We start from the raw sequence: 288,358 nt of genomic DNA, 5'->3' as shown, positions 1-288,358 counted from the left end.
GCGTACCCGATGTCATCTGACTAAGAGCAGGCAGAATCCTGGCTGAAGACGATAACTGCTGGATGTCGAGGAATGATGAACCCTTTGCTCTGCCATTGATGTACTCTGCTGAACTCCCGATGAACTCTACCAGTGAATTATAGCTGCCTTACTGGTTTGCTAGCTACAAAGCCGCGCGGATTCCTATCCTAAATCCGTGTGATTGGCTGGTGCTGCAGCCAATAATGTGTGCCCCATTAGTTGGCTCTACAAACAGAGCGACGCCACTGTTATGCGCAATTGGTGCATATAACGCGGCGTGGAGAAATAATGTGGTCACCGCTGCCAACATTTGGCGACAATCGCTGAAGTCCTTGCCACTATTGGCATCACCTCGAAGTAGACACACCAACACACCACTATAATAGAGGAGTGGACTACATGCTAGGGGTGGCTACGTAAGTTACAAAATCCACCCTTCCCCCTAGGAGGTTGCTACTGTGCTGTGATGGGCGAAGTCCACCTCCGTCCCAATACATACCGTCTCTGCTGGGCTGTGTGTCCATCGGCTCTAGTGGTGGCAGCGGATCGGCGTTGGTAGGCTGCTATGGTGCTGATGCTCCCCCTTCCTCTTCGAGGGTAGACGGATTGTCGTCACCTGGAACTGAAACAGGGTTATAATACCCTGAAGAGAGAAATGGTTGGAGCTCGTTGACATGATTCCGTCATGTGTCTCCATCTGCTGTCAATGCGACGTACATGGCGTTGACAAGAGGACAAATCTTCGTTCTCGGACAACATTCCTTTTTCGCCACACTGTACTTTTGAATATGAGACATCTACATCTACATCTACATACATACTCCGCAATCCACCATACGGTGCGTGGCGGAGGGTACCTCGTACCACAACTAGCATCTCTCCCTGTTCCACTCCCAAACAGAACGAGGGAAAAATGACTGCATATATGCCTCTGTACGAGTCCTAATCTCTCTTATCTTGTCTTTGTGGTCTTTCCGCGAAATGTAAGTTGGCGGCAGTAAAATTGTACTGCAGTCAGCCTCAAATGCTGGTTCTCTAAATTTCCTCAGTAGCGATTCACGAAAAGAACGCCTCCTCTGCTCTAGAGACTCCCACCCGAGTTCCTGAAGCATTTCCGTACCACTCGCGTGATGATCAAACCTATCAGTAACAAGTCTAGCAGCCTGCCTCTGAATTGCTTCTATGTCCTCCCTCAATCCGACCTGATAGGGATCCCAAACGCTCGAGCAGTACTCAAGAATAGGTCGTATTAGTGTTTTATAAGCGGTCTCCTTTACAGATGAACCACATCTTCCCAAAATTCTACCAATGAACCGAAGGCGACTATCCACCTTCCCCACAACTGCCATTACATGCTTGTCCCACTTCATATCGCTCTGCAATGTTACGCCTAAATATTTAATCGACGTGACTGAGTCAAGCACACTACTACTAATGTAGTATTCAAACATTACAGGATTCATTTTCCTATTCATTTGCATTAATTTACATTTATCTGTATTTAGAGTTAGCTGCCATTCTTTACACCAATTACAAATTCTGTCATCTTGTATCCTCCTACAGTCACTCAACGACGACACCTTCCCGTACACCACAGCATCATCAGCAAACAGCAGCACATTGCTATCCACCCTATCCAAAAGATCATTTATGTAGATAGAAAACAACAGCGGACCTACCACACTTCCCTGGGGCACTCCAGATGATACCCTCACCTCCGATGAACACTCACCATCGAGGACAACGTACTGGGTTCTATTACTTAAGAAGTCAATCTCAAAATGCCGTTTTCTGTTGTCGAATCCTCTGGTGACGGTGTTGCTCCACTGAAGAGGTACTGTGAGTGTAAGAAGGGTCCTCATTTTCCGACTGTGCAACAGCTCTTCTGGAGATGTGACCTTGTGGGGCGAGCTTCTGTATGTTTCTGTGTTAGCCGGCGATGAACCAAGAGGACACACACCTCTGGGTACTCCAACTGGTAGATGAGACAGAGACGTCCAGTTGAGCAGTGAGGTGTTTGGTTGCGATCCATCGATCAACCTGAATGAGAATGTTCGCACGTTCTAACATTGCAGGGGTCACAGCTGTGTGAGGCTGGCTGGCACGAGAGAGATCGAACAGTTTTGCGCGACCTTGTTGCGATGATGACAGATACCTCACCGAACGACTCACCTTGCTTTTGTTCTCTGTCGGGTCTCCATAGACATTCTGCAAGCGCCTATGAATATCTGCGATGCTCTGGTTTTCCGCCAAAAGAAATTCAATGACATCTCTGTTTGGAACGCACATCCGTTACACATGAAATTTTGAAGACTACATATAGCACTGTCACTAGTTGGAACTTCAAGTAACTATAGGAGCAGAAGCGGGGATATTCCATGATGTCACACAACAAATAAGGCAGTTCTACAAACGAATTTGGCCGATAAAAAATGTGTTGCATTACTTATTGAATGCCCCTCGTACATATGCGTTGGCCCGGGTCAAGCACGCTGCCAGGATTTATGGTGCGGTAGGAACCGCTGCCTGGATACCCCACACACGCCACCACGACGTCGACAACTACCTCTTGTACTTATGAACATCAAACACTAAATAAATATAAATAGATTATTTGAATCATTTTGAAAGTAGGAGAACACAAAAGAACCTCTGGCTCACAATCTTGAATGCGCATCTAATTTCTTGAAAAGTATATTTAATTTTAGGTGTATACCTGCCTTGCGTTAACAGCATTGCACTTTCCAGATGGGAGTAGAAGGATTGCAATCGGTCGGTAAAATCCAGTAATCTATGCTAGGAAAAAATAGATCGACAGAGAAGTGTAACATTAAGAATCTATACCTGTACTTCTATGAAACAAGCTATGCTGGAATGCATTACTATTAGAACTGTAAACTACAGTAGGCTACTGTAGACTATAATCATTAAGCGTAAATTACGGTCATTTTCCTAGCAGCCTTGGTCAGGTAAGATCGTACCGCATTACCTGTATGATAGGTGTGTTGGATACCTGTCGGGCGTTACCTCTTTTCGATACTTAAGGGTGCATATGCGATCAGCGTTTTATTAGATTCCGCTACAAAGCGGAACCAGTGAACCGTCTGCAAACTGAACGAGGATATATGTAAAAGGGCCACGTAACATAAAGAGCATTTTGTTCTACAGTTATCCTCCCGTCTGTTACTTGAAAATAAACGGTATTTATAGCAAAATTAAAACTGTTAATGTCTAATTCAGTTTTCATTCGATAATTATTGACTTTTAACGTCAAACAGAGGGATGTTGTAGTAAAAATAAAAAAAGCAATAGAGATTTTTCATATAATGCCCGAAACGCAAATTCCTAAAAAAATTAAAAAGAAGAGACACAAAACAAAAATATATCATCGCATCATTACTTGATAGAGATTATATAAAACGTATCTCTGTTATTCATAAACAACTTTCACACTTATGAATAATACCAGGACACTCTTGCGTTTGATCACGATGAAGAAGGTTCTACTGAGTACAAAATAACAACAATAATGATGTAGATTTTTATGTTTGTACATGTAAACTGCATTTGCATCAGAAGTAATTGCTTTGGTTACATAAAAGCGACGAAGTTACGCTATCAACTAATTTTTATTACTTATAAAATGAATTTATATTTTGCAAGGATATAAAATACACAATAGACTAACACTGAACGAACTGTGATTCTAATTATATACAAAACAAGTAAACACCGAAAGAAAAAGCAAAGAGAAACCGTTGACTCTCAGTTTCTCTCTCTCATACTTATTTGTCTTTCTTTCTGTAACAACAATGCTACCAATACTCCCGGCAGTCCTACCATTTAGTACATCATTTATGTACTGTACCAAAACTACCAGACCCTAGTTTATGTAGAACCTAACTCTAGTTACTGCATATGTCCGTAAAAAGAATGAAGACCAGGGTTTAACGTCCCTTCGATAGCAAGGTCATTAGAGACGGAGAGCAAATTCGTATTGCTGAAGGATCGAGAAGGAACCGGTTGTGTGTCATTTTCAAAGGAGCCTTCTTAACACTTACAGTGAACGATGTAGGGAAAGCACGGAAAACCTAAATGTGGAGGACCAGACGTGAATATGAACTGCCGTCTTCTCGTGTCTTACCACTGCGCCCTCTCTCTCGGTAAAAATGCGTGATCATTGCAACGTGACAGTGCGTTTACTATAACAATGGAAATATTTCTGGCAATATTTCGTCCCTAATTCACCTGATGCATTGGTTTAGGCGAATAACTGCTTTAAGTTAGTTATAACGCAAACTGCGAAGTAAGTAATAGGCAGAATTAATTCTACTATGTAAAGAGGCCAAGCCACAAGGAGAAAACTTCCTGAACAGCTGTGGAGGATTTTCTTCGTCAAGTGACCAGGAGAAAACTTTCTGCACGTGTGTAACCGGTGGCTGCCAACTTATTATCCCTACTTGGACAACTGGAGAAAGTCCCAACGTTAGTGGCGCTTGGAGAGGAATAAAGAACCAATGGCCACATCTTCTGCAGGTCGCAGGAAAAAGGTAACAATTTTAATGTCCCGTCGATATTGAGGTCATTACATGCGTATAACGGTGGGGAAGGCATTGACCTTACCGAATCAGTAGCTTGATATGATTTACGAAAACGATGGAAAGATGCACCTGGATCGTCGCAAGGGGATTCAAATTCCGCTTCCAACGAATACGAACCCAGAAATAGTAGTTGCTGCGTTACTTCAACAGTATAAAGTTCCTGGTGGAAACGTCACGTAACACCACCGTTGCCGTATCAGTTGTGTTTCTCTGTAGGATTTGTATAGCAAACAGACAACACGAAACCTGAAAATTACTGAATAACTATTATTCTGCTCTTTTAACTGGTTTCAAATCATTAGCTGAGGGGCCTAATGTTATAAGTGAACAGTATCATCATGCTTTAACGGAAGTGAGAAAAATAATTACATTGAAATCAGGCAGTAGCTGTTTATTACTCAGTCAGACGAGGACATAAGATGCTTCTAAAAAAATCGGTGAATGATATCATATAAAAGTAAAATGAAAGTTACACGCAAAATATGATTTCTAGCATTCAGTTTATGCTCCACCGGCTACAAAAAACATTTGGACTCAATGTTAGGAGACCTGAAACTCAAGTGTATGCACCATTACCTTGACGAAATGGTCGTTTAGAGTGCCAGTTTTGAGGAACACCAGAGGAAGGGGCTTAAATGCCTGAGAAAGGCAAGCTTGACAGTCAAACCGACCAAGGTGACACTCACTCAGAGTGAAACATCGTTGCTGTGGCAGCAAGAAAATTGGAAATTTGTGGTAAGGTCTTATGGGACCAAACTGCTGAGGTCATCGGTCCCTAGGCTTACGCAGTACTTAATCTAACTTAAACTAACTGACGCTAAGGACAACGCACACACCCATGCCCGAGGGAGGACTCGAACCTCTGACAGAGGGGAGCCGCGCGGACCGTGACTAGGCGCCCAAGACCGCGCGGCCACACTTCGCGGTTGTCAGCAAGAGGGATCAGCATTGATCATTCGAGGAACCGCGCCATTTATAAATTTCCTGAAACCTGAAATAAAAGTGACAGCACGTGGTATGGGAACAGTGAATTTTTTAGAAAGTTTGTGCCCAACTTTGTGCAGCTAGTGGCTCCACTTAACCAGCTACAGCATGAAAAGGAGAAATGTAGGTAGGGTGATTCCCAACAAGCCATTTTCGATTCCCTTGATCGTACACTTTGTAACGCCCTGGTGCTAGCGATATACACTCTTGGAAATGGAAAAAAGAACACATTGACACCGGTGTGTCAGACCCACCATACTTGCTCCGGACACTGCGAGAGGGCTGTACAAGCAATGATCACACGCACGGCACAGCGGACACACCAGGAACCGCGGTGTTGGCCGTCGAATGGCGCTAGCTGCGCAGCATTTGTGCACCGCCGCCGTCAGTGTCAGCCAGTTTGCCGTGGCATACAGAGCTCCATCGCAGTCTTTAACACTGGTAGCATGCCGCGACAGCGTGGACGTGAACCGTATGTGCAGTTGACGGACTTTGAGCGAGGGCGTATAGTGGGCATGCGGGAGGCCGGGTGGACGCACCGCCGAATTGCTCAACACGTGGGGCGTGAGGTCTCCACAGTACATCGATGTTGTCGCCAGTGGTCGGCGGAAGGTGCACGTGCCCGTCGACCTGGGACCGGACCGCAGCGACGCACGGATGCACGCCAAGACCGTAGGATCCTACGCAGTGCCGTAGGGGACCGCACCGCCACTTCCCAGCAAATTAGGGACACTGTTGCTCCTGGGGTATCGGCGAGGACCATTCGCAACCGTCTCCATGAAGCTGGGCTACGGTCCCGCACACCGTTAGGCCGTCTTCCGCTCACGCCCCAACATCGTGCAGCCCGCCTCCAGTGGTGTCGCGACAGGCGTGAATGGAGGGACGAATGGAGACGTGTCGTCTTCAGCGATGAGAGTCGCTTCTGCCTTGGTGCCAATGATGGTCGTATGCGTGTTTGGCGCCGTGCAGGTGAGCGCCACACTCAGGACTGCATACGACCGAGGCACACAGGGCCAACACCCGGCATCATGGTGTGGGGAGCGATCTTCTACACTGGCCGTACACCACTGGTGATCGTCGAGGGGACACTAAATAATGCACGGTACATCCAAACCGTCATCGAACCCATCGTTCTACCATTCCTAGACCGGCAAGGGAACTTGCTGTTCCAACAGGACAATGCACGTCCGCATGTATCCTGTGCCACCCAACGTGCTCTAGAAGGTGTAAGTCAACTATCCTGGCCAGCAAGATCTCCGGATCTGTCCCCCAATGAGCATGTTTGGGACTGGATGAAGCGTCGTCTCACGCGGTCTGCACGTCCAGCACGAACGCTGGTCCAACTGAGGCGCCAGGTGGAAATGGCATGGCAAGCCGTTCCACAGGACTACATCCAGCATCTCTACGATCGTCTCCATGGGAGAATAGCAGCCTGCATTGCTACGAAAGGTGGATATACACTCTACTAGTGCCGACATTGTGCATGCTCTGTTGCCTGTGTCTATGTGCCTGTGGTTCTGTCAGTGTGATCATGTGATGTATCTGACCCCAGGAATGTGTCAATAAAGTTTCCCCTTCCTGGGACAATGAATTCACGGTGTTCGTATTTCAATTTCCAGGAGTGTATTACCTGCCTGACATTTAATTCTCCCCACAAAAGTTCCTGAAATAGAGAAATTAATATTTCAAACTACTCTTAAATATCCCACATGCATACCATGTCTCCACTCTTTCGTCATTACGGAGCACAACTAAAACAGGTCATAACAGCACAAGATCCAGCGGCAGAGTGCTGAAACATGGCCGTTCTCTAGGTGCTCTCACATCTCTGTCGAGGTGGGGGAAGCACCTTACTATCGTATTGGTCAGCCAAATTTCAGGCGCTCAGAGCTCTGGTAAATTTCATCTCTTTGGTCCCACCAAAGGTGGCGAAAGGATCGACTCAAAGATGATCATATATTCACATTCACTATCTGCGGTTAGCAGACGACCATACATTCATTCATTTCACAGATCTCACCAAACTGGATGTAGGGATTTACTTTGTGGGAGTGTACATGTGATCAATTAAATGAATAAATTGTCATTCTTTCCCACACTGGTATCCGGCTTCGCTGTATTAATTGAAATTGAGTTATTTTACAAAAAAAATGTGTTGTTCTGACAAAAATAATGAAGTATGTTGTACCTATTTTCAATGTCGGGCGCTACTGTACCCTTTCAATGCTACTTTCCTTTTCGTGGACGACGGAAGAAATGTGCGTTTTAATAGAGCTAACGTGGGAATTTTACGAGCGCCCGTTGAGTAAACAGTGTGATTTACGAACTAGAAACATACCTCAACTGTCGCTGGTGTTGTGGGTTGGCAGGAGAGCCAACACCGGGTACTAGAGGAAGCCGAAAGGCACGCGTTTTAGCTCACGCAGGCTGGCGTGAGGTCTGGAACAGGACAAGGAAATTAGACTTTAGAAAAACGGACGTAGCTTGTGGAATACTTAACTTTAATCCATTAATGGTGAACGTCGCTCTTGACGGTACATTATTCACAATATCAATAGTAACTGGTAATGGCGCCTTGCAAGGTCGTAGTAAATGACGTATCTGAAGGCTATGCTAACTATCGTCTCGGCAAATGCGAGCGTATTTTGTCAGTGAACCATCGCTAGCAAAGTCGGTTGTACAACTGGGGCGAGTGCTAGGAAGTCTCTCTAGACCTGCCGTGTGGCGGCGCTCGGTCTGCAATCACTGATAGTGGCGACACGCGGGTCCGACGTATACTAACGGACCGCGGCCGATTTAAAGGCTACCAAAAAATGGTTCAAATGGCTCTGAGCACTATGGGACTTATCATCTATGGTCATCAGTCCCCTAGAACTTAGAACTACTTAAACCTAACTAACCTAAGGACATCACACAACACCCAGCCATCACGAGGCAGAGAAAATCCCTGACCCCGCCGGGAATCGAACCCGGGAACCCGGGCGTGGGAAGCGAGAACGCTACCGCACCACCACGAGATGCGGGCTAAAGGCTACCACCTAGCAAGTGTGGTGTCTGGCGGTGACACCACAGCTGGAGTGCGTTGCGATCGCGTATACCACTTTGGGGCCCACGTACCGTAAGCACAAGTCGCATCGCTCCCGAGCGTTCAGCAGCACGTTGAACTTGGCACGCTCAACGTTAACACTCGACAGCACGGTCCGTGTGCCGACGGCTTTAGTCAGGGATGGGAGGAAACGTTGGAACGCAGCCAAGAAGCATCGACATCTGTGGGTGGTGCAGAGGTGCCGGAATCCCAAGTAGTTGGCACCAACCTAGCTGAGATTACGTCCTTGTATTGTCACTTGAGGAGGAGCAGAGAACGGATGAAGAGTTAAGGGGTATCCAGAGGGAGTTAGAAGAGGAATGTCCTGTGATTCTTTAGAAATGGGCGTGTTATGTTCTAGAACTAGATATGATGGGAAGTTAAAAATCTGCCTCCCCAGGAGTCTGGTGCCAGCCACTTTAGTTACTTCCATCAATCATTATTTAGTGGGCCCTTGGGGCTCCACAAAACCAAAATGAAAATTAGAGAACACCTAACGTGCAATTACAGAAACTGGGCGTAGCTGCCAGGAATGCAAGCAAGGGAAACGGGATAGCAACACCAAAAGGGGTATCTTGCATTCCCATAGCAAGTTTCGGCCGATGGATAAATTGTTCATCGGTTATTTACGGCGTCTTTCGCGTATTAAAGGCGGGAATCGTTTAGTATTTGTAGTTGTGGACGCATTTATAATATTCTTGTGGCTTATTCTAGCAAAGAGGCCAAAACTGCCTTGAGTATTCAGCATTTTTCCACTACCTTTGCGAGTTTTGGTCACCCAGCATGATAGTGAGCGACAACGCACCTGTGTTCGTTTCACGGGAGTTTCAGAGGTTCTGGTTTATCAATGGTATAAGACATTCAACAACTACGCCTTATTACCCCAAACCCTCCTTTGCAGAACGCTTAAATAGGAGCTTAAAGTCCGCTTTAATAATCTATCACTACAGGTCCCAAAAAAGGTGGGATGGCTCTCTGAACTGGCTTAGCTCGGCGCTCAATACCGCTTGCCACGAAGCACGCTGGACAACCCAAGCGGAGTCAGTGTTTGCATTTGAGATTAATTCCCCGTTAAACAACTCCCGGTAAGTTAATGACTTACTGCCGGAACATGTCGGGCCAGAGGATCTGAGGGTGTAGTGGGAAGCAGTGAGGAAAATTAGAATCCTCGCACACCAGAGAGACGCCCGGAATGATAACCGGGAAACATATGTGGCGTCAGTGGTGGTGGGTGATGTAGTTTTAGAAGAAATATCTGGTATCGGAGTGACGGCGCTCAAAGGATCACCGGGAACATGCTTCCGCAATTTTTGTGGGTCGATGCAGGGTTGTTAAGATTCCGTCCGCAGTAAGCTTCTTGACTGCGATGCTGCAAATGCACAGGAAGATCTGAGCTAATTTTAGTCATCTTATGTCGGGGAGCACTGAGGGGATGGCCCAGGAATAATGCAGTGAGGCTGGATGGAGATGTCTCTAAATCCCCCCCCCCCAAGTCTTCATCTTGGGGGAGGGGGGGGGGGGAGGAGTTGAAACGTATGTATCGATTACTCCAAGGGTCGGTTTCGTCAGCATAAGGGGTCGCTGATCCTTCTCGTGCGGATAGGACGTGCGCCGCTGTTTGGGGAGAACTTTTAAGGGGACCACACCGTGCCTATACAACCCATGTTAATTTAGGCAAGTATTTGACCCATTTCTGAAAAAACTGTTTGATGCAGGACCTTACTATTTTTCCTGTATGTTGCATGATGCTAATAGAGTTAACTGTACTAAAATCTACTTTATCCAGTTTATAGTTTTCAAGAAATACTTTTTTAAATTTATTTACGAAAAATATTAGGTTTTTCTGCAGAAAATATTTTTTGTGAACTCTCTAATGGGGCAATATTAATGAATGTAGTACCAGAGATGGCTTTTTATGTTATGCAGAGTCTCTGTAAATTTCATTCATTTATCCATGACAGTTTCTGATATAATAGGGCATATGTACTGAAAATTTTAGTTTGCGAGAAATTGACTTTAAAGAAAAAACTTATGAAATTTGTTACTTACAGTTAATTAAAATTGCCCTGATGCATATGATGGCCCTTCTTTGGCCTCTAGCAGGTCTTTCATCTTCTTTTTCACCTTCCTGGATGTTTGTCTTGTTTTCTTGGCCATATAAGATGCAGACCTTTCTGCATCGGCTATCCTCATTTTATCGCAATGTTGAAGCCCAGTGATCTATTTTCACCAGGATTAATTCCTAGCTCTTTCAGTACCCAACACTTTCCAGTATTAGCACAATTGAATGTAATAACAGCATCATGAACTCCCAGTTTCATTGTATGCGTGCCTACAAATACAGTTTTAGGAAAGCGGTTCCAAATTATGCTGTTGAAACATTCATTTGGGATCTGTGTCTGCCCATGCAGACATTTCCTTATAAGGTCAGGATGAGCCAAGTCTCTGAAAATAGGTTTAATTGCTGTAATAACAGCAGCAGGAAGAGAATGCTGGTGAGAATAAGATTCTCCAGTTGACAGAGCCCTATTGTATTTACACCACGAATTTTCTCCTGATGGACACAATCTATGACATGGGTTATCATCAGTAGAGAACGTTAGGTATAGGCTTAACTTGCAGGAGCTTCTATATAAATAGCTGTGAAAGGGGTGAGTACATTTGTAAACAAGCACTGCAAACATAAGTATAACAACTACTCGCAATCACACTTGAACAAAACTAACTGCGTGTTTGAAAGCGTGTTGCTTAAAAACAGCAGAAGCAAAAGAATACCGACCGTTAAAAAATCCCTAACGTGCAATGTAGGGGATATAAAGATCTAAAATATATCCATTGAAGTGAGTGGCAGAAAAGTGGGCGTGGTACATTAACACACGTGGTAGGAAAATGCTCTATAAATGCTCGAAAAAAAAAATTCAGCAAAATCTTTTTCAGAGTACTTAAATAAAACAAACTATCGAAATATGATGAGAAACTAAAATCGATTTTTTTCGACCTGAACCACGGTGTGGTCCCCTAAATAAGTACGCAAGTGCGAAACATGATATTGCCTGTTGAGAGCGAAGGGAGCGTACGCTGGAGAGGAGGAGAAAGCCAGCGCTCGTGCTCACGTGCTGGTGTTTACGCCCAAGACCGACAGGTTGCTGGACCGCCGTCCGGAAGACACGCGACGAAGAAGAGAGAGAGAGAGAGAGAGAGAGAGAGAGAGAGAGCAGTAGGTTCTGGGTGGACCAAACGGCCGTGCTGCGAGGTGTGCAAGCCGCTGTGTACAGTACGCTGAAGTTCCACTCTCGACCTTGACGTCTGATGAACAGGAGTAGTTTGCTGGACAGCCAGGTTAGGTTTCTTCAAGCCTGCTGAACTCTTATATTCACTTGGTGACTATTCCATCGGGTACCAGTGATGAACGACAGGTCATTATTTTGAACCTCTAATTGAAGCTCACTCTTGCACTTTGCACTCTGCGAAGATTTAGGTTCCAGCATGTACCCTGTCAGCATTAAAATGCCTTCTGTCTGTTTATTGAGCTGTTAACCAATGTTGTTGAGACAGTTTAACTGTTTTTAAAATTACGCTGTCAGCTGCAGCCATTTGCTCGGCTGGACGGGATGGTAATGTTAATCCTTGTGTGATTAACTTGCTTTATAATATGTGAATTAATTGTGCCTGTCTCTCAGATGTAGATGCCTTCTAGTATTTTTGAGGCATTTAATTAAACTGGCACGGAGCGTGACACACTGGTAGACAACACAAGTGGTTGCCGAAAGTTGTACTTCGGCCAGACATGAGAGAGCAGACGCCAGTTTATTGAACATTTGACCCCAAATGATTATTTTTACAGCTGCGGTAAAGCGCTGTGATGTATGTCAAGTCAGCAAAGGATTGTCGTTATATTGTCATTAAGGCGTATATTGTTTTTTTTAATTACTAGCGGAGAAACTCGGCATACACGCAGCGTCTGGCCTTGTCCTTAATGTTTATGATGTCGTATCTCCTGAGATATGTGTTGTACAGTGATATAATTTTATAGGAACATTCAGTGACATATATGGATACTGTCTGCAAAATATACTACGAATGGAACTAGTAGCAACAAAGTAATAAATTTAAAGTCATGCACAATGCGGCAGTTTTTCACGCATCTTACTGTTTATGACGTTAAATCTCCTGAACTATGTGTCGTAGAACGATATAATATTGTAGCCTCATACAGCAGTATATGTGAACACTGCAGAATTCATTGCGAAAAATGTTAGTAACAAAGAGGTAATAAACTTAAACGTCATGCATGATGCGGCGTTTCTTCATGGATCTCATTGTTCGTGACATCGTATCTGCTAAACTACGTGTATTACACTACTGGCCATTAAAATTGGTACACCACGAAGATGACATGCTACAGTCGCGAAATTTAACCGACAGGAAGAAGATGCAGTGATATGCAAATGATTAGCTTTTCACAGTACTCACACAAGGCTGGCGCCGGTGGCGACACCTACAACGGGCTGACATGAGGAAAGTTTCCAACCGATTTCTCATACACAAACAGCAGTTGACCTGCGTTGCCTGGTGAAACGTTGTTGTGATGCCTCGTGTAAGGAGGAGAACTGCGTACCATCACGTTCCCGACTTTGATAAAGGTCGAATTGTAGCCTATCTCGATTGCGGTTTATCGTATCGGGACATAGCTGCTCGCGTTGGTCGAGATCCAATGGCTGTTAGCAGAATACGGAATCGGTAGGTTCAGGAGGGTACTACGTAACGCCGTGCTGGATCCCAACGGCCTCGTATCACTAGCAGTCGAGATGACTGGCATCTTATCCACATGGCTGTAACGGATCGTGCAGCCACGTCTCGATCCCTGAGTAAACAGATGGGGACGTTTGCAAGACAACAACTATCTGCACGAACGGTTCGACGACGTTTGCAGCAGAAGGACTATCAGCTCGGAGACCTTGGCTGCGGTTACCCTTGACGCTGCATCACAGCCAGGGGCGCCTGCGATGGTGTACTCAACGATGAACCTGGGTACACGAATGGCAAAACGTCATTTTTTCGGATGAATCCAGATTCTGTTTACAGCATCATGATGGTCGCATCCGTGTTTGGCGACATCGCCGTGAACGCACATTGGAAGCGTGTATTCGTCATCGCCATACTGGCGTATCACTCGGTGTGTTCGTATGGGGTGCCATTGGCTACACGTCTCGGTCACCTCTTGTTCTCATTGGCGCCACTTTGAACAGTGGACGTTACATTTCAGATGTGTTACGACCCGTGGCTCTACCCTTCATTCGATCCCTGCGAAACCCTACATTTCAGCAGGATAATGCACGACCGCATGTTGTAGGTCCTGTACAGGCCTTTCTGGATGCAGAAAATGTTCGACTGCTGCTCTGGCCAGCACATTCTCCAGATCTCTCACCAATTGAAAACGTCTGGTCAATGGAGGCCGAGCAACTGGCTCGTCACAGTACGCCAGTCACTACTCTTGATGAACTGTGGTATCGTGTTGAAGCCTCATGGGCAGCTGTACCTGTACACGCCATCCGTTTGACTCAATGCCCATGAGTATCAAGGCCGTTATTACGGCCAGAGGTTGTTGTTCTGGGTACTAATTTCTCAGGATCTATGCACCCAAATTGCATGAAAATGTAATCATATCTCAGTTCTAGTATAATATATTTGTCCAATGAATACCCATTTATCATCTGCATTTCTTCTTGGTGTAGCAATTTTAATGGCCAGTAGTGTACAATGGTATAATTTTGGACTTACATTCAGTGGCATATGTGCATACTGTGCAAAATGTATCATGCATACAGTTAGTAGTAAGGAATTAAAAAATTATAACGCTATGTCTCATGCGGTACTTTTACTGAATGAACAGCGGAAAAGTAGTATGTGATGAACGTTGTTTCTTTCATTATTTTGTAACAGGGGTTGCCAGCGAGAAAAAACTTTGTAAAGATTTGAAATTGTGCAAGTCGCTAAGTGCTCTCATTCTCAAACACTGGATGAAGAAAACTGAGAATTCACGTGTCGCGGGCTACACTCCTTTTTCACCCTTCCCTCCCCGCCCCCCTCCCTCCCCTTTATGTGTAGCAAGTTTTTCAGCCCAGTAGTTTGGGAGGAGATGTGTAAAACACACACACACTCATAATATGCATGGATTACTACTAGTCCTCTTTTACGTTTGGGCATTGTCCAAAGTATAAATCAAATCAACTTTTTACTAACAAATTCAATAAGTACACTTTACACTCTTTTGAAACTTTATTTTCGATTTATATTCAATCACTGTATACTTTGACTACCCACACTTCATTGTTTGTTTTTATTCACTCACTGCAGTACTTTTTCCGTTTCTCCCTTCGTCACTGATAAGAAACTAACGTTCGAACCCACGACGAGTCTAGCTTTATATACCCCCACCAATGTTTAGCCTCACCAGTGGCAAATTCTAGACCATACCAAGAAGGCTTCGAATGCTTCACAATGTTCCAAAACATTACACAACATTAGAGAGTGTTCTGGAATGTTCTACAATGATCCGGAATGAATCTATTCACATCTACCCTCGATTCCTGTACCCCTGCCTTGGTCTTCTGACGGAAATGCTGTATAGCTATATAGAATCATGTGTCGCATGGAGTAATTATTGAAACACTGCGAACATTCGTACTCTCGTCTGCAGCTCTCTTAGACACTCTTTCCCCACGGTTACTATTTACCTTACTTTCTGAATATACTGCAGGATCACTGACACTTCTTCTGTCTCCCTGAACTGACCTATAGTCAACAGCTGCTGCAGCGGGTCCTCTAGAAAACATTACCACTTACATACTACAACCGTAGAAATGGAAGAATGGTCAGCTTTGAAAGAAGCCCTTTCCACGTGGTGAGCGTGAATTTATTTGCACCACTTCATCTGCTAGATGCGAAACCTATTTTCTTTGTACTCTCCTCCAATGGTCCCATAGATTAATACCAACTGCCGGCCGAAGTGGCCGTGCAGTTCTAGGCGCTACAGTCTGGATCCGAGCGACCGCTCCGGTCGCAGATTCGAATCCTGCCTCGGGCATGGATGTGTGTGATGTCCTTAGGTTAGTTAGGTTTAATTAGTTCTAAGTTCTAGGCGACTGATGACCTCAGAAGTTAAGTCGCATAGTGCTCAGAGTCATTTGAACCATTAATACCAACTATTATTCTTGCCTCGTTCAGGTCCATTACATTTCGTTAGGGCCTTACGTTACCAGTAGGACTAGCAACATGCTTTAGGAATAATGTTCAAACTCTGTTACTATTAATAAATAATGATTTTATCTTGGAACTCTTCCATTTTCGTCCGTGTTTGCATAGTAAAACAGTAGTATCAGGAATTGAGTCCGCCTTGGTGCAAAACACCTTGTTATTCGTTTATTTCTTTATTATCCCAAACTAGTTTCGGCGACAAATATCACCATCATTAGTGGAGTTTTTAAATCTAAAACATGTAGAAAATAGCATTGTTATACAAGCACAGTAAAACATTATTACATTTTTACTATTCATCTTTTGAAATATAGTTTTCTATAGATATTTTCATACTACCTTATTTATTGTATGTTACAGCATGTTTTAAGCAATTATTGGCGCTGTTTGCGACATGTTTCTGTGCTCTTTTTTTCTGTTGCCGTTTTTTACTTAGCGAACATCATGTCATCTGCAACCATGTGAGCAGCTGTTAGTAAACAAAATACTAAAAGGTGAACTTCGTATGTCGGCAATATATACTTGGGATTGTGGTAGTGTTGTGGAAACCAATTATTTGGTGTGTACTGAGCTGTTACTTAGCTATACTTGTACTCACGTTCGTTGGATGGTATCTAGCTGCTTTTGTACCCAGAAAAACAAAACTTTCGCACTTTGTTTCTAATCCAGAATGTTACCCCATCTTGATGTTCGCGCGTGTCGCGAGAGGTGTATCGCATGTGGCGAGAAAGGCTATGAAAACTGTAGCGCGAATTACAACGACTTCTGTTCATTATTTATGTCTGTGTGTGTGATGGGAAAGTGGTTCTTTTGCTGGTGTGTGCTTTGTGTTCTGTGTCCTTGGTCAGTTCTCTCAGAGCGGTAATGAGTGTGTGTTGTTGCAAAGTGTTGTGTTTTCATTTATTACATTTTCCCCTTCGACTATAGCCTTTTGTATGTAGTAATTTTCTTCTATCGTTGGTTGTCGGTATAGACTGTTGCTGTTTCTCAGAATGTATAGATCGTTTTCGATATTAGTGGGGTTATGGTTTTCGTTCATTAGATGTTCTGCAAAAGTTGAATGTGTGCTGTCACTTTTTAGAGCTCTCATGTGCTCTGTGTACCTCGTTCGGAAATTTCTGCTTGTTTGTGCTATGTATTGGGCCTGACAGGAGTTGCAAGTGAGTTGATATATTCCGGCGTTGCTGAATTTGTCTGAGGTTTTTCTGACTGGTATTAGTCTTTTCTGAACTGCATTGTTTGTTATGAATGTTATTGGTATCCCTTGCTTTTTCAAGATGTTTCCTAGTCTATGTGCTATTTTGTTGTTGTATGTTACTGTGTACCATCTCTCTCCTTTTTCTGAAGTGGTGTGGTCTGCTGTGTTGTCTGTGTGTACTGCATGTTTCCGTTTTACCTTGTTGTTGAGTTTGTTTATGATGTCTGTTTTGTAGTCGTTTTCAACAGCAACTTGTTTGATTATATTTAGTTCCTGTATGTAGTTTTCTAGTTTAAGAGGTTTTCTGTTTATCCTGTGGAGCATGTGTGTGAAACTGGTATATTTATGCACTGTCGGGTGGTTGGATGAGCTGTGGATAACAGTGCTTGTGGATGTGGGTTTTCTGTAACGGAGAATTCATGTTGGTGGTTGTTTCTTGTGATTGTTAAGATCCAAGAAATTTAGTTTCTTGTTGCTTTCTATTTCCATTGTGAAGTGGATTTGTGGGTGTACTGTGTTGATGTTACTGTGTAGCTCTTGTATCCTGTTGTGTGTTGCCAGATTGTCAGTCTTTAACGTACTTTTCTGCCGGATCTAATCGCCAGACGAAATTTTGGGAGAGACATTTTTTTATCGCTAACATGTGCGGAGTCGCACTGCGAAGACCAAGTGCCCGAATTTCGCTTCACCCTGTACATATTCTCACTCAATAACTAGACGCTTCACCGATTCCGGTTTTTAGGGGAATCTAATAAGAAACTGATGCATGCCCATAAAGAGCGGTCAAAATGAGGTAACGCCTGATAGGTATGCAACACACCTAATGTACAGGTAATGCGGGCAGGGGCGTAACTGAGGAAAGCTACTAGGGAAATTACCGTAGTCTATGCTTACTGACTATGTATGATCTATGGTAACCTACAGTAGTTTTGCAACTATACCCCCATACCATCACGCCTGTATGACGATGATGAATGCAATCCCGCAACATTCGTTGTGATCAGAGCCTCCACCGAGACATCTACTGTGATGCTGTCTGCAGAACTGGGACTCGTCTGAAAAGACAACGTGGTGCCTCTCCTGTTTCCAATGGGCAACACCGTCGGCTCGCCTCTTTGTTCTGCCGGGTCGAACTAAGACGCAATAACAGCCATAGTGGCGACAGTCTTTGATGCTCCAGGCACCAACAGTGTGGATACTGACTGGTCTTCTCGCCGCGCGGGATTAGCCGAGCGGTCTTAGGCGCTGTGGTCATGGACTGTGTGGCTGATCCCGGCGGAGGTTCGAGTCCTCCCTCGGGCATGGGTGTGTGTGTTTGTCCTTGGGATAATTTAGGTTAAGTAGTGTGTAAGCTTAGGGACTGATGACCTTAGCAGTTAAGTCCCATAAGATTTCACACACATTTGAACATTTTTGAACTGGTCTTCTCCGTTTCCTGACTTAAGGCTGGTGTCACGATTCTGCACCGTACTGTACGCAGTGGTCAGAAATAGTCGAAAAAACTTGTAAGGATGTTGCAGGGTCGACTGTGCCTAGAAATAACTGTAAAGAAGAAAATTCGCTACAGTGTGCGGTTTCCGAACTAACGAGCACTGAAGTTACCCAATCAGACCGTTATGTTCCCAAATTTAAGCGGCTCGCCAGATACGAGAGGCGTTCTATAAGTAATGCAAAACTTTTTTTTTCTAAAAAGAGTTTGGTTTTATTCAGGATTCCAATACACAGTATTATTCCCACTCTTCTGGCTACAAATCCCTGTTTTTGAACATAATCTCCGTTCAGTGCGACGACCTTACGCCACCTTAGTGGGAGGGTCTGTGCACCAGCGTGGTGCCACTCTACTGGTCCAAGTCAGAGCCAACGTCTTGTTGCATCAATAACCTCCACAACATCCATGTATTGCTTGCTGCGGAGTGCATCCTTCATTGAGGCAAAAAGAAGGAAGTCGGAAGGTGCGACATCCTGGCTGTAGGATAGATGAAGAAGAATAATCCAATGAAGGTTTGTGAACTTTCTCGGGCGTGCAGGCTTGTGTGAGGCCTTGCATTGTCATGGAGAAGGAGAAGCACGTTTGCATTTTTGCGGCGATGAACACGCCGAGGTCGTTTCTTCAATTTTCTGAGGGTAGCGCAATACACTTCAGAGTTGGTCGTTGTCCCATGAGGGTGGAAATCAAACACAATAACCCAGTCAGAGTCCCAGAAGACAGTCGCCACGATTTTACCGGTTGAGGCTGTGGCTTTGAACTTCTTCTTCGAAGAATAGGTGGTGTGGTCCACTCCATAGACTGCCGTTTTGTTTCATAGCCAGTGATTATGTGCGACAAAAAATTGTCACGATCAGCCTCGTAACGCGCAAGGGATTCTGCGCAGATCATCCTTCGTTGCTCTTTATGGTCTTCTGCTAGGCGGCGATGAACCCCGACAGGCACACACTTTGGCGTACCCCCAACTGGTGGATAAGTGTGTCAGCATTACCAACACAAACGTCCAATTGAGCAGTGAAGCGTTTGATTGTGATCCGTCGTTCACCTCGAATGAGTGTCCGCACGTTCCAACACTGCAGAGGTCACAGCTGTGTGCGGCTGCCAGCCACGCGCGAAATCGTAGAGGTTTGTGCGACCTTGTTGCGATGGTGACAGATGTCTCGCTTTTGTTCGCTGCCAAGTCTACATCTACATCTACATTTACATTTATACTCCGCAAGCCACCCAACGGTGTGTGGCGGAGGGCACTTTACGTGCCACTGTCATTACCTCCCTTTCCTGTTCCAGTCGCGTATGGTTCGCGGGAAGAACGACTGCCGGAAAGCCTCCGTGCGCGCTCGAATCTCTCTAATTTTACATTCGTGATCTCCTCGGGAGATATAAGTAGGGGGAAGCAATATATTCCATACTCATCCAGAAATGCACCCTCTCGAAACCTGGACAGCAAGCTACACGGCGTTGCAGAGCGCCTCTCTTGCAGAGTCTGCCACTGGAGTTTGCTAAACATCTCCGTAACGCTATCACGCTTACCAAATAACCCTGTGATGAAACGCGCCGCTCTTCTTTGGATCTTCCCTATCTCCTCCGTCAACCCGACCTGGCACAGATCTCACACTGATGAGCAATACTCAAGTATAGGTCGAACGAGTGTTTTGCAAGCCACCTCCTTTGCTGATGGACTACATTTTCTAAGGACTCTCTCAATGAATCTCAACCTGGCACCCGCCTTACCAACAATTAATTTTATATGATCATCCCACTTCAAATCGATCCGTACGTATACTCCCAGATATTTTACGGAAGTAACTGCTACCAGTGTTTGTTCCGCTATCATATAATCATACAATAAAGGATCCTTCTTTCCATGTATTCGCAATACATTACATTTGTCTATGTTAAGGGTCAGTTGCCACTGTCTGCACCAAGTGCCTATCCGCTGCAGATCTTCCTGCATTTCGCTTCAATTTTCTAATGCTGCAATTTCTCTGTATACAACAGCATCATCCGCGAAAAGCCGCATATAACTTCCGACACTATCTACTAGGTCATTTATATATACATTGTGAAAAGCAGTGGTCCCATAACACTCCTCTGTGGCACGCCAGAGGTTAATTTAACGTCTGTAGACGTCTCTCCATTGAGAACAAATGCTGTGTTCTGTTTGCTAAAAACTCTTCAGTCCAGCCACACAGCTGATCTAATATTCCGTAGGCTCTTACTTTGTTTATCAGGCGACAGTGCGGAACTATTTCGAACGCCTTCCGGAAGTCAAGGAAAATGGCATCTACCTGGGAGCCTGTATCTAATATTTTCTGGGTCTCATGAACAAATAAAGCGAGTTGGGTCTCACACGATCGCTGTTTCCGGAATCCATGTTGATTCTCTGTAGATATTCTGCAAGTGCCTATGATTGTCTGCGATTCTCTGGTTTTCCACCAGACGAAACTCAGTGACAGCTCTGTGCCTGGAACGCACCTCCGTTACAAACGTCAATTTCAAGGCTACTCATAACGCCGCCAAATACAGGAACTTTATGATACTGTAGGGGTTGAAGCGGGAATATTCCACGATGTCCACAAGAAATTTCGCGTTTTTTCAACTGAAATAGGACGAGAAAAAAGGTTATGCATTACTTATTGAACGCCCTTCGTGCAATTAGTGTCAGTTTCTATCGTCACATGCCTAATTTTTGTATCACCCTCTTGTTTGGTTTTAGGAAAGCAAACGAAAAACAATTTTGGCGAGACTGTCTCGCCGGGTGCTGTGGCCGAGCGGTTGTAGGCGCTTCAGTCTGGAACCGCGCGACCGCTACGGTCACTGGTTCGAATCCTGCCTCGGGGATGAATGTGTGTGATGTCCTTAGGTTAGTTAGGTTTAAGTAGTTCTAAGTTCTAGGGGACTGATGACCTCAGATGTTAAGTCCCATAGTGCTCAGCGCCATTTGAACCATTTTTGAGACTGTCTCTGGCGTGGCGCTTCAATTTGCTGGCAACAGCCTGATTGGCGTTTTTCAATGCTATTTAACTCGGAAAAGGCACAACGTATCTATTTTTCTTAATAATTATTCCTCCGTAGTCCTATCCTGTAACAAACACCCTTACAAGGTTTTGAAACTGTTTCTGACCACCATCTACATCTGTCCACCCAGGCGCTGTTCGCGCCGGGCCGCTGATGCCATGTATGGCACGGAATATGGCCCTCCAGTGCCCATAAATTTCATATTCCCAAGATAGCCGTGTATACGAGAGCAGCAGTGTCGCCTAAAGATAAACCACAATCTCAATAGGCCACGATACTGCAGCTTTCGAATTCCGACACATGCTGGCAGACGTTTATCCTTACAAAAAGCAAAACGCCATCTTCTCACCACCAGAGCGAAGTGGTGCCATGGCTAGCATACTGGACTCGCATTCGGGAGGACGACGGTTCAAACCCGAGTCCGGCCGTCCTGATTTAGGTTTTCCTTGATTTCCATAAATCGCTTCTGAGAAAGGCCGGGAAAGGGCACGGCCGACTTCCTTCCCCGTCCTTCCAACTCCGATGGGACAGATGACCGCGCTGCGTGATCTGCACCTCGGAATCAACCAACCAACCATCTATTCACAAATAACCAGCAAATCTGATTTATGAATGAGAAACCCATTTCAAGTTCTCTCCTTATGTACGGAATGTAGATAGCATTACCTCGACTTAATTTGTGCGGTTCCGCTGAAAGGATAATAATTTGCACATCTAAGCATATGTCAATTTTATATTTGTTGCATGTCGCCTGCATGACGTTGCGGAGTTAATGGCCAACAGTGCATAACACCTAATAAATACACATTCATTATTAAGAACTAAACATTTAGTAAAATTATCGAAAGTTTCTATATACTGTCAGCCGGTTAAGAAAAAAAAAAGGTTCTTTTGATTCGAAAATATTAAAATTGTAAGAACTAATTATAGTCCCGTACTTTCTTTAAACTTTCTTTCACAAGTGCAGTGTGCACTATCTGATCAAAAGTATCAAGGAATTTCAAACTGATTCCGTATTTCTAGATTTCCAGAAGGCTTTTCACACCGTACCTCACAAGCGGCCTATAATCAAATTACGTGCTTATGGAATATCGTCTCAGTTATGCGAATGGATTATTTATTTCCTGTCAGAGGCCGGCCGCGGTGGCCGAGCGGTTCTAGGCGCTTCAGTCCGGAACCCCGTGACTGCTACAGTCGCAGGTTCGAATCCTGCCTCGGGCATGGATGTGTGTGATGTCCTTAGGTTAGTTAGGTTTAAGTAGTTCTAAGTTCTAGGGGACTGACCTCAGATGTTAAGTCCCATAGTGCTCAGAGCCATTTGAACCATTTGAACCTGTGAGAGAGTCACAGTTCGTAGTACCTGACGGAAACTGATAGGCCCTCTGCTGTTCCTTACTCATATAAACAATTTAAGAGACATGTATGGCCTCGTGCATTACATTGATTTGCACAGATTTGATACGAATTTCTCCTGGGACAGCCAAGAGCAGTGAGGGTTTCACAAAGGGTTCATTAAATTTGAAATAAAATAAAATTCGGTAAGAGTGAAGGCTAGGTGACTGCAAAAAGTGGTTCTGCAAGTAGTTCATTTCTCTGAGGCTGGATAAGTCATTCAAAGGTCGGAGGAGCGAACGTCATACCACCTCCAACAGGACCATACATAGTGAAGCACTCTAGAGGTCAAAATAATCTTCAGATTGATGACCGCTTTACTTAGATTCAGAGAAAACTTTTGACAGTTAGGAGTGGGCTAGACTCTTTGAAATGTTGACGCTAACAAGGATAAAATGCAGGAAGCAACATGTCATATATTAATGTACCAAAACCAGACGGCAGTTACAAGAGCCGAACGTCATGAAACGGGAGTCATAGATGAGCAGGGAGTAAGACAGGGTTGTCGCCTGTCCCCGATGTTATTCAATCTGTACCTTGAGCAAGCCGTGAAGGAAACACAAAGAAATAAAGTAAAGTCTAAGGAAAACAATTAAAAATTTTGCAGTTTGACGATGGCGTAATTTTGTGAAAGGTGCTAAGGATTTGGAAGAGCACTTGAACGGAGTGGATAATGTTATGAAAAGAGGTTATGAGATGAACATCTATAAAAGTAAAATAAGGGTAATGGAATATACACTCATCAGCCAGAAAATAATGACAACCGACTTATTATCGATATAAACCTGTCCAGGGGATAGCAGCGTCAACTGGCGCGGAATGACCGCTAGTCAGACACGGACGGTGTATGTAGTATCAGCGAGCGTGCTGTCCATGTATAGAATGGGGAAAGCGTGCGATCTATCTGAGTTTGACCGAGGGCAGATTGTGGTGACCTGGAGGCTCGGCACGAGCATTTGAGAAAGTGCACGACTTGTCGGGTGTTCGAGGAGTGCCGTGGTGAGTGACTCCCACACGTGGCGAAACCAAGTCCAGACGTCGTGGGGTTGAGCAGGTACCCCTCATTACAGATGTCGGACGTCGTAGGCTGGGGACACCGGTAAAACAGGACAGGCGGTGAAATGTGGCTGAACTAACATCAGAGTTTAATGCTGGGCAGAGTACAAGTGTTTCTGAACACACTGTGCACCAAACACTCCTAACAATGAGCCTCTGCAGCCGACAATCCACGCATGTGCCAATGTTAACACTACCACATCGGCAACTACGACTGAAATGGGCACTTGACCACCGGCACTGGACGGTGCCGCAATGGCAGAGTGTTCCATGGTCTGATGAATTCCGATATCTTTTTTACCATGCCGATGAGAAGGCACGAATCCGTCTTCTTCCGTGGGAATAGTTCCTTGATACGTTTACTGCGGGACGGAAACAAGTTGGCGGCGGCTCGTTTATGCTGTGGGGAACAGTCACGTGGGTATCCATGGGGGCAGTGAAGCTCGTGCAAGGCACCATGATGGCCAAGGTGTATCGTACACTGCTTACAGACCACGTACACCTCTTCATGACGATCATGTTTCCCGAAGGCAGTGTCATTTCTCAACAAGATAATGCTCCATGTTAAAAGGCGAGGAGTGTGATGGAGTAGTTCGAGGAACACAGTGGCGAATTCCAATTGAAATGTTGGCCACCCATCTCGCCATATCTGAACCCGATCGAATACTCCTGGTATGTGATTGAACGTGGCGTCAGAGCTCATCGCCCTCCCCCCACCCCCCACCCCCTACCCTTCCTCTCAGGAATTTACGGAAACTAGGTGACTTGTGAGTGCAGATGTACTGCCAAATTCCTTCAGTGACCTAACACGGCCTCACTGCTTCCATGCCAGGATGTGTCGCCAGTGATTTTCGTGCAAAAATGCACGTACTGGTTATTACGTAGGTGATCATAGTGTTCTGGCTGATCAGTATAGGCGACGTAAAACAGACTACGCTGAAGAACATAGATTAGGAGGTCACAGTAAAAGTAGTAGACGATTTTCTTTTTTTTTGTTTGGGCAGCAAAATAACGGATAATGGCCGAAGTAGGGAGGGTGTAAAACGCACACTGGTAATACACTACTCGCCATTAAAATTGCTACACCACGAAGATAACGTGCTACAGACGCGAAATTTAACCGACAGGAAGAAGATGCTGTGATATGCAAATGATTAGCTTTTCAGACCAGTCACACAAGTTTGGCGCCGGTGGCGACACCTACAACGTGCTGACATGAGGAAAGTTTCCTGCCGATTTCTCATACACAAACAGCAGCTGACCGGCGTTGCCTGGTGAAACGTTGTTGTGATGCCTCGTGTAAGGAGGAGAAATGAGTACCATCACGTTTCCGACTTTGATAAAGGTCGGATTGTAGCCTATCGCGATTGCGGTTCATCGTATCGCCACACTGCTGCTCGCGGTGGTCGAGATTCAATGACTGTTAGCAGAATATGGAATCGGTGGGTTCTGGAGGGTAATACGGAACGCCGTACCGGATCCCAACGGCCTCGTATCACTAGCAGTCGAGATGACAGGCATCTTATCCGCATGCCTGTAACGGATCGTGCAGTCACGTCTCGATCCCTGAGTCAACAGATGGTTCAGGAGGGTAATACGGAACGCCGTACTGGATTCCAACGGCCTCGTATCACTAGCGGTCGAAATGACAGGCATCTTATCTGCATGGCTGTAACGGATCGTGCAGCCACGTCTCGATCCCTGAGTCAACAGATGGGGACGTATGCAGGACAACAACAATCTGCACGAACAGTTCGGCGACGTTTGCATTCTGTTTACAGTATCATGATGGTCGCATCCGAGTTTGGCGACATCCCGATGAACGCACATTGGAAGCGTGTATTCGTCATCGCCATACTGGCGTATCACCCGGCATGATGGTATGGGGTGCCATTTGTTACACGTCTCGGTAACCTGTTGTTCGCATTGACGGCACTTTGAACAGTGGACATTACATTTCAGATGTGTTACGACTCGTGGCTCAACCCTCCATTCAATCCCTGCGAAACCCTACATTTCAGCAGGATAATGCACGACCGCATGTTGCAGGTCCTGTACAGACCTTTCTGGATACAGAAAATGTTCGACTGCTGCCCTGGCCACCACATTCTCCAGATCTCTCACCAATTGAAAACGTCTGGTCAATGTTGGCCGAGCAACTGGCTCGTCACAATACGCCAGTCACTACTCTTGATGAACTGTGGTATCGTGTTGAAGCTGCATGGGCAGCTGTACCTGTACACGCCATCCAAGCTCTTTTTGACTTAATGCCCAGGCGTATCAAGGCCGTTATTACGGCCAGAGGTGGTGGTTCTGGGTACTAACGTCTCAGGATCTATGTACTCAAATTGCGTGAAAATGTGATCACATGTCAGTTCTAGTATAATATATTTGTCCAATGAATACCCGTTTATCACCTGCATTTCTTCTTGGTGTAGCAACTTTAATGGCCCGTAGTGTAGTTTGCGGTAGGGATGCAGAGATTACACTGAGTTGACAAAGTCATAGGATACCTCCTAATAACGTGTCGGACCTCGTTTTGCACGTCACAGTGCAACAGCTCGACGTGGCATTGTCTCAACAAGTTATTGGAAGACCCCTACAGAAACAACGAGCCACGCTGCGTCTTTAGCTGACCATAATTGCAAAAGTGTTGCCGTTGCAGGATGTTTTACACGAACCGACCTCTCACTAACGTCACATAAATGTTTGATGGGATTCATGTCGAGCGATATGGGTGGCCAAGTCATCCGCTAGAATTGTCCAGAAAGTTCTTCAACCAGTTGGGAACAACTGTGGCCCAGTAACATGGCGCATTTCATCAATAAAAATTCCCTGAATGTTTGGGAACATGAAGTCTCTGAAAGGCTGCATATGGTCTCCAAGTAGCCGAATAAGCCAGTTACAGTCAATGATCGGTTCAGTTGGATAAGAGGACCCAGTTCATTCCCTGTAAACACACCCCAAACCATCACGGCCGGCCGGTGTGGCCGAGCGGTTCTAGGCGCTTCAGGCTGGCACCGCGCGACCGCTACGGTCGCAGGTTCGAATCCTGCCTCGGTCATGGATGTGTTTGATGTTCTTAGGTTAGTTAGGTTTAAGTAGTTCTAAGTTCTAGGGGACTGATGACCTCAGATGTTAAGTCCCATAGTGCTCAGAGCCATTTGAGCCAAACCATCACGGCGTCACCTCCAGATTGCACAGTGCCTTGTTGACGACTTTGGTCCATGGCTTTGAGGGGTCTGAGCCGCACTCGATCCTTGCTATCAGTTCTCACCAACTGAAACCGGGACTCATCTGACGAACCTACGGTTTTCCACTCGTCTTATCCTAACAGATACGTTCCTCGTACGTCCCACATTGATTCCTGAAGTTATTTCACAGTCTTGCTCGTCTGTTAACACTGACGACTCTACCCAAACGCTGCTGCTCTCGGTCGTTAAGTGAAGGCTGTCGGCCACTGTGTTGTCCGTGGTGAGAGGTAATGCCTGAAGTCTGGTATTCTCGGCACACTCTTGACACTGTGAATCTCGAAATATCGAATTCTCCGATGATTTCGCAAATGGAATGTTCCATGCGTCTAGCTCCAACCACCATTCCGCGTTCAAGGGCTATTAATTCCCGTTGTGCGGCCACAATGACGTCAGAGACCTTTTCACATGAACCACGCGAGTAAAAATGACAGCTTCGCCAATGCACTGGCCTTTTATACCTTGTGTACGCGATGTCACCGCCATATGTGTGTGTACACGTCGCTATCCCATGATCTTCGTCACCTCAGTGTAAGAGGCTGGCCTAAGATAGACTAGCATGGCGAGCTCTATCAAACCAGTCTTCGGACTGAAGATCAACACAACAACAAGTAATGCTGGAGGCTTTTACCATCGTACACGAAGTAAATGATTGTGCATGCTTCCCTTGCACTCATATCAAAAGCAATTCAAAACTAGCTCCTGTATAATAATGAGATGACGCAAACGAACGATGGCTTTGGCAATAACCAGCTGAAGTGTGACAACGGAAATGAGGTCTTCAAACTCAGTAAGTATTGTAGGATTAGTAGGAAAACCAGTGTGCTATAAAAGATGTAGGGCGGAATAGGGTCAGACGAGTATTGACTCGAGTACAGTGTTGTTCAAGTAAACTCAGAATAGTACAAAATAGTGACCTGGTTACAGAAGTATTCTCAACAGAGATAATAGCAGCCAGAGTATGGTGTGACTGAGCTCCACCTTGTATGAAACATAAAGTGCCTAAGTTTGTAGTAAGGTGAGAAGTTATTTCAAAGGTGTCCGCATGCTTAGCTGGGAGGTAACGTGCTCGCCTCCCATGCAAGCGGGCCCGGGTTCGATACCCGCTTGGGTTGGAGATTTTCTTCGCTCGTGGACTGGGTGTTATGTTGTCCTCATCATCATTTCATCCTCATCACAGGCACTCAAGCCGCCCAGTGTGGCTTCGACTGAAATTAGACTTGCATTCGGTGACCGAACTGCCCCGGATGGGCCTCCTGGCCAACAATGCCATACGATCATTTCATTTCTTTCATTTCAAAGATACTATTTATCATTCAGTTAAGTATTTGAGAGATAATCCAGCCCAAAACGTCAGTTCTAGGGAATGTTGTAGTTGTGCTTGATACAAACAAAGGTTTATCCCAAAATCTCAGAAGAAGGAAGCAGACTATTTGTTGTATCGTGGATGCCAAGGGCGCAAGCTCGGATGGTACAGGGGATAGGGAAGGAAATTGCTCGTACCCTTTTCAAATGAACTATTCCGATACGCTCCTTATTAGTAGAATTGCAGCACTTTTTACATACTTAAAACGGCGCCCGCAGTAAAATCGACCGCTTTGGCAAATGCACCCTTTTCTTCCAATCCAGTGCATTGTTAATTGCAAAAATCTTATCTAACTGAAGTCGTATATTATTTTTATTTGTAGCTGTCATTTTTATTTATAGTTTGATTCATTTTGGGATGAGAGTACAATAGAAAACAAAATTGTGTTTTCTTAGAACCATGAGTTCTGAAAATTGCTTCGTGAATGCCTTAGTTCATTTTCCACATGTTGATACGTTTTTCATAGGTGTCAATCTCTTTGTTATTTCTTTTTGATGCTCTCCGCTGCTATATACGTTCTTTACTCGTGGGTACTTCATTATGTGTCCCACTGCTGATTACAGGAAATACACTTTTGCTCCTATTTTTCACGTGTTGACATCTTAGTTCTTCACTAAGATGCTTCAGAAACAGCTAACGACTGATAACATTCCTTGTATCTGCACCGTAAAGTATCGATGTATTTATTCTGGCGATGTCCATTACACTGTGAAACACCTGAGCTGGCCGTCTCTGCTCAGTTGCTGTCACTGAATTTTTTTTAGCCATGTTGTCCAATATATCCTTGCAATATTCCACTTTATTATAAAACCATTCAGTTTTTGGAAGATGTTTCGTATCGAATCCAATTTCTATATCTGGATGAAGCGCATCGAGAAAGAGAACATTTTTATTTTTCTTGTCTGCGCAAAAATGTGGCGTGAAGATGTGAAAAAATTATCTCCGTCACATTACATCCACGGAAAATGAATAGTGTTATAAGCTTCATGCTACATATTTTAAAAGGGTTTGATTCTGCTTTAAATGTACATCCTTTCCCAGATATAGCAATCCGTGGAACAGATATTTTGTATCTACGTCCGCTCCTAATGAAAATCTGATACTAAATTTATCCAACATACGAGTCGTTTGTAACTTTACTTCTAGTGTTTCACAGTTTCATACACTGTCCGACAAAAAAGTGAAGGACCCAGAAAATAAGAAGGATTCCAATGTACCTTTCTACATCTACACACATTTTCCGCAAACCGCCGTACGATGCGTAGACAAGGAAACCACGTACCATCACTAGTCGTTTCCTTCCCTGTTCCACTCGCAAACATAGCAAGGGAAAAACGACTATCTCCAGTATAAGTCTCCGTACGAGACCTAATTTCTTTTACCTTATCTTCGTGGTCCTTACACGAAATGTGTATTGGTGGCAAAGATGCATACCTCAGAACTGCTTCGATGTCTTCCTTCAGTTCGACCTGATGAGGATCCCAAACACTCGAGCAGTGCTCAGGGATGGGTCGCACTGGTGTTCTGTTCGCCGTCTCGTTTATAGATGAGCTACACTTTCTCAAAATTCTGCCAATGAAACGAAGTCGACCAGTCGCTTTCCCTACAACCCTATGAACATTTATCCGCAAACAGACGGTGTGCGTGCAACAACAAATCGTACCGGACTTAGGTTCAAACCTGTGTCCGGACGTCCTGATTTAGGTTTTCCGTGATTGCCCTAAATCGCTTCAACCAAATGCCGGAATGGTTCCTTTGGAAGGGCATGACCAACTTCCTTCCCCATCGTTCCCTAATCCGATGGGACGGATGACCTCGCTGTTTGGTCCCCTCCCCCCAAAAAACCAACCAACCCACCAGATCGTCCTGGAACACAATACTGAGCTGCAGCGCATCCACGTCCCAAAAGATGTTCAAAGTGGACTCCAAGGAATGCCGTTGTCATGCAGGATACACATAGTCGTACTTTGGCTTACACCATGTTGGCGGGCCACTTGCCTGTTGCTTGTCCTAGGGTTAGTCTCAATATCCCGCGGAACCCGGTCCTCAAAATCTGATGTACCCGCAGTCCGCCGCATGCCTACATGCACGTTCGTCTGTCTGACAGGACCCATGATCACATAAACGCCCAAAAACGTCTGGAAATGTTTTGTGACGTTGTTGATCTCCGTGAGGGCACTTGTTTTGGTATACCCCTTCCGTCGGAGGTTCGAGTCCTCCCTCGGGCATGGGTGTTTGTGTGTTGTTCTTAGTATAAGTTACACTACTGGCCATTCAAACTGCTACACCACGAAGATGACGTGCTACAGACGCGAAATTTAACCGACAGGAAGAAGATGCTGTGATATGCAAATGATTAGTTCTTCAGAGCATTCACACAAGGTTGGGGCCGGTGGCGACACCTACAACGTGCTGACATGAGGAAAGTTTCCAACCGATTTCTCATACGCAAACAGGAGTTGACTGGCGTTGCCTGGTGAAACGTTGTTGTGATGGCTCGTGTAAGGACGAGAAATGCGTACCATCACGTTTCCGACTTTGATAAAGATCGGATTGTAGCCTATCGCGATTGTGGTTTATCGTATCGCCACATTGCTGCTCGCGTTGGTCGAGATCCAGTGACTGTTAGCAGAATATGGAATCGATGGGTTCAGGAGAGTAATACGGAACGCCGTGCTGGATCCCAACGGCCTCGTATCACTAGCATTCGAGATGACAGGCATCTTATCCGCATGGCTGTAACAGATCGTGCAGCCACATCTCGATCCCTGAGTTAACAGATGGGGACGTTTGCAAGACAACAACCATCTGCACGAACAGTTCGACGACTTTTGCAGCAGCATGGACTATCAGCTCGGAGACCATGAATGAGGTTACCCTTGACGCTGCATCACAGACAGCAGCGCCTACGATGGTGTACTCAACGACGAACCAGGGTGCACCAATGGCAAAACGTCATTTTTTCGGATGAATCCAGGTTCTGTTTACAGCATCATGATGGTCGCATCCGTGTTTGGCGACATCGCGGTGAATGCACATTGGAAGCGTGTATTCGTCATCGCCATACTGGCGTATCACCCGGCGTGATGGTATGGAGTGCCATTGGTTACACGTCTCGGTCACCTCTTGTTCGCATTGACGGCACTTTGAACAGTGGATGTTACTTTTCAGATATGTTACGACCCGTGGCTCTACCCTTCATTCGATCCCTGCGAAAACCTACATTTCAGCAGGATAATGCACGACCGCATGTTGCAGGTCCTGTACGGGCCTTTCCGGATACAGAAAATGTTCGACTACTGCCCTGGCCAGCACATTCTCGAGATCTCTCACCAATTGAAAACGTTTGTCAATGGTGGCCGAGCAACTGGCTCGTCACAATACGCCTGTCACTACTCTTGATGAACTGTGGTATCGCGTTGAAGCTGCATGGGCAGCTGTACCTGTACACACCATCCAAGCTCTGTTTGACTCAATGCCCAGGCGTATCAAGGCCGTTATTACGGCCAGAGGTGGTTGCTCTGGGTACTGATTTCTCAGGATCTATGCAGCCAAACTGCGTGTATATTTGTCCAATGAATACCCGTTTATCATCTGCATTTCTTCTTGGTGTAGCAATTTTAATGGAGTTTAAGTTGTGTGTAAGTCTAGGGACCGATGACCTAAGCAGTTTGGTCCCTTAGGATTTCACACACATTCGAACATTCGTTTTAGTATAGCCGTGCTGTCTCCCGACCGTTTCCATCCGCTTGGCCGTACATAAACACCATCTCGGCTTGTTCCCAACACAAATACCGGATCATTCTGTTGCTTACAGTACGCTTCGTCAATCGCACAGCCTGCAACGCACAAGGAACACACGGCAGAGTAACATTCATGTGTCAGCGCATCTACCGTGGCAACCATGCATTTGCGGACAGAGATTCATAGGGCCTTTTTTCCTCCATTTCCAGTCAGGAATCCGTCCCTGCAGTTTGTCGATTTTATTAATGTTCACCATGTATATAAACAATGTGGTTGATAAGGTCAAGCCGGCCGTTGTGGCCGAGCGGTTCTAGGCCCTTCAGTCCGGAACCGCGCTGGTGCTACGGTCGCAGGTTCGAATCCTGCCTCGGGCATGGATGTGTGTTATGTCCTTAGGTTACTTGGGTTTAAGTAGATCTAAGTCAAAGAGGCTGATGGCCTCAGATGTTGTCCCATAGTGCTCAGAGCCATTTGAACCATTTTGATAAGGTCAGATTTTATGTGAAGCTGATTGTGGGTAAAGTTATTGTAAACAGGAAAGCTGCAACATCAGAAAACTGTACTAGTAAATTATAGGAAGACCAGAAGGTGTGTACAGCTTATCAGTGGCGGATGCAGAAAAACCTCAATGAGGGGGCGCTAAAGATACCTTGACCTACCTTTACTTTTACCGTAATAAAAAGTTAGATGTGGGAAATTATTGTTACGTTATTAACAAAAATATTGTAATGAGTCTCGTAACAATATTTTTACTGAAAGTTTACTATGAATTACTATTATTAATACTTCACAATCAACAGATCACTCTCACTCTTGACTAATCTTAACACTTGCACTTGCTACAAGTAGGACTTTTTACTTACTCATTCTTCAGTCTTAATATTTCTGCTTCTGAGTATAAACTAGCTTCCTATTCGGCGAATAGTCCGTATTTATACTGCTACGTATCGAAGGTTCTCTATACAAGAAAACAGTAGAATATTCGCGACTTTTATTAAACGATAGAGAATAAAAGCGGTCCTATCACACTTCTTTGGGGCACTCCTGATGAACACTCGCCGTCTAGGGTAACGTACTAGCTTCTGTTCCATAAGAAGTATATAGTAACCTAATCCGTATGCTCGTACTATCGTCATCAGCCTTCAGTGGAGCACTTGGTCCAACGCTTTCCAGAAATATAGCACCATGGAATCTGCCTGTTACCCTCTTTTTTTTCTTTATTGTTATTTTCAAACCCGTACAAACAGGCAGACTGTCAGCAGCATGTTACGCCGCTCTTCAGCCATAGAGTAGATAAATAAACAACAGAAAGAATACACAGATGTGACATAACGGTGGGTAATAAAACAGTAGACACATAAAGACAAACACGGAGCCGTTCACACTCGACGATAATCCACACTACAAACTGTTGTCACGACGCACTAACACTGAAGATGGCGATGGTACAGGTGAACGGTGGAGTGTGACGGTGAACACTGAACACTAAACACGACGGCACACACAAGACACTGATGGCGATGATCTCCGGCGCGCGAATGCCCACTTAGCGTGTGCGAGTCCGGGGACCTGCCAAGAGGGGAAGAAGGGTGAGGTGGGGGAGAGGTGAGAACAAGGATGCCAATGGCTGAGGAGATGGGAGGAGGAGGAGAGGGACAGGGGAGGGGAAGCCTGGGGGAGGAGTGGGGAGAAATGGAGGAGGGAGGGAAGTGGGGGAGAAGGGTGGGAGGGTGCCCAAAGGAGCAAAAACAGGAAGAGGGAGGGAGGATCAAAGTTGGTAGGAGGGGTAGATGGAGGGGAGGAGGGCATCATCAGGGAGAGGGAGCTGGCGGAAGTCACCTTGGGAGAGGGTAAGGAGGGTGGAGAGATGGAGACCGGGTGGGACGTAGGAATACAGGCGCGGCAGCGGGAGAGGATGTGCGAGACAAGCGGGTGAGGAGGATCGAGTTTGTGGGAGCTGTACAGGATCCGTATCCTTTCAAGGAAAAGGAGGAGGTGGGGGAACAGAATGAGATCATACAGGATCCGCGTGAGGGAGGGGAGACGGATGCGATAGGCAAGGCGGAGAGCATGGCGTTCAAGGATTTGAAGGGAGTTATAAAAGGTAGGGGGGGGGGGGGGGGCAGAGATCCAGGCCAGATGGGCGTAACAAAGGATAGGGCAGACGAGGGTTTTATAGGTGTGGAGTATGGTGGAGGGGTCCAGACCCCACGTACGGCCGGAAAAGAGCTTGAGGAGATGGAGTCGGGAGCGTGCCTGTTACCCTCCATCCACGGCTACCTTTGTACATGTACATGATGTCGGGGGGCATGTAAACGGTTAGAATTTCAATTCTCTATGACAGGTAGAACAGTGACCAGAGTGCAGTAATGTTGCTCGTGGTTAATGTTGTCACCAACATGATAGGATATAAAGGGTGGTCCGTTGATCGTGACCGGGCCAAATATCTCACGAAATAAACGTCAAACGAAAAAACTACAAACAACGAAACTTGTCTAGCTTGAAGGGGGAAACCAGATGGCGCTATGGTTGGCCCGCTAGATGGCGCTGCCATAGGTCCAACGGATATCAACTGCGTCTTTTTTTTTTTATAGAAACTCCCATTTTTATTACATATTCGTGTAGTACGTAAATAAATATGAGTGTTTTAGTTGGACCACTTTTTTCGCCTTGTGATAACCTCTGATGACCTCAGCAGTTAAGTCCCATAGTGCTCAGAGCCATTCAGCCGGGTATCCGGATACTTTTGATCACATAGTGTATAAGGAGAAATAAAATGTATAGGAAAAGAAATTTCTCGAATGGTTTAAATGCTCTGACATCGTATTTAAAAAAAATATGTAGCGTATGTCCATCGGAATGTTTATTAGAGTACTGCGCAAAAAATTGAAGTAAATCGATCAAGAACTTTTCGAGATTTCTGCAAACGAGGTTTGCGCAATGTAAGTTTTATATATTTATAAACGACATTTATTTAAAAAAATATGTAGTCTATAGCCGACCAAATTTTATTACAGTATTGTGTGAAAATTTGAAATAAATAGGTAAGGATCTTTTCGAAATTTTTTCTGACAGTGTTTCCTCCTTATACATTACATATATATTAATACGCAACATATGTTTAAGAAATATGTAGCCTCTGTCCATCTGAACGTTTAGTAGAGTGTCATGTAAAAATTTGAAGTAGATCAGCGAAGAACTTTTCGAGATTTTTGTTAACAAACTTTTCTATTTATTTATTTTGCAGAATTTGGGCAATTATAGATCGCTTAGAACCTAAGACAAAGGTACAATCTTTTTCTTTATTTTTCCAGAACTTCCTCATGCCTTGGCTGATGGCTGCTCATTTGACATCACCTTCCTAGGTTGTGAATTTCGTTGTTCGCAGGAAATTTTGCAGCCTAGATCAGTAGCCTGAAATTTTCCCTGTTGTGTATGGTGTTTTCTGCAACGTCAAGTTTTCTTAAGTCCTTTCTTGTCTCTTCCAGGCATCCCGTGGTGTTTTCTAATTTGGAAATGAAGTTAAAAATTGTCTTCGTTAGCCTATTGTCATTCATTCTGTACTTATGGTGGTAAAATTTTAATGTCCTTTTTCTTATTGTGTCTGTGATTTTTTCTGTTTTTCTATATAGGTCTTCATTTCTCCTCTTCACGCAATTGTTTTCGATGTTCTTTTGTGGCCTTAAATTTTTCTGGGTATTTTCCCTTCTTTCTTTTCGAGTTCTTCTTGTTCACCTCTTTTATTCAGTGTTAGGCATTCGGACCCCTTAAGTGCTTCCTGTTTAATTACTGTTGCGTAGTGTTTAATTTTTGCCTGGAATGATACCGATCTTTTATTATACCGGTTTTGGGTGAGTTTGTACGCTAATTCCATTTTCTTCGATCTTTCCTTACTTGTGGTGTTACATAGCACATTTGATTGTATCCATTCTCCCAAATACTTAAACTTATCAACTCTTTTGACGTTTCCGTATTGCGTTTGGATACTTTCTCTCTGTTGTGTTTATGTTCAATGTATATCGTTTTCTCATACGATCTTAGTAATCCGCTTTTAGCTGCAGCTTTGTGAAGTGCTTCTATCACTATCTTCGCATTTGTTCTGTTCTTAGACACTACCGCAATATAATCAGCAAAAGCGAGGCATTTCATCTCAAATCTTCCTCTTCCTTGTCCCAGATGGATTCCTTCGATATTTGTTTCTTGTAGTTCTTTATCCCACTCTATCATGACCTTGTCTAAGACCCGATTGAAGACAATCGGTGAGAGCCCACTGACCTGCCAAACACCTGTTAAATTCTGAAGGGTTCAGAAACTTCTCCTAGGAATTTAATTTTTGAAATTGTGTCAGTAAGTGTCTGTTCGATTAATTGTCTGGTGGTTTTGTCGATACCCTCTTCTTCTAGTGTTAGAAATACTGTCGGTCCGTCCGTCTACAGAATTGTATGCTCCTTTTAAATCTATAACTGTAACGACTGTGTTAAGGTTCCGCCCTGTTCTGATCCTGAGGATAGTTTTCAAGTTAAAAATTTGCTCTGGACACAATCTATTTTTTCTGGATCCTTCTTGGTACTCGCCAATTATGTGTTCTGCTTGATCTCCTATCATATGCCACGTGGAGTGACCGCGCGGTTTGAGGCGCCATATCACGGATTGTGCGGCCCCTCCCGCCGGAGATTTCTCCCTCGACCATGGGCGTGTGTGTTGTTCTTAGCATAAGTTAGTTTAAGTAGTGTGTAAGTCTAGAGACCGATGACCTGAGCAGTTTGGTCCCATAGGAATTCACACATATTTGAACATTTCAATCTTATTCAGTAGAGCTTTGAACATAACTTTGAAGGTGACTGGGAGTAGAGATATGCCTTGGTAATTGTTGGTGTCCGTCCTGTCACCCTTCTTATGTAGCGTGTGGATTGTGGCTTGTTTCTAGTCGTCCGGTATTCCTTATTTCTCCCAGCGTTCTTTAATAACCTCATAAATGGTTTCAGCTGCCCGCTTCCCTCCCATTTTCCACATCTCAGCTAATAAACCGTCTTCACGTGACGATCTCTTATTTTTCAGCTGGCCAAAGTACTGTTCAATTTGATTCCATTTATTATTATTATTATTAGTCGCAAAGCCCCCAGAGTGGAAGACGCTAAGTAAAGATGGTTCATTTTCCGTTCTTCTTGTTCTTCTGGTTCTTTTTATTTGCCCACCAATTTTTCATTCTTTGCGAGAATTTAGCTCTTCTTTCTTCGCTCCATTTTGTTCCGGTTCTTCGGGCTTTTGTCTCTGGTTTAATCTCCCATTTCTTTACTTTTATTCTAAAATTGCTCCTTACGTCTACTTCTTCTTTGTTGATTTTGGCTAATTCCAAGTCTTTTTTAACATTTTGGATCGATTTGCCTCCATTAGCGAGGAAATCTACGTATTTTACTATTCTTTCTGTTAGTCTGTGTTCGGGAAGCCTCATTATGTGGCCATAGAATTTGAGGCTTCTTTTCCTCATGTATGTCTCTATGTTAGAATGTTCTTCAGTTTTGGACGTTTTCTGTAGTCTGTATCCATTCTCGGTCCATCTTGGCCCCAAAATTTTTCTAATTATTTTTTATCCTCTTTCTTTAGATTTTCTATATCAGTTTTCCTGTTTAGTTCCAAGGTTTTGCTGGCATATAACATTGATGGATTAATTACTGTTCCGTAATGTCTAATTTTGGCATTTAAAGATAAACATTTTTTACTATAGAGGTTTTGCACTAATCCTAAACCTTTACGAACTTTTCGTATTCTTTCTTGTTGTGCATATTTCTCAGAGATAATTTCTTCTAGGTATTTAAAGTGTGATACTCTGTTAATTTCTCCATATTTGGTTTGTAATTTGAAAATTTCTAAAATTGTTGTTGTAAAAACTGTCTTTTCAAATGATATCTACAGACCGACTTTCTCTGCGCATTCTTTTAGAATTTCTATCTGTTTTATAGCCATCTCACAAGAACCTTCCGTTATCGTGAGATCGTCCGCCAAGGCTAAGTAGGGGATTCGTTGTTTTTTTTTTTCCTGATGAAATTGGTTTTCAGCAATTTCCTTCTTCAAGTTTCTTTTCCCATTCTTCCATGACTCCATCTAGAACTACATTGAACAGCAATGACGATAACCCAACACCTTGTCTAATCCCAGCTTTTATGTCGAATGGTTTTGAAAGTTCTCCCATAAATTTCACTTTAGATATTGTATTTGTTAATGTCTGCTGAATGATTTTCTGTATTTTCCGATCCAGTCCTTTTTCTTCAAGAATCTTAAATAGTTTGTCTGTGGATTGAGTCATAGGCCTTTTTGAAGTCGACAAAGACATATATTGTAGGCTTTCCTAGCATCTTCCTTATTCTAGGCTTAAAACTTGGTCTTGGCACGATCTGTTTGGCCTGAAACCAGCGTGGAAATCTGAGATTTTGGATTCTAGCAGTTGTAATTCTCTTTCAAGAATACAAGCTGATAATATCTTATATAATTCCATATATAATCTATTTCTGTCTGAACGTTCAATAGAGTACCATGTAAATTTTGAAGTAAATCGGTCAGAACTCTTCTAGATTTTCGGTAACAGTATTATGATATACCCTAAAGTTTCTTAGAGCATCGTGTAACAGTTTGAAGTAAATCTTACTTCTCGCGATTCTTGCTGAAAACCTTTCCCCCTTTAACGTGTAAAGATCTGAAGTAAGTTAGCCAAAAATTTTTCTAGATTTTTGGTAATAACCTTGAACTATGACTTCATATAGTAGTATGGATTTATACGTCAAATCAAAAGACCAAGAGCGAACAATGTTATTGGTAGGTACGTGTTTGAATCTGTGCCGGGATGTATAGGTGCTTTCTTTTAATGCTAACAAACGGTGTTTACTGCATGTTTCCATGTGGTGTCAGCTAACGATTAACTTACAGAACAGGTGCTATACAGTGTTTAGCAACGCTCTGCGGTTTGTCTAATGATGTGAAGGTAAGCCAGCAAGGTAGCCAGGATTATTATTTTTAGCTGTTTTTTCTGCATATAGCTTTAATATAGTACACTGACTCCAACAAATACGACACAGAAGTGCTACTTAAAACAGGAGATGTGTACTTTTACCACGATACTCACAAGCGATGTTATTCCAGTGGTGCTGCCTTTCCCATGTACGTAATTTCGTATCTCACCATCTTCACAAGTCCCATAACAGTCAATACTTGACGGCCTTTGTAGTCTGGTCCCTTCAACCCCACAAACCAACCAACCAACCAGTCAATACTTTTAGCAGTCACTAACTCAATAGAAATGCATGTGTGTAGGGGCTGGCTGAGACTTGCAGAAATGAGAGTTCAGTCGAATATTTAATGTAGATGCGCTGAGAGACAGTGCAAGACGTGTTTCCCCTTAAAAATGGTTTCGATCTCGAGAACCACACCCTAATCCTTTGCTGAGAGCAACAGTGCATGATAGATAACTAACTCAGATACTTACGTTGTGACATTGTAATTCTCTCATACTCGGGTGCTGTTTGGACGAAGACCTGCGCTTAACGCTAAGCAGTTAATTGTTTACACTGGAGGCATGTCTTCTATCTGCATCTACGCAATAGGCAGATAGATCTGCGCAAAGTACTCGGCCCTTTTCTTTAGTGGGCTGGTATATCTGCCTTTTGGCGTATCCTAACAATTTAACTATCAGCTTCCATTTTTGGAGTCTCTCAACTTTTCGACTTAAACATTGTGTTATTTGTCGTGGACATCGCTGGAATATTCCCGCTTCAGCCCCTATACTTTTATAAAGTTCCAGTAGGCAGAGGCGCTATATGCAGTCTTCAAAATGCCAGAGCAGAGAGCTACACATCAAAAACAGTTTTGCATCACTCTGATTCCCAGAAGTCCTGAAGATAGACGTTGACTGTGGATATTGTATCGCAGACACAGTCCCTTTGACTGTTCAGAGATGTCACTAAACCCGCCAAAAGATGTGAACAACCATGCATCAGCAGCGCCTATTAGACGGAGGGGGTCCGACAGCCGATCAGTTCCAGTCATTTCACCGGGAAGGAGGTACACGGCTCGTGTTGTCTGTAGTTCAACCATGCATAGACGGTCAACACCGCGGTTCGATCGCGTCCGCATTCTTACTTTTTGCCAGGAAGGGCTCTCAACTAGGGAAGTGTCCAGGCGTGTTGGAGTGAACCAAAGCGATGTTGTTCGGACATGGAGGAGATACAGAGAAACAGGAACTGTCGATGACATGCCTCACTCAGGCCGCCCAAGGGCTACTACTGCAGTGGATAACCGCTACCTACGGATTATGGCGAGGTCCATCTTTGCAATCACGACACTATGCAGCGTGGTACAGATGGACGTAACAACATGCCGAATGGACCGCTCAGGATTGGCATCACGTTCTTTTCACCGCTGAGTGTCGCATATGCCCTCAACCAGACAAACGTCGGAGACGTATTTCGAGGCAACCTGGTCAGGCTGAACGCCTTAGACACACTGTCCAGCGAGTGCAGCAAGGTGGAGATTCCCTGCTGTTTTGGGGTTGCATTGTGTGGGGCCGATATACGCCGCTGGTGGTCATGGAAAGCGCCGAAACGGCTGTGCGATACGAGAATGGCATCCTCGGACCGATAGTGCAACCATATCGGCAGCATATTGGCGAGGTATTCGTTTTCATGGACGACAATATGCGCCCCCATCGTGCACATATTGTGAATGACTTCCTTCAGGATAACGAAATCGCTCGACTGAGTGGCCAACATGTTGTCCAGACATGAACCCTATCGAACATGCGTGGGATAGATTGCAAAGGGCTGCTTATGGACGACGTGACCCACCAAGCACTCTGAGGGATTCACGCCGAATCGCTGTTGAGGAGTGGGAAAATCAGGACCAACAGTGCCTTGATGAATTTGTGGATAGTATGCCACGACGAATACAGGCATGCATCAATGCAACAGGACGTGCTACTGGGTAGGGACCTACGCCGAATCGCCGTTGAGGAGTGAGACAATCTGGACCAACAGTGCCTTGATGAACTTGTGGATAGTGTGCGACCACGCATACAGACATACATCAATGCAATAGGACGTGTTACTGGGTATTAGAGGTACCGGTGTGTACAGCAGTTTGGACCAACACCTCTGAAGGTCTCGCTGTATGGTGGTACAACATGCAATGTTTGGTTTTCACGAGTAATAAAAAGGGGGAAATGATGTTTATGTCGATCTCTGTTCCAATTTTCTGTACAGGTTCCGGAACTCTGGGAACCGAGGTTATGCAAAACATTTTTTGATGTGTGTATATGTAAACACTGGACTGCTTTATCGCCCCCACAGTAAAAAATAGGCTTCCATCATATTTTCCCGTGATAATTTTTGTGATGTGTGTATTAGAGTTCCTTTGGACGGAAATCCAGAGCATTGCAGATAATCAGAATCGCTTGCAGAATGACTACGGAGGCCTGTCAATGCACAAAAGCACGGTAGGTCGTTGGGCGAGGCGTCTGTCCCCATTGCAAGGTCGCGCAGACCTGTCCGATCTCCCGTTTGCCGGCCGGCCTCACATAGTTGTGAGTCCTGCGATGTTGTAACCTGCGGACACGTTCATTCGACGCGATCAACGGATCACAATGAAACACTTTTCTACGCAATTGACTCTGTTGGTACTGCTGACACACTCGTGCACCTGTTGGGGTACTCAAAAGTGTGTATCCGCTAGGTTCCTCCTGACAGAATGGCATAGAAAGCAACGAAGAACGATCTGTGCGTGATTGCTAGCGCGTTACGAGGCTGATCATGACAATTTTTTGTCGAACATCGTCACAGGCCCCTAAAGTTACGGCGACGATCTTCTGGGACTCTGAAATGGTTGTTCTGTTTGTCATCCCTTATGGTGCAACGATCAATTGTGAATTGTGTTGTGTTGCCATCATGAAATCGATGAAACGACTTCAGCGTGTTTGTCGCCACAAAAATGCAAACGAACTTCTCCTTCTCCATGACAAAGCAAGGCCTCACAGAATTCTGAGCACCTGATAGGAGCTCACAAAACTTCGCTGGACTGTTGTTCCTCATCCACCCTACAGACCGGATTTCACACCTTCCGTTTTTCATCCGTTTGGCCCGAAGATGGATGCACTCTGTGGGAAGCAGTACATGCATGATGTGGAAGTTATTAATGCAGCAAGACATTGGCTCTGACGTCGAAAAGTAGAATGGTACCATGCGGGAATACTGGACCTCCCAGTAACGTGGTGTAAGGCTGTCGCATTGAACGGAGGTTATGTTGAAAAATAGGTTTCTGTAGTCAAAAGAGTAGGGAATAATTATGGTGGATTGTATTCCTAAATAAAACTAAGCTGCTTTCAGAAAAAATTTGTTGCATTACTTATCGAACGCACCTCGTACGTTAGGTAGCGGGGTGTTGCCTCAGCAGAAGAACTGTTGTCAATGAGGTGTCCATGGTGAAGCAAGGAAGGTGCACCCAGCACATGTTGAGGCTACACGGTGGCAGCCGTGAACAACATGTCAAGCACGTAAGTGCCCTGCACTGAATCAAAGACCCTTGGAGTCGCCTAGAGTTGTGTACAAAGACAACGTAGTGTTGGTCTTTACTCGGAGACACTGGCTCAGAACCTGTACCCTATATGTCTGGCGGCGGCTTGCAGACCAGCAGCTGGATGAGATTGAAATTGCTCAGCCCCACACTGGAGCGATAGATGGCATGGAGACTGTCTAAGTGTCAGCTGTAGTTTGGAGTCCCGAAGCCAGTCGAATGACAAATACAAGTACTACTAGTGGCTGAGCAAAAAGGAAGGAAGGAAGATTGGGTTTACTGTCCTGTCCACGACGAGGTCATTAGGGACGAAGCACAAGCTCGGATTGTGTCGAGGATGGGGAAGGAAATTGGCTGTGCCCTTTCAAAGACTCCATTCCAGCATTTGCCTGGAGATAAAATGGGGCCCCTCCACACCCACACCAACGTGGTGACCAGACCAAAAGTTCTACTGTCACCTCCGTCAACATGTTAGTTGTCTAGTAAGTGGATCACAGGATGCTGGGCTGTGATGTTATCCGTGCGTCTGGGTAAGACTGCGCATTAACACGGTCCATCAGGTGATAGATAGTGGACGAAACGCGAATGAGGGTAGCAATTTGAAGAGCAGAGGAAAAAAAAGTGCCAAGGCTCGTGCCGTGGGAAAAAAACCTCTGCGACAGTGGGATGGGTAGTAAGAGCAGTAGTGGCTTACTAGCTGCGATAGTTTATGCAAGGTTGTATTTGTTATTATGGGTATCAGGCATCATTACCGTGGCAAGCGATGGCGATGTGTCCCAGTTGCTGCAGCCGCAGCATTCTTGGAACAATTAAGATCGTTATATAGTAGTGGGAGATCGGCCATAGATCATCTCATCTGTGTGGGAGGTGTGTGGAGCTTGTCTGCATGCAGTGTACGGTACGGCTTCCCTGCGTGGTGCCAGTTATTCGGCAGTGTGTTCCAGCTGGATATCCAGTAATGGCGTCTGATTAACAGGGGCTCACCTGTACCGTTGTGTTTGCGTGAGCTTGGCCATAGATGTTAGGTCCTTGCAAGTATGTCTTTTGGTCTTTTATGTTTCCATTTATGGTTGTGGTCGTAGTTCCCCAGTGAGGCGATTTGAAGAAATCACGGAAAACGTACGTCAGGATGGCCGGACGCGGCTCTCACAGTAAGGTGGCGTAAGGTCGTGGCACTCAACGCAGATTATTTTAAAAAATACGATTCTGTAGCTAAAAGAGTGGGGAATAATATGGTGTTAGATAACCCTTCACCCGTGGAAAGGGAAATAAGACGCCAGGACGAGAGTGGCTTTAGTTTAATTAACTTCTTTATTCTGCCCTCGCCCGCAGTATATCAGGAACAGGTTGGTGGAAGCGCCCAGTTTCCTCTCATGCGAAACAATAAACGGCTGGCATTCCAGACAGCGGAAAGAGCGGAGCTGAGAGAGGCATCTCTCGAATGCCGCTGTCATCGACATTTCTGGCCGCGACCGTGCTGACAGCGCGGCGGCGCAGCTGACGGCCAGCGAGCGGTCTGCTCCCTGCTCTGGGGGCGACTTTCTTGTGACTGCCCCGTCTCTTGGTCGAACAGCGGACCCGTACAGCATTCCAGGATGTCACTCTGGGTGTCACAGGCTCGTGGTGTAGGCTGTGGTACTGAGCAGAGACTGATTTACACGAGTGATTGAGTACTTATACTCTCCAGACTATGTTCATTTAGGACGTGAGGCACATACTCCAAACACTTACGTGGTGGGAAGTGAGGAAAGGCATGTGTCCTTCCACTACCGTATTGCAGTGTCGGCTGTTGCTGGCTCTGCTTCGCAATGGCCGTCTGCGTGGCTTGCTCTGCAATGCATAACACTCTCGCCTGTCTGTGGCTGGCTCTGCTGCAAATCACTCCCGCTCTGACATACTTGCTTACCGAACAAGGTCTATACACTACAATGGTGTACTGGATTCCTGCACAAAAAACCCGCTTACAGAAAAAAAATTGTTGTATCACTTATTGAGTGGCCCTCGTATGTGTGACGTACGTGCCGTGTATGTATGGCGTAACTATGGTGTACATGCCAGCGTATGTCGTTACGTTGGCTTAAATACGCAGGAATAGTATGTTATAACAGCACAACGCCAGTGTTACACTGACGTATACATCACAGTTATGCCGTGTGTGTGTGTGTGTGTGTGTGTGTGTGTGTGTGTGTGTGTGTGCGTGTGTGTGCAGCTTTTGGTTGATAGGACTGAAAAATAAAAAAAATACACAAACACTACTGGCCTTTAAATTGCTACACCACGAAGATGACATGCTGCAGACGCGAAATTTAACCGACAGAAAGAAGATGCTGTGATATGCAAATGATTAGCTTTTCAGAGCATTCACACAAGGTAGGCGCCGGTGGCGACACCTACAACGTGCTGACATGAGGAAAGTTTCCAACCGATTTCTCATACACAAACACCAGTTGACCGGCGTTGGCTGGTGAAACGTTGTTGTGATGCCTCGTGTAAGTAGAAGAAATGCGTACCATCACGTTTCCGACTTTGATAAGCAGTCGAGATGACAGGCATCTTATCCGCATGGCTGTAACGGATCGTGCAGCCACGTCTCGTTCCCTGAGTCAACAGATGGGGACGTTTGCAAGACAACAACTATCTGCACGAACTGTTCGATGACGTTTGCAGCAGCATGGACTATCAGCTCGGAGACCATGGCTGCGGTTATCGTTGGCGCTGCATCACAAACAGGAGCGCCTGCTAGGTGTACTCAACGACGAACCTGGGAGCACGAATGGCAAAACGTCATTTTTTCGGATGAATCCAGATTCTGTTTACAGCATCATGATGGTCGCATCCGTGTTTGGCGACATCGCGGTGAACGCACGTTTGAAGCGTGTATTCGTCATCGCCATATTGGCGTATCACCCGGCGTGATAGTATGGGGTGCCATTGTTTACACGTCTGCATGGGCAGCTATACCTGTACACGCCATCCAAAGTCTTTTTGACTCAATGCCCAAGCCTATCACGGCCGTTATTACGGCCAGAGGTGTTTGTTCTGGGCACTGATTTCTCAGGATCTATGCACCCAAATTGTGTGAAAATGTAGTCACATGTCATTCCTAGTATAATATATTTGTCCAATGAATATCCGTTTATCATCTGCATTTCTTCTTGGTGTAGCAATTTTAATGGCCAGTAGTGTATGTTATAACAGCATAACGCCAGTGTTACACTGACGTATGCACCACAGTTATGACGCGGTGTGTGTGTGTGTGTGTGTGTGTGTGTGTGTGTGTGTGCAGTTTTTGGTTGATAGGATTGGAAAAAAATACGCATAAATAATTTACAACCGACAATTTCAATAACATCCACTCATTGTCATGCAATATTCCTCCTGACTGCATGACGGCCTAAATAAAGCCGATGTAGAAGGCTGTGTGTTGCTCTTGGAACACTGCCGTATCCTGGTCCAGCAGTTCTGCCAGCATTGTATTACGGTGCTTTGGGTTGTGAATGGTTGCTGCTGCGGCAGTGCTATCACATAGTGGTCCAGTAGGCTGGGAAGACATACTATCGACAGCGACTGTTGCTGCTGCTATGTTATGCAGGAACTTCTGTGTGACCTCGTTTGTGACAATAAGAATAAAACCTAAGTATAAACGTTATTAATTTATCACAATTGCTAAGTACATTAGTAAAATACACATGCAGGGAACTACCATACTGAGGTTATAAAAGTGATGGGATAGCGACATGCACAATACATATGGCGATAGTATCGCATACACAAGGTATGCAAAGGCCAGTGCATTGGTGGAGCTGTCATTTGCACTCAGGTGATTCAAATGGAATGGTTCCCGACGTGATTGTCGCTACAATACGGTAATTAAGACTTTGAATGTGAAGTGGTAGTTGGAGCTAGACACGTGGACATTCTATTTCGGAAATCGTTAGGGAATTCAATATTCCGAGATCCACAGTGCCAATGTGTGCTGAGAATACCAAATTTCAGGCATTACGTCTTACCACTGACAATGTAATAGCTGGCGGCCTTCACTTAACGACTGAGAGCAGCGATGTTCGAGTAGAGTTGTGACTGCTAACAGAAAAGCAACAACGAGTGAAATAACCGCAGAAATCAATGTGGGACACGCGGTGAACGTATCTGTTAGAGCAATGCGCGAAATTGGTGTTAATGGGCTGTGGCAGCAGATGACCGACGCGAGTGCCTTGACTAACAGAACTACATCGTCTGCAGCACCTAGCCTGAATTCAAGACCACATCGGTTGAACCCCATACGACTGGAAAACTATGGCCTGGTCACATGAGTTCCAATTTCAGTTGATCAGAGCTGATTTTAGGGTTCGAGTGTGGCGCAGACCTCACGAAACCATGGGCGCAATAATGTGTCGACAAGGCAGTGTGCAAGCTGGCGGTGGCTGCACAACGACGTGGGCTGTGTTTACATGGGACGGACTTGGTCCTCTGGTCCATCTCAAGCGAAATGGAAATGGTTCTGTTAGGCTACTTGGAGACCATTTGCTGCCATTCATGGAGTTCATTTTCCCAAACAACAATGGAATTTTTATGGATGACAATGCGCCGTGTCACTGGGGCACAAATGTTCATCTTTGGTTGGAAGAGCTTTCTGGAAAACTCGGGAAATTATTGGGCCACCCACATCTCCCGATATGAATCCTATCGAACATTTATGGCAAATATATGAGAGGTCAACTCGCGAATAAAATCCTGCACCGGCAACACTTTCTTAATTATGGATGGCTATACAGGCGGCATGCCCCAACATTTCCGCAGGGGCTTCCAACGAATTGTTGAGTACATGCCACGTCGATTTGCGGCTCTATGCCGAGCAAAGAAGGTCCGACACGATATTAGAAGGTTTCCTATGACTTTTGTCATCCCCAGTGCATAATGTTAACGTCACAATGGAGTGCTGTGATGAGCGCAAATAAACTGGTGGATTTTGCTAATGATAATCCCATTGTTATAGCAAAAAATAATTGAGAAATAAATTTTATTGAACTGGGGACCTAGAAAAGACAGAGAGGCTTTGTCCCCGCCGGAGCCCACAGTGATACACAATCCCACAACAGGCTACAGCAGTCCACTCACACCACCGCCGCCTCACACCGAACCTAGGGTTATTCGGCGGTTCGGCCCCCAGTGGACCCGTCCGGGAACGTCTCACACCAGACGAGTGTAACCCCAATGTTTGCGTAGTGGAGTAATTATGGTGTACGCTTACATGGAGAAAGTGTTTGCGCAGCAATCGTCGACATAGTGTAACTGAGGCAGAATAAGGGGAACCAGCCAGCATTCGCCGAGGCAGATGGAAAACTGCCTTAAAAACCATACACAGACTGGCCGGCACACCGGACCTCGACACTAATCCGCCGGAGCGGCTTGTATTCTGTCGAGTAGCTCCTAAATTGGCATCACGAGGCTGAGTACACCCCGAAAAATGGCAACAGCGCATGGCGGCCCGGACGGTCACCCATCCAAGTGCCGGCCACGCCCGACAGCGCTTAACTTCGGTGCTCTGACGGGAACCGGTGTTTCTGCTGCGGCAAGGCCGTTGCCATGTATCTTCAACATCACTGACTCAAAAGAATACTCTGATAAATGAACGCGAAAAAATATCTCGAGAAAATGTACACGCAGCCAGAAGACACAAAAAGAAAACTAACTCTTCTTCAGAACAGATGCAGATACATTTGGGTCTTTCCGAGACGAGAATGGATTGTTGGTACCAAACAGTCGGGTGGACGCCATGCTAGACACAGTTCACTGATGAAAAACAACTAGTGTAAATCAAGACAGCAATAAATGAGAACAACTCTCATAATGGTTGTAAGCTGACTGTGGTCCTCAGATGGCTGCTAAAGCAATAAATAAAATGAATAAATAAAAACTTCATCCATCGTGTTTTGGTTTATCGTCCCCAAGTAGTCAAAAAGTTTTAATTATCGTACTGAATAATTAAATTCTGCAGTTAACTATTTGTTTGTTTGCAGGTGCGTGTTTGCAGTTCTGGTTAGAGATAAAAACCACTGTAGACTTCTGTAGACTACGAAAAGTAAGCGTACACTACAATAGTTTTGCTAGTAGGTTTGATCAGTTAAGGTCATACCTGCGTTACATGTATGTTGGGTGTGTCGCACAGCTGTTGGGCGGTACCTCACAATAACTGTCCTTTTACGTACGCTATCAGTGTCCTACTAGGTTCCCCTAAAAACTGGAAGCGGTGAACTGTCTAGAAACTGAGTGAGGCTATGTAAAGGCCTGAGTAACTTACGGAACATTTTTGTTCTGCATAGTTACCCTTCCATCGGTTAGATAAGAATAAACAGTATTTATAACAAAACTGAAATTTCCAACCTTTAATTCATGTTTTACTTGAAAATTGTTGATTTGTAATGTGAAACAGAGGGATGCTGTAGGCAAATAAATACAGATTTATGATACAGCGCTAGAAAACTCTATTTTCTCAACAAAACATAAAATAACAAAAAATGCAAAACAAAATATATCAAACATCGCTTAAATACTTCGTCGACCTTATATAAAACATGTTTCTGTTATTCATAAGCCGGTCGGAGTGGCCGAGCGGTTCTAGGCGCTACAGTCTGGAACCGCGCGACCGCTACAGTCGCAGGCTCGAATCCTGCCTCGGACATGGATGTGTGTGATGTAGTTCTAAGTTCTAGGGGACTGATGACCTCAAAAGTCAAGTCCCATAGTGCTCAGAGCCATTTGAACCATTTTGTTATTCATAAACAACTTTCGCATTTATCAGTAATAATAGGAAACTCTTGCTTCTCATCATGGTAAACAATGTTCTATTGAGTACAGAAGAACGACAGCAATTACATAATTTTTTTGTGTTTCTGCATGTAAACTGTACTTTCTTTCTCTCTTTCACTTCCGCCTTTGTCCCGCAATAGCCGACCGTCGTGGCCGAGCGGTTCTAGGTGCTAAAGTCTGGAGCCGCACGACCGCTACGGCCGCAGGTTCGAATTCTGCCTCGGGCATGGATGTGTGTGATGTCCTTAGGTTAGTTAGGTTTAAGTAGTTCTAAGTTCTAGGGGACTGATGACCTCAGATGTTGAGTCCCATAGTCCTCAGAGCCATTTGAACCATTTTGGCCAGCAATGTTCGCAGGGTCTGCGTGGTTACAACGGATTCGGCAAGGTTAATTTAAAGGGGTGGCCGGATGCCCTTCCTGCCGCCACCCCATACCCCCCAGAACGGAATCAGTTGTACCCCAGCTGTCTGCGTGTAAACCATGAAATAGTGCTGAAGTGTTACAAATGTCTGCGTGTCGTGTAACTCAAGCGGGGTGTGGGGACCAGCCCGGTATTCACCTAGCGGGATGTGTAAAACCGCCTAAAAACCACATGCAGGCTGGCGGACACACCAGCCCACGTCGTCAATCCGCCGGATGGATTCGATCCGGGGCCGGCGCGCCTACCCGAGTGCAGGAAGCAGCGCATTAGCACTCTCGGCTAACCTGGCGGGTCTACATGTAAACTGTACTTGCATCAAAAGTAATGGCTTTAGTTACATAAAAGCGTTACATAAAAGTTATGCGATCGACTAATTTTTATTACTTATAAAATGCAATTTTTATTCTGTAAGGATATAAAATACACAACTGCCTAACATTGAATGCAGTGCGGCTCTGATTTTGTGCAAAACAGACAACTAAACAAAACAAAAAATGGTAAGTCGTAGGCTCCAATTTTCTCTCTTAAATATCCATTTATGTTTCTTTCCCTACCAGTGTGCACCAACAATGCACCGTCATACGATACAAGAGCGCCCATACGACAGATGGTAAGGGGGTAGGGGTGGGGGAGTAAAACCCAACTATATGGAGTGTTTTTAATATTTTGGAAGATGAACGGCGACTTTTAAGCAGCCATAAAAAGAATTCTATTTCCGCCCCTGTTATAAAACTACGTAATACCGACTTTTCACTTATATTATTGAAAAAACCTTATTATACTATATTTTCTCCTTTCCCTGAGATCTGAAGGGGGGCCGCAGACACCCCCCCTCCCCCACACACACTTTTCCCCGGATATGGGCGTCCTTGATACGATACAGGAGTTAGATGGCGCAGAAGAATCCAGTATGATCAAACATATCTGAACGGCGAAGAATAAAGCGGTACACCATCTCTCTGCGAAGAACCTGGAATCGCTAGAGGAGGCTCTGGTTCTCGAAAATCAGCGTATCGTAATCGTTGAAATAGTGGAGAAAGTTAAAAATAATTCATGTATCAGTTTTCAACATCGTGCACGACGTTCTGAACACAGACGTTGTCGGCGGGAAGGTAGGCGGCTGCTGACAGCCATTCAAAATACCTGCCGAACCGAGGCGTTAATGGCAAAGATGCAGCTACGTCATGCCGACAAATCACAATGGGTGAGTGCTGGTTATATTACTATGACCCCGTGCCAAAGGAGCAGAGCGAGCGGTGGAAACATGTGGATTCACCACTGTCGAAATAGTCGAATACCAAACCATCATTGAACAAGGCAATGCTGTGCGTTTTTGAGATTGCCACGGTATCGTGCTAAGACATTATGCTTGTAAAGGGCAAACCGTTACAAGAGCATGTTACCAAAATCTTCTGACGAGGTTATGGCAGGCTGTCAAGAGGAAATTTCTTTGGAAGTAGTCCAAGAGGATGTTTTTGGTCCACGACATCGCCCCACCTCAGTCTGCTCAAGACATAGTCACACATGCTATTTCTCTGTGTTATCAAATTCTTTCTCCCCACCCCCATCGTATTTTCGTTACATGACTCCAGGTCACTTCTTCCTCTTTCCTCGCATGGAGAAACCGTTGTGTGGCAGACATTTCCAGAATGATAATTAGGTGATTTTCGAGATGGAACGTTTCTTGGACACCAACAAGCTCTATTCCACTACCAAGGTTTCCACCTCGTCACCCATCGTTTGAAAAAAATAAAAGTATCGTATTGAAGGGTGAATATGGAGAGCAGACCTAACACCATCACCAAATTCAATGGTCAAAGCTTGATTTTTTTCGTGGTGATACCTAAAATTTTATGCCTACTGTTCGTATAGTTAGCATGGTTAGCATGGTTAGAGACACTGCAAGTCCAGCTAAACGAGGAAATGCAGCAAAATCGTCTGTTGCCTTCCTGGAAGAACGAGCCTTACATTCACATGTAGAATTTGTGGAAACCACAGAATATCTGAATTAGGACGGCTGAAAGGAGATTCAGAGTAAATTCATGACGAAGATGAGTCCAAGGTCTTAACAGTGTGATAGCTCATTTGCAAAAGTAACTAAAATATATCTACATCTACATCTACATCCTGCGGAACACTTTGAAGTTCACATTAGAGGATACTTGCCACTATACCACTTCCTTCTTCTCATTCCGCCGCGCGGAGTGGCCGCGCGGTTAGATTAGATTAGTACTTGTTCCATAGATCATGAATACGACACTTCGTAATGATGTGGAACGTGTCAGGTTAATAAAATGTGTCTATACAAGATATTACATTACACAAAATATTACATGATTTTTTTGTGGGGGTTGGGGAAATTACCCACTTACTACATCCAAAAATTCATCTAATGAGTAGAAGGAGTTGCCATTAAGAAATTCTTTTAATTTCCTTTTAAATGCTATATGGCTATCTGTCAGACTTTTGATGCTATTAGGTAAGTGACCCAAGAGTTTTGTGGCAGCATAATTTACCCCCTTCTCAGCCAAAGTTAGATTTAACCTTGAGTAGTGAAGATCATCCTTTCTCCTAGTGTAGTAGTCGTGTACACTGCTATTACTTTTGAATTCGTTCGGATTGTTAAAAACAAATTTCATAAGTGAATATATATATTGTGAGGCTACAGTGAAGATCTCTAACTCTTTAAATAAGTGTCTACAGGATGATCTTGGATGAGCTCCAGCAGTTATTCTGATTACACGCTTTTGTGCAATGAACACTCTTTTACTCAGTGATGAGTTACCCCAGAATATGATGCCATACGAAAGCAGAGAATGAAAATAGGCGTGGTAAGCTAATTTACTCAGATGTATATCGCCAAAATTTGCAATGACCCTAATAGCATAGGTAGCTGAACTCAAACGTTTCAGCAGATCCTCAGTGTGTTTTTTCCAGTTCAACCCCTCATCAATGCATATGCCCAGAAATTTGGAATATTCTACCTTATCTACCGATTTCTGATCGAAGTCTATATTTATTAATGGTGTCATTCCATTTACTGTGTGGAACTGTATATACTGTGTTTTGTCAGTTTAATGAGAACCCATTTGCAGATTTTCTGAAAAACATCGTTTACCATTTCACCAGTTAATTCTTGTCTGTCGGGTGTGATAGCTATACTTGTATCATCGGCAAAAAGTCCCAGTTTTGCATCTTCGTGAATATAGAATGGCAAGTCATTAATATACATTAATAACAGCAGAGGACCCAAGACCGAACCTTGAGGCCCCCCCATTCTTGATTGTTCCCAAGATTGAGAAATCACCAGTTTTTTTTGCATATTATGTGAAATGCTTACTTCAACTTTCTGCACTCTACCAGTTAGGTATGATTTAAACAATTTGAGCACTGTCCCATTCATACCACAGTACTTGAGCTTATCTACAAGTATTCCATGATTTAAACAATCAAAAGCCTTTGATAGATCACAAAAAATCCCAACGGGTGACTTCCGGTTACTCAGAGCATTTAATATTTCATTAGCGAAAGTATATATAGCACTTTCCGTTGAAAAACCCTTCTGGAAACCAAACTGACATTTTGTTAAACCTTTATTTTTACAAAGGTGTGAAACTACTCTACAATACATTACTTTTTCAAGAATTTTGGATAAGGCAATCAGAAGAGAGATTGGGCAGTTGTTGTTGACATCAGACCTATCCCCTTTTTATTAGAGGCGCCATGTCACGAATCGCGCGGCCCCTCCCGCCAGAGGTTCGAGTCACCCGCGGCATGGGTGTGTGTGTGTTGTCCTTAGCGTAAGTTAATTTAAATAGTGTGCAAGTCTAGGAACCGATGAGCTCAGCAGTTTGGTCCCTTAGGAATTCACACATTTCTTCCCATTCCATTCACAAATAGAGCGCAGTAAGAATGATTGCTTAAATGCCTCTGTGCGCGTTGCAATTCCTCTAATCTTGTCTCTGCAGGAGCGGTGCACATGGGGGTTGTGGTACATTTCTAGATTCCTCGTGTAATGCTGGTTATTGAAACTTTTTAAATAGACCTTCTCAGGATACTGTTTATAAATAGTTGATATTCTTGAGACATATTGAGTCTCACGTAGACTGAAGCAATAAATTACAGTTGTTACCAGCATCAGGATTCGAGCCTGGGTCTCGTGCTTGGGAGGCAGATACGCTAGCCACTGCGCCACACAGCCCTCGTATCTATAGTGCCAGTGTGGCACACTGCCTAGCGCATTGCCTCCTAAGCACGAAACCCAGGATCGAATCCTGGAACGGATACAAATTTTAATTAATTATTTCAGTCTACACCATCTTCTTGTGGTAACTGGTGTCAATCGTCTGCCAGCTCAGAGTTTTCAGCGTCTTCGCGACACATTTCCATAGAGACAAACAAATCTGTGACCATACATCGTGCTTAGTATTGTACGTGTTCAGTATCCCCCACGTGTCTTGTGTCGGTCATACTTACTCGAGCGGTCATCGCACGTGACGTGTTTCTCATCGCGAAGCACGCCAGATGCTGTATGTACTGTTACATCTCACGGAACGTGCTCCTCATCGTGCTTTGCGACTGTAACGCTCTCCAGCGGCTGTAATCGACTGTATCTGGACGTAAACCACATAGTTTGTTCACAAAAATGGACGCTCGTAAAATAGCTGCGTTAACTCTGTTAGCGATCGTCCTACAATGGTGGAGAAAATTGCGAAGGAGATTCTGGACTAGTCGATGGCTTCAACAGAGAACTGCTGCTAGAGGAACACTACATAGGCTGCAGTTGACAATACCAGAGAAAATGTACTAAAAATCACTTTTCGCAGATTTTATCGGGTTTTATAAAATACGCTATTAATACTAAAATGCTTACATCATCTGCCCCAGCTCCACTGCTCTTGCTCTCTCTTATTCTCTACTTTCCACGTCGGACAGATTTCGCATATTTAAAAATTTTGTTTGGCATTTCTTTGAAGACGTCCTGATGCATTTCGCTTTGTTAGACATGCGGGAGAGCCTGGCTCGACAACGTTTGTTGTGATGGTTCTTATTTTTCAAGTTGCTGCTCCTTTATTGCGTATATTGTCACATCTTTATTCCCGTGACTACATCCTAGCCACGTTGTTCTCTTTGTAGCTTAAACTGTACTGAACTGCGTGGGAATCAGCCAGTAGTGTAGCTTACAGCTTACATTTCACTGGTCGATGTTCCATAATAAATAACATCCAATATTGATGATCAGCTGCTTGAGGTGGAAAATGTTTTAGAGTCACCCAGTTCAACGTATAAATTAAATCTTCTGCTTAGGTGGAATTTCACTAGTAATAATAATAGTATTAGTGTAAGAGAAACTGTACTTCTGAAATAGTTGTGATCAGTATTCGAATGTAAAGTAAAACATTTTTCACCCAGTACTATTATTAGTAAAACCAAGAAATGTAAATAAAAAATATTCAGAACTAACAAGAACTGTGAATTTAAAAGCAGTGTTACTTCCTGTGTTGTAAAAACAACATTGTGGATGTAAAGCTGCATTACTACTGTGCATATTTACGTCTGAATAAAAAAATGTTATTCTTTACCATATGTCTTTGTTGTTATTTCACGAATTTGTACCCTTACAAATGTATATAAAGGCTGTACAAAATGCACAAGGTATTAGTTTGAAGCAGAGGGAGGTGATGTTTAATATGGAGGAAAACAAAATAATGTAATGACTGCATGGTATTTCGCCTATCGTGCTGCACGTATAATTATTGGAAACAGAGGGCGCGTGATCGTTTCCACTTCCAAAGACATAAAGCAAACGTATTGAAGTTATATTACCTGCGCTTGAACAAAGCCACAGACGTAGGATCTGGGCAAAGCTGCATACTATCTAAGTGGAAGCTACGTAGAAAGACAGAAAAGCACAGAATGTGAGGTACAAAATTCATCTACTTTCATTAATCCAACTTAAAAGTAATTTTAGATTTTCGTGAGCAGACACAACACTATTGTTACACATCTTCTTCACCTTGAGCTGTTGGAAAGCAGGGCACCCGTAGAATTCCAAGTCTTGAATAGATGCAAACTTGAAGATTCGCTGCAGCCACGTGATTTTTTCCTCGCCTTAGAAGTAGATGATAGTATCAGGATGATCGAATATTCTAAGTGAAGTCATCATATCTTTATAAGATACACCAGGATCGTCTCAGTGGATTCCATGGGAGAAACGTATTAACCACTTTGCACTCCTCAGTGTTTTAACACACTTCACATCTTTGAAAGGCAAGGTGATGCAATTCTTGCTAAGAATACCTCTATTATACCAGCGTATTCTGTGTATGCTATGAATGCAAAATCTTTAAACCGGAATTGTCTGCACTCATCATCATAAAAAACATGAGTGTCAGCAACGATGACACAGCACTTGGTCAATTGTACAGCACGCTGCACAACACCAGTAAGTGGGCAATAGTAATCACACGATCGTGTAGAACTAGAGCAGCCGCTGCAGTATGTACTGGGAAATTTGATGAGGAATCAGATTTGACTCGTACATCTATTGGTCCTGAATTAATTATCTTACTCTGTTTAGAAGAGTCTATTACGATGACTCGCGGCAGCTCCTTGAATTTCCGTGAACTGAGTAGCCATCCTTCCTCTCCATAGTAAGAAGCACGGAACCTTGCATACATGTCAAATGCTAGACTATATACATTCTGGTCCCACTGTAGCAGTAAATTGTCATTTAAGTAGACTCTGGCATTAGTTAAATTACAGTTTTCAAATTCGATTTAATCATATTCTAAATTCCCCCTCCTGTTGGTCTAAAATGCAAGTATGATGATTCCCGGTGCTTCCAGCTACACGAAGGTTTTAATAGCCAATGTTTGTCTGCTTGCTGTCATTAAAGTTAATGGCAGACATGTCGTCGCTGTTGTGGTCTTCAGTCCTGAGACTGGTTTGATGCAGCTCTCCATGCTACTCTATCCTGTGCAAGCTTCTTCATCTCCCAGTACCTACTGCTGCCTACATCCTTCTGAATCTGCTTAGTGTATTCATCTCTTGGTCTCCCTCTACTATTTTTACCCTCCACGCTGCCCTCCAGTACTAAATTGGTGATCCCATGATGCCTCAGAACATGTCCTACCAACCGATCCCTTCTTCTAGTCAAGTTGTGCCACAAGCTCCTCTTCTCCCCAATTCTATTCAATACCTCCTCATTAGTTATGTGATCTACCCATCTCATCTTCAGCATTCTTCTGTAGCACCACATTTCGAAAGCTTCTATTCTCTTCGTGTCTAAACTATTTATCGTCCATGTTTCACTTCCATACATGGCTACACTCCATACAAATACTTTCACAAACGACTTCCTGACACTAAAATCAATACTCGATGTTAACAAATTTCTCTTCTTCAAAAACGCTCTCCTTGCCATTTCCAGTCTACATTTTATATCCTCTCTACTTCGATCCAAAAAAAAGTGGTTCAAATGGCTCTGAGCACTATGGGACTCAACTGCTGAGGTCATTAGTCCCCTAGAACTTAGAACTAGTTAAACCTAACTAACCTAAGGACATCACAAACATCCATGCCCGAGGCAGGATTCGAACCTGCGACCGTAGCGGTCTTGCGGTTCCAGACTGCAGCGCCTTTAACCGCACGGCCACTTCGGCCGGCTCTCTACTTCGATCATCATCAGTTATTTTGCTCCCCAAATAGCAAAACTCCTTTACTATTTTAAGTGTCTCATTTCCTAATCTAATTCCCTCAGCATCACCCGACTTAATTCGACTACGTTCCATTATCCTCTTTTTGCTTTTGTTGATATTCATGATATACCCTCCTTTCAAGACACTGTCCACTCCCTTCAACTGCCCTTCCAATTCCTTTGCTGTCTCTGATAGCCGGCCGGTGTGGCCGTTCGGTTCTAAGCGCGTCAGTTTGGAACCGCGTGACCGCTACGGTCGCAGGTTCGAGTCCTGCCTCGGGCATGGATGTGTGTGATGTCCTTAGGTTAGTTAGGTTTAAGTAGTTCTAAGTTCTAGGGGACTGATGACCTCAGTAGTTAAGTCCCATAGTGCTCAGAACCATTTGAACCATTTTTTTTCTGTCTCTGACAGAATTACAATGTCATCGGCGAACCTCAAAGTTTTTATTTCGTCTCTATGGATTTTAATACCTACTCCGAGTTTTTCTTTCGTTTCCTTTACTGCTTGCTCAATATACAGATTGAATAACATCGGGGAGGGGTAGAAAACCCTGTCTCACACCCTTCCCAACCATTGCTTCCCTTTCATGTCCCTCGACTCTTATAACTGCCATCTGGTTTCTGTACAAATTGTAAATAGCCTTTCGCTCCCTGTATTTTACCTCTGCCACCTTCAGAATTTGAAAGAGAGTAGTCCAGTCAACATTGTCAAAAGCTTTCTTTAAGTCTACAAATGCTAGAAAAGTGGGTTTGCCTTTCCTTAATCTTTCTTCTAAGATAAGTCGTAGGGTCAGAATTGCCTCACGTATTCTAACATTTCTACGGAATCCAAAGTGATCTTCCCCGAGGTCGGCTTCTACAAGTTTTTCCATTCGTATTTAGAGAATTCGCGTTAGAATTTTGCAGCTGTGACTTATTAAATTGATAGTTCGGTAATTTTCACATCTGTTAACACCTGCTTTCTTTGGGATTAGAATCATTATATTCTTCTTGAATCCTGAGGGTAATTCGCTTGTCTCATACATCTTGCTCACCAGATGGTAGGGTTTTGTCAGGACTGGCTCTCCCAAGGCTGTCAGTAGTTCTAATGGAATGTTGTCTACTCCCGGGGCCTTGTTTCGACTTAGGTCTTTCAGTGCTCTGTCAAACTCTTCATGCAGTATCATATCTCCCATTTCATCTTCATCTACATCCTCTTCCAGTTCCATAATATTGTCCTCAAGAACATCGCCCCTGTAATGACCCTCTATATACTCCTTCCACCTTTCTTCTTTCCCTTCTTTGCTTAGAACTGGGTTTCCACCTGAGCTCTTGATATTCATGCAAGTGGTTCTCTTTTCTCCAAAGGTCTCTTTAATTTTCCTGTAGGCAGTATCTATCTTGGCAGACATGTACCAGTATACAAAACTTTTAAAACCTTCAAACGCTCCTTGTCTGCCACAGTGATGCGTGGCATTTTCCATATAGTTTTATTGATGATCATCTGATTCTCCTTTTGAGCTCCTTGAATGTATGAGTCGCTATCCGTTACACTCCGTACCAGAAAAAATTCCTCTTTAGCATTCATAATAATTCTCTGCGTGTCCTCAAAGTACTCCATAAGCATTTCCAGAGGTATGCATGCGGTAAAGCGACGCACTCTTCTGCTGTTCTGCCCACAGGCTCGTCTATAAACCATCCTCCATTTTCTAAACCATTCAAATCAGTGGGTGATGATGATGAGACATATGTTTTAAGGGTTGATGGTATGCCAGTATTACGTTCATGTCGTATATCCTGGAACAAGAATGCCAAAACCTTACGTGTAAGCTTTGATCCCACTGTATGACTACCATCCTGTTTCTTAAATGATACAACCAAATATATGAAACTCTTCCATGGAAGAGTTAAAGCGTCTTGGTGCTGGATGACAATCCTAATTTCATTGTTCTTATTAAATGTCGTTGAAGCATAGGGTTTACGCGAGAAGTATTCCTGGCATATGATTCGCTCGTCACATTCCACTGGGCGAAATATATTGACGACGCGTCAATGCGAGGTTTCAAGCCTCCTGATTTAAGAAGCTCGCAGTTCGCACGTGTTATCACCTTGCAGTCTGCTGCGAAGTGCTGTGCTGTACGCCTGTCCTGTCTTAGATGTAGTCGTACAATGATTTCCTCACCACGAAAGTCGACAAGTTGGTTGTCCTGGTCCACAATACGCAGTTCCAGGTAGTCCAGTGCCTGAACTGTCAAGTCTCAACAATTTTATACCCTGTTCCCACTGATGAGAATAATCCTAAATTCCATGAAACACTCTATCGTCGAGATATGGATTCGTTGTAATGTTACACTAAACTCGGATTGTACTGACAGGGAGAATATCCATGTCTGATCAGACTCGTAAAATTTGCTCGGATCCGTCTTCAAAACATGTCGCTTTGTGAAACACAGTAGTAGTCCTACTGAATATTTCTGCTTGAAGTCAAAAGATGCATTCACCGTCCTAATTTCAGATTTAAGTGTACTGATGTTTACACGGAGCTCAATCCCTTTACCGGACTATTCGAAAACTTCTTTCAAATAGTCAATACGGTATGCACCAGGTTCAGTTTCCCACAATTTCATTTTTACCACTAATTTCCAGGTGCAGTTTAGTGTTAGCCTCTGTGATATTGGGGCTGGTGTTGTAAGTCTCCAGTCCTATCAGAGCGATGCTACAATTTCCAATGCTTAAATCAACTAGTGAGAAGTAATTCGCTCTTAATACAGACGATCGTTCTTTTAAAGTCAGATTGTACGACATTGGCATCTAAATCTCAACTGGCGAATGGATGCTTAATACCCGTCCTTATGTATCATTCGTAAACGTCAGGAGGAACATGACGCCTAGATGACGATGCAGGTATTTACTCTACTGGCCATTAAAATTGCTACACCAAGAAGAAATGCAGATGATAAACGAGTATTCATTGGATAAATACAGTACACTAGAACTGACATGTGATTACATTTTCACGCAACTTGGGTGCATAGAGCCTGAGAAATCAGTACCCATAACAAACACCTCTGACCGTAATAACGGCCTTGATACGCCTGGACATTGAGCCAAACAGATCTTGGGTGGCGTGTACAGGTACAGCTGCCCATGCAGCTTCAACACGATACCACAGTTCATCAAGAGTAGTGACAGGCGTATTGTGACGAGCCTTTTGCTCGGCCACCATTGACCAGACGTTTTCAATTGGTGAGAGATCTAGAGAATGTGCTGGCCAGGGCAGCAATCGAACATTTTCTGTATCCCGAAAGCCCCGTACAGGACCTGCAACATGCGGTCGTGCATTATCCTGCTGAAATGTAGGGTTTCGCAGGGATCTATGAAGGGTAGAGCCACGGGCCGTAACACATCTGAAATGTAACGTCCACTGTTCAAAGTGCCGACAATGCGAACAAGAGGTGACCGAGACGTGTAACCAATGGTACCCCATACCATCACGCTGGGTGATACGCCAGTATGGCGATGACAAATAGACGCTTCCAATGTGTGTTCACCGCGATGTCACCAAACACGGATGCGACCATCATGATGCTGTAAACAGAACCTGAATTCATCCGAAAAAATGACGTTTTGCCATTCGTGCTCCCAGGTTCGTCGTTGAGTACACCAAGCAGGCGCTCCTGTCTGTGATGCAGCGCCAACGATAACCGCAGCCATGGTCTCCGAGCTGATAGTCCATGCTGCTGCAAACGTCGCCGAACAGTTCGTGCAGATAGTTGTTGTCTTGCAAACGTCCCCATCTGTTGACTCAGAGATCGAGACGTGGCTGCACGATCCGTTACAGTCATGCAGATAAGATGCCTGTCATCTCGACTGCTAGTGATAAGGGGCCGTTGGGATCCAGCACGGCGTTCCGTATTACCCTCCTGAACCCACCGATTCCATATTCTGCTAACAGTCATTGGATCTCGACCAACGCGAGCAGCGATGTCGCGATACGATAAACCGCAATCGCGATAGGCTACAATCCGACGTTTATCAAAGTCGGAAACGTGATGGTACGCATTTCTCCTCCTTACACGAGGCATTACAACAACGTTTCACCAGGCAACGCCGGTCAACTGCTGTTTGTGTAGAAGAAATCAGTTGGAAACTTTCCTCATGTCAGCACGTTGTAGGTGTCGCCACCGGCGCCAACCTTGTTTGAATGCTCTGAAAAGCAAATCATTTGCATATCACAGCATCTTCTTCCTGTTGGTTAAATTTCGCGTCTGTAGCACGTCATCTTCGTGGTGTAGCAATTTTAATGGCCAGTAGTGTAGCAACATGGCGTCTAGAGCACAATATAAATGATAGACTGGATTGTGAGAGGTGGCAACAAGAACTTGTCTGTTGTTTCTGGCCTCTCGGATCACGATACCTCAAATGCTTCAAATGGCTGTGAGCACTATAGGATTTAACATCTGAGGTCATCAGCGATGTTATCTCGGTCGGCAAATGATTCAGGTCCAGGTAGAGAGACATTCTCCCATCGGACGATAGCGAGAGTAAACGATCCACTTCCAGTACTCCCTGTGGCAACGTCAAGACTGAAATTAACTCGACATCCACTGAAAAAAATTGTTCTGTTCAATATGACAGTTTGTGCAGTTCCATTTGTGCCCAGTTTATTCTCAAGGCTTATTATGTGTTTGTACACTGGCATGCCATGGCGACGTTGACGATACACACGTCGACGAGGCATAGTGCTTCAGTGCTGCTGCAGATAGAGCTCACTGCAGAATGATTCCGCTGGCGTGCACTGCCCGCTTATATAGAGAACGCGTGACCTTCGTTATGTAACGCGCTGATAACGGACTTAGCCTCTGCAGCACGAGTGAGAAAGCGAAGGGAGGGGGAGGGGAGAGGGCAGGGTGTGTGTGTGGAGGCCCATGGAGGGGGGAGGGGAGGGAAAGAGGAGGGGGAGGAAGGGAGGAGTTAGATATGGGGAAGTGGGTGCCCTGGAGAAAAAACACAGGAGGAGGAAGGGGAGGATCAAAGCTGGTAGGAGGGGTAGATGGAGGGGGCGACGGCATCATCAGGGATGGAGAGTTGGCGGAAGCCACCTTGGGCGAGGGTATGGAGTGTGGTAAGATGGCAAGCGGATAGGATGCAGGTGTACAGGCGCGGCAGCGGACGGGAGTGGGAATGGATGGGAGAGACTAGCGGATGAGGGGGATCAGGTTTACGGGAGGTGTAAAGGATCCGTATCCATTCAAGGAAGAGGAGGAGGTGTGGGAAAGGAATCAAGTCGTAGAGGATCTGCGTGGGGGAAGGGAGGCAGATGCGATAGGCGAGGCGGAGTGCATGGCATTCCAGGATTTGAAGGGACTTGTAGAAGGTAGGTGGGGCAATGATCCAGGCGGGATGGGCATAACAGAGGAATGGTTCAAATGGCTCTGAGCACTATGAGACTTAACACCTATGGTCATCAGTCCCCTACAACTTAGAACTACTTAAACCTAAGTAACCTAAAGACAGCACACAACACCCAGTCATCACGAGGCAGAGAAAATTCCTGACCCCGCCGGGAATCGAACCCGGGAACCTGGGCGTGGGAAGCGAGAACGCTACCGCACGACCACGAGCTGCGGACATAATAGAGGACCATAGGTCCTCCTGCAAATCGTTATTTTCTTCTGGTGTTGCTACTTTATTATAGACAACCGCATCATTTGTGAAAGGCCTTAAAGAGCTTCGGACGCATCGTTTATATACAGAGAAATTATAATTAGAGTTAAACTTTCAAAACGCTTTAGAAATAACACCCCTCGTCAGAATGACGCCAAATTGCGACGGAATATTATCGGAGAAGGTGGAAAACGTATGGCAGAAGAAAGAAAATAGTGTGAAAATTGGTCAACAGTTGACGCTTTATATCTCAGAATACGTAAATGAAAACACCTGTCATGCGCGCGACCCATTGAAGTTGCTATAAACGCGCCGGGTACACGGCTTTTCCTCCTTTCGCCCCTGCGATGTTCGCCACGACCGTCTCAATGCAACATCGCACTCTGCTTGAAAAGCTGTATTGCAGTAGTGATGACTGTGCACTCGTCGCTCTGCAGAAGTTACAGACACTGAAGGATTTGAAAATAGGCGTTGGTTCGATGACTGCCGTGGGTCTGGAGAAATGATTCGGAAATTCGAAAAGACGTTTTTTTTTTGGTGTGAAACCTGGTAGAGGGAGGAAATTAATTGATTCGACGTCAGTGGAAGCAATGGCCACAGCAATGCAGGGGGAGACGAGTGACGGTGTGCAAACGTATAGTGCACAGACAGTCGCCCAAACACTGGACATACCAGTGAGCACGGAGTGTAAAATCCTACGAAACATCCTTCTTTGGTATCTATTTAAAACTGCCCATGTGCACGAGTTGCTTCCTGTTGACCTGCCAGCAAGAGAGACCTTTGCTTTAGAGTTTCTTGCTCGCATGGAAGTGGACAATGATTGGTCGTGGAAGATTTTGTGGACAGACGAAGCCCACTTTCATCTGACACGATATGTCAATACACAGACTTGTCGAATATGGGCAACGAAAAATCCACACGCAAATCAACCAGTACCACTTCATCCTGAAAAGGTCACTGTGTGGTGCGAGTTTACGGCATCATTTATCATAGGGCCATATTTTTTCGAAAAGACGGGTGCTTCCGGCCCTGTCACCTGTACCGTCACTAGCAAACGCTATTAGTGTCTTTGCGCAACCACGTCATTCGAGCTCTCCAACAGCGTGGATGTGTGGATGGGGTCATTTTTCTGCAAGATGGCGCACCTCTGCACATTGCAAATCCAGCTAAGCAGCTGCTGAAGCGCCATTTCGGAAATGCTAGAATTATTAGCCGCCATTTCCCTACAGCCTGGCCGTCCCGATCACCTGATCTTAATCCGTGTGACTTCTGGCTGTGGGGCTATCTGAAAGATGTTGTGTTCAGTGTTCCGATTAAAAACTTAGGTGCACTGAAGGCACGCATTGCGCAACACATTCCGAACGTGATCCCGCCACTCTTCGATCAGTTGTTGAACATGATGTTTCTCGATTTCAGTTTGTTGCAGAAAACGGTGGACAGAATATTGGCCGGCCCTAGTGGCCGATCGGTTCTAGGCGCTACAGTCTGGAACCGCGCGACCGCTCCGGTCGCAGGTTCGAATCCTGCCTCGGGCGTGGATGTTTGTGATGTCCTTAGGTTAGATAGGTTTAAGTAGTTCTAAGTTCTAGGGGACTGATGACCTCAGATGTTGAGTCCCATAGTGCTCAGAGCCATTTGAACCATTTTTGAATCCTAAACAAAAGCATGAGAAACCCTTCATTCGCCAAAAGTTACTGTATGCGCTGCGATGTCGGCTCGAGGAATAACTGGCCCGAACTTTTTCAAGGACGAGTGCGGTCATACAGTTACAGTGAATTCGGAACAGTATGTGGCTTTGTTAAACGATTTTTCGATGCTTGAATTGCAAAATTTTGTACATGTGTCGCATTACGTCGCGCCTCCCGTTCGCGATGCCTTTTGCACCCGGGCACACCCGCACCGCGGGGAAGTGTGTTGGGACTTTCTATCCGTATTGTACAGGGTGTCTCAAAAGAAAGTTTATATTTGAAGATCTCTCTGCGCACGTGTAACAAATCGGTGGAGAAACGAAGGTAGAGTCGTCACTTGCTTGGCCTTTTGGTATTCACTCCGTGTCGAGTGCTTCTCAGGAACAGACCGCACTTCCTGTGTGCGAGAATTTTACAAAAACAGTGATTCGGCGACTGAAGCACAGAGGACATTTGGCAGTGATCGTGGATTGCGTAACACATTCTGAACGTGATCCCGGAAACACTTCGATCAGTTGTTGAACATGATGTTTCTCAATTTCAACTTGTTGCAGAAAACGGTGGACAGAATATTGAACATGTTTTGCGCCAGTCACGCGGAAATTAATAATTCGGTCTGATTTTGATTGACGCTTTTTATGCGGTTTTTCGCCTCACGGCCGGCCGGGGTGCCCGAGCGGTTCTAGGCGCTACAGTCTGGAACCGCGTGACCGCTACCGCCGCAGGTTCGAATCCTGCCTCGGGCATGGATGTGTGTGATGTCCTTAGGTTGGTTAGGTTTAAGTAGTTCTACGTTCTACGGGTCTGATGACCTTAGATTGTTAAGTCCCATAGTGCTCAGCGCCATTTGAACCATTTTTCGCCTCAGGAAAATTAAAAACCGATGTGATTGATGCTTTTTATGCGGCTTTTGGCCTCCGGACAGTTAAAAACCGATGTGAGTGTAATGATACTCCAATAATCCGGAAACGGATGAAAACGTTTGAGAAGACCCGTTCGACAGTGGGCAAACCGAAATCCGGCCGGCCGTGGTAATCGAGAACGGGCGAATCCATGGTGCTTGTAAATCGGTCTGTTCGTGACGATCCTAACCTCTCCATTCGTAAGCGTCCAAATTATTTATATTTGCATAGATCATCAGTGCAACGAATTGTGCAAAAAGACCTTAAACTGCACCAAATCAAATGGCTCTGAGCACTATCGGACTTAACATCTGTGGTCATCAGTCCCCTAGAACTTAGAACTACTTAAACCTAACTAACCTAAGGACATCACACACATCCATGCCCGAGGCAGGATTCGAACCTGCGACCGTAGCGGTCGCGCGGTTCCAGACTGAAACGCCTAGAACCGCTCGGCCACACCGGCCGGCTAAAACTGCACCCTTACCAAATAAAACTGGTGCAAAAATTCAGGATGCCAGACATAGACTAGAGTTCGTTAATGATGTGTCTCCTCTTTGAACGGTCACGTCAATAAGCAAAATGGAGCGAAACGACTCCTAAGCAAAAGCATGAGAAGCCACTTCATTCGTCAAAAGTTACTGACTATGGGCTGCGATGTCGGCTCGAGGAATAACTGGCCCGTACTTTTTCAAGGACGAGAGCGGTCATACAGTTACAGTGAATTCGAAACGTTTTGTGATGTTGTTAAATAACTTTCCGATACCTGAACTGCAAAACTTTCATGGTTTTAGCCAAAGAACATCGTTTCAGCCAGAAGGAGCCACAGTACACACGTCCAGTGCGTCTATATTGCGAATTCGTGAAATTTTCCTTGACAAATTGATCTCCAGGAGGGGTGACATAAACTGAACATCACGCAGTTTATATTTGAACCCCGTGGATTTTTTCTAATGGGATATGACGAATCTAAAGTATACGTCAATAATCCGACTTCTCTGGAGTAATTGAAAGAAAATATCTTTAGCAAATTGGCAGACGTCCCCGTGTCTACATGCCGAGCCATCGAGAAAAATTTTGTCCATTATTTAAATGAGTGCCGCAGGCATGCTGGTTTGCATTTAAATGACATTATTTTTAAGAAATAAATTTCTTAAGTGTATATTTCAATAATAAATAACGATTTTGTCGATATACTGCAATCTCTATACATACAGTAACTTTTGGCGAATGAAGGGTTTCTCATGCTTTTGTTTAGGATTCAAAAATGGTTCAAATGGCTCTGAGCACTATGGGACTTAACATCTACGGTCATAAGTCCCCTAGAACTTAGAACTACTTAAACCTAACTAACCTAAGGACATCACACAACACCCAGTCATCACGAGGCAGAGAAAATCCCTGACCCTGCCGGGAATCAAACCCGGGAACCCGGGCGCGGGAAGAGAGAACGCTACCGAGCGACCACGAGCTGCGGACGTTTAGGATTCGTTTCGCTCCATTTTTCTTATTGACGTGACCGTTCAAAGACCAGTCAGACACATCATTAGCGAACTCAAGTCTATGTCTGGCATCCTGAAGCTTTAATTTTTGCACCAGTTTTATTTGGTAAGGATGCAGTTCAAGGTCTTTTTGCAGAATTCGTTGCACTGATGATCTATGCAAATTTAAATAATTGCCGACTGGGGTGGCCGAGCGGTTCTAGGCGCTACAGTCTGGAACCGTGCGACCGCTACAGTCGCAGGTTGGAATCCTGCCTCGGGCATGGATCTGTGTGATGTCCTTAGGTTAGTTAGGTTTAAGTAGTTCTAAGTTCTAGGGGACTGATGACCTCAGAAGTTAAGTCCCATAGTGCCCAGAGCCATTTGAAACATTAAATAATTTGGACGCTTACGAATGGAGAGGTTAGGATCGTCACGAACAGACCGATTTACACTCACCACGGATTCGCCCGTTCTCGATGACCTCTGTCGACCGGTTTTCGGTTTGCCCACTGTCGAACGGGTCTTCTCAAACGTTTTCATCCGTTTCCGGATTATCAGAGTATCATTTATATTACGCAATCCACGATCACTGCCAAATGTCCTCTGCGCTTCAGTCGCCGAATCACTGTTTTTGTAAAATTCTCCCACACAGGAAGTGCGGTCTGTTCTCGAGAAGCACTCGACACGGAGTGAATACCTAAAGGCCAAGCAAGTGACGAATCTACCTTCGTTTCTCCACCGATTTGTTACACGTGCGCAGAGAGCTCTTCAAGTATAAACGCTGTACAATACGGAGGGAAAGACTCCCATCACACTTCCCTGAGGTGCGTGTTGTGCCCGGGCGCAGAAGCCGCCGCGACTGGGAGGCGCGACGTAATGCGACACATGTTACGTAGGCGTCCGTCACGCCGATTGTTATCCTGCGCGGGCACGCGCTTTCACGGACTATCGGCGGTTTTATCTGGCGCTCGCAGAACTGCCTGGCGGCGCAGAGGGGTAGCGTGGAGGGGGGCTCGGGGCTCGTGCTTACCGCAAAAGCTGCGCGCCTTCCGGACGCAATTACTCGCGTGCTGGAGGGGGCGACGCGCTTATAACGCGACTGGCTGCCTGCTGCCTGCCGCCTACTGCCTTCTGCCATGGATGCCGCAAGGGCGCAAGCGCTGTGCTACTGCCTCTGCTGCTGCTGCTGGCCGCTCCTGCTGCTCGCCGACAGGTACGCCGGCCGCAGCCGCGCTAAGCTTTTCAGACCAGTCCGACGATTCTCCAGCCGGCGTGTTGCCACTGCTTTCCTCCCGTTTCTCGACGAACTGGAACTGCGCCGTGTGGACGAGTGGCCAAAATGTTAACCTCTACATCTACATTTATACTCCGCAAGCCACCCAACGGTGTGTGGCGGAGGGCACTTCACGTGCCACTGTCATTACCTCCCTCTCCTGTTCCAGTCGCGTATGGTTCGCGGGAAGAACGACTGCCGGAAAGCCTCCGTGTGCGCTCGAATCTCTCTAATTTTACATTCGTGATCTCCTCGGGAGGTATAAATAAGTGGGGGGAACAATATATTCGATACCTCATCCAGAAACGCACCCTCTCGAAACCTACACCGTGATGCAGAGCGCCTCTCTTGCAGACTCTGCCACTTGAGTTTGCTAAACATCTCCGTAACGGTATCACGGTTACCAAATAACCCTGTGACGAAACGCGCCGCTCTTCTTTGGATCTTCTCTATCTCCTCTGTCAACCCGACCTTGATCCCACACTGATCAGCAATACTCAAGTATAGGTCGAACGAGTGTTTTGTAAGCCACCTCCTTTGCTGATGGACTACATTTTCTAAGGACTCTCCCAATGAATCTCAACCTGGCACTCGCCTTACCAACAATTAATTTTATATAATCATTCCACTTCAAATCGTTCCGCACGCATACTCCCAGATATTTTACAGAAGTAACTGCTACCATCATACAATAAAGGATCCTTCTTTCTATGTATTCGCAATACATTACATTTGTCTATGTTAAGGGTCAGTTGCCACTCCCTGCACCAAGTGCCTGTCCGCTGCAGATCTTCCTGGATTTCACTGCAATTTTCTAATGCTGCAACTTCTCTGTATACTACAGCATCATCCGCGAAAAGCCTCATGGAACTTCCGACACTATCTACTAGGTCTGCTAGGTCTCTACGGCACTTTCAGCTCGGGAAGACCCTGGGATGCGGCGAGGAGTGCTTCATCGCCAACCGTTGCTTTGACGTGATTGTCGTTGCTTATTTGTAACTGTTCCCTGTCGATGAAAGGCACGAGAGCTTGCGTTTGTATCGTGGACATACGTCACTGAGAGATAAAACAAAGGATTAAATACACTATCTGATCAAAAGTATCAGGACATCTATTAGCGGACATCGGTACAGGGTTTCTCCACGGTTTTAGCTCTGCTAGAGACACTTTCGATGAGGTGTGTATCTGTGGAGGAATGGCAGCCCGTTCTTCCTCGAGAGCCGAAACCAGAGAAGGTTGCACGTTGGGGAATGGAGCGAAGTCGGCGTTCTGACACACCCCAAAGGTGTTCCACTGAGTTCAGGTCGAGATTCTGGGCAGACCATTCCAATTCAGGAATGCCATTTCCCACGAATCGATGCTGCTTTGTGGCAGGGTGCATTGTCATGCTGATAAAAACAGTCTACATCTACATCATACTCCGCAAGTCACCTAATCGTGTGTGTGACCGAGGGTACTTCCTGAACCACTAACTGAGCCCTTCGACACTGTTCCGCTCGTGAATAGCGCGTGGGAAGAATTATTGTCGGTAAGTCTTTGAACTGGTTCAAATTTCTCGAATTTTCTCCTTCTGGTCATTACGCGAAATGTATGTAGGGGAAAGCAATATGTTGACCGACTCTTCCTAGAAAGCACTCTCTCTAAATTTCAATAGTAAATCTCTTCGTGATGCACAACACCTCTCTTGTAACGTCTGCCAATGGAGTTTGTTAAACATCTCCGTAACACTCTTGTGCCGATTAAACGACCCCGTGACGAAACGTAACGCCCTTCGTTGAATCTTGGCTGTGTGGCTGGATTGAAGAGTTTTTAGCAAACAGGACACAGCATGTTGTTCTCAATGGAGAGACGTCTACAGGCGTTGAAGTAACCTCTGGCGTGCCACAGGGGAGTGTTATGGGACCATTGCTTTTCACAATATATATATAAGTGACCTAGTAGATAGTGTCGGAAGTTCCATGCGGCTTTTACCGGATGATGCTGTAGTATACACAAAATTGCAGCGAAATGCAGGAAGATCTGCAGCGGATGGGCACTTGGTGCAGGGAGTGGCAACTGACCCTTAACATAGACAAATGTAATGTATTGCGAATACATAGAAAGAAGGATCCTTTATTGTATGATTATATGATAGCGGAACAAACACTGGTAGCAGTTACTTCTGTAAAATATCTGGGAGTATGCGTACGAAACGATTTGAAGTGGAATGATTATATAAAATTAATTGTTGGTAAGGCGGGTGCCAGGTTGAGATTCATTGGGAGAGTCAATAGAAAATGTAGTCCATCAACAAAGGAGGCGGCTTACGAAACACTCGTTCGATCTGTACTCGAGTATTGCTCATCAGTGTGGGATCCGTACCAGGTCGGGTTGACGGAGGAGATAGAGAAGATCCAAAGAAGAGCGGCGCGTTTCGTCACAGGGTTATTTGGTAACCGTGATACCGTTACGGAGATGTTTAGCAAACTCAAGTGGCAGAGTCTGCAAGAGAGGCGCTCTGCATCGCGGTTTAGCTTGCTGTCCAGGTTTCGAGAGGGTGCGTTTCTGGATGAGGTATCGAATATATTGCTTCCCCCTACTTATACCTCCCGAGGAGATCACGAATGTAAACTTAGAGAGATTCGAGCGCGCACGGAGGCTTTCCGGCAGTCGTTCTTTCATGAACCATACGCGACTGGAACAGGAAAGGGAGGTACGACAGTGGCACGTAAAGTGCCCTCCGCCACACACCGTTGGGTGGCTTGCAGAGTATAAATGTAGATGTAAATGTAAATCTTCTCTGTCCTTTCTATCAGTGCTATCTGGTAGGGATCCCAGACAGATCAACAGTACTCCAGAATGGCTTGAAGAAGCCACTTCCCTCGTGGATGAGTTACAGTTCCTCAAGGTTCTTCCTATGGATCTGAGTCTGCCATCTGCTTTTCTCACAATTGTTTTATATCTCTCTATGCCCAACCGTTTTAGCGATGGTCGCGGGACTCGGCTGTTTGATTGATAATGTCAAATTAAACACCTTTCAACCGTCAATTTTCAATCTTATTATATTAGGCAACCAGTTTCGGCGCTTTATTACGCCATCTTCAGGCCCCTGGCCGATGTGTAGAAACAATCTACCTCGCTTGTCATCGAAGCAGGGACCAGCAGTACTGGTATTAGTAGATATCTACTTACTACAGTGACCACTTCAAACATCACCCGCCCACTGTTAACAGGGGCCTGCAGATGGCGTAATAAAGCGCCGACACTGGTTGCTTAGTAAAATAAGGTTGAAAATTGACGGCTGAAAGGTATTTAATTTGACGTCATTGTCTTATATGATCATTCCACTTATCGTGTCCGAACTGTTCCCTTGCTGTATGCAGTACGCAATACTGTTAAATGCGTTCGTCGTATTTGGCGTTTTCTTAAGCGTAGTAAAGGGACCACACGCAAACCACCGTATCATAACACCACCGTCTCCGTACTTAACTGTTTGCGTCAGGTAACGTTCTCCAGGCACTCGCCAAACCCAAACCCTTTCGTTGGATTGCCACAGGATATAGCGTCATTCCAAATCACCCGCTTCCAGTCATCCAGTGGCAAGCCTCTTTACACCACCTCGAGCGTCGCTTAGCATTGACTACATAAATATGTGGCTTATGAGGGGCTGCTCGGCTCTTCTACCCTATTCTTTTTAACTCCCTGCGCACATTCACAGTAAGCTGGATTGCTGGTAGCACTTTAGAACTCACGAATGATTCCTCCCGCAATGCCCGATGGTCGCTGTCCGTCAGTGCACGAAACCTGCCTGGTTTCGGTTTATCTGTAGTTGTTCTTTCACGTTTCCACTTCACAGTCACCGGCAGCCGACTGCAGCATCTTTAGAAGAGTTAAAAAATTCCTGGTGGATTTTTTGCTCAGTCATCGAATGACTAGCCCACGTTCGAAGCTACTGAGCTCTTCTAACCGATCAATTCTGCTGACATTGCTTCTTCTGACAGTCACCACTCTCTTGCTGTCCAAAGCAGCTTTATTAATTTTTAAAGTAATTTACTAATTTGGTCACATTTTCACAGCACCTGCCACGCTGAGAAAGTGACACACTGCATAGCGATAACCAGTTTTATTAATAATACTCATCTTTTATTCCTCTTCTTTGTTGTAAGTTGAAGGCTCGTTATCAAAAATGGTTCAAATGGCTCTGAGCACTATGGGACTTAACATCTCAGGTCATCAGTCCCCTAGAACTTAGAACTACTTAAACCTAACTAACCTAACGACATCACACATACCCATGCCCAAGGCAGGATTCGAACCTGCGACCGTAGCGGTCGCACGGTTCCATACTGTAGCGCCTAGAACAGCTCGGTCACCCCGGCCGGCCGTTATCCATTTTTTGTATGACTTTTTATGATCGTATAGAAGACGTTTGGGTTGCTTTTACGAAATCGTGTAAACACTGGTGGACTTTTGGTGAATAAAGCAAATATTTTCAGTTATTACTTCACAATACATATCAATATAACACACATAACTTGTACTCCATTGTCACACTTCAGACTCGTACAACTAACTAAAAACAAAGATTTATCGTTCTATTTATGCAAATCGATCTATTTAAGCAAAATCATCTTTGGAACATGCATTTCATAAATAAAATACAAATAATTGTTTATCTTTTTTGAGAAGTCCATAATCATCATTGTAATTACATTAAGTGTTTATACAAGTTGATATTTAAACATTTTCGCCTAGCGATGTAGTAGTGGATTTCTGGATTTTTGTTGTCAATATGGAATCAGTCATTTCATATGATTCGATATCGGTTAATACATTTATTACATTCTCCACTGACAACGCAATACTGCCATTCTGCTTTTGTGCTGGTGGGTGTGCCTCACGTGACATCTAATAACCAGTTGCTCGTTACATAGCGGTGTCCGGATACTTTTGATCAGAAATCTACATCGCCGGCTCCTAGCCTATACTCCTCGAACAGCAGTAAGCCAGTCGCCGAGCTTGATGTGTCCGTCTGTCGAACGGTCAGCATGCCGCGTGTTCTCGTTGAGTGGACGACACTGTTCTTGTATTATTACTCTTGATTACGAAAATGATAAGACTTAATAAAAGCAAGTCTTCTGGTCCAAACTGTATACCAGGAGTAATCCACTACATTACAGGACCGTGGCTGCGGTTACCCTTGACGCTGCATCATAGATAGGAGCGCCTGCGATGGTGTACTCAACGACGAAACTGGGTGCACGAATGGCAAAACGTCATTTTTTCGGATGAATCCAGGTTCTGTTTACAGCATCATGATGGTCGCATCCATGTTTTTCGACATCGCGGTGAACGCACATTGGAAGCGTGTATTCGTCATCGCCATACTGGCGTATTACCCGGCGTGATGGTATGGGGTGCCATTGGTTACACGTCTCAGTCACCTCTTGTTCGCATTGACGGAACTTTGAACAGTGGACGTTACATTTCAGATGTGTTACGACCAGTGGCTCTACCCTTCATTCGATCCCTGCGAAACCCTACATTTCAGCAGGATAGTGCACGACCGCATGTTGCAGGTCCCGAAGGGTCATTTCTGGATACAGAAAATGTTCGACTGTTGCCCTGGCCAGCACATTCTCCAGATCTCTCACCAATTGAAAACGTCTGGTCAATGGTGGCCGAGCACCTGGATCGTCACAATACGCCAGTCACTACTCTTGACGAACTGTTGTATCGTGTTGAAGCTGCATGGGCTGCTGTACCTGCACCCGCCATCCAAGCTCTGTTTGACTCAATGCCCAGGCGTATGAAGGCCGTTATTACGGCCAGAGGTGGTAGTTCTGGGTACTGATTTCTCAGGATGTATGCACCCAAATTGCGTGAAAATGTAATCACATGTCAGTTCTAGTATAATATATTTGTCCAATGAATACCCGTTTATCATCTGCATTTCTTCTTGGTGTAGCAATTTTAATGGCCAGTAGTCTATATATTTCTGGCAATACCGGCCATGACCTTCCTCTTCTGTGCCGATGCACACATATTACCCGAACTCTTACGGGACTTGGCAAAAATGCCTTGCACGAGTAATGAGTGTGTTGGGTAGGGACACTACGAATGTAGTGTGTGGACATGGTGAGAATGTGGGTCTCGCGGGAGGCGTACGAGAGATATTCCCAGAAGTCGCACTATCCTCTGTGCCCTCGGTGGCTCAGATGGATGCCGGCACGGTAGCTCAGCTGTCCTCTGTAATAAAAACTCAGTGAATGGATCAATAACGAACTTCCACGGGCGTCAGGGGACGTCCGCCACGAACAATTGCAAGGAACTATAACGAACAAATTGAGATTACCAAAAAAAGAGAGACAGATGGATAGAACGTCTGCCATGTAAGCAGGGGAGTCCGAGTTCGAATCCCGGTCTGGGCACACATTTTCACCTGTCCCCGTTGATATATATCAACCCCCGTCAGCAGCTGAAGGTATTAGTATATAATTCTAAATTCTTTTCTTTTCCATGGAAGGGATATAAAACAATAAACAAGAATGACATTCAGAATATGCTGAATATCAAGTCGTGAAATCGTTCTGCCGCGCGGGGTAGCCGCGCCGTCTTGGGCGCCTTGCCACGGTTCGCGCGGCTCCCCCCGTCGGAGGTTTGAGTCCTCCCTCGGGCATGAGTGCGTGTCTGTTGTTCTTAGCGTAAGCTAGTTTAAGTTAGATTAAATAGTATGTAAACCTAGGGACCGATGACCTCAGCAGTTTGGTCCCATAGGACACTGCGGAGACATCTATCTTTAACGGAGAAAATGGATGCAAACATCATTGAGGATCATCTATCTCATTCCGTGGGAGACTAATTTTTGATTGAGGGCCATTACTTCCATCACCAGGATGCGAACGTGCCATCTCCGGATTGCACGTCAGTGCCCACTAGAGGTGTCACGGTAGTTCAGATCACATAGTGAACTTGTATTCGGATGTGACAGGATTCAAATTCCCGTCTAGTCGCCCAGATTTATGTTCTCCGCGGTTTCTCAAAATCTATTAAGGCGGAGAAAGTGCTTTGAAAAGGACACGGCATGTTTTTTTCCTCGTGTTTTTTAATGAAGAGCTTGTACTGTGTTCCTAGTGATCTAATCCTCGAAGGGACATTAAAACATTTGTTCCTACCCTCCATCACACTAATTTCCGTTACTGGGTCTGTTATGGAGCTGGCTACCAAACAGCATTATTAGTGTCACAAAAACAGATACAATAATTGTGCTGGGTATATGGAAATTTCTCTTTCATCAGTAATGACAGCAAAACTAGAAAGATCACAAAAATCAGTCTACACTAAGAAAATTACAGAACACTTATATTCTTCTAATAAAATAGAAGGAATTGATACCTGACTTGCAACTGTAGGTTATGCCATCGACGTCAGTGTTGGTCTAAATACGTATTCCGTTACAAAGCATTGTCTTCTCCAACCAAGAACAGGCTCAGCCATTCAGTTATGGTGAAATCTTAGCATGGAATGCCAACCACAGCGCAGTTTAAATATTTTTTAGCGTACGTAATCCGCTACCGGAGGTGAAAGTCCATTTACCGCTAGGAAAAAACTCTTAAGGCAAACCGCATATCAATCTTAGGACATGCGTAGCCGCCAAGCCGCACTGTAGACACCCGTATTCGACGAAAGTCTATATTTTGTTTTGTTTCGCTAGAGCATACAAAGGAGGATCCTTCCGCAGGAACTGTGTCCTCCATTTTGTTGCTGAAATAACGAGCGAAAGAGGTTTCGAAGATAATAGCTCTTGTCTATTGATGTAAGCACTCTCTGCAGTCGCCAGCGATGCTGACAACAAAGCAAGATAAGTGTGAGAAGGAGGAGATAGGATCATGTGCTGCTTATGTCTGCTAATACCGACTTTACTCTTATGTGCGGTAGAGAGCAAGAGGACATTCTGAAACGGGCGCTGCCTGTGTCCCAGCAAAAATGTATTACTGAGCTGCTGGCATTGCGCGCCTGTTTGGCACTTTGTCGCTAGTGCTCGTCTTCTTCCATTCAATCTCTGTAGCCTATACTTTTCTTCCTAAAACATTAACAACATTTTTTTGCTCTGGACAATTCGTGGTTTAGAAGTTATAAGGCGTTCGAGCATCGATTTCGAAACTGATACACACTGCAGTTGATCTTCGTATTTCTACTTTAATTACCACGGTCAAAATGTACACTTTATCGCAATAAAACGCTGTTTATTTCTTGCAATATTAGGTCAATTCTAACCAGAAAATTTAATCCAGGTTTCGGACAATACTTATGAAAGAATAGTCTACTTTTATTGGATAACAGAAAAAAAATGTAAGTACAAGATCTCTCTCTATGATTTTTCATTTTTATTCAGTCGCTTCCTCGGTCATTTCCTATTTTCTCATAGCAAGTACGTAAGTTAATATAAAGGCTTCAGCATCACAGGTCACAGAACATGGCAGCCAAATGTAATGCAAAAAACAGTTAGGTGCTAATGAAATGTAAAAGCCCATCTGGTTCAAAGAAAATGTTATGTGCCATTATGCATTTGTGATACAATTTTATCATCTAATCAATAGAGTGACGTCACACGGTATTAACTCATGAGCACTTGTGTGAAAAACAAATGGATATTTACTATTGACTCTGCGGATTTCCCGAGCACAATGTTTACAAGAGGAGATGCTGCTTATGAAACACCAGTGCAACTGATCGTAGATTACAACTAATGGAAAAATTTCATGAGTCTTAGCCTCCCCTGCTTGCTTAGCTAACAGAAGAGCAATTAAAAACTGCTCTGATCGCAGTAGGTAGAAAGCTCTCTCTCTCGACGAAATACAGCTACACTGCAATACCATTATTTGCGTGTCATGTACTATTGTATCTGTCCGCTGCAGCTTCAGATTGTGTTCAGTACCTGACCTTCCGGTCATCACGAGGTTTTGAATGTAAATGTGACGAGAGCCATCATCTCGAGCGAAGGCCTGTGCCTTCACATCGGAAACTACTAGCTGCGGGACGGTAATTTCACAATGATCCATTGTTAGGATAAATATCTCTGTATTTGTTTCATGTGAACAGAAAATATTCATTTGCGGCCCAAAGGCCATCATTCATCTAGTAACTTAAATGCAGAACATATTTTCGGGAGACTGCACACGATGACAGTAGGTATGTTTCCATGTGAGAATGTACGTCACATCCAGTTGTCAGCGAGGGAATGCCGTGAATTGCAAAGGTTTTCTTCCTCACCTTTACTTTGCGAATAGTGTGAGCGATGTATCTCATCGGTAACACTTTCTAGGAGGAGAATGTGCCATGTAAGTGTAGAGTGTGCGGCATGTTTGTGTCATTGATAAAGCCGAGAGAGACAACGGAGATGAAGAAAACGTAGGATGCCTGCTCATCTCGAACAACAACGAAAGACCGAGCCAAGTGGTGCACTGTACTTGCGTTCGGGAACACTGAAGCCTTCAGATTTAGGTGTTCCCTGGTTTCTGCTCAAATGGTTCAAATGGCTCTGAGCACTATGGGACTCAACATCTGAGGTCATCAGTCCCCTAGAACTTAGAACTACTTAAACCTAACTAACCTAAGGACATCACACACATCCATGCCCGAGGCAGGATTCGAAACTACGACCGTAGCAGTCGCGCGGTTCCGAACTGAAGCGCCTAGAACCGCTCGGCCACAGCGCCACGCTGGTTTCTGTAATTTACTCTAGTCGACTGCCAGGGTGATTATTTCATTAGGCGATATCATATTTCCTTTCTCAGTCGTGTGTAAGTAATAAAGAATGTGTGCATAAAATGATATTTAACAAGCGCGATGAGTGGCTGAATGACAGTGATCACATTTTGATAAAATAATTTCACCATGTGGACCATAGAACGTAGCGTCCCCATCCGTTGGATTGGTCGTTATCAGAAGTGTCGCAGCCTTCATTCGATGAGACGTTTTTCCTTCATTTTCAGTGAAATTTAGCTCCTCCTTGATACTACACAGCCCGTAGTTCAACGAAGACTGTTGCCTATGAGGAGGCGATCACTCAGCCACTATTCAGTCCAACGCCAGTTTCACACATCACGCTGGAAACAAGCACAGGAAAATTACCCCACCGATGGTGTCGGCCACCTCTAGTCCACGAAAGATAGTAATGAAACAGCCAACTAGTTGCCACTGAGAACTAGGTGGAGATGTTACTACCGTCACACCTGTACAGAGAGTACGGACTAACTTTGCAAAACGTACCTACTCTCGAGCACAGATTATCCCCAGTACCTCAGCGACTACCCATGAATCCCATGGAATAATAACTGTCTTAGAGGATAACAAGATTCTCAGCACGACTTCTAAAAAAGCACTCGTACGACACACAACTTGCTTTATTCATATATATGCTTCCCCCAAAAGAAATGTAGATGATAAACGGGTATTCATTGGACAAATATAATATACTAGAGCTGACAAGTGATTACATTTTTACGCAATTTGGGTGCATAGATCCTGAGAAATCAGTACCCAGAACTACCACCTCTGGCCGTAGTAACGGCCTTCATACGCCTGGGCATTGAGTCAAACAGAGCTCCGATGGGGTGTACAGGTACAGCTGCCCGTGCAGCTTCAACACGATACCACAGTTCATCCAGAGGTGTGATTGGCTTACTGTGACGAGCCAGTTGCTCGGCCACCGTTGACCAGACGTTTTCAATTGGTGAGAGGTCTGGAGAATATGCTGGACAGGGCAGCAGTCGAACATTTTCTGTATCCAGAAAGGCGGTCGTGCATTATGCTGCTGAAATGTAGGGTTTCGCAGGTATCGAATGAACGGTGGAGCCGCGGGTCGTAACACATATTAAATGTAACGTCCATAGCTCAAAGTACCGTCATTGCGAACAATAGGTGACCGAGATGTGTAACCAATGGCACCCCATACCATCACGCCGGGTGATACGGCAGTATGGCGATGACGAATACACGCTTCCTATGTGCGTTCACCGCGATGTCGCCAAACATGGATGCGACCATCATGATGCTGTAAACACAACCTGGATTCATCCGAAAAAATGACGTTTTGCCATTCGTGCACCCAGGTTCGTCATTGAGTACACCATCGCAGGCGCTCCTGTCTGTGTTGCAGCGTCAAGGGTAACCGCAGCCACGGTCTCCGAGCTGATAGTCCATGCTGCTGCAAACGTCGTCGAACTGTTCGTGCAGATGGTTGTTGTCTTGCAAACGTCCACATCTGTTGACTCAGGAATCGAGACGTGGCTGCACGATCCGCTACAGCCATGCGGATAAGATGCCTGTCATCTCGACTGCTAGTGAGTGATACGAGGACGATGGGATCCAGCATGGCGTTCCGTATTACCCTCCTGAACCCACCGATTCCATATTCTGCTAACAGTCATTGGATCTCGACCAACGCGAGCAGCAGTGTCGCGATACGATAAACCGTAATCGCGATAGGCTACAATACGACCTTTATCAAAGTCGGAAACGTGATGGTATGCATTTCTCCTTCTTACACGAGGCATCACAACAACGTTTCAGCAGGCAACGCCGGTCAGCTGCTGTTTGTGTACGAGAAATCAGTTGGAAACTTTCCTCATGTCAGCACGTTGTAGGTGTCGCCACCGGCGCCTAACTTGTGTGAATGCTTTGAAAAGCTAATCATTTGCATATCACAGCATCTTCTTCCTGTCGGTGAAATTTCGCGTCTGTAGCACGTCATCTTCGTGGTGTAGCAATTTTAATGGCCAGTAGTGTAGTATCGCCCAGACAACAGGCGCAGCTGAACAGGCAGGTTACATCTTCGTAGATTACCGAAAGACGTTTGACACTGCACCACATCGTCGACTACTGACCAATATACGATTCTAAGGAGTCTCTTCGGAAATACGTGACTGGCTCGATTATTTTGTTAATAGAACTCAGTAATAAGACTCTAAAGTTCTCAATAGACAGAAACGCTTCGTCAGATAGTTATCAGCAGCACTATAAGATGGTTCTCTGATAATACTGTTGTCTATAGGAAAGTGCCGACGTTATACGATCGAAAAGAACATAAGAAAAACTTGGATAAAATTTCCACCTGATGCAATGAATGGCAGCCTCTTTTTAAAAATGGATTAATGTACCAGAACCCATATAACGATGAGAAAGAGGCTGACAGTATCTGATTACAAGATTAATAGTGAATGTCTGCATTTCGCAATGCAAAAAAAAACGTAAGGAGGAGGCAAATAAAGTAACATAACATGTGAACTACTTGGTGGAAATGAATGAAAGTGCGGGAGCATTCTGCCAGAGGTCTCAGAGGTGCACAGAAAGTTGGACATTGCGTGGCAAGGGTTCAGGGTGACTATAGTGCCATATGGGGCTATTGCCGCAACGCGAGGCACTGCAGGAAATGGAAAAACACGAAGTTTGTAAATTAGTGTGCAGTTACGGTGCACTGTGATGGTGTTCTTTACTACCACATGGCTCTGGGACAACATTTGCATGACTTCAAACGGGAAAGGATGATCAGGAAACTGCAAGAAGGACAGTGTGTGCCGAGTGTAGCCAAGGAGTTTGGTATTCCTCACAGTATGTGTCACGTGCACAGGGAGTGTTCCGAACTACTCGCACTGCTACCCGAAACAGAAGAGGTGGTCGACCACGGTTAACTACGGCAGCAGACAACCGTTGCAAGAACGGACACACATCCAACAATGGGACTGCAAAGCACGCAATCTCGTACTCAACAAAGACACGCCGACAGAACAGGGGTGGTGTCCTTGCCCCACAATTACGCTGTGTTCCGCTTACGCCTGCACATTGCCGGCGCCGTTTCCGAGTAGTGATTCTGGACTTGAAATAATGTGAAGAGGGGTGGGAAGACATAATGTACCCGGGAACATTGTTGAAAATGATCGTTTTAGCGGTCCAGATATTACGGATCAGATGCCATATTGTTGCATGGGCGTATTGATCTTCAAGTCTATGAACACGGTATACTCACCGATCAGAGGTATTTCGACAATATATTCCTTCTGCATGTGCGTCTTTTCAGGGCTGCAGTCGGCCCTGGCATGACTTTTATGGATGACAATGTGCGAACTCATCGAATAGCGCATGTGGATGGGCTCTTGGAACAAGAGGATATTCGGGGAAGGGACTAGCCTGCCCGTATCTCTGACTTAAGCCCATCGAACACGTGTGAGATGCGGTGGAGAGATACACTCCTGGAAATTGAAATAAGAACACCGTGAATTCATTGTCCCAGGAAGGGGAAACTTTATTGACACATTCCTGGGGTCAGATACATCACATGATCACACTGACAGAACCACAGGCACATAGACACAGGCAACAGAGCATGCACAATGTCGGCACTAGTACAGTGTATATCCACCTTTCGCAGCAATGCAGGCTGCTATTCTCCCATGGAGACGATCGTAGAGATGCTGGATGTAGTCCTGTGGAACGGCTTGCCATGCCATTTCCACCTGGCGCCTCAGTTGGACCAGCGTTCGTGCTGGACGTGCAGACCGCGTGAGACGACGCTTCATCCAGTCCCAAACATGCTCAATGGGGGACAGATCCGGAGATCTTGCTGGCCAGGATAGTTGACTTACACCTTCTAGAGCACGTTGGGTGGCACAGGATACATGCGGACGTGCATTGTCCTGTTGGAACAGTAAGTTCCCTTGCCGGTCTAGGAATGGTAGAACGATGGGTTCGATGACGGTTTGGATGTACCGTGCACTATTCAGTGTCCCCTCGACGATCACCAGTGGTGTACGGCCAGTGTAGGAGATCGCTCCCCACACCATGATGCCGGGTGTTGGCCCTGTGTGCCTCGGTCGTATGCAGTCCTGATTGTGGCGCTCACCTGCACGGCGCCAAACACGCATACGACCATCATTGGCACCAAGGCAGAAGCGACTCTCATCGCTGAAGACGACACGTCTCCATTCGTCCCTCCATTCACGCCTGTCGCGACACCACTGGAGGCGGGCTGCACGATGTTGGGGCGTGAGCGGAAGACGGCCTAACGGTGTGCGGGACCGTAGCCCAGCTTCATGGAGACGGTTGCGAATGGTCATCGCCGATACCTCAGGAGCAACAGTGTCCCTAATTTGCTGGGAAGTGGCGGTGCGGTCCCCTACGGCACTGCGTAGGATCCTACGGTCTTGGCGTGCATCCGTGCGTCGCTGCGGTCCGGTCCCAGGTCGACGGGCACGTGCACCTTCCGCCGACCACTGGCGACAACATCGATGTACTGTGGACACCTCACGCCCCACGTGTTGAGCAATTCGGCGGTACGTCCACCCGGCCTCCCGCATGCCCACTATACGCCCTCGCTCAAAGTCCGTCAACTGCACATACGGTTCACGTCCACGCTGTCGCGGCATGCTACCAGTGTTAAAGACTGCGATGGAGCTCCGTATGCCACGGCAAACTGGCTGACACTGACGGCGGCGGTGCACAAATGCTGCGCAGCTAGCGCCATTCGACGGCCAACACCGCGGTTCCTGGTGTGTCCGCTGTGCCGTGCGTGTGATCATTGCTTGTACAGCCCTCTCGCAGTGTCCGGAGCAAGTATGGTGGGTCTGACACACCGGTGTCAATGTGTTCTTTTTTCCATTTCCAGGAGTGTATGTTTAAGCATGTCCACATACACCAACGACCATCCAGCACCGTACCAACTTTGCGGCCAGCATGTGAGCGCGTTGCAGAACCCATACTCTGTGTTCGAACGTTATGAGTTACCTCGATGAAAACGATTTATTGACAAACAGCCAACACGGATTCAGAAAATATCGTTCCTGTGAAACACCACTAGCTCTTTATTCTTACGAAGATACGAGTGCTATTGACAGGAGATGTCAAATTGATTCCATATTGTTAGGTTTCCAGAAGGCTTTTGACACCGTACCTCACAAGCGATTTCTAATCGAAGTGCGCGCCGATGGACTATCGTCTCTGTTGTGCGTCTGGATTAGTGATTTCGTGTCAGAAAGTTCACAGTTAGAAGTATCTGAAGGAAAGCCATCGAGTAAAACAGAAGTAATATCTGGCGTTCCCCAAGGAAGTGTTCCAGGCCTTCTGCTGTTCCTGATCTACATAAACGGTTTGGGAGATTAGGAGACAATCTGAGCAGCACAGTTAAAGTGTTTCCAGATGATGCTGTCATTTACCATCTTATAAAGTCATCATATGATCAAAACAAATTGCAAACTGATTTAGACAACTGTATGGTGCGAAAAGTGGCAGTTGACACTAAATAATGAAAGGTGTGAAGTCATCCGCATGAGTACCAGAAGGAAACCGCTATATTTCGGTGACACGATAAATCACACAAATCTAAAGACTATAAATTCAACTAAATACTTAATGACTGCTATTAAGAATAACTTAAGATGGAGTGATGGTATAGGTACTGTGGGTAAAGCAAACCAAAGACTACGATTTATTGACAGCACACTGAGAAAATGCAACAGGTCTATTAAAGAGGCTACCTACACTGCGCTTGTCCGCCCTCTTTTAGAGTACTGCTGTGAGGTGTGGAATTCGCATCAGATAAGATCGACGGAGGACATCGAAAAACTTTAAATAAGGGGAGCTCTTTTTGTACTATTACGAAATAGGGGAGAGACCGTCACGGATATGATACGTGAACTAGAGTGGCAGTCGTTAAAACAACGACGATTTTCGTTGCGACAGAATCTTCTCGTGAAATTCCAGTCACCAACTTTCTCCTCAGAGACTGAAAATATTATGTAGGCGCCCACCTACATTGGGAGGAATGACCATCATAATGAAACAAGGAAATCAGAGCTCGCACAGAAAGATTTAAGTGTTCGTTTTTCCCGCTCGCTGTTCGAGAGGTGGAGAAATATCTTGAAGGTGATTCGACGAACCCTCTGCTGGGCATTTAATTGTGAATTGTGAGTAATCATGTAGAGGAGCATGCAGATGACGAGTGTCAACATTACCACAGGGAGTGGCAACGACGCCCTCTTCTCAGTTTGTGTGAGAACCGTTAAGCTGGAGATTTGAAAGTGATCCGATTTTGAAACTTATTTAATATCCAAACGGTACATTTCCAGACATGGGTTCTTTATCAAAGTTTTAGCTACTTAATCCCAACAACAAACCCTAGAAACGTGTAATGAGAACTGTTAAACACACTTTATATGAAGTAGAAATCACGAGAGAGAGAGAGAGAGAGAGAGAGAGAGAGAGAGATTAGGGCGCGTGTATAGTCATACACTGGTGTCTAAAATTAAAGCAACAAACGAAAATTTTGCAAAGTTGGGTTTAGTTTGCCACAAAATACTATAAACAGGTGATAGTACAGTGGAAAAATGTAAAGAATCCAAAACGTAAACAACTACAACATGCATAACGGTAGACAAAAATGTCCTTCGTTTTTTCCAGCTTCACGGATTTGCACACACATTCTAACAACTGGTTAATATGCTCAGTATGGGGTGTGACCACCTCTGGCAGCAATACGGACCTGACAACGACGGGTCATGCTGTGAATGATATCATCAGTCTCACACTGAGGCAATAACGCCCATTCTTACTGCAGAGCTGTTCACAGTCTTGGAGAGTGGTTGGTGGATGCTGTCGTGATGCAAACCATCTCCATAGTGCATCCCAGAATCCTCTATGGGATTCAAATCGGGAGAACGAGCAGGCGACGCCATGAGTGCAGTATCTTCCATTTTCAAGAAAACCTCGCAACAACCGCAAATGAGGACCCAAGATCTCGTCACGATACCTGACAGCAGTTAAACCTTACCGATTCGCCCGTACAATTTCATGAAGAGTGGTTCGTGTGGTAAACATGATCCCTGCCCACAGCATTAGGGATGCTCCTCGATATCGATCTCTTTCTACAATGTTTGGGTACCGAAATCGTGTTCCACGTTCGCTCCAGTTGCGAATACATAAGGAATCAGTCTGAAAACTGAATCGGGACTGCTCAGTGACAATAATATTGGCCCATTGTTCGATCGTCCGAGCGGCATGTTGATGACTCCACTCTAGACGTTCCCTTCTGTGAAGACGCGTCAGAGGTAGACATACAGTAGGTCTCCGACAGTAAAGGCCACTCTGCCGAAGCCTTCTGCACACCATTTGCCTCGATACAAGACGTCCAATTCATACTGCCAGCTGCCATGCAGTACCAAGGCGGTACTGTCGTGCCCTTATAGCCAAACGACGGTCCTCTGTTGTGAAGTCACACGTGATTGGCCCTGCCCTGGTCTTCAGGATACAGCTTCGGTCTCTATAAACTGACGCCACATCCGAGAAGCAACGGAACGATTCACATTAAGCCATCGAGCCACATTAGTTTGCGGCTGTCCTGCTTCCCTTCTTTCAGTGACCCTCCACAGAAGTGAGCCTGCTTGGCATCTTCTCTGTGTGATACTGCACCGTCTGTGACTGTGTAGGCAGCGATTGTGGATTCGGGGGTACCCGGCAAACATTACCTCATTTCATAGGTGCCCTGACGTCATTGTTGGGATGGTTGTCCATCGACTGGAATGCTGTCTTCCGTGCAGAACACTATCGTACGGACATCTGGTTGACAGTTTGTGTGATTATACCGTGAATTAGATACAGAACGGAGAAGTAGCAGTTTGTTGCTTTATTTTGGACACCAGCGCATAGGCAGTCATTTCCCCTCACTCGATACGTGAATGGAATAGGACAGAAAATCGACAACATTGCTACGTTGTATCATCCGCCACTCGCTTTACAGTTGTTGACAGAGTACATACGTAGACGTAGAACACGTGTTAAAAATTTTTCTCTCATGCGTCTGGCGAGCCGGCGACAAGGAACTAACGCCGAACGCCTTCCGGACATCCATATATTCCCGACGCCTTGATAGATGACATTGCGTACTTCAAAGACAGTTTTATTGATAACACCGTGAAATCTGCCCAGGTGATTTGTAGTGGTACCCAGGGGTACTAGCATACTGCTTAATCCCATGTCATTCCCTGCCATCTCAGATTCAGTCTCGTCGTATACTGCCTGACACCGTAGCACGGTCCATCGATGGGATTTAGTATATTGATTCTTGGTCTGGTGATCAACAGCTGTAGGCCATCAACCCTGCTCCTCTCGCCCGGTGAAATACACTAGTGGCCATTAAATTTGCTACACCACGAAGATGACGTGCTACAGACGCGAAATTTCACCGACAGGAACAGATGCTGTGATATGCAAACGATTAGCTTTTCAGAGCATTCACACAAGGTTGGCGCCGGTGGCGACACCTACAACATGCTGACATGAGGAAAGTTTCCAATCGATTTCTCGTACACAAACAGCAGTTGACCGGCGTTGCCTGCTGAAACGTTGTTGTGATGCCTCGTGTAAGGAGGAGAAATGCGTACCATCACGTTTCCGACTTTGATAAAGGTCGGATTGTAGCCTATCGCGATTGCGGTTTATCGTATCGCGACATTGCTGCTCGCGTTGGTCGAGATCCAATGACTGTTAGCAGCATATGGAATCGGTGGGTTCAGGACGGTGATACGGAACGCCGTGCTGGATCCCATCGTCCTCGTATCACTCACTAGCAGTCGAGATGACAGGCATCTTATCCGCATGGCTGTAACGGATCGTGCAGCCACGTCTCGATCCCTGAGTCAACAGATGTGGACGTTTGCAAGACAACAACCATCTGCACGAACAGTTCGACGACGTTTGCAGCAGCATGGACTATCAGCTCGGAGACCGTGGCTACAGTTACTCTTGACCCTGTATCACAGGCAGGAGCGCCTGCGATTGTGTATTCGACGACGAACCTGGGTGCAGGAATGGCAAAACGTCATTTTTTCGGATGAATCCAGGTTGTGTTTACAGCATCATGATGGTCGCATCCGTGTTTGGCAACATCGCGGTGAACACACATAGGAAGCGTCTATTCGTCATCGCCATACCGGCGTATCACCCGGCGTGATGGTATGGGGTGCCACTGGTTACACGTCTCGGTCACCTCTTGTTGGCATTGACGGCACTTTGAACAGTGGACGTTACATTTCAGATGTGTTACGACCCGTGGCTCTACCCTTCATAGATCCCTGCGAAACCCTACATTTCAGCAGGATAATGCACGACCGCATGTTGCAGGTCCTGTACGGGCCTTTCTGGATACAGAAAATATTCGACTGCGGCCCTGGCCAGCACATTCTCCAGATCTCTCACCAATTGGAAACGTCTGGTCAGTGGTGGGCGAACAACTGGCTCGTCGCAATACGCCAGTCACTACTGTTGATGAACTGTGGTTTCGTGTTGAAGCTGCATGGGCAGCTGTACCTGTACACGCCATCCAAGCTCTGTTTGACTCAATGCCCAGGCGTATCAAGGCCGTTATTACGGCCAGAGGTGGTTGTTATGAGTACTGATTTCTCAGGATGTATGCACCCAAATTGCGTGAAAATGTAATCACATGTCAGTTCTAGTATAATATACTTGTTCAATGAATACCCATTTATCATCTGCATTTCTTCTTGGTGTAGCAATTTTGATGGCCAGTAGTGTACTACGAGACAAAAATTTATATCACGCTTTGGACTCGAATCGCCTACTCCCTATTCTAGCGTCACCGCCTTAACTTGCGTCAACGACATCTGCTATGGAGACTGGTATGCCTTTGGTGAAATGAGTAGTCGTCTAAGAAAATGTATATGCTTCGTCTTACCCGTACCCTCCTCACCACGTCTGCAGTATTGAATTATGTGCAGAACCCACTCTCATCGTTCTTGTTCTGTCTTCCTTACCCCGTTAGTCCATATGAACCGAGCGAAATAACGTACTATTTCCGACACCGGACTCGTACTCGGTACGACCAAGAGTCAGATGCTTGACCAGTCATCCAGATTCAAGATTTCTATCGTTTTCCTACATAAAGACAATATTTGGACGATCTCTTCATACAGGCCATGCTCTATTACATCCCTATCCACATCAAGTTAAGCTAATGTTCCGTCTCTATACTCTTCATTGTAGTCAGAAGCCTGAACTCTGAATTCCTCCCCTATCTTTGCAGATCTGCTACCTATTCTGCCTTTTCCGTTTTTGCACACGTCCTCAGCATGCACCTACTGAACGCTGTGCAACGAAACAAAAAAGCAAAACAAAAATGCTTTGAGGAATCAGAGAGGTGCCTCTGAAACAGCAACGGAAATGCAAATGTATTAAATACATCGTGGTTAATTTAACCGTGTGTTGAAATCCAGGAATAGTTAGTTATGAGGTCTGATTCTATAATTAGCATATTTATAAACTCATGGGGTTATCTAGCTCTTAGACAGTGCTTTTTCGCCAGTACCAACTACCTGTGATGTTTGAGGACTAGTCACCTACAAATTCAACATCATTTCGTCGATTCAGTTGCCGTATAGGAATGGACGATCGAATTTTTCAGTCTTTGGCCTGAGAAGAAACAAGAAAGGCAAGTTCTTGTTAGTACTAGATAACTAAAGGCAAAATTGTGCGTTTCTGTAGGCTTACAGTAGTCTGAAGTGGCCAGCTGTTTGCATGGAAAGTTATCCTGCGGGACAGCTGCTGAGATTTCTAACAAGTCAGATGTGCGGTTGTCGGTAAGTGACCATACGTGCAGCAAAAGGCTTGATCATCAGGCACCGGAGCTATAGCGACCGGTTTCTACGCCAGACTCTCTCCTCCGTGTTGCTTGTAACCAAACCTGCGTCTCTTGTCTTGTTCGGTCATTCTTCGCAGCGTTACAGCCACTGAGCTTTCGAAATCTCCTGGTAGATTAAAACTGTGTGCCGGACCGAGACTCGAACTCGGGACCGTTTTAATCTTCCAGGAAGTTTCATAGCAGCGAACGCTCTGCTGCAGAATGAAAAATTGATGCTGGATACTGACATTTCCTTTTAGGCTTACTCGATAAAACGCCGCAAGGCCGCGTTTGACACACCAGAAAACGTGAAAATTCTGTCATAAGTGACTAATGGTGTTACAAGTAATCTTTATTTTCATCATATAAGTCTTTGAACAGCGTTTGAAGGAAGGAAAATTAGGGTTTAACTTCTATCACTGACGAAATTCTCATATTAGGAGCAGTAGCTCAGACTGAGTAAGGAAATCGACCATGCTCTTTCACAAGAACCATCCCGGCATTTGCTTTTAGCAGTTTAGAGAAATCACGGGGAACATAAATCCTAAAGGAAGGAAGCGGTCTTGAACCGCTGTCCTTGCAAATATGAGTCAAGGGTAAAGTGCTTCTAAAGTATTGCCTGCCACGTTCTCTCAAAGTAAACATTTCACTGGTTGTGACATCTATAAGACACGAGGGTATTCGGGAAGAAAGGTCCGATCGGTCGTGAATTGGAAACCACTGTGAAAATCAAAAATGTTTTATTTGTAACAGTTAGCTCTACTTTCCAACTACTTCTCTACATAGTCGCCTCTCCGACTGAGGTATTTGTCGTAACGTTTTACCATCTTTCCAGTACCCTCGTCATAGAAGGCAGTCACCTGTGATTTCCATCAATTCTCTGCGCTAGTCTACAGCTTGTTGTCTGTGCCAAAATGTTGTCTTCATAGCCAACGGATCGTGTGAGTAGAGATGAAACTCAGGGGGTGCCCATTATGGGCTGTATTGTGGGTGATCAAACACTTCCCATTGACAACGCTGCAGGAGCAACTTCATTGCCACTGCAGGGACCGGCCTAGAAGTGTCATGAAGAAGGAAACGCATGACACTTATGTTATGTGGTCTGCATCACTTCAGGCGAAATCTCTCACCAGGCCTTCATACTTGGCAGGAGACACTATCTCTCTAGTTCTCACTGTGTGCTCAGAACTGAAAAGAGTGACGTGATGCGATCGGCGGGAATAATAGAGACACTGCCCAACACATCTGTGCAAAGTTTCATCGGATTTTCATTGTGGTTTCCATTTCGCGCGCCATCGGAGCTTACTTTCTAAATAGCCATCTTACTTACATCACGTGTGAAATTTTCTGACGGGTCCAAACTGTGTGCCTAATTGAGGCACGAATCGTACTCTTAAAGAACTCTTGCCGACCGAGAGATCTAAGCAGAGGACTGACAGAATTATATCTCACTCTTGAAGTTTTCCCAACGTAATGAGTATTCCATGAAGTTTCGAAATTGCAGCCTGATGACGTCGACATGTTGCCGCAATATTTCGTTTGACAACCGTACAACTATTTTTAGATGAGTGTTTTACAATGGCTGAGTGGTTGTCTGCCGAAATATGTGGCAAGATGTCGATGTCATCTAGCTGCAGTTCGGAAGCTTCGTGGAATGAGAATTAGATCCATGAAAAGGGCCCAGAAGCGTGATTGTGTAGCTCAAAACGCAATAGAATTGACTGCGGAAGATATCTGAACATTCATCCATAATAGTGAGACAGAAAACACTTAAGATCTGATACGCAATGGTCGCCCACAGTCAACAATACCAGCTGACTACCACTACCTTCGATTTATGGATCGCAGATATTCAAAGGATCATGCCACAGAATTACGCTTTGTGTTTTTGGAGGCAACTGAGAGGGCTGCCTCGACCCAAATAGTACACAGCCGTCTCCACGTGATGATTTTCGCCCTAGGCGCCCATTAGGAACCATAGCACAAAACTCAGAGCTCTGCAGTGCACGAAGAAAGTGGTCAAGGGAACGCCTGCAATGACACCTAAATCGATGGCGCCCGTTTGTCTTCATCGACGAGTGTAGGATTGTTTGTCACTTGACTTCCGTCGCAGAACAGTGTGGAGGCAGCCAAGATAAAAAGATGTCGATTGCCTTTCACCACCATCGAGCGTAATTTGAGGACCGTGCATAGGCTCCGCTAACCTATTGTCCAGCTCTACAGTCAACATTTTGGCGTTGGGTTCGTCTTTAGAGATGGTAATGCACAATCACACCGCGCCTTCCTCGAGAACACCTTCCTTTCGGGGGTATAAATCGCCCGGACGAAATGACTCGGTATGCACTTACATGAATCCATCTAAGCATTCTCATGATCAGGTTGCCATGTGTCATCGTAGGAACCTTCTTCACACCTTCGATGAGCTCCAGAGAGTTGCCCCGAAGAGTCTGACAGGCTTAATCATCAACTTCACCACAATGTAGACATTTCAAGGAGGATCAAAGCATGTTACAATGGACGTGATGGAGCAACAAGTAATGAATGTTAACCAGCAGCAGATTTTGGTTTACAGTTTCATTAGCTTTATTCTTTTATTCCCTGCTGCCCCCTGTCTGCCATCGAATCTAAGTCCGCACACATTCTCAAATACACAAGTGGTGCAATACGTTTTTGAGCAACTTAGTGGGATCTGTCAGTGGTGTGCAGGATATCCCCAGCATGGCAACTGCTATTCGTATTGCTCGATGTTTCACAGTGTGAAAGGAATAATAGCAGTATATTCACACATATACAACCATAACTGTAATGAAAGATAAACAAGACTTATGTGATAACATAAACCCACCATCCCAAAAGTTCCGAGACTGATTTTATTGCTGGCGTATAAGCGACATAAGCGCAGTAACTACAGTGGCAGGTTGAACTAACAACTGTAAACAACAGACGTGCATTCGGCTAGTTACGAGCAGACAGTAAGTAGAGGCCGTGCAGCAGTAGTGAGTCAAATTTGTTTTGTCACAAACCGAAGTAGAGTAACTTCTCTACATCAAGTCTTCAAGATATTCTCCAAATGTTTTGAAGAACAAAAAAGTGTGTGCCAAACTTTCCAGCATTCTTTGACTCATCAGAAAAACGATGCGTGGACATCTGCCGCAACTTGATTGTAATGCCAAAATCGGGCATTTTCTTCTGGAAAAAATCGTCACCTGTGACAGTACTTAATGTTACCAATATCAATCTGTCAAAAAACTACAACGTGCAGAAATTCACATGACGGGTCAACCCTTTGGCGACATAACCGATATCTAAGTCAATGCAACAACGTCCTAAAGAAGGACATTTCTGAGAGTCCCATATGGTTGTATGAACGTTCTGCGCTTTGAACTCAAGTTGGGGAACACTATGTAGAACACCCCAACCGTTAAAACCACCATCTTAACTTTTCTCGGTTTTTTGTTAATCCAGTCTCGAAACATTTTGGACTGCGACATTCAGTTCTACAGTAACTTTTGCAGCTATCGTCCTCTTTTTTTTTCGTTACAGTCCTCTTCAATGACCGTGAGCATCAAACAGTTTCGCCCTCGTTGTGACTTAGCGGTTGATGTTTTTTCTGCTTTCCCAGCATGTTGTATAAATCTTCGATACGGTGCCTCTTGAAACACCAAACACTTCGGCTGCCTAGGTTACGGAAGTATCCACCATACCATCACCAACAACTTCGAATTCACTTATCTCCGACGTGGGGCACTCACAAGATCACAGTACACTGCTCTGACCGCGACGTATTGAGGGCACAGCACAGGTGCCGTTCATGGTCAAATACAACTGTGCAACCTGCCAACTTGGATAGCATCTGCGTTTATGTTCAAGCATGCATTTCCAACCCTGCAAGTTAGCAGAACAACCTGTCGCGTGCCCACGTGTGGATTCATAGCAACAGAAGTGAGAACAGTAACTCCGGGAATTTAATATCCATAAAAAGTAGAACCTTGTGGCGTGCAACGAATACCAATTCTGATCCACCGTTGGAGCCGACTCTGCTTCGGCTATTGATTAGGCCGGGAGAAACTGTGCTCCTAAGTACATTGTGTGATCAAAAGTATCCGGACACCTGGCTGAAAATGACTTACAAGTTCGTGGCGCCCTCCATCGGTAATGACCCAATTCAATTCGGTGTTGGCCCATCCTTAGCCTCGATGACAGCTTCCTCTCTCGCAGGCATACGTTCAATCAGGTGCTGGAAGGTTTCTTGGGGAATGGCAGCCCATTCTTCACGGAGTGGTGCACTGAGGAGAGGTGTCGAGGCGGGCGGCGAGGCCTGGCACGAAGCCGGCATTCCAAAACATTCCAAAGGTATTCTATAGGATTCAGGTCCGAACTCTGTGCAGGCCAGACCATTACAGGAATGTTACTGTCGTGTAACCACTCCGGCACAGGCCCTGCATTATGAACAGGTTTTCGATCTTGGTAAAAGATGCAATCGCCATCCTCGAATTGCTCTTCAACAGTGGGAAGCAAGAAGGTGCTTAAAACATCAATGTAGGCCTGTGCTGTATTATTGCCACTCAAAACAACAAGGGGTGGAAGCCCCCTCCATGAAAAACACGACCACATCATAACACCACCGCCTCCCAATTTTACTGTTGGCACTACACACTGTGGCAGATGACGTTCACTGGGCGTTCGCCACGCCCACGCCCTGCCATCGCCTCGCCACATTGTGTACCGTGATTCGTCACTCCACACAACGTTTTTTCACTGTTCAATCGTCCAATGTTTACGCTCCTTACATCAAGCGAGACGTCGTTTGGCATTTACCGGCGTGATGTGTGGCTTATGAGCAGCCGCTCGACCAAGAAATCATTGTTTTCTCACCTCCTGCCTAACTTCACAGTACTTGCAGTGGATCCTGATGCAGTTTGGAATTCCTGTGTGATGGTCTGGATAGATGCCAGCCTATTACACATTACGACCTTCTTCAACTGTCGGCCGTCTCTGTCAGTCAACAGACGAAGTCGGGCTGTAAACTTTTGTGCTGTACGTGTCCCTTCACGTTTTCACTTGACTATCACATCGGAAACAGTGGATCTAGAGTGTTTAGGAGTGTGGAAATCTCGCGTACAGATGTACGACGCAAGTGACACCCAGTCACGTGACCACGTTCGAAGTCCGTGAGTTCCGCGTAGCGCCCCATTCTGCTCTCTCATGATGTCTAATGACTAATGAGGTCGCTGATATGGAGTACCTGGCATTAGGTGGCAGCGAAATGCACCGTATACAAAAAACGTATGTTTTTGGGGGTGTCCAAATAGTTTTGATCACATAATGTATGCTTTTAATTCGATATCTTATCAAATTTTAAGTGTAAATCATACTTATGTAGTTGTATTTACAGACAAGTCTAATTAAGGGCTCTCGGCTGCTGGGTGGTTTTCTGTGAGCGCATGCGGAAGGTTTATTTACCATATCTCTGTACTAAATTTGCTGCTGAATTATTTGAGATGAGAAACCCCTCGTCAACACCGACTCACAGAGTGCCCTAAACCTATATAACACATGTAACATGTACCGAACAGAAAAACATCGAGGGCTCCCTTCTCCGTCTTCAAACACCGGGGACATAGGGATACAGGAAAACGAATAGATGATGAGGCGGCCAAGCCTGCCACCCAATGTGCTGCCCCCCCCCCCCTACTCCCAAATGTTTTATCTTCACCGTTGTGCAACAGGGTCCTGCATCAGTGGAAAGAGGGAACTGAAAGTGAGAGACAATAAGCTGAGCCATGTAAAGTTAACTACTTAACTGGGATGTAACTCCGTCCGGCCACTAACGCTAGATGGAGTCCTCACTCAACTACAGATAGGGCATAGTCCGATGACGCATATATTCCTCGTCCGAAGAGAGGACCCATCAGTGTGTGGTGTTTATGGCGCACACATTTCAGAAAGCCACGTTGTAAATGAAAGTGTTTTATATGCAGACACGAGAGTAGAGGCTAATTTATAAGCTGATCTGTCTTCTATTTTAGCAGATGATGAGGCGAATATAGTAAGACTTTTAACTTTCTTGTGACATGTCTGACATGTTCCTTAAATGATTAGGAAGAAGGCTTTAATGTATCATCAAGGTAGCTTTCTAAGTGATTAACCAGTCACACTTTCTGAGTTGTTTTTAGCCTTTTCTATAATTCAGTTAGGACATTAACAGCGCATTCTAATATTGACAATGTTGAAGTGTTTACATTCTTCGTCATTAGGTATGACTGGGTAGGTGAATGAATATGACACGATGAGAGAGTGATGCGGTTTTCAGTGAGTTTTTGTTTTATGCACTTCTAGCTTCACCCGTTTTAACTACATTCGTCTCAGAATATTTTAGAAGGGCGCTAATGAGGTCGCTGTCGAGCACCTTAAACTCGCAAGCACACACTCAGACGTAACATAACTACTTTAAAAAAGGCTTATGATCTAAATGATTCTTCAGATCAAGACTAAGTGTGTCCCAACATGTGAATAAAATTTCTTTAGTATCAATGTCATCTCCCTGCAGGGTGGAGAACTTCTCAGTTTATCGTTGAAGCTAAATCCACTGATTCGCCAGTATTCTTTTTCCATTCACGCGGTATATTGCCGCCTATTACTTTATTACTTAAGACAGCTAATGACAGTCTGAAAAATTGACAAAATATTTTGGTCATGTTAACCCGTGTGATGAGCACAACATTCCTTTTAGTGAATAGAAGGTGTTAAAGATCGACCATGTAACATTAAGTAAGCTGATCAGTTTCTCATGCTACAGAGAATGGAGATATGTCCTTGTAATAACTGCCTCGTAGATAACCTTAGATAACAATGTCATATGCGAAAACTCCAATTTCCCATCTAATATTATCTCCTAACTTGTGTACATATCACATGAACGTTAACTGTCCACTGTATTCTATGAATAAAGTTTTTTTCTGGCTGGGATTTCGGACGTTTGCAGATTATCTCTTGAAGCTTGCTGAGTTATCTCCAAGGAAGTCATCATCACAGACGAACCCGAAATTGTTTATACTTCTGTGGATGACTCTCCACTAAGGTAAACATGTTGTGTTGTGCTTGTCAGTAAGCCTTCGAAACTGTTGAAGATTTGGCTAGATCCCCATTCGAGCCTATTTACTTTAGTAGACATCTAAACGTCTAGAAAAATCGAATTCATCTCGTTACCCCTGCCTGCGGCATTTAGGAGGTGATGTGTGAGGAGGGCGAGTTGTATTTCGCTTTGTCCGTGTTTTAGGCTGGTTCTCACAGAAAAGATAATTTCTATCGTGTGTTTCATTATACTCTAGAAGGCTGTTACGCATAGAGTCGAGTGATACGGGACGGTAGTTCTGTGCTGCAGTTTTGCTGCTTTATCTGCAGATGGACGTGACCTATGCTCCTACTCACTGAAGAAAGCTCTGATTAATTACAGTTGATAGTAGAGAGAATATTGTTTCATGTAGTGTGTGGCACCCATTTTTAAAGATACAGTCAATAATCCGTGTCAAATGGAGCTACTTATTAAGTTATTTCTTACGTACTATGTTCTGCCGAAAAATTTGTTCTGTAGAACAGGGATAATTCTAAATATTTCAAGTCGAAACTTTGAATTCAAACAGAATCATAGTCACTTCCAAAACCATGCGAAAAGTCCACGTAGACCCGAGCACTGAAGTAAATGTTTGTGTCTGGACTTTTCAAATCATTTTCGTAGGATAAACATAATGAAATACATATCTTGAAGCAGCTGCCGTTTGAAGTTGCTTGAAAGTCTGAGGAAAAGTAGTTTCCTAATACAAGAAATGTAATCGTCTTGCAAACATCCTTTTAGTAGTACCATAGTTCTTACACTGACGGAAAATATCGCAACACCAAGAAGGAATTCTGCGGCATGAACCAAAGTTGGTAGGCGTGTTCCTACATTTGAAAGATGATGTCTATTCAGATTTCACGCCAGTCACATGAGCGTTGCGCTAGGATACAAGTCAGGTTTTCTTTAAATTCGTGCTGTAACCGTCGTGAGCGTCAGTTACCTTTGAGACTGGACGTGGCGAGTTAATGAAAGTCAAGAATGCCTTTCAGATGACAAAGAATCCATTATCAACACCACACTGGCTTTGAACGAGGTCACGTAATAGGGCTACGAGAAGCTTGATGTTCCTTCTCCGATAGTGCTGAGAAACTTTGTAGGAATGTAGCCTCTGTATGTGATTGCTGACAGCGAAGGTCGCGGGAATGTGTGGTCGCAAGAAGACTAGGATCACGACGACCACGTAGAACTACAGAGAGGGCCGACCATCGTGTTCGGCGTATGGCTCTGGCGCACCGTACTGCATCTGCAGCAGCAATTTGAGCAGCAGTCGGCACCACAATGACACGAAGACCTGTCACAAATCGGTTGCTTTAAGGATAGCCGCGAGCCAGATGCCCTGTTGCGTGCGTTCCACTGACCGCAAACTATCGGCACTTGCGACTTCAGTGGTGGCAAGCGAGACCTCATTGGAGGGGACGATGGAGGTCTGTTGTGTTTTCTGATGAAAGCTGGTTCTGCCTCGGTGCCAGTGATGGCCGTGTGTTGGTTAGAAGGTGGCCAGTTGAGGGCTTGCAACCAGCCTGTCTACATGCTAGACACACTGGACCTACACCTGGAGTTATAGTCTGGGGTGCGATTCGTATGACCGCAGGAGCACTCTCATGGTTATCCCACGCACCATGACTTCAAAACTGTATGCCATTCTGGCGATTCGACCTGTTGTTCTGTCGTTCATGAACAACATTCCAGAGGGTGTTTTCCAACACGATAAAGCTCGTCCACATACCGCTGTTGTAACGAAACATGCTCTACATAGTGTGGATATGTTGCCTTGGCCTTGCCGATCACCAGAGCTGTCTCCAACCCAGCCATATGGTACATTACCAGGCGACAACTCCAGCGTTATCCACAAACAGCATTAAGGTCCCTTTACTGACTGACAAAGCGCAACAGTCATGAAACTCCGGTACCTGTCCAGCTCAGCGCAAGCACGTTTGCATACTTGCATTCAACATTCTGGCAGTTACACCGGTAACTAATGTACCAGCATTTTACATTTGCAATGACTTATCTCGTACTTAAATTAACCGGTGATCTTGCACATGATAATTAATTAAATATGATACCTGAACAAATGTACTCCCGAAATGGCTCCTGTCCCGAACGAAGAGACCGTCGAAGTGCTCTCAAAAGCGGCTGCTCTTTACCAACATCTGCCCAGTGTGCAAGTGAACACCACTCACCATTATGAATGATAATTTGTTGTTGCGATTTTTTTCCCGTCAGTGTATTTTTACTACTTGAAGTCAGAGGTCCTGTTTTTCTGGCATTTTGTTAAATTACTACTATCATTTTTTAGAAACCATGTTGTTGTTCTCTTCAGTCCGAAGACTGGTTTGATGCAGATCTCCATGTTACTCTATCCTTTGCAAGCCCCTTCATTCTGCGTAACTACTGCAACGTACAACTTTTTCCCGCCCCTCTCCCTCCCTTCCACTCGCACTTCCCTCCCTAACTAAACCGTCGCCGGCCGAAGTGGCCGTGCGGTTAAAGGCGCTGCAGTCTGGAACCGCAAGACCGCTACGGTCGCAGGTTCGAATCCTGCCTCGGGCATGGATGTTTGTGATGTCCTTAGGTTAGTTAGGTTTAACTAGTTCTAAGTTCTAGGGGACTAATGACCTCAGCAGTTGAGTCCCATAGTGCTCAGAGCCATTTGAACCACTAAACCGTCAATACCTTGTTGCATCAGGAAATGTTCTATTAACCGATCCTTTATTGTAGTCAAGTTGTGACATAAATTTATTTTCTCCCCAATTCTAATCTGCAGCATTCTTCTGCAGTACCACATTTCAAATGTTTGTATTATCTGTTTATTTGAACTATTTATCGTCTACTTTTCACTTCCATACAAGGATACACTCCATAAAATACCCTCGGAAAAGGTTTCCTAACATTTAAATTTATATTATAACTAACGAATTTCCCTTTTTTCCGACACACTTTTCTCGCTATTACCCGTCTAAATTTTATGCCCTCTTTACTTCCGTCCGTCGTTTATTTTGCTACCCAAATAGTAAAACTCGTCTACTGCTTTAAATGTCACATTTCATGATCGAATACCCTCAGCATTCCTTGGTTTAATTTGACTACATGCCATTGTTCTTTCGTTTCAGCTGTTGTTTATATTCATCTTATAGTTTAATTTCAGAACGCTATCTATTCCTTCCAACTAATCATCCGTGTACTTCGCCGTTTCCAAGACGAAATATAAGTGCATGAAATGCTCAGCAACGACGGGATACCTAAATTACACTACTGGCCATTAAAATTGCTACACCACGAAGATGACGTGCTACAGACGCGAAATTTAACCGACAGCAAGAAGATGCTGTGATACGCAAATGATTAGCTTTTCAGAGCATTCAAACAAGGTTGGTGCCGGTGGCGACGCCTACAACGTGCTGACATGAGGAAAATTTCCAACCGATTTCTCATACACAAACACCAGTTGACCGGCGTTGCCTGGTGAAACGTTGTTGTGATGCCTCGTGTAAGGACGAGAAACGAGTACGATCACCTTTCCAACTTTGATAAAGGTCGGATTGTAGCCTATCGCGATTGTGGTTTTGTCGTATCGCGACATTGCTGCCCGCTTTGGTCGAGATCCAATGATTGTTAGCAGAATACGGAATCGTTGGGTTCAGGATGGTAATACGGAACGCCGTGCTGGATCCCAACGGCCCCTTATCACTAGCAGTCGAGATGACAGGCATCTTATCCGCATAGTTGTAACGGATCGAGCAGCCACGTCTCGATCCCTGAGTCAACAGATGGGGACGTTTGCAAGACAACAACCATCTGCACGAACAGCTCGACGACGTTTGCAGCAGCATTGACTATCAGCTCAGAGCCCATGACTGCGGTTACCTTTGACGCTGCATCACAGACAGGAGCGCCTGCGATGGTGTACTCAACGACGAACATGGGTGCACGAATGGCAAAACGTTATATTTTCGGATGAGTCCAGGTTCTGTTTACAGCATCATGATGGTTGCATCCGTGTTTGGCGACATCGCGGTGAACGCACATTGCAAGCGTGTTTTCGTCATCGCCATACCGGCGTATCACCCGGCATGATGGTATGGGGTGCCATTGGTTACACGTCTCGGTCACCTTTTGTTCGCATTGACGTCTCTTTGAACAGTGGACGTTACATTTGAGATGTGTTACGAACCGTGGCTCTACCCTTCATTCGATCCCTGCGTAACCGTACATTTCAGCAGGATAATGCATGACCGCACGTTGCATGTCCTGTACGGGCCTTTCTGGATACAGAAAATGTTCGTCTGCTGCCCTGGCCAGCGCATTCTCCAGATCTCTCACCAATTGAAAACGTCTGGTCAATGGTGGCCGAGCAACTGGCTCGTCACAATATGCCAGTCACTACTCTTGATGAACTGTGGTATCGTGTTGAAGCTGCATGGGCAGCTGTACCTGTACACGCCACCCAAGCTGTGTTTGACTCAATGCCCAGGCGTACCAAGGCCGTTATTATGGCCAGGGCTGGTTGTTCTGGGTACTGATTTCTCAGGATCGATGCACCCAAATTGCGTGAAAATGTAATTACATATCAGTTCTAGTATAATATATTTGTCCAATGAATATCCGTTAATCATCTGCATTTCTTCTTGATGTAGCAATTTTAATGGCCAGTGGTGTATATTGTCCATGTTGACCTCTGCTTGTTTTATTCACCAGCAGAAAGAATTTTCAGTGTATAGCATTGTGCTTTTTTGAGATCTGAAGTGCACTTGTGCCCACAATTAAGGAATTGTAGAGATCCACGAAAAACATTCCATTATGACGACATTATGTGGATCGAACTGTGGAGTGTCAGCACTGCAACACGTGATACACATGGCACGATGGTACGAAAAACTTGCAATGCCTATAATAGACCACATGGGTCCAAGTCTCTAATATAGTGGATTAGACTCTTTGTTGTGTGCCTTCGGGTCGATATATTCAGGATGACACAACAAATGCACTGGGATGGCAACAACTTGATTGTGTAGAGCCAGTCATTTCATAGCTGTTGTGAAGAGTCTAGGAGAATGAAAATATTCAGTGGCAGTAAGTGCAAGATCGAAAATATGTTACAACCCAGCCCCAGGCTCGTTATCTTGCTTTCAGTATGTGAAGACGTCACCTGCACTTAGGATCGCACTGCAGCCTCTGTATCACATATTACCCGTCGGTTTGCATATCGTTAGTTTCGACAGTTTGATCTGCATGCAGAGAGGCCCGACAAATGTATTTGCCTCAAACGACGGCACCGACTGACTCGGTGAATGTGGTTGTCTCGTAACCGTATGTGGACTCAGGTACAGTGAGGTAGCGTCGTGTTCGTAAAAAAGTCACGGTTTAGCCTGCAGAGTGATTCTCACATTCTGTTCCTTTGCGGTGCTGCAGAACACGTTGCAACACTGCCGAAACGTTTGAATGAGGAATTTATATCAGCGTCAGTGTTCCCACCTGGAGCTGCTTCACATTATAAACAAATGTGGCACTGCATTTCATTCGTCGCAACGGCCTTGCCGCAGTGGATCCACCGGTTCCCGTCAGATCACGGAAGTTAAGCACTGTCGGGCGTGGCCGGCACTTGGATGGGTGACCATCCGGGCCGCCATGCGCTGTTGCCATTTTTCGGGGTGCACTAGCCAATTGAGGAGCTGCTCGACCGTACAGTAGAGACTCCGTTCAAAGAAAGCCATCGTAACGACCGGGAGAGCGGTGTGCTGACCACACGCCCCTCCTATCCGCATCCTCATCTGAGGATGACACGGCGGTCGGATGGTCTAGATTGGCCACTTGTGGCCTGAAAACGGAGTTCTTATTTCATTCGTAGGGTTATTGCCTTTGATTATTAGGGTTACTGTGATTACAGGTGTCTGTAGGGATGACATTACACACCTGTGTATGCACGTTTTTCGAAGTGCATGAGGAAACGGGTTCCATTTGATGGATGATACAGTGTTGGCCTGGAGGACGAGAACTTTTCAACGTGAGGACACCATGTGTCTAGAGTTGTTAACTACGACTTAAAAGCGACGCTCTAGGCCATAGACTGTGGCCCTAATGATTCCTCCGAGAACCATTGCTGGTCTCAAGAAGGTGCATGTCCAGCCATGGGAAGCATTACCGCGAGCCACGCTGGACGCTCTGATTGATGAGGATATTTGGTTTGTGGGGTGTTCAACTGCACAGTCATCAGCGCCCGTACAAATCCCATTTTTACGCAGTCCAATTTTTACACAGTCCAATCTTGCCACTGTCACAAATGATGATGATGATGATGAAATGTTGAGGACAACACAAACACTCAGTCCCTGGGCAGAGAAAATCCTCATCCCAGCCGGGAATCGAACCTGGTACCCCATGATCCTGAGACAGCAATGATAGCCACTAGACCAAGAGCTACGGACTCGCTCTGATTATGAGAAACCGAAGTGTATCCTTATCTCCAGGTCGCTGCCATATTCGCCGACGATGGCAATCCGGAATAGAACAGAAACGTGGTTCAAATGGTTCAAATAGCTCTAAGCACTATGGGACTTAACATCTGAGGTCATCAGTCCCCTAGAACTTAGAACTACTTAAACCTAACTAACCTAAGGACATCACACACATCCATGCCCGAGGCAGGATTCGAACCTGCGGCCGTAGCAGTCTCGCGGTTCCGGACTGAAGCGCCTAGAACCACACGGCCACCGCGGCCGGTAACAGAAACGTGATTCGGCACTGAACACAATGCGACACCGTTCATCAACAGTCTGGCCATTGCACCTCTCCAAACGCATCCCACGCGTAGGACGGTAGTTCCCTTTCCCGGCTACTATCCTCCGACACAGAATGTTGCAGGGAGTCCCCTATTTGTTCCCATTTGGCAGGCGGTACGATGTGCTCTATGTACAACACCGCAATCCTCCCTTGCGACGGATCATATGAAGTCGACTGGAACTTTGACGACGAGATGCCTGCCCTCATCCACATCTACATCTACACAGATTCTCCACAAGCCACCGTACGGTGCATCACGGAGTGTACCCTGTACTACCACTAGTCATTTCCTTTCCTGTTCCACTGGCAAAGAGAACGAGGGAAGAAAGCCGGCCAGAGTGGCCGAGCGGTTCTAGGCGCTACAGTCTGGAACCGCGCGACCGCTACTGTCGCAGGTTCGAATCCTGCCCCGGCATGAATGTGTATGATGTCCTTACGTTAGTTAGGTTTAAGTTGTTCTAAGTTCTAGGGGACTGATGACCACTGCAGTTAAGTCCCATAGTGCTCAGAGCCATTTGAACTATTTTTGAGGGAAGAAAAACTTACTATATGCCTCCGTATGACCCCTAATTTCTCGTATCTTATCTTCGTGGTTCTTACACGCCATGTACGTTAGCAGCTGTAGAATTCTTCGGCAGTCAGCATCAAATGTCGCTTCTCTAATTTTTCTGTATAGTGTTTCTCGAAAAGAACGTCGCCTTCCCTCCAGGGATTCCCAAAGCATCTCCGTAATACCTCCGTGTTGTTTGAACCCAGCGGTAACAAATCTAGCAGCCCACGTCTGAATTACTTCGATGACTTCCTTTAGTCTGATCTAGTACAGATCCCAAACACTCGAGCAGTACTCAAGAAAAGGTCGCACCAGCGTCCTATAAGCAGTCTCCTTTACAGGTGAACCACTCTTTCCTAAAATTTTCCCAATAAACCGAAGTCGACCATTCGCCTTCCCTACCACAGTTCTCACGTGCTCGTTCCATCTCATATCGCTTTACAACTTTACGCCCACGGATTTAAACGACGTGACTGTGTCACCTGGACGCTAGTAATACTGTATCCGAACATTACAGCTCTGATCTTCCTACTCATCCGCATCAACTTACATTTTTCCACATTTAGGGCTAGCTGTCATTCATCACACCAATTGGAAATTTTGTCTAAGTCTTCTTGTATCTTCCTACAGTCACTCAATTTTGACACCGTACTGTACACGACGGGATCATCAGCAAACAACTGCAGATTGCTGCCCACCCGGTCATTTATGTATACAGAGAACAACAGCGGTCCTATCACTCTTCCCTGTGGCACTCCTGACGATACCCTTGTCTCCGATGAACACTCACCGTCGAGGACAACATACTGAGTTCTATTGTTTAAGCAGTCCCGAGCCACTCACATATCTGTGAACTTACTCCATATGCTAGTACCTTCGTTAACAGCCTGCAGTGGGGCACAGTGCCAAATGCTTTCCGGAACTCTAGAAATATGGAATCTGTTGCCCTTCATCCATAGTTCGCAGTGTATCATGCGAGTAAAGGGAAAGCAGTCCAACATCGGGCCACTGTCACATACGAATATCCCAGAAATGTAGATGTCGTTGGATTCGACGAACCGGCCAACGTTGTCGGGTGCTGATAGCGATGTCTCACACGAGTACGCGGCATCATCGTGTCCTCGTCAGTAATTACTCAACATGTATCGTTGTTCCCATACTTTATATACCTTACCAGGCCTGGTCACAGCACTAAACGCGAGCAGTACTAACGCACTCTGGTGGCCGTTATACCTGTCACAGAGTGTTACAGCCCTAAATCATTTACATACCACACGTTGGTGTGCACGTGTAAGAAGTTTCTGTTACATCTGATCGTGTTACTTGGGGGCTTTATTTTTTTATCAGACGGTGTACAGTCTATCCAATACTGCGATCCAAGATTACTGCAACCCAAAATGACCGGTGCGATGGACTGCAGTAACCCTCAACCACACAATATTTATACAGTCCTCTTTTATATCCACTCTTAATAAAAATGTAATTTCTCATTAATCATTGTAATTAAAGCTGTTGTTGAGGGCCGGCCGGTGTGGCTGTGCGGTTCTAGGCGCTTCAGTCTGGAACCGCGTGACCGCTACGGTCGCAGGTTCGAATCCTGCCTGGGGCATGGATGTGTGTGATGTCGTTAGGTTTAAGTAGTTCTAAGTTCTAGGGGACTGATGACCTCAGATGTTAAGTCCCATAGTGCTCAGAGCCATTTGCACATTTTTTTTTTTTTTTTTTGAGGGCCTGCCGCGGCGAGGGCGACACACTCAACCGTTGTCTTTCGACCAACATCACTGACTTCTAATCCCCAAGTAACACAAAATCTAACATCAGTCGCACAGCGCTTTCGATGCTTCGACCTCCATAGTCGATGCGTACACGTACTCTTGACCAGTGTGACTGAACAAGGAGTCACATTGAGTAACTGGTTAAGATGTAACGGACGTAGTCAGGAGACGCAGTAAATCCTCGTTATGGAAGCTTGTCGACTAAAGTCAAATTGTTGATGAATTTCTACGTCTTGCGAAACAAGAGTTGTAACTGAAGTGTCTGAAGTCAGTGGAAAACTTTTGAACTGTAGTTATCCTTAACTCCCTTTCCAGTCACGTCTTTCCCTTTGAGGCGAGTGTATGGATTTTTCTTTTAAGAACATAAAATCGACGGATTGTCGTGAATTCAGTTGGAAATAGCGGTAATGTTTTTTTCTTTTTAATTTGAAGTAACAGGAAAAATTTACAGCATTAAAACCAAGCGACGTGCAGCAGTAATTAAGCTACTGAACATATTCACGCAGGACAAAATCCCAGTATCCCACGCCCGGGTCCCTGGGTTCGATTCCCGGCGGGGTCAGGGATTTTCTCTGCCTCGTGATGACTGGGTGTTGTGTGATGTCCTTAGGTTAGTTAGGTTTAAGTAGTTCTAAGTTCTAGGGGACTGATGACCACAGATGTTAAGTCCCATAGTGCTCAGAGACATTTGAACCATTTTTTGAAAATCCCAGTAACTGTCCAGTCATATTGATTCACCGTCTCTGAAGTTGCCGTAACCAATTTTAGGACTGTTGATGTGTCATGCAACAAAACGGCGGAAAAAACCACTACTCCATATTTCCCCTTACCCAGCTGAGTTTGTACTCCATCTGCAACGATGTTTCTGCGTCACTGCGGACTGTTAACGATTATCCGAGAATACGGAATAGGTTCTCGATATGTGACTGGCTTGAAGTCTTCTTAAATAATAGAACCCAGTCAGTTGTCCCTGACGGCGACTGTTAATCAGAGACAAGGATACTGTCAAGAGTGCCCAGGGAATTGTAATAGGACTGTTCCTGTTCTCTGTATACATTAATGACCTGACAGATAGTGTGAGTAGTTCAGAACTACAACCAATCGTTTCTATACTCAACGTGTACATCACAAGACTGTTGCTACAACTAAATTATTCGAAATCTTTTACAAAGCTGAGATACAGTCTGTCACAGAACAGCTGTAGGATAGGGCTAAATTGTGCCTTCGTAGAAATAGCCTCTTCCTACTGACAACAAATACGACGTGTTTTTCATAGTTTACTCGAGGCTCTCTCAGACTCTTTCAGAAGAGATATTTCTGAGATGCATCACTTTTTTTGCGGGAGAAAGCAAGGAAAAAAACTAGGTTTTCGATTTTATCGCCTTGTCAGCGACGAGGTGGGTAGAGACGAAGTACTGCTTCGGTCTGATACGGATGGGAAACGCAGTAGTCGAAGCTTTGTGGAAGGAATGATCCCGGTCCACAGTGATTTGGAAATCAATGAGAAAAGTTGATCTGACAAGTTCACTTGAATACAGAAGAGCGAGTGACACGCGATTACAATCCTCGGTTCATGGTAGATCAGGTGTAGGCACGACAGCGAATATGGGCCCAGCATTTACAATGTCCTCCAGAAGTATATTTGTGATTATTGGACTGTTTTTAACCTCTGGCTTCAATTTTCCTGCTGTGACCGCGGAACTTGTTGTTGTACTAGAAGCACTACGTATCTGCTCGCAGATGACACCATCTCTATACTCTCTGCTCGGTATCTCACTGACAGCACTAACAACACTTAAAAATTTTAACACCTTTTTGACTGAAAAATCCATGCCATACAGGACTACTGAAATGCTGGAACTGTGAACTTCACTTGCGTAAAATAACACAGTGGTGTCACTGGCAACTAAGCTGTTGACCGATGAGCCAATGGAGCTGCTGTGAGTAGCCACACTACGTCGAATGCCATCCCAACTACAGAGAGGAACGATAGAACACCTGCAACGGGACTGGGAGGCAACAACGAGACACAAAAGCAAGAAGTGCACAAATTCACCCACCTGTCTCGTATTCCACGATGTCCTGTACACATTCAGCGTTTAGGCAGCTCGTCTCTATAATATTCAGACTCTAATTTAATCATGGATGTTTCCATAAACATCTTCACAGGCTGTACATCGTAGAGACGATGAGGACACAGTTAATCGTTTCGTTGAGTACCCCAGACTACAAAGAAGCACTGCAATTCTTTTACAAGAACTTGTAAACATTGATCGTCCTTTCCCAACCTGTGTGAAGGCTTCTTCAGGAGCACAAGATCACAGACTTGTAAGGTCATGGTTAGGTGGTTTCTTATTCTATGACTGAACACAACTGTGTAAGCTGTAATGACATTGTTTAATATTGCAATCGCGCCACAGAAATACATGCTTTTACACAGTTTACAATGTGACAATGTTAATACAGTTGTCAAAATGACGCATCTCGTACTCTGAAAGTGAACTAATCTTAAACATAACAGTCTTAAATTTTAACTCTCAGAAAGTTAAGTAATCCTAAACACAACAATATTAATTTTTAACAGGAAGTTTCTTTACAAAGTTGTTCTTACAATTACGTTACAATGTTGGCCAGTACTATGATAGATCATCCGGTTCCGGTTCAAAGTTCGATACTATTTTTAGGATGAAAATCAAGTCTACAGAGGATGGTCAGTTCTGTGACAAGTTGAGCAAAAGATTATCCAAGGTCGCTCGATTTTACAGTGGACGCAAGCTGGTGAACCAACCAGTTTACACCACTGCACATGGTATTTACCTTAGCTGCGATGAGCTGTCGTCTGCCTGGCTGCTCTCGCCCTCTTAAATTCCTTAAAAACTAATTAAACCTTTGCTGAATGTTCCAGCAGAAACTCTCCCTATGTTTCCCAATATGCGAGAAAACATGAACTCATCCCTAGTCTCAGACTATGGCCATATACACGCGCATGGCTGGAGCAGTGTGCATAATGCCCTTTCAGTCCTCACAAGAACAATTAACTAACTGGTTGGTTCGCTTCCCCACAGTTGGAGCTCAACGATGCTACAGCTAATTTCTAGCTGGAGGTCAGCCGCTGTGAATGCAATGTTCACACAAATTTCTCCTCTGCGTCATACAGAGCGTTATGCGCCCCATTCTACTCTAGACGCCAGTTCAAAGAGTCCCTGAAAATTTCCGTCTTGTCTTTTTCATAGCTGAACTGTCTCCCCACCTGAGTTCTTTCGTTCTCGACGTCACAGGTTTTTTGGACCAATAGGTGCGTTCCTCTTATTTTGTGAAAACTCTTTCCGCTAATCGTAAGGGTCCTACCATTAAACTGCATCGAAATCTCGACACTTTACTCCTTCCCAGTGTGTGTCCGACCATCAGACGTCAAAGCTACATGTGTCTATCATGTGTGTACCACTTGCAGGTCACGTGATCGAATGAGTCACTGGTTTTGTTCGTATCCATTTGGAATTCTGAAATGCAGTTTTCTAAAGCTTTTTCTGTCCTCCTCCTGGTTGCCTGGCCCTTTACTCTCTCTCCTGTCCGAATCACCTGGTTGGTCGGTCGTTGACTCTCGCCTGGGACGCCCCTTAAGTGGTTCCTGTGTTACCCCCTGTGGCGCAGCATTCGCCTCTGCCCGCCCTTGCTTCCAAACCGAAACGTTTCCTCTCACTGCTTATTGCACCTTCTGCTCATAGACACACATTATATAGGGTGTTACAAAAAGGTGCGGCCAAACTTTCAGAAAACATTCCTCACACACAAATAAAGAAAAGATGTTATGTGGACATGTGTCCGGAAACGCTTAATTTCCATGTTAGAGCTCATTTTAGTTTCGTCCACCTACGCTCAATGGAGCACGTTATCATGATTTCACACGGGATACTCTACCTGTGCTACTAGAACATGTGCCTTTACGAGTACGACACAACATGTGGTTCACGCGCGATGGAGCTCCTGCACATTTCAGTCGAAGTGTTCGTACGCTTCTCAACAACAGATTCGGTGACCGATGCATTGGTAGAGGCGGACCAATTCCATGGCCTCCACGCTCTCCTGACCGCAACCCTCTTGACTTTCATTTATGGGGGCATTTGAAAGCTCTTGTCTACGCAACCCCGGTACCAAATGTAGAGACTCTTCGTGCTCATATTGTGGACGGCTGTGATACAATACGCCATTCTCCAGGGCTGCATCAGCGCATCAGGGATTCCATGCGACGGAGGGTGGATGCATGTATCCTCGCTAACGGAGGACATTTTGAACATTTCCTGTAACAAAGTGTTTGAAGTCACGCTGGTACGTTCAGTTTCTGTGTGTTTCCATTCCATGATTAATGTGATTTGAAGAGAAGTAATAAAATGAGCTCTAACATGGAAAGTATGCGTTTCCGGACACATGTCCACATAACATATTTTCTTTCATTGTGTGTGAGGAATGTTTCCTGAAAGTTTGGTCGTACCTTTTTGTAACACCCAGTATAAGATCAGTGTGTTAGTACCGTTGATTGTCATCCCTTTTTGCATAACATACAGATAGGCAAATTTGCTCATTACTGCTGAATTAAGTTAGGTGTCATATTCACCTTCCCGTTCCGGTGTACAGGGTGATCAAGAAGTCAGTATAAATTTGAAAACTTAACAAACCACGGAATAATGTAGATAGAGAGGTAAAAATTGACACACATGCTTGGAATGACATGGGGTTTTATTAGAACGAGCTCGTATTGCTAGACGCGTGAAACATCTCTTGCACGCATCGTTTGGTGATGATCGTGTGCTCAGCCGCCACTTTCGTCATGCTTGGCCTCCCAGGTCCCCAGATCTCAGTCCGTGCGATTATTGACTTTCGGGTTACCTGAAGTCACAAGTGTATCGTGATCGACCGACATCTCTAGGGATGCTGAAAGACAACATCCGACGCCAATGCCTCACCATAACTCTGGACATGCTTTACAGTCCTGTTCACAACATTATTCCTCGACTACAGCTATTGTTGAGGAATGATGGTGGACATATTGATCATTTCCTGTAAAGAACATCATCTTTGCTTTGTCTTACTTTGTTATGCTAATTATTGCTATTCTGATCAGATGAAGCGCCATCTGTCGGACATTTTTTGAACTTTTGTATTTTTTTTTTTTTGTTCTAATAAAACCCCATGTCATTCCAAGAATGTGTGTCAATTTGTACCTCTCTATCTACGTTATTCCGTGATTTATTCAGTTTTCAAATTTATTCAGACTTTTTGATCACCCGGTATAAAGTTCTTATGTAAGGTGTGAAACTGACCTTCATTTATTCCACCACCTTACTGACTTTTCAAGAAGCTGTACTGATTCACTGTTACTGCAGGTGCCTACATCTAAGACTATCATCTCAGAAACAATGAGCTAAATGAAAGTGTTCTACAACTTTTAATTTATAACAATTCTACTTTATCTGTCTATCTGGAATTATGTATGTTCTGCCTACTGTGTGTGTGTGTGTGTGTGTGTGTGTGTGTGTGTGTGTGTGTGTGTGTGTTTGTGTGTGTGTTGCCGAAAATAAACGAATCATTAATGATCTATCGATACGTTACATTTTATATAAGAATAAGCTGGCTATATATTAGGTTGGCACACAAGTTTGTAGCGTTTTTAACACCAGAAATACACATGCCGTCAATAATACATACCATCTTTCACTGTTTACTACAGTCTCCCAACGCTGGGGTAACTTTTCAATTCTGCGACCGTAGATATCACGTTGTTTTGAGGCGAAGTACTCGTTGAGCCATTTTCAGAGCGCATTGTCATCCGGAAAAGACGTTCCTTGAAGGCTGTTCGATAGAGAGCGGAAAAGGTGAAAATCTGAGGGCGCAAGATCAGGTGAATAAGGTGGGTGCGGAATGACTTCCCAACTCAACTCCTGTATAGTGTTTTATTTTATTTTATTTTTTTTTTTTTTTTCAAGTCCAGAAGAATACGGGCGGGCAATATCATGGAGTAACATCACATCACCCAGTGTTCCTGGTCGTTGTTCTTGAACTACATCTGCAAGATATATCAGTTGACAGTAAATGTCAGCAGTGATGGCTATACCTCAGGGAGGCAATTCGTAGTACAGCACACCGTCGCTGCTCCACTTGATGCGTAACATTATCTTTAGCGGATACGTGCAGGTTGCTGCTTTGTTTGGGCTTAACCATTCCTTTATTTTCATTGTTAGCATAAAGACACCATCTCTCGTCACCAGTAACGATGCAAGATATGAATAGTCAGTGTTGTTCACGAGCCAATTGATGATGAACAAGAAGAGATACACATATTACCACCTGCTGGTTTTTGTGATTTTGACTCAGAGCATGCGGTATCCATACACCCGATTCTTGAACCTTCCTCATTGCATGCAAACATCGCAAGATGCTAGAATGATTACAATTCATCACGTTTGCAAGTTCTCGAGTACACTGACTTGGATCATGGTGGATTAATGCGTTTAAACAATGTTCATCAAACCACGAAGGTCTTCCTGAATGTGGAGAGTCCTTAATGGCAAAACGATCCTCCTTAAAACGGAAAACCATTTTCTTGCCATGCTCTGTTAAATGGCATTATCCCCCTACATGGCGCAAATGTTTCTGGCTACCTCCGCTTTATTGAACTCAAACAGAAGAGTACATCGGAAATGATCTGGTTTCTCCACAAGGCAATCCATTTTCTAGCGTCCACTGCTCCACTCACTATCTCCAAATGACAAACTGGCAATATGTAAGCTCAAATAGCAACAGTGAACTATAAATAAAAAACGACAATCGGTAAACAAACCAGTAGCAACCACAATACCGACATGCAAACCAAAACGCTACCAACTTATGCACCAACCTGAGAGTTTAAGTTAAAGGTTAATAAATGAGAAAAAGAAACTTTAATGCTGCGTTACTCATTTATGCGGCACGTTGTTTACATTTACCACCAGGAAATGGTATTACAAACTCGCACTCCATTACGCAAAATCAGCGCAAAGTGTCTCTAGTGTCTGTAAAAATACAGGGTATTCACAATTTCTGCCGTCTCTGTTGACGTCGTTTTCGTCGGGACGTTAAACGGTTTTTCCTCCCTCACAATTTCTATCATTGACTTCTAGGGGTTGTAGACGGGAATTAGTAGATAAAATTTTGATAAGGAACCCATGTCCAGAAATTTATCATTTGGATGTAAAATAAATCTGAAAATTGGATCACTTTCAAATCTCCCCTTGACGGCTCGCACGCAGCGGAGACAGTGAGCTCTGACCTGTGTAGTCTACAGGAGTCTATGGCACCGGCAATGCTTTAATTATTCATCACCTGATTCTCTTCTATGTGGAAACGGACGTCCTCTTCCAAGTCTAAGAGTGCGGCGCGTTCGTGGAGCACTACAGTCAATCCTTCTAGGCTCGGACGTACCAGTTTCTTCCAGCCGTTCTTGTAGTTGGACGAAAATGATATGTGATGTCATAGTTCACAACGGCGACTGACGACGTGGCCCTCTTCTCAGTTTGTGTGCGTATCGTAAAGCTGGAGATCTCAAAGTGATCCGCTCTTCGACCTTGTTTCGTGTCGGTACATTTCCTGACGTGGGTTTCTTATTAAAAATTCATCTACTGGATCTCCTTTACAATTCCTTGAAGCCCGTAATAGGAATTGTGATACATCCTACATTAGCGTCATTTTTTCTGTCTTCCGTCGATCCTTAGTTGCTTCAGAATTCAGGGAGATATGTTTCGTTCATGGAAGTAATTGAAGGCAGTTTGTTTATAACCATATGGGATTCTCTTCTTTTATTTGTGAAGCATCTTCAATGGCCTGTAATACATGTAAGCCACAAAAAAGTAACAAACAGAGATCTGAAACACAACCACAATAAATAACTAATGAATGTTCCTCCCCCCTCCCCTCCCCCCTCCCCCCCCCCCTCTCTCTCTCTCTCTCTCTCTCTCTCTCTCTCTCTCTCTCTCTCACACACACACACACACACACACACACACACACACGAATACCCATTTAACATTTTAAAAATGACGCTCTCAAAAAGAACGACACATTTACAAACAACAAAATACACACACACACACACACACACACACACAAAATAAATGAAAAATGTCAAACCGCACGCACAACACGAACAAAAGACGAAAGATAAACACAAAGCAACAGTTGGCAACACTACACACCGTAAACACACACGTGTTGAACACAAATGTAAAGTGCAAGTGATGTAAGCGATGTATTGAAACAAATGTGGGTGAAAGAACGTCGGTAATCGGCCAACTGGAGCATGGAGACTGATGAACACAACGCCAGGACCACACACATGGGTTAACAGGGCTGGAAATCGTAACACCGAAAGATAATTTGACATCACGAAATTTGTGCTACAATAGCTGATTCAAAGCTGAAAAACAAGAGGAAAACATGACAAAGTGTAACATAGCAACATATTGTAGCTACCACATAATATATTTATTGTATGTGTAAAAAGAAACATGTATTACAGGCCACTGAAAATGCTTGACAAATAAAAGAAGCGAAACGCATATGTCTGTAAACAAACAGCCTTCAATTAGTTGCATAGACGGAACATACCTCCATGAAACCTGCATTAGGCCTAATCATTGGCAAATGAATACCAATAAACATTCCACTTATGGAGCATGGCCACAACAGACCCGCCGACAGTTATGAAGACTGCCCGCAATGCGTATCAGCTCGAAGAAGTACTGGGACACTTCCAATACAGTGTCTCCTGCGGCCTTCTGACGTATTAGCGATACTAGTTAAAGACCGTTAACCAGCTAAAGTAGTCGATAACGCCAAGTAGAGCGACCGTGTGTGTTCCAGTTAAGTAAAAAACGACTACAAGGCCAGGACCTCCTTGTGAATGACAGAATGGTTCCATAGAACTCTTCATACTGTTAATGACCAGAAAGGTGAAAACGAGATCATTGTTTACTCAAATTCAGACAGACCTTCTAAGAAATCCGTAAGAAAACAATGCTCAATATTTTCTCCAAAAATAGATAAAAAGCTTTGCGTATGGAAGGAAAGAAGCTTGGGGTCTAACGTACTGTCCTGTCGACGATGAGATCATTATCGACGGGACACAAGTTCGGACTAGGGAAGGAATTCAGTCGTCTCCTATTCAACGGAGCCATCCCGGAATTTGCCTTGAGCTATTTAGGAAAATCACGGCCAACCTAAATCTGGATGTGCGGACGGGGATTTGAAGTGCCCTCCTCCCGATGACGTCTCCAGTTTTTTACCCACTTCGTCACTTGGCTCGGTGTTTCCCTATCGAATTACATTGCTGATTTTACCACCAGAATTTCGGCGGCTGTACATTAGGAGATAAATTGTAGTTCCCCTCTTTTTTTACTCCAACTGTTTATCATTCCTTTTTCCCGATCTAAAAGTGACTATACCTACACGAAATACTTTATCTACCAGTTCAGTGCGGACTATAACGTTAATAAGTAAGAATATTTCCTTAAAAATTGCTCAACATATTTGGACTCGCACTTGAGAGGATAATGGTTCAAATCCGCGTCGAACCATACAGATTTAGGTGTTCCCTGATTGCCCTAAATCGCTCCACGCAAATGCTAGGATGGTTCCTTTGAAAGGACACGTCTGATTTCCTTCTGCATCCTTGAAACAATCCGAGCTTGCATCACGTTTGTAATGACTACTTTGTCGACAGGACGTTAAACTATAATTCTCCTTCCTTTTTGCTCAACATATTCAGAGAACTGGATCAGATGATCACATTGCAGCAATTGATACATGTTTTACTCTGTAACTAACCTCAAAGTAAATCTGAACTCTGGACTAAGCTTGTTTTAAAGTGTGCCAAAAATAGCAGAAATTTGATTAGTGTTCCAAAACTGCCCGTTAATCAGTACCAGCGACCAAGGTGGGGCCGGAATTGTGTTCAGAAAGTTCGGGTTGGAAACTAAGTGCAGCCAACTGATTTAAGTTGGTTTGCCTATGCGAATTCCTTCAATTTCCCACTGTACCACCAGCTGATATTTCGTTATCGTTATTATCACAGTAAGATTTTTCCACGATCTGGAGCAGGCAGGGCCAAGAACTCTCCTCGTGCATTCATGTGAATCTCTCTCGCCCAAGTTCACGCTTCCCTCTCAACCACGCCATGCCACCTGAATGGGGAGAGGACGAGGAGGGGGGGGGGGGGCGGGGGGGGGGGGGGGTTGGGGTACTGCGAAGGCAACATGTGGCATTATTTCGTACTTCATATTTCTCAATAACGTACACCACAATCAAAACAAATTTTAATGTTATTTAGTTATTTTTGATGCACTGAATATATAATAAAATACACTCCTGGAAATTGAAATAAGAACACCGTGAATTCATTGTCCCAGGAAGGGGAAACTTTATTGACACATTCCTGGGGTCAGATACATCACATGATCACACTGACAGAACCACAGGCACATAGACACAGGCAACAGAGCATGCACAATGTCGGCACTAGTACAGTGTATATCCACCTTTCGCAGCAATGCAGGCTGCTATTCTCCCATGGAGACGATCGTAGAGATGCTGGATGTAGTCCTGTGGAACGGCTTGCCATGCCATTTCCACCTGGCGCCTCAGTTGGACCAGCGTTCGTGCTGGACGTGCAGACCGCGTGAGACGACGCTTCATCCGGTCCCAAACATGCTCAATGGGGGACAGATCCGGAGATATTGCTGGCCAGGGTAGTTGACTTACACCTTCTAGAGCACGTTGGGTGGCACGGGATACTTGCGAACGTGCATTGTCCTGTGGAACAGCAAGTTCCCTTGCCGGTCTAGGAATGGTAGAACGATGGGTTCGATGACGGTTTGGATGTACCGTGCACTATTCAGTGTCCCCTCGACGATCACCAGTGGTGTACGGCCAGTGTAGGAGATCGCTCCCCACACCATGATGCCGGGTGTTGGCCCTGTGTGCCTCGGTCGTATGCAGTCCTGATTGTGGCGCTCACCTGCACGGCGCCAAACACGCATACGACCATCATTGGCACCAAGGCAGAAGCGACTCTCATCGCTGAAGACGACACGTCTCCATTCGTCCCTCCATTCACGCCTCTCGCGACACCACTGGAGGCGGGCTGCACGATGTTGGGGCGTGAGCGGAAGACGGCCTAACGGTGTGCGGGACCGTAGCCCAGCTTCATGGAGACGGTTTCGAATGGTCCTCGCCGTTACCCCAGGAGCATCAGTGTCCCTAATTTGCTGGGATGTGGCGGTGCGGTCCCCTACGGCGCTGCGTAGGATCCTACGGTCTTGGCGTGCATCCGTGCGTCGCTGCGGTCCAGTCCCAGGTCGACGGGCACGTGCACCTTCCGCCGACCACTGGCGACAACATCGATGTACTGTGGAGACCTCACGCCCCACGTGTTGAGCAATTCGGCGGTACGTCCACCCGGCCTCCCGCATGCCCACTATACGCTCTCGCTCAAAGTCCGTCAACTGCACATACGGTTCACGTCCACGCTGTCGCGGCATGCTACCAGTGTTAAAGACTGCGATGGAGCTCCGTATGCCACGGCAAACTGGCTGACACTGACGGCGGCGGTGCACAAATGCTGCGCAGCTAGCGCCATTCGACGGCCAACACCGCGGTTCCTGGTGTGTCCGCTGTGCCGTGCGTGTGATCATTGCTTGTACAGCCCTCTCGCAGTGTCCGGAGCAAGTATGGTGGGTCTGACACACCGGTGTCAATGTGTTCTTTTTTCCATTTCCAGGAGTGTATATATCAAACACGAACTGTCGGCATACGGACAGATGCAGATAGTTTCGCAGTTTCTCGTCACTCAGGTTGTCACGTAGTCGTAACTTTTTAAGTTTCATAATCGAAAAACAATCTTTCAGCACGTATGTTCATTGAAATGTCGATATCACGTTTGCAGCCTCATTATAGGGATGTTGAAACGCTTCCCGAGAAAAACAGCTTAGAGCTCCTGGACAGTTTTGACATAAAAATTATTTGTCTTTTAAGCGGTAATTACAATGCAGACTGACCAGGTCCATCTGTAGATGCACAGGGGCGCTTTCACCTGAAATGACAAGAGATGTCAAAACGAGGCAAAAACATATGTAAGATTAGCAATCCCCTCAAATGCTCAAGAAGCTATTCCTGTAATTCTTTCAATTCCACAATGGATTGTTCAAAATCCGCGTTTCCTTTAATGCCAGTGAGATTAGGGAAATGGTCGGTGTTCCTTGTCAGAAGTTATACCTTCCACAATGCAACTTTCTTTTTAATTTCGTCCACTTTAGTCATGACGTCAGAAATTGGTTGCTTTTCACCTTGCTGTGTCTTACTGAGGGCAGTCTGCAGTCAGCTCTATTTAAAATGCAAGGCCTGCAACCATTCCGGATCTTCTAATCTTCGTCCTTGCTTTCTTTTTTTTCAGAAATTCATCAGTAGCGGGTCTTAAATCGAAAACTCGTTTCAGGAATTTCCTTTGACTTAATCAACGTACTTTGCAATAATATACAGGGTGAAGAAAACTTACGGCATTTGTATTTCGCAGCGCGATTCCTCACACACTAGCGATACAAAAATGTCTCTCACAAAATATCGTCCTGTGCATATTTTGGGCAGGAAACAGACGTTAAAGATTGGCAATCTGGCAACACTGTAATCACATGTACGGTAACTACTTCTGTCAACAAACAAGGTAGTGCTGTGTGATTAGGGCAGAGGATAGCGTCTTGGGATAGCATGCAGGATATCGAGGGTTCGATGCTTGGTCGTAGCGTATTTGTTTTTATTTGCTATAATGCGGCATCTGACGTCTTAATCACGATACAGCGATGACTGTGGGTCTACTACAAAACATTTGCAGTTACGCACTACGAACACGGAAATGGAAATACAATCGCTTTCATTGGTCTGCTTTTAAAGAAGCCTTTTGCCCGTCGCGGGCAGGAATTGTTTCGCACCACTGCATTACTAGATTCCAGATCTGTTTTCTGTGTACGCTCCCGCAATGTCCCAACGTTACAAAGCACTTTCTTAGCCCTATTGGTGATGTAAGGCCATAACGAAATGTAATGGATCTGAACATGGCAAGAATGATAGTTGGCATTAATCGATGGGACCACTGGGTGAGAGTACACGCAAAACAAGTTTGGAATCTAGCAGATGAAGTGGTGCGAAACAATTCGCGTCGACGACATGCAAAAGGTTTCTTTAACAGCTGGCCAACGAAAACGGTTGTATTTCCATTTCTGTGTTCGTAGTACGTAACTGCAAATGTTTCGTAGAAGATCCGCTGTAACCGCTGCATGTGGATTAAGACGCCAGATACCGTACCACACAGACTACTTTTAGCAAATAAAAACAAATAATCTTCGACGCCCTACACGCTAACCAAAAACGCTATCCACTGCACCAGCAGCTCTGCAATGCTGGTATATCTTGCCAGAGGTATTTATCATACACACGATTACAGCGCTGCCAGGTTGCCAGTCCTTAACGTCCATTTACTGTCCAAAACATGCGCAGGACGAAATTTTGTAAGAGACATTTTTGTATCGCTAGTATGTGGCGAATCGCGCTGCGAAGTCCGAGTGCGAGAATAATTCTTCTCCCTGTCTAACGTCTCCACACTCTTCGTTCAGTTCCGTCGAAAACTCTTGCAACTGACGATGTAATAATGCGTGCGACTTCAGAAAATTTACTATTCACACTACCAGTTCCAACACGCGTTCCATACCTGCATATTTAACACAAAGTGCTTCTTAAAGTACACAACAATGAATCCTCTAAAAATCATCCACCAAATCTCCGGTACACGTCGATTATGTGATTACATGATAGATATGGAGAGTTCTCATGTGATATTCCTGGCTGTAGTCGCCAGTATTTTATTTTACTAGAAGCTCGCCTTGATGCAGCTTGATACACGTGAAGTAGCATATTGTACAAAAGTGGAGTGAGGTACAAGCGACAGATGGTACAGTATGTACCAGTCACATGGGAGAGTCCGCCAATTGTACTGAATTTGCTTCTGGCTGGTCATCACATTCGGGTGCTAGGCGCTAAAACGCCTAACTTCTCTAATTAATTATTTGTATACTTTTCATTGTTCAAATTGGTTCAAATGGCTCTGAGCACTATGGGACTTAACATCTGTGGTCATCAGTCCCCTAGAACTTAGAACTACTTAAACCTAACTAACCTAAGGGCATCACACACATCCATGCCCGAGGCAGGATTCGAACCTGTGACCGTAGCGGGCTCGTGGTTCCAAACTGTAGCGCCTAGAACCGCACGGCCACTCTGGCCGGCTTTAACCCAGTTTTTGGTATGACAACATCCCATGGTTACTCTACGAATCTACCTTTTTGTTTACTAAATTTCATTAGTTTTGACAAACATAAGGGTAGCGATATTGCAACCGGAGTGCTTCAAACACTTTCGGGTCGCGTTGGTGGGCCTGGGAGAGGAAGTCTTTCGGTTGCACTTGTCAGACTTTTTCAGGCGTTATAGAGTCGGACGCGTAACTCTGTTTCGGTGGTTCTGTAGTGACGGACATGTCGTACTCTATATCGGAAGTTGTTTAGAAAAGTTACCGTACAATTAAGAAAGCTTTGTCGAGTGTTGTAAAAGACAGTGTAAAATGTGTAATTATTTAAAATATAAACAAACAGGATACATTAATGAGAGGTGTCGCCTACCATCATTGTCAGTACTACAGATCTTGCCCTCTGTAGATACAGAGACTAACCTGGGCAAGTGGCATCCCATAAAAAGCAGAATCACAGGTACTAGTTGACAGCGCAGCAGCCTCCGCCGAAGAAGATCCCACGACCGACAAGCTGTCTTCTGCGCTGGGGACGCAACTTTAGAAGACAACAGATTGGTGGAAAGAACGGTTATGCACTCTTATTCAATCTCTCCAGCTTCCAGATCTGACTTCCAAAGCACACATGATTTACACTCATCTTCTCCTTGGTCATTAAAATTCGTTTTAAAAGGATTTCGATGGTAGATCACTAGACTGCCTCTTTTGGCGCAAACAGCCACTGGAACTGTGAGCTTCGTTTATAGCACGAACAAATAGTGAAAGATAAGCAGCGCTTACGCCACGATTCCGCCAAACTGAAGGAAATCGCGCCGACTAAAATCAACCGCATCACATGCAGGATTAAGGTGTCGGATCGCACTGCTAAATGAAATGTTGCACTATACGGAGAAAGACCAGCAAAACCGAGACGTTGTAAGTAGCGCCGTGACGTACCCGAGGGTCGGACTGCCCGTGAGCAGCAACAGCCAGCTCCCTCTGTGTGAGGCGCCGTGTAAAATTTCTAATAAGGGGAGGCCACGACATTCGGATCACGGATTTACTTCAAAGTTTTTACACCGTTACTAGTCCATTAAAACAACATTATGTGCTAGTAGTAACATACAGTACTCTGACAATACCGAGAAGATCGCAAGAGAAGTTTTACGCGCCCATTATGTAACTGATGGTTGGTTGGTTGGTTGTTTGAGGAAGGAGACCAGACAGCGTGGTCATCGGTCTCATCGGATTAGGGAAGGAAGTCGGCCGTGCCCTTTCAGAGGAACCATCCCGGCATTTGCCTTGAATGATTTAGGGAAATCACGGAAAACCTAAATCAGGATGGCCGGACGCGGGATTGAACCGTCGTCCTCCCGAATGCGAGTCCAGTGTCTAACCACTGCGCCACCTCGCTCGGTTAAACTGATGTAAATCTGTGAAATTGCCGACTGCAAGAAACTATTGTGGTCAAGCAGTTAGTGTCCGGTCGTGGGCGAGGCGTTGAATCCCGCCAAAGATAATTTTTTATTCTATATTTTTTTCATCACTAGTCACATTATTCAATTTGACATTTGAGAGGTAATATAATGAAAAAAACCGAGTGCGCTTTCATGAGGTCGTAGTAAATTTCGTATGTTATTTGAATATTTACTATTTGGAATTAAGTTTTCAAGGATAAGGGACAGGCTTGGAAAGCTCAAACCAAACCTCGATAAATAATGACGTTATTCACAATCAGTAATATAACAAGTCACAATGTGCCAGACTACAAGTGTAATGTGCATTACTCGTCGTATGTGCTCTTGACATCACGGTATTTGTCATACAGACATGCGAAACATAAACTGAAACTTGATGCAAATAGTTCGTGCAAATACAAGTGGTTTTTTTGGATTATATTACCACTCAAATGTCATATAAATTAAATAATATGTCCAGTCATGAAAAATAATAGATTAACAATTTAACGCTTGAGCAGGAGTCGAACCGTCGGCTCTTATACGTTCCTCTTACGAAACTCGAACGCTGTTCACTTGAACACCATAAACTTTAACGTCTAGCACCTACGCACGGATACGTAACCCACATAATAGATTCATAAAATTTCTCTTGCGATTTTCTCGGAATTGTCAGATTAGTGCACCTTACTACTTGCAGATTACGTTGTTTTAATGGCGTACTAAAGGTGTGCAAAGTATGAAGTGAATCTGTGATCCAAACTCGTGACCTCCCATTGTAGGTATGGCGTATGGCTTCACAGGCCCCAGGTGGATCATAGAATCGGACCAGTATAGTCATTTTATTTATATTATCTTATCTACATACGTGGCAAGTATAATATGTAACCTATGGAGCACTGTACTAATCATAGAAACATGGGAAACAGTAATTACTGGAACATACGGCATCTGCAATGAACGCTGAATCTTTGAATGTTCATGGTTGTTTTTCCAATGTGTCTCTTGCAAAACAAACTTGGATTACATTCGTTAGCGGTGCTTGGTCGTCACACAATTTCACGGCGTACCACGCATATCTCTTGTTAGAATTACATGTGAATGACATAAAAAAGGTTACCACAAGTGAGTTTCGATCCACACATCTCCCACTTCCAAAATAAAGCTCTTACTCGCTTGGATGTGGAACCCTTATTTACTGGCGACTACAAGACAAATGTAAGCACGTGTGAAATGCTCGGACTCGATTTCCTCGAAAACTTCTGAGAGTTGCATCTTGCTGTTTACATATGTTGAAGTCCTAGTCATGTCTTACACAGTCTGTCAGTATGAATCAAAGTGGTAAGGGGAAGTTCGTAAGGTCCCCTTGTAAGCGAAAACTCTCACAAAAAATTTTGATGTCATCAATACATTTATCACGATGGCAGTACTGTTCCAAGTGACACTGACTTGTATTAGCACAGTCAAACTAATCCACAAAGTTTACAATTAAATCGCAATTCGTGACACAAAGGAAACTGTCAGGCTGTCTCACAGAAGAAGTTTCATTAATATCACAGTGCTGACTAGGAATCTGTAATAGGTTAAACAATTCACAAAATCCCGCTGCCAACTGTCACAGAGAAGCGATCTCATTAGCACTCGCTTGCCATCTGAACTGTTTAGCAGACAGGATCAAATTATGCATACTCAAATGGGCTCAGCAGTAATCACTTAGTGTGTAATTTGTATTTTGTGTCACTGCGTTAATATAATAACGTAAGAAGAAATTAACAGTGTATGACTTTGAAAGAGACTGCAATGGAATCGTATGCTTTTTATATACTACACTAGTCTGACTGAAAACTCCAACAGCAGACGGTCAGCTGCAGGAAAACTGCAACCTCTAAACTGTTGAACGGCAACGGTCCTAATGCAACGCTGCACCCTAATTGGGATCGCTCAACAAAATCCCAATTAAATCTAGCTCTCCTACCAAGTTTAATACGAATAGTTTAAAAAAATTCTTACTATGAACCTCACATACTGTCTCTGGTGGTTATAACGTATGTTCGGCTTGGTCTCTTAGGTTATACAAATTTCATCATATCCGAACAGTGTGTCCCATTTCCATTCGGACTGAGACTATGAAAAATGAAATTCATGGATTATGATCACAAAATCACTGCGTCGCCTCCTGAATCAATACACAGCTGAAACAGTTTGAAAAATGTTTTGAAACATTTACTGTGGTCCCTTTTTGAAGCTGCTTTTAGTATTGTAGTACAACTTTCTTGGGTGTCAAACGTATCTTAACGGTGTCCTTTCATTGGCAGTTTCAGTTTGGGCAACAACCAGAAATTGGCTGGGGCCAAATCCGGCAAATACAGCGGGTTATCCCGGACTGTGATCTGGTTGCTGCCCAACACTCACGCATGATCTGTGCTAACGGAACTGAGACACACTGCGTACTTCACGATGAAATTGTAAACAGTTGACCAACGTGTGTTACTGTGGACTGTAATGGTCCTCTCTCCAAGACATTAGCCTTTTGCAAACGAATCACACCCGGCAGGCCGACCGAGCGACGTGCCGTAATGGTTAGCACACTGGACTCGCATCGGGAGGACGTCGGTTCTAACCCACGTCCGCCAATCCTCATTTAGGTTTTCCGTTATTTCCTTAAACTGCTTCAGGCAAATGCCGGGATGGTTCCTTTGAAAGCCCACGACCGACTTATTTCCGCATCCTTCATGGGACTGATGACCTCGCTGTTTGTTAACCTCCCCCAAATCAATCAACGAACCTCAGCAGGCCGAACTGGAAGGCCAGGAGCCCTACATGGCGACAAATATTGGTTTCTCGCTCTTCCTCGTTGCGAGTGCGGATGGCACCCAGTTAGTTCCAGATACGTAGGTGATGTACCGGCATAACAACAGACATCCACTCAATTCGAAGACTCGCTGATAAGAGCGTAACAGGTCGGTATAACCCATATAAAAGTGAACAGAAATGCTCGACGAACTTAAATTGGAATTCTTGGAAGAAGGACGACATAGTCCTCGCGAAATCCTGTTGGATAAATTTAGGGAACCTGTATTCAAAGAAGACTGTGAGACCTGCAAGCTGGCACTACTGCATACCTGGCGTTGGTATCATGAGAGTAAGATAAGAGAGATTGGAGCATGTACAGAGACAAGTAGTCTCAATAGGCCAATGAAATAGGGCAGGAAGTCCTCTAGTAGGAGACGCGTGCTCCTACTGTTACGGCGTAAAGTCAAGCGCCGGCACGACAGTCGGAAACGATAGGGAAGAGCAGGTTATGAGAAGAAGTCAGCGCCGGCCGCTGTGGCCAAGCGGTTCTAGGCGTTTCAGTCCAGAACCACGCTGCTGCTACGGTCGCAGGTTCGAATCCTGCCTCGAGCATGGATGTGCGTGATGTCCTTAGGTTAGTTAGGTTTAAGTAGTTCTAAGTCTAGGGGGCTGATGACCATAGATGTTAAGTCCCATAGTGCTTAGAGCCATTTGAACCATTTGAATTTTGAAGAAGTCAGCCAATCGCACGCTGACCGGACCTCCCTCCAGGACGACAACGCGACAGCAGCGGCACCTAATCTGAAGAGGACATAAGCGCCGCGACCGACTGGTGATGGCCAGAGGTCCTTCCTCGTTGCTCAGCGGGCGCCACATGTCGATGGGTACCCCTCAGGGCTCTGTGCTGTCCCCTCTTCTTTCTAATGTCTATGTCAATGAGTCAATGACATGTCCGTCATCTGCCATTTGGCGCAATACGCCGATGGCACGGCGCTTTATACGGCCGGTCGCAATCCTGATCAACTCACTGCTCGCCTCCAAATGCAAGTGGACGCAACGGCCACCTGGTGTCGCTCCAATAGGATGGCCCTCAATGCCGCCAAAACTACGGCAGTGTATTTCACTAAACGGCGTCCTATACTCCGCCACAACATCTCAGTCAGGGGCGTCCGGGTCCCGTGGGCCCAAGCTACCAAGTATCTCGGGGTCTGGTTGGATAAGAAACTTTTCTTCCACTGCCACGCAGAATACATAACCCATAAAGGGTTAAAATTGACAAAGGCCTTGTATCCGCTCTTCTCCAGCCGAGAGCTGAATATAGATACCAAGCTCCGGCTATATCACTCCCTTGTCCTATCATCACTAACATATGGTTCCTCTGCGTGGGCCACGATTAGTAAGTCCCGGAAGCTGACGCCCCTCCGCTCACCAGGATTGTCACTCTGCATGAGGAGACAAATGCGGCCCTTCTCAAGACGACCATTCGCCGTAAGGTTCGCCAACTATACAATAAAGTGGACGCCCTCCGTGACACGGTCGATGGACTCCAAACCATCGGCACCACAGTTCCACGGCGCTGGCACCGACACCCCGTTCCGCTCTCCACCCTGGAGGACTCGGATTCGGGCTATGGCTGACGATAGGCCCAATACGACCACGTTTTTCTGTTTTTTTTTGTACAGTCACTAGCAGTGGCCTGTTCTCGTCCAGCCACTTCTTTCTTTACCATAGGGTTGGCGCATTACTGCACCCCTCCCCCGTACTACCACCGCCACACCTTCAAATTACTATGCTCGGCTGTTATTCAGCCGTTGCTTTGAGTATCCCCTCACTTGTCCACCAAGACATTTGGACCGGATCTGAACCGGTGACGCTGTGTAATAGTAAACTGCCACAAAAAAAATGGTGATGGCCAGTTGAATAGCAGCTTCAAGATTAGGCACTTGTATAGCAGCGTTTACTATAGTCACTTTGCTTGTACTCACTATGCAGCACAAACTTAAGATTGTCTATACTGCAGGAAAGTAATTATTTTGTACGTCGCCCTTTGCTTGCGACACATCCGTGCAATTGCAAAGTTAGGTATTGTCTCTTTTCATTTTGTAATAAAACTCATTAATACGATTTGTTTGAATGTTTGTCTAGCGATCTGGATAAGCAGGTTTCCTAGAAACCACACCTACCACGTTTTGGCCCAACAACCGGCTGAGTACGGTTCTGTACGCATGACACTCTTCTCGGCTGCCTGTGACCACTTTTGACCATGTATTTTATTCGTATTTTACAGTCATGTTACTAGGAATGTAATCAAGTGAACAGTAAGAGGAACTGTGTTTCGAAAGATAAATTTGGAAAACAATTTCTAGGATCCCCGTCTATCTTTTTTGAGCCAACGAATGTTGCAAGGTAGGTTTTATATGATGCTGATTCGGCCGTCAATCTTCCAACTGGATTCAAGATACCGAAATGACGCTTTCGATAGAAGACAACATATAAGAAACATTTTCATATACAGATACACTCTGGAAGCCATTTTACAGTGCATGGATGGTACATCCAACAAATATTATAAGTTTTTTGTCTTATTCGTCTATAGAGATTATCAGTCTATGCTCACATATATTGTTTATTGACACTCCACATAACTTCTTAGACGGTAGTTGGATCAAAAACGTGGTAGGAGCATGCATCTCCTGCTAAAGGACTTTCTGCCCTATTTCATTGACCTATTGAGACTACTTGTCTCTGTACATGCCCTAGACTCTCTTATCTCACTCTCATGATACCAACGCCTGTGGCGGTGCACAGCCTTCTTTGAATGCAGGTTCCCCAAATTTACCCAACAGGGTTTCGCGAGGACTATGTCGTTCTTCTTCCAAGAATTCCCATTTAAGTTCCCAGAGCATTTCTGTTACACTTTTTTATGGGCTACACCAAACTGTTACGCTCCTATCAGCACCTATTTAAACTGGGTGGATGTCTGCTGGTATGCCAGTACATAAACTGAAGCATATCTTTGTGCTGAGAGTGTTGACTGAGTTCCATTTGGCCAAGTTGGTACAGTCATGACGAAGACGCTGAATTATACAAAACACGAGATGTAATATAATGGAGAATCGGTGTTGTTACAATCGGATTTATAGAAGTCAGGACGAATTAAAGAATAATACGTACTACAAATGCGTTTCAGGTGCCTTGCTGGCGGTCAGTAACTCGTGAAGTGGGACGCGCCAGTTCGTAAAGTGCATTTGTTCGCCGCTCCGCAGCACAGTAGTCGTTTTTCAGCCCTAGTGCACAGTTCCCTCAGCGGGAAAAATTATGTTTACCCAATTCTAAACGCAAACTGTTTCCACTCGACAATTGCTATCGTAAAGTCGGCAGAACGTTCATGAATGTGGAGAAATAAATTTCTAGAGAGACCTTCAGGCGAACTAAAGGGAAGACACAAGGATGCTGTCTGTATCCTACACTCTTTAAGATGTAGGTGCAGAAGGCACTGAATCTCTGATGTGGCAGCTCTATGCTGTTCAGAAGCCATAAAATCCGAAATACTACACGAGTCTAAATTTCATGAATCACTACCTGATAATCAAGGAAGAAGAAGTTATAAAATAAATGGAAAGGCATTAAATTTTTAAGATAAGCTAGCAATATGGAACTGTGTTGGGCGAAGGAACAAAATTAAATATTAAGCAGTATAGAGCGCCGAAAGACTTAGTCCAAACAAGCCCCTGGAGTAGACGACATTCCGTCAGAGCTACTGATATCCTTGGGAAAGCCAGCCGAGTAAAAGCTCTTCCATCTGGTGTGCATGATGTATGAGACAGGCGAAATACCCTCAGACTTCAAGAAGAATCTAATAATTCCAGTTTCAAAGAAAGCAGGTGCTGACAGGTGTAAAGATTAGCAAACTATCAGTTAATAAGTCATGGGTGCAAAATACTAACACTAATCCCTTACAGGAGAATGGAAAAACTGGTAGCAGTCGGGGAAGATCAGGTGGGATTCCGAAGAAATGTAGGAACACGCGAAGCAATACTGGTACTACGACTTGTCTTAGAATATACGTTAAGGAAATGCAAACATTTGTTTATAGCATTTGTAAACTTAGACAGATCTTTTGACAATGTTGACTGGGATATGCTCTTCGAAATTCTGAAGGTAACGGGGGTAAAACACACAGAGCGGAAGGCTATTTTCAGCTTGTACAGAAACCAGACGGCAGTTATAAGAGTCGAGGGGGATGAAAGGGAAGCACTGGTTGAGAAAGCCGTCAGACAGGGTTGTCGCCTATCGCCGATCTTATTCGGTCTGTACGATGAGCAAGCAGTAAAGTAAACCAAAGAAGTCTTTGGACTAGGTATTAAAGGTCAGGGAGAAGAAATAAAAACTTTGAGGTCTGCCGATGTCATTGTAATTCTGCAGAGACAGCAAAGAACTTGGAAGAGCAGTTGAACATATGGACAGTGTCTTGAAAGTAGGCTATGGAATGAACATCAACAAAAGCAAAACAAGAATAACGAAATGTAGTCAAATTAAATCAGGTGATGCTGAGGCAAGTAGATTAGGAAACGAGATTCTAGAAGTCGTAGATGAGTTTTGCTATTTGGGCAGCAAAATATCTGATGATGGCCGATGTTGAGAAGATATAAAATGTAGCCTGGCAATGGAGTTTCTGAAGAAGAGATGTTTGTTAACATGGAATATGGATTTAAGTGTTAGGAAGTCTTTTCTTAAAGTATTTTTATGGAGCATAGTCTATGTATGGTAGTGAAACACGGACGATAAACAGTTCAGACAAGATGAGAATAGAAACTTTTGAAATGTGGTGCTACAGAAGAATGCTGAAGATTAGATGGGTAGACCACGTAACTAGTGAGGAGGTGCAGAAAATAATTGGGCAGAAAAGAAATTTGTGACACAACGTGACTAACTGGAGGGATCAGTTGATAGGACAAATTCTAAGAGATCAGGGAATCACCAATTTAGCACTGGAAGGAAGTGTGGGGAGTTATAAATTGCAGAAGTAGCCAAGAGATAAATACAAAAATCAGATTCAGAAGTAAGTATGTTGCAGTAGTTATTTGGAGATGAAGAGGCTTGCACAGGGTTGAGTATCACGGAGAGCTGCACAAACCAGACTTCGGAGCAAAGGCTATAACAACAACAACCGCTACAACGCTTATTGGTTTCAACGGTGGTCACTTAAGAATTCTATGAGACCAAGTGTCTGACTTAAATGGTTCAAATGGCTCTGAGCACTATGGGACTTAACTTCTGAGGTCATCAGTCCCCTAGAACCTAGAACTACTTAAACCTAAATAACCTAAGGACATCACACACATCCATGCCCGAGGTAGGATTCGAACCTGGCACCGTAGCGGTGTCTGAGTTAAAACTTAGTAGTTCCAGTGCTACAGTTCTCAATAACACCACCGTTTTCTGCACATCCATAGACTCTTCCAACAATTACGATCTTTCTCTGAAGAGTGATTCTTTATGGTTGCGGTTCTGTCAACTGAGTAAAACAACAGGAAGTGTAGAAGTGTCTTAAAAGTAAATAATTCCACAGTATTCACAAAATTAAACGTGAACCATCTCTGAAAGTGAAAAACGTCTTTATGCTGAAACTGACATATTTCGATTGCATGAGGAGGAACTAATGCACAAGAGAAAGCATAATTCAAGGAAACTTAAGATAAAAGTCAAGAAGGTGGTAGCCTTATCGGAAAATCTACTGATATACATGTGAAGCATGGTAGGTCAGAGCAACAACAAAAACAACAACGATGGCAATTGGAAATGGAGGAGAGAGAGTGGAAGATTCCTTAAGGGCATAGCGTTTCTACCAGAATCAGAAGTGGAGGCCTGGAACAAGGTCTTACAGTTTGTTCAGACGTGTGTTTCCTCACGACAAAAAAGTAAAATTCAAAGAAGCAAAGCACGAGAACCAAGGCCAGCCACCCTAGGTCCGGTTGGCACAACTGTTTCTGATGTTGCATCGTCGCTGTACGTCACTTCTACACGCTCGTCCACTAACACATTTGCATTATATTACATAAATCGAAACCGGTTGCTTGTGCCTTAGGGTTTCAGCGCGCTCTCCCCTGGTGAACCACTTACCAAAACAAGCAGCTAATGGCAACGTGAGCGCTTACGCAACGTGTCGCTGTTGTATTGCCTTCTTCCGTTGATTCTACGCTAGTTGTTTGTCTAATTCTACATTTGTGCTCTAGATTAACTGTATGGTATCCGTAAAAGTGTACATTTGCACCAGAAGCATCCCATTCCTCCTTCACAGACCATTCGCAAAAGATACGTGAGAAGAAAGATTACCTGTGCTCTTTGAGTAACGCCGTATATCTCTAGCGTACTGTCTTAAGCAGCACATGAGATGAAAAAAAAACTCGCGATGCAACGCACAGTACCTCTTTGAATATTATCTATCGCAATCTTTTATCCGTCTTGTTAAAGAGCCTAGATTCACAAAAAAATACTGAAGAATTTGTCGAATGACGGTTTTGTAAGCGTGGATCAATAACGTTCCCATAGCCTCCTCCTCAGAAACCGCAGTCTGGAATCTGTCTTCAGCTAGGGTAAATTTACGTGGTCATTTGTAAATAAATTGCTCCGGAAAGATACACTACTGGCCATTAAAAATGCTACACCAAGAAGAAATGCAGATGATAAACGGGTATTCATTGGACAAATATATTATACTAAAACTGACATGTGATTACATTTTCACGCAGTTTGGGTGCATAGATCCTGAGAAATCAGTACCCAGAACAACCACCTCTGACCGTAATAATGGCCTTGATACGCCTGGGCATTGAGTCAAACAGAGCTTGGATGGCGTGTACAGATACAATTGCTCATGCAGCTTCAACACAATACCACAGTTAAGCAAGAGTAGTGACTGGCGTATTGTGACGAGCCAGTTGCTCGGCCGCCATTGACCAGACGTTTTCAATTGGTGAGAGATCTGGAGAATGTGCTGGCCAGGGCTGCAGACGAACATTTTCTGTATCCAGAAAGGCTCGTACAGGACCTGCACCATGCGGTCGTGCATTATCCTGCTGACATTTAGGGTTTCGCAGGGATCGAATGAAGGGTAGAGCCACGGGTAGTAACACATCTGAAATGTAACATCCAGTGTTCAAAGTACCGTCAATGCGAACAAGAGGTGACCGGGACGTGTAACCAATAGCACTCCATACCATCACGCCTGGTGATACACTAGTATGGCGATGACGAATACACGCTTCCAATGTGCGTTCACCCCGATGTGGCCAAACACGGATGCGAGCATCATGATGCTGTAAACAGAACCTGGATTCATCTGACAAAATGACGTTTTGCCATTCTTGCACCCAGTTTCGTCGTTGAGTACACCATCGCAGGCGCTCCTGTCTGTGATGCAGCGTCAAGGGTAACCGCAGCCACGGTCTTCGAGCTGATAGTCCATGCTACTGCAAACGTCGTCGAACTGTTCGTGCAGATGGTTGTTGTCTTGCAAACGTCCCCATCTGTTGACTCTGGGATCGAGACGTGGCTGCACGATCCGTTACAGCCATGCGGATAAGATGCCTGTCATCTCGACTGCTAGTGATACGAGGCCGTTGGGATCCAGCACGGCGTTCCGTATTACCTCCTGAATCCACCGATTCCATATTCTGCTAACAGTCGTTGGATCTCGACCAACGCGAGCAGCAATGTCGCGATACCATAAACTGCAATCGCGATATGCTACAATCCGACATTTATCAAAGTCGGAATCGTGATGGTACGCATTTCTCCTCCTTACACGAGGTATCACAACAACGTTTCACCAGGCAACGCCGGTCAACTGCTGTTTGTGTATGAGAAATCGGTTGGAAACTTTCCTCATGTCAGCACGTTGTAGGTGTCACCACCGGCGCCCAACTTGTGTGAATGCTCTGAAAAGTTAATCATTTGCATATCACAGCATCTTCTTCCTGTCGGTTAAATTTCGCGTCTGTAGCACGTCATCTTCGTGGTGTAGCAATTTTAATGGCCAGTAGTGTAGCTCAGATACGAGTGGTGTTCAATAAGTAATGCAACACATTTCGGTTGAAAAATGCGGAATTTGTTGTGGAACACCGTGGAATATTCCCACTTCAGCCCTTCTTAAAGTGACGATTGGTGGCGGCGATATGCGTAGCCTTCAAAATGACGTCTGCAACGGAGATGCGTTCCAAGCAGAGAGCTGTCACTAGGTTTCTTCTAGCGGAAAACCAGAGCATCACAGATTTTTGTAGGTGCTCGCAGAATGCCTGCGGAGACCTGGCAGTAATCAAAAGCACGGTGAGACGTTGGGCAAGGCGCCTGTCATCATCACATCAAAGTCGCACAGACCTGTCCGATCTCCTGCGTACCGGCCGGCCGCACAGAGCTGTGACTCCTGCAATGTTGGAACGTGTGGACACTCTCATTCAAGGTGATCGTAGCCACGAAAATGCGAACTTCTCCTTCTCCATGACAACGCAAGGCCTCACACACGTCTGCGCAACCGAGAGGAGCTCACAAAACCTCAATGGACTTTTCTTCCTCATGCACCCTACAGCACGGATATCGCAGCTTCCGACTCCCATCTGTTTGTCGCAGTGAAGGATAAACTTCGTGAGAAGCAGTACGTGGATGGTGGGGATGATACTGATGCAGCAAGACCTCAGCTCCGACGTCGACCTGCAGAACCGTACCATGCGGGCATACAGGCCATCCCAGTAAGGTGGCGTAAGGTCGTCGCATTGAAAGGAGATTGTGTTGGAAAAGAGAGTTTTGTAGTCAGAAGAGTGGGGAATAATATGGTATACTGGAATCCTGAAAAAAAACCTGTTTTTGGGAAAAAAATGTGTTGCATAACTTACTGAACGCCCATCGTACTTGACATTTGCAGCTGATTTATTGATAATGGTGTGGTCAAACGCCCATTCACTCGTTTTACGTTTCATTTATCTATGCGTAAGGTCAGCTGCTGGTCTTTCAATCAGCTGCTGATCATCTGCAAATTTTCCTACATTTAGTAACAATTTTCTAATGACGTGACTTACAGGATTGTGTTGGAAAAGAGAGTTTTGTAGTCAGAAGAGTGGGGAATAATATGGTATACTGGAATCCTGAAAAAACAACAGTGTGATCCACATAGAGCCTCACAAAGCTACAGTCTCCGTGTCGTGGGTTACTTATATGAATCGTGAATTGTAGCTGTCGAGTAGAGCACCGGGCGCTATTTGGACTGGCGGCGATGTCTCGTCATTAAGAACAACAGGGGCCCCCCTAGGCGATCACTATGGCTGTCGTTACGAGTCCAGTAGCCTCACACAACTCCTTGTATTACGGTCTTCAACTGCAGGCTTCCATCTGCGTTTTACAGTACCATGTATCCACCTACCAGCAGGTCTTTACTACGGTGTTTTCTTATCGTCTGAAATTTAGTAAAGTGCTTTCCTACTACAATTACGATCCTGACTATGTATTCTTCTCATTTTCATTATATTATTAATAGCATTTTGTGCTTTATATTGTTCCCTGATCCATTTCTTCGTTTTTCTGTCTCCCCTAATAATTCACAATGTGCTTCTCTCATTGCTCATACATAACTGACAGTTATTGGATATTTTTGGCATGAAAATTCAATATCTCGCAGCCATATTCACATTAATTGCTAATTAACTGTCTTCTACCTATTGGAAGTTTCCACATGGAAGCTCTGTTTATTTACGAAACTTACGCCATGGAACTTTTCCTTCTCTGCTTGTTTCTCTTTCTGTTCATCCTGTTGATTACATATTATTTTAGTCTTATTATAAGTGATTTTCAAGCCTACTTTCAAATTTGCTCCGTTAAGTCCACACATTCACTATCGAAAATTATATGCACTGGGGTTAACGAAAATAGTTTTTTCGATCTTCACCTTCCATCTTTGGCTGCTCTTTCAACTCTGAATTTCTCATTATTTTTATGAAGTTACGACAGCTGTGACACTGACGTATATTGTTGTTGTTGTTGTGGTCTGCAGTCCAGAGACTGGTTTGATGCAGCTCTCCATGTTACTCTATCCTGACCAAGCTTCTTCATCTCCCAGTACCTACTGCAACCTACATCCCTCTGAATCTGCGAAGTGTATTCATCTCTTGGTCTCCCTCTACGATTTTTACCCTCCATGCGCCCTCCAGTACAAAATTGGGGACCCCTTGATGCCTCAGAACATGTCCTACCAACCGATCCCTTCTTTTAGTCAAGTTGTGCCACAAATTTCTTTTCTACCCATTTCTATTTAATACCTCGTCATTAGTTATGTGATCTACCCATCTAATCTTCAGCATTCTTCCGTAGCACTACATTTCGAAAGCTTCTATTCTTTTCTTGTCTAAACTATTTATCGTCCACGTTTCACTTCCATACATGGCTACACTCCATACAAATGCATTTAGAAACGACTTCCTGACGCTCAAATCTATACTCGATGTTAACAAATATCTCTGCTTCAGAAACGCTTTCCTTGCCATTGCCAGTCTACATTTTATAACCTCTTTACTTCGACCATCATCAGTTATTTTGCTCCCCAAATAGCAAAACTCATTTACTACTTTAAGTGTCTCATTTCCTAATCTAATTCCCTCAGCATCAGCCGATTTAATTCGACTACATTCCATTATCCTCGTTTTGCTTTTGTTGATGTTCATCTTATATCCTCCTTTCAAGACGCTGTCCGTTCTGTTCAACCGCTCTTCCAGGTCCTTTGCTGTCTCTGACGTACATATCCTTCACTATTCTATCGTAGAATAGCCGTAACAAATTTTGTTGAATCTGAGTCAAAGAATCAAAAAGTTTCTCAAAGTACGCTGCCTGACAAAAAAGTGAAACACCCAGAAGACATCATCGGATACCAATGTAACTTTGTACTCGTACACATCGTCGGGAGGTATGTAAATGATTACAGCTGTAATTCTCTGTGACAGGTAGAACGGCACAAAAGTGCTTTAGTGTTGTCGCTGTTTAATGTTGTCATCAGGCTATGTAGGTTATTTAAGGGGCGTGAACAGTGTCAGAAGTTGAGTGATGGCTGTGAAGGTCACGGAGATACCGCTTACTCGTGTTAGACATCGTTATCAGCACCTCACAGAGTTTTAAAGCGGCCTCATCGTGGGTCTCCATTTGGCCATCTGATCGAATCGTGCAATATCCAGATTTGTAGGGCATTTCGATGCAACAGCGGCCCGATGTTGGGCTGCATGCGAACGCGAGTGCAGGCATAGTCGTCGTCAAGGTTCCGATCGACCACGTTTGACCACACAAGGATAAATGGCCGTATTGTGCACCTCTGCATATGTGCGACTCTTATCCGAGAACGAGTAAAGGACGCCATGCAACATTCTGTGTTATCCATGCAACTAATCGGATACTAGCAACAGAATTGCCGTCCCCTGTGTGGGCTCATAACGCCATGACAAAAATAATTGCAGGAAATATGTTCGCAGTTGAAAATTTGAGCCGGAATGGGACCCGGGCCCGTATTTCCTGCTTTTCACGAGCGCTAGCCTTAACCGCTTTTTTTCCCCCAAGGGAACCACTTTTTTAATTATTTTTTTTTTGTATCCAATGTCAGGCTTACCACCTTTGCTGACATACATTTTGTTGTACTATCGCATAAATAGTGTCTACAAAGTCCATATGTTGACAAATAGTGGCTAATTAGAAAATTAATTAATTAAGGAAATGAATAAAACTGAAAATGCCCAAATGAAAGACATGACGACATTGCGGATAGTACAAATACAAAAGAAACATGCTCCTTTAGCAATGGAATGAAATTCGTGTCGGGGCGACACCTGCTCACGACCCGACGTTCGATAGAGCAAGAGAGCCATCTATCGACTCGTTCTCCAGACGTTGGTGTAACACTGGGTCGTCTTCTCGAAATTAACTAAGGGTCCGTAAGTGTGATCGATGTCTATCTCGGCTTCTTCGTCTATCTCATCTCTCACCCGTCACACCCCATCTGGCCGGCGGGTCGGTAAATGTAAGTCGCAAATAATTAGCGAAGTCTTGCCTATATTTCTTATGCTGTTGCAGCTTTGTGTGTCCATCCAGGATAAAATGCCAAAAATCAATTTTGTCCTTTTCCGATTCGTTATACACGTAGCCCACCACCATTCCCAGCACCCATGTCACTGCATTGGTTTTTTGGACCGGGAAATAAGATTCTTGGGGGAAAGAAAGTGTGTCTGATGAAATTGTGTGAGCGGCGGAGCGTAACAGGAACGCCAATATCTGTTGTGCCAAGTGCCACACTGGAGCCGTCCCACTACATGCTAAACGATGTTCATCAGTGTCCACTGTTGCGCAGCCTAAACATAGTGGAGTGTCTGCCACATGAATCGCGTGCCGCCGTTGATTCGTTGCGAACTTCCTATTTATCACCACTTACCATGTTGAGCGTACCGACGTTGGGAGGTAAACGTTCCGTATAACGCGCCATATCTGTCGCCAGTTCTTGTCTGGGTACTTCTTTTCCAGGGTATTCCTGGGGCACCGGCGCAGTAAGAGTTGGTATACGTCTCGCGTCGTCGGTAGTCGTGTTGTTGGGAAGGAATCTCTGACATAGCTAAGCTCCAAAAAAAAAGACTTGAAATGTGACAGCTTCGGTGAAATATGGCCCACATTGACTGGGGGCAGCATTGAAGTGGGTGCTAGTACATCGGCCAACGCACCCGAGATATTGCGAAATTGACCGCGCCACTGTCGGAAAATCGTACTGACGAATAACGCCCGTGCCTTTTCATATACGTTCACTAGACCAAGTCCACCCTCTCCAGGTGGTAGCGTAAGCGTTGTGTATCGGATCTTAAACAGGTGTCCCACACTCACGTAGGTTCCGAAAGTTGCTTGTATCCGTGATGCCATTGTGCGCGTTAAAGGCAGGACATGCGCTACGTGAGTGAGTCTCGGTGCTAGGTATACGTTAACATAGGTCACCCTCTGAATCATATCCAACGCTCTTAATTTCTGTAACAGCACCATTGTCCGCATCAGCTTCAATATGCGTCGGTAGTTATCCGCTGCTGTCCGCTGCACATCCGCGTGGAACGTAATACCTAGGCATTTTATGGTCTTAACTAAGATGAGCGGGCCTTCCTCCCCCGGTTGTAATCCTCGACCGACATTCATGCAGCGTGATTTTTGTCGATTAAGCACGCTTCCTGCCGCCATCCCGTATCGCTGTATCCATGCCAACGCCGTACGTACTTCTTCGCCTGTCCGTGCCACCAGCATCACATCGTCAGCATAACCGCGGCAATGAAAGGTCAGTTGTGGCAACGGCACTCCCTCCAACCGTCTTCGGAGACCATATAGACAGGGTTCCAAAGCCATTGCATAAAAAATATCGAAAGGGGGCAACCTTGACGAACTGACCTTGAAATAACAATGTAGTCAGTGCCCCGCCCATTCACCGAGACCTTTGATTGTACGCCGTGTAACAGTCGCATGATCACTAGGATGAAGGCCTGTGGGATTCCCAATCTGCCCATCACCGAATGCAAAAAGGTATGATCCACTCTGTCGAACGCATGGTCGAAGTCAATAGCGACGAGTGCCCCACGCACTCGGCATGCCGCTGCTAATGCGATGATATCTCGGTAGTCACCGAGCGCCGTATGTACGTTACTCTTACCGCCGAGGCAAGTTTGATCTATGAGGAGTCTATCAGAAAGTGAAGACCGCAGGCGAGCCCCAAGGATGCGCGCGAAAATCTTATATTCGCAGTTCAAGAGAGTGAGTGGTCTATAATCTCCTGGATTTCTGCCACCGCGTGGTTTGGGTATTGGGATGATGATACCCTCCGTGAATTCGGCAGGTATCTCAGCCTGCGGTAACAGGAGTTCGTTGTACATCTGAATCCAGGTCCGTCCCATGAGGTATGCAAGAGCGCGGTAAAATTCAATTGGGAAGCCGTCCTGTCTTGGGCACTTGTTCGGAGCCCCCCTGGCAATTGCGTCTGTCAGCTCGTCCTCTGTTATCGCTGTGATGAAAGTCTCTGCATCCAGTGGCGGTCCTCTATCTGGCATTTCCGAGATGACATCATGTAGTGTCTCGTGGTTCACATGTACAGGTCCATATAACTGGCGGAAATAGTCGGTAAACACATGCGCAATATCACTCTGGTGCACAACTTGCTGGCCAGTTTCAGAGATTAGTTCCCTGATCAATGTCCTGCGTCGTCGTTGGCGATCACGTACCACGTGGTGCATGGAGGGCGTTTCGGCAGCAACTGTGTCCGCCAATCTCGCCCGGACCATTATACCTTCCATTCTTAGTCTCGTCAGCTGTAATAACTTGGCTTTTATCCTGCGCATGGCCGTGTGCCTTTCCGGCGATGGTTGTTGGGTCATCAGTTCCCTCAGGGCTGTAAAATAAAAATCAGCCGTCGTGCGGTTCCACTGCGATTTGTCCTGCCCGTATCGTATCAACGTTCTCCGTAACGTTGGTTTTGCGCATTTAATCCACCACTCGAGAACCGAGGTGTATGCTCGTTGGCGGCGAACGCAGGTCTCCCAGGCCGCCTCTATCGACCGGTGACATTCAGTGTCACGTAAAAGTGCACAATTCATTTTCCAGTGACCCTTACTCCGCCATATCTTCTGACGCGTTAGTGAAATCGTACAGACGTACGCCATATGATCCGTAAAAGCCGCTGGCCAGATTTCGGCATCCAGTATCGCCGTCCGTAGAGCTCGTGTCACATACACTCTATCAAGTCTACTCGCCGAGTGTCCCGTGACAAACGTATAACCCGGTCTGTCACCATGCTGCAGTTCCCAGGTATCCAGAAGCGCCATTTCGGTAATCAACGCACGCAGTTCCATGCATGGCACATAATGAGGTACTTGGTCCTTTTTGTCGACGACACAATTAAAGTCGCCGCCCACTATATAGTAATCATAGCGTCCAGCGAACAACGGTGCTACCTCTTCGGTGTAAAAAGTCGCCCTTTCTCTTCGTTTTGTGGAGCCAGATGGTGCGTATAAACTGATGAAACGAACGCCGTCGACAGTGATCGCTATGCCACGTGCCGAAGGGAGAGACCTGACGTCCTCCACTCCTATTCCTTCTCTGGTGAGAATCGCCACACCGCATCCACTTTCATCGTGCACTGAATAATGTGCCTCGTAACCGTAGAACTCTGGCGGCGATGTGAAACGCACTTCTTGTAGGAGTACAATATCCACGTCCGCAGCGCGTAACATATCTTTCAGCATTTGAATTTTAAGCGGTGTCCGTATGCCATTAATGTTTATCGTGGCAATGCGGTACGCCTGGCTTGTGTTCATCAGTTGTAGGGCGGTGTCATTAAGCGTCTATCTGCACCCCCGGCGCTCCTCAACACACTAAGGTGTTCAACATTTCCCGACCCCTCCCGGCCTCTGGCCAGGACTATCCTCAATCGTCGCGTTCGTATTTTCATCCTGTTCCTGTTGGTCCATTTCTTGCGCCCAGTCCCTCAGCATAGTTCCGGAACTGGTCGAAGGATGGGAGGCAACATTGTCATCGCTCTGATGTTGGGCAGTTGTCATCTCCACTTCCGCCTTCCGGTCACCAGAAGGAGAGTTCAAGTTATCGTCGCTGTGTAGTTCCTGCATCGTCATCTCGGTATCTGTTGAATCCACTGGTCTCAGGTCGATACTGTCGTTGTCGTCCACTGTCCCCTCGGGACTATGGCTATCGTCAGCAGAAGTCAGTCGACGCTTCTTTCTTCTCTTCGGCGAACGCTGTTTCCGTTGCCTTGCTTCCGCATCGGCTGTTTGGGTTGCGTATCCTCCGTCTTGGTCCTGGCCTATCACGCTCTCGGTGGAAGCACTGGCAGCCACCACGGATGAGCCTGGAGCGGCCGTCAGCTGCATCTCTTGTGTGGTGTCCTGTGTCTGCTGTGGTGGAACCGGTGGTCGGAGTTCCAGTCCGTTGGTGTCCATGTTCTCTATAGGGGGCAGCTGCTGGTGCCCATCGGAAATCTCCCTCACGTCGCCTCTCAGGGCTTCCACAAAGGTCAACGGTAAGACAGTCGTCTGTTGTGGCGCCTGAACGTCATCCCGTGGAGTTTGCACTAAACGTCGCTGGAGGCATTCCGAGCGAACGTGACCTTCTTTCCCGCACCCCGAGCAAGTGCGAGGTTGCCCATCATAGATTATAATCGCTCGACAACCTCCTATGTACAAATAAGAGGGGACGTGCTTTCGCAGTTCTATCCGTATTTGTCTCACCCCATTTAAAACGGTGTACGTGGTAAAACTCGTCCATTTTTCGGCCACATGGGATAGAACTGTACCTTATGGTCGAAAGGTGTCGGTAACAAGTTCAGACGGGACCTCAAACGGAAGTTCGAAGACTCGTATAGTGCGGATCCCCATTCCCGCATGATCGACTGTAACCGCACCATCATTCCCGTCGGCATGACAGAAACGATACCCGTTCGGTGATCGTTGTAGAAGTCTTTCGCAAGCAGCCTCGTCAACAAGCTTGACATAGACGACGCTTGAAACGAGCGATAAATTGATTCCCACGATTTCCTGTGGATCGATTTTTACCTCTTTTCTGAAGAAACGTTCAATCCCGTGTGCCTTTGGTCGTGTATAGTCGTTCGCAAAACTGAACTTTAAAGTCGTTTTTCTGTACGAGTGTGTCATCTCGTTCTAGACTCACAACACCGCACACGCGAAGCTGCTCCGGCGTAAACAAACAGGCGCGCGCACCACAGCGCGGCCGGCAGGCAACACGGTCCGCACTGTGTCACTGCCGAAGGCAGACTGCTTCGGCCATCCGAGCACGAATCACTTCCAGACGGAAACTACCGAATATTGTCGTCCTGTTGTCACAACCTACTCTCGTACTTCACGCATGTTCCCGTCCAAGAAGAACATACACTACTGGCCGTTAAAATTGCTACACCAAGAAGAAATGCAGATGATAAACGGGTATTCATTGGACAAATATATTATTCTAGAGCTGACATGTGATTACATTTACACGCAATTTGGGTGCATAGATTCTGAGAAATCAGTACCCAAAACAACCACCTCTGGCCGTAATAACGGCCTTGATACGCCTCGGCATTGAGTCAAACAGAGCCTGGATGGCGTGTACAGATACAGCTGCCCATGCAGCTTCAACACGATACCACAGTTCATCAAGAGTAGTGACTGGCGTATTGTGACGAGCCAGTTGCTCTGCCACCATTGACCAGACGTTTTCAAACGGTGAAAGATCTGGAGAATGTGCTGGCCAGGGAAGCAGTCGAACATTTTCTGTATCCAGAAAGGCCCGTACAGGACCTGCAACATGCGGTCGTGCATTATCCAGCTGATATGTAGGGTTTCGCAGGGATCGAATGATGGGTAGAGCCAAGGATCGTAACACATCTGAAATGTAACGTCCAGTGTTCAAAGTGCCGTCAATGCGAACAAGAGGTGACCGAGACGTGTAACCAATGGCACCCCATATCATCACGCCGGGTGATACGCCAGTCTGGCGATGACGAATACACGCTTCCAATGTGTGTTCACCGCGATGTCGCCAAAAACGGATGCGACCATCATGATGCTGTAAACAGAACCTGGATTCATCCGAAAAAATGACGTTTTGCCATTCGTGCACCCAGGTTCGTCGTTGAGTACACCATCGCAGGCGCTCCTGTCTGTGATGCAGCGTCAAGGGTAACCGCAGCCTCGGTCTCCGAGCTGATAGTCCATGCTGCTGCAAACGTCGTCGAACTGTTCTTGCAGACGGTTGTTGTCTCGCAAACGTCCCCATTTGTTGACTCAGGGATCGAGACGTGGCTGCACGATCCGTTACAGCCATGCGGATAAGATGCCTGTCATCTCTCTGATACGAGGCCGTTGGGATCCAGCACGGCGTTCCGTGTTACCCTCCTGAACCCACCGATTCCACATTCTGCTAACAGTCATTGGATCTCGACCAACGCGAGCAGCAATGTCGCTATACGATAAACCGCAATCGCGATAGGCTACAATCCGACCTTTATCAAAGTCGGAAACGTGATGGTACGCAATTCTGCCCCTTACAGGAGGCATCACAACAACGTTTCACCAGGCAACGGCGGTGAACTGCTGTTTGTGTATGAGAAATCTGTTGGAAACTTTCCTCATATCAGCACGTTGTAGGTGTCGCCACCGGCACCAACAATGTGTGAATGCTCTGAAAAGTTAATCATTTGCATGTCACAGCATCTTTCTTCCTGTCGGTTAAATTTCGCGTCTGTAGCACGTCATCTTCGTGGTGTAGCAGCTTTAATGGCCAGTAGTGTAATTGTTGAGAGTCGAGGGCCTGGTATCGGCGAATAAATAGGAAATAGCAGTTCCTGCATTTGGAGTGCTGCTGTAAACGGGAAGCATGAACTGCTAAGGAAGGGAACCGCATGGTGTTCAGCGATGAATCGTGGCTCTCCACTTTCGAGGATGACCATCGTCGGCGGGTATAGCGGCGACCTGGGAAGAGTTCCCATTTTTCCAATGTTTTGGAGAGGCATAGTGGTGTTACTCCATGCGCCATGGTGTGAGACGCTCTCGGGTATTTCTTCGGTTGAGGGCTGGTCGTGATTGAGGGATTTCTGACAGTGCAACTGTACGTCACGGACATCCTGCGATCGCATATGTTACCTCTCAATGATAGTATCCTGATGCCATGTTTCAACAGGAGAATGCTCGTCCACACACAGCACTTGTCCCTACGGACTCTCTGCGTGATGTCAATGAGTTGCAATGGCCTGCAGCATCCCCAGATCTGAGATCTGTCGCCAGTAAAGCATGTACGGGAGCAGCTGAGACGTCAACTCCGTCCAAGCGTCATTATACATTATATCAAGGATAAGTTACTATTGTTGGTCATATTTCCTCAAGAGACTATACACTGGCTTGATTAAACGCATCCAGGCCAGAGGGGTGCAACGTCATACTGATAAGTGGGCTCAAACTCTCTAGTTGTTTTTAAGTTTGACTCCATTTTGTAATCACTGAAGTGTCATCACAGATCCTCTCAACCCGTAAAACTTTCATTTCGTTTCCACCTCCCCTTCCGGGAGCTTCATTTTTTTATCAATCAGTGTATATGAGCCGGCCGTAGTGGCCGAGCGGTTCTAGGCGCTACAGTCTGGAACCGCGCGACCGCTACGGTCTTAGGTTCGAATCCTGCCTCGGGCATGGATGTGTGTGTTGTCCTTAGGTTAGTTAGGTTTAAGGAGGGCAGGACGTCAAACGGGTCGACTTGGAGCAGGAGAGGCACCACGGGGCATTTTAATTTCCACTGTGTATACTTTCACAAATAAATTCTTACAACTTTTTCAGCATGATCAGGAAGGATTTAAAATTCACGTTCATAGCAATGAAAGTTCAAAAACATAACCAAATATTTTTTTTGCAAGTGAAATTTCATAATTTTTTCACTTACTATTCGCTGCATTTGTTGCTATAGGTACACTTTTCTTTATAAGTAAGAGAGATTCTTCGATGAATTTTGCACAGCATACAAACTGTACTTACAGGTGTATGAAACTCTAGAATTTATATAATTTATGGAAACATGAATGAGCTGTTACATTTTAAACTTCATGTTTAGAAGAAATTAAAATTTTATAATTATTTATCTCAACTTTTACCATAGATTTTAACAGATTTGGAAAATTCTAGAGTTTTGCATTAAGGAGTTTGTGTTTAACAAGCAGTGCAAAATTCGTGGAAGAATCTCTCTTACTTATGAAGGAAAGTGTACCTATAGCAACAAATGAAGCCAATAGGAAGTGAAAAAATTATGAAATTTCACATGTAAAAAAAATTATTTCCTTATGTTTTTGATCTTTTACTGCTACAAGTGTGAATCCTGAATTCTTCCTGGTCATGCTGACAAAGTTTTATGAATTTATTTGTAAAAGTATCGACAGTGGAATTTAAAATGTCCTGTCGTGTCTCTCCTGCTCCAAGTCGGCCCGTTTGACGTCCTACCCCCTTAAGTAGTTCTAAGTTCTAGGGAACTGATGACCTCAGAAGTTAAGTCCCATAGAGCTCAGAGAAATTTGAACCAGTGTATATGAATCCCACTGAAAGGAGTAATTAATACTAACGTCTAAGTTAAACAACTTCGTTCATGGCTTGCAAGTGTTTCGTTGAGCTACATCCACATCTGAGCCCAGCTTGTTCCTTTGTTTGGTTACAATCCAATGCTACTCTCTGTAATTGCTGATACTTTTAGGGAATATCTTGTATATTACGGAGAGGAAGTTAAGAGGTAAATCTTTTTTATATTTTTCCTTTCTCCTTTCTTGTGAATTAGAATTATCATTCTCTGCAGACATTCTGTAAATATTGCGCAAGTTCATTCAGTACAACTTTGATCATTTTTATTAGAATAATATCGTCTTCAAGTATGTTTCCTTTCTTCTTACAAAAATGGTACCAAAACATGGTACAAAATTTGTCGTACACAGCCTGTTAAATACGTGCAATAACAAGGAACTCGTGACCCTTTCAAAGGCCATAAGTGGTACAGTTTTATGAACCTGTACCGATATACAGTGAGGCGTATTCTGAATGCTCATTAGCTTCAGTATACACACTTGAACTTAGCAGTAGCTTCTTTAACCAGTGAATGTGAATCCTTTAATGCTAAATGTAACTCCTATTTTATATTCGTTGTGGTTTCCTTTTCTAAAATGACGTACGTTATACCATCGCATAATCCAGTTTTATCAATTTCACACAAAAATTTAACACTTAATTGTCTACATGACAGTCACAATCAGGTAACTAAAAGTTATTTTCTGAGTCTTGAAAGCAAGGCATCTAAAGAGTAGTACTTTCGAAAGTCACAGTCTGCGCCACATTCTTATCATCTCTGTGACGCTGAAGAGTTTTAAAACGCCCCTGATATTCCTTAACAGCTCTTCGTACGAACGAGTAACACGTTTATTTTTACCAGCCTTCTTCTTAGCTAACTGAACTAGACTATTTGTACTATGTGAAACGCCTTTGCTTTCAGCCCGTTATTTACGAGATGGCCTCGACGGGCGTGAAAACTAGTATCTGCATGGAACTAATGACAGTTGCAAGCTAAACAAAGGTCTCGTAAAAAACATGTACGTGCAACTCCGTATCTTGTAAGTGACACTCGTTTAAGGCTCGCCGAGACTCCGTTATTTCACTTTGATTAGATAACGGAACCTCCTGTACATGGGCGTCTTCCTTTCGTGTCTATAAATGGCAAAACTGGGCACGGCCATACTTCCGCCATGCTCGGGAGTGCGGGGCTTTATAAGTCATGTAAAATAAAGAGGAAAGCCTCCTACGAAATAAAACACTTCACCACATGCTAATGGATACGGATCTCCCGAACACGCTCAGTATTGTGACAAATAAAATATCAGACAAGTGACTGCAGTTGTTGTTAATAAAGACGCAAGCTGGCCGAAAAATGTCGCAGTAACATGAACTCCACCACGTTGCTTAGGATATTTTCGAAAGATAAGCCTCGGGGATGACGAGGAAAGATTTTTCGGAGATCCTCGTAGCTCCTCAATTTCATGGGGAAGATAGCAGACACAGACCTCAGCTATGAGGAAGGAAGACACAAATGTTCGCTCAGTGACTGCTGTCTGCGGCTGTTAACCCAGGACATAAGAGACAACCGGGAAAGAAGTGCTGGAAGTTGTGAAGTTGCAATTACAGAGTGACTTAGAATAATAATAATAAAATAAAGTTAAATATAGTAAGTTAAACATGAAAACAGTAGAATGTGCTTTAATAGTTGAGATAAGGTGACCACAAGCATGTCTTTCAGATGAGTTTGAGTCCTGGAAGGACAGTAAGTATAAATCTTAAGTCTAAGTGTTACACATAGTTTTCATAATAAAATGACCGTTTATGCAGTAAAGTGCGTACCAAAGCAATATTATACTTAGACACGTAGTTAATGGAGACACATAGTTTTTATCAGTAACGCACAGACCTAATTAACAGTGAGAATAACAGATATGGGACAGATTATGTATCTGGTTAATTTCAGAAAACTACATGTTATTACGTTGAAGTTTATTTCCAAATTTTCGGTAACAAATACATAACAGTCTCATTTTATTTTAATTTGCATGGTTGGTTCAAATGGCTCTGAGCATTATCGAACTTAGCTTCTGAGGTCATCAGTCCCCTAGAACTACACCTAACTAACCTAAGGACATCACACACATCCATGCCAGAGGCAGGATTCGAACCTGCGACCGTGGCGGTCGCGCGGTTCCAGACTGTAGCGCCTAGAACCGCTCGGCCACCCCGGCCGTCTTAATTTGCATGTAATTATAATCTAGTTAAGTATCTTGAAAACATGTTAGAGATTAGTCATCAGACAAATAATATGGATATTTATTGACCATTATCTAGAAAAGCGCAACTGTAATTAAGCGTACCCAAGGCGAGGAATTCATTACTTCAGATTTTAATGAATCCGACAAAAAGAAAAATCAACACCCTAAAGAAACAGATCCTCATGAATAAAGCTTTATTCATATATTATACAGGCCGTTAACCATTCTTATGTGTATTATTGGTCCATTATCTGCAAGCTGAGCATGAAAAAAGCCACCGAATTTTACACACACAGATTATACAGTGTATAAAACTCAGAGTCCTGGAAAGGACAAACCTATGAGTTTGCCAACGAGCAGTTAATGGCTTCTTAACTATACTTGATGTTATTCAAGTTAACCACAGAGAGAGGTGCCCACAGTGGTTAAGACACCGAGAAAGTTTCGGCCGATCAACGATCACAAACGTAATAAGTTCAAATGGTTCAAATGGCTCTGAGCACTATGCGACTTAACTGCTGAGGTCATCAGTCGCCTAGAACTTAGAACTAATTAAACCTAACTAACCTAAGGACATCACACACATCCATGCCCGAGGCAGGATTCGAACCTGCGACCGTAGCGGTCACGCGGTTCCAGACTGAAGCGCCTTTAACCGCACGGCCACACCGGCCGGCAGACGTAATAAGTCTCTGACGCCACATGCACTTCCGGGAAAAAAAATCGTAACCCCAAGAAGGAGTCGATCGTATAAACGGAAGTTGGTAGGCGTGTTTATACTTCTGAAAGATGGCATCTAGTCAAATTTCGCCCCAGTCGCATAGGTTCGGGGCTAGTAGCGCCACTATAAGAATGCAAATCAGGTTTGATTTAAATACACGCTGTAATGGTCTTGAGCGTTAGTTACCTTTGAGACTGGGCTTAGTGAGTTGATGTTAGTCAAGAACTCCTTTAAGGCGACAAAGGCGCCGTTATCAACATCTGAGATTGAAGGACACGTGTAATAGGGCTATGAGAAGTTGGATGTTCCTTCTGCGATACTGCCGAAAGACATGGCAAAAATGTAGCCACTGTACTTGATTTTCCTTCAGCGGTGGGCACGGAAATGTTAGATTACATTTAGATTAGATTAATTATTCATTCCATAGACCCATAAAAGAGGGAATCCTCCTGGGTGTGGAACATGTCAGATAAACACATTGCAAAAATGTAATTAGAAAAACTTGAGTTTCATTAATTTTAATGATCCTCAGTCAATAAACAGTAAAATTATGTACATGAATGAAATTTAATCATCTAATATTTGCAGGCTTAATACTTACATCTGCTTTCATTAAACCCATCATTTAGACATTTGCTAGTTTCTTGGCTATTACAACCAAGTATTGTCAAAAATTAAAGTAAATTATTCATTCCAGTGATCCTCAGTTAAGAACAGTGAGCTTATGTACAAGATTTAAAATTAAACTTCCACTATTTACAGACTTAAGACTTACATCTGCTTTCCATACATCCATCATTCACACAGTAGGTAGTTACTTGGCTGTTACAACCAAGTAGTGTCAAAAATTAAAGTATAATAAATTTTCATTAAAATGGTCTGCTGCACTTGTTGAGAAACTCATGAATGGAGTAGAAGGAGTTGACCACCAAAAATCCTTTTAAATTATGTTTAAATAGTGCCTTGTCTGAAACTAAACTCTTAATGGTTGCTGGTAACTTATTGAAAATATGCGTTGCTGAATACTGGACTCCTTTCTGGGCAAGAGTAAGTGATTTTAAATCTTTATGTATATAGGTCTTATTCCTAGTATTGATACTGTGTACGAAGCGGTTAGTTGGAAAAAGAGATGTATTATTTACAACAAACTTCTTTAAGGAATAAATATACATAGAAGCTGTGGTTAATATGGCCAATTTTTTGAATAGGTTTCGACTTGATGTTCTTGGATTTGCACTACTCATTACTCTTATTATATGCTTCTGTGCTCTAAAAATGTTTTCTCTGTTTGTGGAGTTACCACACAATATGATACCATATGACATAATGGAGTGAAAATAAGCAAAATATGCCAGTTTTTTTATATATATATCTTCTATGTCTGACGTCATTCGCATTGCAACACAGACTTGTTTAGGCGCTTTAGCAGTTCATTAGTATGTTGCTCCCAACTGAATTTATAATCAAGTTGTAATCCCAAGAATTTTACACTCTCAACTTCTCCTACTTCCATATCATCATATTTTATACACGCACCAGAAGGAAATCTCTTGGAAGTTCTAAACTGCATATAGTGGGTCGTTTCAAAGCTTAATGACAGTGAATTGGCTATCAACCACTTATTAATGTCAATAAAAATTTGATTAGCTGCCCTTTCTAAATTTATATTTGATTTACTATTTATTGCAATGCTTGTATTATCTGCAAATAAGACAAACTTGGCATCTGGTAATGTAACAGATGACAGGTCATTAACATACACATTCGGTCGCAAGAAGACCGAACTCCGAACGGCCGCGTGGCACTATCGAGAGGGAAGACCATCATGTTCGGCATATGGCTCTGGTGCATTGTACTGCATCTTCAGCAGCAATTTGAGCAGCAGATGGTACCGCAGTGACACAAAGAATTGTTACAACCGCTTACTTCAAGGACAGCTCGACCGATGCGCCCCGTAGCCTGCATCCTACTGAACCTAAAGCACCGCCATTTGCGACTTCAGTGGTGTCAAGCGAGAGCTCACTGGAGGGCAGGGTGGAGGTCTGTTGTGTTTTCTTACGAAAGCCGGTTTTGCCTCGGTGCCAGTGATGGCCGTGTGTTGGTTAGGAGGGGGCCAGTTGAGGCCCTGCGACCAACCCATCTGTGTGCTAGACACACTGGACTTATTTCTGGAGTTTTGATCTGGAGTACGATTTCGAATGACAGCAGGAGCACTCTCGTGGTTATCCTGGTCAATCTGATTACAAATATGTACGTCACTCTGGGGATTCGACATGTTGTGCCGCCATTCATGAACAGCATTCCAGGCCGGTTTTCCAACAGGATGACGCTCGGCGACATACCTGTGCTGTAACCCGACATACTGCACAGAGTGTCGACATGTTGTCTTGCCTTAGCCTCCTCGATCACCAGAGCACCTATGGGACATCATCGGTAGACAACACCAGCTTTACCCACAACCAGCACTAATCGCCCTTGTATTGACCGACCAAGTGCAGCAGGCGTGGAAATTCAAGCCCACAGACGGACATCCGGTAGCTGTACAACACGATACATGCACGGTTGCATGTTTGCATTCAACATTCTGACGGATACACCTGTTGTTAACGTACCAGCATTTCACATTTGCAATGGCTTATCTCGCACCTACAATAACGCGTGATGTAGCAATGTTAATCACTTAAATACACTACTGGCCATTAAAATTGCTACACCAAGAAGAAATGCAGATGATAAATGGGTATTCATTGGACAAATATATTATACTAAAACTGACATGTGATTACATTTTCCCGCAATTTGGGTGCATAGATCCTGAGATATCAGAACCCAGAACAACCACCTCTGGCCGTAATAACGGCCTCAATACGCCTGGGCATTGAGTCAAACAGTGACCAGCCAGTTGCTCGGCCACCATTGACCAGACGTCTTCAATTGGCAAGAGATCTGGAGAATGTGCTAGCCAGGGCTGCAGACGAACATTTTCTGTATCCAGAAAGGCTCGTAGAGGACCTGCACCATGCGGTCGTGCATTATCCTGCTGACATTTAGGGTTTCGCAGGGATCGAATGAAGGGTAGAGCCACGGGTCGTAACACATCTGAAATGTAACGTCCACTGTTCAAAGTGCCGTCAATGCGAACAAGAGGTGACCGAGACGTGTAACTAATGGCACCACATACCATCACGCGGGTGATACGCCAGTATGGCGATGAAGAATACACGCTTCCAATGTGCGTCCACCGCGATGTCGCCAAACACGGATGTGACCATCATGATGCTGTAAACAGAACCTGGATTCATCCGAAAAAATGACGTTTTGTCATTCGTGCACCCAGGTTTGTTGTTGAGTACACCATCGCAGGCGCTCCTGTCTGTGATGCAGCGTCAGGTGTAACCGCAGCCATGGTCTCCGAGCTGATAGTCCATGCTGCTGCAAACGTCGTCGGACTGTTCTTGCAGATGGTTGTTGTCTTGCAAACGTCCACATCTGTTGACTCACGGATCGAGACGTGGCTTCACGATCCGCTAAAACCATGCTGATAAGATGCCTGTCATCTCGACTGCTAGTGATACGAGGCCGTTGGGATCCAGCACGGCGTTCCGTATTACCCTCCTGAAGCCACCGATTCCATATTCTGCTAACAATCATTGGATCTCGACCAACGCGAGCAACAATGTCGCGATACGATAAACCGCAATCGCAATAGGCTACAATCCGACATTTATCAAAGTCGGAAACGTGATGGTACGCAGTTCTCCTCCTTACACGAGGCATCACAACAACGTTTCACCAGGCAACACAGGTCAACTGCTGTTTGTGTATGAGAAATCGGTTGGAAACCTTCCTCATGTCAGCACGTTGTAGGTGTCACCAACAGCGCCAACCTTGTGTGAATGCTCTGAAAAGCTAATCGTTTGCATATCACAGCATCTTTTTCCTGTCGTTTAAATTTCACGTCTGTAGCAGATCATCTTCGTGGTGTAGCAATTTTAATGGCCAGTAGTGTATATTACCTAGACAAATGTATTCCAGCAACTTCATTACTTAGCATTGATTATATTTTGGTGTTGCTACTTTTTTCCGTCGGTGTATATGCAGGGTGAGCAAAATAAAACTAGGAAGAAACACTCATGTTCAGAAAAAAATAGGACACCTTGAACGACTAGAGATAGGGCGTTCATATTCACCGTATATGTGCTTTAGTACGTTCTGCAGAAATGATTAGGATTTGAATCACTTCGGACAGCAGGTTCTAGGTCAACATCGATATCACAGCGCAACACCACCTACCATAAAAATGTGCCTGCGGTTCTCGTCTCTATAAACAGAAGGTAATGGATTAGTGTGACTTGAGAGGAGGTGCATGATGCCTCGCAGACGTATGCGCGAAACGTACAGTCAAATCAGTGAGATTCAAAGAGGGTGCATTAGTGGCATGAAAGGATGTGATGCATCCATCCGTGAAATTGCTGCTCGTATGGGATGAAGTGTTTTGACGGTGCTACGGGTGCGTGCAGAATGGTTGACGGAAGGCCGTAGAATACGACGAGATGTGTCAGGTTGCACCACCCATACCACCCCCGAGGAGAGCGACACATACGAACGACATTGCAGGACAGATCTGCGTCCTCCTCGGCTCTGGCGCAACAGTGAAATAAAGTAGCACGTCGTACAGTATCAGGGGTGACGGTCCGTCGCCGTTTACTACGGCATGGGTTACGTGCACGTCGTCAACCTCTCCGCCTCCTTCGACGAATGTGCAGAAACTTGCTAGACGGCGATGGTGTATGGAACGACGTCACTGAGGACAGGAATGGTTCAAAAATGGTTCAAATGGCCCTGAGCACTATCGGACTTAACTGCTGAGGTCAATCAGACCCCTAGAACGTAAAACTACTTAAACCTAACTAACCTAAGGACATCACACACATTCATGCCCGAGGCAGGATTCGAACCTGCGACCGTAGCGGTCGCGCGGTTCCAGACTGTAGCGCCTAGAACCGCTCGGCCACTCCGGCCGGCGACAGGAATGGGATCAGATAGTTTTTTCGGACGAATTCGCGTTCTGTTTGTTTGAAAATGACGGCCGCATTTTGGTTCTCCGCACGTAGGGGAAGTGGCATTATAGAGACTGCATTCGCACAAGTCATACGGCGCCAACTCAACGCCTTATGGTGTGGGGTGCTATTGGGTACAACAACAAATCACAGTTGGTGGGTGTCCAGGGCACTGTGACCAGTGTGACCTACAGGAATGACATCCTGCGACCTGTAGCCATACGCTTTCTGCACAGCACCCTAGACGCCGGTTTTCAGCAAGACAGTGCACAACCAATGTTGCTGCACGAACATGTGCCTTCTTGATGCCACAGGATATCAGCCTTTTGCCCTGGCCCGCCAGATCGCGAGACTTATTGCCAACCGAAAGTGAGTGAGATATGGTCAAACGACGGGTGCAGCGCTTTGATCCAATGCCAACCACCAGAGGTGAACTACGAAATCAGGTGAGTGCAGCATGGATGGCTCGCGACTTATACGCGTCGATACCATCATGCATGGAACAAGTTCTCAAAGCAACAGGACAGATGCTGAAACGAGGTGACTGAAATACTAATCATTTCTGCAAAACATACTAATGTACATGTCCTGTGAATATGAACGTCCTATCTTTAGTCGTTCAAGGTGATTTGTTTCCACTGAACATGAGTGTATTTCATGCATCTTACTGCAGGCAAGGGGTCTTACATCACCAGCCCCAGGCGCGGATACTGTAAACTGGGTTGCTTATATTAACTTGCATGAAATGTTTCCCGGGCCAGTTTTACACTATTTGACAGCCACCAAGGCACAGGTGACACTTGCTAAGGAACAACTGCCAATTGCTATGGAAGAAGGCTACAATTGCTACGGTACACTCACACAGCGATAGTAAAAGAAGGGTAGAGGACTGGACGCGTTAACTGCAGCGAAGCCTTTGTACGAATGCTCTGTATGCATTCGTCATTTCATGCAGTACGGTGGTTCACAAAGATTGTTGAGGAACCGATTAGTGCGACATTCCGTGTGGTACAGCAACATTACTGCAAGACGTCATTTATGTGTTTACAATCGTGGACGGCTCGAAGCTGGTCGAAGTGTCACTACTGCGGCCAGACTAATGGGTGTGTCTCAGAGTGTCTTCTTCTTCTGTAGTGGTCAGTCCAAGTATTGGTTTGCAACAGCTATAATGGCAGCTTGTCTCCATTCTGTGCGTCTTTCAGCTTTTCTCTTCATTTCTTTATAGGTGTTACATCCCACATCTTTCACGACTTGATCCATGTACCTCAGCCGTGGTCTTCCTCTTGGTTTTTTTCCCTCGACATATCCCTCTATGATTGTGTTCAGGAGTCCTTTATGTCTTAATAGATGGCTTGTAAATTGCACTCTTCTTTTAACAATGAAACTCCAGAAGCTTCTCTCCTCACCTGCTCTTTCCAGAACCACTTCGTTTGTGACCTTGTCGATACATTTTATTTTCAGCATGCGTCTATAGCACCACATTTCAAAAGAATTTAGCTTCCGGCCTTTCTCTGTCCCGAGAGTCCATGTTTCACACCCATAGCATGCCACACTCCACACATATTATTTCAAAAATCTTTCCCTGATTTCAAGGCCGATGCTCTTAGATGTTAAGATGTTTTTCTTCTTGTTAAAAGCAGCCTTTGCTTGAGCAATTCTACTTCTCACTTCTGTCTTGCTCCTTCCATCTCTGGTAATATTACTGCCCAGATGAGTAAATTTATCAGCTTGTTCAAGCAGTTTATTGCCTACATGAACTTGTACTTTCACTTGATCTTTTTTGTCGCATGCCATTACTTTTGTTTTTGCTTTGTTAATTCTCGTATTATATTCTTCCCCCATAACTTTATCCATTCTATTCAGTAGGACTACAAGATCTTCTTCACTTTCAGCTAGGACAGCTATATCATCGGCATATCTTATCATATCTATTCGTTGGCCATGAATTACTACACGTGTCTGTGAATTTTCCCTTACTTTTTTCAGCGCCCCTTCAATGTATAGTATAAAGATAACGGGATAGTGCGCAACCTTGTCGAACACCTTTCCGTATCTGCACCTCTTCTTGTTTTTTCCGTCCACGGATAACTGATGTCTCGTTTTTGTACAGGTTCCATATCATTTTTCTATCTTTATAGTCTATTCCTACTTTTTTGAGTACCTCAAACATCTTATCCCCTTTAACATTATCAAAGGCTTTCTCTACATCTACGGAAGCTATGTATGTTATCAGGTTCTTATCTAGTCGTTTCTCTATTATTAGTTTTAGAGCAAATATTGCTTCTCTGGTTCTTCGCTATTAATAAAGATCCCTGAAGATAGAAGTGCTATGCGGAAACATACTGCTGATTGTAGACCATCACACCGCAAGAGGATCGATACGTAGCCCCAGGGGCGAACAGGAACAGACATCTCACTCCTAGGCAGACCTTGCAACCGCTACCGGTACGCGTGACTCCGACAGAACCATTTCGCCGCTACTAAATCGAGCTGGTTTGTATGCTCGGGAGACTGTTAAATGCATCCCACTTCATCCACGCCATCGTCGGGAAAGGGTTCGACGATGTGGGGCATATGTCGTTTGGGGTCGGCAACAGTGATCCAGAAATATGTTCTCCAAAGAGAAGAGTCCGTTGGTGTAGGGCACATGTTGCATGGGGTCAGCAACAGAGGTCCAGAGTGAAGTTCTCCATGGTGGCAAGTTATCTTGCCCACTAGTTAGTGTGCAGCACGTTACACACGACTGAATGTTTATCAATGTTGTCGGTATGGCCTAAGCATTATGGTGTGGGCAGACATTATGCACAATGACGGAACACCGCTGCATGTCTTTGTCGAGGTACCGTTATAGTACAGTGCTATTGCGGGGAGATTATTCTGGATCATGTTCGTCTGTTTAGGGGTGCGGTAGGTCCCGGCTTTCTGTTTATGTGCCACAACGACCGCTCACACAGGTCCGTTGAGGTGTTGGACACACTGGAAAGTGAAGACATTGAACGTACGGAATGGCCTGCGTACTCCTCGGGCCTAAACCCTATGAGGCGTGCCTGGGACGCTCTTGTCAGACATGTTTCTCAACGAACACACCTCCCCAAACCGTGCAAGAACTGGAAACGACCTTGAGAGAGGAGTGGAACAGTATCCCCCACGGTCTCCACAACAATCCAATGCAGAAAATCCTAAGAAATTTTGGTCTTATGTCAAAGCGGTAGGTGGATCAAAACAGAATGTCCAGACACTCTGTGACCAACATGGTACTGAAACAGAGGATGACAGACTAAAGGCCGAAATACTAAATGTCTTTTTCCAAAGCTGTTTCACAGAGGAAGACTGCACTCTAGTTCCTTCTCTAGACTGTCGCACAGATGACAAAATGGTAGATGTCGAAATAGACGACAGAGGGATAGAGAAACAATTAAAATCGCTCAAAAGAGGAAAGGCCGCTGGACCTGAAGGAATACTAGTTCGATTTTACACAGAGTATGCGAGGTAACTTGCCCCCCTTGTTGCAGCGGTGTAGCGTAGGTCTCTAGAAGAGCGTAGCGTTCCAAAGGATTGGAAAAGGGCACAGGTCATCCCCGTTTTCAAGAAGGGACGTCGAACAGATGTGTAGAACTATAGACCTATATCTCTAACGTCGATCAGTTGTAGAATTTTGGAACACGTATTATGTTCGAGTTTAATGACTTTTCTGGAGGCTAGAAATCTACTTTGTAGGAATCAGCATGGGTTTCGAAAAAGACGATCGTGTGAAACCCAGCTCGCGCTATTCGTCCACGAGACTCAGAGGGCTATAGACAGGGGCTCCCAGGTAGATGCCGTGTTCCTTGACTTCCGCAAGGCGTTTGATACAGTTCCCCACAGTCGTTTAATGAACAAAGTAAGAGCATATAGACTATCAGACCAACTGTGTGATTGGATTGAAGAGTTCCTAGACAACAGAACGCAGCATGTCATTCTCAATGGAGAGAAGTCTTCCGAAGTAAGAGTAATTTCAGGTGTGCCGCAGGGGAATGTTCAAAATGGTTCAAATGGCTCTGAGCACTATGGGACTTAACATCTGTGGTCATCAGTCCCCTAGAACTTAGAACTACTTAAACCTAACTAACCTAAGGACATCACACACATCCATGCCCGAGGCAGGATTCGAACCTGCGACCGTAGCAGTCGCGCGGTTCCGCACTGAGCGCCTAGAACCGCGAGACCACCGTGGCCGGCTGGGGAATGTCGTAGGACCGTTGTTATTCACAATATACATTAATTACCTTGTGGATAACATCGGAAGTTCACTGAGACTTTTTGCGGATGATGCTGTGGTATATCGAGAGGTTGTAACAATGGAAAATTGTACTGAAATGCAGGAGGATCTGCAACGAATTGACGCATGGTGCAGGGAATGGCAATTGAATCTCAATGTAGACAAGTGTAATGTGCTGCGAATACATAGAAAGAAAGATCCTTTATCATTTAGCTGCAATATAGCAGGTCAGCATCTGCAAACAGTTAATTCCATAAATTATCTGGCAGTAGGCATTAGGAGTGATTTAAAATGGAATGATCATATAAAGATGATCGTCGGTAAAGCAGATGCCAAACTGAGATTCATTGGAAGAATTCTAAGGAAATGCAATCCGAAAACAAAGGAAGTAGGTTACAGTACACTTGTTCGCCCACTGCTTGAATATTGCTCACCAGTGTGGGATCCGTACCAGATAGGGTTGATAGAAGAGATAGAGAAGATCCGACGGAGAGCAGCGCGCTTAGTTACAGGATCATTTAGTAATCACGAAAGCGTTACGGTGATGATAGATAAACTTCAGTGGAAGACTCTACGGGAGAGACGCTCAGTAGATCGGTACGGGCTTTTGTTGAAGTTTCGAGAACATACCTTCACCGAGGAGTCAAGCAGCATATTGCTCCCTCCTACGTATATCTCGCGAAGAGACCATGAGGATAAATCAGAGAGATTAGAGCCCACACAGAGGCATACCGACAATCTTTCTTTCCACGAACAATACGAGACTGGAATAGAAGGGAGAACCGATAGAGCTATTCAAAGTACCCTCTGCCACCGTCAGGTGGCTTGCGGAGTATGGATGTAGATGTAGATATAGATGTAGATGTAGAATCTGGTAGTAAGCATCAATAACATGCGCAAAATAAGCATTAGTGCCCGAGGAGGGCGTAATACTTACTGAGAGTCCGATATTGACCTTTACGTTGGGAGTCTGACCTGTGTCAAACATGAACGTTATTTATGTCTATTATCCTGCTTTCACAAAAATCAAATGGTTCAACTGGCTCTGAGGACTATGGGACTTAACTTCTGAGGTCATTAGTCCCCTAGAACTTAGAACTACTTAAACCTAACTAACCTAAGGACATCGCACACATCCATGCCCGAAGCAGGATTTGAACCTACGACCGTAGCGGTCCCGCGGTTCCAGACTGAAGCGCCTAGAACCGCTCGGCCACTCCGTCCGGCTATCCTGCTTTCACATGTGGTGAAATTTATACCATCGTTCATTATTAACTTACCACTCCACCTCTGTTACGTATGTAGTATGTTTCATGTCGTCCAAAAGTGCCTGTGATTATTCTTGTCCAGTAATATCTCTGTGCCTCAGTAACTGTCAAGCAGCGTATTTTTCTCGCCCTTTATATAAAGTATTTGTAAGATGCTCATCAAAAGTAAATGTCAAATTTCATTTCTCAGTGCCTCTGTACATCTGGACAACTTTAAAAAGTAAATGATTTTGAGTCCCTAAAAACATAGCGTTCCCTTGTTAGGCTGGGAAACATTCATCTGCTTCCATGTTGCTCTCTGATGAGCAAGCTGCAGCTGAGACGCCTCCTGATATGACCTCACCTATCTGGCGAGACTGCGACACAATTTACGCATTACGGCTGGCTGCGATGACTCGACGCACAGCTAACCCGGCGCTCGTGATGACGGGAACAGTCATTTCTCAGGCCACAGCGACGTGGAGACTGGCCATCTTTCTTTTATCATCTGCTGGCATGCTCTGCACTGACGCTTCTCGTTAAGAAACCTGCAGTGCCGTAATTGAAGCACGTACACGAAAAGCCCACCGAAAAAAAAAAGAAAAAGCATTGGCTTCTCTCCAAATTAACTGAAACACCCTCCGGCGGGATGGCTTTCTACCATAGACTTATTTACTGAGACATCGCGTGAAACGAAAGAACAGAATTATGACTTCCCTATGTGAATTGATAACTGAGTAAAGCAGAACACCCAGCCGGAGTGGCCGAGCGGTTCTAGGCGCTACAGTCTGGAACCGTGCGACCGCTACGGTCGCAGGTTCGTATCCTGCCTCGGGCATGGATGTGTGAGTTGTCTTTAGGTTAGTTAGGTTTAAGTAGTTCTAAGTTCTAGGGGACTGATGACCTCAGCAGTTAAGTCCCATAGTGCTCAGAGCCATTTTAAAGTAGAACATTGTTTCAACAGACCGCGCAAAATAAATGCATGAAACCGAAACTTGTTCATCGAATATAAAACTGGATAAAACACAATAACGTATTTTCGACGTGAATTATATCCAGTAAGCCATCTGACTTTGCTATTGGATGATATCCCTCAGTAAAAATGGCCCATCAAAAGTGTGCAGAAATTCAAAATGGTTCAAATGGCTCTGAGCACTATGGGACTTAACATCTGTGGTCATCAGTCCCCTAGAACTTAGAACTACATAAACGTAACTAACCTAAGAACATCACACACATCCATGCCCGAGGCAGGATTCGAACCTGCGACCGTAACGGTCGCACGGTTCCAGACTGAAGCGCCTAGAACCACTCGCCCACACAGGTCGGCTGTGTAGAAATCCAAGCAAATATAAGGGCGATCAAAAAATTACCGTTTGAAGGTGTTGCCCAGTGTATTCGCAACGCAGCATGGCTCCGATGCTGGTATGTTCAAAATGGTTCCAATGGCTCTAAGCACTATAGGACTTAGCATCTGTGGTCATCAGTCCCCTAGACTTAGAACTACTTAAACCTAACTAACCTAAGGACGTCGCACACATCCATGCCCGAGGCTGGATTCGAACCTAGGACCGTAGCAGCCGCGCGGTTCCGGACTGAAGCGCCTAGAACCGCTCGGCCACAACGGTCGGCATCCTGGTATGTAAGTATTGACATGTAGGTAAGGGATTAGTGTGGCATTCGTGTTAGGACTGTTTGTATGGAGTCCAATACATCGATATTTAAAATATGTGACCGTATGCTCGACACACATCTAAAAATGTATCGATATATCGACGGAACAAACATCGATGTACCGGCCTATAAAAATATTGGCTACACGTTATAAATACACTGCCGGTCATAGAGCTCTATATTTAAGTATCGATATATTATTGTATTGTATGGAACTGGGGACCTAGAAATGACGGAGAGACTTCGTCCCCGCTGCAGCCCTCAGTGGTTCACAACACCATAACAGGCTATAGCAGTCCACTCACCGCACCGTCGCCCCACACCGAACTCAGTGTTACTGTGCGGTTCGGCCCCAGTGGACTCCCCTGGGAAGTCTCACACCAAATGAGTGTAACCCCAATGTTTGCGTGGTAGAGTAATTATGGTGTCAGCAATCGCCGACATAGTATAACTGAGGCGGAATAAGGGGAACCAGCCTACATTCGCCAAGGCATATGGAAAACCGCCTTAAAAAGCATCCACAGACTGGCTGGCACGACGGACCTCGACACTAATCCGCCGGGCGGATTCGTGCCGGGGACCGGCACGCCTTCCCGCCCGGAAAACAGTGCGTTAGACCGGACGGCTAACCGGGCGGGCATCGATTTATTATTACATATTCTGTACATCAACAAGGTTGCACCCTGCCTATTCCACTTAGAGCAAGAACTGAAAGGAAAACGATACACGTTCACGCTTGGCGATAACCACTTTGCTAACAATGGTAACTGCATTTAAGTGGTTCAATAAAAGGTTAAAAAATTGTTCAAATGGCTCTCAGCACTATGGGACTTAACTTCTGAGGTCATCAGTCCCCTAGAACTTAGAACTACTTAAACCTAACAAACCTAAGGAGATCACACACATCCATGCACGAGGCAAGATTCGAACCTGCGACCGTAGCTGTCGCGCAGTTCCAGACTGTAGCGCCTAGAACCGCTCGGCCACCTCGGCCGGCTCAATAAAATGTTTGCGATGGGTCTGTCGTTCGGTTTCGTCACATATTGGAATTGTCCGGAATACTTCATGACAACTTCCCCGTTTTTTCGTTTCTGCCAACGATAGTGACCTAGTAGCTGTAGTTTCAAAACTGCGTGGTGAAGCTAAGCGTTGCAGTTTCTATTGGTAGCGCCCATCACCGATTACGTCAGCAATTCCCCTGACACGACCACGCCCACCGCAAAGACTAGTCTTGTCATTTGGATTTTTGTTCATCATTTTCAGAAAATATTTTGGAAGAATGCAGATGTGAAGAGATAGCACACCAGTTGCGTTAAAAATTGTTTTTTAACGCACCTGTTGTGCTATTTCTTCACTTCTGAAATCTTGTTATTCCATTCACACTGCCAACCCCCCCCCCCCCCCCCCAGGTGCAATCGGACTTCTTCTTTTGTGCCTCCTATACTTGCTTCACACAGTCAAAGAAAAAGACTGAACGTGATGAAAGCTCAAAAAGTAGTAAGGCTTCTTCACACAGTGAAAGTGAAATTACGTTTTACTAGAATTTCAAAAGAACAACTTTAAATATTTACCGAAAATTGTGGAAAAATAATATAAAATGAAAATATAGGCACTCGGTACTGCCATTTTGATATCGATGTATCGGGGAGGAAATTTAGTTCGTATGTATCGATACTTTCAGGGAGAAAGTCGATAATTCGATATATAGATAGTTTACCAACAGACCTAATCAGTGTCTTTCCGGCGTGCGTTCAGTAAATGCGGAAACGTGAACTATGACTCCATTATTACCAAATGCGAGCAAATAGGACCAACGTGCTGTAATTCCTGTCTTGGCTTTCGACGTGCAAACACCGGCAGACACCCTTCAGAAAATGAAGAATGTATACGGGGTAGCATGTCTGCCGAATGGTAAGCCAAGGGGTGCTCGTGCTTCATGATAACGCATGTCCCCATATCAGATGTCGTAACGCGTAAGTCACTCCAACTCAAGTGGGATACACTCGAGCACCAACTATATAGTCCTGGTTTCTCCCCATGCGATTATCACGCCTTCGGTCCCTTAAAAAAGGCCTTGAAGAGTCGACGATTGTAGTCGGACAAGGATGTGCAGCAGCCAGTTACGGACTCCTTCACACAGCAAGATATGAGGTTTTACCAGTCAGGTATTTTCATCCTGGTGCATCAGTATTATGATTGCACCAGTGATCACGGCGACTTTGCCTCATTTGTGCTCTTCAAACGGAAACTTGTCGATAGCCCCTTATATTGTTATTACGTAGGCTTTCCCGGCGTAATAAGTCTTGAAAGCCTCTTCGGGTTTGCTGCCAGATCCTAAAATCAACTTGACTCGATATTTCGGCGATCCAGCTGGTCGCCATCTTCGGAAAATGCTGCTTCTGCTGATGAGTCCCGCTGAGAACTGACGTCAGGCTGCAAATCGACGTCCTATATAGACCACGGTTCACCGGAGGTGCATGAAGAGGAACATAGATCGGTGGCCTTTCTTCCTTATGCTGGAGGCATATCGTTTAAGATTGGACGAATTTTAAGGAATTTTAAGCTTAAGAGTGTGTTCCGTCCACCTCCTAAGATTAGGGCACTACTCGGCTCTGTGAAAGATGATTTGGGGCTTAGGAAACCCGGTGTGTACAAAATTCCGTGTCAGTGTGGGAAAGCTTATGTTGGCCGTTCGATTCGCACAATGCATGACAGGTGTGTGGAACATTGCCGTCATACGAGGCTACAACAGCCGGAAAGATCGGCAGTAGCAGAACACTACTTCAGTGAGGGACACAGTATGAAATTTGATGAAACTGTGGTAGTTGCCAACATTTCCGGTTTTTGGAACAGTGTCTATAAAGAGGCAATTGAAATTAATCAACAGAGACGATGGGTTTCCTCTTACAAAGACGTGGAATCCTGTATTGTCTCGCATCAAAATTGAACGTTCTTCGGTTCTGCCTTGATTTCGATATATCGTTGCCAGCAGTGTTTCACTAAGGGCGGCGGCACCTCCCTGTTTTGGAAGCCAGAAACCGTGATGGGCGGCGCATGCGCTGTGTACTGAACGGTGGCCTATATAGGACGTCGAATTGCAGCCGGGCGTCAGTTCTCAGTGGGACTCATCAGCAGAAGCAGCATTTTCCTGAAGATGGCGACCAGCTGGATCGCCGAAATATCGAGTCAAGTTGATGTTAGGATCCGGCAGCAAAACCCGAAGAGACTTCCAAGCCCCTTATATTATCTGGATTACGCTTAGACAAAAATTCATCAGTACCTTTTTCGATGCAAATGCATTGTCAATAACGAAATGCAGACACTATTTATTATGGCTCCGATGATGCACGGATAATAAAATGTGAAGCACACTATCTAGAGAAATGTCGCTAGTCATTTAGTAAATTACGCTGCTGGCCATTACAATTGCGATATCAGGAAGAGTAGCAAATGACGAAATTTTATTTACTGAACGTGCACGGTATAGGAGGAAGAATACACGATTAAAGGTTCAGGCGATTTGGGGGATTATGGAGTGTGAAATTTAGCACACAGAGCTGCCTCCAATGGCAGGAAGAATGGCTCTAACCCGGCTGGGAATCGATCCGAAATGAACTTGAATGACGGATGTGGCTACGACAGTCCACGCTGCATTAACTCTATGCCAAATTTCATTAATTTTAATGGTTGGTGAATGGTGGTGTGGCATTCCCTCGGCAACCGATGAGCAAATGCTGTCAGTGGGCGAGTAACATGTGGTCTGGAGCTATTTTGGTGCAAGAAAATGTCACGAAAACCTTGAAGATAGGCGACAGCCACAGGCCTTAAAATGTCAGAAATACACTGTCCAATCACATTAATGGGCCGGCCGGAGTGGCCGTGCGGTTCTAGGCGCGTCAGTCTGGAGCCGCGTGACCGCTTCGTTCGCAGGTTCGAATCCCGCCTCGGGCATAGATGTGTGTGATGTCCTTAGGTTAGTTAGGTTTAAGTAGTTCTACGTTCTACGGGACTGATGACCTCAGAAGTTAAGTCCCATAGTGCTCAGAGCCATTTCAACCATTCACATTAATGTGACCACTTATCAAAAGCCTTAACACCCACATTTTGCAGCGAGGACGTGCAGAAAGAGAATCAGTGAAGCTCTGAAAGGTACCGACATGGATGTGGAGCCGTGTCGACTATAGTGCCGTGCTCAGCTGCGCTAGCATTGTCGGTTGAGGGTCAACGGCAGGAAAAGCCCGATCGTGGTAGTCGCACAGATTCTCGATTAAGTTTTAATCCTGGGAGTTTGACAGCCAGAGGTCTACGGTAAACAGTTCTTAGTGATCTTCGAGCCACGCACGTACACTGCAAGCTGTGTGAGACATTGCATTGTCTTGCTTGTACACTACTGGCCATTCAAATTGCTACACCAAGAAGAAATGCAGATGATAAACGGGTACTCATTGGAGAAATATATTATACTAGAACTGATATGTGATTATACTTTCACCCAATTTGGGTGCATAGATCCTGAGAAATCAGTACCCAGAACAACCACCTCTGGCCGTAATAACGGCCTTGATACGTCTGGGCATTGAGTCAAACAGAGCTTGGATGGCGTATACGGGTACAGCTGCCCATGCAGCTTCAACACGATACCACAGTTCATCAAGAGTAGTGACTGGCGTATTGTGACGAGCAAATTGCTCGGCCACCATTGACCAGACGTTTTCAATTGATGAGAGATCTCGAGAATGTGCTGGCCAGGACAGTAGTCGAACATTTTCTGTATCCAGAAAGGCCCGTACAGGACCTGCAACGTGCGGTCGTACATTATCCTGCTGAAATGTAGGGTTTCGTAGAAATTGAATCAAGGGTAGAGCCACGGGTCGTAACACATCTGAAGTGGAACGTCCACTGTTCAAAGTGCCGTCAATGCGAACAAGAGGTGATCGAGACGTGTAACCAATGGCACCCCATACGATCACGCCGGGTCATACGCCAGTATGGCGATGACGAACACACGCATCCAATGTGCGTTCACCGCGATGTCGCCAAACACGGATGCGACCATCATGATGCTGTAAACAGAATCTGGATTCATCCGAAAAAATGACGTTTTGCCATTCGTGCACCTAGGTTCGTCGTTGAGTACACCACCGAAGGCGCTCCTGTCTGTGATGCAGCGTCATGGGTAACCGCAGCCACGGTCTCGGAGCTAATAGTCCGTGCTGCTGCAAACGTCGTCTAACTGTTCGTGCAGATGGTTGTTATCTTGCAAACGTCCCCATCTGTTGACTCAGGGATCGAGACGTGGCTGCATGATCCGTTACAGCCATGAGGATAAGATGCCTGTCATCTCGACTGCTAGTGATACGAGGCCGTTGGGATCCAGCACGGCGTTCTGTATTACCCTCCTGAATCCACCGATTCCATATTCTGCTAACAGTCATTGGATCTCGACCAACGCGAGCAGCAATGCCGCGATACGGTAAACCGCAATCGCGATAGGCTACAATCCGACTTTATCAAAGTCGGAAACGTGATGGTTACGCGTTTCTCCTCCTTACACGAGGCATCACAACAACGTTTCACCAGGCAACGCCGGTGAACTGCTGTTTGTGTATGAGAAGTCAGTTGGAAACTTTCCTCATGTCAGCACGTTGTAGGTGTCGCCACTGCGCCAACTTTGTGTGAATGCTCTGAAAAGCTAATCATTCGCAGATCACAGCATGTTCCTGTCGGTTAAATTTCGCGTCTGCAGCACATCATCTTCGTGGTGTAGCAATTTTAATGGCCAGTAGTGTAGATGCAATCGTACCGAGGAAGAAACAGAGTGCATGTAATGGTGAACATGGTCACCAAGGTTATATGCGTACTTGTGTTGATTCATTGTGTCTTGCAGAATGACGACATCACCCAGGAAATAGCGCGAAAATATTTCCCAGGCCACAACGCTCCCTCCTCCAGCTTGGACGCTTGTTGCAGAGCGGTACCCGCAAACGACCATCCGTCCAATGGAACATAAAGTGTGATTCATTTCAAGAGACCACCTGTCGCCTCTCAGTGGACGTCCAGTTGCAGTACTGGCGTGCAAATTCATGACTCTGTCGCCGATGAACAGCAATCAGTATGGCTGCATAAAACGGGGGCTTGCTGCGGCGGCCCATACGCAGCAACATTGACTTAACGGTCGTGGAGGAGACACTGTTGGTATCCCCTTGATTCATTTGGGCTGTCAGTTGCTCAGCAGTTACACGTCTATTTCCCGAGCGAGGCGGCGCAGTGGTTAGTGTTGTGTTGTCAGAAGAGCCAACACCGTGTTACTAGAGGAGGCCGAAATGCATGCTATTTAGCTCACGCAGGCTGGCGTGAGGAGGGAAGAACTATACTGACGTGAGGTCTGGAACATGACAAGGAATTAGAATTCAGCAAGCGGACGTAGCTAGTTTAATACTTAACTTTAATCCATTAATGATGAACGTCGTTTTTGACGGTACACGATTCACAATATTATCTGTTGAGAATAGAATCTTGAAGAATATGGCGCCTTGCTAGGTCGTAGCAAATGACGTAGCTGAAGGCTATGCTAAACTGTCGTCTCGGCAAATGAGAGCGTATGTAGTCAGTGAACCATCGCTAGCAAAGTCGGTTGTACAACTGGGGCGAGTGCTAGGGAGTCTCTCTAGACTAGACCTGCCGTGCGGCGGCGCTCGGTCTGCAATCACTGATAGTGGCCACACGGGTCCGACGTATACTAACGGACCGCGGACGATTTAAAGGCTACCACCTAGCAAGTGTGGTGTCTGGCGGTGACACCACAGTTAGCACACCGAACTCGCATTCGGGAGGACGACGGTTCGATCCCGCGTCCGGTCATCCTGATTTAGGTTTTCCGTGATTTCCCTAAATAGCTCCAGGCAAATGCCGGGTTGGTTCTTTTGAAAGGGCTCGGCCGACTTCTTTCCCCATCCTTCCCTAATCCGATGAGATCGATGAACTCGCTGTTTGGTCTCCTCCCCCAAACAACCCAACACCAACCCAACACATCTATTCACCTGCACACGTCTCCAAAGCTGTCGTCCATCCCTGTTGTCTATGGACCGTGGTCATCACAGTTACCTCGGCACCAATCTTGGATAGCACCACTTTCACACGCACGGTATACTTTAACCACGACGGCAGCTTACAGTGTACATCTTAGCTGCTTCGGAAATGCTTACATCTTCACCTGGAAGCCAATGATCATACATTTTGGACATCAGATAAATCACTCCGTTTCGACATTACGGCAACGATTTCACTGTCTTTCGCGTCCCCCCAACATGCTCTGTATCATCCACTGCTAGGGCTGCCAGCTGCCGATTGTGAGTAGTTATGGCACATTGACGCAGGACATAGGCAGTGGTCAATTAACGTGACTGGACAGTGTATAGAGGCTGCTGTCCAAATTAACAGCTATTCTGAATTTTGTCGGGAACAAACGAAATAAAACAGGAAATACTTTCGTCTCCTTTTCTGTGTTTACGATGTTGACGTATATTATATACAGTAGTTTGAATTGTTTAGAGCGACTACTAAGTGTTCCGTCCTAAGAACAATTCCATTTTCATTCAGACTTCTTTCCGCTGCTTCACAATCGAACACGAGTACTCTTTTGTTAGGTACAGACTCATCGACAATTTTCAAAAACCATTTACCTTCAGTTAATTTCAAAATGTCTTCGCTCTGTTGAATCTTCTAACTATAGCTAGGGTTCTGTGTCGTCCCACTACCTCTTCTTCCTGCTGTACACAATGAAGTCTAGGAATTATAATTTCACGTAGTTGTGACGAAATCGACACTTGTATCTATCAAATCTTGAAATCCCTCTTTAAAAATTTGAAGACTACGTACTTTCCTTTCTTTGCGCACTCTTTACCTGTAGTTAAGCATTGGTTTTGTAATCTGCATATCTGTTTCGTCATCCGGACAAGGCTGTTGCTGTTCAGCCACGATTCCACCATTTGCAGTTTTTAATCTGCCATGGCACTTACTTCGTCCAGAATAAACACACAATCAGTTCGTATACTCACCACATTTTCTGTGCACCCGGTAGCGATGGCCATCCTTGAGAAGGAACGACTTCTCTTCCGTTGTCGTAATTCCACTCTCTAGTCACATTGGAACACGTGAGGCAATACTGACCCTACGACTTATCTTAGAAAATAGATTAAGGGAAGGCAAACCTACGTTTCTAGCATTTGTAGACTTAGAGAAAGCTTTTGACAATGTTGACTGCAATACTCTCTTTCAAATTCTAAAGGTGGGAAGGGTAAAACACAGGGAGCGAAAGGCTATTTACAATTAGTACAGAAACTAGATGGCAGTTATAAGAGTCGAGGGGCATGAAAGGGAAGCAGCGGCTGGGAATGGAGTGAGACAGGGTTTTAGCCTGTCCACGATGTTATTCAATCTGTATATTGAGCAAGCAGTAAAGGAAACAAAAGAAAAATTCGGATAAGGTATTAAAGTCCATGGAGAGGAAATAAAAACGTTGAGGTTCGCCGATGACATTGTAATTCTGTCAGAGACAGCAAAGGACTTGGAAGAGCAGTTGAACGGAATGGACAGTGTCTTGAAAGGAGGATATAAGATGAACATCAACAAAAGCGAAACGAGGATAATGGATTGTAGTCGAATTAAATCGGGTGATGCTGCTCGAATTAGATTAGAAAATGAGACACTTAAAGTAGTAAAGGAGTTTTGCTATTTGGGGAGCAAAATAACTGATGATGGTCGAAGTAGAAAGGATATAAAATGTAGACTGGCAATGGCAAGGAAAGCGTTTCTGAAGAAGAGAAATTTTTTAACATCGAGTATAGATTTAAGTGTCAGGAAGTCGTTTGTGAAAGTATTTGTATGGAGTGTAGCCATGTATGGAAGTGAAACATGGACGATAAATAATTTGGACAAGAAGAGAATAGAAGCTTTCGAAATGTGGTGCTACAGAAGAATGCTGAAGGTTAGATGGGTAGATCACATAACTAATGAGGAGGTATTGAATATAATTGGGGAGAAGAGATGTTTGTGGCACAACTTGACGAGAAGAATGGACCGGTTGGTAGGGCATGTTCTGTGGCATCGAGGGATCACAAATTTAGCATTGGAGGGCAGCGTGGAGGGTAAAAATCGTAGAGGGAGACCAAGAGATGAATACACTAAGCAGATTCAGAAGGATGTAGGTTGCAGTAAGTACTGGGAGATGAAGAAGCTTGCACAGGATAGAGTAGCATGGAGAGCTGCATCAAACGAGTCTCAGGACTGAAGACAACAACAGTCACATTAATGCGACCTCTTGTCAGACCACCTTTTGCAGCATGGGATGCCGCGAGGCGTGCCGGAAGAGAGTTAGTGAGGTTCTGGAAGATACCGTCAGGGATGTGGAGCCGTCATGACTCTACTAGGTTTCTAGGTTGAGGACCTGTGGCACGAACTGCCTAATCAAAGTGGTTCCACAGATTCTTGATTTAGTTTAAATCCGGCGTGTTTGGTGGCCAGAGGAGTACTGTAAATTCATTCTGGTGCTCGTTGTTGGGTATTGGCCACTCGTCTCGTATGGGGTGCATAAGGGATGCTGCGTTCTTGGAATGCTATACAACAGTTCAAGCAAATAACATTAGTAGTTTTATTTCTGTAAAGCAGACTGACAATACTTAACTCTAATGTACAAAGTATTGACGCAAGCGATGAGTGACATGCAATATAATTCAGCCCTTGGCTGTATGCAAAGTTCCTGCAAGTTGACACACGTTCAAAAAATAATTCTGAGCACTATGGGACTTAACATCTGAGGTCATCAGTCCCATAGACTTGGAACTACTTAAACCTAACTAACCTAAGGACATCACACACATCCATGCCAGAGGCAGGATTCGGACCTGCGACCGTAGCAGCAGCGCGGTTACGTACTGAAGCGCCTAGAATCGCTCGGTTACAGCGGCCGGCTTCACACACGTCACCGATAACTTATATGCGAGTGCCGGTCTGCAACTGCGCCTATATTGTCCACTAATGTCTGGTACTGACCACGGATGTCCGTATACTGAACCGATCTGAGCGGTCGAGGCTGGCAGGAGCGGCCCTTATATTCACTTAATTGCAGAGGTGCGGCGCGGTCCTATTCCGCGCACCACTGGACGAAGCCGTCTCACCGCCTTCTCTGGTCTTGCGTTCCGGCGCTTGTGGATACGCCGGAACACTCTTCGATACATGCGCGTATACTGCGAGTTGTGTGATCCGTTGTACCTCCGAGAATGACGAGATTACATAGGGAATTCCACGAAAACATTCCCCAGGCCATAACGCTCACTGCTCCCACCTGATCTCTTCCTACGATTGTTGTAGGGTGTTTGCTTTGAGCCATTTCACGCGATATCAACGACCATCTGTACGTTGGGGAATAAAACGCGATTCACTCAGTGGACGCAACTGGAGTGTAAATTCCATACTTCGTCACCGATGAACGGCAGTCAGCACGTGTAGACGAAACAAGCGCCTGCTGCAGAGGCCCATACGCAGCAATGTTCGCTGAACGGTCGTTGAGGAGCCACTATTGGTTCATCTGAGCGGACAGTTGCACATGTATTCGATGATACACATCTCCGCAGCAGTCATTCAACCCTATCACCTATGGCCCGTGGTGCACCACAGTTGCCTGAGTGCCGGTTTTGGACAGAGCCATTTTGCCATGCACTGAATACTTTAAGCACGGTGGCACGCGAACAGTTTAAAAATTTAGCCGTTTCGGATATTCTTCCACCCTTGGCCCTGGAAGCCAATGATCGTGCCCTTTTGGATGTCAGATAAATCGCTACGTTTCCGCATTACGACAAAAACTGCACTATTTTCTGCGTCGTTCCGACACGCCTTATGTACCCTCCACTGCTAGTGCTGCCACCTGCTGTCTGTGAATGGGTATTGCACGTTGACGTAGAACATTGCCGGTGGTCACCTCACTGTGACTGGACCGTATGTTGCTGGTGGACGTGGTACTAACGGGCATACAACGCCGGGCTTAGCAGCGGTGGTGAACGACTGGGATAAATCAGTAGCGGGGCGAAGCTGTGGTCAGAAGTACCACGACGAAAAATCGGTCTGTCGGAAGTGGTACGGTGTGTGTGGCACTTACAGTAGAGTCAGAAACGGGACGGTCGGGAAGTCCACAACCCTTTGGCTGGCCGTTGAATCAGCCACGTTATTGAATCCATTGCGAGTATTTGATCCGGGTCTGGCTCACGTTAACGCTATATGATCAGGTACAGTCAACCTTGCGGCACCATGTGAAAAGATTATAGAGTGCAGTAGTACCAACCAGTCAGGATCTGCATCTATATTTGTACTCTATAAGCCATCGGGCTGCGTGTGGCAGATAGTGCATAATGTACAAACATCCTTTGCTCGCCTTCCAGTTCCAGTCGCAGAAGGTACAGTGGTAGAAAGGCAGCCAGTACCGCTCAGTTCTGGAACGTGGACTTCAATAGTTCCCCGAGAAAGGCACTTCGCAATGCCCAGGAACATTCTTGTAACATCCCGCACTGCAATTTGTTGAGCACCTCTGTTACATTCCTACGCTGACTGAAACACACGACCATTTGTGCAGCTCTTCATTCAATAATTTACATCCGTCCAGTTAATACGACTTGGAACGGTCCCATATCGACGAAATATACTCAGTAATTGCTCGCACGAGTGTTTTCACGAGGTCGTTTCACCGTAAGTTGCTACAGAGAGACATTCCTAGATGCTTGTAGGTTGTGACTGATTCCAGTTATGATTCCAGTTACAGGTCACCAATTGTGTAGTCAAACGATATCGGATCTCTTTATCTATTATATTTACGCGCACTAAATTAATTTATTTTAGGGATCAGTTGCTTATAAACCCGATACATTTTACAGTGCTCCAGATTTCAACCTTGGTGGCTACCGGATGAGAGTCTCAGATGAATCTCTAGCTAACCGAATTTCAGACACGACAGGTAAATAAACAGGCCTGGGAACAAGCAGCGGTCACTGATGAGCTTGATGCTGGTTTATTTAGTCTGAGTGAGGGCTTCATCTTACAGAATATCTCAAGTACACTTAGCCGACACTGTACCGCTAAACCAATCGAGAGTTGTCAGAAAAACTGTTTTTGCCAAACAGCAGTTTCCGTTCTGACAAGGAGGTTATAAACAGCGACGTTTCTTGTTTGCACGAAAATTATCCTACTCAAAGGCACACGTGAATTCTGTTTGCGGTATAATAGGCACTTTTATGGCAAACAGTGGCCCAATTGTAGTAGCATTCCGCACCTTTTGTCAACTTATGTGAGCGAAGTGCATGTTGCGAACTTCATTGTTGACTGTTAAATTTGTAACAACATGCACCACTTGTGAAATTGGTACAAAGTGTACTACAGGTTTCGATATCCACCTACACCGTCAGAAAAAAAGTAAAACCTTCATGGACTGTGTTTAGTGGTATCAGTGCATACTGGGGTTTGTAGAGTTAGTGATTCATTTGTTGCGGTCATCGGCAATCAGATGGTGCTCAAGAGACCTGTCTGTGCAGCCTCTTTATTGACCCTGCAGGCAGTAACTGTGCTGAGTTCAGAGGTGAACAGTGTTTGCAACATTCATTCTAGGGTGCAACTATTGGGTCGTTCTAGGAGTGAATGCCGATGAATATACGGGTGCTGAGACAAAGGGCAGAAATAATGAGAACACACGTAAGATGTAGGTAACTCTGGTTTGTGTATTGTATTGTGTATTAAACTGGGGACCTAAAACGACGGAGAAGCTTCGTACCGCTGTAGCACTCAGTGGTTCACAAACCTACAACAGGCCACAGCAGTCCACCCACCCCACCGCCGCCCCACACCGAACCCAGGGTTATTGTGTGTTGCAGCCCCTGTTGACCCCCATGGGAACGTCTCATATCAGACGAGTGTAACCCCAAATGTTTGCATGGTAGAATGATTATGGGTTACACGTCCATGGAAAATGGTGTTTGTGCAGCAATCGCCGATACAATGTAACTGTGGCGGAATTAGGGGAACCAGCCCACACTCGGCGAGGTAGATGGAAAACCGCCTTAAAAACCATCCACAGGCTGACCGGCACACAGAACCTCGACACTAATCCGCCGGGCGGATTCTTGCCGGGGACCGGCACGCCTTCCCGCTCGGGAAGCAGCGCGGTAGACCGCGCGTCTAGCCGGGCGGGCTAACTCTGGTTTACTTAGCTTCAGTTCAACAAGTTCAAATTTATTCCAACAGTTCCTTGACACAAGCAAGTTCTTCGTAGATAATGACAGACAAGCGAGGCTAACTAGTAGGTTTCAAATGCACTGGGTGTACTCCAATATCCAACTGGCCTGGCGTCGGTGCGTCGTGTTCTTAAGTCGGCTCTGTGTTAGCGCTGGCCCATGTGCTGCTGAGGGTCTGTCTCCGAGCCGACCGCGATTTGGCGGGGCAGTCACATTAGTTGCGGCCAATATTTTGACGGTGACCCCTCGGCTTGGTGTCGACAGTGTACGACACCACAGCAGCAACGTTCCATCGACGAGTGCGTACTCTAACAGCTTCAGCCATTTGAACTGGGTCGCACTGTGGATCTGCAGGAAGTTGGATGGTCGTATTGACGGATTGTTGCACATGTTGGACACAATGTATTGGTGGTGTGTCGCTGCTTACAATAGTGGCCTGTGGAGCATTTCCACATTTGTTGACGATGTTCTGGACGTCGACAAAGCACAGACGCATGTCAAGATCGGTGCATTGTGCGAGCAGCGGTAGCCGACCGAACATTATCCAGGGACCAAATCCGGCTACATGTTGTTTCTGCTGTGACTTCAGGCACCACTGGGAACGGTCTGCTTGCAGCAGGAGTAAGATCATGTGTGCCTCTGACCAGGCTGCCGCTGACACCACGAAACTGTCAAGTCTGGCTCTCTGGTCTCGTGGAAGAGTTGGCTGGAGAGTGGAATGGCGCTGTGTTGTCTTCAGTGATGAGAGTAGGTTCTGTCTGTATGAGAGTGATGGACTTACACGAGTATGGCGTAGACGACTTGAGATGCCTGTTCTCGTGTCCACTCGCCCACGAGACACAGTCTCATCCCAGGCTTCAGTTACTAATCGCGCCCACATCTGGTTTTGCTGCAATGTAAAGTAACCAGTGCACGCTACATTGCACAGGCTGTTATCTCCGTGCTACTGCCATTTCTTCGACAGGAAAGTGATGTGCTTTTTCAGCAGAACAATGCACGTGCACGTGCGGCCGCTGCGATGTAACGTCCTCTTCGTGGTGTAAACAACTGCATTGTTCAGCAATATCTCCAGATCTCTCGCCAATTGAACACCTATGGGACATGATGGAGCGGGAACCTACTCATTCGTCAGGGTCTGCAAGAACCTATGCCGAATTGCAGGAAAGGGCGCAAGATGGTTGAGACAGTTTATGACAGTATACCATTCGGCCCCTTTATGATCGTTTGTATGCGAGAATACACGCCTGTCTTGCCGCCAGGAGGTACACTGTGCATTAATACGTCGCATTTTTTTACATTAGTGTTAATGCAACCGCACAAAGTAGGTAGGAGTAACGATATCTACAGCCTGTGTATAAGAAAAGATTACCTACAGGTTTCTCATTCATAAATCGTATTTGAATGTTGTTTTTTTGTGAGAATATCGTATCGTGCCTCGTGTGAGCAGGAACGTCAACCAACACCTGTCGGTAATCGACAGCGGCAGGATCGTTACATATCGAGACTGCGGTTTATCGTTCGATGATGTTGCTGCTCGTGTCGGTCAGGATCCCACGACTGTGATGCAAATACCTAATCTATGAGTTTAAGAGTGCCTGTTCAACGCCATGCAGGATATCAGCGGTCCACGCGAATAGCGCCCGAGAGGACAGACATAGTGTTCATTCAGCTGTGTTGAATCATACAGCCACGACATGTGCCTTGAGTCATTTCCATCTACATCTACATACATACTAAGCAAACCACCGTACGGTGCGCGGCGGAGGGTACTCTGTACCACTACTGGTAATTTCATTTTCTGTTTCACTCGCAAATAGAATGAAAGGAAAACGAATGTCTATAGGCCTCCATACGAGCACTGATTTCTCTAGTCTTGTCTTCGTGATCCTTATGCGAAATGTACTTTTGCGCCAGTAGAATTGTTCTACAGTCAGCTTCAGATGTTGGTTCTCTGAATTTTTTCAATAGTGTTCCTCGAAAAGAACTCCACCTTTTCTCCAGGAATCTTCATTTGAGTTTCCAAAGGATCTCCGTAATACTTGTGTGCTGTTTTCACCTACCGACCTGCTGGAGATGACAAATAATCAAGCATTACTCAAGAATGGGCCGGACAAGTGTTCTATATGCGGTCTCCTTTACAAATGAACCACACTTTCCTAAAATTCCCTCCAATAAGCCGAAGTCGGCCATTCGCCTTTCCTACTACAATCCTTAAATGCCCCTTCCATTTCATATCACTTTGGAACTTTACGCCTGGATATTTAATCGACGTGATTGCGTCAAGCAGCACACCACTGATGTTGTATTCGAACAATACGGAATTGTTTTGCCTGCTCATCAATATCATCTTACACTTTTGTACGTTAAGAGCTAGTTGCCATTCATCACACCTACTTGAAATTTTGTGTAAGTTATCTCGCATCGTCCTACAGTCACTCGACGACGACACTTTCCCGTACACCACAACATCAGCAAACAACCGGAGATTGCTGTCCAACTTGCCCGCCAGATCAATCATGCATACAGAAAATAATAGCGGTCCTACCACATTTTCCTCGGGCACTATTGACGGTACTCTTGTCTCTGATTACACTCGCCGCCGAGGATAACGTGGTAATTTCCAAGAATGTATACCTATCGAAGCCGTGGGCATCAAACGATAGATATTGAAAGTAAGATTCTAAATCGACCACATGACCGTGGTGGCGGGAGCTATGAGCAATGTTTACAGTGGTCACTAAAGTAACGAAAAAAGAAGAATGTTGACTCTAATATTGGTAATTACAAAGGAAATGGCTTGCCTCACTCGTCATCGACATTGTCGTCATTAAAAACTCCATTTTATGCTTATGGCACGGAAAGCATTCCGTTTCTACCGTAACCTGGATGGAATCTGCCTACGTCACGTAAAAATATGGGAAGAGTGTCACATGCGTCAACTTTTCCTTTCAACAGTAAGTTATGGAAATACAAATACTGAAACAAATAGAATTCGTTTCGTTCTCCTGGACGTCCTTCTATTTTAATGGAAAATTTCATTTATGTCCACAGCCGCTGGAGTTCTGGATGTGCACTATGGAATCATCGGAAGACACGAACTCTACACATCGGTTCACGAACATGTGGTTGAATCCCTCTGATTTTAATGTCTTGTGGGATTGAAAGCCGTCTGTAATCACTTTGCTACCGGAGAGTATAAAGTGCTTTATCAAACCGTCTAAAGTTATCTTGCCTCTGGAGAACACTCTTACCACAAAGCACTTCCGGAACGCAGCAGCATAAAAATGTGTGCCAATTTTGGTGCACATAACGACAACACTGGTCGCAGGAATGGCACGATGCCGTCTTTTTAGACTAGTTACAGTACTGTGTACAATATGATGAAGGATGCATGTGTTTGTGGGGGCTGTGAGGACAGCGAAATTTCCAGATTGCATTCGTCACCGTCATTTGGGTCCATCACCTGATGAGATTGTGTGGCATCCATTGGCTGCACAACACGATCATCCACACAAATTATTTTTTCTGTGTTGAAAATAAGATGCCTGGATGGTCAGTGAAAACTGCAGAGTTAGACTCTGAAATGACTACAGTTAAAGCCATGAACGTAGTTTTCCCTGAAAAATCCCTTTCCGGTTGCAATTTTCACTTCAGACAATGGTCGCGGAAGAAAATAGAAGAACTAGGGTTAACGGAGGAATACGGGGTCAGAGAAAAAGTCCTATTGTTTTGCTGCATGTGTCCTGCAGCGGCACATCATCCACTAAACAGCATTGATGAAGCTACATGGAAATACATGAAATGGAAGAAACACCAAGAGGAGAAACTATCATGCAGTTCACAGCCTACATGATCAAACAATGAAAGGAAAATCCTGATAAACCAGTGGAAATGTGGAATGTTTAAACCAGAGGCACTGGGCCACATACGCTCTCGAAGTTTGCCATAGCAAACTAGATTCCTCGATAAAGCAAGAACATCCGAACGTATACTTTCTGATAAATAAGTTGAAGGAGAAAGCAGTAAGTCCTGCAGATTCCATTTGGCTACCGCTTCGAAAAAGAAAAAGAAAGTAGATAAATCTCTAAAAAAGGTTAAAAAATTGTAAAAAATATATAACGATTCGGGAAATTTAAGATGATGTTTAAAATGTCTGCTTACAAAAATACTGAATGAAAAACTAAAATTCATAAAATAAGACAAAATTTAATCATTTGTGGCAGTAACGTTGCAGGAAAAAAGGTAAAAAAAGTAACTATAAAAAAAAACATTTAAACGCGTGTATTTGCTATGTGTATAACCAACCCTGAGCCTGCATCATCAAATGTGAAGAGATGTACGTATTACTAAAACAGTCGTAAAATCCACGAATACAACTTTCACACGTTCATTTCATTCCAGGCCCTTCTGCAACATCTTTCTTAACAGGGAATTGAGAACTAATTAGCGTGTAATGTGCTACAGTGAACATTTTATGGCATATAAATTACTTACACTAATTCAGTGCTCTTTTTCTGTCTAATACAAACATCATTGGTGCAGTACTTTTAATTTCTAGCTTTGCAATTAACTTAACAGGAGCATGAAAAGGGGAACCAACCTAGTATAAATGAATCAGCGTTGGAACACTGAGAAAAAAAATCATTGCTGCAGCAGCCTGTTTCCGGAGTTGAACACTGATCCGATCTTACACCTGAGTTTCTTAATAATACCAATATTTCAACCGTGTAATTAACACAGCAGGATATATCTGCTATTCGTTGTTTCACATATGTCTAAAATGGGCTTCGGCATTTGTTACCCGAAATGGTAATCGTATGTAATCAAATAAGTCGAAAGCGGATTTACTACCAAGATTTGTTGTGATTCAGTGAGCAAAATCAGTTGTAAAAATCCTTCTGCCTGGTCAAGTTTTCGAAAGAATTCACCGCGCGTTAATTCTGATTATGTCCTCGTTCCTGGTGTAGTATATTATTATATTGCTGTTTGGACATTTACTGTTGCCTTGAAACTCTTAGCCTTAAGGAGCAATTAGTTACCTTAATCATTATTAGAGGCGTAACCCAACTTCTGGAAATGACTCGTTTCCAGACTATTTACGCAATACTATTGCCTAGTTACTATTTGATTTCATTTTTAGGGTTCCACACATAAATCAGTAAAAACGGAAGCCTTTTAAACTGATCAACCAGAATATTATGACTACCTACCTCGTGCGTCGGTATGCTTATCTTTGGCACGGTAAACAGCTGCAGCACGTCGTGGCGTGGAAGTAATGAGGCCTTGGTAGGTCACTGAAGGGAGCTGCCACCACATCTGCATCCACAGATCACCTAATTCCCACAAAATCAGGGGACGGGTGCGATGAGCTGTGACGCCGCCTTCAATCACATCCTAGATGTGCTCGGTCGAGTTCAGATCTGGCGAAATGGTGAGCCAGCACATCAATTGGAACTCACCGCTGTGTTCCTCGAACCACTCCATCGCACTCCTGACCTTGTGACATGGCGCATTATCTTGCTGAAACATTTCACGGCAGTCGGGAAACACAATCGTCATGAAGAGGTGTACTTGGTCGATAACGAGTGTACAATACGCTTGGACGTCATGGTGCTTTGAATGCTGCCCAGAGCATAGTGGTGTTGCCGCCAACTTGTCTCTGTCCCGCAGTACAGGTGCCAAGGAGCTGTTCTCTTGGAAGACGACGGATCTGCGTCCTCCCATCGGCACGATGAAGAAGGTATCAGAATTCATCAGGCCGTGCAACGATCTGCCACTGTGGCAACGTCCACTGCCGACGGCCAGGTGCCCATTTCGGGCACAGTTGCCCATGCCGTCGTGTTAACATTTGCATATGTATGGGTCCTCGGCTGAGGAGGCCCATCGTTAGAAGTGTTCGGTGCACTGTACTCTGCTCAGACTTAAAGTCTGATGTAAGTTCCGCCGCAGTTCTCTGTCTTACCAGTCTGCCCAGCCTACAGCGTCCAACATCTGTAATGAGGGGTGGTCCCCCGACCCCACGACGTCTGGACGCGGTTTCACCTTGGTTTCGTGACGTGTTGAAGACACTCACCACAGCACTCCTCGAACACCCGCCAAGTCTCGCAGTTTCCGAAATACTCATGCCGAGCCTTCGAGCCATCACAGTCTGCCCTCGATCAAACTGGGATAGGTCGCGCGCCTTGCCCATTCTATACACAGACAGCATAATCACTGATACTACATCCACCTTGCATGGGTCTGACTAGCAGTTATTCCTAGCCAGATAACGCTACTATCGCCTGGAAGGATTTATATCGGTAGTAGGTCGGTGGTCATAATTTTCTGGTTGATCAGTGTACTCTATGTACAACAACGAAGAGGGAATAATAGGAATGGAAGGCCAGGAACGAAGTTACGGATAAAAAATTGTGTATGACATGGATGTAATCTTTCACCCCTGCAGCCCAATCTACATGTCGAAAAAGCAATCATGGAAATAATAGAAAGGTTTAAGAACTTGACTAAAATTCAAGGTGAAAGGGTATCAGTGTTAAGATTCGCTGATGATATTGCTATCCTCATAGGAAATGAAGAAGAATTACAGTATTTGTTGAATGGAATGAATAGTCTTATGACTACAGAATGTACTCTTACTGGTCGTTAAAATTGCTACACCAAGAAGAAATGCAGATGATAAACGGATATTCATTGGACAAATATATTGTACTAGAACTGACATGTGATTACATTTTCACGCAATTTGGGTGCATAAATCCTGAGAATAACCACCTCGGGCCGTAATAACGGCCTTGATACGCCTGGGCATTGAGTCAAACAGAGTTTGGATGGCGTGTACAGGTACAGGTGCCCATGCAGCTTCAACACGATACCACAGTTCATCAAGAGTAGTGACTGGCGTATTGTGACAAGCCAGTTGCTCGGCCACCATTGACCAGACGTTTTCAATTGGTGAGAGATCTCGAGAATGTGCTGGCCAGGGCAGCAGTCGAACATTTTCTGTATCCAGAATGGCCCGTACAGGACCTGCAACATGCGGTCGTGAATTATCCTGCTGAAATGTAGGGTTTCGCAGGGATCGAATGAAGGGTAGAGCCACGGGTCGCAACACATCTGAAATGTAACGTCCACTGTTCAAAGTACCGTCAATACGAACAAGAGGTGAGCGAGACGTGTAACCAATGGCACCCCATACCATCACGCAGGGTGATACGCCAGTATGGCGATGAAGAATACACGCTTCCAATGTGCGTTCACCGTCATGTCGCCAAACACGGATGCGACTATCAAGATGCTGTAAACAGAACCTGGATTTATCCGAAAAAATGACGTTTTGCCATTCGTGCACCCAGGTTCGTCGCTGAATACACCATCGCAGGTGCTCCTGTCTGTGATGCAGCGTCAAGGGTAACCGCAGCCATGGTCTCCGAGCGATACGATAAATCGCAATCGCGATAGGCTACAATCCGACCTTTATCAAAGTCGGAAACGTGACATCACAACAACGTTTCACAAGGCAACGGCCCGCATCTCGTGGTCGTGCGGTAGCGTTCTCGCTTCCCACGCCCGGGTTCCCGGGTTCGATTCCCGGCGGGGTCAGGGATTTTCTCTGCCTCGTGATGGCTGGGTGTTGTGTGCTGTCCTTAGGTTAGTTAGGTTTAATTAGTTCTAAGTTCTAGGCGACTGATGACCTCAGCAGTTGAGTCGCATAGTGCTCAGAGCCATTTGAACCATTTGAACAAGGCAACGCCGGTCAACTGCTGTTTGTGCATGAGAAATCGGTTGGAAACTTTCCTCGTCAGCAGGTCGTAGGTGTCGCCACCGGCGCCAACCGTGTGTGAATGGTCTGAAAAGCTAATCCTTTGCATATCACAGCATCTTCTTCCTGTCGGTTAAATTTCGCGTCTGCAGCACGTCATGTTCGTGGTGTAGCAATTTTAATGGCCAGTAGTGTAGATCGAGAGTACATCGTAGAAAGATGAAAGTAACGAGAAGTAGCAGAAATGAGAACAGCGAAAAACTTAACATTATAATACACAAATTTAAAGAACATTTTCATTGGAAGGCAGCGATCCGGTGCTAGCCTTGATTGAAACAACAGTCGAGATTGCAATAATATTTGTTTATTATTATTGGTTTCGACTTATGTTATGGCCATCATCAGATTGTTTGGGGCCCCTGTGGCTGGCGCTGGCGGCTCCTCGTGCACTGTCGTACGATCGTGGTATGACGTAAAGAACCGAGGAGCTCCGAGCGCCAGCCACAGGGGGCCCAAAAAGTCTGGTGACGGCGTTAAGGTAACTTGCCAGTGAACGGCAGGAAAAACAGTAAGAATTTTCATAAAGTTAATGTGGGTCTAACTACATAATGTGAACTCTGAATACAAAGAAATTTTAGGACAATGAAAGTGTTTTAAGTATGAAGATTTTGGTATAAGAATAATCAGAATAGCTTTGATATAAACTTTATTATATAAACATTTATGTCGGTCAGTAATTTAAAATTTTTCCTGCCAGTCTATGTTTGAAGCATATAGACTTATTAACTACTTTTCTTAGATGCTTAAAACTTTGTGCACACATTTATGACATTGTTATCTAAAAAGTAGACTGCACTCAAATGATTTTAATCAATAATTTTATACTATAAATACAAAAATTAGACAATCAAAATTAAGGGAATTTTTTATAATTAATAAGGGTATATTTTTCCTCCTGGTGATAGTAAGCTAGTGTCTGTAGTCTACTTTTCTCCAAATGGTAGCCTGAAATATCACAAAAAATTTCAGCCCTCTAGCTCAAATAGTTTTTTTGCATAAAATAAACATGTCAGAAAATTTGATTCTTGGGAAATTCAGTTTAAAGGTACATTTCATCTGTTAACTCACTTGCCGGCCGCGGTGGTCTCGCAGTTATGGTGCTCAGTCCGGAACCGCGCGACTGCTACGGTCGCAGGTTCGAATCCTGCCTTGGACATGGATGTGTGTGATGTCCTTAGGTTAGTTAGGTTTAAGTAGTTCTAAGTTCTAGGGGACTGATGACCACAGAAGTTAAGTCCCATAGTGCTCAGAGCCATTTGAACCATTTTTTTGTTAACTCACTTCTGTTGTTCTTAAAACCCTCTAGTTGCATAATATTCTAGGTTTGTGTATTCCTCATGAACTCTCTTCCTTTTTGTGCTCCTCTTTGCTATTTTGGCCTCTTTAGTTGCCTCAAGAACCCATTTCTCACCTTCGGCCACTCTCAAGGAATCAATTGCCAACAATTCTTGTCTCATATTGAAACCAGCAATTAGTCCCAACAACTCTAAAACGTCACATCTGCTAACTGTCCCATCATTAAAGCAAATAACTGGATCTAATAACGTAATCCCATGGTACTGAAACCAACAAACCCAGTTTTTGGCAGGTGTTCCCATATCACATGGTTGAAACATTCATTAACATTTTGTGTGCTTCCATGTAAGCACCGTGACAGTAGTTTAGTATCATTTAGGTCCCTGTATATGGGCTTAATTGCTTCCAATACTTCAAATGGCAGTCTCACCATTTGCTATTGATTCTTTGTATCCACACCATGTGTCTATACCACTGTCGCAGAGAGCATACTGCAGCTATAGCAGTGTCACCTTCATTGCATAACACAGTTTCTTCTACTGCTTTCTTCATTGACACAGCACTCACTTGACCAAGACTTTCAAGAAGTAACTGTGTGTACTTTTCAAATCTTGTATTTGGGGGCAAATTCATGGTAGCACAAAATGTTTGAGCTGCCTTTCTACTCTTCCCAATACACCTCATTCCATATGCAAGTCTGATATTTGTGTTATAAACTCTTCCTTCGCACAATCCAGAGGAATACCCAGTTTTAGTTACCCTGCAAAAATCACAAAACACTTGTAACCTACTAGCCTCACCTTTCCTGCCTTCAAAATCTTCGACGATTTTAATACCACCTTTTCCACAAAGCGCACACAAAGCAGCATTCTTCAGAAGCGAACATAAAGCACTCAATTCAGCAATTATGGAAACACATTCCGTTACAGTGTTTTGATCATACTTTATAGAAATGTCACTCTGGGTACTCAAATATTTTAGCTTCTGTCTTGAGGCACTTGGCGGAGTCGGCATAACATCCAGTTGGTTTGTGGATGTAATTACACAGTCTCTACTTTCCAACGAAGTAAACCGATTACCATAAAACTTACGTTTTCCCGTTCCAAAACACTTTTTTGGAGACATAACTACTTCCGAGAATGACAGAGCACCAACAGGTCAACAATGTGTAGAAGTTTAAACACAAACATCTCTCGAAAACCATAGATATACAAAGGAAAACAAAGGAGCATCATAAAGCGTGCGTCAGGGCTGCCAACTCAAAAAACGATTACGCAGTGTATCTTCTTGAAGTGGCAAAATAATAATGACGCCATTTTACATCCGAATGCAGCGGAAACACGCTCGTTGCCACATACCGACATATATTTAAATTTGTTTTTAAAGATGTTCCCGATGTCCGAATCGATTCATTTAACTACCATTTTGTTCACAAAACTCTAAATATTGATTTAAGACGGAAAAAATTCGAATTTTTTTAAGCAGATTCACTACTAAGTGACCTTAACATAAGCCGAAACCAGTAACAATAAATAACTATTATTGCAATCTTCACTGTTATTTTAGTCTGACATTATAACTGGTGCTGACGAAATAGATAAAGATAAGGAATTTTGCTACATAGGCAGAAAAATAACCCATGACCGACAGACCAAGGAGGACATAAAAACCATACTAACACTGGCAAAATGGGCATTCCTGGCCAAGATAAGTCTTCTAGTTTCAAACATAGGCCTTGATCTGAAGAAGAAATTTCTGAGAATGTACGTTTGGAGGATAGCATTGTATGGAAATCAGACATGGACTGTGGGAAAATCGGAACAGAAGAGAATCGAAGCATTTGAGATGTGATGCTACAGAAGAATATTGAAAATTAGGTGGACTAATAAGGTAAGGAACAAGGAGGTCCCCCACAGATACGGCGAGGAAAGGAATATATGGAAAACACTGACAAGAAGAAGGGACAGAATGACAGGCCATTTATTAAGACATCACGGAATACCCATGGCACTAGAGGGAGCTGTAGAGGGTAAAAATTGTAGAGGAAGACAGAGATTGGAATACATATAGCAAATAACTGAGGGTGTAGGTTGAAAAAAAGAAAAAGAAACGAAAACCGGAGTTGAGAGGGTGGAGTGTGCAGCAAGGGAAGATAATGGCGAGACAAGCTTTCCTCATGTGAGCCGGCCGCGGTGGCCGAGCGGTTCTAGGCGCTTCAGTCCGGAACCATGCGACTGTTACGGTCGCAGGTTCGAATCCTGCCTCGGGCATTGATGTGTGTGATGTCCTTAGGTTAGTTTGGTTTAAGTAGTTCTAAGTTCTAGGGGACTGATGACCTCAGATGTTAAGTCCCATAGTGCTCAGAGCCATTTGAACCATTTTTTCCTTATGTGCACAAGCTGCTCACACGCTGACGCGACTCTTCATAACGTGCCAGCAGTGGCGTGCGGGCATTCATCGAGATGGGCTGAGAGCGACTGAGTAACTGAGCACTAGGCAGCGATACACTTGCGGCTTTTTAGCTTCACCGTCCAAGTTTTACGGTTGGGTGGCCCTCCCACCGCTTGACCTGAAGGAACCAGCCCCTCCTGGTGCCTTGCGCAACCCAAGAGCTATTATCTACTTCAGTTGGCAGGATGCGGCCGCATAGTGCTGAAAGCTGCGGACGCGCCTTATACCCGTGGCGCCAGACTGTCGACAAACCTGGTACCTGCGGCCACAATTGACATAATTGACTACATTTTTCCTGCTGAAAGATTTTAGTAGCAGTTTTTCTCAACGTGTCTGCAACACAGCTGTTGCCTTAAATAAAGGTGCAATTGATGTCGTACATATTAGGACGAAAGTAAAAGTGAGGGACAGTTTAGTGAGGTGACTAGCTGTTCTGGCGGTTTACAGTTGTTACGTTGAATTGACATATTACAGTTTGGTAGTAAAAGGATAAGATATTTACGTTACGGCGTAAAGCTAAGCGCCGGCACGCCAGTCGGGATCGGTAAAGAAAAGAAGGCTATGAGAAGAAGTCAGCCAGTCGCGCCCTGACCGACCCCCTTCCAGGACGAAAACGCGACAGTAGCGGCCGCTACATGAAGACGACATAAGCGCCGTGCCCAACTGCTGACGGCCCACTTGGATACCAGCTTCAAGATTAGCCACCCGATAGCAGGTCACGACATTAGTCAATTAGAGATCAGCAGTCACTGCAAAGACTGATTATTTCGTATCTCGCCCTCTGCTTGCGACACATCTGTATAATTGACAAACTTAAGTATTATATCTGATTAATTGTAATAAAACTAATTAATACGAAATGTTTGATTGCTTTTGTAGCGAACTGACTACGCAGGATTCCTAGGCACAACAATTTACACAACTGGCCATTAAAATTGCTACACTACAAAGATGACGTGCTATGCACGCGAAATTTAACCAACAGGAAGAAGATGCTACGATATGCAAATGATTAGCTTTTCAGAGCATTCACACAAGGTTGGCGCCGGTGGCGACACCTACAACGTGCTGACATGAGGAAAGTTTCCGGCCGATTTCTCATACACAAACAGCAGCTGACCGGCGTTGCCTGGTGAAACGTTGTTGTGATGCCTCGTGTAAGGAGGAGAAATGCGTACCATCACGTATCCGACTTTGATAAAGGTCGGATTGCAGCCTATAGCGGTTGCGGTTTATCGTATCGCGACATTGCTGCCCGCGTTGGTCGAGATCCAATGACTGTTAGCAGAATATCGAATCGGTGGGTTCAGGAGGGTAATACGGAACGCCGTGCTGGATCCCAACGGCCTCGTATCACCAGCAGTCGAGATGACAGGCATCTTATCCGCATGGCCGTAACGGATAGTGCAGCCACGTCTCGATCCCTGAGTCAACACATGGGGACGTTTGCCAGACAACAACCATCTGTACGAACAATTCGACGACGTTTGCAGCAGCCTGGACTATGAGCTCGGAGACCATGGCTGCGGTTACCCTTGACGCTGCATCACAGGCTGGAGCGCCTGCGATGGTGTACTCAACGACGAATCTGGGTGGACGAATGGCAAAACGTCATTTTTTCGGACAAATCCAGGTTCTATTTACAGCATCATGATGGTCGCATCTGTATTTGGCGACCTCGCGGTGAACGCACATTGGAAGCGTGTATTCGTCATCTCCATACTGGTGTATCACCTGGCGTGATTGTATGGGGTGCGATTGGTTACACGTCTCGGTCACTTCTCGTTCGCATTGACGACACTTTGAACCGTGGTCGTCACATTTCAGATGTGTTACCACCTGTGGCTCTACCCTTCATTTGATCCCTGTGAAACCCTACATTTCTGCAGGATTACGCACGACCGCATGTTGCAGGTCCTGTACGGGCCATTCTGGATACAGAAAATGTTCGACTGCTGCCCTGGCCAGACCTCTCACCAATTGAAAACGTCTGGTCAACGGTGGCCGAGCAACTGGCTGGTCACAATACGCCAGTCACTACTCTTGATGAACTGTGGTATCGTGTTGAAGCTGCATGGGCAACTGTACCTGTACACGCCATCCAAGCTGTGTTTGACTCAATGCCCAGGCGTATGAAGGCCGTTATTACGGCAAGAGGTGGTTGTTCTGGGTACTGATTTCTCAGGATCTATGCACCCAAATTGCGTGAAAATGTAATCACATGTCAGTTCTAGTATAATATATTCGTCCAATGAATACCCGTTTATCATCTGCATTTCTTCTTGGTGTAGCAATTTTAATTGCTCGTAGTGCATAATAAATTATTCACATGAGCGGATATGTTATACTCAACGAATTCATTCTCCTGTTGGCAGTATCCTGGTAACTTTTATACGGTATTTACGTTGTGTCTTGTTAGAGAGAGGTCAGCTGCAGTCCCTCGAGCTCATTTTAGAAAGGCAAGTGCTACGAAGTTCGCAGCATCCTTTGATTTCAAGTATGGAAACTGTCAGTGCTTAAAGCAATACGTACAGTGATTGTCATTCTGTTGAGATAGTCAACTTGTGATTGTATACGGGAAATACAAAGACAAAATTACCCACCACAAATGAATTATCCGAATAGTATGAGAATTAGTAAAAGTGATGTACAGGTACAGAAAAACAGATTACAATTTCAGAAATACTGGATGACTTATTCGAGAGAAATAGTTTCAAAAATTGAGCAAGACACTAACGTGCTGGTCCATCTCTGGCCATTATGCAAGCAGTTATTTGGCTTGGCACTGATTGGTAAGGTTGTCGGATGTTCTGTCGGATATCGTTCCAAATTCTGTCCATTTAGCGCGTTAGATCATAAAAATCCCGAGCTGGTTGTATGGCCCAGCCCATAATGCTCCAAACGTTCTCAATTGGAGAGTGATCCTGCAGCCTCGCTGCCCAACGAAGGGTTCGGCAGGCACGATGGCAACCAGTAGAAACTCTCGTCGTGTGCGGGCGGGCATAATTTTGCTGCACTGTAAGACCATTCCTTGAAAGGTGACACAAGTGGGTGTAGAGTATCGTCGACGTACCGCTATGCTGTAAGAGTGCTGCGGCTGACAACCAGAGGGTTTCTGCTCTGAACTGAAATGACAACCGAGACCATCACTCCTGGTTGTCAGGCCGTATTGGTGACAGTCAGGTTGGTATCCCACAGCTACCTGGACATGTCTTCGCCCAGTTCGAAGCGAGACGCATAACTGAAGATCAACTCCACTCCAGTCAATGAGATCAGGGGCTGAAGAAGTGTCTGCAGCCGCCCCAGGCAGCGGTGTGACAACAACCTGATTGCCGCCCGCCATACGGCCCAACAGCCTGGTGTGATGGTCTAGGGTCCTATATCTTTTTACGGCAGGACCGCTTTGGTTGTTAACATCCTTCAGGAGGACATCCGACAACTCTGTCAATCAATGCAAAGTTGAATAACTGCCTGCATAACTGCCAAAAGTGGACCAGCGAGTTATTGACTTGTTGGTAATTTCCAAGAATGATTGCCTATCGATGTCGTGGGGTCCAAACGATACATATCGAACGTGCGATCGTAAATCGATCATGCTAATCTGGTAACGGGCGTTATGAATATGTTTACGGTGGTCGCTACAGCAACGACAAATGAAGAGCCTTACAGAAATAATTGTAATTGCAAAGGAGACGACTTACCTTACTGGTCATCGGTGTTGTCATCGTGCGAAAGACCATTACGAAGGTCTGGATGGATAATTTGGAAGAGTCGAACCATGTATTCTTCCTAATACTCGTTCGTTTTCCGCACTGTCCGCATTGAAATTGTAAACGGTATTTCAGCATCGAAACTGTCCTTACGAAGTTTTACACACCTCGCACCACCACAGTCTACATAGTCCCTTCTTTCCTCGTCCGGAGATACTCCATATTTGTGACAAAAAGTTGAACAATTTTCTACGTTGGATAAACCTGAATTAGATTTTTCAGCCGGCTGAAGTGGCCGAGCGGTTCTAGGCACTACAGTCTGGAACCGCGCGACCTACGGTCGCAGGTTCGAATCCTGCCTCGGGCATGGATGTGTGTGATGTCCTCAGGTTAGTTAGGTTTAAGTAGTTCTAAGTTCTAGGGGACTGATGACCTCAGAAGTTAAGTCCCATATTGCTCAGAGCCATTTGAATTAGATTTTTCCATCTGAGAGAATCCGCCGAAGAAACGTCAAGAACACCAGACATCCCACTCACCAACGGCGTTAATCGTCTGGGACTCCCTAGCAACTCACAAATAATTCGCGGAGGTATGTAATTAAGAGCAACTAAGGGAACGACGGAAAACAGATAAAAATGACAATCACAACGCACGCCACTAGAATCGCACGATCGATATACGATCGCACGTTCGATATGTATCGTTTGGACACCGCAACTTCGATAGGCAATCATTCTTCGAAAATACCGACTTGTTCAATTTATAAAGCACTTTCGCTTGAATAAATCTTCAATTTTTTTCTGAAATTCTAATCAATTATTTGTGTGTACATATACATCACATTTACCGATTTCCGTCCCATTCGGATAATTCATTCGTGGTGCATCTTTTTTCCCTTAGAGTGTTTGTTTTACATCAGTAGAATATTTATAATTTTTCTTTTTTAACTTAAATAGTGAAGCAGTTATCACTACATTTGCATTTTAGTTTAGGGATGAGCTTACGCTGTGTAGATGTGACAGTCTCGAAATATGTGGAGCAGAGATTAAATTCCTATGCGCTTTCGGAGAAAGTTTGACGCTTCGTCATTGAAAACCGCGTAGAAACCTGTAAGGTGATCTACAGCAGCTCTGTTGCTGTATTTGTTACCCTACCATGAGACTGATGAAGGACGTAGGCAGTGTACAGAGACCTTCTGTGGCAGGGACATTTGGGGGATAAGGGTTTTGATTTGCAACTAGTGTGTCCAGTTCACACTACATGCCACTTGGTTAGTCAGAGAAGTTACACGGAAAGAAGGAAGGACGGTTAGGATGTAGCATCCCGTTACGGTGACTTCACTAGAGGTGGAACACAAGCTCCGGGAACGATATCGACAGTGTCCTCTACGAAGGAACCATCACGGTAGTCGCCTTAATTTATTTAGTGACATCACAGAAAATGTAAATTTATGTGGCAGGACTAGGAACTTGACCAAAATGAGAGTATAGTGCCTTAACTACGGGATCATCTGCATCGGCAACTTAAATTGGAATTATTGGAAGCAAGTTAGTTCCCGTCAAACGTTGCTGAGTACGGTTACACAATATCAAACAAACACTTGTCAGTTATTCGGCAGCAGCGAGGTTCAAATTCTCGTACAACCATCCGCTGATTCCATGAACCGCTTCAGGTGAACGCTCGGATGCTTACCTCAGACAGATTCTGGCTGAAATTGTGATTAATCTTAATCAAATGATCTAATGATCTCAATATCGACGAGACTTTAGACCCTAACTTACGTGTCTTCCATTCTATCTCTTACGTATGGCCAAGATGAAACAGACTGCATCACACGTAGAACTATACAGAGAATCATTTTTCTATCGTACCGTATGCTTGTTCTATTGGAAAGGAAGTGAATAATAATAATAATACACTACTGGCCATTAAAATTGCTACACCACGACGATGCCGTGCTACAGACGCGAAATTTAACCGCCGGGAAGAAGATGCTGCCATATGCAAATGATTAGCTTTTCAGAGCATTCACGCAAGGTTGGCGCCGGTGGCGACACCTACAACGTGCAGACATGAGGAAAGTTTCCAGCCGATTTCTCATACACAAACAGCAGCTGACCGGCGTTGCCTGGTGAAACGTTGTTGTGATGCCTCGTGTAAGGAGGAGAAATGCGTACCATCACGTTTGCGACTTTGATAAAGGTCGGATTGCAGCCTATCGCGGTTGCAGTTTATCGTATTGCGACATTGCTGCTCGCGTTGGTCGAGATCCAATGACTGTTCGCAGAATATCGAATCGGTGGGTTCAGGAGGGTAATACGGAACGCCGTGCTGGATCCCAACGGCCTCGTATCACTAGCAGTCGAGATGACAGGCATCTTATCCGCATGGCTGTAACGGATCGTGCAGCCACGTCTCGATCCCTGAGACAACACATGGGGACTTTTGCCAGACAAGAACCATCTGTACGAACAGTTAGACGACGTTTGCAGCAGCCTGGACTATGAGCTCGGAGACCATGGCTGCGGTTACCCTTGACGCTGCATCACAGGCAGGAGCGCCTGCGATGGTGTACTCAACGACGAATCTGGATGGACGAATGGCAAAACGTCATTTTTGCGGATGAATCCAGGTTCTATTTACAGCATCATGATGGTCGCATCTGTATTTGGCGACCTCGCGGTGAACGCACATTGGAAGCGTCTATTCGTCATCTCCATACTGGCGTATCACCTGGCGTGATGGTATGGGGTGCCATTGGTTACACGTCTCGGTCACATCTTGTTCGCATTGACGGCATTTTGAACAGTGAACGTTACATTTCAGATGTGTTACCACCCATGGCTCTACCCTTCATTCGATCCCTGCAAAGCCCTATATTTCTGCAGGAGTACGCACGACCGCATGTTGCAGGTCCTGTACGGGGCTTTCTGGATACAGAAAATGTTCGACTGCTGCCCTGGCCAGCACATTCTCCAGATCTCTCACCAATTGAAAACGTCTGGTCAATGGTGGCCGAGCAACTGGCTCGTCACAATACGCCAGTCACTACACTTGATGAACTGTGGTATCGTGTTGAAGCTGCACGGGCAACTGTACCTGTACACACCATCCAAGCTGTGTTTGACTCAATGCCCAGGCGTATCAAGGCCGTTATTACGGCCAGAGGTGGTTGTTCTGGGTACTGATTTCTCAGGATTTATGCAGCCAAATTGCGTAAAAATGTAATCACACGTCAGTTCTAGTATAATATATTCGTCCAATGAATACCCGTTTATCATCTGCATTCCTTTTTGGTGTAGCAATTTTAATGGCCAGTAGTGTAATAATAATAATAATAATAATAATAATAATAATAATAATGGCATGAGGTTCACTCCTCTATGCACTGAAAATTAGGTTGAAGACTATGTTGATGAACAAACATAACGCGGTCCGAACAGGCCTTGAAGGCTCAACGGTACCGACCGGCCGTGTGCCATCCTCAGCCCTTAGGCGGCACCGAAGGGGCATATGGTCAGCACACCACTCTCCTGGCCGTTGCCAGTTTTCTTGACCAGTGTCGCTGCTTATCAGTGAAGCTCCTCCATTGGTCTCACAAGGACTGAGTGCATCCCGCTTGTCAACAGCACTCGGCAGACCCGGACAGTGACCCATCCAAGTTCTAGCCACCCCGAGAGCGCTTAACTTCGGTGATCTGATGGGAACAGCTGTTATCACTGGGGCAAGGCTGTTGGCATGTTGACGTACAGGGTGATCCAAAAGTCCGTTAACATTTTAAAATGTGGTAATTTACGGAAAAATGTAGTTAGAGGGGTAAAACTTAACAATCATGCCTGAAATTACATGGGGTTTTTTTATTGGAAGGAAAAACGAATGCAAAAACCGGCCAATAGATGGCACTTAAAAGCAACACGTCAGTGACGCCACATGAGAACACCAACACCTGCAGAATTTGGGCTACCGAAAATCCTATAACTGTGGTGGAAACCTCACTGCATGAGGAGAAAATCACGTTGTAGTGTGAATACACCAGATCAATCGCGAGTGGACCCTTTTTCTTCGAGGAAATGCGTGGTGCTGCTTTTCAAACTGTCAGCGTGACGAGTGCGACGTAAACAGATATTTTACAAAATCGATTCATTTCTCGCTTGTCTGGAAGGAACGACCTTTATGCAGGTGCGAAAAGTGCAGGTGCGAGAAATGGCAGTTGACCTTAAATAAGGAAAAGTGTGAGGTCGTCCGCATGAGTGTTGAAAGGAACGCGTTAAACTTAGGTTATACGATAAATCAGTCTAATCTAAAAGCCGTAAATTCAACTAAATACCTAGGTAATACAATTACGAACAATTTAAATTGGAAGGAACACACAGAAAATGTTGTGGGGAAGGCTAACTAATGAGTGCGTTTTATTCGCAGGACACTTAGAAAATGTAACAGACCTACTAAGGAGACTGCCTACACTACGCTTGTTCGTCCACTTTTAGAATACTGTGGCGCGGTGTGGGATCCTTACCAGATAGGACTGACTGAGTACATCGAAAAAGTTCGAAGAAAAAAAAATGGCTCTGAGCACTATGGGACTTAACACCTATGGTCATCAGTCCCCCTAGTTCGAAGAAAGGCAGTACGTTTTGTATTATCGCGAAATATGGGAGAGAGTGTCACAGAAATGATACAGAATTTGGCATGGACATCATTAAAGGAAAGGCGTTTTTCGTTGCGACGGAATCTTCTCACGAAATTCCAATCACCAACTTTCTCCTCCGAATGTGAAAATATTTTGCTGACACCGACTTACATAGGGAGGAACGATCACCAAGATAAAATAAGGGAAATCAGAGCTCGTACGGAAAGATGTAGGTGTTCATTCTTCCCGCGCGCTACACGACATTGGAATAAAAGAGAATTGTGAAGGTGGTTCGATGAACCGTCTGCCAGGCACTTAAATTTGATTTGCAGAGTATCGATGTAGCTGTAGATGTAGATGTAGGATGGCGCTCCATCCCATACTGCTACACCCGTGGAAGATCTCTTGTGCACATCGTTTGGTGAGGATTTTATGCTGAGCCGCCAGTTCCGTTATGCGTAGTCACTCAGGCCACAAACCTCAATGTGTGTTATTGTTAGTTGTGGGGTTACTTGAAGTCGCATGTATACCGCGATCGTCCGACCTCGTTAATTATGCTAAAAGAAAACATCCGACGGCAATTTCTTGCTACATCTACCAATATGCTGTACAGTGCTGTTCACAACATTGTCTCTCGACTACACGTATTGCAGATGAATGACGGCTGACATGGTGAGCATTTGTTATAAAGAACATCGTCTTTGTTAAAAATCAGTTGTTATGCTAGTCATTGCTTTTGTGTCTTATTGAGCGTCATCTGTTGGTCATTTTGAGTACCTTTTTGGTTTCAGTAAAACCTCATGTCATTTCAAGCTTGTATGTCAATATCTACCACTCTACCTACATTATTCAGTGAAATACTGAGTTTTCAAATGTTAACGTACTTTTGGGTCACCCTGTACGTATATCTGGCTTTTGATTAATTTAAGGCAAAACCCCGTTCCACAAGAGATAGATCTTGAGATTTGTTTTGGATATGATACCATTCGTGTAGCAAAGAGCAAGTATTAAGTCGCGCCAGTAGTTGTGGGCAGCTGTTCGCCAGGGCACTGCGCCAAGGAGGAAGAAAGCTGTTCTGCGCTCCATTCAGCAGCCATTGTGAACTCGTGCAGTACTGCGTGGCGCACTGCCAAGACGACGGACGCGAAATCTGAAGACTCAGATTCCACTAATTCCATCCCCAGCAGGCGTTCCCGACTCAGGGCTTCATTAAGTTTCTCTAATGACTCTAAGCCAATATAAGTACAGGTACATGCAAAGGAGGTTCTGCATACGTCATTACTCTGTGAGGCGAGACTTTCCTAAACAAGAAAGTAGAGTGGTCAGCGTTTAATGACAGATCGACATCGACATCGTAAGAAACAGAGCACAACGTTAATGGTAACGACAGAGGAGGGAATCGTCTTGGCATCACGGAAGGAGTGAGAGAAATGGAGACAGGAAGGAAGGAACGAAAGTAACAGTTTAACGACCTGGTGACACCAATCTCAACAGGTCGTACTAGACAAGAAGTAATTAACGCTTTGAAGAGACAATCTCAGCATTCGCCTTAAAGGACTTATGAAGTCTAAAAAGGTGGGTGGATGAGGATTTGACCCCGCTTCTGTGGATACAAATCTACTGTCTCAACCTCGATCCAGATAGCACATTTTCTGTATCATCTTCAACTGAATGGTAGTTACAGACTATTAAGGAAAATCACAACGCTGTTTACGACTGGACCTAGAACATACCGCCTACAGTGACGATCACCAAACTGCAAGCGATTTTCAGAACTTTTAAGGGATTCATGAGTTGACTTTTGGTGAATTCCTCTCACCCAGCATTGTAAGTAATGCAGGAACTCCTTTCAGTTTCTCAGTCAGTAATCTTGTAGTAATACTGGCTGAAAGCTTAATGTTGATGGAAAATCGGTTTCCATGTGCTAAAGGTGTTCAAGTCGCTTTATATTGTACACAAACAGAAAGGTTTCTCCCGAGACATAAACAACTAACAGGTAATCTGTAGCATGCAGTAGTAACAAGTAGTGGTAAGTGGATACATAATGGGTAATGGGTAATGCTAAATGGTAAATGGTAAGCTCGCTGGTCACACAGACATTTCACTTCTTGCTGGGAACCTTTACCCTGCAGCTATTCACGTTGCTACTTTTCAATTAGCTATTACTTGTTACCCATTTATCACTGACATTTACCATTTACTGTTAACCATTACCCTTTACCCTTTTACCATTTGCCACTAACCATTTACCAGTATCAGCTACCTACTGTCCTTTACCTGTTCGCCATTATCCATAACCCATTAACTGTTTACCATTATTGGTTACCCATTACACATAGCTCATTATCTGTTACATGTTACAAATTCACTGTTTACCATTTACTGTTACCTATTACCCATTCACGATTAACCATTAACAGCTACTTGTTACCTATTACCCTTTTACCATTTAGCACTTCAAAAAATGGTTCAAATGGCTCTGAGCACTATGGGACTCAACTGCTGAGGTCATTAGTCCCCTAGAACTTAGAACTAGTTAAACCTAACTAACCTAAGGACATCACAAACATCCATGCCCGAGGCAGGATGCGAACCTGCGACCGTAGCGGTCTTGCGGTTCCAGACTGCAGCGCCTTTAACCGCACGGCCACTTCGGCCGGCATTTAGCACTTCAACTAGCTGTTTAAGTTACCCATTTGCTGTTACACATTTACTGTTACCTGCCACCCATTCACTGTTTACCATGCACCATTCATAATTAACCTTTACCCATTTACCATTTACTATTACCCATCACCCATTTACCATTTACTGTTTACAATATACTATTACCTGTTGTCTATCATTTACCACTTATCGTATATCGTTTCCCATTTACCGTTACCCTTTACCCATTTGCAGCTTACTATTTACCATTTCCTGTTGCCCTTTGCCATTTATCCTTTAACGTTTACTATTTACCATTTATTGTTTACCATTACCAGATACACGTTTCCCATTTACACTGGAAAGTGACCTCTCTGTAACTGATACCCACAGTAGCTGACACCCCCAGTAGCTGACACCCAACTGTAGCTCGCATTCCATAACAAGTGCTAATAAACTGCACAAAGTTCCAAGAACAACACTGATGTATAAAATTTCTGGAAAGTATTCAGTTTGAAAACAATACGAGTAGTTTCCACTGTGTGTCAGCATGATTTAGCATTATCAGCAGATAAACGTTTTTTCTAATGCAGTATCTAGTTCATACCCTATCTTGGAGTCACAACAATATTTGGCTGGCCCTGAAAACAAGCCGGCCGGTGTGGCCGTGCGGTTCTAGGCGCTTCAGTCTGGAACCGCGTGACCGCTACGGTCGCAGGTTCGAATCCTGCCTCGGGCTTGGATGTGTGTGATGTCCTTAGGTTAGTTAGGTTTAAGTAGTTCTAAGTTCTGGGGGACTGATGACCACAGATGTTAAGTCCCATAGTGCTCAGAGCCATTTGAACCATTTTTGAACCCTGAAAGCAAGAAAAACCATTCTTAACTATGTAAATGTGTATTGTTACTATTTGGTATGCTATTCCATCAAAAGGTTATGAAGTTTCCACTATATGACAGCAGAAGATGACAAACGTTTTGAACTGAGAGATGAAGCTAGTATCCTAACACTGGGTCACTATAATGCTTGGCTGATTCGGATATCGATCTTAGACACGAATTTTTGAAGAATTTACACTGAGGTGACCAAAGTCATGAATAGCGATATGCACATATACAAATAGCTGCAATAGGGTGTACACAGGGTATGAAAGGTCAGTGCGTTGGTGGAGCTGTCATTTTTACTCAGATGATTGATGTGAAAAGATTTTCGAGATGATTATGGTGGCAGGACTGGAATTAGCAGACTTTGAAGGCGGCATGATAGTTGGAGCTAGACACATGGGGCATTCCATTTCGGAAATCGTTAGGGAATTCAGTATTCCGAAACCCACAGTGTCAGTACTGCGATGAGAAGACCAAATTTCAGGCATTATCTCTCCTGACGGACTACACAGTGACCGACGACCTTCATTTAACGACTGAGAGCAGCGGCGTTTGCTTATAGGAGGACAGACAGCGAAATTTGGCGTAAATGGGCAATGTCAGCGGACGACCGACGCAAGCCACTTTGTTAACTGCACCATACCGAGTGCAGGGCCTCTCCTAAGCTTGTGACCATATTGGTTGGACCCCACATGACTGGAAAACAATGGTCTGGTCAGATGAGTCCCGATTTCAGTTGGTAAGAGCTAATGGTGGGGTTCGAGTGTGGTTCAGACCCCACGAAGCCATGGACCCAAGTTGCCAACAACGCACTGTGCAAGCTGGTGGTGGCTCCAAAATGGTGTGAGCTGTGTTTACATGGAATTGATTGAGTCCTCTCGTCCAACTAAACCGATCATTGATTGGAAATGATTATGTTCGGTCACTTGGAGGCTATTGGCAAGCTTTCCCATACTTTAGTTACCTGACAAGGACAGAATTTTTACGGATGAGAATGCGCCAAGTCACTGGGCCCACAACCGCTCGCGATTGGTTTGAAGAATGTTCTGGACAAGTCCAGCGAATGATTTGGCCACCCAGATCGCCCGGCATGAAACCCATCGAACATTTATGGAACATAATCGAGAGTTCACTTCGTGTACAAAAACCTGCACCGGCAACTTTCGCCATTATGGACGGCTATAGAGGCAGCATGACTCGGTATTTTTCCAAGAGACTTCCAACGACTTGTTGAGTCAATGCGACGTCGAGCTGCTGCACTACGCCCTGTAGCCGGCCGGGGTGGCCGAGCGGTTCTAGGCGCTACAGTCTGGAACCACGCGACCGCTGCGGTCGCAGGTTCGAATCCTGCCTCGGGCATGGATGTGTGTGATGTCCTTAGGTTAGTTAGGTTTAAGTAGTTCTAAGTTCTAGGGGACTGATGACCTCAGACGTTAAGTCCCATAGTGCTCAGAGCCATTTGAACCATTTGAACTACGCCCTGTAGAAGGTGGTCCGACACGATAGAAGATATCCCGCGACTTTTGTCATTCCATTATATATGTGGGAATAACATTGTTTACTTTGGTAGGCCGGCCGAAGTGGCCGTGCGGTTAAAGGCGCTGCAGTCTGGAGCCGCAAGACCGCTACGGTCGCAGGTTCGAATCCTGCCTCGGGCATGGATGTTTGTGATGTCCTTAGGTTAGTTAGGTTTAACTAGTTCTAAGTTCTAGGGGACTAATGACCTCAGCAGTTGAGTCCCATAGTGCTCAGAGCCATTTGAACCATTTACTTTGGTAATTCTCGTTGACAAGGGCACTTTAAGGTGTAATTTAGGTCAGCAGTAGCGCCCGTGTGTGTTCCGATATGCGGAATTCATGTCATATTATGCTGAACCAGCAGTCAAAAGCACGGGATGTCAGCAAGAGCCGGCCGGTGTGGCCGAGCGGTTCTAGACGCTTCAGTCTGGAACCGCGCGACCGCTACGATCGCAGGTTCAAATCCTGATTCGGGCATGGATGTGCGTGACTTCCTTAGGTTAGTTAGGTTTAAATAGTTTTAAGTCTAGGGGACTGATGATCTCAGATGTTAAGTCCCATAGTGCTCATAGCCATTTGAACTATTTGCTACCAGATTCAAGAAGAATGGTCGTATGGTAGCGACTAGCGAAACAGAAATGCTTAGCAACGTACAGGAGATCCACACATTTCAAGGAGCTTCTACCGTAGGATGAGGAGGAATAACGACCAATTCAAAAATAGACCTCGTTTTTGTAAGAGGAACACAGCGATCAATCTTTATATTCAAAACATTTGGCAACCTTTGGTGCTTCCGATCGCTGAAGAGTATGCGCCTGAATTCCTATACATGAATGATAATGGCGGACCACATGTTGCTGAAGCGGTGTGTAAATGATTTGAAAGACACATTATTCAAGTGCCATAGTGACCTTCTCAGTCTCCTCACATAAGCCGCATACAGCACCTTTGGGATAGCCTTCAAAGAAAAGCTTCGGAGGTTGCAGACAGTATCTGGTGACTCGATCAGTAGTGCGCTCGGCTTAGATATCAATGGCAGAACTTTCCTCTAGATGAGATCTCCCATCTCATTTCGCCAATATCAAGAAGGCAGTAGGCAGTACATAATTGAAGAGAAGGTGTTACCACTTGCTGATGACAAAAAAGTACTAAGAGTGATAAGGATTTATAAACTTCACAATTGTATGACTATTTCTTTACAATTTTCATGCTGCATTCTATGTTTCTTCCTCTACAATTTTCATGCTGCATTATTTATTCGGAAAAAATGATTAATATTGTTACGAAGTTACGTAATGCAATTGTTGAACACTGTTACAATGTTATGTAATTATACGTACATATGAGTAATTACATGTGTATGATACACTCAGTATATACCGAATAGACCTAGTATGATTTTCCATTAGGAGAAAAAATTAGTTTCTTAGAACATTTTCATGTGTGTGCATATTTATTTAATGCATACAATTTTTCTGTTCTATCTCCGCGTTAGGTTTGATGTAAGTACAGCCGCCGACCCCATTCGAAAGGAGACAGCTCGGCAAATCTCTCTGCGGATTCTCACAAACGACTTCCAGGTTCTTTGCATAAATAAGGACATAGCAGCTGTCCAAGTTAAAGTTGTTGCTGCTCAGTTTCACATTTATTATGACAAAATTCCAATGGACTGACGCATGGAATAATATTTTTGTTTCATCAAATAACGCTATGCTTTTTTGTCAGGCTGTGCTTAGCAGCCGTCTAAATATCTTACCGTATACCCTCGAATTCAGAAAGTCATCTTTTAAAATCGTTGTAGCTCTACGTGTCAACGTCTTAATAATAGTTCTCACGTGGGCCACCAGATGAAAGCTTTGCACGGTGAGATGCAAGTCAATATGCATCGACTTCCGACATACTGAGTCTCTGAGCCACCAACCTTTCTCACGTTCTTGTAATACGTTTACACCACTGTCCATTAAAATTGCTACAACAAGAAATACAGATGATAAACGGGTTTTCATTGGACAGATATATTATACTAGAACTGACATGTGATTACATTTTCACGCAATTTGGGTGCATAGATCCTGAGAAATCAGTACCCAAAACAACCACCTCTGGCCGTAATAACGGCCTTGATACGCCTCGGCATTGAGTCAAACAGAGCCTGGATGGCGTGTACAGCTACAGCTGCCCATGCAGCTTCAACACGATACCACAGTTCATCAAGAGTAGTGACTGGCGTATTGTGACGAGCCAGTTGCTCGGCCACCATTGACCAGACGTTTTCAGTTGGTGAGAAATCTGGAGAATGTGCTGGCCAGGGCAGCAGTCGAACATTTTCTGCATCCACAAAGGCCCGTGCAGGACCTGCAACAGGCGGCCGTGCATTATCCTACTGAAATGTAGGGTTTCGCAGGGATCGAATGAAGGGTAGAGACAAGGGTCGTAACACATCTGAAATGTAACGTCCACTGTTCAGAGTGCCATCAATTCGAACCTGAGGTGACCGAGACGTGTAACCAAGGGCACCCCAGCCGGTCTGAGTGGCCGAGCGGTTCTAGGCGCTACAGTGTGGAACCGCGCGACCGCTAAGTTCGCAGGTTCGAATCCTGCCTCGGGCATGGATGTGTGTAATATCCTTAGGTTAGTTACGTTTAAGTAGTTCTAAGTTCTAGGGGACAGATGATCTCAGAAGTTAAGTCCCATAGTGCTCAGAACCATTTGAATCATTTTTGAATGGGACCCCATACCATCACGCCAGGTGATACGCCAGTATGGAGATGACGAATACGCGCTTCCAATGTGCGTTCACCGCAATGTCGCCAAACACGGATGCGACCATCGTGATGCTGTAAATAGAACCTGGATTCATCTGAAAAAATGACGTTTGCATTCGTGCACCCAGGTTCGTCGTTGAGTGCACCATCGCAGGCGCTCCTGTCTGTGATGCACCGTCAAGGGTAACTGCAGCCATGGTCTCCGAGCTGATAGTCCATGCTGCTGCAAACGTCGTCAAACTGTTCGTGCAGATGGTTGTTGTCTTGCAAACGTCCCCATCTGTTGACTCAGGGATCGAGACGTGGCTGCACGATTCGTTACAGCCATGCGGATAAGATGCCTGTCATCTCGACTGCTAGTGATACGAGGCCGTAGGGATCCATCACGGCGTTCCGTATTACCCTCCTGAACCCACCGATTCCACATTCTGCTAACAGTCATTGGATCTCGACCAACGCGAGCAGCAATGTCGCAATCTCGATAGGCTATAATCCGACCTTTATCAAAGTCGGAAACGTGATTTCTCCTCCTTACACGGGGCATCACAACAACATTTCACCTGGCAACACCGGTCAACTGCTGTTTGTGTATGAGAAATCGGTTGGACACTTTCCTCATGTCAGCACGTTGTAGGTGTCGCCACCGGCGCCAACTTTGTGTGAAAGCTCTGAAAAGCTAATTATTTGCATATCACAGCATCTTCTTCCTGTCGATTAAATTTCGCGTCTGTAGCACGTCATCTTCGTGATGTAATAGTTTTGATTACCAGTAGTGTAAATGTGGCCACTCTCCTTTTCTTTCTATTTCAGTGTGATCTTGATATTAGTGCTCACAGTACTTTAATTATTTAGGAAATGCCGAAATGCTTCCACATCATGTGACCTGTTTATAAATGTATCGTCAACACAACGAAAAAGGTGGATTCCCCGAAATGTTCCATAAAGAAATTGACCACTGTTAGATACAAAAGGGCCAACATGACAGGCATTCACAAAATTTGTTGCCATAAAAAAATAGATGGCAATCAAAATATATTGTGATTACCATGCTCCTCACAAACAAGCATATAATTATGTTTAATGAGACAAAACATCGAGCAGCTGCAATTCTATCACCAAGAAATACCAAAATTTGCTGCAACAGAATTTACCTGGATAGCTGTCATACCTTTATTGGGCCATAGAAGTGAGCATTGGCTGGTGAGAGTCTAAGTGTGACGAATCGATTTCCTTTCTACTGTATCGGTGATGCTACTAACGTTTCTCCATCGCAGTAGACATTGGCACAAGCTCTGGTAGCATAAGTAGATTTTAAGTTCTTGAAAACAGCTACAAGCCGCACTTTGTACTTTTTATTGACCTGTTTCGCTCTTTGAATGAACAAGAGCATCATCAGAATTTACGCTGTAAAAGATACAAATTGAGATAATACGGAACATACATTGACATTATGTTAAGTACATATTCTACTTCCAGTATGGTGACTTACGTCTAAAGTTGGCTGACAGCATTTAAGATTGCCTTTAAAGCTGGCTGACAGCCCTAAAGATTAATATGGCTTTAGTATAGTACTTAAATTTACTTTTAAAGTACAGTAGTAAATGATGGCATTGACAGCGCCTAAGATGAAAGTGACTGTACGACAGTACGTGTAATGTCCATGCTATAGCTTACCCAAAGATAATTTATAACTATATAAATCGAAAGTTACACTTAAATCGCCTCTTTTATGGGCGAATGTATAGGCATCCCATATCTGTACATATCTGTTTATCTTTCAAAAACTACGAGTACATCTGTAAAAATTTAAATACCTTTCATAGTACATATTTAAAAATGTCTGTACAAAAATGCATTCAAAACTACTGTTTTTTTTTAAAAAAAACAGGCAATACCTGCTCTTGGTGAATAAAAAGATTTATTGCCTTTAACATGTCATCATCATGATATACTCTATGTGATCAAAAGTATCCGGACACCTGGCCGAAAATGACTTACAAGTTCGTGGCGCCCTCCGTCGACAATGCTGGAATTCAATATCGTGTTGGCCCACCCTTAGCCTTGATGACAGCTTTCGCTCTCGCAGGCATACGTTCAATCAGTTGCTAGAAGGTTTCTTGTGAATGGCAGCCCGTTCTTCACGGACTGCAACACTGAGGAGAGGTATCGATGTCGGTCGGTGAGGCCCAGCACAAAGGCGGCGTTCCCAAACATCCCATAGGTGTTCTATAGGATTCGGGTCAAAACTCTGTGCAGGCCAGTCCATTACAGGGATATTATTGTCGCGTAACCACTCCGCCACAGGCCATGTGTTAAGAATAGGTGCTCGATCGTGTTGAAAGATGCAATCGCCATCCCAGAATTGCTCTTCAACAGTGGGAAGCAAGAAGGTGCTTAAAACATCAATTTAGGCCTTTGCTGTGATAGTGCCACGCAAAACAACAAGGGGTGCAAACCCTCTCCATGAAAAACACGACCACACCATAACACCACCGCCTCCGAATTTTTCTGTTGACACTACACACACTGGCAGATGACGTTCACCGGGCATTCGCCATACCCACACCCTGCCATGGGATCGCCAAATTTTGTACCGTGATTCGTCACTCCACACAACGTTTTTCCACTGTTCAATCGTCTAGTGTTTACGCTCCTTACACCAAGCGAGGCGTCGTTTGGCATTTACCGGCGTGATGTGCGGCTTATGAGCAGCCGCTCATCCATGAAATCCACGTTTTCCCACCTCCTGCCTAACTGTCATAGTACTAGCAGTGGATCCTGATGCAGTTTGGAATTCCTGTGTGATGGTCTGGATAGATGTCTGCTTATTACACATTACGACCCTGTTTAACTGTCGGCCGTCTCTGTCAGTCAACAGACGAGGTCGGCCTGTACGCTTTTGTGCTGTACGTGTCCCTTCACGTTTCCACCTCACTATCGCATCGGAAACAGTGGACCTAGGGATGTTTAGGAGTGTGGAAATCTCGGGTATAGATGTGGCGGACAAGCGTGGTGTAAGCAGTCTCTTTAGTAGACCTGTTTCACCTTTAAGTGTTCTGCCAATGAATCGTAGTCTTTGGTTTGCTCTACCCACAACATTATCTATGTGATCCTTCCAATTAATGTTATTTGTAATTGTTATCCCTAAGTATATAGTTGAATTTTCAGCGTTAAAATTTGTGTGACTTATCGCGTAATCAAAACTTGGCGGATTTCTTATAGTACTCATGTGAATAACTTCACACTTTTCTTTATTCAGGGTCAACTGCCACTTTTCGCACCATCTTATTTAAATCTAAATTATTTTTCAATTAGTTTTGGTCATCTCATGACTTTACAAGACGGTAAATGATAGCATCATCTGCAAACGATCTAATAGGGCTACTCAGATTGCCTCCCATGTCGTTAATATAGATGAGGAACAATAGAGGGCCTATAACACTTCCTAGGGGAACGCCGGATCTTACTTCTCTTTTACTCCATGACTTTCCGTCTATTACTAACAGGAAATCACGAATTCAGTCGCACAACTGAGGCGATATTCCATACACACGCAGTTTGGTTAGAAGACGCTGTGTCGAAATCCTTGTGGAAATCAAAAATATGGAATGAATTTGACATCCCCTGTCGACAGTACTCATTACTTCATGAGTACAAAAGAGCTAGTTGTGTTTCACAAGACCGATGTTTTCTGAATCCGTGCTGACTATGTGTCAATAAATCGTTTTCTTCGAGGTAATTCATAATTTTCAAAAATGGCTCAAATGGCTCTGAGCACTACGAGACTTAACAGCTGAGGTCATCAGTTCCGTAGAACTTAGAACTACTTAAACCTAACTAACCTAAGGACATCACACACATCCATGCCCGAGGCAGGATTCGAACCTGCGACGGTAGTGGTCGCGCGGTTCCAGACTGAAGCGCCTAGAACCGCTCGGCCACACCAGCCGGACATAATGTTCGAAGACAGTATATGTTCCAGAGCCCCACTGCAAATCGACGTTAGTGATATGGGCCTGTAATTCAGCGGATTACTCCTATTTCCCTTTTTAGGTATTGGTGTGACTTGAGCAATTTTCCAGTCTTTAGGTACGGAACTTTCTGTGAGCGGTGTATATAATTACTAAATATGGAGCGGTTGTATATAATTACTAAATATGGAGCTATTGTATCAGCATATTCTGAAAGGAACCTGACTGGTATACAATCTGTACCGGAGGCCTTGTCTATATTAAGCGATTTAAACTGTTTTGCTATATCGAGAATATCTACTTCTATGTTTCTCATTTTGCCAGTTGTTCTTGATTAGAATTCTGGAATATTTACTTCGTCTTCTTTGGTGAAGGAATTTCGGAAAACCGTGTTTAATAACTCCGCTTTAGTGGCACTGTCATCAGTGACTTCACCGTTGTTATCGCACAGTGAAGATATTGATTGCGTCCTGCCACTGGTGTGTTTTATGTATGACCAGAGTCTCTTTGCGTTTTGTGCCAGATTCCAAGACAGAGTTTTGTTGTGGAAATTATTAAAAGTATCTCGCACTGAAGTATCGCTATATTTCGATATTCTGCAAAACTTTGCCAATCTTAGGGATTTTGCGTCCTTTTAAATTTAGCATGCTTTTTTCGTTGCTTCTGCAACAGTGATCTGACCCGTTTTGTGAACCATCGGGGATCAGTAGCATCACTTATTAATTTATGTGGTATATATCTGTCAACTGCCGTCGATACCATCTCTTTGAAATCATTCCACATCTCTTACTCGCTTACGTGATCAGATCGGAAGGAGTGGAGACTGTCTCTTAAAAAGGCGTTAAGAGTATTTTTATCAGCTTTTTTAAATAGATGAAGTACGAACTACGGCAGCCAGTTGCTAGTAACGACGACGGAGGAAACCGTCGAAATCTTGAGAACTCGTTCAGACGTGACGCACCAACAAAATTTTATCAATGAATGCCGTAGTGATAAACTACGTTCCCCGTCGAATTTACGTCGTTACTGACGATGCAACGTCCTGTAAGTGAGGAAAGGTTATCTCGCGAAGTTCACAGTCACGGCCAACGTGACGCTGCTTCATAAAAGTGTGCCACCGTTTAAGAGGAAGTGACGTCATGTTAGAACCACGCTAAAGCTTCTGATCCACCCTTTTTCCTGCCAAGAGCAGATAACGTTCATGCTAAAGCCTTTACTGCGGCATTCAAGCCCGGCATCTCATTATCACATAAGGTGCTGTGCAAGCATTTCTTTCTCATTCTCGTTTCTGGCCGCGGATTTGACACTACGAGCCGTTTTAATGTAAAGTAATGTTATTAGCGTCACTGCAACTTGTTTTCAGCATCGAGTATTATTTCTGAAATTTCCTAAGCGTTTATACTCGCATTTTCTTTGACCTTGTGATTATTCCTGTGCGAGATAATAGCACAACCATCATAACCGTCCACATCTTTAAGGAGCTGACATACGTATTTTTTATCAGCTATCGTAACTCTTGCAGAAGCGTGTTGTGAGACATAACATGGGGAATATCAGTAAAAAACACAACATTCAGTGTAGAAGAGTTAGTCGGTGGTTTCGCTTACAGAGTTGTTTAGTCCAACTCAAAGAGTGAGCTGTGTTTGTCAGATTGTAACTGGAGACGGTTAGTTACGAATTTATTTGACAGAAAGGTAAATACTTAAATATTGCCCCACTGTTCCTGAGTCCCATCTATCATTTGTTCGGCTTTTTTTTTTTAATCTTCCCATCCTCATTGCCTCAGACTTATGAATTTTGTGGCTGTGATTCTAATTATAAATGCTAAAGACAGGTCGTACCACGACTACAAAGATTCTGTAAAGAATATTTCAAAATAATCTCAAGTAGTAGTATACTCAATAGCAAAAATTACAGTTTCACACGACTTAGTTTCACGATGCAGTTACAACCTCTAACAACGCATTTCAAAAGCTCATTTTGGTAAAAACTGTCCATAATAGTCAACGGTCGCAACAACACTCGTTCACTGTTTATTCCTAAACTAACTGCTTACCAACGGCTTCGCTTGCGTATACGGATGTCACATAAAATTTTTTTTTTAGTTTTATTTTATTTATTTTTTACTTGTTGTTATTGTTGTGGTCTTCAGTCCTGAGACTGGTTTGATGCAGCTCTCCATGCTACTCTATCCTGTGCAAGCTTCTTCATCTCCCAGTACCTACTGCAGCATACATCCTTCTGAATCTGCTTAGTGTATTCATCTCTTGGTCTCCCTCTACGATTTTTACCCTCCACGCTGCCCTCCAATACTAAATTCGTGATCTCTTGAGGCCTCAGAACATGTCCTACCAACCGATCCCTTCTTCTAGTCAAGTTGTGCCACAAACTCCTCTTCTCTCCAATTCTATTCAATACCTCCTCATTAGTTATGTGATCTACCCATCTAATCTTCAGCATTCTTCTGTAGCACCACATTTCGAAAGCTTCTATTCTCTTCTTGTCTAAACTATTTATCGTCCACGTTTCATTTCCATACATGGCTACACTCCATTGAAATACTTTCAGAAACGACTTCCTGACACTTAAATCTATACTCGATGTTAACAAATTTCCCTTCTTCAGAAGCGCTTTCCTTGTCATTGCAGTCTACATTTTATATCCTCTCTACTTCGACCATCATCAGTTATTTTGCTCCCCAAATAGCAAAACTCCTTTACTACTTTAAGTATCTCATTTCCTAATCTAAATCCCTCAGCATCACCTGACTTAATTCGACTCCATTCCATGATCCTCGTTTTGCTTTTGTTGATGTTCATCCTATATCCTCCTTTCAAGACACTGTCCATTCCGTTCAACTGCTCTTCCAAGTCCTTTGCTGTCTCTGACAGAATTACGATGTCGTCGGCGAACCTCTAAGTTTTTATTTCTTCTCTATGGATTTTAATACCTACTCCGATTTTTTCTTTCGTTTCCTTTACTGCTTGCTCAATATACAGATTGAATAACATCGGGGAGGAGTACAAAACCCTGTCTCCTTCCCTTCCCAACCACTGCTTCCCTTTCATGTCCATCGACTCTTATAACTGCCATCTGGTTTCTGTACAAATTGTAAATAGCCTTTCGCTCCCTGTATTTTACCCGTGCCACCTTTAGAATTTGAAAGAGAGTATTCCAGTCAACATTGTCAATAGCTTTCTCTAAGTCTACAAATGCTAGAAACGTAGGTTTGCTTTTCCTTAATCTTTCTTCTAAGATAAGGCGTAAGGTTAGTATTGCCTCACGTGTTCCAACATTTCTACGGAATCCAAACTGACCTTCCCCGAGGTCGACTTCTACCAGTTTTTCCATTCGTCTGTAAAGAATTCGCGTTAGTATTTTGCAGCTGTGACTTATTAAACTGATAGTTCGGTAATTTTCACATCTGTCAACACCTGCTTTCTTCGGGATTGGAATTATTTTATTCTTCTTGATGTCTGAGGCTATTTGGCCTGTCTCATACATCTTGCACACAAGATGGTAGAGTTTTGTCAGGACTGGCTCTCCCAAGGCCGTCAGTAGTTCTAATGGAATGTTGTCTACTCCCGGGGCCTTGTTTCGACTCAGGTCTTTCAGTGCTTTTCGACTCAGGTCTTTCAGTGCTTGGTACAGCTAAATATCTCGGAAAATATGCACCGTATGAAAAAAAATCCATATGAAAAGTTAATGTTTTAAAGGGGACATTTGCCTGTACTAAAACTAACCTCCCCCATCTCCGTCCTTCCCGTCCCCCCTCCACCCCTCCAGTGGTGGGATCGGGGGATCAGCTTTTTATTGTCGAATGGGAAAGCCCTCTTTTTATTAGAGATTCGGATTATACGCAGAAAAATACCTAAGATTTATCTGAAACAATTTTTTCCATTCGAGGTAGATGGCGCCATAATCGGCACGGGAGTTACGGCTGTTGGACAGAAGAATACACCGAAATCAGTCAACCTGATGGTGGGATCCGAGGGAACTCACCGATATCAAGTATCCTGATGGTGTGGGCCTCGAAACGGAACAGAAAGCTACGTTATGATAGAAGTAGCGTATCTTCCTGACTTTTAAATGTCTAAACCAAAAAATCTGCGAATTCTGGATCTCTTCGCTACTCCCGCTGTGACTTGAACTAACACACTCCTTGAGTGCAGCGATTCGCCGGCCACTGTGGCCGAGCGGTTCTAGGCGCTTCAGTCCGGAACCGCGTTGCTGCTACGGTCGCAGGTTCGAATCCTGTCTCGGTCATGGATATGTGTGACGTCCTTAGGTTAATTAGGTTTAAGTAGTTCTAAGTCTAGGGGACTGATGCCCTCAGATTTTAAGTCCCATAGTGCTTAGAGCCATTTGAACCTTTTTTTTTTTTCAGCGATTCTTCCTCCGATACGATATGCAGTGCGTGTGTTGTGCAGATGTACGACGCAATGTTTCTTCGGACTTTGCATCGTACCTCTGAACAAAGGCATTGCAATATCATATTTATCAGCCAGCACCGAAAAAGCGGCTTTCAATTAAAATATCTTCCCTGTACGGGGATATACATAATGAATGTACGAGTTCACGTTGTAGACACACGGTTGACGGATATGGGAGTTTAGGTCTGGTCGTGAAGAGTACTCGGATAGCCTCATGGTAAGTCGACCGCTTGCGATAACACAAATTTTCAGTGTCGTCATTCCGTTATACAACTGATGATTGTCCGTGTTGGCATCTGCGAATACGTTTCATGTATTCTTCCTCCAGCTATGTGACTGATCTCGTCACGTTTTCTGCTGCTGTCTTCCATCTTCTTACTCGCGTTGCCCTCATAATATTTCATTCGTGAAATATTCATCATCCTTGGACGTGGACTGAATTTCTCCTTGACGCAAACTTATTGCCGGGTGATCAAGAAGCCTGTATAAATTTGAAAACTTAATAAACCACGGAATAATGTAGATAGAGAGGTAAAAATTGACACACGTGCTTTGAATGACATGGGGTTTTATTAGAACCAAAATAAACAAAGTTCACAAAATGTCCGACAGATGGCTGGACAGCAAAACGTCAGTGACTGCGCGTGACAATCATGTACAAAAGGAGCTGTAATGAGAGAGAGAATCGATCCCCTTCCCCCACCTCCTCCTGTTCCTCCAACATCTCCGCATCCTTTACATTGTCCACAGGCTTGATCCCCCCCCCCCCCCACCATCTGGTTTCCTCCTTCCTCTCCACACCTCGCCCGTTGCCGCGCCTCTATCGCTGTATCCCTCCCTCTCTCCACCTCCACACCCTCCATCTCCTTCATCAGGGCAATTTCCAACGCCTCTCCCTCCTGGATGACGAACTTCGCCGTGAAATCTACCCTTCCTTCCAACTATAACCTGGCCTTGTTCCCCCCCTCCTCCCCAGGGCCCCCTTTTTTCCTCTTCCCTCCTTCTCCCAGAGCGGATTTTCCTCCTCCCCCCCCCCCCTGAGACCCTGCACCCCATACTTGCCTCTTTCCTTCCCACATCCCTCCCTACCTGGCCCCCCTCAGTGCGCCCCCCGCTCATCTCCCCCATCTCTTCCCCTCCCTCCCTTCTGCCAGTCTCCCTCATCTCCTTGCGCCTGGCAGATCCTCTGTTTTGATCATCGTCAGTGTGCCACATCAGTGTTGTGTTTAGTGCTGTTTCTCCTGTGCGTCAAGAGGTGTGATTTTAATTGTGTACTGCCTTGAGGTTTGCCGTCAGTGTTTGTTATGTGGTACGCCATCCATCGATACCTTTTATGCTCCAGCCATACTGTGCCTTGTGTTCTTTTAATTGTCACAGTGTGTGGCTTCTGTGTGTGCTATTTTTAAACAGTTTTAACAGTTTTTTATCTCCATTTTACGGTCACCCCCGTTTTTTGTCTATTGCCTTCCATGATGTTCCCCCTTTTTTATATCTATGTTCACCATATTCTCTCCTTTGTTCTTTTTAAATGTCTTCTATTGTTTTTTCTATGTCTTTCGGCTGAAGAGCAGCGCATATGCTGCTGCCAGCCCACCCCGATGGGGAATTGAAATACAATAAAGAAAAAAAAAAAAAAAGAGAGAGAATCAGATGCGCCAGCAGTCGCAGCATGTTGACGTTACCCGAAAAGGTAATTTTAGTGAAGCTGTATTATCAGAATGGGGAATGTGCTAGTTCAGCGTTACGATCCTATCGTCATAGGAAGGGGATTCGAACTGGTAAAGGTCCGTTGACAAATGCAGCTGTGGCGAGAATGATTTCGAAGTTAGAAGCTGCGGGTTGTTTTAGACGATAGACCCCATAGTGGCTGACCGAGCACAAGGCGTAATGCTGCTGAGGCAGTTCAGGAAGAAATGGAAACTGTAGCGGGTTCGTCTATGGACGGGAAAGTCAGCGCTCGTGCAGTCGCACGTCGCACCGGCATTCCATACACTACTGTTTGGTTGGCACTTAGGCGCACCCTCGGATGCTATCCGTACAAAATCCATCGGCATCATGAACCGTTACCTGCCGATTTAGTGAAGCGGAGGGCATTTAAGGTGTGGGCGTTTCAAAAGATGGCGGAAGATGACGATTGGTTGAGTAATGTGTTGTGGGCCGACGAAGCTCATTTCACGCTCGAAGGGTCTGTCAACGCCCACAACTGTAGAATTTGTCGTGGAAACTCCATTGCACGACGAGATAGTCACGGTATGGGTTGGCTTTACCACATCTACCGTTATCGGACCTTTTTTCTTCGAGGAAATGCGTGATTCTGGTTTTGTAACTGCTACCGTGACGGGTGAGAGGTACGCCGATATGTTACAGAATCGCATCATCTCCAGCCTGGCTGATTAACACCTGCTGGAACAGTGCTGTTCACAGCATTATTCCTCGACTACAGCTATTGTTGAGGAATGATGGTGGACATATTGAGCATTTCCTGTAAAGAACATCACTTTGCTTTGTCTTACTTTGTTATGCTAATTATTACTATTCTGATCAGATGAAGCGCCATCTGTCTGACATTTTTCGAACTTTTATAATTTTTTATGTTCTAATAAAACCCCATGTCATTCCAAGCAGGCGTGTTAATTTGTACCTCTCTATCTACATAATTCCGTGATTTATTCAGTTTTCAAATTTATACTGACTTTTTGATTCACCCGGTACTTTCTGCGACATTCAATTTTCAACACTCCGCAATCCGCAAATACTTCACGTTGCTACCCGCCACAATTAAAAATTTTCTAATAACTTGCGACATTGATCATATTCTTCATATTCAGCACAGTTATCCCAAATTTGCATCGCCTATCCTCAATGCGGTTGTTTAAAAAAGTTTCCCCACACCAGATGCCATACTGTAAGATATCCCCGTGGTATTAAATGTGCATAAATGTTTCTATGTCTAGCCACGAGTCCACAGAAACCGCTGACTCGTACATTCATTACGTATATTCCCCATGCATGGAAGACATTTTATTTGAAAGTCGCTTTCCTGGTGTCTGCGGATACATTTAATATTACAGTGCCTGTGTTATTCCGAATTACGATGCAATGTTCCTTTGGACATGAATGCATGCCTCACCATTGGTCCACAGGAAAACTGCATCGTAATTCGGAATAACACAAGTACTGCAATATTGAACAGTACAACTGATTGTTCCTTCCCACTCGAGACTGCAAAAGTTAAGTTAACCCTTTGTTGGATCATCTCAATGAAGCAGCATGTAGGAACTCCTCCTACTTGATCTGTGCAGTTCTCTCGTTGATCTAGTCCCTTGAAGCAGTTCTCGTAGCTTACTGGATTCGTTCAGAGATGCAAATAGCCTACCCACGTGGCTATAAATTGAAGTGGGGTTAGCTAATCTATACTGATGAAAAGAAATCGCAACAGCAAGGAGTTGTGCAACTTCAACGATAATTTGTAGGCATGTTTCTACATTTGAAAGATGATTCCTATTCAACTTCCGCGCCAGTCGCATAAGAATAGCGCTAGAAGTGCCACTACGAGGATGCAAAACTGGTTTGTTTTAAGTATACGCTGTAACGATCGTGAGCGTTGGTTACCTTTGAGACTGGACGTGCTGAGTTGATGTTAGTTAAGAATGCTTTTCAGGCGACAAAGACGCCATTATCAACACCTCACGGAGTTCGAGGTCGTGTAATAGGGCTACGAGAAGCTCGATGCTCCTTCCGCGATACTGCAGACAGACTTGGCGGGAATGTAGCCACAGTGCATGACTGCTATCGGCGGTGGTCACGGGAATGTACGGTCGCAAGAAGACCGGTCTCCTGACAGCCACGCAGCACTACCGAGAGGGAAGACCAACGTGTTCGGCGTATGGCTTAGGCACACCGTACTGCATTTGCAGCAGCGATTTGAGCAGCAGTTGGCACCACTGTGACACAAATAACTGTTACCAATCGGTTACTTCAAGGACAGCTCAGAGCCAGACGTTCTGTAGCGTGCATTCCATGACCCCCAACCACCTCCATTTGCGGCTTCAGTGGTGTCGGGCGGGGTGGAGATCTGCTGTGTTTTCTGATGAAAGATGGTTCTGCCTCGGTGCCAGTGACGGCCGTGTGTTGGTTAAAAGAGGCCAGTTGAGGTCCTGCAACCAACCTGTCTGCGTGCTGGACACACTGGACATACTTCTGGAGTTATAGTCTAGGGTGCTACTTCGTACGAAAGCAGTAGGACTCTCGTGGTCATCCCACGCAGCCTTGCTGAAAATTTGTACGTCAGTCTGGTGATACTACGTGTTGTGGTGCTATTCATGAAGAGCATTCCATGGGATATTTCCCAAAAGGATAACGCTCGCTCACATACCGCTGTTGTAACCCAACATGCACTACAGAGTGTCGACATGTTACCTTGCCCATGCCGATCATCCAGTCTCCAATCGACTGCATATGGAAATCACCGAACGACAACTCCAGCATCATTCATGACGAGCATTAACCGTCCCTGTACTGACCGACCAAGCGCAACTTATTTATTTGATTTATTTATTTCATTAACAGTACAGAGCAGCCCACCGCCTTGAAATGTAAGGTGGGTCGGATGCTTCTAAATCTACACTACTGGACATTAAAATTGCTACACCACGAAGACGACGTGCTACAGACTCGAAATTTAACCGACAGGAAGAAGATGCTGTGATATGCAAATGATTAGCTTTTCAGAGCATTCACACAAGTTTGGCGCCAGTGGCAACACCTACAACGTGCTCATATGAGGAAAGTTTCCAACCTATTTCTCATACACAAACAGCAGTTGACCGGCGTTGCCTGGTGAAACGTTGTTGTGATGCCTCGTGTAAGGAGGAGAAATGCGCACCACCACGATTCCGACTTCGATAAAGGTCGGATTGTAGCCTATCGCGATTGCGGTTTATCGTATCGCGACATTGCTGCTCGCGTTGGTCGAGATCCAATTACTGTTAGCAGAATATGGAATCGGTGGGTTCAAGAGGGTAATACGGAACGCCGTGCTGGATACCAACGGTCTCGAATCAATAGCAGTCGAGATGACACGCATCTTATCCGCATGGCTGTAACGGATCGTGCAGCCACGGCTCTATCCCTGAGTCAGCTGATGGGGACGTTTGGAAGACAACAACCATCTGCACGAACAGTTCGACGACGTTTGCAGCAGCATGGACTATCAGCTCGGAGACCATGGCTGCGATTACTCCTGACGCTGCACCACAGACAGGAGAGCCTGCGATGGTGTACTCAACGACGAACCTGGGTGCACGAATGGCAAAACGTCATTTATTCGGATGAATCCAGGTTCTGTTTACAGCATCATGATGGTCGTATCCGTGTTTGACGACATCGCGGTGAACGCACATTGGAAGCGTGTATTCGTGATCGCCATACTGGCTTATCACCCGGCGTGATGGTATGGGGTGCCATTGGTTACACGTGTCGGTCACCTCTTGTTCAAATTGACGGCACTTTGAACAGTGTACGTTACATTTCAGATGTGTTACGACCCGTGGCTCTACCCTTCATTCGATCCCTGCGAAACCCTACATTTCAGCAGGATAATGCACGACCGAATGTTGCAGGTCCCGTACGGGCCTTTCTGGATACAGAAAATGTTCGACTGCTGCCGTGGCCTGCACGTTCTCTAGATCTCTCACCAACCGAAAACGTCTGGTCAACTGTGGCCGAGCAACTGGCTCGTCACAATACGCCTGTCACTACTCTTGATGTACTGTGGTATCGTGTTGAAGCTGCATGGGCAGCTGTACCTGTACACGCCATCCAAGCTCTGTTTGACTCAATGCCCAGGCGTATCAAGGCCGTAATTACGGCCAGAGATGGTTGTTCTGGGTACTGATTTCTCAGGATCTATGCAGCCAAATTGCGTGAAAATGTAATCACATGTCAGTTCTAGTATAGTATATCTGTCCAATGAATGCCCGTTTATCATCTGCCTTTCTTCTTGGTGTAGCAATTTGAATGGCCAGTAGTGTAATAGCAAAGACTTCTCATTGTTACAGTCTTACTGGTATACAGTTGCTAATTCTTTTTTTAAATAATATAAAGAACAGTCATTGAACTCCATCCCACTAACTGGCACGTCTCCAGTACGACACAACGCATGTACGTTTGCATACTTGCATTCAACATTCTGGCGGTTACACAAGTTATTAATGTACCAGCATTTCACATTTGCAATGACTTATCTCGCGCTTACATTGACCTGTGATCTCTTAACGTTAATCATTTAACTATATTACCTAGAAAAATATATTCCCGAAATTTCATTAGTCTACATTAACTATTTTTTGGTGTTGCGATTTTTTTCATCCGTGTATTTTGAATAATTATGGGATACCATTACAACGCATTTATTAAAAAATACCGAAAATAGTTTACAATTAAACCCTTTGACATGGTTAATCTCAAGAGCATGGTTTCTCTGAGATCATGGTCTGCATAGAGATCAGTTTCGGATTGCATCCTAACGCCGGCTGAAGTGCTTCGTGCGTAAAAGAAATCTTTATACACTTCATATAACTTCTTAACGATTCGTGCATTGTCGGTACAACATTAACTGTCATTTGTTTCTTCATATAAATAGTTTAGGCATAGCGGATATGGTAAAGAAAACTTAGATGACACTCAAGATCCCCCTAGAATTTTAAATGCCAAAAGAGGCTTTTAATAATTAATATTTGATATTGAAAATTTCTTTGTTTCACACCTAAGTGTTGGTAGGTCCCCTTTAACGTCTCTGAACTGGATCCACTCTCATGGTTTACTCGTAGTTCCTCACCCCACTGGCATAGTTTCAGCGCCATATGCTGTTGCCAGTCTCTCTGGCTGAGTCCCAATTGTGGGAACATCTTTCGTATTTCCTGCAGTAACGATCTATATTGCTACTTATGAAATCTAGTTATTCGTATTAACGGCAGCATCCCATTATTGTGTTGAAATAGTAGTAAATAAAAGCCCAGATTAAGAGGAATATCACAAGTTGACTGTCAATAACAGCCTGTAGCACATATCTTCCATCTTTCTAACCTGTGAATGATCCACTTACTGCGGCACAGCTGCTATGCCAAATAAATCCGGGACACAGTTTTCCAGTTACTGTCCTGAATGCACACAGCTGATTACATACCCAACAGGCAGCACGTATCACACGTTATGTCAATGTGTGGAAACGCTTTTCTTGGCCATTGACGTAGCTATGTGCCAACCAGCCTTGAATTCCGTTTACACCTACATCTCCGCATGCCACCGTATGGTGCGTGGTGGAGGGTACCCTCTACCACTACTCGTCATTTCCTTTCCTGCTGCACTCGCAAATAGAGCGAGGGAAGAACGACTGTCTATATGAAGATGGTATCTCTTCCCGAAAGAACAGATACTATTGATGACCGTGAAGCGTCTCTGGAATGAAATGATAACTAAACCGAAACCCTTAGCTGTCGACAGATGTTGATATCCGTCAATGGCGACAGCTGAAAATGTGTGCCCCGACCGGGACTCGGACCCGGGATCTCCTGCTTACATGGCAGACGCTCTGTCCATCTGAGCCACCGAGGGCACAGAGGATAATGCGACTGCAGGGACTTATCCCTTGCACGCTTCCCGTGAGACCCACATTTCTCACTGTCCACAACGTACATTCGTAGTGTTCCTAATAGATATTTGCGCATTTATTGTCTATATGCCTCCGTAGCAGCCCTAATCTTCCGGTCCTCATACCCAATGTACATAGCGGCGGTAGAATCGTTCTGCAGTCAGCCTCAAATTCCGGTTTTCTAAATTTTCACAATAGTGCACCTCGAAAAGAACGTCGCCTTTCCTCCAGGGATTTCCATTTCAGTTCCCGAAGCATCTCTGTAATACTTGCGTGTTGTTTGAACCCACCGGTAACAAATGTAGCCGCGCGGGATTAGCCGAGCGGTCTTAGGCGCTGTGCGGCTGGTCCCGGCGGAAGTTCGAGTCCTCCCTCGGGCATGGATGTGTGTGTTTGTCCTTAGGATAATTTAGGTTAAGTAATGTGTAAGCTTAGAGACTGATGACCTTAGCAGTTAAGTCCCATAAGATTTAAAAAAAAAAAAAACTAACGCCGGCAGCTGTGGCCGAGAGGTTCTAGGGTTCTAGGCACTTCAGTTCAGATCCGCGCTGCTGCTACGATCGCAGGCTCGAATCCTGCCTCGGGCATGGATGTGTGTGATGTCCTTAGGTTAGTTAAGGTGTAAGTAGTTCTAAGTCCAGCGGAGTGATGACCTCAGTTGTTAAGTCCCATACTGCTTAGAGGCATTTGAACAATTTTTTTCGCATGTGGAAAACTTCTGTCGAAATTTGACGTACGATGAAAGTTTTAAGTTTAACTGGCTATCCATCATCAGTCTGATCTCACAAGAGCCCATACCCCACTTTCGACTTTTTCGTCGGTTTTTGAAGTTAAACGTCTCCCTGAGCGAGGCTCATCTTTAACGAGTTTTGGGCCTTTAAAAAATGATTTGTGCCATAAAAACTTGTGCTCTTTATAAGAAATGTTCCCCATAGGCCTGTTTCAACATTTCGAAGGCCACACTCGCGGAATCCCCAGGTTTAACACAAAGCTTGATGGCATAACGTTGCTCTAAATTCCCTCGTTCCATTTTCGTAACACACGACAAAAACAAAACTTCACTGATGGCGCTCTCAAAAATCATATGATAACTATACGTAGCTGAAACTCGGACTGAGCATCTGGGAGGGATGAATACACGAGTCTGTACAAGTAGAACAACACAGCGTTGCCAGATCGCCCACGGTGTTGCCAGTCTTATTACTCTTCTCACACACCTTCTATGTTTTAATAAATAAGCATGACCTTCTATTTTTTGTTCCAACTGTAATTTCTGTGCACCATTGACCACTAACCCTAACATCAACGCAGGTTGGTCGTGTGTAGACTGAACAACGTTGCGGCTGGTTGGTGTTTTATTTCGAGAGTGACAGCGGGTGACTGTTGGGACAGGTCAGCGGCAGTGGACGGCAGCTTCTCAGTGGTGTGGAACGCGCCTACCTTTATGTGCCGGCGGTACTGGAGCGCAGGCAGCAACCCGTTCTCGACGCTGACCGCCGACTGGGGCATCGAGCAGAACGCGCGCGACAACTTCCGCGGGGACAAGGTGACCATCCTGTACGACCCGGGCTGGTTCCCCGCGCTGCTCAAGGACAGCAGCGGCCAGCTGCAGCCGCGCAACGGAGGCGCGCCGCAGGCCGGAAACCTCTCCGCGCACCTCGCCGCCTTCTCAGCGGAGCTCGACCAGCTCGTCCCAGATCAAGAGTTTGCCGGTCAGTACAACACAATACGAGTGTGCTTTCCTCACCTAACGGAACACCCAGACCGAATATTTATACAGGGTGTATCAAAAAGAATCATCCGATTTAGCACGTCTATAGTTCTGAAACTAATACACTTGCAGGGTGTCACAAAAAGGTGCGGCCAAACTTTCAGGAAACATTCCTCATACACAAATAAAGAAAATATGTTACGTGGACATGTGTCCGGAAACGCTTAATTTCCATGTTAGAGCTAATTTTAGTTTCGTCAGTATGTACTGTACTTCCTCGATTCACCGCCAGTTGGCCCAATTGAAGGAAGGTAATGTTGACTTCGGTGCTTGTGTTGACATGCGACTCATTGCTCTACAGTACTAGCATCAAGCACATCAGTACGTAACATCAACAGGTTAGTGTTCATCACGAACGTGGTTTTGCAGTCAGTGCAATGTTTACAAATGCGGAGTTGACAGATGCCCATTTGATGTATGGATTAGCACGGGGCAATAGCCGTGGCGCGGTACGTTTGTATCGAGACATTTCCAGAACGAAGATGTCCCGACAGGAAGACGTTCGAAGCAATTGATCGGCGTCTTAGGGAGCACGGAACATTCCAGCCTATGACTCGCGACTGGGGAAGACCTAGAACGACGAGGACACCTGCAATGGACGAGGCAATTCTTCGTGCAGTTGACGATAACCCTAATGTCAGCGTCAGAGAAGTTGCTGCTGTACAAGGTACCGTTGACCACATCACTGTATGGAGAGTGCTACTGGAGAACCAGTTGTTTCCGTACCATGTACAGCGTGTGCAGGCACTATCAGCAGCTGATTGGCCTTCACGGGTACACTTTTGCGAATGGTTCATCCAACAATGTGTCAATCCTCATTTCAGTGCAAATGTTCTCTTTACGGATGAGGCTTCATTCCAACGTGATCAAATTGTAAATTTTCACAATCAATATGTGTGGGCTGACGAGAATCCGCACGCAATTGTGCAATCACGTCATCAACACAGATTTTCTGTGAACCTTTGGGCAGGCATTGTTGGTGATGTCTTGATGGGGCCCCATGTTCTTCCACCTACGCTCAATGGAGCACGTTATCATGATTTCATACGGTATACTCTACCTGCGCTGCTAGAACATGTGCCTTTACAAGTACGACACAACATGTGGTTCATGCACGATGGAACTCCTGCACATTTCATTCGGAGTGTTCATATGCTTCTCAACAACAGATTCGGTGACCGATGCATTGGTAGAGGCGGACCAATTCCATGGACTCCACGCTCTGCTGACCTCAATCCTCTTGACTTTCATTTATGGGGGCAGTTGAAAGCTCTTGTCTACGCAACCCCGGTACCAAATGTAGAGACTCTTCGTGCTCGTATTGTGGACGGCTGTGATACAACACGCCATTCGCCAGGGCTGCATCAGCGCATCATTCCTGTAACAAAGTGTTTGAAGTCACGCTGGTACGTTCTTTGCTGTGTGTTTCCATTCCATGATTAATGTGATTTGAAGAGAAGTAATAAAATGAACTCTAACATGAAAAGTAAGCGTTTCTGGACACATGTCCACATAACATATTTTCTTTCTTTGTGTGTGAGGAATGTTTCCTGAAAGTTTGGCCGTACCTTTTTGTAACACTCTGTATACAGTAAATTTTGTTTTTTGGTGAACGGGAAACTCAATATGATTCTTTTCATACCTTTTCATAGATGAGATGCACGGCACATGTCAACGTGGTATTCAAATTGTTCCAACACTGCAGCGAGCATGTCTTGAGTTACAGCTTCCACAGCTGCTGTTTGCGATGTGTCAGTTCATTCATTGTTGTTGGTAACGGAGGCACATAAACAGAGCCTTTTATAAACCCCAGCCGGCCGCTGTGGCCGAGCGGCTCTAGGTGCTTCACTCCCGAACAACACGGTTGCTACGGTCGCAGGTTCGAATCCTACCTCGGGCATGGATGTGTGTGATGTCCTTAGGTTAGTTAGGTTTAAGTAGTTCTAAGTTCTAGGGGACTGATGACCTGAGATGTTAAGACCCATAGTGCTCAGAGCCATTTGAACCAATTTTTTTATTTTTTTTTTTTTATAAACCCGCACAAGAAATAGTCACATACAGTCAGGTCCCGTGACCTTGGAGGCCAGTAATGTGAGGCTGAATCATTTGGTCCAGTGCGACAGATGCATCGTTTAGTAATCCATTGATTTAAAAATTCCCGCACTTCCAGTTGCCAGTGTGGTGGTGCCCCATCCTGGCAACACACGCCAGACGGACATCAGGAGCATGTTGAGTTGTCGAGCTGCTCGGCGAACGGATTTCTGCAGACTCCTCGCGAAACTATGGCGGATGCGTTCGACGTCTGTGTCAGACACTCGGGGACGGTCCGGCGATTTGCCTTTACACAGACAATCTGGTTCTCGGAATTGTTCGTGCCATCGTCTAGTGCTCTGTGGTGTAGGAGGATGCACACCATACCTAGTACGAAAGTCACGGTGCCGGCCGGAGTGGCCGAGCGGTTAAAGGCGCTACAGTCTGGAACCGCACGACCGCTACGGTCGCAGGTTCGAATCCTGCCTCGGGCATGGATGTGTGTGATGTCCTTAGGTTAGTTAGGTTTAATTAGTTCTAAGTTCTAGGGGACTTATGACCACAGCAGTTGAGTCCCATAGTGCTCAGAGCCATTTGAACCAAAGTCACGGTGAACAGTTATTGCTGACCCGCACTGGCAAAACGTGTAACACAATACGCTTTCTGCTGTCCCGACACCATTCTTACTCGAACTGAAGTGGGAGCACACAGCTGCTACCTAGGATGAACCGTTTAAAACTCGAGAGTTTGCTCTTTCCAACAGTAAGTTGTTCACGCACATTCGCAAATATCGTAATAGTGATCACATTTTTAAATCGAATGATTCTTTTTGATACACCATATATTATGTTCACAATGTGCTGACCGAATGGGTTGGTGGGGGGAGGGGGAGGGGGGTCGGTTGGAAGAAGAGGGCGGATCGTAGGAAGCAAGCTCCTCCCACTGACTCCCAGCACACGGGTAGCTAAGGAGTGAAAAGCGGTGTGAGGAAACAACCCGGGCTTTCGTCACACAGTGCTGGCACTACACATGTGCTTAATAACTTGACATTGCACGGCACATCAAACACTTCGTAACACACACGCACATGCACTGTAGGGTTAGATCGCCATTGTTGCTAGCGGGCAGACACAAAACATTATCATGCCCAAGTCGACCGATTTCTGTCCACTCCGGAACTAGGGAACCCTCGTCCAGGACGCTGTGAGCAAATAATGCGTGTAGAACCTTGTCAGGGGAGACAGATTACACTGGATGAGGGGAGGAGAGCCGAACGAGGAACGAGTTAAGTTGATCGCACAAACACGTGGCACATACACTACTGGCCATTAAAATTGCTACACCACGAAGATGACGTGCTACAGACGTGAAATTTCACCGACAGGAAGAAGATGCTGTGATATGCAAATGATTAGCTTTTCAAGCATTCACACAAGGTTGGCGCCGGTGGCGACACCTACAACGTGCTGACATTAGGAAAGTTTCCGACCGATTTCTCATACACAAACAGCAGTTGACCGTCGTTGCCTGGTGAAACGTTGTTGTGATGCCTACTGTAAGGAGGAGAAATGCGTTCCATCACGTTTCCGACTTTGATAAAGGTCGGATGTTAGCCTATCGCGATTGCGGTTTATCGTATCGCGACATTGCTGTTCGCGTTGGTCGAGATCCAGTGACTGTTAGCAGAATATGGAATCGGTGGGTTCAGGAGGGTAATACGGAACGTCGTGCTAGATCCCAACCGCCTCGTAATACTAGCAGTCGAGATGACACGCATCTTATCGGCATGGCTGTAACGGATCGTGCAGCCACGTCTCGATCCCTGAGTCAACAGATGGGGACGTTTGCAAGACAACAACCATCTGCACGAACAGTTCGAAGATCCAGTGACTGTTGCATAGAAGTATGGTACGGGTGCAATCGATGTTGATGTAGCATTCTCAACACCGACGTTTTTGAGATTCCCGATTTTCGGGCAATTTGTCGGCTACTGATGAGCGGATTAGCCGCGACAGCAGCTAAAACATCCACTTGGGCATCATCATTTGTTGAAGGTCGTGGTTGACGTTTCGCATGTGGCTGAAAACTTCCTGTTTCCCTAAATAACGTAACTATCCGGCGAACGGTCCGGACACTTGGATGATGTCGTCCAGGATACCGAGCAGCATACATAGCACACGCCCGTTGGGCATTTTGATCACAATAGCCATACATCAACACGATATGGACCTTTTCGACAGTTGGTAAACGGCCCATTTTAACACGGGTAATGTATCACGAAGCAAATACCGTCCGCACTGGCGGAATGTTACGTGATACCACGTACTTATACGTTTGTGACTATTACAGCGCCATCTATAACAAAGCGAAAAAAGTAGTCCAACTAAAACATTCATATTTCTTTACGTCCTACACGAATATGTAATAAAAAATGGGGGTTCCTATTTTTTTAAAAAACGCAGTTGATATTCGTTAGACCTATGGCAGCGCCATTTATCGGGCCAACCATAGCGCCATCTGGTTTCCCCCTTCAAGCTAGACAAGTTTCGTTTTTTGTAGTTTTTTCGTTTGATGCTTATTTCGTGAGACATTTGGCCCGGTCACTATCAATGGACCACCCTGCATACACTGGTATGTGTGCTTCTCGATTAAGTAGCTCTTCAATTAGCCCCACAAGGGCTGCGTGCACCCTGCTGGCTTTCAGCGCTCGGCAGATCTGTACGCCATCAGAGTGGTAGCCAAGCTCGACAGTGCTTAATTTTTGTCATCTAGCAGGAACTGGTGTTACCACTGCAGCAAGGCCGTTGTCCACTGCATTCTGAATAATTACCGCTAAATCAGTGAACCTTGAATGGCCAGGATACCGTCCATCATTCAAGTAACTCTACAAGTCATATTTCAGCATGACATGACTGGCATAGATGACGAGGAATGTGTCAGATCTTTTTAAAAAACGGTACCTGCCAGTATTTCTACACTACTGGCCATTAAAATTGCTACACCACGAAGATGACATGCTACAGACGCGAAATTTAACCGACACGAAGAAGATGCTGTGATGTGCAAATGATTAGCTTTTCAGAGCATTCACACAAGGTTGCCGCCGGTGGCGACACCTACAGCGTGCTGACATGAAGAGAGTTTCCACCCGATTTCTCATACACAAGCGGCAGTTGACCGGCGTGGCGTGGTGAAACGTTGTTGTGATGCTTCGTGTAAGGAGGAGAAGTGCGTACCATCACGTTTCCGACTTTGATAAACATCGGTTTGTAACCTATCGCGATTGTGGTTTATCGTATCGCGACATTGCTGCTCGCGTTGTTCGAGATCCAATGACTGTTAGCAGAATATGGAATCGGTGGGTTCACGAGGGTAATACGGAACGCCGTACTGGATCCCAACAGCCTCGTATCATAGCAGTCGAGATGACAGGCATCTTATCTGCATGGCTGTAACGGATCGTGCAGCCACGTCTCGATCCATGAGTCAACAAATGGGGACGTTTGCAAGACAACAACCATCTGCACCAACAGTTCGACGACGTTTGCATCAGCATGGACTATCAGTTCGGAGACCATGGCTGCGGTTACCCTTGACGCTGCATCACAGACAGGAGCGCCTGCTATGGTGTACTCGACGACGAACCTGGGTGCACGAATGGCAAAACGTCATTTTTTCGGATGAATCCAGGCTCTGTTTACAGCATCATGATGGTCGCATCCGTGTTTGGCGACATCGCGGTGAACGCATATTGGAAGCGTGTATTCGTGATCGCCATACTGCCGTATCACCCGGCGTGATGGTGTGGGGTACCACTGGTTACACGTCTCGGCCACCTCTTGTTCGCACTGACGGCACTTTGAACAGTGGACGTTGGATTTCAGATGTGTCACGACCCATGGCTCTACCTTTCATTCGATCCCTGCGAAACCCTACATTTCAGCAGGATAATGCACGACCGCATGTTGCAGGTCCTGTACGGGCCTTTCTGGATACAGAGAATGTTCGACTGCTGCCCTAGCCTGCACATTCCCCAGATCTCTCACCAATTGAAAACGTCCGGTCAACTGTGGCCGAGCAACTGGTTCGTCACAATACGCCAGTCACTACTCTTGATGAACTGTGGTATAGTGTTGAAGCTGCATGGGCAGCTGTACCTGTACACGCCATCCAAGCTCTCTTTGACTCAATGCCCAAGCGTATCAAGGCCGTTATTACGGCCAGAGGGGGTTGTTCTGTGTACTGATTTCTCAGGATCTATGCACCCAAATTGCGTGAAAATGTAATAAAACGTCAGTTCTAGTATAATATATCTGTCCAATGAATACCCGTTTATCATCTGCATTTCTTCTTGGTGTAGCAATTTTAATGGCCAGTAGTGTATAAACAGCGGGTACGTGTGGAATCATACTGATTCTCCTCACTGTTTTGCCAGCTACTGGGCTTCGCATTAAGCTATATTGAGGTGACAAATGTCATGGGGTACCTCCTTATATCGTGTCGGGCCTGCTTTTGCCCGGCGTAGTGCAGCAACCCGACGTGGCATGGACTCAACAAGTCGTTGGAGGTCCTCTGCAGAAATATTGAGCCATACTGCCTCTACAGCTGTCCATGGGTCTGCACATTCAAACCCTACCATCTGTTCTTAGCGCTGAAGTCGGGACTTACCTGACAGGACCACGGTTTTCCAGTCGTCTAGGGTCCATCCGATATGGTCACGAACCCATGAGAGGCGCTGCAGGCGATGTCTTGCTGTTAGCAAAGGACTCTCATCGGTCGTCTGTTGCAATAGCCCATTTACGCCAAATTTCGCAGCACTGTTCTGTCAGATCGTTCGTCATTCGTCTCACGTTGATTTCTGTAGTTATTTCACGCAGAGTTGCTTGTCTCTTAGCGCTGACAACTCTACGCATACACCACTGCACTCGGTCGTTAAGTGAAGACTTTCGGCCACAGCATTGTCCGTAGTGAGAGGTAATGCCTTAAATTTGTTACTCTCGGCGCACTCTTGACACTGTTGACCTCGGTATGTTGAATTTCCTAACGATTTCCGGAATGGAATGTCTCATGCTTCTAGATCCAACTACCATTTCCCTTTCAATGTCTGTTAATTCCCAACATGCGACCATTACCACTTCGGCGACCTTTTCGCGTGAGCACAAATGGCAGCTCCGCTAATGCACTGCCCTTTTATATTTTGTGTACGCGATACTACCGCCACCTGTATGCTTACTTGCATACCGCTATCCTATTACGTTTCTCACCACAGTGTATAAGGAGGACTAGTGGACTAATCTCGACCAGTCCTGAGAAACAGTCGTCAAGAATCTGCTTATTGCCGCGCCGAGTGGCCGCGTGGTTTGAGGCGCCATGACACGGATTGCGCGGACCCTCCCGCCGGAGGTTCGAATCCTCCCTCGGGCATGGGTGTGTGTGTTGTCATTATCATAAGTTACTTTAGGTAGTGTGTAAGTCTAGGGACCGATGACTTCAGCAGTTTGGTCCTTTAGGAATTCACTCACATTTAAAACATTTTTATACTGCTTATCACTCAACGCCTAGTGTGGTGGCACTCCTTACAGTTGAAAACTTCATTTGGCTTCTGCTTCTTTTAATTGGGAGATTGCGCACAGATCAACGATATCAATGAAAATATTTGCTGTAATTATACATTCACTGGAAACGAAACAGCAATCCAAACGCTTGTGGCTGAGGCGTTCTCGAACAACAGGAGGATCCGAGAAAAAAACTGATCTACGTGCCTATTTGTAACACCTGACAGGCAGAAAGTCACCACTTGGCTAAAAACAAGATATTGGTAGAACTTCACCCTTTCTTCGATGAGAGTAGAAGCTGAAGTAATGAATTAAATTTTATGTGAAGACCAGGACTTGAACACGGGTTTCCTCGTTACTAACATATGTGCTGTCCACTACACTACCCTGCCATAATGGCTACCATGCCTCCATGGATTATCCTAGTCCAACGCCTTCCCAAACACAAACTTTAATTAACGCCTCAGCCAATCTTGGTTTTTCCCTTCTCAAATCGTCAGTACTGCCGATGCTCTCCAATACTGGAAGATAAAGATGAGATAGAATAAGTCTCCAGAAAAATTTAATTCCATCAGAGCAATAGTTCACTCTTCCTGTTTTTAAACTTAGTCACATACCGTACTCTTCATCCTTCAATTTTTGATCAGGTCTGATCTCTAACAACACCTGGACTCGCATTCGGGAGGTCGACGGTTCAAATCCTCGTCCGGCCATCGAGATCTAAGTTTTTCGCGATTTTCCTAAATCAAAAAATGTTCAAATGTGTGTGACATCTTATGGGACTTAACTGCTGAGGTCATCAGTCCCTAAGCTTACACACTACTTAACCTAAATTATCCTAAGGACAAACACACACACCCATGCCCGAGGGAGGACTCGAACCTCCGCCGGGACCAGCCGCATCCGTAAATTACTCCATGCAAATTCCGGGATGGTTGCCTTGAAAGGGCAGGCAGATTTCCTTACCAACCGTTGAAACAACCGGAGATGGTGCTCAGTTGCTAATGACGGCGTTGTCAACGAGGCGTTAAACCATAATTTCCTTTCCTTCCTTAAAACAATTGGACTTCGTCTGCACATAGCTTTAACAAGTTTTTCGCAACCGGGTACACTACAGATTCGGCGATAAGTCTCCTTAGCCCTGTAACCCCTGTTTTGTATCAAATGCTATTATGCAAGCTGGTAGCTATGTTATTTCTTATCAGTCGTTGTAATCAGCTGTTGGAATTGAGATTTATGTGTTTTCACAGTTGAGTTTTAATTTGTATCCATGGCATGTGTGAACGGTCATAATTACACTGTTGAGGAGCTCTTAGTGGCAAGTGTGTTGGTGCACGAACAACACACAGCTTAGGCAATGAGACAGATTATGGCAGCATTCCACGAAAGATTTAACAAGCCTCCACCTCGAAAGGCAACACTTCTAGATTGGGTAAGACGTGCATTTACTTTTGGTGGTGTTAAAGAAAATCCGCGGAGTGGAAAGAAGAAGACAGTAGAAGAAATAATGTGCCAGAGTCTTTGCTTCGATTGAACAATCTCCTAAGAAGTTGACACGCATGCGTGCTTCGCAATTCGGTATACCGAGGACAAAAATGCGAGAGCACATGTGAATAGATCTTAAGATCAGACCTTTTCAACCGGAGTTCGTAAACGAGTTATCGGATACAGCCGGAATGAGCGCGTTTTAGCATGCAGTGCTTTGTTAAATCAACTTCAAAATGTAATGCACCGTACGAAGATTATGTTTCCAGACTAATGCGCCATTTATCGCAGCGCACGTGCTATAAACATTGTCGTTTGGGCCAAAGGGAATCCTCATTAGAAAAACGAGTTAGAAACGAACCCGTCTCTCGTAATTACATGGGCAGTGATGACATCACAACGCCTGCTTGGACTGCACTTTTTTTAAGGGACTGTGAGTGGTACAAATTATTTACACATGTTACAAACATGGTTAGTACCTCAGCCTAAGGAAAGGGGCTTCAAAGACGGCATTTCGCTGCAGCGAAATGGAGCGACTCCTCACTACGCTCTTGCACTACGCGAGTTCCTGTTCCTAAATGAACACTTTCCAGGACAGTGGATAGGTTGTGGTTCATTAGAAGCACCAGTCCCTTGAAATGGACACTAAGAAGTCGTAGCCACACCACGTTAAGGGGAGTCATTAAGGCTTATGTATCTTCACTTCATTATGCTACAAACGAAGAACTGCACATTACTGTAGTGGACGCATTTCCCACAATAACACCGAACATGTTAAAAAATTTGTCAACAAGAACGTGGAGCCGTATGGAAATGTTTTACAGTGTGATGTGGAAGAGACCGATATAGAGAACTTAATACGTAAATAAGTACTTGTGCTAATTCCAATTAAATCACTTAGCACTCCATATAAGGGGTAACGGGAATTTTCACCCACTCTGAATACAGGGTGAAACAACTAAATCTTGCCCAGCACATACTGCGGAAAATGAAAGTCCTACTGATATGCTGTTTCCAGAGAATGTGTTGGTAGTCAAGGGCTCGTATCGTTAGCCAATGAACAGATTTTAATAATACTTAGAAAGTAGATTTTTTGTGCAAACATACACCCTTTTAAATGGAATAATGCTACTGACGTTAACAAACTAAAAGTAGATTAAATCAGAATGAGAGTGGTGTTCGTTGCTGGATTCTAGTGGGAGTCGTTTACGAGATATCGTATTTTGAGAAGTTCCCACACCGAGACATGTACAATACCTGCGGTACTCATCAACACAAGTGCATACACTAGTTATGTGGATTCTGATCAGTAACGAGGCAACTGACCATCACAGGTTGTGTTCAGAATAACCACCGGCAGCGACAATACACGCTTCCAGTCTGGTATGGAACAACTGTTGCACACGTGCTTGCATTGCAGCGGAGATGTCCTAGCAGGCTTGCAGTAATACGTAGTTGCATATCATCGGGTGTTTGGTACCTCCTCAAAGACAGCGTTTTTCAGCTATCCCCACAGAAAAAAGTCTATAGGCGTCAAACCCGGGGAACGGGCCGGCCAAGGTACAGGACCTCTGGGTCCAATCCATCGAGTTGGAAAGAATTCGTGAAGACGTGCTGCAATACTTCGTGCACTGTGGGCTGGACAGTCATCGTGTTGGTACTGCAGGTTCCACCCAGTCTGCAGAGAAACGTCTTCTAGCATCTGTGGAAGATGGTCTGTTAGGAGGCTGCGATGCTTGTGTGCGTTCAGTGTTCCGTCTATGAAGAACGGGCCTATGAGCTGATGATTTACTATCCAACACCACATGTTTGCACTCCATGGACGCTGAAGTTACACCTGACAAAGCCAAAGGGGATTGTCAGCAGACCAGTAGTGCATGTTTCGGCGGTTTACCTGGCCCTCATTGGTAAATGTTGATTCGCTACTAAAGAAGATACATGATATATCTGGAGTATCCTAGCTTAATGCCAATGTACAGAAGTTAACACGATTCTCATAATCATTTCCATGCAGTTCTTGATGGAGAGAGATGTGATAGGGATGGAACCTACACTATGTGATCAAAAGTATCCGGACACCTGTGTGAAAATGACTTACAAGTTAGTGGCGCCCTCCATCGGTAGTGGAATTCAGTATGGTGTTGGTCCACCCTTAGTCTTGATGACAGCTTCCATTATCGCAGGTACACGTTCGGTCAGGTGCTGGAAGGTTTCTTGGGGAAAGGCAGCCCATTCTTCACGGAGTGCTGCCCTGAGGAGAGGTATCGATTTCGGTCGGTGAGGCCTGGTACGAAGTTGGCGTTCCAAAACATCCCAAAGGTGTTCTATAGGATTCAGGTCAAGATTCTGTGCAGGCCAGTCCATTACAGGAATGTTATTGTCGTGTAACCACTCCCCCACAGGCCGTGCATTATAAACGGGTGCTCGATCGTGTTGAAAGATGCAACCGCCATCCACGAACTGCTCTTCAACAGTGGGGAGCAAGAAGGTGCTTAAAACATCAATGTAGGCCTGTACTGTGATAGTGCCACGCAAAACAACAAGGGGTGCATGCCCCCTACATAAAAAACACAACCACACCATAACACAACCGCCTCCTAATTTCACTGTTGGCTCTACACACGCTAGCAGATGGCGTTCACCAGGTATGCGCCATACCCACACCCTGCCATCGGATCGCCGCATTGTGTAACGTGATTCTTCACTCCACACAACGTTTTTCCACTGTTCAGTCGTCCAATGTTTACGCTCCTTCCATCAAGCGAGTCGTCGAATGGCATTTCACGGCGTGATGTGTGGCTTATGAGCAGCCGCTCGACCATGAAATCCAAGTTTCTCACCTCCCGCCTATCTGTCATAGTACTTGCAGTGGATCCTGATGCAGTTTGGAATTCTTGTGTGATGGTCTGGATAGATGTCTGCCTATTATACATTGCGACCCTCTTCAACTGTCGGCGGTCTCTGTCAGTCAACAGACGAGGTTGGCCTGTACGCTTTTGTGTTTTACGTGACCCTTCACGTTTCTACTTCACTATCATATCGGAAACAGTGGATCTAGGAATGTTTAGGAGTGTGGAAATCTCGCGTACAAATGTATGTCACAAGTGACACCCAGTCACCTGACAACGTTCGAAGTCCGTGAGTTCCGCGGATCGCCCCATTCTTCTCTCTCACGATGTCTAATAGCTACTGAGGTCGCTGATATGGAGTACCTGGTAGTACGTGGCAGCACAATGCACTTAATATGAAAAACGTATATCGTTCGGGGTGTCCGGATACTTTTGATCACATAGTGTATGTCAGTGGAGAGTGCGTAGGACACTTTCCTGACTCACTCCACTTCCTCGTGAGATTGCGCATGAACTAACGTGCGGATCAACTGCAACAGCAGCAAGAACATTAATTTCCCCCTCTTGTTTTGTCCCTTGTTTCTTTCTGTTACATGGTCTAGTTGGTACACAGTTTCACGTAACTGGTTGAAGATGTTGATAAATACTTGCCGAGATGGTTGACGTTTATTGGGGTATCTTGCTGTATGCACCATACAAGAACGAACTGCATTCTTCCTACTCTCTACATACACCGTGAGCATCTTAGCTTTTTCTACATTACTAAATCGCATCTTCCTCTCACGAGTGTCACACACTACTTGACAGGCAAGTCACAATGCACTCAAGGAATACACAAGCACGTTATATGCAAAAATATCAACATCGTACCTAGCAACTGCGGCGGTTGAAGGGCACAAACAAGTGTCGGTGTGGGAACTTTTCAAAATACGATACCTCGTACACTAGAATCCTGCACAAGCACCACTGACATTCTAATTTACCCTACTTTTAGTTTATTAATGTTAATAGGCATCGTTCCATTTAGTTTGTTAATGTCGATAGACATTGTTACACTTAAAAAAGTAGTATGTGTTTGCACAAAAATACACTTCTAAGTATTATTGCAATTTATTGATTGGCTAATAAAACGAGTCCTTGACTACCAATCTGTTGTGTACAAAGTTCCGCGTAATCAGCGCGTACACAACTTTCCCACTAGAGCGCGCCCCGCTAAGCACAACAGCGCAGGCCCAGCTCTCGTCCGTCTCCGCTCTACGAGATGGCGCTGCCATAAAGACGGACCAAATTCTGCTTCCGCCGATCCGCGTATTAATATGTAACGCAGCCAATGAGATTGCTGCTAACGTAGAACCTTTTCTCCTCGCGGATCACACTCGCGCAGTGATACCTGAACGCTCGAGGTATTATAACGAGTGTACAGACCGCCGATTAACTACTCTGCATTAGTTTATAGTCAAGTTTCAGTCTGCACGTAATAAGATTATCATATTCCTGTACATAGCCATGAAGAGAAATGTATAGACACTTTGTCAAGTTTCGTGATCATACTATTGTAATAGGGGGAGACTTCAATCTACCAGGTATAGAATGGGATAGTCACACAATCAGAACTGGAGCCAGGGACAGACACTCTTGTGACATTATCCTGACTGCCTTGTCCGAGAATTACTTCGAGCAGATAGTTAGAGAACCAACTCGTGAAGCTAACGTTTTAGACCTCATAGCAACAAATAGACCGGAACTTTTCGACTCCGTGAATGTAGAAGAGGGTATCAGTGATCATAAGTCAGTGGTTGCATCAATGACTACAAGTGTAATAAGAAATGCCAAGAAAGGAAGGAAAATATATTTGCTTAACAAGAGTGATAGGGCACAAATCGCAGAATATCTGAGTGACCACCATCAAACGTTCATTTCTGAGGAAGAGGATGTGGAACAAAAATGGAAAAAATTCAGAAACATCGTCCAGTACGCCTTAGATAAGTTCGTACCGACTAAGGTCCAAAGCGAGGGGAAAGATCCACCGTGGTATAACAATCATGTACGAAAGGTACTACGGAAACAAAGAAAGCTTCATCATAGGTTTAAGAGTAGTCGAATCATAGCTGATAAGGAAAAGCTGAACGAAGCGAAAAAGAGCGTAAAGAGAGCAATGAGAGAAGCATTCAACGAATTCGGTCATAAAACATTGGCAAACAATCTAAACAAGAACCCTAAAAAGTTTTGGTCATATGTAAAATCGGTAAGCGGATCTAAATCCCCTATTCAGTCACTCGTTGACCACGATGGCACCGAAACAGAGGACGACCGAAGAAAGGCAGAAATACTGAATTCAGTGTTCCGAAACTGTTTCACTGCGGAAAATCGTAACACGGTCCCTGACTTCAGCCGTCGCACGGACGCCAAAATGGAAAATATTGAAATAAACGATATCGGAATTGAAAAACAACTGCTATCACTTAGTAGCGGAAAAGCATCCGGACCAGACGAGATACCCTTAAGATTCTACAGTGATTATGCTAAAGAACTTGCCCCCATTCTATCAGCAATTTATCGTAGATCGCTGGAAGAACGTAAAGTACCTAGCGACTGGAAGAAAGCGCAGGTCGTTCCCATTTTCAAGAAGGGTCATAAATCAGATGCGAATAATTATAGGCCTATTTCGCTTACGTCAATCTGTTGTAGAATAATGGAACATGTTTTGTGTTCTCGTATTATGACGTTCTTAGATAATACAAATCTCCTTCATCATAACCAACATGGATTCCGCAAACAGAGATCATGTGAAACTCAGCTCGCCCTATTTGCCCAAGAAATTCACAGTGCCGTAGACACTGGCGAGCAGATTGATGCCGTATTCCTGGACTTCAGGAAGGCATTTGATACGGTTCCGCACTTACGTTTAGTGAAAAAAATACGAGCTTACGGAATATCGGACCAGGTTTGTGATTGGATTCAGGATTTCCTAGAAGAAAGAACACAACATGTCATTCTTAACGGTTCAAAATCTGCAGATGTAGAGGTAATTTCGGGAGTACCGCAGGGAAGCGTGATAGGACCTTTATTGTTTACAATATACATAAATGACTTAGTTGACAACATCGGTAGCTCCGTGAGGCTATTTGCAGATGACACGGTTGTCTACAAGAAAGTAGCAACATCAGAAGACTCGTACGTACTCCAGGAGGACCTGCAGAGGATTAATGCATGGTGCGACAGCTGGCAGCTTTCCCTAAACGTAGATAAATGTAATATAATGCGCATACATAGGGGCAGAAATCCATTCCAGTACGATTATGCCATAGGTGGTAAATCATTGGAAGCGGTAACGACCGTAAAATACTTAGGAGTTACTATCCGGAGCGATCTGAAGTGGAATGATCACATAAAACAAATAGTGGGAAAAGCAGGCGCCAGGTTGAGATTCATAGGAAGAATTCTAAGAAAATGTGACTCATCGACGAAAGAAGTAGCTTACAAAACGCTTGTTCGTCCGATTCTTGAGTATTGCTCATCAGTATGGGACCCTTACCAGGTTGGATTAATAGAAGAGATAGACATGATCCAGTGAAAAGCAGCGCGATTCGTCATGGGGACATTTAGTCAGCGCGAGAGCGTTACGGAGATGCTGAACAAGCTCCAGTGGCGGACACTTCAAGAAAGGCGTTACGCAATACGGAGAGGTTTATTATCGAAATTACGAGAGAGCACATTCCGGGAAGAGATGGGCAACATATTACTACCGCCCACATATATCTCGCGTAATGATCACAACGAAAAGATCCGAGAAATTAGAGCAAATACGGAGACTTACAAGCAGTCGTTCTTCCCACGCACAATTCGTGAATGGAACAGGGAAGGGGGGATCAGATAGTGGTACAATAAGTACCCTCCGCCACACACCGTAAGGTGGCTCGCGGAGTATAGATGTAGATGTAGATGTAGATGTATCAGAGATATGTGAGAATAAGTTTAACGTACCAAGACCAAAGGAACTTCAGATTGTCAATTGTAAACAGCATCCAGAATTAAGTTACGTAATGTCTATGATTTTTATTATTTTAATAAATGTGTGTGAAAATTAATCAAGTTCTGTTTAAAGTTGGTCACCGGCAATCTGTTACTCTAAGCGTGCAAGTGGCATTTCTATCATCTGCCCTAACGGCAGAAGATAAACACGCCACGATAAGACCAAGAGACATATTGCTGACACTCGCCTACTTCGTTAGTGCGACAAGTCAAATAATCTGATGGTGTGTGTACCGAAGGTCTTACAGTACGCACACCACACAATCCATTCTGGTTGGTTGGTTGATTTGGGGGATAAAGGGAGCAAACTACAGGGTCAACAGTCCCAATCCATTATGTGAAAACCGAACATCAATAGCGCTTTCCATTTCTGCAGTATTTGTGGTGCAAGTTTTAGGTGATTCACCCTGTATACCTTTGAATAGCCAAAGTCTCCTGTATTATTTCCCGTGTTGCGTCTTATACTCCCAAATCGACAGTGGAGAAATATTCTATCGCATAAAGACCAGTATAAACGCCTTCAGCGAGTCCGAGGTTAACGACCAAGTAGCAGTGCGTGCGCGGCCTGGGTCAATATCGCAGGCAGCAGCTGTGGCCTGTTACAAGGTAAACAGGGGAATGTGGCGCACGCGAACGGGAGCGCAATTCTGGCGTGCTTTCCGGTTCACCGCCAGCGCGGTTTTCTGTCGCCGAGCAGCTGGACTTCGGTAACTCACCTTGTGTACGTCAGCAAACTTTTTTTTAAAATTTGGTTATGATTTGCTGAACCATACTGTCAACAGCTTGATACAAATATATAATCAGATGTACATATGATTTCAATATAAATAGTTTGGAAAAAAATGGTTCGAATGGCTCTGAGCACTATGGGACTTAACTTCTGAGGTCATCAGTCCCCTAGAACTTAGAACTACTTAAACCTAAGGACATCACATACATCCATGCCCGAGGCAGGATTCGAACCTGCGACCCTAGCGGTCGCGCGGTTCCAGACTGTAGCGCCTAGAACCGCTCGGCCACTTCGGCCGGCAAATAGTTTGAACAATGACATAAAATTATTTTGCTATGTCGCATAAGTGCAGTAGTTATAGCTAATGAATTTTGACGTTACAGGTATGGACAAAATGTGATATGGAAAATAATTCAGCAGAGACACGGAAGTGTATGTCTGGTGTTTAGAGCATTTATGCAACGACAAATAGTACACCAAATTTCATACTGACACGTTACTACACTGTTCAAAAGAATTTAGGGAGCATGTGTATCAACGTCTGGTATGTTAAATCTATTTCGATACAGACTACACCTGTGCTCCGGCTAGCCGCTCGGTTTAACGCACTGCTTCCCGAACGGGAAGGCGTGCCGATCCCCGGCACGAATTCGCCCGGCGGATTAGCGTCGAGGTCCGGTGTGCCGGACAGTCTGTGGATGGTTTTTAAGGCGCTTTTCCATCTGCCTCGGTGAATGCGGGCTGGTTCCCCTTATTCCGCTTCATTTACACTATGTCGGCGATTGCTGCGCAACCACTGTCTCCACATACGCGTACACCATACTTACTCTACCACAAACATTTGGGGTTACACTCGTCTGGTATGTGACCTTCGTCAGCTCAATAACCCTGGGTTCGGTGTGGGGCGGTGGTAGGGTGGGTGGACTGCTATGGCCTGTTGTGGGCTTGTGTACCACTGAGGGCTACGGTTGGACGAAGCCTTTCCGTCGTTTCTAGGTCCCCGGTTCAATACACAGTACACGCAATACCTGTGGTCGTATTGCATGGCGTTAGACCTTCGCTTTCAATGTAGGCAACAATTAAAATCATTCGTCTCCTATTGACTGTGCTATGCATTACAGCTTGAGGTGACCCTTCAGGAAGAAGTGAGTACCGGTGTCCCAGTGTTTTCTAGAGAGGTACACGGATGTCAGTTGTCATTTGTGGACGTTGTATTCTAGTAAGCACATGCAATGTGTCATCTTAATGCAATGCACATTGAAAGGTCGGTCTGTTTGAGTGAAAAAAGATGGGCTTTCGGTCGTGTTGCTTCAGATGCCAATGCCTCTCCATGTGTCATCCATAGGTTATGGACACGTTACAGGGAGCCAGGTCAGCACACAAGGCGAGCTGTACAAGGTCGCCAACGCAATACAGCCCCACGTGAAGACCGATATCTGACCATCTCTGCGTTGTGCCATCGTACGGATATCTCCAGACCACTGCAAGATGATCCCAGAAGGACCAATTGGACCGCTGTGTCCATTCAGACTGTAATGAAAGGGCTCCGAGATAGGACCTTTCAACCCAGATGTCCTTATCGACTGCCTCGCTTTACATGACAACATCTTGCAGCTCGCCTTAAGTTCTGTCGTTCCCATGTCAGCTGAAAACTCCGTCACTGGCGAATCGTGTCATTCACAGGTGAGTCCAGATATCATATGACGCAAGGTCGTGTGCGGAGTCCCGTAGTGAGCGGAACCTGCCAAATGTTGTGCGGAAAATTTACAGATTTCCAAAGTTGTGGGGAGGCTTCGTTGTTGACCGCCACACGGATCTTGTCGTTGTCCAAGATCGCCTTACCGCCAGACAGTACATAGAACAGAACCTTTTGGACTATGTGGCTGCTACATCATTCAGTGGTGGGCCTGAATTCCTTCTAATGCAGTGGTTACCAACCTGGGGTAATTACCCCTGAGGGGTAGAATGTAATTTTCTGAGGGGTGAAAACAAAAGAGGTCAGTTGTGTTTCGGTTACGAAATTAACTTATTTTTACTATATCAATACTATTATCAATATTTCGTAAGACTGTAATACTCATTTCATAAGCCACTACAAACTACATATTTTTTCAAACAATAGCATTAACGCATGACACACAGTGTGGTGGACGTTACAGCTTGTGAAACGAATGTATGAAGAATATCTTCCTCACACAGTCCATCCACACCTACTTTGCGCCACGCATTTTTGATAGTAAAATTGAGACGTATACGTCACATATGCATAAGTATCTTATGAAAATGCCTTCTCTCAGTTGGAGGCAGTTTCAGAAAAGTCCAAAAATTGCTTCATCATTCACTTCGCAACAGTAAATAAACAAATTGACAGCACAACACAACAGTTAAGTACCTAATGACTACTCTACTCCTGTAGGACTTACATCGTATTATTATTATTATTAGTGACAGTAGCGAGACACAAAGGACTGGCACTCGAGTTCTTCCAATTTCTGTCGGTTCACAAGTAAAGAGTCCAGTAATCAAGTGATTTACAGAAACAACAGACCAAAGTATAATACATACAATTTAATTTGGTTGGTTTTAAGTGGGTGTGCAGGGTGTGGGCGAAGAGAGCGTCGCTAGGGACAGGAGTGGTGCAGAGAAAGCATGTTTTGTAACAGGTGTCTATCCTCACTGTGGATAGTTAGTTTTCCTTTCTGAGGAGTTGCAGGTGCGATGAACTGAGAATTGCTTCATCAGTTATAAAAGAAAGTAGTTAGAAATGAGCGGTACCAATTCTTTCATTGACTCATTACCTGAAAAATCAAATATTTGACTTTCGTCATTTTAAAAATTGAAGTTTCAAAGAAAATCTGTTTTCATTCTGAAATTTAGTTAGGAGTTTATATTGACGATGGTGGGGGATAGGGGGAGCTGCTACTATCTAATATCTGAGTGCAATCGGGGTAAGATATCAGAAAGGTCAGGAACCACTGTTGCCGCGCGGGATTAGCCGAGCGGTCTCAGGCGCTGCAGTCATGGACTGTGCGGCTGGTCCCGGCGGAGGTTCGAGTCCTCCCTCGGGCATGGGTGTGTGTGTGTTTGTCCGTAGGATAATTTAGGTTAAGTAGTGTGTAAGCTTAGGGACTGATGACCTTAGCAGTTAAGTCCCATAAGATTTCACACACATTTTTGAACCACTGTTGTAATGCCAGAGCGTAAGTGGAGGGCGTGAGGAGTGTCTTGCGAAACCCAGACACGACCGGCGATGAGCCCCGACCTAAGCCTCATCGTGCTTGACATGCGTGTTCGTGATCGTCCTGTTTCACCGCGGACTCTCCAAGAACTATCATGGTCTCTCATTGAAGAATGGGAACGGATACAGCTACATCTACATACGCTGCAAGCCATTCTGCAGTGTGTGGCGGAGGGTACCCTGTAACAATATTAGTCGCTTCCTCTCCTGTTCCGCTCGCAGAAAGAGCGAGGGAAAAACGACTGACTATATGCTTCCGTATGAACCCTAATTTTTCGTATCTTATCTTCGTGGTCCTAACGTGAAATGTGTCATGGCGGCAGTAGGCCGGGTGATCTCTGTAGACTCACAATGATCATGCCACGTAGGTGTAGGGCAGCGGTTAACGCTCACGGATGGCATAAGCGTTAAGCGTTATTGAATCTCTCAACTTCAACAAAAAGCACCGAGAATGGTGGGATGAATGATTGTTTCCATTTTGTTTTCGACACATGTCGGACATTTTAGTTCTTCTTATGTAACCAATCTAGGATGTAATTATGTGTACTTAATTTGTGAAAGATAAAGACATAATTTCGCCGGCCGGTGTGGCCGAGCGGTTCTAGGCGCTACAGTCTGGAACCGCGCGACCGCCACGGTCGCAGGTTCGAATCCTGCCTCGGGCATGGATGTGTGTGATGTCCTTAGGTTAGTTAGGTTTAAGTAGTTCTAAGTTCTAGGGGACTGATGACCTCAGATGTTAAGCGGAAAAAGTGGTCCAACTAAAACATTCATATTTCTTTATGTACTACACGAATATGTCATAAAAAATAGGGGTTCCTATTTTTAAAAACGTAGTTGATATCCGTTTGACCTATGGCAGTGCCATCTAGTGGGCCAACCATAGCGCCATCTGGTTTCCCCCTTCAAGCTAGACGAGTTTCGTTCTTTGTAGTTTTTTCGTTTGATACTTATTTCGTGAGATATTTGGCCCGGTCTCTATCAATGGACCACCTTGTATACACTACTGGAAAATAAAAATGGAACACTTTGACTCAAGCTGCTAAGGTGTTTCATATTTGCACAGGACACTACGAGAGGATAGTTAATGCAATGGTCAAAAGTGCAGCAATGGGAGCAAACAATGAACTGTGTTACTAGCCGTGGCATGTTGCAAGCTTCACGACAGTTGCTCACCTCTAGAGCCAGTAGCAGCCAGTTTGATATGGTACATAGAGCTCTGTCTATGCCTCCAACATTGTCGTTATGCCACAACAGCGTGGATGTGACTTCTTTTTGCGATTGGCCGAATTTGAGTGAGGGTGTATGGTGGGTCTGCGGGAGACTGGGTGGTCGTGCTGCAGAACTTTGTAAAAAATGAGAGGTGTCCACAATGCATCAATGTTGTTGCCAGTGGTGTACATGTTTATCAGCCTGCGTCTATTCAGATTCATGCCAAGACTGTCGCATCTTGCAAAGCACCGTATTGGATTGCACTGTGACTTCACAACAAATTAGGGTCTCTGTTGCTCCAGCAATATCAGCGAGGCCCACTTGCAACTGTCTCTGTGAAGCAGGGCTACGATCGTGCACGCCATTAGGGCAGCTTCCTCTCATTCCCCAACATCATACAGCCCACCTCCAGTGGTGTCATGGTAGGCTGTGGTGGGAGGATGAATGGAGACATTTTGTCTTCAGTGATGAGTCACCTCTTACTGGATGCCAATAATGATCATCTCTGTGCATGCCGTTGTGGAGGTAAGCACCAACTCTGGAGTGTCTACGACAGTGGCATGAAGGGCCAACACCAAGCATCATGGTGTAGGGAACCATATCTTGCAATGGCTGTTCTCTTCTGCTGAATGTAGAGGGGACATTGAACAGTGCACAGTACATCCAAAACATCATTCAGCCTGTTGTGCTTCCGTTCATGCACAAACAAGGCTACGTGTTCTTCCAGTGCACTTCAACATGTATCCTGCGCCACCCAAGGTGTATACCAACTACTGTGGTCAGAACGATCCCCAGATCTGATGCCCATTTAGCACGTATCAGGCCGGATGAAACATCATCTTGTGCAGTCTGCCCAGTTGAGGCACCAGGTGGAAATTGCATGGCAAGCCTTTCAGCAAGACTACGTTCGTCACCTCTCCGATCATCTCCATGGGAGAATTGCAGCCTGCTTTGCTGCAAAAGGAAAGAGGAAAGTGAGTGTGTGTGAAATCTTATGGGACTTAACTGCTAAAGTTATCAGTCCCTAAGCTTACACACTACTTAACCTAAATTATCCTGAGGACAAACACACACACCCATGCCCAAGGGAGGACTCGAACCTCCGCCGGGACCAGCCACACAGTCCATGACTGCAGCGCCCTAGACCGCTCGGCTAATCCCGCGCGGCAAAAAAGGAAAGTGTCCATGGTTCTAGAAATGACATTTTGTACGCCCTGTTGATTGTACTCAGATCAGTACGACTCTGTCAGTTTAATTTTTGTGTGTGTATGTGTGTGTGTGTGTGTGTGTGTGTGTACTCCCTGAACAATGTATCAGTAAAACTTCCTTCTTCTGGGTCGACAAATTCTTGGTGTTCTTTTTTTCATTTTCCAGTAGTGTAGTAAAAACGGGCTCTGTATATTTGAGGATCTTCGTGGCACAATAAAACAGGAGCACTTGTTGGAAGGGGCATCTTCAGTTTTAGGAGGTTTTGCAGTGAACGGTTTTGCTGTCCTCACAGAAATTCCAGGAAAACAGCATGTGATTCACATCCCCTTCTTCTTTCTTCTAACAGGCGCAGAATGAGTGTTGTCTTTGATGTCTGTTCGATATAAGTGAGAGGGAGTTGAACCATGGCTAGTACTTATTCTTACCGAGGTAATTTTCAGCTTCCTGCTTGCCTAAAATTTTCGAAAGGAGTGAAGTTTCTAATTACTGGTTGTGTGACAGCGTACTATTGATCTTTATGACAGATTGCTAGGCACCAAATCTCTGCCCATTCTTCTTTGGCCAGTTTCCGTGCCCATCGTATGGAAGTTTCCACAATGGAATGACGGCAATGAAAATTTGTGCCGGACCGGTACTCGAACCTGGATTTCCCGGTTATCGCGAGCGGTCGCCTTACCGTTAGGCTATCCCAACACGTTTCACAACCACACCTAAACGTCCATATGTCGTCAACCATGTATCTACAATCTGCATTCCTACATGTATTATGCATATTCTCGCAAAGGGCAGACATTTAATTGAATAAATACGATAGTGCAGTGCAGAGTTCTGAATAGGACAAACACTGCAGCATCGCTTTCATTCGCCGACACCAGGTAAGCGACTATCAATTAAATGTAATTAATGTACGAATAGAGGTTGTAGACATATGGTTGACGATGTGTTTGGATCTGACGGTGGAGCGTGATCGGATAGCCTAGTAGTAAGGCGACCGCTCGCCATAACCGGGAAATATGGATTCGAGTTCCGGTCCGGCACAAATTTTCATAGTCGTCATTCCATTTTACAGTTGATGGTCACCTATAATCGCAGCGGCGAATACATTTCATATATTTCATAACGGATGTAGTTGCCGCAGTGCATGGTCCTTCGGACACGCATTCATGTCCGAGGGATGCTTCGTACATCTGAACAACTCAGGCACTGCAATATCGTTATTGTTAATCGACACTGAAATATTAATCAAAGCCAATTTCATATTCAGTACTTTTTTCAGGTATTGGAGTTATAGATATGGAATCTTGGCGTCCAGTGTGGAAACAGTTGTTTGGTTCTTATGCACCATATCCGGAATTTTCTAGAAAATTAGTGAGGTCCCAACATCCATTCTGGAGCAAATCAAGCGTAGAGAAAGCGGTAAGAATTGCCTTCTCTTGTACGTGATCTTATGTTTCAAGTATTCTTCAAACATAAACACTCATTTTCTTAAAATATCTTCTAAATAATTTTTATTAAAGATAGAACTCTATGATTTATAATTTCTGGAATCTTTAAAAAATTTGCTCTTTCAAGCAGGCAAGACATGATTTTGAGAAGGGAGCTCGCGAATTTATGGAGACAACACTAGAATTGGCGAGACAGCAGCGACCGTTGGCTCAGTGGGGGTATTACGCATACCCATACTGCTTCAACTACAGAGAGCAGAACTGTTCACGTGATGTGGAAAAGCAGAATGATGGGTAAGATACACTATTTGTTTACACATAGCGCAGAAAAGATTAATCTCATCACAGTCAACTCATTAGTGATATTAATTCTATAATTACATTTATTGTGGCTACAAAACTTGATAGCCACTCTCTAACAAGCTAGCGAGGTTTCGGGGGTAGCTTAAGCAAAGGAAATTAGTTGTTGGTTAATGTCATATTACGTGGATTATTAGCAGCATTAATCGTAATGATGTGGAATGAGTCATTTTACACCCACATAGCTCAAAATGGTTCAAATGGCTCTGAGCACTATGCGACTTAACTTCTGAGGTCATCAGTCGCCTAGAACTTAGAACTAATTAAACCTAACTAACCTAAGGACATCACACACATCCATGCCCAAAGCAGGATTCGAACCTGTGACCGTAGCGACACCCACATAGCATATTCATTTTTAAATATGGATACATGAAGACCTTTAAATTTTTTTTCTATTTTTAATACAGATGTGAGTTAGTATTACTACCCATTACATTCAACACATTTAAAAAATTGAAATTTTCTGTGGAACAGAAGGAGTTGCGAAGGATAAAATTTTTCAGTTTGATTTGAAATTTCAGTTTCCTGTCTGTCTGCCATTTTACATCACTGGTTAAGTGATCAAAAGTTTTGTTGTAGCGTACTGAGCCCTTTTTTTTTCAGAGTACTGAATGTCATTTTTTTCTTCTGTTATTATGGTGTAGCAGCAGTCAGAATTCCATGACTCCTTAAACAGATGTCTACAAGATGCTCATGGGTGAGCATCATATGTTATTATTATAGCACTTTTCTGAGCAACCAAAACCTTCTGCCTTAAAGATGAGTCGCCCCAGAATATTATTCCATATGCCATTAGTGAATGAAAATACGCAAAACATGTCGATTTATTGATTTGTCTCTCTCCAACGTTTGGTACTTCTACATGTGCAGAACTGAATATGTTGTATCTTTTTTAATCTGAGAGTGAGACCATTCGCAGAAAACCGCCCTATAATACTTTTAAGAACATTATTTACCATTTTTTCTGTTGCTGTATGTATGTTTCCCTCGCTTACAATTGTAACGTCATCCCCAAAAAGAACTACTGCTTATTGTATTTTAGACGGGAGGTCTTTTCATAGGCTATATGAGAAACAATAGTGGATCTAGGAGTGACCCCATAAATGATTTCTTCGCAGTTAGACGAATATCCCCTGCTTACATTGGTTGAATTATTAAGTACAACTTTCCGCAGTCATCCAGTTCATACATGATCATCCAAATTTATTCTTTCCGTTGATATCCTAACGCCATTAAAACGAATGCTTGTGCTCTCACAATCGTAAATGCATAGGCCTCTGCGAAAATTGTTCATCTAAAAGATGGTACAGGCTCGTTTATTTCATTCATCCGTTCTGATTTGGGGATTCTATGGTTTCTCTAAATCAGTGCACGTGAACACTGGATTTGTTGCTAATAATAGACTATTGGGACAACTTCTCTCTTCCTTATCCATTACTAAGAATTGTAAAATGAAGCAACACTAATGCTGTATGTATATTATTATTGTTTTCATTCCCACATTTCATAGCTTCACGTTTCCTAGTTTCGTTTTGTTCTTTTTAAACAAGTTTAATGTCTTTCATGGTGTGTTCTATGACACTGTGTCACTGGCTAAGGTACCCAATTGAATTAAAATTAAATAAAAAATAAAGATACCCGAAAAGTCTAAACTTGGACTCAGTTCCTCGCTAATATGAACTGTGTTGCCACTACATCCAGTCCATATGGGAGATTTAGCACTCCTGACACCTCAGTTAATGTCTTTGTTCATCTGACCCATGACTGTGAGGTCTGCAGACCCTTGGACGGGGTAACTCAGTGAAATGATTAGTCAAAACACGATATCTTACGTCCAACCCATGCAAGGGACCTGCAACGTAATGAATATGCCAAGGTGATTTCTCCCAATAATTAGGCACTCCTGGCATGTAACAGATTTTCATTAGTCCCGACATATCCATTACATTGCAGATTCAGCATTCTGAGCGTATTTCACTGATATATTTTCATGACTACATTTCCATCGATTTCATCCCTGTTACCTCCATTCATTGAATTTAATTCATGTTATATATATCGTTTCAGGATAAGCCGTGATACTCCATTATATCCAGCCCTCTGATAACCCTATATTTGTTTCGCAGTAATAGGAGGAAGTGGTTCAAATGGCTCTGAGCACTATGGCACTCAACATCTGAGGTCATCAGTACCCTAGAACTTAGAACTACTTAAACCTAACTAACCTAAGGACATCACACACATCCATGCCCGAGGCAGGATTCGAACCTGCGACCGTAGCGGTGGCGCGGTTCCAGACTGTAGCGCCTAGAACCGCTCGGCCACTTCGGCCGGCTAGGAGGAAGTATCACTAACAATGAAACTTGGTGTTTTCCGTACATAAACATCTCCTGCTGTAGGGAATAGTTTTAAAGCACCTCACCATACCATTTCATGTGTTCCAACTGATCAGTAGTCCAAATTTTGTGCTCTTTGCATCACATAAATTCATCTTTGTGTCCATCTGGTTTGCAACTGTGTTTTCTTTGTCTCTGTGTTCTCTGGACGCTCTGGACAGTCGCTTTCGTGAAAGTGGTCTGGTAGCATTTTTTTTTTTACTGACTTGTTTCTACGAATATGTTCAGTTTTTCTTCTATTATTAAGCTAATTTTCATATTAAGTAACGTGACACGCTGCAGTAGCTCCGTCACTAATGACCTCTTCGTCGACGGGACGTTCAACCATAATTTTTCTTTCTGTCCCTCTTTTTGCAGTATATCTAGATACGCCTAGTAGATTTCTTCCTGTTATCAATGATGCACTAATTGTTTTCGCTTCGATTTTTTGTTATCGGTATTAGTCTATAAAGACAGACACGGCAGCAAATGAGCACAACAATCATCACAGAGTTATTGTCGATCCAGGCCACTGCCAGAGATGTCGTAACACAAGCACGAACATCAATGATCTCTGTACTATTGGATCGATCGTGTCGTTCTTACAGTGCCACGACTTTATTTTATTAGTGTAAAATACACCACATAACATAACAATACGTAATACACAGTAACGAGACTGGTATACCACTCAGTGATGTAATTATCAACTTTATCAAGGACCGCTTGACATGTAATGCCACATATCTTCACAAACCAACTAACAAACTGTCGGATTCCTGATACGGAGAATCAGTGGTGTATTTCGTTTCAAGGACAGACAAACAAGCTGTAAAACAGGTGGTCATAATGTTTTGGCTCATCAGTGTAAATGCATATAAACGATTCATCACTTCAGATACCAACTGTGTAAAAATTTATTTCTCTTTAGACTGAAACGTAATTTTAATTTCAGTGTATACTTAATTCTCCTCAGGAACCACGAGATACAAATCTTACAGGCGTGCGGTAACTTTCTTGCCTCAGCAATACAGATAACCGTACCGTAGGTGCACCCACGTCGAAGGGGTATCTGTAGAGGGGCCTGACAACATATTGTTCCTGAAGAGGGACAAAAATTAATTCGTAGTTTTTATCGACAGTAGAATCGTGTATGGAGAAATGTTGACAACTTTGGTCAAGAAGTGTCTGTATTGTTTACGATACATTATTTTACGAATTAAATGAACTTTAAGCTTCGTCTAATGTAGTTCCTAATTTATTGATTTTTGCAGCATGTCATGGCATTCTTTTACAGACAGTACATAGTATGAGTAAAGCATACACTATGTGATCAAACTATTCCGAACATCCTTGTGTAATGGTGATGGTACTGTGAAGTGAACATGCGAAGGATTCAGGGCCATTCAAATCTCTTGTACTGACAGAAATGAAGCATCCAGCATCGTAAAAGATTCAAAGCGCAATGAGTTAAAAAGAATGGGGTACGCCACAACGGTCGAGCACCATGAGGAGACACACATTTCAGGAGTCAGCGCCAAGCGACGTTTGAGGTGGTGTAAAGAGCATCCCTAGTGGACAGTGGATGTCTGGAAACGAGTAATCTGGACTGATGTATCACGCTATACCCTTTGGATTTGCCGAAAGCCTACCGAGCCAAGTGGCACAGTGGCTAGCACACTGGACTCGCATTCGGCAGGACGACGGTCCAATCCCGCGTCCGGCCATCCTGATATAGGTTTTCCGTGATTTCCCTAAATCACTCCAGGCAAACGCCGGGATGGTTCCTTTGAAAGGGCACGGCCGACTTCCTTCCGCATCTTTCCCTACTCCGATGAGACCGATGACCTCGCTGTCTGGTCTCCTTCCCCAGCCAACCCAACCCATCCCTAAATCACTCCAGGCAACTGCCGGGATGGTCCCTTTGAAAGGGCTCGACCGACTTCCTTCCCCTTCCTTCCCTAATCCGATGAGACCAATGACCTCGCTGTCTCGTCTCTGGCCCCCAACAACCCAACTCCCCAACCCCCGAAAGTCTGGAGAACGTGCCTACAAAGAAGTGTGGTAGAGGCAGTGTTACGGTGTATGGATGTTTTTCGTGGCTAGGATGTGACCCCCCAACTGCGCTTAAGAAAGTGGTGTATGCAGAAGGCTATGAACATACTCGTATTTTACAGTACTGCGAACTGCTTACAGTAGACGAACAGTTTGGAGAAGATGATTGCTTGTATCAGGATGACGATGCACCCAGTCGTAAAGCATATCTGCGAGGCAATGGTTTGTGAGCAAGAACATTCCTGAAATAGACTGGCATGCTATGAGTCCAGACCCGAACCTAAGGGAACACCTTCGGCACAGGTTAGACCGCCGACTTTGCTCTAGGTCTACATCATTCCCCTCTTTCGTTTCGGCTCATGAGGAATAATGGCTTGCCATTCCTCCATAGATATTTAGACGCCTCATGAGAAATGTCCCCAGCAGAGATGACGTCGTCATAACAGTGGGTACTTTTGATCAGATACTGTAAGTGAAGTGATGGAAGATCAATTTTCCGATCAGCTCGTCCATGTCAGGATCACACTACAGTTTAGAAATGGTACAACAGAAATTTCATCTTTTGTTTCACTACTTTGGAAACAGTTCGCTTCATTCTTCTCGAGAACAACAGGCTCGTGTGGATTCAGGATCGGAATTTCTGCACATGTACATCTGTACTCCTCGTGAGGTTAGCAGTGGGTAGTACACCACTGATTGACAGCTACGCATACCTGACATCACATTGATACGTGCGTCACCCCAAAAGAAATGCACAATTTTTTTTTTCAAAAATTCAACTTCTGTTCTATATTTTTGATATTCACAGAGATCATAGCAACATTCTTCCAGCTTGTATTCACATTTAATTCGACCTATTTCCGCAAGTTGGACTGTCATTACACTTCAAGGCAGCTGCTGCACTTGATATTCGTCTGAAGCAACGTGCTATTATACAGTGAGGTGACAAATGTCATCGGATAGCGATTTGTACGTATACAGATGGCGGTAGTATAGCGTACACAATTTGTAAAAGACGAGTGCATTGCCGAAGCTGTCATTTGTACTCAGGTGAGTCATGTGAAAAGGTTTCCGGCCTCATTATGGCCTCACGACAGGAGTTAACAGACTTTGAATGCGGAATGCTAGTTGGAGCTAGACGCATGGGACATTCCATTTCGAAAATCGTTAGGGAATTCAATATTCTGAGATCCACAGGGCCAAGAGTGTGAGGAGAGTACCAAATTTCAGGCATTACCTCTCACCACGGACAAGGCAGTGGCCGACGACCTTCACTTAACGACCGAGAGCAGCGGCGTTTGCGTAGACTTATCAGTGCATACTGACAATCAGCACTGCGTGAAATAGCCGGAGAACTCAGTGTGGGACGTACGACGAATGTATCCGTTAGGACAGTGTGGTAAAATTTGGAGCTAATGGGTTATGGCAGCAATCGACCAACGCGAGTGCCTTTCCTAACAGCACCACATCGCCTGCAGCGCCTCTTCTTGTCTCGTGACCATAACGGTTGGACCCTAGACGACTGGAAATTCGTGACCTGGTCTCATGAGTCCAGATTTCAGTTGGTGAAGGCTGATGGTAGGGTTCGAATGTGGCGCAGATCCCAGGAAGCCATGGAGCCAAGTTGTCAATAAGGCACTGTGCAAGTTGGTTGTGGCTCTATAATGGTGTGTGTTGTGTTTGCATGTAATGGACTGGGTCCTCTGGTCCAACTGAACCCATCATTGACTGGAAATGTTTATGATCGTCTACTTGGAGACCATTTGCAGCGAACAGCGATGGAATTTTCATGGATCATATTGCGCCATGCCACCGAGTCACAATTGTTCGCGAATGATTTGAAAAACTTTCTGGACAATTCGAGCGAATGATCTGACCACGGAGACCGCCCGACATGAATCCATCGAACATCTATGGGACGTACTCGAGAGGTCAGTTCGTGGACAAAATCCTTCACCTGCAACCCCTTCGCAGTTATGGACGGCTATAGAGGCAGCATGTCTCAGTATTTCTGCAGGGGACTTCCAACGACTTGTTGAGTCCATCCCACGTGGAGTTGCTCCACTACGCCTGGGAAAAGGAGGACCGACACGATATTTTGAGGTATCGCATGACTTTTGTCACATCAGTCTACAGTTCCTGTGTTGCGACAACAACACAGTGACAGGCGTGCACAGGAGGTTGAAGAATCTGTATAGAGGTGACGCCGTTGATCACAGTACATTTACTCCTTAGGCAACCGGATTATCTGGTGAAAGTGGGCGCACCAATATTCGGGACCTTCTGCGTAGTGGCAGACCGAGCACTGCACAGACTGCTGACAATGTGCAACGTATTCACAATCTGATTTTGACTCACAAACGCATAACAGTGAACGAGCTGTCGATCCGACAGCGAATAGAAAAGCGAATGTGCGCAGAATATTGAGACAGTTGAAGACTACAAACGTTTCTCCCAAGAGGGTTCCGAGAATGTTGACGGAAGACAGTGTGCAGCTAGCTTTTGAAACAGTAAGAGAATTAAGGATATCACTTCCTTACAAGAACTGTGTTGGGAGAGGAAACGTGGTTCAAAAACGATGTAAAGTCTCTGATCATAAGTATCCGGACGCCTATTACTGGACATTAATATGGAGTGCCTTCACTCTTCGCTTTTATGGCGGCTTAAACTCTGCTGGAAGCACTTTTTATGAGGTGTCTGAATTTCTGTGGAAGAATGGCAACCCATTCTTCCCCACCAGGGTAGACGAGAGCGCTAACGCGCTGCTTCCTGGACTCGGGTAGGCGCGCCGGCCCCGGATCGAATCCGCCCAGCGGATTAACGACGAGGGCCGATGTGCCGGCCAGCCTGGATGTGGTTTTTAGGCGGTTTTCCACATCCCGCTAGGTGAATACCGGGCTGGTCCCCATGTTCCGCCTCAGTTCCACGGCTCGCGGACATCTGAACACATTCGCACTATTCCATGGATTACACTCGACGCAGACAGTTGGGGTACACCAATTCCGTCCCGGGGTGGTATGGGGTGGCGGCAGGAAGGGCATCTGGCCACCCCTTAAACGTTAACATGCCAAATCCGATTAACGATGGCTGACCCTGTGTCACTGCGGGACAAGGCTCAAGCGATAGCATAGAGTAAAATGGCAACCCATTCTTCCTCAAGATCCGAAATCAGAGAAGGTATTAATATTGAGCGCTGGGTGTGGAGCGAAGTTGACATTCTAACTTACCCCAAAGGCGTTCCTGTCTTGATACCACCTCCTCTGCAATTCACTCTTTGACACTAGACACGATAGCAGGTAACGTTCTCCAGGCATTTGGACAATGCAAACTCTTCAATCGAAATGTGAAAGCGTGATTGGTCACTCCAGATCACTAGTTTCCAATCATGAGCTACCCAGTGGCGTCACTCTTTACATCATCTCAAACGTCCCTTAACACTGACTACAGCAATATGTGGCTTATGAGGAGCAGTTCTACAATTGTAGCCCATTCTTTTTAACTCCCTATTCGCAGTCATTGAGCTAGCTGGACCGCTGGTACCACTTTGGAACTCACGAGTGATTCCTTCCGCTAATTTCATGCGATTTTTTTTTCAACCACTCTCCGTAATGCTCGAAAGACCCTGTCCATCAGTACATGAAGTCTGCCTTGTCTTGGTTGAGCTATGGTTGTTCCTTCACATTTTCACTTGACAGTCACATCAGCAACAGTCGACTCGCGCAGCTTTAGAAGGTTCGAGGTCACTGAGCTCTCCTGCCGTCACAGTCTGCTGTTATTGCTTCTCTACTCCCCGCCTCCTTTTACACTGGTGGGTCCGTCTCTCGTGACGTCCAGTGCTAAATTTTGCTTTACACTGAGGTCCCCGGATGCTTTTGATCCGATTGTGTATCATCATTTTTAAGTGACCGCCTGAAGATCTCTGAGGAGAAATGTAATTGTTATGACTCTAATCTGTATTTCGTTTTTGGAATCTTGGAGAGACGAATTCTCCGATTTTGGATTCACGCACAGCATGTCACCATAGAGTCGTGGATATAGATGCTATCAGCTGCTAAAATCTGCTCGCTCGCACTATTCTTTAGTGACATATCGACGTCGGATTGTCGCGTCTACGCCAGAGCTAGACTGCAATGCTCCGCAAAGGCCATTTCTCAGCTCCGCTGCCAGCATAGCTCGTATAAAATTATTTATACATATGTTTCTCAAAAGCTGTTTAACTGTCAGTTCTTATATATAACACACATGGTAATGTCTTACAAAAATATTAAGGTGCCTAGTCACAACAATGCATTAAAAACAACTGCAACGAACTGTCGACTCTACCATCGAAAGAGATATAGATAATTGATGTTTCAATCAAAGAGTGTGAATGTATGTTGCGAGAAAGTCTTGAGGTGCTTTTAAAATGCTTCGCACGCACACACACACACATACACACACATACACACAGACACACACACACACACACACACACACACACACACACACACACAGATATTAAAAAAAGGTTTGCATCACCTCGGTTCCGAGAGTTCCGGAACCTGTACAGGAAACTGGAATAGAGAGCAACATAAACATCATTTCTGCCCTTTTTTATTGCTCTTGAAAACCACACATTGCATGTTGTACCACCATACAGCGGGAACTTCAGAGGTGGTGGTCCAGACTGCTGTACACACCGGTACCCCTTCGTCTAATAGGCAGTACTCATGCACGGTTGTTTACATCTAGCCGGCCGGTGTGGCCGTGCGGTTCTAGGCGCTTCAGTATGGAACCGCGTGACCGCTACGGTCGCAGGTTCGAATCCTGCCTCGAGCATGGATGTGTGTGATATCCTTAGGTTGATTAGGTTTAAGTAGTTCTAAGTTCTAGGGGACTGATGACCACAGATGTTAAGTCCCATAGGGCTCAGAGCCATTTGAACCCTTTGTTTACATCTTTGGGCGGGTTTAATGCTGAACAGCCAAAGAGACTGTGTCTGTGATACAATATCCACAGTCAACGTCTATCTTCAGGATAGTGCAAAATGGTTCAAATGGCTCTGAGCACTATGGGACTTAACTTCTGAGGTCATCAGTCCCCTAGAACTTAGAACTACTTAAATCTAACTAAACTAAGGACATGACACACATCCATGCCCGCGGCGGGATTCGAACCTGCGACCGTAGCGGTCGCGCGTTTCCAGACTGTAGGGCCTAGAACCGCTCGTCCACAAGGGCCGGCTATCTTCAGGAGTTCTGGGTATCGTGTGTGTGTGTGTGTGTGTGCGTGCGTGCGTCTGTGTGTGTGTGTGTGTGTGTGTGTGTGTGTGTAGCATTTTAAAAGCGCCTGCAGAACTTTCTCGCAACATACATTCACACGTCGCAAGCAAAGACGTGCGAATGTATGTTCCGAGAAAGTTTTGCAGGCGCTTTTAAAATGCTTCATATATAGTCGACATTTCGTTGCAATTGTTTTAGTTCATTGTTGTGACTAAGTACCTTAATATTTTTGTAACCCATTTCCATGTGTGTCATCCATAAGAATCGACAGTCAAACAGCTTTTGAGAAACGAATTTTAGTAAGAAATGTAGCCACTGAATTTCTCTCCTATTTCCGAAAAACTGTCACAATTTTTCAATTTGTAGATCGAAACCAAAGAGGAAAGTGCTAAATACATCCATATCTTGGTTGCATTCTATCTGTGATACGTAAGGAAATTACCAGTAGTTGCTAAATAAACTTAGAACAATATTATTATTTTAATCATTAAATCCAGAAATAACAAGTAAATATTATTTATTTTCGCTTCTATATTTGTGTTTCAGGATACAGTGGCTGTTCGATGAGAGCACTGCGCTATTTCCTTCCCTGTATTTGAGCAAGTCATCGAAGTCAACACCACAACATGTACCATTTATGCTTGGACGTCTACTGGAAGCGCGGAGAGTTGCACAAAGGACACCTCGCATTGTTGGTCCTCGGATTTATCCTTACGTGTGGTACAGGTACCATGACTCAACAGACTTCCTCACTCATGTACGTTTTCTCAAACAAAACATGTCCTATTGATAGATGTACATATATCAGTCATATCCAATTCATATATTTTTGCTTTTCTAAACTGTTCATTGGCGCATGCCACGTGCGGAATATTTGCGAATCTAACCAACCTCTCGGAAAGAAGTGTGCCATTGTTTTCTTTTTTGTAAGTGATACTCCTAGTCCAGTCTCACATGAGAAACTTAAGAAATGAAGATATATTGATCTACTTTTTAAGTTTCCATGAATAGACCTGAAATGATGGATGAATATATTGGCAATCCACTGATGTCACAATACAAACAGGTGTACTTCGAGATGTTGGATAATATTGTAACACAAATGGAAACTGCTCTTCCTTAAATTAGGCGATTCTACTCAGTTCGCCAATTATGAACATAATTTCCCTGTGGGCGGAATGGATTCATTATTACAAACGGATGGTGGGTCCTTCAGTCGCTCACAGTTGCGTCTAGAACTGGAGACTGTATTTTCTTATCAGCATAAAAAACATATCACTCTGTCAGTTTGGGAGACGTTATCAAAAGAATGATTGAGAATGAAACGGACCAAATTATTCCAGAAGCTATTTTGTATAATTGCTATTCCTGCAACAAGTGCTTCAATTGAAAGGAGTTTTTCTTGGCTTTAACGCGTAAAAACGTAATTTAGGAACAGTATGGTCCAGGATCGCTTGTCAGCTCTCGCTTGTACGCCAACTGAAAAACCATTACTGCCCGATTACTTGAAAGAAGCCGTGACACATGGTATGACGACGTCATCGAAAGATTCGAGAAGAGGAAGGATCGTCTAGTTAACTTGTTCTACAAGTAACAACGCTCAAACGCCCACTCCACCAGTTCGTTTCCAAACAAAAGTGATTGTCGTTGTTATTATTATTATTAGCAATAGTAGTAGTAGTAGTAGTAGTAGTAGTAGTAGTAGTAGTAGTGGTCGTTAGGAACGTTAGATATACGTACATTAAAAGCGAAGGAAAGAGGATTCTTCAGTATGTTTCCTGGTCACTCCAGAATTTAGTGGAACCGCGCGACCGCTACGGTCGCAGGTTCGAATCCTGCCTCGGGCATGGATGTGTGATGTCCTTAGGTTAGTTAGGTTTAAGTAGTTCTAAGTCCTATGGGACTGATGACCACAGCAGTTAAGTCCCATAGTGCTCAGAGCCATTTTGAACCAGAATTTAGGCCCATGATGCGCCCCTGGACTCAACGTTAGTTGCAGTCAATCTTGAGTTACCACTGACTAGCTTGTTAATGCCTGGTGCGTATATTAATCCTGGTGCACTTATAACCTGTCATTGATACCATGTGGAAACAGTTATTTCTGCCACCTCATTCAAAGTCGAGTCAGTAGCGATCTCTGGAAGTAACACCATTTCTACACAAGGTACAGGGAAAACCCTGTACCTTGCGGGCCCATCATACGTGCATTATTTGTAACCGAGACAGTTCGACAGTTCAAAAAAATGGTTCAAATGGCTCTGAGCACTATGGGACTTAGCTTCTGAGGTCATCAGTCCCCTAGAACTTAGAATTACTTAAACCTAACTAACCTAAGGACATCACACACATCCATGCCCGAGGCAGAATTCGAACCTGCGACCGTAGAGGTCGCATGGTTCCAGACTGGAGCGCCTAGAACCGCTCGGCCCCTGGGGCCGGCTTCGATAGTTCACATAGTTCTTCTTACACTACTGGCCATTAAAACTGCTACACCAAGAAGAAAACAGATGTTAAACGGGTATTCATTGGACAAATATATTATACTAGAACTTACATGTGATTACATTTTCACGCAATTGGGGTGCACAGGTCCTGAGAAATCAGTACCCAGAACAACCACCTCTGGCCGTAATAACGGCCTTGATACGCCTGGGCATTCAGTCAAACAGAGCTTGAATGGCGTGTACAGGTACAGCTGCCCTTGCAGCTTCAACACGATACCACAGTTCATCTAGAGTAGTGACTGGCGTATTGTGACGAGCCAGTTGCTCGGCCATCATTGACCAGACGTTTTCAATTGGTGAGAGATCTGGAGAATGTGCTGGCCAGGGCAGCAGTCGAACATTTTCTGTATCCAGAAAGGCCCGTACAGGACTTGCAACATGCGGTCGTGCATTATCTTGTTGAATTGTAGGGTTTCGCAGGGATCGAATGAAGGGCAGAGCCGCGGGTCGTAACATACCTGAAATGTAACGTCTACTATTCAAACTGCCGTCAATGCGAACAAGAGGTGACCGAGACGTGTAACCAATGGCACCCCATACCATCACGCCGGGTGATACGCCAGTATGGCGATGACGAATACAAGCTTCCAATGTGCGTTCACCGCGATGTCGCCAAACACGGATGCGACCATCATGATGCTATAAACAGAACCTGGATTCATCCGAAAAAAAAGGCGTTTTGCCATTCGTGCACCCAGGTTCGTCGTTGAGTACACCATAGCAGGCGCTCATGTCTGTGATGCAGCGTCAAGGGTAACCGCAGCCATGGTCTACGGGCTGATAGTCCATGCTGCTGCAAACATCGTCGAACTGTTCGTGCAATGGTTGTTGTCTTGCAAACGTCTCTATCTGTTGACTCAGGGATCGAGACGTGGTTGCACGATCCGTTACAGCCGTGCGGATAAGATGCCTGTCATCTCGACTGCTAGTGATACGAGGCCGTTGGGATCCAGCACGGCGTTCCGTATTACCCTCTTGAACCCACCGATTCCATATTCTGCTAACAGTCATTGGATCTCGACCAGCGCGAGCAGCAATGTCGCGATACGATAAACCGCAATCGCGATAGGCTGCAATCCGACCTTTATCAAACTCGGAAACGTGATGGTACGCATTTCTCCTCCTTACACGAGGCATCACAACAACGTTTCACCAGGCAACGCCGGTCAACTGCTGTTTGTGTATGAGAAATCGGTTGGAAACTTTCCTCATGTCATCACGTTGTAGGTGTCGCCACCGGCGCCAACCTTGTGTGAATGCTCTGAAAAGCTAATCATTTGCATATCACAGCATCTTCTTCCTGTCGGTTAAATTTAGGGTCTGTAGCACGTCATCTTCGTGGTGTAGCAGTTTTAATTGCCAGTAGTGTATTTCTGAACCAAGAAGTTCGCCTCGTTTAGTTTCTTTCATGTGTGTACATCCTGATAAAATAAATACGAATTAATCGAATTCCTCTGAATACCATTTCGGTAATTAGTCAGCCTCATATCATTTGAAGACAGATCAACGCTGGCCATCAGTCACACTTATACAGAGTGTTTCAAAATTACGCCGACAAATTTAAGTTAACGGGCCCTAGTCCAGAAAGGAACGAGTCGAAAGTTACAAGCGCAAATCGTTGTGATACCTACTGTATGTCAGTGGAATACATGTACCAGTAACGCTGGTGCTAAAACTGTAGAGTAGGCAACTTTCAGAGGTTTTATTACGGACGAAAACAGAAAAAATGTCCAGTATACGTAGGCTGTAAAATGCATACCTGAGGAGCTACTTGTTCATCTCCACTACTGTGGAACACTTCTCCTCTAGTGCACAAGTAGCAATAGCACTTATGGTATGCGTTTCAGAGCCCATAATTACTAGACTTTTTTTCTTGTTTTGATCTATACTAACACCCATCAAAGTTGTCTTCCCTACAATCTCAGAAACAACAATACTGGTATACGTATTCCATTGTCAGAGGTATCGGAACGATTTTCGCTTAAAATTTCGACTCGTCCATTTATGGACCAAGGTCTCTTACCTCAAACTGATACGTTTATCCTTGTCCATCATCCCCTGAAAGTTTTAATATCAATGCGGAATCATCTTGTATGTACAGGGTGTTCGAAAATTCCCATTACATACTTCTGGGACTTGTAGAGGGGAGTGAGTACATAACATTGTAGCCCGCCCGTCTAGCCGCGCTGTCTAACACGCTGCTTCCCGTACGGGAAGGCGTGCGGGTCCGCGGCACGAATTCTCCCGGCGGATTAATGTCGAGGTCCGGTGTGCCGGCCAGACTGTGGATTGTTTTTAAGGCGGTTTTCCATCTCCCTCGGCGAATGCGGGCTGGTCCCCCTCATTCCGCCTTAATTACACTATGTCGGCGATTGGTGCGCATACACTGTCTCCACGCCGGCCGAAGTGGCCGTGCGGTTAAAGGCGCTGCAGTCTGGAACCGCAAGACCACTACGGTCGCAGGTTCGAATCCTGCTTCGGGAATGGATGTTTGTAATGTCCTTAGGTTAGTTAGGTTTAACTAGTTCTAAGTTCTAGGGGACTAATGACCTCAGCAGTTGAGTCCCATAGTGCTCAGAGCCGAGCCATTTGAACACTGTCTCCACGTACGCGTACACCATAATTAATCTACCACGCAAACATTTGGGGTTTCACTCGTCTGGTATGAGACGTTCTGGGGAGGAGGGGGAGGGGGGGGGGGGGGCCGCGAACGGCACAATAACCCAGAGTTCGGTGTGGGGCGGAGGTGAGGTGGGATGACTGCTTTGTCGGGTTGTGAACCCCTGAGGGCTACGGCGGGACGAAGTCTCTCCGTCGTTTCTAGGTCCCTGGTTCAATGCACATACATAACATTTTCAACAGGAACCCATGTCCGGAAATGTGCCTTTTCCGTACTACGACCTTTTCAGTTCAGATGTGTGATGCGTCCTCGTCTGCAGGGAGAATGAGAAAAGTCTCATAGCTGCTTACGCTGGTATGCGATAGCGCATTTACAATGTCTGTAACAACGTTGATGGTCGCCACATGGAGCCTCTGTTGTAACGCGTCATTACTGTTCTGTACGTACAATATACTGGGTTCTTCTTTGTTTTGGAACAATGTAAACACGCAATGTTTAGGTGTTAATACAAACAAATGTGCTTATGTGATAAATGAGGGTTTCTTTATGTCTCCTTTCAAACTGTTACCTAATAAGTCCACTACATCATGCCTGATTCAATTTCTCAAGCAGAAATGGGTGAGTTAAACATCTCAATTGAAAACGTTGTAGAACGGAAACATTACGTTTCCGGACATGGGTTCCTATTCAAAATATTATGTACTCAGGCCGGCCGAAGTGGCCGTGCGGTTAAAGGCGCTGCAGTCTGGAACCGCAAGACCGCTACGGTCGCAGGTTCGAATCCTGCCTCGGGCATGGATGTTTGTGATGTCCTTAGGTTAGTTAGGTTTAACTAGTTCTAAGTTCTAGGGGACTAATGACCTCAGCAGTTGAGTCCCATAGTGCTCAGAGCCATTTGAACCATATTATGTACTCACTCGCCTCTAGAAGTCCTAGAAGTTCGTAACGGTAACTTCCAAACATCCTGTACATACATACACTGGCGCCGGCGAATATAGCTTCGACGTTCTGTAGTGTTGTTGGATTTTGTTCCTCAAGACATTTTCTACATCCCCTCGAAGTTGTCGATATAATTTTGGAACACGCTGTATGTGATGGACATCGTTTCTCATCACAATTCCGTGGTGCAAATATTCGTTTAGATCAGATGGCAGCTGATCAGCCTACAGGCCATAGCATGTGTTCCTTTATTTTTGTATTAATCACTGATGCTCAGGCATCTGACGACCCTTGAATTGAAAGATTAGCAGAATCGGTAGCAACCACTTTCATTTACTTACTTCCCACATATCATAAGTGGTAGACATGTTCCATGTAACTCACCCTAATTTCTAAATTTGTGACAGTGCACAATTCCCTGATGATGCGTTCAGGATACAAGCATTCAATGCATTTACATATGCCACTGGTGATTCTTTTGGGAATAAAAAATGATACCATCTGGCGTGAATGAGCATCGAAAACTTCAATTTTTGATTTAAAAATAGACTTCATGTATTAAATAGTGTGACTGGGCGCCAAGGAACGTTGCATCCACAGGATTAGTGTCACTAAAACTTTGAGTCTCTGTGCTGTTTGTAGCAAGCTGTATTACACTTAATCACCGACTCTGAATCCGATGCTGACCTCAAGGGAAGAATCGTTTTACTCAAGAAAACTCAGTATTTATGGTTCAAATGGCTCTGAGCACTATGGGACTTAACTTCTGAGGTCATGAGTCCCCTAGAACTTAGAACTACTTAAACCTAACTAACCTAAGGACATCACACACATCCATGCCCGAGGCAGGATTCGAACCTGCGACCGTAGCGGTCGCGCGGTTCCAGACTGTAGCGCCTAGAACCGCTCGGCCACTCCTGCCGGCTCTGTATTTATGTTTGTAGAATTCTACACTAATCCAATGTTAGTAACAAATTTGAATCTCGACCACGCTATTGTCTACAGAATTGATTACATGGCAAAGACACCGTTTATTGCACTTAATAAAAATTCATCCTTGTAGCTCCCACAAAACGTAAATACATCGAAAGTTCAAGTCGTGCCTGGTTATCGTAAGCTAGACCAAAATAATTCACTAGAAAGAACCAAAGCAACTTCGAGACTTAGACTATATGCAGGAAGTAGCTAAAGAAACATTCACCCCGGAGCAAACACAAGCAAAAGTTCAGTACAGTGTAAACACGGCGCAATTGGAAAGCTGGTTGCGATTACACTGAAGGATTGGCGTGTACCTACCGTCTCTGGCATATCTGGAGTTTATCTCTAGAGTCGCACCATTTTAGAAGAGGCGGTGGTAAGACTAGAGCACGAACAGAGGATTAAAAAATCTTCCATAGACAAAGAATACGGAACAGGGCTTCTTACTTTTGAAAAAAAATAATATCACTTAAAATACATCCCTGAGGAGGATCGTTCTCTTCAACAAAATAATCTAAGAAAACATTATCGACTTTGTGTCTAAAATATCTCTCATTATCGAAGGATCTCGGAGAAATAGGGATATGCACACAGAATTCCCAACCGTGAGGCTGATGTAGAGTAAAACATTGTACCTACAAGTATTATCACACACCTCCCCTTGGTGAAAAAATATACTTATGAGATTCCACATACAAAGGAAAGATAGTCGTGTGGCCGCCTCCAGCTGCGTAACGTTGTGCGCAGCAGAACTCTGTATTCTAATACAACACTGAAAGAAACTCGAAACATCATTTTCACCACGATCAATACACTGTTGACAATTATTTCAAGAATCTTTCCCACAGAGTTGGTTAGAGTGACAGCGCGGTAGCCACACTACTGGCCATTAAAATTGCTACACCACGAAGATGACGTGCTACAGACGTGAAATTTAACCGACAGGAAGACGATGCTGTGATATGCAAATGATTAGCTTTTCAGAGCATTCCCACAAGGCTGGCGCCGGTGATGACACCTACAACGTGCTGACATTAGGAAAGTTTCCGACCGATTTCTCATACACAAACAGCAGTTGACCGGCGTTGCCTGGTGAAACGTTGTTGTGATGTCTCGTGTAAGGAGGAGAAATGCGTACCATCACGTTTCCGACTTGATAAAGGTCGGATTGTAGCCTATCGCGATTGCGGTTTATCGTATCGCGACATTGCTGCTAGCGTTGGTCGAGATCCAATGACTGTTAGCAGACAATGCAATCGGTGGATCCAGGTGGGTAATAAGGAACGCCGTGTTGGATCCCAACGGCCTCGTATCACTAGCAGTCGAGATGACAGGCCGGCTGAAGTGGCCGTGCGGTTAAAGGCGCTACAGTCTGGAACCGCAAGATCGCTACGGTCGCAGGTTCGAATCCTGCCTCGGGCATGGATGTTTGTGATGCCCTTAGGTTAGTTAGGTTTAACTAGTTCTAAGTTCTAGGGGACTAATGACCTCAGCAGTTGAGTCCCATAGTGCTCAGAGCCATTTGAACCATTTTTTCGAGATGACAGGCATCTTAACCGCATGGCTATAACGGATCGTGCAACCACGTCTCGATTCCTGAGTCAACAGATGGGGACGTTTGCAAGACAACAACCATCTGCACGAACAGTTCGACGACGACGACGACGTTTGCAGCAGCATGGACTATCAGCTCGGAGACGCTGCATCACAGACAGGAGCGCCTGCTATGGTGTACTCAACGACGAACCTGGGTGCACGAATGGCAAAACGTCATTTCTTCGGATGAATCCAGGTTCTGTTTACAGAATCATGATGGTCGCATCCGTGTTTGGCGACATCGCAGTGAACTCACATTGGAAGCGTGTATTCGTCATCGCCATACTAGCGTATTACCCAGCGTGATGGTATGGGGTGCCATTGGTTACACGTCTCGGTCACCTCTTGTTCGCATTGACGGCACTTTGAACAGTGGACGTTACATTTCAGACGTGTTACGACCCGTGGCTCTACCCTTCATTCGATCCCTGCGAAACCCCACATTTCAGCAGGATAATGCACGACCGCATGTTGCAGGTCCTGTACGGGCCCTTCTGGATACAGAAAATGTTCGACTGCTGCCCTGGCCAGCACATTCTCCAGATCTCTCACCAACTGAAAACGTCTGGTCAATGGTGGCCGAGCAACTGCCTCGTCACAATACGCCAGTCACTACTCTTGATGAACAGTGGTATCGTGTTGAAGCTGCATGGGCAGCTGTACCTGTACACACCAACCAAGCCCTGTTTAACTCAACGCCCAGGCGTATCAACTCCGTTATTACGGCCAGAGGTGGTTGTTCTGGGTACTGATTTCTCAGGATCTATCCACCCAAATTCCGTGAAAATGTAATCACATGTCAGATCTAGTATAATATATTTGTCCAATGAATACCCGTTTATCATCTGCATTTCTTCTTGGTGTAGCAATTTTAATGGCCAGTAGTGCACTTGGAGACGTTGGATTCTTCCTTGTGTTCAGGAGAGAAAACACTTGAGCTTATCTCCAGGAGCATCGTGTATGTTGGCCTTCCGACAATGTCTTGTCAACAAGTTCCTTTCTTTTTGGGATTCAGTGCAGCAGCTTGCCATAATGAATGTTTCCAATGCCAAGGGATGTGTTCGTCGATACAGACAAGGCAGGCAGGTTCTAGCTCTCGCGTGTAGACAGGGAAACTACGTTTCTGTGTTGGTGGACTCGTAGTAAACACTTGTCCTCTCCACGGCTTCCCAATGTTTTTGTTCTGTGGGATCCCGTCTCTGGCTAGAAGTTAAGTTATAAAAATATTTTTCCATCGTCTGTGCATTAAGAAGTACACCATTTCGCTACAAGTTAGATACTATAGCCGTATTTTTTCTTCCTCAAATTCTCCTGATTGACTGCCACACACTTTTGACATTTTATTGAATTCAAAAGCTCTTCCCATGATAGCTTTCTACTTTTTTTTAGTTGTTAGCCAGTCCTTTCCTCTGGATATCCGAAAGGCTGGTAAGTTCCCTCCTGATCTTCTGGACTTGAACATTCACATTGCCCCCCAGCTGATCCTGATTCTGGGTTGGCAGGCACCAGTCCTCCATGGTACAGGCTGCCTCCTCTGCTCTCATGTTGCCTGTGATATGAATGCATCAGCAACACGTCGAATCGATATTGTGATGTGGCCCACCCAGTTCTGTACGTTGCCTCTGTGTCAGAAATATCGAATACCGCAAGCTGATTGTACAGCACCCAGTAGGCTCTATTGAGTACCCATTTTGGTGGTTCCTCCTGGTCATTGCCCTTTGTGGAAGATGTAACCAGACAGAGATGTGATCATTCACACGTAGCTCAGCAGGAGAGAGTGTTGTACCTGGAGGATAATATACACTACTGGCCATTAAAATTGCTACACCAAGAAGAAATGCAGATAATAAACGGGTATTCATTGGACAAATATATTATACTAGAACTGACATGTGATTACATTTTCACACAGTTTGGGTTCGTAGATCCTGAGAAATGAGTACCCAGAACAACCACCTCTGGCCGTAATAACGGCCTTGATACGCCTGGGCATTCAGTCAAACAGAGCTTGGATGGCGTGTACAGGTACAGCTGCCTATGCAGCTTCAACACGATACCACAGTTCATCAAGAGTAGTGACTGGCGTATTGTGACGAGGCAGTTGCTCGGCCACCATTGACCAGACGTTTTCAATTGGTGAGAGATCTGAAGAATGTGCTGGCCAGGGCAGCATTCGAACATTTTCTGTGTCCAGAAAGGCCCGTACAGGACCTGCAACATGCGGTCGTGCATTATCCTGCTGAAATGTAGGGTTTCGCAGGGATCGAATGAAGGGTAGAGCCACGGGTCGTAACTCATCTGAAATGTAACGTCCATTGTTCAAAGTGCCGTCAATGCGAACAAGAGGTGACCGAGACGTGTAACCAGTGGCACCCCATACCATCACGCCGGGTAATACGCCAGTATGGCGATGACGAATACACGCTTCCAATGTGCGTTCACCGCGATGTCGCCACACACCGATGCGACCATCATGATGCTGTAAACAGAACCTGGATTAATCCGAAAAAATGACCTTTTGCCATTCGTGCACCCAGGTTCGTCATAGAGTACACCATCGCAGGCGCTCCTGTCTGTGGTGCAGCGTCAAGGGTAACCGCAGCCATGGTCTCCGAGCTGATAGTCCATGCTGCTGCAAACGTCGTCGAACTGTTCGTGCAAGTGGTTGTTGTCTTGCAAACGTCACCATCTGTTGACTCAGGGATCGAGACGTGGCTGCACGATCCGTTACAGCCATGCGGATAAGATGCCTGTCATCTCGACTGCTAGTGATACGAGGCCGTTGGGATCCAGCACGGCGTTCCGTATTACTCTCCTGAACCCACCAATTCGATATTCTGCTAACAGTCATTGGATCTCGACCAACGCGAGCAGCAATGTCGCGTTACGATAAACCGCAACCGCGATAGGCTACAATCCGACCTTTATCAAAGTCGGAAACGTGATGGTACGCATTTCTCCTCCTTACACGAGGCATCACAACAACGTTTCACCAGGCAACGCCGGTCAACTGCTGTTTGTGTATGAGAAATCGGTTGGAAACTTTCCTCATGTCAGCAATTTGTAGGTGTCGCCACCCGCGCCATCCTTGCGTGAATGCTCTGAAAAGCTAATCATTTGCATATCAGAGCATCTTCTTCCTGTCCTTTAAATTTTGCGTCTGTAGCACGTCATCTTCGCGGTGTAACAATTTTAATTGTCAGTAGTGTACATAGCAACACATCATGCTTCTTGGTTAGTGCTTCAAATTAATGATAAATTTTAGAATCACATACAGGAACGTGGACTAGAGATCACCATAAACAGTCTCCGGCATTTTCTACCGTTTTTGTTGTTGTGAGTGAGGTTTTGTAAGTGCTGTGTTTGCAGATATTACGAGTTCTCCATCTTTAAGTGCTGTATAAATATTGAAGTTATTTGGAGGATATTGTTAGTTCTTCATTACAGAGTTTTATGGCGAGTAAAATTCTGTATCTCTTTAAAATTAGTTACACAAGGTGGGAACGGCCAAGCAAAAGCCGTATTTCGTCAGTCCTGCAACATCTTTTATCTTGAAACGGAAGGTCTTATTGTATGCAACACATGATATTTGCAAATTAACTGAGTTCTTTATAGTCTTGAAAATGGTGATCTGAGTTTGTTGTCAATGGCTTGTGTTTCAAAAAGTTTTCAACTTGTAATTAATTTGTTTTTAATAATACATCTTCTTAATTTGATTTCGCTTACTGTTTATTGGTGCGCAGTAGTGTAATAATGGAACACATGTGTTGTGGGCTGGCTAGAGAGCCAACCCGGTTTTGAGAGGAAGCCGAAAGGCACGCGTTTTAGCTCACGCAGGGTGGCGTGAGGTCTGGAACAGGTCAAGGAAATTAGACTAGCAAAACAGGACGTAGCTGTGGAATACTTAACTTTAATCCATAAATGGTGAACATCGCTCTTGACGGTACATGTTTTACAGCATCAACAGTAACTGGTAATGGCGCCTTGCTAGGTCGTAGCAAATGACGTAGCTGAAGGCTATGCTAACTATCATCTCGGCAAATGAGAGCGTATTTTGTCAGTGAACCATCGCTAGCAAAGTCGGCTGTACAACTGGGGCGAGTGCTAGGAAGTCTCTCTAGACCTGCCGTGTGGCGGCGCTCGGTCTGCAATCACTGATAGTGGCGACACGCGGGTCCAACGTATACTAACGGACCGCGGCCGATTTAAAGGCTACCACCTAGCAAGTGTGGTGTCTGGCGGTGACACCACAACATGGAATATTTGTTCCTAGGTATAGTGTAACGTAACTGTTGGAAAAATATTTGCTAGACTTATCTGCGAAACATGATTATATGAATTTAATTTGGTACATTATTACATGAACTTAACTTGGGTCGCCACCTGAATGAACCTGCCACTTAACCACACTGTACATTTGCTTCAAGAGGATTACTGAATAGGCCTCAGTTCAGGAAAAATAATGAAATCTTGGTATATATACACTCCTGGAAATGGAAAAAAGAACACATTGACACCGGTGTGTCAGACCCACCATACTTGCTCCGGACACTGCGAGAGGGCTGTACAAGCAATGATCACACGCACGGCACAGCGGACACACCAGCAACCGCAGTGTTGGCCGTCGAATGGCGCTAGCTGCGCAGCATTTGTGCACCGCCGCCGTCAGTGTCAGCCAGTTTGCCGTGGCATACGGAGCTCCATCGCAGTCTTTAACACTGGTAGCATGCCGCGACAGCGTGGACGTGAACCGTATGTGCAGTTGACGGACTTTGAGCGAGGGCGTATAGTGGGCATGCGGGAGGCCGGGTGGACGTACCGCCGAATTGCTCAACACGTGGGGCGTGAGGTCTCCAAAGTACATCGATGTTGTCGCCAGTGGTCGGCGGAAGGTGCACGTGCCCGTCGACCTGGGACCGGACCGCAGCGACGCACGGATGCACGCCAAGACCGTAGGATCCTACGCAGTGCCGTAGGGGACCGCACCGCCACTTCCCAGCAAATTAGGGACACTGTTGCTCCTGGGGTATCGGCGAGGACCATTCGCAACCGTCTCCATGAAGCTGGGCTACGGTCCCGCACACCGTTAGGCCGTCTTCCGCTCACGCCCCAACATCGTGCAGCCCGCCTCCAGTGGTGTCGCGACAGGCGTGAATGGAGGGACGAATGGAGACGTGTCGTCTTCAGCGATGAGAGTCGCTTCTGCCTTGGTGCCAATGATGGTCGTATGCGTGTTTGGCGCCGTGCAGGTGAGCGCCACAATCAGGACTGCATACGACCGAGGCACACAGGGCCAACACCCGGCATCATGGTGTGGGGAGCGATCTCCTACACCGGCCGTACACCACTGGTGATCGTCGAGGGGACACTGAATAGTGCACGGTACATCCAAACCGTCATCGAACCCATCGTTCTACCATTCCTAGACCGGCAAGGGAACTTGCTGTTCCAACAGGACAATGCACGTCCGCATGTATCCCGTGCCACCCAACGTGCTCTTGAAGGTGTAAGTCAACTACCCTGGCCAGCAAGATCTCCGGATCTGTCCCCCATTGAGCATGTTTGGGACTGGATGAAGCGTCGTCTCACGCGGTCTGCACGTCCAGCACGAACGCTGGTCCAACTGAGGCGCCAGGTGGAAATGGCATGGCAAGCCGTTCCACAGGACTACATCCAGCATCTCTACGATCGTCTCCATGGGAGAATAGCAGCCTGCATTGCTGCGAAAGGTGGATATACACTGTACTAGTGCCGACATTGTGCATGCTCTGTTGCCTGTGTCTCTGTGCCTGTGGTTCTGTCAGTGTGATCATGTGATGTATCTGACCCCAGGAATGTGTCAATAAAGTTTCCCCTTCCTGGGACAATGAATTCACGGTGTTCTTATTTCAATTTCCAGGAGTGTAGATAACTACTTGAGTAATTGTGGAGGAGAATCGGTTTTGGGGAAATGCTCTTAAAATATACTAATAACCATACACATGTGATCTGAGCTGGGCTTTAAGAGGCTCGATAGGAACTGAATAAACAGCGGGTGAATTATTAAACATCAGGAATATGTTGTACTGTACATTTATTCTTTTGATTAAGATGTTTAACAGGATGTACAAGAACAACCATGTTATTATCAAAAACTCCTTAACTTAGTACCGAGTGTTGGTGCTGGAACATAACTGGAAAAACGTACGGAAATCAGTACATGACTAATACAGTCATTTAAAAAAAAAATGGCTCTGAGCACTGTGGGACTTAACATCTATGGTCATCAGTCCCCTAGAACTTAGAACTACTTAAACCTAACTAACCTAAGGACAGCACACAACACCCAGCCATCACGAGGCAGAGAAAATCCCTGACCCCGCCGGGAATCGAACCCGGGAACCCGGGCGTGGGAACAGTCATTTAAAAATCGGGAATGTGGTGGGATTACACACGCACACGTTCAGACTAGAGAAAGAAGTTATTCAATAATTCAACATGGAAACAAGATCTAAATTGGGTTAGAGAGAGACTATCTTCGACGGTCGCGTATTTTAACAAAAAACTACATGGAAATTTATAGTAAAATTTACACGGAACTTCTGTTGAGAAACAAAGAGTACGAACTATGTCTTGTGAACAATTCTTCTTAAGGTGGGAGCCACCGTACCGGTATATCAATAGTAACCACGTGGCTTTCCACCACAAAGAAACGTCGATTAATATGAAAATCACGACAAGGAAAGATCACAAAATCAAACCGTAGTGCACGAGAGTTTGTTTAAGAAAACAAAACTGGTTCATATATGAGTATAGAATACGAAAAGTACAACCTCACGAAAAAAGACGTGATAACGGGTATTCAACCAACGGGCAAAGAAAACTCACTCAAATCTTCACTAACACAGTGGCTTTTTTTAAACATGACTACCGAATGTTAAAACCGCGTGCACTGCTCATAACCAGTTACACGGTTAATTCACGGACTAATCACACTCATGGATCTACGTGGCCCCATGTCACTCAATCACAAAGTTATAGATCACAAAGAAACACTCTTTTAAATTCAAAACCCGAGAAATTACTCTCAGTTCGTACATATGCAAAGTATGTCGAGCTAGACTATAATAGATGAAACCTACTAAGAAATGAATTAGAGATTCAGTTAAGCTAAACTTACATGTAGACAAAATGACAACACTAAGGGCTAACACAAAACTGTCTCTCTGCTGATTCTCAGGGCAGTGATGCTGCTCGCTACTCATCCAAAGCCCATTGCGCACAAAAGCTTTTCAGATAAAACAAAAGTTGTTAATATTCTACACCTTTGTTCTTGATGTCTACATAACTGCAGCCCTCTCACGCTAGAGGGCTCCTAATTGTAGCATTAACATGGTGGTGTGACTAACGTAACTATGTCGGTGCGTGAAAAACAGCGTACAGTAATCGGGTATAGAGTTTGAAGTAATCACATTTAAGAAAACAAAACTGGTTCATATATGAGTATAGAATACGAAAAGTACAACCTCACGAAAAAAGACGTGATAACGGGTATTCAACCAACGGGCAAAGAAAACTCACTCAAATCTTCACAAACACAGTGGCTTTTTTTAAACATGACTACCGAATGTTAAAACCGCGTGCACTGCTCATAACCAGTTACACGGTTAATTCACGGACTAATCACACTCATGGATCTACGTGGCCCCATGTCACTCAATCACAAAGTTATAGATCACAAAGAAACACTCTTTTAAATTCAAAACCCGAGAAATTACTCTCAGTTCGTACATATGCAAAGTATGTCGAGCTAGACTATAATAGATGAAACCTACTAAGAAATGAATTAGAGATTCAGTTAAGCTAAACTTACATGTAGACAAAATGACAACACTAAGGGCTAACACAAAACTGTCTCTCTGCCGATTCTCAGGGCAGTGATGCTGCTCGCTACTCATCCAAAGCCCATTGCGCACAAAAGCTTTTCAGATAAAACAAAAGTTGTTAATATTCTACACCTTTGTTCTTGATGTCTACATAACTGCAGCCCTCTCACGCTAGAGGGCTCCTAATTGTAGCATTAACATGGTGGTGTGACTAACGTAACTATGTCGGTGCGTGAAAAACAGCGTACAGTAATCGGGTATAGAGTTTGAAGACTTCGTCCACACATGGAGCACCCTATTTTTCAGCATGACAATGCCAGACCACACACGAGCGCTGCGAAATCTGCAACAATCCGGCGCCTTGGGTTCACTATCATCGATCAGCCTTCATACAGTACCGACTCGACCCCATCCAATTTTCATCTGTTCCCAAGACTTCACGCTGACAGTGGTGATCTGGTACAAGTAGAGGTGAGGTTGTGGCTCCGTCAGCAAAATGAACATTCTACAATGACGGTATCGACAGATTAGTCTCTCGTTGGGAGGAATGGGTTCGTCGCCAGGGTGACTATGTCGAGAAACAAATACATTACTCGCCATTAAAATTGCTACACCACGAAGATGACGTGCTACAGACGCTAAATTTAGCCGAAAGGAAGAGGACGCTTTGATATGCAAATGATTGGCTTTTCAGAGCATTCACACAAACTTGGCGCCGGTAGCGACACCTACAACGTTCTGACACGAAGAAAGTTTCCAACCGATTTCTCATACACAAACAGCAGCTGACCAGCATTGCCTGGTGAAATGTTGTTGTGATGCCTTGTGTACGGAGGATCAATGCGTACCACCACGTTTCCGACTTGATAAAGGTCAGATTGTAGCCTATCGCGATTGCGGTTTATCGTATTGCGACGTTACTGCTCGCGTTGGTCGAGATCCAATGACTGTTAGCAGAATATGGAATCGGTGGGTTCAGGAGGGTAATACGGAACGCCGTGCTGGATCCCAACGGCCTCGTATCACTAGCAGTCGAGATGACAGACATCTTATCCGCGCGGCTGTAACGGATCGTGCAGCCACGTCTCGATCCCTGAGTCAACAGAAGGGGACGTTTGCAAGACAACTATCTGCACGAACAGTTCGGCGACGTTTGTAGCAGCGTGGACTATCAGCTCAGAGACAATGGCGGCGGTTACCCTTGACGCTGCATCACAGACAGGAGCGCCTGCGATGGTGTACTCAACGACGAACCTGGGTGCACGAATGGCAAAACGTCATTTTCTCGGATGAATCCAGGTTCTGTTTACAGCATCATGATGGTCGCATCCGTGTTTGGCGACATCGCGGTGAACGCACATTGGAAGCGTGTGTTCGTCATCGTCATACTGGCGTATCACCCGGCGTGATGGTATAGGGTGCCACTGGTTACACGTCTCGGTCACCTCTTGTTCGCATTGACGGCACTTTGGACAGTGGACGTTACATTTCAGATGTGTTGCGACCCGTGGCTCTACCCTTCATTCGATTCCTGCGAAACCCTACAATTCAGCAGGATAATGCACGACCGCATGTTGCAGGTCCTGTACGGGCCCTTCTGGATACAGAAAATGTTCGACTGCTGCCCTGGCCAACACATTCTCCAGATCTCTCACCAATCGAAAACGTCTGGTCAATGGTGGCCGAGCAACTGGCTCGTCACAATACGCCAGTCACTACTCTTGATGAACTGTGGTATTTTGTTGAAGCTGCATGGGCAGCTGTACCTGTACACGCCATCCAAGCTCTGTTTGACTCAGTGCCCAGGCGTATCAAGGCCGTTAGTAATGGTTGGTTGGTGGATGTTCTGGGTACTGATTTGTCAGGATCTATGCACCCAAACTGCGTGAAAATCTAATGACATGTCAGTCCTACTATAATATATTTGTCCAATGAATACCCGTTTATCATCTGCATTTCTTCTTGGTGTAGCAATTTTAATGGCCAGTAGTGTATATAAATATGAAGGGAAAAGATGTAGAATGTTAATAACATTGGTTTCGTTTAAAAAGCTTGAAGAGTTTTCACGTGAAAGATTGGGGACATTACCTTTTAGCACGCCCTTGTAAGTGGTTCTGTGGCTGGGGGGGGGGGGGGGGGGGGGGGGTGACCGTGATAGAACAGCAGTGACATGCACCACCACACTGCCTTTTGCTCTCGTTCCGCCATTGTCGTCGTTCCTCTTGGTTCCTTCCTATCTGTTTGAGGTATTGCCGCTATAGATGCTTTTGCGCTATAGCACTATGTTTTTGTGATGCTATAGCGCTATCTCACAGATAATGTGTTGCACAATTGGTCGATTTGGGTAAGGTAATTTGTATTCCATGGCAAATCCATTTGCAAATACAGTGTCGCATCTGAAACGTGAGTATTGCTTGGGATTGGACGACAGGGTTTCATGGGCAAATGGATAACAACAACAAAGCTCGTGTGCATGCACATACTAATTACCATGGTGTCCCGCGGCTAACCGTGCAGCTTGAACGTCCTAACGCAAACCATTCAGAAGTTACGACGATTTTATTTCATATATTCAATAGCTGTCACCCTGTGCCTGTGAAGAATTAGACCGATGGATCTAGTTTGCGTAACAGTTCTCTCTATAATGTCAACAACAACAAGAAAAACTAATGCAGCAGTTTATGGGACATTACACGAAAGTTCTGGAAATGGGGCTGTAGACAACGCTATAGAATTTGAATGATGGGCTTCGTCTGTATAACAGACAAGTACAGGGTTATTACAAATGATTCAAGCGATTTCACAGCTCTACAATAACTTTATTATTTGAGATATTTTCACAATGCTTTGCACACACATACAAAAACTCAAAAAGATTTTTTTAGGCATTCACAAATGTTCGATATGTGCCCCTTTAGTGATTCGGCAGACATCAAGCCGATAATCAGGTTCCTCCCACACTCAGCGCAGCATGTCTCCATCAATGAGTTCAAAAGCATCGTTGATGCGAGCCGGCAGTTCTGGCACGTTTCTTGGTAGAGGAGGTTTAAACACTGAATCTTTCACATAACCCCACAGAAAGAAATCGCATGGGGTTAAGTCGGGAGAGCGTGGAGGCCATGACACGAATTGCTGATCATGATCTCCACCACGACCGATCCATCGGTTTTCCAATCTCCTGTTTAAGAAATGCCGAACATCGTGATGGAAGTGCGGTGGAGCACCATCCTGTTGAAAGATGAAGTCGGCGCTGTCGGTCTCCAGTTGTGGCATGAGCCAATTTTCCAGCATATCCAGATACACGTGTCCTATAACGTTTTTTTCGCAGAAGAAAAAGGGGCCGTATACTTTAAACCGTGAGATTGCACAAAACACGTTAACTTTTGGTGAATTGCGAATTTGCTGCACGAATGCGTGAGGATTCTCTACCGCCCAGATTCGCACATTGTGTCTGTTCACTTCACCATTAAGAAAAAATGTTGCTTCATCACTGAAAACAAGTTTCGCACTGAACGCATCCTCTCCCATGAGCTGTTGCAACCGCGCCGAAAATTCAAAGCGTTTGACTTTGTCATCGGGTGTCAGGGCTTGTAGCAATTGTAAACGGTAAGGCTTCTGCTTTAGCCTTTCCGTAAGATTTTCCAAACCGTTGGCTGTGGTACGTTTAGCTCCCTGCTTGCTTTATTCGTCGACTTCCGCGGGCTACGCGTGAAACTTGCCCGCACGCGTTCAACCGTTTCTTCGCTCACTGCAGGCCGACCCGTTGATTTCCCCTTACAGAGGCATCCAGAAGCTTTAAACTGCGCATACCATCGCCGAATGGAGTTAGCAGTTGGTGTATCTTTGTTGAACTTCGTCCTGAAGTGTCGTTGCACTGTTATGACTGACTGATGTGAGTGCATTTCAAGCACGACATATGCTTTCTCGGCTCCTGTCGCCATTTTGTCTCACTGCGCTCTCGAGCGCTCTGGCGGCAGAAACCTGAAGTGTGGCTTCAGCCGAACAAAACTTTATGAGTTTTTCTACGTATCTGTAGTGTGTCGTGACCATATGTCAATGAATGGAGCTACAGTGAGTTTATGAAATCGCTTCAATCATTTGTAATAGCCCTGTATATGGAGTCAACCACAATAAGAAAAACAATTACTGCTATTTAGAGGATGTTACATGCAAGTCATGGAACTGGTGCTCTAAATGCCACTGTAGCGTTCGACTGTTGGGTTTAGTTTGCAATGTGGACATAGTCATCACACTCACAAAGTCCAAGTATCGCCCGACTGTTGCAAGCTAGGACCAAATATACTCAAAAAATGCACCACGAAGGATTTGTGGTATTTGGTCACAAATGTAAAATGCAAAATTGTAAATTATGGTGGCCAATGGACAAATGTGTGACACCCCAGTGTAATCTCACTGCACAGCTGGCAAGAATAGTTAACAGGGGAACGTTGATACCAGGGCATAAAATCTTTGTGAATTTCATTCCATGTACTCAGCTGAACAGTAACTATACCTCGCAGGCAGTTGCATGAACAATCTACACAGATGTTAGCATTTGAGAGAGTACGTGTACTTGGGCTCAAAGAAGCCAGTTGGAGTAATCGGCAATCCACTCAACATTTGAATAGGAACGCTGACTATTTTGTTGATGATGTTGGAAGGAATGGGTGAACCATGACCAAACACAGTGTCAAGAAGGAAGCCATTGATATAGAGAGAGGACAGAATGAGAGGAATGTGTAATCACCAGAGAGGTAATCAGAGCCACTGATTCATCACTATCATCTATCTGAGGTGCAACTGGTGCTTCAGCAATTACAAGGACCAGTAATAGGTGGCTCACAGAAATGGGGCTGAGCTCACGGCACCTCTTTCACTGACTACTATTGACCTCTGTAAACCAACAAGCCTATTTTCAGAGCTGTCAGGCACATTCGACCTCGAATCTCACGGACTGGAGTAGAATTGTCTTCAGTGATGAGTCCCACTTTTATTTGACCCCTGATGGCCATTGAAGACGTATCTGGAGATGGCCTGGACAGCTGAGGGATACCAACCTGGCTATTGAGCGCTGTAAGGCTCGTCAACCAGGAGTGATGATCCGGGGTGACATTTCACTTCATGGAAAGACCCTTTCAGTTGTCATCCATGGAACCCTTACAGCACGTCAATGATATTCTACACCTAGTTTTGTTGTCCTTCATTGCAAGCTCTTCGTGGCTTACAGTTCAGCAAGATAATGCCAACCCACACATGGCGAGAGTTTCTACTGCTTGAATTTGTGCTTGCCAAACCCTACCTTGGCCAACAAGGTTGTGGGATTTCTACCCAATTCTGAATATTTGGAGCATTATGGGCTGGGCCCTCCACCCTGCTCGGGACTTTAATGATCTAAGGCGCCAATCGGACAGAAGTTCGCATAACATCCTCCAGGAGAACATCAAACAACTCTGTCAACCAATGCCAACCTGAATAACTGCTTGCATAAGGGCCAGAGGTGGACCAATGCTTCACCGACTTGTTCAATTTCTGAAGCTCTTTCTCTCGAATAAATCATCCAGTTTTTTTGAAAGTGTAATCATTTGTTCATCTGTATAGGTACATGTACATTTACATCGCAAGTACTGGTCTCTGTCCCATTTGGGTAATTCCTTCATGGTGGATTAGTTTTGTGTCTTAGAGTGTACTTCATTAGAAAAAGCTGGTACTGGTATATGCCAAAAATCCAAATAACGTTTGTCGAAGACAATGGGGAAACAAGGACCATAGAAACATAGGCAGCAAGTGGATACATTTATTGGTATGACATAATTGTAAAGCAAGTGGCGAATACACGGGAGGGCCAGCCCCTTCTGGCATCCATTATTTTTTGTAACGGTAATGGTCACAGCTTTCTTCTATGTGAACCCCTAATTCTGTGATGGCAGTGCAGTGCATAATCCTCATGCCACTTGTAGCAGACAACACAAATTATCTCTAGGGATTCAGTGACCGTAATGTGACTAGGATGCAATATATGGAACACTGGAGTCTGCTCATTTTAACAGGTTATAAAAAATAAATAGTAGTCATAGCAAGTGACCTTCATTATTAGCAATAATGATTTAGTTCTGACCAACATTCTTGTGACTTTTCGTAGAAGTTTTAGCGCAGTTCCCCTTCAGTCAGTGATTTTAAGGTGCAAGGAGACAAATGAGGAGGCCGTTGTGCAACATACCCAGTTTGTTACGTACCAGAACACACACTGAAGCGCCAGATAAACTGGTATAGGCATGTGTATCGAAATACTGAGATATGTAAACAGATAGAATACGACACAGCGGTCAGCAACACCTATATGAGACAACAAGTGTCTGGCGCAGTTGTTAGATTGGTTACTGATGCTACAATCGCAGGTTATCAAGATTTAAGTTAGTTTGAATGTTGTGTTATTAATGAAGTGGGAATTTTCCTGCATGACCATTTCACGAGTGTACCATGAATATCAGGAATCTGGTAAAACATCAAATCTCTGACATCGCTGAGGCCGGAAAAATATCCTGGAAGAACAGGACGAACAAAGACTGAAGAGAATCGTTCCACGTGACAGAAGTGCAACCCTTCTGCAAATTGCTACTGATTTCAATGCTGCGCCATCAACAAGTGTCAGCATGCAAACCAATCAATGAAACATCATCGATATTTGCTTTCAGTGTTGCAGACCCATTCATGTACCCTTGCTGACCACACAACACAATGCTTTACTCATCGCCTGGACTAGTCAACATCAACACTGGACTGTTGATGACTGGAAACCTGTTGTCTGGTCAGACAAGCCTCGTTTCAAATTGTATCGATTGGATGGACGTGTAGGGATATGGAGATAACCTTATGAATTCATGGACCCAGCAACTCAGCAGGGGACATTTCAAGCTGGTGGATGCTCTGTAATGGTGCTGGGCGTGTGCAGTTGGAATGGTATGGGACCCTGATACATCTAGATATGACTCTGACAGGTGACACGTATGTAAGCATCCTGTCTGATCACCTGCATCCATTCATGTCCATAATGCATTTCGACAGACTTGGGCAAGTCCAGCAGGACAATGCGACACCCCACACGTCCAGAATTGCTACTGAGTGGCTCCTGTTCTGAGTTTAAATAATTTTGCTGGCCACCGAACTCCCCAGACATCAACACTATTGACCATATCTGGGATGCCTTGTAACGTGTTGTTCAGAAGAGATCTCTACCCCTTGTACTGCCTTGTAAATCACTGCAATCATATTTCAAAAGATCTGGGTTCAAATCCTGTTCTGGACTTCCTCATTTTGACTACCCTCACTGACACAGTTAGGTGTTGAGTTGATTTGCTACATAAAGCCAAGGCCAATCCCTTATATATTCCTGGCTTATAAGTACAAATATTAATAATTAACTATTGTGAATGTTTGATGCAAACGGTTACCAGTCAAAAGTAAATGGCAGATACGTTAGTTTCAACAGTCATATGACATGGCAGTCCAGGGACAGCCTGAAGTTAACTTTGATTATCTACCAACTGAAATTAAAAGCATGCCTCTCAGTCTCATCAGGATTAATTCCAGTCAATGAAAATTTTGTTTTTGAACATTCAACGTGCTACCATTATAATTATGATGTGTGCCGTGAGTAACCAGATCACCTCTTAAGAGTTATCTTCAATAATCAGATATGAAAGTTAAATCAAAGTCCTTAAAGTTGTACTGTTTTAAGGCTAGTTAGTTGGCATTATCCTGAAACTTTTAAACAATAGTTGGTGAATGTAGTAATAACAAAATTATCACCGCATATCTTGATATAGAGTCTTTACTTGAGATATAAGACATTCACACAAAGGGGAACTTGCTTGACCAGGTAAAACTAATGTGTTCTGCTTAACTACACTCCTGGAAATGGAAAAAAGAACACATTGACACCGGTGTGTCAGACCCACCATACTTGCTCCAGACACTGCGAGAGGGCTGTACAAGCAATGATCACACGCACGGCACAGCGGACATACCAGGAACCGCGGTGTTGGCCGTCGAATGGCGCTAGCTGCGCAGCATTTGTGCACCGCCGCCGTCAGTGTCAGCCAGTTTGCCGTGGCATACGGAGCTCCATCGCAGTCTTTAACACTGGTAGCATGCCGCGACAGCGTGGACGTGAACCGTATGTGCAGTTGACGGACTTTGAGCGAGGGCGTATAGTGGGCATGCGGGAGGTCGGGTGGACGTACCGCCGAATTGCTCAACACGTGGGGCGTGAGGTCTCCAAAGTACATCGATGTTGTCGCCAGTGGTCGGCGGAAGGTGCACGTGCCCGTCGACCTGCGACCGGACCGCAGCGACGCACGGATGCACGCCAAGACCGTAGGATCCTACGCAGTGCCGTAGGGGACCGCACCGCCACTTCCCAGCAAATTAGGGACACTGTTGCTCCTGGGGTATCGGCGAGGACCATTCGCAACCGTCTCCATGAAGCTGGGCTACGGTCCCGCACACCGTTAGGCCGTCTTCCGCTCACGCCCCAACATCGTGCAGCCCGCCTCCAGTGGTGTCGCGACAGGCGTGAGTGGAGGGACGAATGGAGACGTGTCGTCTTCAGCGATGAGAGTCGCTTCTGCCTTGGTGCCAATGATGGTCGTATGCGTGTTTGGCGCCGTGCAGGCGAGCGCCACAATCAGGACTGCGTACGACCGAGGCACACAGGGCCAACACCCGGCATCATGGTGTGGGGAGCGATCTCCTACACTGGCCGTACACCACTGGTGATCGTCGAGGGGACACTGAATAGTGCACGGTACATCCAAACCGTCATCGAACCCGTCGTTCTACCATTCCTAGACCGGCAAGGGAACTTGCTGTTCCAACAGGACAATGCACGTCCGCATGTATCCCGCGCCACCCAACGTGCTCTAGAAGGTGCAAGTCAACTACCCTGGCCAGCAAGATCTCCGGATCTGTCCCCCATTGAGCATGTTTGGGACTGGATGAAGCGTCGTCTCACGCGGTCTGCACGTCCAGCACGAACGCTGGTCCAACTGAGGCGCCAGGTGGAAATGGCATGGCATGCCGTTCCACAGGACTACATCCAGCATCTCTACGATCGTCTCCATGGGAGAATAGCAGCCTGCATTGCTGCGAAAGGTGGATATACACTGTACTAGTGCCGACATTGTGCATGCTCTGTTGCCTGTGTCTATGTGCCTGTGGTTCTGTCAGTGTGATCATGTGATGTATCTGACCCCAGGAATGTGTCAATAAAGTTTCCCCTTCCTGGGACAATGAATTCACGGTGTTCTTATTTCAATTTCCAGGAGTGTATTTATGAGAGTAGCTCTGACAGGAATTTACAAGAGTAGCTCTGATAGGAAGAAATCTCTCTCTCTCTCTCTCTCTCTCTCTCTCACACACACGCACACACACACACACACACACACACACACACACACACACACACGCACACACTGTTTCTAACTATGTTCCCTTCATCTTTTCTTTATTCTCCTTCTTGTCATCATTTCTTTGACTCTTTACTGATGACCACCTTCATAGAACATGGCCACTTTTCTTCAGCAAGCATCAAGACTAGTCCTCTGACCACTAGTCTCTGATGTCTGTTCACTCATATCTTCATTTTCTGTGCCTTCAGTCAACAGATTTGAGCTTCAGCCATTTTTAATTTGGTTGTGTAATTTTCACTTTCTGTTTCTTTTTACACTATCAAATTAAGGATTTCTGGAAGCTACAGGGTTTAGTATGTAATTATATTCCACCTTCCACAAATTTTCTTCCAAAGACTTCTTCCATTAGATGTCAATTTTATTTCTTCAGCAGTTCACATTTCTAGTAGACTGACACATACTTTTGTACTATTTTTCATTATTATGACAATAACCCAAAGCTTCGACCACGTTTACCATTTTCATCTGTCCCCTTGTATTTGAATTTTTTTAAACATACAAGTGCCTCCAGTTTTGCAGCTTTAAAGATAGTTTGTACTTTTTTTAGGTGTTTTGCTAGAATGTTCAGTGAATGTGCATAGAAAATAGCATTTTTTGACTGTGGTGGAGAAATTTGTGGTTTAAAATAATGTATGAATAAAAAGAAATGTAGTATATTCCTTCACGGACTTTCTATCAGCTAAAGCAGTTTAATTGTCAACAAGAACTGCCTTTGGAGAAAATTTCACTTTCCTGATTGTTAACTGAGTATCTGCTGTGATCATGAAATAATTAAAATCAGCAGACTTTAGACATTACTTGTGCTGTTTCGGGTAAATAATACCCTGCTACTGAGGAGTTCCTCGTTGTAACAATATACATCTACAAAGTGTGAGTCATGTAAGATGTATAAATACCCCTTTTATTTGATGAGCAGTTAGTTCAAGATATCAACTGAAATATTAAAACAAATATGCTTTTTTTGATGGAACTAAACTTTTTTAAATGCCATTTTAATGTCCTTGAAAATATGGGTATGGTGACATACTGATTTTTAATGTTGATGTTTAAACTTTTCACAGAAGTATCTAAGAAATGTAGTAAAATTAGAAGGAAACTTGTCTGTGATCACTTGTTGAAGTGTAAAGAACTGTTGTCAGATCTTGGTACCAACTGATAATACTTGAAACTGTAATATAAATGAATATACAAAATGATTTAGTGACTACCTATCTTCTGCAAAGTAAACAATTTTGCTCAATTAAATGTAGGTTTTTGCTTTTCTTCAATATGTGCTCAAAGTTTCCCATCTGCTCCAGTGCACATTTGAAATTGCCACTGAACAAATGAGATGATTTCAATTAATGATATACCAGCATGTGCAACAGGAATTCAGAGACATACATCCTCTGGCATTGTTGGGATATCATGCTAGTCTGCAAATTTGAGCCCCCCCCCCCCCCAGAAATAAATCAAATCAGTGGATCTGGATGGTCATTTTACTGCAGCATTCCATCCTGGGCAATGGTCAGGGAATATTCGTGCAATATTTGTGTTACAAAACAGGAGAAAAATTAAGCTCGACAGTAATTATGTTGTCACCCTATACACTGTCACTAAAACAGTGTTATCTTCTTTAGAGCAATGGGTAGAGTGTAAGAAAATGTGTTGTATACCTATTAAATATGATCCCTATACACTGTCACTAAAACAGTGTTATCTTCTTTAGAACAATGGGTAGAGTGTAAGAAAATGTGTTGTATACCTATTAAATATGATCCCACAATGAAATTTGCTATGATGTTACACCATACATTTATCCTCCACAGCCAATGCTGCTGTACCTGACAAACTCCGTCAGTACTGTCTGTTGCCCAGTAGTGCATCTTACATTAATTTACATTACCCTGGTTAGTAAAAACTCAATTCAATTCAATTTATTAGCGTCCTTGTAGTACATCATCGAAATGATATAGGACTTGTCAATAAACATTACAATTTAAAATAAATATACATGAAAATTTGTAATTGAATTTACTTGTCACTTAGACATAACAATTTTAATAGAACTTTTAGAACATTAACATAAAAATATACAAGTAGGATAACAACGTACAAAAAAAAAAAAAAATAGTGATTCTCACATCAAAGATTATTTACATTCTTACATTAACAGTTTCACACTTTCATAGAAACAGCAAGTATTTAAATGTGAGCAATTACACATATTTATTATGTCAGGGAAATATTAACCGCGCTTTTATTGTCAACGATTCACAAACTCTTCAATACTGTAAAAACTATTGCTCAATAACATGTTTTTTAATTCTCTTTTAAATATGTACAGTTTTGGTATTATTTTTAGTTCTTTGGGGAGAGCACTGTAGAGGATTTTGGGTTGGTATAGTACACTTTTGTGATACATAGCTGTTTTATGAATTTCTCTGTGGAAATCATTCCTATTCCTTGTTTCGTAGTTGTGAAATTCTCTGTTTAATTTAGAAAATTCCTCGTGTTCTTTTAAGAAACATATGCTTTCATATATGTATAAAGATGGTAGTTTCATGATTTTTAATTCTTTGAAAGCTTGCCTACAAGAGTCTCTATATCCTATACCTTTTATTAATCTGACTGCCTTCTTTTGTAGTCTAAATGAGTGTTTTGTTAGACTGATGTTCCCCCAAAACTGTACGCCGTATCTTAATAAACTGTGCATGAATGAGAAATAAACACATAACACTGTTTTAATATTACATGAGCTTTTAAGCATTCTAAGTATATAACATGTTTGACTTAATTTTTTGTTCAATGATATTACATGATTTTCCCATCTTAAGTGCTTCGTAAGTAAAGAGCACACATTTAAAAATGCATTACAATATCATCTCTCATACTCTGCAAGCATGTGGACAAAGTTCTATACAAAATCCAAAGTAATTATCTTCAAGTGACTGACATAATAAAAGGTATGGAGTTTATACTGATAAAAGATGCGAACAACAGTCATCTGACTCATCCCACATTCCTTGATGATACACCCTGTGCCACCATGTAGGCTGGTAAGTGTCATAGCCATAAAATCTCCTTCATCGGTAGTGTTGGTTGGGTTTATCTCTTCCTGACAATCAAAGTGACCATTACACAAGTGCCAAGATAACGTGTGCAAGTGCCTGGCACTTCAGGTACCAAATATTTGGGTAGATATCCCTGCACAATTTTAGAGTTCTGATAGGATTTCTTTGACATTTGAGTTAAATATCTAACTGCTCTTAATAAGTGTGGTGTCAGAGCACAAGAGATGTTGAATCAGAAAGAAAGTAGCATATGACAGCAGGTAGGTTGATACACTTAAAATGTATCCAGATTCATACCTACATTTCAATAAATTAACTTGTTGATAATAAATGATTTAACTGAGTTGAGTAACTCAGGTTTCTTGTAAGTTCTCCAGCTATAGTAACATCAGAGTGCAGTTTTATATGTGTCAAGCAATTTTATGTTGTGTTAACCAAAAGATAACATAGACAAAATGGACAAAATACTTTTAAAATATGTTTCTTGCATCACAACACAGACAAGACTGACATGGGTTTCGTGACTGAAAACTAACAGAACACTGAACTGGTGTGGCTACTGTCATTGCTGATAACATAGATTCCAACAATTACAAAGTTATATTATGTATTGCTTAAATCAAACATTTCAATTTACAATCAATATTTTGACGCTTTTGCAAAACTGGTTATGGAATTTAGATTTACAGATCATTACAATGTTTCTGAAACAGTTAGCATGTTAAACTACAACACTTTTCACACTAAAGTCATGTGGCATGTGTGTCAGTAACACTGTCTTTATTATTTCTGTTAATTACATTACAAATACAATGTGACCTTCGTTCCTAAAAAATCCTGTGTTGTTACAGTTGGCTGTATTGTGATTACTATCACTTTTATACACATAATTCCACAAATGATAAACTGGGCTCTTGCTTACATTATTTTTGACATATTTCTAGTTTTTATTTCAATATCTCTATAAAATACAGAGAATTCAGCTTAATTGATCACAATTCATCTTAAGTTGACTTATTCTCATCCATACAGTTATACAATTCAAGCTTTTGTATCTATGTAACTTTGTGTGGTACTATCGCAGTCTCTGACAATGTTTGGAATAATATTTTTCATTAAATATTGTCCCATTCTGCTTCATTACCCATTGTGCATTTATTGTTAGTTCTGTACTGTAGGCATGTAAACAGCTAAAATGCTTCACATAAAGGTGCAGCCTGTCATTTACACCACAATATTTTTACCACATTTCTCAGATACTTCTGTGAAAAAGGCTTAACACTAAGATTAAAGAGTGCTATATCTTTACATTTATCTCTTCAAGAATTTTTGAATTACACTAAAAAGGCATTCTATTCCATTTAGAACAACATACTTGCTTCAATATCTTTGTTAATACAACAGTTACAGGCATTAACCATACCAAAAAATTACATACTAATATACATACCATCATCTGACATATTTGTGCTAATGATAAATTATTTCAGGAGGATCTTTACAACTCTCTCGCAATTCCAAAGAATCTTGGGATGAATGGTGCCATAATTTGGGGAAGCTCAAAAGATGTAAATAGCAAGAAGAAATGTGAAGATCTGGCAAACTATGTGAAAACTGAACTAGGTCCAACTGTAAAAAATTTAATGGACATAAGTAACATGCCATGAAAGAAAACAATAATTACCCTTTACTGGTTGCCACTCATGGTTACTTTGCAGTAACTTTTTGTTATTTCACTGACACTGTCTGTGATAAAATTAAATATTGGTTCATTTTAGGAACAGAATGGATACATTTTCTTCTGCAGTAAAACATTTATGGCGTTCTGTATAAATACAAAGACTGTAAACCTATGAAGCATCAGTAAATCTTAAAATATTTTGTGCTTGTATGCAACTTGTTGTGTTTGTATCTATGTGTTTGTATATGGTGTTCTTTTAGCCTCGTAATGATATACACCTTGATTTGTACCTGATTAGTTCTGCTCTCAAGTAAATAATTCATGATGCAGGCCATTTTGTAATAAATATATTGGCTATTATGGTGCAGATTTTTTAAATGATTCCCATCATTAAAAAGTGTAAAATTTGTATGTATCTTGTAAATAGATACTTTCCTTAAAATAAAGGAGAATAATCTGTAATTAATGTCTGTTCCATTTTGACAACCCAGAAATTGTTGTTAGCATAAAACTGCTTTTCAAGTTTTGGGAGATGGAAATGGAACAACATGAAAGCTGTATGTTCACATAATTATTTAATGTGTTTGCTACAGAAATAAACAATTATATTAAGAACAACTATGGATCTTACTTTTTGTTCTCAGTGGCTAAGGGCATTTGCCATGTAACATTTTTAGGATGTAGTAGTTTCCCATGTTCACCTTTACATTTAAGTCAATGTGAAATATATCTTAGGTATCATTTGATAATAAATCCCAGCTGCCCTATAAATTAAACTGGGAATGGTTACTACTGAATCATAGTTGTGCACTGAATAAAGCTGTTAGCAAACTGGACTCACATTCAGGAGGATGACAGTTCAAATCCCCGTCCACCTCTCCAGGTTTAGGTCTTCTATGATTTCCATAAATTGCTTAAAGCAAATTCTGGGATGGTTCCTTTGAAAGGCTAAAGCTGATTTCCTTCCCCATCCTTCCCTAACCCAAGCTTGTGCTTGATCTTTAATGACTTCAGTGTCAATGAGATGTTAAACTAAAATCACGTGTCTGTCAACCATGATTCCGGCTCATTGACAGGGCTTGTAAAAGTACATTTTAAAACTTTTGTAATTGGAACTGTAATTTTTTAACTGACTATATAGCATCTGGATGAATTTCTAGTCTCTGCTTATTGTAAAAATGTATATATGTTCAGTATTCCTCCTAAACTACTGGATTGATATCATCAAAACTTGGTACATATTTCACTTACTATCGGGAAAGAAGCCCTGTGGGGATAGGGTTGCACGTGGGGCTGTAAAAGAAGTGTAACACATCCAAATACCCAGTACATATTCATCCAGGATTTGAGAATGAGAGCACTTAGCAACCTGTAACAAACTTTGCACATAATATGAAACTTTCTGTTGCTGACATCCCCCAAAGAATTATGAAGGGAACGAAGTTGATGACTTGCTAGATTTTCATGATCATGCAGTAGTACTGCTACATCAGACATGATAGGAGGGTTAGAGCTTTAATAGTGGCAATTATTTATTTACAGCTCATACAAAATAGATACGTATTTCAAAGTTTAACTGACCTTCAGAGTAGTCACCAGCGTTGTGTATAACCCATTGCCAGTGATGTGGAAGTCATAGGATACTCTTAGCAGAGCCAGTTGAGTTGACAGTTCGAGCAGCACGGTCTATTGCTCGACTAATTTGTAGCAGTTCTGAAGCGAATGCCATGAAGTGTTTCCTCCGGTTTAGAAATCGAGTTGAACTCATGAGGGCTTAAGTCAGGGGAGTGCAGTAGGTGGTATAGCACTTAGCAGCCCCATCAGTCAAACAAATCAGTAACGGCTTTCACTGTATGTGCTTGAGCATTGTCCTGTGAAATGATGGTCACGTCCTGCAGAAAGTGTCGTCACTTCTGTCTCTATGCTGTTCATTTTTGGAACACAACCTATGACCAGCTTAGAGACAGAAGTGATGACATTTTCTGCAGGACCTGACCATCATTTTGCAGTCTCTTATTTGTGCTCTTCAGTGGGTCAACGAGATCACAAGAATGTGCAGCAAGCCAATAATTTTGTTAATGTGTTTTGGGATCTAAAGCAAGCCACACAGCTGAATACCACAGGTACATTTAACATCATCTCTGGAGTCATATGGTGCAAAGAATCAGACATATACACTATGTGATCAAAAGTACTTGGACACCTGACTGAAAATGACTTACGACTTTGTGGCGTCCTCCATCAGTAATGCTGGAATTCAATATGGTGTTGGCCCACCCTTAGCCTTGATGACAGTTTGCATTCTTGCAGGCATATGTTCATCAGGTGCTGGAAGGTTTCTTGAGGTATGGCAGCCCATTCTTCATGGAGTGCTGCAATGAGGAGAGGTATCGATGTTGGTCGGTGAGACCTGGCACGAAGTGAGTGTTCCAAAACTTCCCAGAGGTGTTCTATAGGGTTCAGGTCAGAACTCTGTGCAGGCCAGTCCATTACAGGGATGTTGTTGTCATGTAACCACCCTGCAACAGGAAGTGCATTATGAACAGGTGCTCAAATGTGTTGAAAGATGCAATTTCCATCCCTGAATTGCTTTTCAACACTGGGAAACACATACCATGGCAGATGACATTCACCAGGCATTCGCCATACCCACACCCTGCCATCAGATTGCCTAATTGTATACCATGATTCATCACTCCACACAACATTTTTCCACTGTTAAATCGTCCAATGTTTATGCTTCTTACACCAAGAGAGGCATCGTTTAGTATTTACCGGCATGATGTGTGGCTTAGGAGCAACCACTCGACCATAAAATCCAAGTTTTCTCACCTCCTGCCTAACTGTCATAGTACTTGCAGTGGATCCTGATGCGATAGATGTCTGCCTATTACACATTATGACCCTCTTCTACTGTTGGCAGTCTCTGTCAGTCAACAGATGAGGTTGGCCTGTATGCTTTTGTGCTGTACATGTCCCTTCACGTTTCCACTTCACTATCACATCAGAAACAGTGGGTCTAGGGATGTTTAGGAGTGTGGAAATCTCGTGTACAGACATATGACTTAAGTAACACCCAACCACCTGACCACATTCGAAGGCAGTGAGTTCCTTGGAGCACCCCATTCTGCTCTTTCACGATGTCTAATGACTACTGAGTTTGTTGATATAGAGAACCTGGGTGTAGGTGGCATCACAATGCACCTAATATAAAAAATGCCCGTGTTTGGAGGTGTCGGGATACTTTTGACCACATAGTGCTGCCATGGGTGAGTAGATTTTTTTATCTATACAATTAAATTATATTTTCAAAAACTGATTATTTTTGTTGCTGTATTAGACATACATGGGTGCAATACCTGGTGTACAATTTGGAAATGCAGATTTTTTGTCTAAAAAATGTTAAATTCAGAAGAATGATAAATAGTGCTTTATTCAAAGTATGCTCCATTGTTTTTTATAATTTTTCCCATTTTTCAGGCAATTTATGAATACCATGCCATTAAAAATTTCCCCTTTTGCTGCGAACCATTCATTGAGCCATTTTTTCACATTTTCGTATGAACAAATGTGCTGCTCAGAAAGTGTTTGAGCCATCAATGCAAACAAGTGGTAATCAGAAGAAGCCAAGTCTGGTGGGTAAGCTGCATGGGGTAGAACTTCCGAGCTGAGGGCCTCCTACGTCTCACGAACTGGTTTTGCTGTATCTGAAGGCACATTGCCATGAAGAAAAATGACTTTGTGTTCCCTCTTTCGGTATTGTGGCCTTCGTTTCTTTTTCTTTTTTTTCTTTTTTTTTTTTTTCAAGCAGCAAACAGTTAAAATCAGTCAATTGTTGTTGGTAATGTTTAGTATTACCAATATTTCCACATTTTAACTGCTCAAAATAGACCACATCTATCTGCTGCCACCAAACACATAGCATCATCTTTCTTCCAAAACGATTCAGTCTTGCAGTTAGTGTAGATGGTGTGCCTTGGTCTACCCATAATTTTTTGCACTTGGGATTCTCAAAATAAAGCCACCTGTCATCCCCTGTAACTATATAATGCAAAAATGACTTCCTTTTGTACTGAGCGTGCGAAACCGCACATGTGTTTTTACAGTTTTCTGTTTGCCTGTCATTCAACTCATGTGCTACCCATTTACTGATCTTCTGAATCTTTCCCATGTTTCATAGCCAATTGCAAACAGTTTGTTGACTAATGCCCAATTGCTCATTGAGTCGTTTTTATGTATCAAATCATCTTTGTTCAACAACGATTCCAAATCGACATATTTTCATGGTGGTTTTCCACGTTACTTGTCTGCAACATCAAAGTCACCATTTTTGAAATGCTGAAACCATCATTCACATGTATCTTGTGATGAGCATGGAGCATGGATCTTCTTGAAGTAATTGGTATGATTCATCAGCAGTTTTATTGAAATGAAAACTAAAAATTAATGCTGTCCGCAAATGCTCTTTTTTTGTATTAATCTCAACATATTGAACACAATAACACAACACTATGCACACACTTTTCCAGTTTATCACTAATGCACATATGACACTTCTCAATGACACAACAAAATGGTGCAGTGTCAAATGTTTATAGTACAAACTGCATTGGTGCAACATCTGTTGTCTGAAATCTGCATTTCATACTTGTACACCTGTTATATGTCACATAGGCATATTTTCAATGCCTCCTCCTAAATCCATGAATCAATTTCAGCAAATTAGTTACTATCTGGAGAGAAATACTGTGGGGGTTAAAATTACCAATCTCCCATTGGGGTGGGGGTGATAATGGAGTGATTGACAGAGAAGAGGGAGAGGAGGTGATAGACAGACAGAGGAGAGAGGTGTAGATGCATTAATAGAAGATTGGAATAAATAAATATCCAGGCAACACCAGGTTTCTCAGTTAGTTGTAAATACAGCTACATCAACTATTTTTGTGTAAATTGTGGGGGAGTGTGTGTTTGGGGGGGGGTAGGGGAAGGCAGGGGGGGGGGGGGTAGAAGGAGAGTTTGAATACTGTACTGTTACTGGCATATTCTAAGATATTTTGAAAATTCTGTTCATGCTTCATGCATTAACTCTTCTTTTCTCATTTATTGTTAGCTAATTCACACATTTTTGAGAAACAGTCATTTACATATGCCACAAAATGAGCAACAAACTAATGCATAAACACATGTTAGTCATTTTTCACTAAAAGTTGATGTTAAACAAAATAATAAAA

At 44.7% G+C, this 288,358-nt stretch overlaps 1 protein-coding gene, 1 non-coding gene and 2 pseudogenes across 3 annotated transcripts; 2 read left to right on the top strand and 2 right to left on the bottom strand.

Moving 5' to 3' along the window:
* Positions 1-48,481: 48,481 nt before the first annotated feature.
* Positions 48,482-48,599, bottom strand: LOC124557017 (annotated as a pseudogene).
* Positions 48,600-68,750: 20,151 nt separating this feature from the next.
* LOC124556536 (hyaluronidase B-like) lies at positions 68,751-283,686 on the top strand. Of its 2 annotated transcripts, none has more exons than XM_047130491.1 (6): positions 68,751-68,877; positions 218,206-218,525; positions 242,202-242,341; positions 242,501-242,664; positions 252,971-253,181; positions 282,937-283,686. In XM_047130491.1, exons 1-6 carry the CDS (start codon positions 68,801-68,803, stop codon positions 283,111-283,113), a joined length of 1,089 nt encoding a protein of 362 aa, XP_046986447.1. In that variant the 5' UTR covers positions 68,751-68,800; the 3' UTR covers positions 283,114-283,686. The 2 variants fall into 2 exon arrangements, with proteins under 2 accessions (XP_046986447.1, XP_046986446.1); XM_047130490.1 differs by having other exon boundaries at positions 242,498-242,664.
* On the top strand, positions 102,241-102,358 carry LOC124557510 (annotated as a pseudogene).
* On the bottom strand, positions 216,703-216,777 carry Trnat-ugu. Its single transcript has one exon. It is a non-coding gene; the product is annotated as a tRNA-Thr (tRNA).
* Positions 283,687-288,358: the final 4,672 nt, after the last annotated feature.

This window comes from Schistocerca americana, chromosome X, assembly GCF_021461395.2.
Source record: "Schistocerca americana isolate TAMUIC-IGC-003095 chromosome X, iqSchAmer2.1, whole genome shotgun sequence".
In the NCBI taxonomy this organism is placed as follows: domain Eukaryota; kingdom Metazoa; phylum Arthropoda; class Insecta; order Orthoptera; family Acrididae; genus Schistocerca; species Schistocerca americana.
This window is presented reverse-complemented; position numbering and strand designations above follow the sequence as displayed.

Coding starts and splice junctions, on each gene's coding strand:
- LOC124556536 (XM_047130490.1), top strand. CDS start 68,801: ATGGATGCCGCAAGGGCGCAAGCGCTGTGCTACTGCCTCTGCTGCTGC. Junction 218,526..242,201: donor CCCAGATCAAGAGTTTGCCG/GTCAGTACAACA, acceptor TACTTTTTTCAG/GTATTGGAGTTATAGATATG. Junction 242,342..242,497: donor AATCAAGCGTAGAGAAAGCG/GTAAGAATTGCC, acceptor TGCTCTTTCAAG/CAGGCAAGACATGATTTTGA.